This window comes from Neocloeon triangulifer, unplaced genomic scaffold (assembly GCF_031216515.1).
Source record: "Neocloeon triangulifer isolate White Clay Creek 2 clone unplaced genomic scaffold, ASM3121651v1 ptg000009l, whole genome shotgun sequence".
Taxonomy (NCBI): domain Eukaryota; kingdom Metazoa; phylum Arthropoda; class Insecta; order Ephemeroptera; family Baetidae; genus Neocloeon; species Neocloeon triangulifer.
Genome location: NW_026775551.1, coordinates 5,221,149 through 5,492,787, shown reverse-complemented (window position 1 = coordinate 5,492,787; position 271,639 = coordinate 5,221,149). Strand labels below are relative to the sequence as shown.

The 271,639-nt window shown below is 36.8% G+C and overlaps 38 protein-coding genes, 2 long non-coding RNA genes and 1 other non-coding gene across 56 annotated transcripts in view; 17 read left to right on the top strand and 24 right to left on the bottom strand.

Annotated features, from left to right (window-relative positions):
- The window catches only part of LOC132195222 (tachykinins), a 19,873-nt gene extending 1,896 nt beyond the window's left edge, over positions 1-17,977 (top strand). Inside the window, exons 1-5 of one of the 2 annotated variants that reach the window (XM_059617067.1) lie at positions 9,500-9,619; positions 14,509-14,775; positions 14,826-14,982; positions 15,180-15,389; positions 17,058-17,977. In XM_059617067.1, coding sequence (XP_059473050.1) covers positions 9,557-9,619; positions 14,509-14,775; positions 14,826-14,982; positions 15,180-15,389; positions 17,058-17,101 — 741 coding nt within the window. In that variant the 5' untranslated portion in view covers positions 9,500-9,556 and the 3' untranslated portion in view covers positions 17,102-17,977. Of the gene's footprint in view, positions 1-9,499; positions 9,620-14,508; positions 14,776-14,825; positions 14,983-15,179; positions 15,390-17,057 lie in introns of those variants that run through there. The other variant, XM_059617068.1, reaches the window with a different exon arrangement.
- A 706-nt stretch (positions 17,978-18,683) lies between these two features.
- Positions 18,684-31,755, top strand: LOC132195581 (COMM domain-containing protein 4). Of its 3 annotated transcripts, XM_059617677.1 has the most exons (8): positions 18,684-18,878; positions 29,066-29,128; positions 29,200-29,271; positions 29,326-29,391; positions 30,520-30,559; positions 31,046-31,246; positions 31,309-31,476; positions 31,567-31,755. In XM_059617677.1, the coding sequence occupies exons 2-8, from the start codon at positions 29,126-29,128 to the stop codon at positions 31,611-31,613; spliced, it is 597 nt and encodes a 198-aa protein (XP_059473660.1). In that variant the 5' UTR covers positions 18,684-18,878; positions 29,066-29,125; the 3' UTR covers positions 31,614-31,755. The 3 variants fall into 3 exon arrangements, with proteins under 3 accessions (XP_059473660.1, XP_059473663.1, XP_059473661.1); XM_059617680.1 differs by lacking the exons at positions 29,066-29,128; positions 29,200-29,271; positions 29,326-29,391; ... (2 more) ...; positions 31,309-31,476; positions 31,567-31,755 and adding exons at positions 20,757-20,819; positions 21,645-21,818; positions 22,041-22,424; XM_059617678.1 differs by lacking the exons at positions 29,066-29,128; positions 29,200-29,271; positions 29,326-29,391; ... (2 more) ...; positions 31,309-31,476; positions 31,567-31,755 and adding exons at positions 21,645-21,818; positions 22,041-22,424.
- On the bottom strand, positions 19,086-23,050 carry LOC132195580 (uncharacterized). The gene is made up of 3 exons (XM_059617676.1): positions 22,897-23,050; positions 20,749-20,877; positions 19,086-19,738 (listed from the first exon to the last, which is right to left on the bottom strand). Exons 1-3 carry the CDS (start codon positions 22,979-22,981, stop codon positions 19,236-19,238), a joined length of 717 nt encoding a protein of 238 aa, XP_059473659.1. The 5' UTR covers positions 22,982-23,050; the 3' UTR covers positions 19,086-19,235.
- LOC132195309 (uncharacterized) lies at positions 24,414-27,826 on the bottom strand. The gene is made up of 4 exons (XM_059617228.1): positions 27,805-27,826; positions 27,593-27,697; positions 27,375-27,531; positions 24,414-25,449 (listed from the first exon to the last, which is right to left on the bottom strand). Exons 2-4 carry the CDS (start codon positions 27,695-27,697, stop codon positions 24,518-24,520), a joined length of 1,194 nt encoding a protein of 397 aa, XP_059473211.1. The 5' UTR covers positions 27,805-27,826; the 3' UTR covers positions 24,414-24,517.
- Positions 31,756-31,941: 186 nt separating the features above from the next.
- On the top strand, positions 31,942-43,003 carry LOC132195577 (maternal protein tudor-like). Of its 2 annotated transcripts, none has more exons than XM_059617673.1 (17): positions 31,942-32,036; positions 32,790-33,245; positions 34,404-34,638; positions 34,920-35,319; positions 35,375-35,581; positions 35,877-36,913; positions 37,092-37,300; positions 37,417-38,105; positions 38,172-38,230; positions 38,284-38,568; positions 38,623-38,838; positions 38,920-39,134; positions 39,198-39,378; positions 39,430-39,730; positions 39,795-39,978; positions 40,037-42,530; positions 42,757-43,003. In XM_059617673.1, the coding sequence occupies exons 2-17, from the start codon at positions 33,238-33,240 to the stop codon at positions 42,892-42,894; spliced, it is 6,858 nt and encodes a 2,285-aa protein (XP_059473656.1). In that variant the 5' UTR covers positions 31,942-32,036; positions 32,790-33,237; the 3' UTR covers positions 42,895-43,003. The 2 variants fall into 2 exon arrangements, with proteins under 2 accessions (XP_059473656.1, XP_059473655.1); XM_059617672.1 differs by having other exon boundaries at positions 42,718-43,003.
- Positions 43,004-43,077: 74 nt separating this feature from the next.
- LOC132195578 (inhibitory POU protein) lies at positions 43,078-88,125 on the bottom strand. Of its 2 annotated transcripts, none has more exons than XM_059617674.1 (7): positions 87,748-88,125; positions 70,933-70,980; positions 54,993-55,181; positions 47,140-47,373; positions 46,183-46,535; positions 45,310-45,517; positions 43,078-45,019 (listed from the first exon to the last, which is right to left on the bottom strand). In XM_059617674.1, exons 1-7 carry the CDS (start codon positions 87,898-87,900, stop codon positions 44,891-44,893), a joined length of 1,314 nt encoding a protein of 437 aa, XP_059473657.1. In that variant the 5' UTR covers positions 87,901-88,125; the 3' UTR covers positions 43,078-44,890. The 2 variants fall into 2 exon arrangements, with proteins under 2 accessions (XP_059473657.1, XP_059473658.1); XM_059617675.1 differs by having other exon boundaries at positions 47,155-47,373.
- A 15,759-nt stretch (positions 88,126-103,884) lies between these two features.
- On the bottom strand, positions 103,885-104,874 carry LOC132195339 (uncharacterized). The gene is made up of 3 exons (XM_059617277.1): positions 104,529-104,874; positions 104,249-104,473; positions 103,885-104,050 (listed from the first exon to the last, which is right to left on the bottom strand). The coding sequence occupies exons 1-3, from the start codon at positions 104,833-104,835 to the stop codon at positions 103,917-103,919; spliced, it is 666 nt and encodes a 221-aa protein (XP_059473260.1). The 5' UTR covers positions 104,836-104,874; the 3' UTR covers positions 103,885-103,916.
- Positions 104,875-114,809: 9,935 nt separating this feature from the next.
- Positions 114,810-119,484, bottom strand: LOC132195241 (uncharacterized). Of its 4 annotated transcripts, none has more exons than XR_009441623.1 (9): positions 119,349-119,484; positions 118,791-118,898; positions 118,511-118,729; positions 118,080-118,260; positions 117,641-117,778; positions 117,406-117,585; positions 117,187-117,349; positions 116,719-117,063; positions 114,810-116,082 (listed from the first exon to the last, which is right to left on the bottom strand). XR_009441623.1 is itself a non-coding variant. In XM_059617102.1 (9 exons), exons 1-9 carry the CDS (start codon positions 119,373-119,375, stop codon positions 116,055-116,057), a joined length of 1,284 nt encoding a protein of 427 aa, XP_059473085.1. In that variant the 5' UTR covers positions 119,376-119,484; the 3' UTR covers positions 114,810-116,054. The 4 variants fall into 4 exon arrangements, 3 of the variants coding, with proteins under 3 accessions (XP_059473085.1, XP_059473087.1, XP_059473086.1); XM_059617102.1 differs by having other exon boundaries at positions 116,824-117,063; XM_059617104.1 differs by having other exon boundaries at positions 116,882-117,063.
- Positions 119,485-119,647: 163 nt separating this feature from the next.
- LOC132195408 (long-chain fatty acid transport protein 4-like) lies at positions 119,648-124,689 on the bottom strand. The gene is made up of 10 exons (XM_059617371.1): positions 124,383-124,689; positions 122,410-122,560; positions 122,109-122,346; positions 121,729-121,972; positions 121,480-121,681; positions 121,234-121,426; positions 120,891-121,178; positions 120,678-120,835; positions 120,467-120,620; positions 119,648-120,414 (listed from the first exon to the last, which is right to left on the bottom strand). Exons 1-10 carry the CDS (start codon positions 124,547-124,549, stop codon positions 120,254-120,256), a joined length of 1,956 nt encoding a protein of 651 aa, XP_059473354.1. The 5' UTR covers positions 124,550-124,689; the 3' UTR covers positions 119,648-120,253.
- A 516-nt stretch (positions 124,690-125,205) lies between these two features.
- LOC132195216 (long-chain fatty acid transport protein 1-like) lies at positions 125,206-130,313 on the bottom strand. The gene is made up of 11 exons (XM_059617060.1): positions 130,025-130,313; positions 127,633-127,783; positions 127,334-127,571; positions 127,010-127,247; positions 126,747-126,948; positions 126,494-126,686; positions 126,289-126,438; positions 126,096-126,233; positions 125,883-126,040; positions 125,680-125,833; positions 125,206-125,619 (listed from the first exon to the last, which is right to left on the bottom strand). Exons 1-11 carry the CDS (start codon positions 130,189-130,191, stop codon positions 125,459-125,461), a joined length of 1,950 nt encoding a protein of 649 aa, XP_059473043.1. The 5' UTR covers positions 130,192-130,313; the 3' UTR covers positions 125,206-125,458.
- Positions 130,314-130,400: 87 nt separating this feature from the next.
- LOC132195140 (ER membrane protein complex subunit 4) lies at positions 130,401-131,544 on the top strand. Its single transcript, XM_059616934.1, has 4 exons — positions 130,401-130,587; positions 130,668-130,824; positions 130,981-131,098; positions 131,262-131,544. Exons 1-4 carry the CDS (start codon positions 130,523-130,525, stop codon positions 131,456-131,458), a joined length of 537 nt encoding a protein of 178 aa, XP_059472917.1. The 5' UTR covers positions 130,401-130,522; the 3' UTR covers positions 131,459-131,544.
- Positions 131,545-131,597: 53 nt separating this feature from the next.
- LOC132195142 (uncharacterized) lies at positions 131,598-132,831 on the bottom strand. The gene is made up of 4 exons (XR_009441618.1): positions 132,726-132,831; positions 132,017-132,070; positions 131,853-131,958; positions 131,598-131,795 (listed from the first exon to the last, which is right to left on the bottom strand). It is a non-coding gene; the product is annotated as an uncharacterized LOC132195142 (long non-coding RNA).
- On the top strand, positions 132,242-134,340 carry LOC132195141 (uncharacterized). Its single transcript, XM_059616935.1, has 3 exons — positions 132,242-132,980; positions 133,442-133,613; positions 133,683-134,340. Exons 2-3 carry the CDS (start codon positions 133,483-133,485, stop codon positions 134,014-134,016), a joined length of 465 nt encoding a protein of 154 aa, XP_059472918.1. The 5' UTR covers positions 132,242-132,980; positions 133,442-133,482; the 3' UTR covers positions 134,017-134,340.
- A 510-nt stretch (positions 134,341-134,850) lies between these two features.
- On the top strand, positions 134,851-137,006 carry LOC132195521 (NSFL1 cofactor p47). The gene is made up of 7 exons (XM_059617567.1): positions 134,851-135,085; positions 135,272-135,441; positions 135,543-135,701; positions 135,754-135,860; positions 135,916-136,060; positions 136,177-136,518; positions 136,575-137,006. Exons 1-7 carry the CDS (start codon positions 134,984-134,986, stop codon positions 136,705-136,707), a joined length of 1,158 nt encoding a protein of 385 aa, XP_059473550.1. The 5' UTR covers positions 134,851-134,983; the 3' UTR covers positions 136,708-137,006.
- Positions 137,007-137,048: 42 nt separating this feature from the next.
- Positions 137,049-140,057, bottom strand: LOC132195520 (uncharacterized). The gene is made up of 5 exons (XM_059617565.1): positions 139,898-140,057; positions 139,136-139,623; positions 138,654-139,069; positions 138,264-138,504; positions 137,049-138,161 (listed from the first exon to the last, which is right to left on the bottom strand). The coding sequence occupies exons 2-5, from the start codon at positions 139,541-139,543 to the stop codon at positions 137,928-137,930; spliced, it is 1,299 nt and encodes a 432-aa protein (XP_059473548.1). The 5' UTR covers positions 139,544-139,623; positions 139,898-140,057; the 3' UTR covers positions 137,049-137,927.
- A 339-nt stretch (positions 140,058-140,396) lies between these two features.
- LOC132195519 (RNA-binding protein spenito) lies at positions 140,397-145,146 on the bottom strand. Its single transcript, XM_059617564.1, has 3 exons — positions 145,006-145,146; positions 143,639-144,625; positions 140,397-143,203 (listed from the first exon to the last, which is right to left on the bottom strand). The coding sequence occupies exons 2-3, from the start codon at positions 144,621-144,623 to the stop codon at positions 141,927-141,929; spliced, it is 2,262 nt and encodes a 753-aa protein (XP_059473547.1). The 5' UTR covers positions 144,624-144,625; positions 145,006-145,146; the 3' UTR covers positions 140,397-141,926.
- Positions 145,147-145,414: 268 nt separating this feature from the next.
- Positions 145,415-155,916, bottom strand: LOC132195518 (uncharacterized). The gene is made up of 19 exons (XM_059617563.1): positions 155,595-155,916; positions 155,409-155,478; positions 155,133-155,272; positions 154,656-154,838; positions 154,373-154,566; positions 153,870-153,966; positions 153,762-153,814; positions 153,517-153,700; positions 153,362-153,440; positions 153,269-153,309; positions 152,216-152,389; positions 152,077-152,146; positions 151,622-151,910; positions 147,427-147,620; positions 147,033-147,273; positions 146,716-146,958; positions 146,358-146,525; positions 145,730-146,299; positions 145,415-145,607 (listed from the first exon to the last, which is right to left on the bottom strand). Coding segments are annotated over exons 1-19 (3,045 nt in total). The 5' UTR covers positions 155,597-155,916; the 3' UTR covers positions 145,415-145,554.
- Positions 155,917-156,006: 90 nt separating this feature from the next.
- LOC132195111 (uncharacterized) lies at positions 156,007-163,896 on the top strand. The gene is made up of 6 exons (XM_059616871.1): positions 156,007-156,281; positions 156,439-156,519; positions 161,498-161,634; positions 161,730-162,072; positions 162,133-162,439; positions 162,498-163,896. The coding sequence occupies exons 3-6, from the start codon at positions 161,535-161,537 to the stop codon at positions 163,200-163,202; spliced, it is 1,455 nt and encodes a 484-aa protein (XP_059472854.1). The 5' UTR covers positions 156,007-156,281; positions 156,439-156,519; positions 161,498-161,534; the 3' UTR covers positions 163,203-163,896.
- On the bottom strand, positions 157,086-158,242 carry LOC132195292 (uncharacterized). The gene is made up of 4 exons (XM_059617196.1): positions 158,034-158,242; positions 157,759-157,973; positions 157,546-157,587; positions 157,086-157,484 (listed from the first exon to the last, which is right to left on the bottom strand). The coding sequence occupies exons 1-4, from the start codon at positions 158,212-158,214 to the stop codon at positions 157,287-157,289; spliced, it is 636 nt and encodes a 211-aa protein (XP_059473179.1). The 5' UTR covers positions 158,215-158,242; the 3' UTR covers positions 157,086-157,286.
- LOC132195226 (protein O-glucosyltransferase 2-like) lies at positions 158,553-160,849 on the bottom strand. Its single transcript, XM_059617071.1, has 8 exons — positions 160,713-160,849; positions 160,479-160,661; positions 160,219-160,409; positions 159,952-160,166; positions 159,652-159,896; positions 159,286-159,523; positions 158,921-159,220; positions 158,553-158,860 (listed from the first exon to the last, which is right to left on the bottom strand). Exons 1-8 carry the CDS (start codon positions 160,718-160,720, stop codon positions 158,741-158,743), a joined length of 1,500 nt encoding a protein of 499 aa, XP_059473054.1. The 5' UTR covers positions 160,721-160,849; the 3' UTR covers positions 158,553-158,740.
- LOC132195112 (cysteine desulfurase-like) lies at positions 163,376-165,571 on the bottom strand. Its single transcript, XM_059616872.1, has 11 exons — positions 165,353-165,571; positions 165,177-165,241; positions 164,981-165,097; positions 164,783-164,923; positions 164,539-164,731; positions 164,351-164,485; positions 164,139-164,296; positions 163,946-164,084; positions 163,760-163,892; positions 163,616-163,705; positions 163,376-163,558 (listed from the first exon to the last, which is right to left on the bottom strand). The coding sequence occupies exons 1-11, from the start codon at positions 165,489-165,491 to the stop codon at positions 163,495-163,497; spliced, it is 1,374 nt and encodes a 457-aa protein (XP_059472855.1). The 5' UTR covers positions 165,492-165,571; the 3' UTR covers positions 163,376-163,494.
- A 7,929-nt stretch (positions 165,572-173,500) lies between these two features.
- LOC132195370 (uncharacterized) lies at positions 173,501-174,749 on the bottom strand. Its single transcript, XM_059617318.1, has 4 exons — positions 174,665-174,749; positions 174,002-174,140; positions 173,823-173,948; positions 173,501-173,768 (listed from the first exon to the last, which is right to left on the bottom strand). The coding sequence occupies exons 2-4, from the start codon at positions 174,128-174,130 to the stop codon at positions 173,691-173,693; spliced, it is 333 nt and encodes a 110-aa protein (XP_059473301.1). The 5' UTR covers positions 174,131-174,140; positions 174,665-174,749; the 3' UTR covers positions 173,501-173,690.
- A 3-nt stretch (positions 174,750-174,752) lies between these two features.
- LOC132195369 (long-chain fatty acid transport protein 4) lies at positions 174,753-184,120 on the top strand. Its single transcript, XM_059617317.1, has 12 exons — positions 174,753-174,888; positions 175,950-176,005; positions 179,745-180,055; positions 181,306-181,456; positions 181,590-181,827; positions 181,882-182,122; positions 182,178-182,379; positions 182,434-182,626; positions 182,693-182,836; positions 182,895-183,099; positions 183,206-183,453; positions 183,510-184,120. The coding sequence occupies exons 2-12, from the start codon at positions 175,955-175,957 to the stop codon at positions 183,656-183,658; spliced, it is 2,133 nt and encodes a 710-aa protein (XP_059473300.1). The 5' UTR covers positions 174,753-174,888; positions 175,950-175,954; the 3' UTR covers positions 183,659-184,120.
- Positions 184,121-184,375: 255 nt separating this feature from the next.
- Trnai-aau (transfer RNA isoleucine (anticodon AAU)) lies at positions 184,376-184,449 on the bottom strand. The gene has a single exon. It is a non-coding gene; the product is annotated as a tRNA-Ile (tRNA).
- Positions 184,450-184,724: 275 nt separating this feature from the next.
- LOC132195136 (neuroguidin) lies at positions 184,725-187,282 on the top strand. Its single transcript, XM_059616925.1, has 6 exons — positions 184,725-184,872; positions 184,949-185,098; positions 185,159-185,273; positions 185,367-185,521; positions 185,581-186,058; positions 186,167-187,282. Exons 1-6 carry the CDS (start codon positions 184,864-184,866, stop codon positions 186,190-186,192), a joined length of 933 nt encoding a protein of 310 aa, XP_059472908.1. The 5' UTR covers positions 184,725-184,863; the 3' UTR covers positions 186,193-187,282.
- Positions 187,283-188,011: 729 nt separating this feature from the next.
- On the top strand, positions 188,012-189,895 carry LOC132195235 (transcription initiation factor IIB). Its single transcript, XM_059617091.1, has 7 exons — positions 188,012-188,043; positions 188,298-188,408; positions 188,490-188,676; positions 188,734-188,949; positions 189,128-189,260; positions 189,321-189,442; positions 189,493-189,895. Exons 1-7 carry the CDS (start codon positions 188,027-188,029, stop codon positions 189,652-189,654), a joined length of 948 nt encoding a protein of 315 aa, XP_059473074.1. The 5' UTR covers positions 188,012-188,026; the 3' UTR covers positions 189,655-189,895.
- Positions 189,896-189,997: 102 nt separating this feature from the next.
- On the bottom strand, positions 189,998-191,294 carry LOC132195548 (probable tRNA(His) guanylyltransferase). Its single transcript, XM_059617622.1, has 3 exons — positions 191,008-191,294; positions 190,395-190,953; positions 189,998-190,336 (listed from the first exon to the last, which is right to left on the bottom strand). Exons 1-3 carry the CDS (start codon positions 191,052-191,054, stop codon positions 190,100-190,102), a joined length of 843 nt encoding a protein of 280 aa, XP_059473605.1. The 5' UTR covers positions 191,055-191,294; the 3' UTR covers positions 189,998-190,099.
- Positions 191,295-191,387: 93 nt separating this feature from the next.
- Positions 191,388-196,407, top strand: LOC132195545 (Golgi apparatus protein 1). Its single transcript, XM_059617615.1, has 16 exons — positions 191,388-191,740; positions 191,799-192,128; positions 192,185-192,424; positions 192,699-192,879; positions 192,939-193,162; positions 193,215-193,336; positions 193,390-193,657; positions 193,875-194,044; positions 194,099-194,216; positions 194,267-194,478; positions 194,535-194,742; positions 194,792-194,977; positions 195,036-195,356; positions 195,410-195,677; positions 195,731-195,837; positions 195,892-196,407. Exons 1-16 carry the CDS (start codon positions 191,489-191,491, stop codon positions 196,054-196,056), a joined length of 3,372 nt encoding a protein of 1,123 aa, XP_059473598.1. The 5' UTR covers positions 191,388-191,488; the 3' UTR covers positions 196,057-196,407.
- A 401-nt stretch (positions 196,408-196,808) lies between these two features.
- On the bottom strand, positions 196,809-203,001 carry LOC132195547 (L-threonine 3-dehydrogenase, mitochondrial). 3 transcript variants are annotated; one of them, XM_059617620.1, is made up of 5 exons: positions 202,868-203,001; positions 198,405-198,631; positions 197,634-198,047; positions 197,295-197,561; positions 196,809-197,206 (listed from the first exon to the last, which is right to left on the bottom strand). In XM_059617620.1, the coding sequence occupies exons 2-5, from the start codon at positions 198,628-198,630 to the stop codon at positions 197,082-197,084; spliced, it is 1,032 nt and encodes a 343-aa protein (XP_059473603.1). In that variant the 5' UTR covers position 198,631; positions 202,868-203,001; the 3' UTR covers positions 196,809-197,081. The 3 variants fall into 3 exon arrangements, with proteins under 3 accessions (XP_059473603.1, XP_059473604.1, XP_059473602.1); XM_059617621.1 differs by lacking the exon at positions 202,868-203,001 and adding an exon at positions 200,985-201,419; XM_059617619.1 differs by lacking the exons at positions 196,809-197,206; positions 197,295-197,561; positions 197,634-198,047; positions 198,405-198,631; positions 202,868-203,001 and adding exons at positions 199,011-200,884; positions 200,985-202,843.
- Positions 203,002-203,305: 304 nt separating this feature from the next.
- Positions 203,306-208,691, bottom strand: LOC132195546 (beta-mannosidase-like). Of its 2 annotated transcripts, XM_059617617.1 has the most exons (17): positions 208,498-208,691; positions 208,212-208,446; positions 207,193-207,994; positions 206,989-207,138; positions 206,782-206,933; positions 206,434-206,630; positions 206,244-206,334; positions 205,926-206,093; positions 205,699-205,870; positions 205,448-205,644; positions 205,202-205,392; positions 204,829-205,016; positions 204,477-204,772; positions 204,269-204,419; positions 203,992-204,209; positions 203,712-203,915; positions 203,309-203,665 (listed from the first exon to the last, which is right to left on the bottom strand). In XM_059617617.1, the coding sequence occupies exons 3-17, from the start codon at positions 207,311-207,313 to the stop codon at positions 203,396-203,398; spliced, it is 2,766 nt and encodes a 921-aa protein (XP_059473600.1). In that variant the 5' UTR covers positions 207,314-207,994; positions 208,212-208,446; positions 208,498-208,691; the 3' UTR covers positions 203,309-203,395. The 2 variants fall into 2 exon arrangements, with proteins under 2 accessions (XP_059473599.1, XP_059473600.1); XM_059617616.1 differs by having other exon boundaries at positions 203,306-203,665; positions 206,989-207,994.
- Positions 207,759-208,552, bottom strand: LOC132195492 (apolipoprotein D-like). The gene is made up of 3 exons (XM_059617511.1): positions 208,514-208,552; positions 208,212-208,446; positions 207,759-207,994 (listed from the first exon to the last, which is right to left on the bottom strand). The coding sequence occupies exons 1-3, from the start codon at positions 208,550-208,552 to the stop codon at positions 207,759-207,761; spliced, it is 510 nt and encodes a 169-aa protein (XP_059473494.1).
- A 950-nt stretch (positions 208,692-209,641) lies between the features above and the next one.
- Positions 209,642-211,281, bottom strand: LOC132195491 (uncharacterized). The gene is made up of 5 exons (XM_059617510.1): positions 211,142-211,281; positions 210,559-210,744; positions 210,357-210,496; positions 210,088-210,292; positions 209,642-209,977 (listed from the first exon to the last, which is right to left on the bottom strand). Exons 1-5 carry the CDS (start codon positions 211,247-211,249, stop codon positions 209,642-209,644), a joined length of 975 nt encoding a protein of 324 aa, XP_059473493.1. The 5' UTR covers positions 211,250-211,281.
- A 515-nt stretch (positions 211,282-211,796) lies between these two features.
- Positions 211,797-214,563, top strand: LOC132195190 (sorting and assembly machinery component 50 homolog A). Its single transcript, XM_059617014.1, has 9 exons — positions 211,797-211,965; positions 212,103-212,267; positions 212,324-212,440; positions 212,496-212,710; positions 212,771-212,876; positions 212,956-213,225; positions 213,285-213,446; positions 213,631-213,757; positions 213,815-214,563. Exons 1-9 carry the CDS (start codon positions 211,945-211,947, stop codon positions 214,000-214,002), a joined length of 1,371 nt encoding a protein of 456 aa, XP_059472997.1. The 5' UTR covers positions 211,797-211,944; the 3' UTR covers positions 214,003-214,563.
- Positions 214,564-214,976: 413 nt separating this feature from the next.
- LOC132195192 (transcription elongation factor 1 homolog) lies at positions 214,977-215,640 on the top strand. Of its 2 annotated transcripts, none has more exons than XM_059617018.1 (3): positions 214,977-215,098; positions 215,176-215,297; positions 215,362-215,640. In XM_059617018.1, the coding sequence occupies exons 2-3, from the start codon at positions 215,182-215,184 to the stop codon at positions 215,492-215,494; spliced, it is 249 nt and encodes an 82-aa protein (XP_059473001.1). In that variant the 5' UTR covers positions 214,977-215,098; positions 215,176-215,181; the 3' UTR covers positions 215,495-215,640. The 2 variants fall into 2 exon arrangements, with proteins under 2 accessions (XP_059473001.1, XP_059473000.1); XM_059617017.1 differs by having other exon boundaries at positions 214,982-215,098; positions 215,179-215,297.
- On the bottom strand, positions 215,632-221,121 carry LOC132195189 (phospholipase A-2-activating protein). The gene is made up of 10 exons (XM_059617013.1): positions 220,788-221,121; positions 220,545-220,732; positions 217,865-218,086; positions 217,667-217,808; positions 217,312-217,611; positions 217,080-217,260; positions 216,720-217,014; positions 216,548-216,664; positions 216,347-216,490; positions 215,632-216,286 (listed from the first exon to the last, which is right to left on the bottom strand). The coding sequence occupies exons 1-10, from the start codon at positions 220,928-220,930 to the stop codon at positions 215,715-215,717; spliced, it is 2,304 nt and encodes a 767-aa protein (XP_059472996.1). The 5' UTR covers positions 220,931-221,121; the 3' UTR covers positions 215,632-215,714.
- On the top strand, positions 218,419-219,973 carry LOC132195191 (uncharacterized). Of its 2 annotated transcripts, XM_059617016.1 has the most exons (5): positions 218,422-218,482; positions 218,547-218,598; positions 218,675-218,813; positions 218,930-219,092; positions 219,283-219,973. In XM_059617016.1, the coding sequence occupies exons 3-5, from the start codon at positions 218,676-218,678 to the stop codon at positions 219,660-219,662; spliced, it is 681 nt and encodes a 226-aa protein (XP_059472999.1). In that variant the 5' UTR covers positions 218,422-218,482; positions 218,547-218,598; position 218,675; the 3' UTR covers positions 219,663-219,973. The 2 variants fall into 2 exon arrangements, with proteins under 2 accessions (XP_059472998.1, XP_059472999.1); XM_059617015.1 differs by having other exon boundaries at positions 218,419-218,583.
- Positions 221,122-222,347: 1,226 nt separating the features above from the next.
- On the top strand, positions 222,348-228,710 carry LOC132195352 (uncharacterized). Its single transcript, XR_009441636.1, has 3 exons — positions 222,348-222,477; positions 226,599-226,726; positions 227,762-228,710. It is a non-coding gene; the product is annotated as an uncharacterized LOC132195352 (long non-coding RNA).
- An 857-nt stretch (positions 228,711-229,567) lies between these two features.
- LOC132195174 (kinesin-like protein KIF21A) lies at positions 229,568-254,549 on the bottom strand. The gene is made up of 20 exons (XM_059616994.1): positions 254,325-254,549; positions 237,265-237,487; positions 236,867-237,100; positions 236,649-236,812; positions 236,255-236,582; positions 235,868-236,196; positions 235,615-235,806; positions 234,784-235,420; positions 234,180-234,649; positions 233,769-233,970; positions 233,549-233,713; positions 233,177-233,349; positions 232,959-233,129; positions 232,640-232,780; positions 232,114-232,273; positions 231,834-231,939; positions 231,431-231,767; positions 230,997-231,291; positions 230,684-230,880; positions 229,568-230,530 (listed from the first exon to the last, which is right to left on the bottom strand). Exons 1-20 carry the CDS (start codon positions 254,360-254,362, stop codon positions 230,446-230,448), a joined length of 4,647 nt encoding a protein of 1,548 aa, XP_059472977.1. The 5' UTR covers positions 254,363-254,549; the 3' UTR covers positions 229,568-230,445.
- A 1,032-nt stretch (positions 254,550-255,581) lies between these two features.
- Positions 255,582-260,592, top strand: LOC132195230 (uncharacterized). 2 transcript variants are annotated; one of them, XM_059617079.1, is made up of 8 exons: positions 255,582-255,919; positions 257,183-257,364; positions 258,961-259,097; positions 259,234-259,434; positions 259,491-259,697; positions 259,751-259,873; positions 259,930-260,113; positions 260,169-260,588. In XM_059617079.1, exons 1-8 carry the CDS (start codon positions 255,792-255,794, stop codon positions 260,222-260,224), a joined length of 1,218 nt encoding a protein of 405 aa, XP_059473062.1. In that variant the 5' UTR covers positions 255,582-255,791; the 3' UTR covers positions 260,225-260,588. The 2 variants fall into 2 exon arrangements, with proteins under 2 accessions (XP_059473062.1, XP_059473063.1); XM_059617080.1 differs by lacking the exons at positions 255,582-255,919; positions 257,183-257,364 and adding an exon at positions 258,383-258,728 and having other exon boundaries at positions 260,169-260,592.
- A 22-nt stretch (positions 260,593-260,614) lies between these two features.
- Positions 260,615-262,979, bottom strand: LOC132195229 (2-amino-3-ketobutyrate coenzyme A ligase, mitochondrial). Its single transcript, XM_059617078.1, has 8 exons — positions 262,701-262,979; positions 262,120-262,331; positions 261,959-262,060; positions 261,694-261,901; positions 261,457-261,640; positions 261,203-261,395; positions 260,973-261,150; positions 260,615-260,917 (listed from the first exon to the last, which is right to left on the bottom strand). Exons 1-8 carry the CDS (start codon positions 262,738-262,740, stop codon positions 260,760-260,762), a joined length of 1,275 nt encoding a protein of 424 aa, XP_059473061.1. The 5' UTR covers positions 262,741-262,979; the 3' UTR covers positions 260,615-260,759.
- On the top strand, positions 262,942-265,948 carry LOC132195231 (uncharacterized). 2 transcript variants are annotated; one of them, XM_059617082.1, is made up of 8 exons: positions 262,942-262,999; positions 263,117-263,263; positions 264,179-264,240; positions 264,312-264,403; positions 264,457-264,604; positions 265,160-265,305; positions 265,358-265,442; positions 265,609-265,948. In XM_059617082.1, the coding sequence occupies exons 1-8, from the start codon at positions 262,978-262,980 to the stop codon at positions 265,639-265,641; spliced, it is 735 nt and encodes a 244-aa protein (XP_059473065.1). In that variant the 5' UTR covers positions 262,942-262,977; the 3' UTR covers positions 265,642-265,948. The 2 variants fall into 2 exon arrangements, with proteins under 2 accessions (XP_059473065.1, XP_059473064.1); XM_059617081.1 differs by having other exon boundaries at positions 265,355-265,442.
- The last annotated feature ends 5,691 nt before the right edge of the window (positions 265,949-271,639 follow it).

Genomic DNA, 271,639 nt, shown 5'->3' with positions numbered 1-271,639 from the left:
CTCTTGCGGCGGCCAATTATGGGACTTGCCACCGGGACACAGAATTTTGCTAACAAATGCACACCGAACTAGCTATTTGTAAATTTAAACAATTCTCATCATAAAAATAAAAATTACCCAGTAAAAAAATAAGTGAGCTCAATAATGGTATACAGGCCGATAAGAAACATTGTCTTGGCCTGACCTAAAACATAAATCCAAATGTTTAGAGTTTCAACTGCAACTTATTAGCGCTTTTATTTTAAGTTTAATAGTTTTTTCAATCGATTTTTATAGCAAAAAATATGGGTGCGAAAGTACATATAACAGGTATTGTTTAATGCATAAAACAATTTTCTAAGCACATATTCAAAAAAGGGTTTCATGCCAGCGAATTATTATTTTAAGGCTGGCCGCGCTACCGGAGCATTATTTTAGCCGTAATTTCATGCGAGGAAACAATTTATTCCCAACTGGTTGCACGCATTACTTTCAGTCAACACGACTAATTGCTTTGAGGCTGGTGTTGCTATGCACACAATAATTATCTTAGATTTATCTGAAATTTGTAGGTGTTTGCTACGACCATAACCTGCTCAATTTATTGTAGGAAATTTCGGGAATTATTTTTTTTAAGTACAGTATTTAAATTCCACTTTAAATAATTTCTAAAGGTGCCGAGTTGAAATATGCCGCTTTCTCTTGAAATAAAAAATTTGCCAGCTAAAATCAGTGCGAGTGCATGTTTTGGCGCCATCACAGCAGCAATTTATTAATTTGCGCGCGACTTTATCGTTGGCAGTCGATCGCACGAGGGAAATAAAAATAAAAATCCGCTTGGTCACACACACTTGCGTACTCGCAGCGGTGGCAATCAAACGAAAGCAAATCGTGTGGACTGAAACGAAAACTGTATAGCGCGTGAGCCACTGCGGCCATTTGGTGATTTTGCATGTTTGTAGGGAGCAAAGAGAAGTCAGCCGCCGCAGATACGGTTCACATTTACGGTTTGAATTATGTATGAAATTTATCAGCTCGCAACCAAAATGCCTGGGAGTTGCATAATTTCGTATTCAATTTTTATTTCTGCCGCTTTAATCGGCTTTACAATTAGATTTGCCTCAGAACGGCAAACGCTGAACCGTGCATGACTTAATAATTGATGGCATTAGATTCCGACTTTTTATGATAATGAAAACCCTTATTTAATAGATGTTTTTGTGTGTATATACCGCATTAAGATATTAAATATAATATATAGTAAAATTATGGAGATATGGTCTTTCAAATTTGAATTTCTTAATTATTAAGTCTATTAATTGCATTGCATGATTTATTTGTTTGTTAATAAATATTTAAATTAATTTTTTTATGATTAAAGAAACAATATTTTAATAAAAAATTGATAAGTTAATAAATTTAAATAAATTTATTTATTTAAAAAAATATTTATTATTAAGTAAAATAGAAAAATTTATTATTAATTACAATAAAAAAAATTTCTAGTATTTTTCTTTTATTAATAACAATAAATGAATAAATTAAAAGTTTTATATTTGATTGATAAATTATCAATTTTTAATTGGTTGTTCAACTTCCATAGATGTATTTACTTTGCTTATAGTTTAGTTGCTTAACATTATTATAAATTAATTAATAATAAAAATTAAAATATTTCATCATAAAAACCATAAAATGATTGCCTAGCATTGTTTAAATTGTGAAAGGTTGACACGCCATTTTTTTAAATTAAGTTGCAAAACTTCTTTGAAGAGTTACGCGTGTACTACCTGCTGAAAGAAATCCAATTCCGGAACTCAACCTGACAATTCCCAAGTTTTCCTCGCGGGCAATTGAATCACCCTGCCATTCTCGCGCAATTTCTATTCATGAAGCGCAACCTCTGGAACGAATTCCTTCCTAAACTCTTCACGTAAAATTCCACCACCTGCGCACTTTTCGTCCCATTCAAATTGGGCTGCTTTGGAGGAATTCTTTGTTTCCCTTGAGAAGCGATGCATTCTCATTATTTGATGCGCCATAAATAACAGGTGGGCGGTTTTGCTGCTTATTTATTGCCTATTATATGCGACACACGCTTTCTTCATTTCCACTTTCGCCAGATAGCGAGCGTCAAGCGCTCGAAATAAATTATGCAACGCCAAATGACAAGGCTAATGTAGCGCGAGAGAGCAAATAACAAACGAGCGAGCTTCAATACGGCAAAGCAAACAAATGCTTAATATTTGCCCGCGCCGCCGAAAACACCAACGGGTAGAGCCAGATAGGGCGATGGTGGGTATAGGCAGACGCATGTGCACCCTAAGACGCCACTGATCATCTCGAAATGATAAAAGTTTTATCAGAAAAGTTTGCGAGACGCATTAACATATGGCGAGTGATAAATGAGCGTTTGTATTATGTAAACTTATTATATTGAATTGCTCTCTCTGTATGGTTCGAGATTTCTCTTTAGAAGTTAATTTGCATGGGAATGTGCAGGGAGCAAAAAGAATTGTTTTATTTTATTGAACTACGTCTGCCACCAAAGAAGTGCAAGAAATATTATATTCGAATTAACTATGTTAATAACTAGACATATTTTTGATATTTTATATTATCTTTTAAAAAACCAAAATAAAAATTTGCTCACTTTTGTATCAAAATTTTTATTCGTGCTCATTCTTGCTTTTTAAGATAAAATATATATCTCAGATTTTCCTTGAATGAATTAATATTTAAATTTGATCTTTTAATTTGCAAATTTTTAATGCACTGGTCAGTAATTGACGAGACATACAAATTACTACAATTTATACTTTTTTATGTTCGAAAGAAAATAACTTAAATCAACAAATAACCAGAATTAAAATTTAAGGAAATGAAGAATTCGGGCTTGTCCTCGTTTTAAAAAATTGTTTTTATACAGAAACAGAAGCAGCCGTTTTGTGTTTGAACAAAAACAATTTTTACAACGAGGACAAGCCCGACTTCTTCATTTCCATGCTGATCTGATCATCTCCTCAAGTGTCAACTTCTTCAAACAAATAATTAAAATTTATGCCTGAAGATAATCCTTCTCTATTTTTTTTTAATTTGCATCAAAATCTTATTCTGTAACAAAATGAATTTAACTTAAATTAAATTGGCTCTGCTTATTTACAATTTTTTCTTGGCAGTCTTGAAAGAAGGTCTCTGAACACACAGCATGGGGAAAACTATGAGCCTTGAATGTGAACGTGTGGGTGCCCCGTGAGAGTAAGAAAAGGAAAGAGCTTGGAGGTGACTAGGGGCGGATTTGAATACGAGAGGAGTCGCTACAGGTGCAACAGACGCGAGATAAATTTTTATTCTGGGTTAAAAGCAAGCGGCCCTTAAGCCTCGAATTCAGGCGCGAGAGTGAGAAGAGGGAGGCAATTTTGCCAAGTAGTTGTGGTGCATGTGCATCAGCAACTTGTGAGATTCGCCTCACACCTGTCTGACGCACGCACCCGCAAACGGCCCTTCACGCCCAACTGCACGTGAATTATAAATGGCCGTGCGCTCTCGTGGAGCTTTCATACAAAAAAAAAAAAACATAATTTACACAACATGTGACAGTGTCGTGCGCACCCCGCATTGTACACGGAATATCGACTCAAAAATAGACACAGATGAGTTTTTTCGTGATGGGTAAAAAGTTCTCTGATTTTTCTTTTCATGCAAATTCCGTCTTTTCCGAGGGTGATAAAAAAAAATTCTCATCTTTCTCTCAAGGAAATGAGCAGAGCTTTTCACCAAGAAGGTGTTTTTGCATTATTAAAATTTTAATGGCGAGCGCACGCTTTGCAAAAGTATCTTATGTATGATGTGAAGCAAAAGTTTAGCACCTCATTAGAGGTATAAATGCATAATTCATATAGAGAGAGACTGGAGAGCGCCTGCGAAATCTCTTCCAGCCCATTACAGGACCCGTCTTTCGTTTCAGTCAAAATAACTCACGGCAAAGGATATAAATTATGTTTATTTTTGATGTATTAAAGTATTAATGAGGGAAAAATATAAGAGGTAAAAATGGGATTGATGGATTGGCATTAGCATTTAATTATGATTGATTCACCATTTATTGGTACTCCTTGCAAAGTAAATTTAAAATGAGTCAATAATTTTGAATACTTAAAAATTGTTGTAACTGAATTTATGATAAAATTTCAAATAAATGCACACCTCTCTTTTTTACAGAAAAAATTTACTCTTGGGTGTTATAAAACATTATGTCTTGCTGTCGGTGATTAAAAGGAAAAAATGTACAATTTATAAATGGCTTTATTTTAAATTTATTTATTATATTGAAATATAGCAGTTTAACGTGAAAAGAGAAAATTACCTATTGTGCGTGCATTTCTATAAACTGTGGTTTGGACACCGTTTTATGTAATTAAAATTTAATAGAATTAATTAAAAATCGCATTTAAACTAATTAATTAACAAATCCCAGGTTGAGAGACTGATTTTGGTACAAATTCCTCACCCACTAATCTTTCCGCTCGCTTTTGATTTAATTACTAATGTAAAAAGGTGAATCAAAAAGAGATAATGAATAAAGCAAGCAGTTCCAACATTCAGTGGCAAGCTTAGCCTGATCCACAAAGCAGAAGAGAATTTTTGCGAATACAAGTTTGGCAACTAAATTATCTCACATTTGTTTTAGTTGCACGTCGGCGGAAAGCTTCATTTTCTGGGAGCGTCGATCATTTAGCGCGCTGATGAGAATTTATTTTCGCACACACGCGAAAGCGAGCGGAATAACCCGAGATAGAATCCCATAAATATCCCTCTGTTTGTATTAAAAGCGAGATGGAGCCGAAAGGGATATTGGGCAAAATATGCAAATTGGCACCGCTCACAACGCCTCTGCGCCATCATTTGAGCACTTTTAATTCATGAATATGAATCATGCTCGGCGAAATGACCTGCTTCGCGTTAAAAACAAAACAAAAACGAGTCTGCGCCCGGTTGTAAATCAACGTGCCGGAAAAAGGGCGGATTATTTTTTTTTTTTTCTTCTTTTTCTCAAGCAAACGTAAAGTTGCCGCTGTTTTCATTAGCGTGCGAGCGTTTATTTTTCGCACACTTTGTAATCGTCACCAGGGACTTTTTATCTCATCACCACCGTCGAGAGAGCAAACACTGAATACCAAACTGCAAGCGGATTTTCCCGGCGTGGGTGGCGGGAAAGTTTAGCGACCGTGATTTATGCTTGCATGCTGCTTGTTTACTCGCCTCTTTTTTTTATTGTTTGTTTAGTTGAAAGCTACTGCATGCTTTTCAAGCTAGCGCTAAAGTAGCGCTTTTGAAATATATTTCCCTCAAATAAAAAGCAAGAATGACCTTCCAGCGCTGTAATTTTCCGTTATAAAACAGCAAAGTTAAAAATATATAAAATTATATTTTTAAAACGGTCAAGATTAATACTTTTCTCTTAAATCATTTTACTTTCGCTCTTGAATACGAACAATGATTAAGATTTTGCAAATCCTGCACAAATTCAAAACTTTGCTCTCTTTTATATGCATATATTGTTGGAATTATAAAAAGAAGAATTTAGTTTCAATGTTTATTGGGTTCGACAAAGGGCAACTTTGCCCCAACATGAACTTATCCAAATTAATTGACAAATTAAATATTTAAAATAAGAGAGAAACATATCATTAATATATCTCAATGAATTGCTTTTTCAGCGTTGCCTAAAAAGAATTTAAATTTAAAAACAATTTAATTCATCAAAATTCCTGTTTCATGCTATTTAATTTGTCTTGATGTCTCTGTGGTAGTTCAGGGATTCAGAGATTACTTTTGCGGTGTTCTTGCCGCTCTTGCAGGATCTTCAAACTAATATATGTTTGCGCATTCGTTTTACGAGAGAAGCCCGGTTAGCTAGTTGGCTGTAATTATTTCCAGGGGCTTGTTGGGGTTTTTTTGCAGGTCCTCTGGTTAGGGCGAAGGCAAGAGAGCAGAGCAGCGTGATTGCCCTAAGGCAAGGCTAACACAATAATCACCTTAATCTAACCCAGAGATTACAACCCCGGCTTCGTTACGACGCTTGTACACAGTCGCCGACGAGAGTCTTGACTGAGCAAGACTTCAGTGAAAATCGTGTTTCAAATATCGCAAGAAATGCACTGAATCATGTCGGGCTTATCAAGATCAATGTAATTTGAGCCAGACTCTGACAAATGATTTTATCCATTTTTTGTGAGCAATTTAAGGGGTGATTACAAAATTTTGATTAGCGTAGCACATAAATCCGCGATAATTAAAGTGTAGTTTCAGACATCATCTTATCGTTCAAAAAATTTTATTTATTATTTTTATAATTAAAATATTCTAAATCAAAATAGGGATTAGAAACTTAATATTACAACAACGTATGTAATGTTTTTTATGAAAGCTTATTTATTGAGATAAATAATTTATTCTATTACTGCTGCAGTACATAAGAATTAACTTTTATTATTATTTCTTCTTTTCAGACCATAAAAAAATTTAAATTTGAAAAAAAAAATGTTTACAATTAAAACTAGCAGATGTCTGCTAAAACGCACAATACATATCAAAATAGACTCGGCCGCCGCGGTGATCCCACATCATTGGTGAAAAAGCAAAAAAAAAAATAAGAATATAATTTAATTATATTTTAATTAAATATTTCTGCCATAAATATTGTAAATTTAAAATAAAATCATTTGTTTATTTAATAAAATGTAAACTTTTTTTTATAAAATGTTTATAAGTTGTTGTCAAACACTCGAAATTACAAATTAGTAAAAAAAAAAATATATTAAAAAGTAATTAATAATTCCCTTATAAAGTATTATCTCGTTTTCACAAAAATATAATCATTGTCATTAAACTCCATAGCATTTATTTAATTTTGCTTGCGCAAGAGAAAAACTTCTTGATGGACGCAATGTGCCACTTATAGATATTTTTTCACCTGACCTTTACTGTTGCCCCACAACCAGCTTGCGTTTCGTCACTCCCATTCTACTTTGATCCTGCAACTCTCTGCAGACCGATAAATAGGGCAGGAAGGAACAACAGGCTGCCCTCGTACAATAATATTGTGCGTGATTTACGCGCCTTTGCCTCCTCAGCAGCGGAGGCGAGGGAAAAATTAATTTCGTGTGCAGCTTGTTGCTGGCCGACGTTGTGCCGGTTGCATACTCACGAGAGAATAGCCCACCTGATTGCTCTAGCAGCGGGTTGTGTAAGTTTCGCCGCAACGCTCGCGGAATGCCAAGCGCGCGAGACACGGCAAAAGTGGCTAACTGACAACTTGCCGGCGGTCGGTGTGCATTAATTGTTATTCTAATGCAGGCGCCCAGGAGCAGAGACGAATTGCGCTCCGAGGCTTTACAGTTCACGCTCGAGCATTATTTCGTCTCGGTTAGTTGGCGGGAATCTGCCTCGCCAAAGCCGCTCCAGAGTACAGCGTTTGACATCAAGTAGTGTACTTTGCTGGGGTCACGTGACTCTAAGTGAAAACTACTTGCTTGCTCTCCCAATGCTCCACTCCGTGCTTTGCAAACTTAACTTACTTATCCAAACACATTTGCGTGCTGCTTGTCTTGGGACGAGGAAAGGAGCGACTCATAATAAATTATTCCAAGGTTCGCGCTTAGCACAACTTTGACGAGATATTGCAAAGATTTATTCTAACTCTCGGAAGCATTAATATAATTAATTATTTTGCTCTTAAAGACCATTAAGTGTCAAGGAAAGTTTCTCTAAAATTGTATTCAGACTAAAAAGAAAAACAATAAAAGCCTTTGGAGCGAAAAATATATAACTTATAATATGTTAGTTTGGCTTAATAATTAAAGCGTTAAATATTATGTGGACATTTCTTTTTGAAATAATGTTTTTTTTATTGGTACACATGGATTTAAGACTTTAATTGAAGGTTTCATTAAAAGCTTGTTTCATGGAAAATTCTAATCACTGTACGCTTTTTATAATAATTGCATTCAAATTTTTATAAAAAATCGACTGAGATTTCCAAATTCTAATTGCTTACATTTATAATTTAGCACTTAACATACATTTTTCCTTCCTCTAAAGCTCTAAAGCAGAATTGGTGCTTCTCTGTCAATTAGTGGTCTTTGCCGTAGATAATTAGGCTGCGAGAAAGCACTTTAGCAGAGTGCGTTTGCTCTAATTATGTGATGTGAGCGCGAGGTCATCGTCGGCGAAACAACCGCCCAGAGACACACGATTTAAGCCCTCATTTTTTAACATTCGCGTAAACGTGTGTAAATTTGCAGAAAGAAAACAAGAAAAGTTTTCCCCGATGCTCGAATAAAGAACTTTTTATGCCACCTTGTGGAGTCTTGTTCTTTGTTCATTTGTTCTCGCTTTATGAGTGCATGTTTCCTTTCTGGAAGAAAAATTTATTGCGTATGCTCTGCATGTATGTACGACCGACTTGGGCCTTAATTGCAGTCGCCTGCTCCCTCTTGCTCGGCTTTGCTTATAAGCATGAGCGAGCTCTCTGATTTTTATCACGCACTTTCCACCCCTCTTCTTTTTTCTTTTTTGGAAGACTTGTCAAGCTGTTCCTGTTGAAATTTTTCATAATTTTATTCCGAGAGAGTATTTCAATTTATTCTGCACAAATGCGTATTTAATTTAAAGAGGCGTGTCAAGAACTGAAGTCTCCATTTAAAAATAACGTGCAGAAAAAGAGAGAAATTTACCTTTAAAAAAATGGAAACTGAACATATTATTTTATGCTTCGGTCATTTTAACGTGACAAAAATATTCAATTAAATTTTTTTCGTATTTGATTTTAGTTTAAAAAAAAATATATTAATCTAAAAGGTTGGTGTTTCCATATAAACCTAATGCATCCGTATGCTGATTAAAATTTGGAATTTGTATTTGGTTGCAATGCTTTGTTATTGTTGTTTCCATATGCAGCGCACATGACAATATTGAGGAGACTTTTGTTTATGCCCCCCCCCCCCCCCGTGAGCTTATTTGGCTATCTCGGGTTGGTTTTTTTCCGTAGTCGAGCACCCTTGGTACATTTTTTATTCCCAACCAACTGATCCGGGGGCTTTCTAGCAAATTTGGTGGTGCTCGTATGGACCCCCGGTGCAATTCAGAAAAGAACAAATTAAAACGCACTATTTAGTTACAGTCTTGATTAGCATAAAGCGTTTTTGGTGCGAGCCTTAGCCTTATGGTTAGCGAGAGAGCTATAAATTTTAACAATGCCCACTGACCTCGTTACCTTAAAAGTTGCATTATAAAAAACAAAATCAAACATTGAATTATAATCCGGGCCAAATTGAGTAAAGATACTAAAAATAGGACTTGTGTTCGAAAGCGTTAAAATTCAATAGCCTCGATTTAAGTAGCTCGAGTTGCGCCCGCACAGCCTAATTAAAAGCGCACGCACCCTCGGCAGGCTGGCAATTAAGCGCGCACACAAAACACAAACAGATCGCGGCGGCCGATTGTGGGCCGCGTGTTGCGAGTGTTTTGAATCGGCGAGCGACTCTCGACGGCAGCCAGAAGGGTGGCAGAGGCGATGGAGGCAGGTGGAGTGCCGCCAAGCCAGCAACTTTTTACTAAAGGTCAAGAGTCTTTGCCGGTAACAAGCAAGCAGTCTAACAATTCCTTAGCTCTCTATGCTATCCCAGCACACACGGGATGAATTTCTCAGCACACGCTCAACAAACCCCTATCCAAGCTTTTTGCTGCACACACAGCCGTGTGTGTTTGTCTTTTTTTGGCGAATCCGCTTTACAAATCCGCTTGAGAAGGGAGGCATGCTGTATTTTTCATAGTTCTCTTGACGGTATTCTTAAATATTTTACTTTTATAGAGAAGTAAAATAGTTCCACTTCTTCTACTGGAAAGAATGTTTCCTAGTTTTATTGTGAGAAGTACATTTTTTAAATCCTCGAAAAATTATTTCTGAATAATTGGTCGAGCACAAAAGCTTGTCCAGTCAAGATCTCTTATGTCTTTTGCAGGCACGCATTCCAACGATTACTCATATCTCTCGTCTAAGAAAAATGCATACGCAAAATTCCAATTAGCTTTTTTCACGTTTATTTACGTGTCGGTATTTTTTTCGCAACGCGAAAAATCAACACAGCTAGAGTTTTGTTTCGTTCTCAGGGCAGAGAGCAAAAATAACAAATATGGCACGCGAATGCAAACAAAACTTGCTCTCGGCCGCCGCCACAGTTTTGTACTTTGCAGGCCGCAAACCGACGCAAAGTTGACTGCTGCGAATTTTTTTCTGAGCCTCCCAGCGCCCACCCAGCATATTATTTGCAATAATTGTCTGCCCACAAACCAAAATCGCTGTTTTCCAATGTGGGAGGCTCAAAAGGATGCATTGTTTGCTCGTAATGAGGGAATTTGCCGTGTGCCTGTATTTCCATGAATGTTGATCTTGTTTGGATTTGCTTGCTTTTTATTCAGGCTTGGCAAACATCCGCGAAATGTTAGCGACGCGCGCGCGTTTGGAGATTATTTCCTCTTCGCCTTCCGAAATACACATCGGCGTGTTTGCCTTTGCGCCTCTTGCAAACTAAACACGAAACGAGCTGGATCAAATTTAACTGTCAGCACTTGTGTACTTCAGGAAGCGAAAATTATCGGTAGCAAATTATGCTTTTCTGACGATAAAAGTATGGCGCGCCCAAAGAAACAGCCACACTCGGGGTGTTTTTGTTTACCCTTTCGCTTCAGTTAAATAATTCAGTTGTGCTGTTGGCGCCGTGCAAAACTTTTTGGTCTTGCGCCTCTCTCGTAAAGGGACGTGCACAGCCCCTTGCTCGTTAGACGTTTCGCCCCCTCTTGTGTGTCTCGCAATTTATTTATTTATTTACCCGCAGGTGTATTGACACACAGGGTCGGCGAATAAAGCGGCATTAAGTCGTGCCGAGGCGAGCTTAATCAACTTGTGGGCTGCTCACATGCCTGCCTGCGCTGGATTAACTAAGCACTTAATTTCTGCCGCCACGGCTTGCGATTCTCATCAAATCGAGGCCGTGTGTAGGAACGACGCAAGAATTTTCATTTTCAAGTGCGCCTGCGTTGCTCGCAAGGAAATATTTAATTAACACGGCCGTTATTAAGTTGAAATCTTCTTACAAGGGGGGTCTCTGGAGAGGCGCGTTTTATATTATTTGAGTCATTAGAGTAATTGAAAAAAGCGGGACGTGCTTCCTTGTCGTGCCGTCGCTGTGTTACTGATGCGCTCCGCTTGGCTGGATTTCATTACAGCTTTTGAAATTGAGTTTTGTGTTTCTCCGTGCTACTTTTTATGTCTTGAGGTTGGATTTATTTGAGCTTTTAATTTTCCTTACTTCAGTGGTCGCTCTGGACCTTAAACTTGATCTAAAAAGTGTAAAAGTGTAAAATTTAAAACTTCTTCTGCAATTTTTATTTTATTTCATCAAGAAAAGTGAGCTAGCACCTTTTTCAACTCAAAATAAATAGTAATTAATCTATGTGTGAAGAATTATATATGACAATTACATCAAAATTTGCATCCATAAATATTATTTAACATACTTTTAATATCTAAATTCATTAAAAGGGTTAATTAAGTATAAAAAAACGCATTAGTTGCATAAGCTTATAAATTATGGTTTTGTTTGAAATTTGTTGAATTTAAAAAAAGTTCATTTTACATCATCGTTATTGATATTAAATTATTATATATTATTATTTAAAGTTCTTCTGTAGTTTGGTAATAAAAATTATTATATTTGCGAAATTTACTCCCTGAAATTTCAATGTTAATTTAAATAATTTGACTTAAGCTCTAAAATATTATTAATAAAAGCCTGTCGAAGAAAAATATCCGCTCTCCTAATTTGGCTCTGCATTTTTCTTGGGAAAGTAAATGGGAAAGATCGGACAATTATCCGCGACAGAAACGAGGACGATCATTTTTAATTCGAGTGAAGAGGTTGGCACTCAGGGAGACGTTCATGGAGGTGAAGTAAAGCGGGCCTTGTCATTGTTGAAAAAAAAATTTTTACCGCTGAGCCGTTTGGTTGAATGATATATATTTTTATAAAAATAAAGCATTCTTTAAGAGGATTGAAGAGGATTAAGTCCGTTCTAATCCACATCTCAACGTTTTTCAATTTCAGAATTTATTCTCGGGAAGAGAAAAAAAACCCTCCAAACTTTCACTCACAGATATGATAGCGTAGAGATTTTTTGCCTTTATAAAGGCGGAACTTTTGCAAAACGCTCGGCCGTAGTGCCCTGCAGGGAATCCATCACACTTTTTCCACCACGTTGCCAACCTTTGTGCACAGGAGACACTCAAAAAGAAACTCTGACTGTATTTCATTAAAAGTGCGATTTCCTCTTTCCCACTTTGTCCCCGCTGGCTTTGATCTCGCGCTGCGCGGACATGCAAATAATTAACCAAAACAAGAATAAAAAAAATCCTAGTGAGAAAGGCGCATTTGCAGAGACAGAAACACGAGCAGAGCTATTAAGCAAGCTCCCTGCCGGTTGCTTTGTTAGGCAACCCGCTCCTCCGCCGTGTACGCCAGGCTGCTTTTGCGTTTTTACTTTCAATTAACAGGCAAGGTTGTAGCGTGAGAGCGAAGAGGCACAATTGCCCATGGTAAAATTGCTAATTTCCTTGGATGAACGAAGTGAGCGAGCATACTTCAAAGGACCAATCACTAATAATGACCAATTTCCTCCGCTCTATTTGTGTCTTCTGAGGTTTTTACGGCAAACACGCAATTTACAATGCAAACCAGTAATTTCCTGTATTTACCAAGTTAAGTTTCACCCAGAGTTTTGAAGAGACAGAAGAATCCAGATTTATAAAAGAAGTCGAGCAAGGCAACTGTAAAGAAATCGGCGCTTTTTTTACTTTTTTGCTTCAGCAGCAAAATTAAACATTTGCCAGTATGAAAAGATGGCCTTAATTTAAAGGAAAGAGCTCGTTTCCCGTCCTAAAACACACACACCCCAGCTTGGCGAGAAAGACACACAATTGCCATCAACTAAGTAGGCACCGCCAAGGAAGGGTATGTATTTTTAGCGCGCACATTTGAGCCGTATTTTGCGCGAGAATGAGAACGTGTGTAAGTGTTTAGGAAGAGCAGCGTCTCATAATAATCACCCCCGTTTCTGCTGCGAGATGTTCAGCTCATTTTTCTCGGGCGTAGCTCTGTTGCAAACAGATGCGACTCTGCCGGTGTTGAAACTCCCAAGGGTGCTCCACTGATGGCTACAACGGCACCTCTCATTTACCGTCCGAGTAGGCGAATCATCGCCACTGGCGTTTTTCGCCTCGCAAAAGGGAGACCCTTTCGTTTTAATTTCGCGGGAGAAAAACGACGCTCAATCTTCTGGTGGTGACAAAATGACAGATATACTCTTATCGATTGCAATTGCTCAAAAAGGCTATCGTTTTGGAATATTTATTTGCAAAAAAATTGTATATATTGTTTTAAACGTTTAAGGAAATAAACTACTTTTAAATTTTGTGGTAGAATTTCACGGTTAAATTCGCCATACTTTTAAATCATTCTGGAAAAAATTAATGCAAAGGAGATCTTAAGGGTTTTTTTTTAATTTTAATTTTAAACGCTATACCAGTTTTTTTGTTCATAGAACGCTAAACATTCTTGCGAGTGTTTTTTTTTACAATAAAACTTTGGCAGATACATTGCCAATATATTTAAACTTTCAAGTTTCAAATATCTGAAACTTTATGGAAGAAGAATTACTGTTTTCAATATCTCAATTCTTAAAATGAATTAAGATTTGCTGGCACGTGTTTCCGGTTTTCAACAAGGCCATGAATCTTTGCAAACCATTATTTTATCTACAGGAAAAAAGCAGACCTCGCTCTCTTTTTCTATCTTTGAGACATAAAAAGCTAGGAAGCGCTTAACGTGTGGACCGGCGGGTTGTATAAGAAACGGGAGCGGCGCACGCTATTGTTGCTTCCGCGCTGTTTTACGCCAACAGTAATTTATGTCGCGAGTGCACCTGTGCGAGAGCGCGAACGAGAGCATCAACATATAAGCAGGAAGCTGCGAGAGTTTGCTATTTACAATTCAAATTTTCTGAATATTGCGTTATGATGAGATGCTCTAGGTTGAAAAAAAAATCGCGCATAGTGAGGAAGGTTTCATATTTTCACGATGATTACACCCGCAATGTATTTCTTTTTTTGCATTCCATCAACATTCCAATTATAGAGGCTCTGCGTGGTGTGCAAGGAAAGAGAAAACACAAAAAGGAAATCAGATATTTATGAATTCAAGTGATAGTGTAGTTTTGTGCCTAGCTGATTTTTTATCAAGGGGGTCCTGCTCTTGGTAATAGTTGATGATAAATAAAAAAGATTTTTCACTTTTTTCCCTCGTTAGTTCATTTATTTCACTCCTTTGGATTGAACAAATTATGTGTTTTACATGCGACATTTTTTTTAGTTTTAATAGAAATTTATTAATTATATATTATTATTTTCCGCAGATGCCCAGGTGGATATCTTTGGGACAGCTGGTGGTGCTTCTGGCAACATCTTGCTGCCAAGCATCCCTGCCCGATAATGAGCAGCAGCCTCCAGCGTTGTGGGCCCGTAACAGCAGTCCCTACTGGCAGGCCCTGGTGCAGAACTTCAGGGAGGCTGAGATGGCCAAAAGAGCGCCGTCAGACTTTTCCTTCTTTGGCATGAGGGGCAAGAAGACGCCAAAGAACCTCAACTTTTTTGGCATGAGAGGCAAGAAAGACGATTACGAGGTAAGAATTTCTTTTGTTTCGCATTTTGTTTCTAACAAAAATATGAAAAGATGTCTGACGACTGGTATGACACTTTCGACCCTGCTCTGGAAAAAAGGGCACCAGCAGCGGGTTTCTTCGGCATGAGAGGGAAGAAGAGACCAGCGGGATTCTTTGGCATGCGAGGAAAAAAGGGCCCTGCTGTGAGCAATTTCTTCGGAGTCAGAGGTAATCAAATCTTCCGTATAGCACTTTCATTCTTGCGCAAGGAATATTTTGTGTCACGTGGAAATTAGTATTTATTTTTTCTTTGATATGTTTTCCATTTCCTTTTCAATTTAATTCTGAGGGGATGATAAAAAAAAAATACGTACTATTTCTTTATGCACTTTTCTTGATAATTTATTTTCTTGTGCATTTTTTAGGCAAAAAGAGTGACCCGGAAGAACTGGACAACCTGCTTCAGGCACTACTTTCTAAAGAAAGCCCGTCATATGTAGGGGGTGAAGTTGCAAGTCCCTACATGGACTTTGAGGGCGGACAGATGCAGAAAAAGGCGCCGAGCGGCTTCATGGGGATGCGTGGCAAAAAGGATCAGGGCTGGTCCGAGACCATCACTGGATCACCTGCTCGAGGTATTTGGGGTTGCTTTGTTCTTTGTCCCCACGGATTTCCTTTTGTTTTGATGGCTTAGCATTTCATTTCCAAATTTGCATGCATAGTGCAGGAACAGAATTTTCGTTGGCTGTATATTTTCAAACGCGTATGAGAATCATGCATTGTTGCAAGCTTGACAGCAGGGGCGATTAAACATGCGCACACATATATACGCCGTGGCAGCTTTTCTATGTACCACTGGCAAGCAGGAAGCGCCGGAAAATTTTGTCGGCTTCTGCTATCACACGCAGCTGCCACTTTGGATTATTGAAGGTGCCATAAAGGATAGGTGTTGCTTTGTTTGTTTAATCTTTGCTTTGCGGTAAGCAAGTTTGCTGTGCTTAGAATAACTTGGAAATTTTTATAGCTTTAAAAATACTCTATACACGTTCTAACAAAATTTAATGCAATTTCAACACTTAAATTTTTATAAATGCATTTAAAAAGAAATTAGTATTTGTAGGCTGAAATAATTGCTCTTAAAATTGACAAAACTAAACAAACAAGTTTGCCAAGTTTGGAATTAAATGTCAAACATCAAGACTCTGAATTTCAATTTATTTTTTCTCCCTATTTTCCTTTGCACTCCTCATTCTCCTCGTACATACACTTTTTGTTCTAGAACGGTCGTGTGCTTTTAAAATTATCTTTCTTGCAAGCATTGCTTGTATAAAGTGCGTCATTTTTCTCATCTTCCGTCTCTCTGATCCCGAATCTGATCCCCTGTAAATAAATTGTTTTTTGATCCTACAACGCTCTCACGTAGTGGGAACGAAATTTTGTTCAATGCTGCACACGTGCATCAGAAAAAATATTAAAAGGAAAAACACGTTACGTGAAACTCTCACGTGCATGCAGTTAAATATGGAGAGAAGCAAGGATTATAAATCAGTTTAGAAAAAAAATGCCCGGTGGCGTGCAAACGTCAAAGCTTGCGCACTGTTGTTTGCAAAGCTGATTTCACCCAATTTGCCAAGCAAACAAAGCGTCGATTGCACCAAAAAAATAAAGCTGTGTTGTTTTGATTTGCTATTTTGCATCTCTTTCGCGAGCGCTCGCGTATTTATCGTCGCTGCCCTAAGGACTTCATTAGCGGCAGAACAATATATAGAGTTGCTATACATGAGTTGTGTGTTTGAAAATGTGTGGCTTTGGGCTAAGTGGTCACTTTACACAAAGACCCATTTAGTCTTGTGTGTGTGCATGTTCTAGCTGGCCACAATTAGCCACAATTGTTGTAGCAGACAATGGCTTGCTGATTGTTTCTCATTTTTTCCATTTTCATTGCATACCTGAAGAGTTAAATTTCCTTACTAAATGAAAAATTTAAATGAAAGTTAAATTTGTTAGATTAAAAAAACAAACATAGAAATTATAGGAGTCTATACTATCATGATTCTATTATAAAATTTAGGTTCTAATGATAAATTAATAACAAATGAACAAAAAAGAATAAAAAAAAAAAATAGAAACAAATAATATTATTTTATATAATAAATTATTAATTAATTAACCTTTACAAGCATCAGCATGTTAATTTTTATTTTTAAGGACCGGGGTTTGATGATTTTAATATGATTTCAATTTGTCTCTAAATGCAAATGGTATTATCTATTATAATCTTCTATTATTTTATTTTCTTCTAGATGTGGTCGAGAAGGCAGATGAACTTGGAAGGGTTTCGGACTAACGCCAACCAGCACCCAAGCGCCAGAAAACCCCTGCTTTCAACTAGCGACCGAATCAACAACCCACACTTGCAACGGTCGACAACTTTGACCCGAACCCCTCATGGCAATACTTCTACTACAACCATTACCTAATCATGAAAATTTCGCTGACTCTTACGGAAAAAAAACTTGTGTGTTCTTGGTTGCTTTAAACCTTCTGCTGTGTCTACCGCGCAGCTCGGTAGAGCAGTCGCGTTTGAGCTATCAAGAGTAGAAAAACCTGGACTGACTCTCGCAGCGCTCAGTCGTCAGTTTGCCATGATCACTCCGCTTCAACTCGTTTTGTTGCATTTTGAGGCTGGACCTTTGAAATTAGTTTGTATAAAAATATATATCAAATGGACGCAGTCTTCGTGGCAAACTGACTAGCTATATTCAGAAAATCGTTGTGCTGTGAGCGAAATAAGAACGAAAATCGCCAGTTGGTTGACCCCCGTATTTTCAAAAGAAAAAAGAGGCAGCAGATTAAGCAAACATTTAATTATATATAAATTCTTCGTTTCTGATTAATGAATTTGTAAAATTATTATTTTCTAGATATCCAAAATAGTATAGTGATGAATTAAAAAAAAAACAAGCAATCCAATTAATTACTAATTTCTGCTCTCATAAATTACGTAAATAACAAAATAAAGCATACACCTTTTAAATAAATTTGAGCCGATAAAACAGGTAGCGTTCAACAGATAATTTGATGAAATGTACTTTTTAATATTTCAACTAATTAACTTAATAAGCCTGACGCGTCAACTAAATGCGAGCAATTTTTAGACAGAGGAGAGGAGTTCTAACTATGTTATCCGAAATTTGAAATTTAAATAAATGAGCAAACATAATTTTTGATCTTGATTATTTTATTTCCTCCTATGCAAAACACGACGAATTTTTACATTATGAAGAACACTATAGTCAAAATATTGGTATCGCCACAGAGAAGAGGTTAATAGTAACTTAAACTGCATGAAACTATCATTTTAAAGTACAAATATCATGCTCTAAAATAATAATTGAATAATAATAAACTCTGTAATTTTTCTCTTCATATTTCAACCACATTTTGGTTATTAAATCATTTTTGAGCGGAGGGAAGTATTTTTGTTAAAGATAATATATTATTTTCAGATTTCAGATAATTGGATTCTCAAATGTATAATCCAGAACTTTCAAGTTGCAAAATTTCCTATTTTTATAACAAAACCCCTGCAAATATTAAAAGATATGCAGCCATTTGTACGCCCTCGTCGAGCAGGTTGCGTAACCAACATTGTTTGTTAGCTGCGACTTTGTACTGATGCGCCTCTGCTGTCAGCCATTGAAACTAATGGAATCCTGGCTCCATCGCAAGGAAGGCAACCTAAGCACGAAGTGATTATTCGAAATTAAGAAGATCAGCCGTGAAAATTCTCTCCTTAAAATAAATATTTCATTAAAAAACAACATTAATTGTGAGTTACGAATTATTTTTTGATATTATCAACTTAATTTTCTAATTAAAGAATGAATTTTCGAATTTCTTTCTTTGGTTTGGTTGGCATCAATTGTTGTTTTGATTTGGTGAGAATATTGAAAAAAAACATTTCGGTCATATTTTGCCTTTGACTTCATTGGAAATCCGCAATTTTGGTCTTTTTCCTTTGCAAGGACCAAACCAATCATCCCGGGGCCTAATCCACGTGCATTATTCGAGGATACATAACCATAAGTGCAGAAGATAATCGTATCTCATTATCGAGCGAGGTTAGTAAATTTTAATTTTCGTCACTCTACATACGAATTTTGAGACATTAGAACCAGTGAAACTTCGACTTAAAAATGGCAAATATTCTTTTTTTATTTGTATGAAACTCTCACTTTGGCTCTTGCAAATCTAGATTTGAACATATAATTTTATCGGGATATATTTGCAAGCATAAATAATGAACAACGCGATTATGTAATGTTTAGATTGCCTTTTTATTAAGCACGAGGACCCATTCTCATCCAGCCATCCTCCGTATACATTCAGGTCTTACACATATTTGAGTTATTTTATTTCCGTAAAGAAACAATTAAACACAATCAGAGGTACATTTTGGGGTGGTTGAACGAGGGTTGTCACTGCTGGTCCCTTTTGCCGCCCCAAGGGAAAAAGTCGACCGACCCCCGTCTGATGGTGAGGCCCTTCTCGTCCACCAGCACGGGGCTCAGCTCGGGGCTCCTCTTGCCTGACGAGGAGGCCCTTTTGTCCCTGGCCTGGTCTCTTTTGCCGCCCCAGGCCGAGAAAACCTGTTCGTCGGCCCTTTTGCCGCCCCGCGAGGAAAAGGCGCCGGCTCGTTTTCCACCCCACGACGAGAACGGCACCCTTTTGCCACCCCAAGCGTTGAAGTTGCCGCCCTTCTTGTCGCCCTGCCGCTTGCCGCCCCACGTCGAAAAGGGCACGCGTTTGCCGCCCCACGTGGAGAAGGGCGTTCTTTTGCCGCCCCATGTTGAAAACGGCACCCTTTTGCCGCCCCAGGCCGAAAAGCCCGACGCCCGTTTGCTCTCGGTGGGCTCTGGTTGGCACAGCTCGGGCAAAACCGAGCACAATGAGTCCTCGTAGTCGCCATAGCAGTCCTCTCCTGCAAATGATTTAATTAAAATTAAAAGGGTAAATTTGTCTGAAATTGAAAAGAGAAGATTATTAAATTATTTCACTCAAAATTATAAAAGGTTTTAAAAAAAAAGTAGCTGAAATTAAATTGCATAGTTTTTTTATCTACTTTTTATACAAAATCGATAAAATTGATATCAAAGATTTTTTAACGTAATTCCATTTAATTGAAAAGAAAAAACAGGCTTTGTCCTCATCGATAAAAAATTTGTATTAAAAAAACGGCTTTATCATTTTTGGTAATGGTCTGCGATCGTATTACATGAACAATAAAAAAAATGCAAATAATCATCACTATTGAAAAACAACTTTTTTAGTTTACAATTTTTTATTTTTAGCAAGGATGGACGCGATCTCAAATTTTGCGATCTCAATCAAATATATTTGAGAGAAAATAACACGTTTCTGATGTTTTTTTGTTTTTGTTTTTCTAACAATTCTGGTTCCAGAAGGAGTCCGAACAAAAAAGAACTTCATTAATGAAAAGTCTTTAATTGAGGAATTTTTCTATCAAATTACCTGAAATTGACAATTTGTCTTCCAGATTAAAAGCATTAAAATTGCTTTCCACGATCGCAAATGATCGCATGCGATCAATCACCTTTTGCAGTTGCGATAACGATCATCTTATCAAAAAATGCTTTTGCGATTTTGTCAATCCTTGATTTTTATAAATATTTAAAAATATCTTTTTTTTAGTCTTGCTCATGAAATTTGTTCTCAACTTGTAGAGCCGCTTTTTTTTCAAGATAGGAAGCCCGTTTACTTCACTTCCATGATTGTCTCCTAAAGTTTTGATTCCTTCTTTTTAAAATGAAATTTACATTTAAATACATATTATAATAATTAATTAATCTAATTGCAATGTATTTTCAAAAGAAACAAAACCTATTTTTACACATATTGTGTTTTTCCCATAAAAATTTTAAAAGTAAATCCAGGTGTATCTTGAGTCCGTGATAATTTTTTTTTAATTACCTGCGCAGGGATCTTGTGAGGGCGGAATTGTTGTTACCGCCCAGTCGGAATCGGCCAGTGTGAGGGAAGAGGTGAGCACAATCAGTCCCATCGCTGCGCTCAGCGCGTGGCACGCGCCGAAAAGCATTCCTTGAACAATTTTAAAGCAATCTTTATTTCTATGCAAGAGGAAAAGTTTCCGTATTGTGGTGATGTAAATCATAATTTTTGCGGTCATTGAAATAATCTTAGTGTGATTCTAGGCTCATAGTTCAACAATATTACAAAAATTCAATAGTACCAGCAAATGTATCCTTTCTTTCAATATAACGTGTCATAGAATCACAAATTTCTGCATAATTTAGAGCTAGGAAATTTAAAAATGATGAAAAATGGGTGATAAAATATTATTTATGCTTCCAAAAATGGAGATTTCATAATGCAAATTTAAAAAAAAAAACGTTTATTTCGTGTATTTTATGTCTAAAAAAATATCAATTAAAACCAACTATTTTGGCAATAAACTGCTAAAAAAGCGACTAAATTTATGTGAAATCAACTAAAACTAGTTGACGTTTTGACCTCCACAATCCGACTAAAATGCACGAGCCACGAGCCTAGTGTATTCTTGCATTAAGGAAGTAATTACTTTTTGTGGGATAATTAAAGTGGGGTCTATTGATGGACCACTAAACGAAGACGACTTTACGTCAGTGTCGATATTGCACTTGTTTATCCGAAGATTATTAACTTCATTTTCCCATATCGTCATAATCCGCTGAGCAAACTGCCGCGCTTGTTGTCATTAGCCGGCCGTCTTAAGATCTTGATTATTGGCGCCCACTAACAAAAATCAACCGTCCGCGCGTAATGAGAATTTTTTCTTGACCAGAGAATTTTGTCTTGTGCTTCCGTAGGTGCTGTACCGAAATGGCGCAGAGGAGCATATTAGGCTCGATTTTGAAAAACTTCCTCAACTCGTTCAAAATTGCAGCCAAACCGAGCGGCAAACTGGTCGCCTCAGACTTTATTGGCAACAAGTACTATGAAGTGCCTGCTGACCCTCAGGGTGGAAAACGAAGACCCACCAGGTGCCTCATCCACACATTTTCTCATTTTTTTCTCTATATAATCAGAAGTCATTTTATATTTTAATTTAAAATTTACTTTTTTATTATTTTTTGTCAAAAATTTGTGATTTTCTTAATTTTATTCTAAATTTACTCAATTAAACGTTTTTATTTAAAATATAAATCTAAAATAAATGCAAAATCCCATTTACTTATCAAACTAAGTGGTAACTTTTTGTCCAGGTGGTTTGACCCAGCCACCAAGGATGACTTCGAGCAGGAAATTCCTGCAGAGTGGGAAGCGTGGTTGAGGAACCGGAGGGCTGAGCCCCCAACAGAGGATGAAATCAAAGCCAGTTACGCCCTAATGCTGCTAAAGAAGAAAAATGCAGCGGCCCTCGAGTTGAAAAACCCCACTAGCCTGCCAAACCAACCGATCAAAGGCATGGAATCTTTCCCTCAGTACGGAGACGAGTACGAGTTAATGGCCGGAAAGAAGAAAAATGGCAAAGACAAATAAGACTGTGATTTTGTTAGATAATTGTAGTGCTTGTTTTAATCGAAACTATCGATAAATGTAAAATTCAAGTTATATTTAATTAATATAAATGCAAAACATGAGGAATATTGTAAATTCTGATTTTTTTTTAATATTTTCGTTTTTTCAAAGTTTGCCTTGAAAACCAGTGATTAGTTGCGTTAATTTTTAACTGCTTTCGTAAATGAAGGATTTGCAGTGCAAAATTTTATCCAAGTAAAAAAAATCTTTAAAAAAAATATCTGTAATGATTCTGGTTCTATTTTATAGAGTATCTCAGAGAGGAGAATAATTTAGAAAAAAATTGCACCACTTTTGGTTTCCATTTTTGAACAGTCAAATGAGCGAAGTGAACTGAACATGTTCTTTTTGTTTTTACTTAAAAAAATAGCCAACATGAAACTAGTAAGGAAAAAAATTTTCATTAATCATATAAATTCTCCTAAAAGAATCATGTTTTTTAAAATTTGCTTCAATTTAATTTTGTCTCTTAAAGATTCCTGCTGCATAGATTTTAAGAACTACTCAAAGATTATATTATACATTCACAAAGAAACTCACCGGATGTGCAGGGGCGCAGGTTTCTGGTCGAGTGTGTTCTCCGGCTGTTCTCTTGTTTCATGATGAGGACCGTCGGACTTGTCATCCTGTCTTTATATCTCTGGTGAAGCGACGCCAAACTGGGTGCATTCGCAACTCGGATGACGTCGCGCCACCCTATCACGGCAACCACCCCTGGAGAATGGGGCTGCCCCGACTCTACATTTTACACCCCCGCTGTCCGCGCGCACTCACTTGTGAACCGACAGAGGCGCATCACTTTTCACGTATTCCAACTTTTATGTAAGTGCGCGTTTGTATGCGAGAGCAAGCACTGCACATACGGAGGGAACCGTGTACACGCAACAAGATGCTCTTTGCAGCCAGAACGGTTTGCATAATGCAATAAAATTGGATGCAGCAGCCTTCTCTCGATGCTACAGGTAGTAAGAGCATCTAGTACTGCTACACTTGATGCAAAGGAAAATAAATATCATAAAATATATTGCATTTGAAATAGGTTTACAAGTATAAACGCATTACTATAATTTCATATTCAGGCTCCATTTTAAATGAAAACTTGAAACTGGGTGAACCTCATTGCAAAGAAAAATGAAATAAATAAAGTACAACTGACCCCAAACGGTGACCTGCGGTCTGCTGGTACTTAAAAAACTAGGGTTTTGTCCAAACTAAAACTAAGTGGGAGGAAATCATAAAAAATTAAAAATAAATTGGGTATAATTCCATTGACGGACTCCTTTGCATAATTAATTTATGCAATTTTTGTTTATTAAAATTAAATTCAACCCATTTTATTTTTAATTATTGATGATTTCCTCCCACCTAGTTTAAGTTTGGACACGACAAAACCCTAGAGGTTTCTCAAAGTTTCTAAAGTACCAGCAGACCGCAGGTCGCCTTTTGGGGGTCAGTTGTTATTTTTTTTTTTTAGTTTTTTTTTTTTTCATTTTTCTTTGCAACGAGGTTCGCCCGGTTTCAAATTTCATGAAATCTATCTTGAGTGTAACGAGTATCACTTTTGATTCGAAAAAAAAAATTACTTTAGTTTCGCCGCGCCACTTCCTTTAAATATTCATTTTTTTCTTGAGTATTTTCATAATTTTGGGTTTCTTAATTAACGGTTGTGAAGGGAAAACGTTATAAAAAAGTTTTTAAACGTAAAAAAAAAAACATTTCAGTCTGATACAACTTTTCAAAATAAAACCGCCGTGTTTGCACTTGAAAAAGTTCATTTATATCAAATTCTTTAATTAGCGCAACACTAAAAACTGACTACTTTTGAGGTAACTTAATATTTCATATAATTATATGCAACATATTATAATGCATTTTTTTACTTTAATTTTAAATTTTGAAGCGCAGCACAGTCATTTTGATATTTGAATCAGAAATTTAATTGATTGAAAGATGAATAAATTTTTTAGAATTTTAAATAGAGTCATGACATTGCTTCATATTTTTTTTTAAATAACCATCTGAATAGACTGGAAATTAGAAACAAGATTTTAGCCAGGTTTTTGTTTTATTGATTTCCAAGCTCATCAGCATTCAGTGACAACATGTGCATGATATCGTCCAGCAGCCCGTAATTGAATAACATGCCTCGTCAAGCAACTGCTCATCCCCTGGTGGCCCAAAAGTCGGTTGAGTACCAAGGGTTGACAGCGGGGGCGTTTCTGCCCATTTGCTTTTTAATCTTCTGCGTGTTGGTCCTGATGCCGAGGATCTGCGCCACCACGTCAGACGCGTTGCTGTCCTCGTCGTCGAGACCGAAAAACCTGGTCCAAAAGCCGACGTCGTCGTCGCTGACGGCTTCCTCCAGTCTTCCAGGGTACGTCCACACGTGCTGAAAGCTGTTGACGTTCGAGGGCAGAGTGGGTCTTTTGCCCCTCGCCGGCCAAAACTCCTCACCAGGCTGTCTGTTTGCTCTCGGCTTCAAAACTCCCACTTCTCTTGAGCCGTCCATTACCTTTGGGTCTTCTCTTTTGCCCCTCGCGGCCCAGAAAGGGTTTTCCTTGGACCCAGAGGCCTCCTTGCTTTTCTCCATGCGCCGGCCGCGAGCTGCGTAGAAAGGGTCCTCGGCCGACTCGATCAGTTTTTTCCCCCTGGCAGCCCAAAACGGGTCTTCGGCCGAGGAATCGAGTAGCAACTTTTTCCCCCTGGCTGCCCAGAAAGGGTTTTCGGCAGACGCTTCAAGCAGCAGCTTTTTGCCTCTGGCGGCCCAGAACGGATCCTCCGCGGAAGATGACTTGAGCAGCTTTTTGCCTCTCGCGGCCCAGAAAGGGTCTTCGGCGGAGGCTTCAAGCAGCTTCTTTCCTCTGGCTGCCCAGAAGGGATCGTCTTTCTCAATCGAATTTTCTAGCAGCTTTTTTCCACGAGCGGCCCAAAATGGGTCGTCCTTCTCGATTGAATTTTCCAACAGTTTTTTACCCCTAGCTGCCCAAAATGGGTCCTCTTTGGATGATTCAAAGTCTCGCCGGCCCCTGGCGGCCCAAAATGGGTTCTCGGCAGAGTTCAAACCTCGGAGCTCTCCAAAGTTTGCCCGCCGACCTAGGAAAAATTAATGAGTGAAATTTTTAAAATTTTTATATTACTGCAATTTGTCTTAATTACCACTGAAATTTCGAACTGGTGGGGACTTTTTTATTGTACTATAATGAATATTTAAATTTTTATTATTAAAGATTGCATTTGAATTACGGCGAAAATATTTGAAAGGTGTATACTTTTGGCAGGGTCAACCGATCTTAACCATATTCTAGGACCTTAAAGACCATGCCAGGAGGTTTTCAAAAATATATAGTTTTACTCCGTTATCTCGAAATTTATGGGTTTTACGGGACATTCAAATTTGGATTTTGGAAATTTTCAATCAACTGTATCTTGGCTTCCCGTGGTTGTAGAACAAAATACTGAATATGGTTGAATTCGTCTTGTTGCCCTCTACAACTTTGCTGTAGATTGCAAAATCGTAGGTCAAAGTTCAAGGTCACTTCCGGTGACCTCGTGACCTTTGACCTCAAAAATGAAGTTTATCCCCCAATTTTATTTTTATTCTGAAATAGCCATTTTGTAGAGCGTAAAATTTTACGTTATATAAGAAAATAAACCAGATGGCGTTTTTTGATATTGAATTAATAAAAAAATAAAAAGATTAAAAAACGTGGTTTTCCGATCAAATTTTCTAGTAAAATGTCTTTGAGCCTCTGTAACTTTTTCCCTGAGCAAGATGGCCCAAAGTACTTAATGACAAAAAGTAATTGTCTTGACACGGTCTATCCAGAAATGTATTACACATTGTGATCAGGTCACAAAAGGTCATTGACCCCGGTGACCTTTGACCTTTCCATATTTTTTCCATCTTGTGAGGCACATGGTTCGAAAGAAGACATTGAGGCGGTCATTTTCGTACCCGGAATTTTGCTGTAGCTCCAACAAAACTCGAGTTATTGACGTTTTAACCAATTAAAATTGTAAAAATTGTAAGATGAAATAACTAAAAACGTCAATAACTCGAGTTTTGTTGGAGCTACAGCAAAATTCCGGGTACGAAAATGACCGCCTCAATGTCTTCTTTCGAACCATGTGCCTCACAAGATGGAAAAAATATGGAAAGGTCAAAGGTCACCGGGGTCAATGACCTTTTGTGACCTGATCACAATGTGTAATACATTTCTGGATAGACCGTGTCAAGACAATTACTTTTTGTCATTAAGTACTTTGGGCCATCTTGCTCAGGGAAAAAGTTACAGAGGCTCAAAGACATTTTACTAGAAAATTTGATCGGAAAACCACGTTTTTTAATCTTTTTATTTTTTTATTAATTCAATATCAAAAAACGCCATCTGGTTTATTTTCTTATATAACGTAAAATTTTACGCTCTACAAAATGGCTATTTCAGAATAAAAATAAAATTGGGGGATAAACTTCATTTTTGAGGTCAAAGGTCACGAGGTCACCGGAAGTGACCTTGAACTTTGACCTACGATTTTGCAATCTACAGCAAAGTTGTAGAGGGCAACAAGACGAATTCAACCATATTCAGTATTTTGTTCTACAACCACGGGAAGCCAAGATACAGTTGATTGAAAATTTCCAAAATCCAAATTTGAATGTCCCGTAAAACCCATAAATTTCGAGATAACGGAGTAAAACTATATATTTTTGAAAACCTCCTGGCATGGTCTTTAAGGTCCTAGAATATGGTTAAGATCGGTTGACCCTGCCAAAAGTATACACCTTTCAAATATTTTCGCCGATTAATATTTTCCCTATTTCACAAAATTTTCAAAAATATTTTACTTTTTTTGTAAAATTTAATTACAAAATAGAATAAAAATTAAAATACACCACGTTTTAAATTTTAAATATAATATGTGCTTATTTAAATAAAGTGGCGGACATTCAATTGTTGATAACTAATTAAAAAATATCAGTATCCATGAAATTTAACTGTTGGAAATTAATAACTCACCCCTAGCTGGTAGAAATTCCTTGGAACTGGTATCCAAGAGAGCCTTTGCTAAATTTGCACGAGGGTCGCGATCTCCACTGACTGAACGCCTGGCCCTTTCTGGCATGCCTTTTGGAGCGAAGTGGCCTATTTTTGTCACGTTTCCGCTACCCTTGTCCTAATGAAATGATGTTTAAAAGTAAAAATATCGCGTAAATACTTAAAAAAAAAACACTTGCATTTTGAACAGCTTTGCAGCAGTGATGAGTTTTGTTCGAGTGATCCTTGGCTATGGCCACACTACTGGAGACTAGGATGCTCAGGATAATCAGGCATTCGCGCATCTGAAGAAGAAAATAATTGAATTGAAAAACTGAAAACATTTAACTATAAATGATTAAAACTATAAGCCCTTAAAATTTACCCTGACTATCTCTCGGACATAAAGTACCTCTGAGTAGATGTTTCCTAGAGCGCGGTCGGTATTGGTATGCGCAAAGTAGCCCTGGAAAATCTGCTTTATAAGCCAAGCAGTGGCCGGCCGAGGTGTGCGTTTATTGTGTTTTTCCTCTTTTATTCCCAAGACAATCTAAATAGATTATAAGAACGAGCGCCCACGTAGCACACGCGGTCACCCCACGGCGACTCTCAATTAAACTTGGGAGTTGGGGATTTTGCACTGCGCGCACTGCTTGACAACCCTTGTCAAAGGGGCGCTTTTTCTTAGTAAATCGTCTCCACGGCCAACTTTTCCTTATTTCATCCGCCGGCATGTTTTCTCGGAGCAGGTGAAAATTTAAAATCCAATTCTGACCCAGCCATCGTTTTACAAGTTGCTCTGGCACCAACAAGTGTGTTGCTCCAAATTGGATTATGGAGGTTCGTCGTGACCCCACTTCACAGTTAATAGACACACTTGTTGTTGCTTGTCCATTTAAATTCACACGATGTGGCGCAAATTGGCCTCGCAAATAGTGTAAAATAAGCCAAAATAATAAACAACTGTTCTTCTAATTTAAAATAATAAATTAAGCGCTTTTAATATTTTGAATCATCAATTTTAAAATTTACTCTTAATTAAATATCTCCCCAGACGAATAAATATAATATAACATATCTTAAGTTTTATGTTTTTATTTTCATATTTATGCTTATTTTGGCAGATACGAATAGATTCAGTAAAGAAATGCGGCCCCACAACTTCACTTCATTCGTGCAATTCTTACAATCCTGGAAATCCAGGAATATCACAAAATTGCGTGGTCGAGCAATGTCAACATACCTTTACGTGATTGTTTGTCTTTAGTTGTTTGGAATTTCCCATGGGGCTTTGCTTTTCTGCCAAGATGAAATAATTAATCAAAACACTGACATAAAAATACTAAAAACTATCACAAGATAATATTTTGATTGACATAAATATACTCAAAATTTATTAAAATTTGAAGTCTTTTCTTCACTTATTAGCTTAGCCAATAATTTAATTTTAATTTTTACTGGATTTTTACAAGATATTTCTAAACACTTCATTCTGCTTGTGGTAATTATTTGCACTTCATAACGCAATTTTCCACCTCACAAAACTTACTCCTTCTCATTTAACTCTGAGCAACATTATTCCATTGTGACGTTGGCATGCTCCCAAAATTAATATGAAATATGAATGCTGAATTATCATTATATTTCAATTCTTTTTTTTATTTTTGTTTCAGTTTTGAAGCAAGAATCCTATTGGGATAAATTCATTAGCCTAGGATAAATCAATCTCTGAGATGGTAAGTCCTGTTAAAAGTAGAAAATTAAATATTTTAGAAAAACTTTTCAATTTTAATTTTTTGTGTTTCAGAGGTTCAGATTTTGCGGAGACCTTGATTGCCCTGATTGGGTACTCTCGGAAATCATCACCATGTCAAGACTGGTGAGTCAAAAATAACCCCGCACAAAGAAAGAGAGACATAAAGTTTTTCCACAGACGTCCATCAAGATGAAATTGCTGTGCCAGGTGGTGATGGCTTCTTTGCTGGGCGACGAGCTGGACGTGAGTGCAGCATGCAATTATTTTTATTTGTCAAACAGAGGGTCAGTAGGAGTAGAAATGCGAGGAGGCCCTTTCTCTTTGCCGACCGTGGAGGAGGTTGTTTTTTTTTCCAGCCCTTTTCTGAGCTAGCGCGGAAATTGTTAGATGACCTACGAAGGCCATTATGTGTGCCAAATTTAATTCTCGCTCGCTCCATTAAGATGTGCTTTGATATTGTGCAGACCGAGCTTCTTTCTGCTCGCGGCGCCGGAAAACGCGACGCGAGGCGCTCGTTGATGGGGGGCAGAAAAATTGAATGAAGCAAAGTGTGTGTGCGGCACGCACTGGAGCAAACACGCTCCACTAATTAGATTCTGTGCGTCGTCAAACATCCGCTACACAAGTTTATTTTAAAAACAGAGAAATTTTAAAATACGTTAAACATTGTTTATGGTGGTGGAATGATAATTAAATTTATAAAAATAATCAAATTTTAGTGGATTTTCACTAAATTCATTACAACACCATCAAACAGCAAAACAGAACTCTTTTAAGTGCTCAATGAGAACAACTGACTCTGATATTTAAAACAAACTAAAAAATATTCCAAACTTGGCTAAGGTTTAATTTAGATTAAACTATATAGTTAATAAAAATATGGATGTTTTTTTTCATAAGTTCTTTTTGATTAATTACAAATAAGTCCAGGAAAATCTTTACTCAGTCATTATTATTTTCATTTTAGAGTTTTCTTCCCGTTTTAAATAAATTTTATTTTATGTAACCATATTTAGTTTTATAATGTTGCTGTGTAATATCTTTTGTGACTTAGTTACTTAGAATGAACATCCAAAATAATTAAAATGGTAATTTAGTCTTTTTAAAGCAAAAGAATTCAATTTTTTTTTTTATTAAAAAAACCACATTATTGGTCTTGTGTAAAACATGGGAATGTTGTCCAGAGGCATACATTTTCAATTTAATGCACCGAGCACTTGTTTCACGGAACAATCAAATTAGTGGGAACGATGTGCGCGGAGGAGTTGCTTACCTGTTCGCCTTTTATCTTAAGCTGACAGTGATATTAATTATGCGCAAGGAGACTTACAGATTTAAAAATATATGACGCAATCTTTCTTTATTTTTCAGCAAGACAAGGCAAAGAAGCTTACGTCGGATGCAAAATTTGGTGAGATTTTCTTGAATTTTTACTGATTCAAATACAGACACCAAATTTCATATTATTCACTAAAATTCCCTACTCAAACTTCAGACTGCCCCTTTTCATTTGTCAGAAAATTTTAGTTGAACTTTGTCATTATTTACTCTTTTCATTGAGTTTTTTATTCTAAAATTCTCTCTCCCCTTTTTTTCTCGGTCTGATCATATTATATATATATTTTTTGTCTGTATACAAACCAAAAATTACATAGCTCTATAAATCTGAAATATACAAAACTAAATACTAAATATATAATTCAGAAATCTATACACTTTTTATATCGATCAAGAAGAAAAATAATAGCCTGATAATAACAATGAGCCCAATTTTACTGGAAATTATAATTTTATTTTTAACAATATTTCTCAAATCACATATAAATAAGACCTTTATTAAGAAACAAAAAAAATACACATGTCTCTTTTTCACCTTCAATTTTGTTGTGATTTTTAGATCAGTCAGATTTGCAAGGAGCAGTGGCTGCTCTGGGCTTCATTTTGCGGTCTGCTTCACGTTACGGTGTGGACTCGGCATCCCTTGACAGCGAATTGCAGCAACTTGGCCTTCCTCGAGAGTTGGCTGCCGCCCTGGCCAAAACCCACACTGACAACAATGAGAAACTCTCAAACCATTTGTCGGAATCCTCCCTTAGATGTAAATCAAGATCAACAATTGTTCTTTGCATGAGCTAATTTATTTTTTTTTATTCCCTTTAGTGTCAACTTTGAAAAGCGTTTCATGTGCAAAGGAGTCAATCAAGTTGCCCAATAATGGGGGCAACGTCCCAGTGAATACTGTTCGGCTGAACTATTTGGACACTGATCGCAAAGAGGAAGAGGTCATCTTCACCTTATCACAATCTCAACTTCAATCTTTAGTTAAAGGTAAGAAATTAATTTAATTAACTTAATTTTTGGTTTGAGGTGCTGTGAAACTCTAAACTTCTTTCTTAAATCTTCTGTCCGTCTTTGCAGATTTGAAAACTGCGAGGAGTAAGATGGAAGAACTTTCTACTGAATAAAATGAAGATTATTATACCATTCCGGTCATTTCTATATTTAAATAATACTGTATTTTACATTTAAAATCCTTAATATCATATTTAAATTTAATAAATATGAACAGAATATTAAAAACTATTTTTTGCCATCAATGCGATTACACAGGAAGTTTATTATAATATTTCTCAAATTAAATAAAGTATATTTGTTATTATTCCAAAATTTATGTAGCCAAGCTATTTTTATCCTATAGAGAAGGATTTTATAGCTTTGTCTGCACTCAAATTAATTTGCGTATTCAGCAAATAATTCATTCTCCAGTCACAGCGTCACTCTTTCTGTCGTGAGAAGCGTTTAGAGCATGGCATGAAGTATGTGGTTCTTATAACATCTGGCCTTTGTAACTGTGCAAGTTCAATTTATGTGTGTGAAAACCTGCTAAGGTAGTTTACTATTTAATTAGCTATTTTCCCTAATTTCAGATTCACAACAATGAAACTCGGTTAACAAATAATTAACATTTAAATTTTGAAAAACTTTTCTGCTTTTACACACTTAATTAAATTTGCATAAACTAGCAGGTTGAAAGATAAGGAGAGTAAAAAGTTAAAACATTTAAACTAATTCTAGATTAATTTTATTTTTTATATCTCTTCATTTTGAATCAAATATAACTTTCTTTGCTCAAATAAAATAAATGCACCTACTCTATATCATGGATCATCTAATGGAATTAATTAAATATGCATGTACTTGCAATTTATTTTGAGATGAAAATAATTTTTGTTCATACTGATTAAACCAAACGATAAACAGATTTTTGTTTACTTTTGATATCAATCAATTTGAAAAATAAAATATGTTGCTTTTACGACATTTCAGCGCAGAATAATTAATTAAATTTGAATAATCCAGAACTGTGTTTATTGCAGTTTATTTATTTATTTTCTATAAATGCTACCTGGCAAATTTCAGAGGCAATTTTATAATTTGGCATAAATTAATTCAAATTTGCCTTTATTATTATTAAAACGAAAAAATAATCGAAAATAATGTCCGTCGTATTGTTCCAACATAATTGACCACTTAGAAAAACGTTATTAAAAAGGTATATAATATATGGCCGTAATCAGAGAGACAATTATTTTTGGTAATTCTATTCGCCTCCCTCTGTTTGATCTGTTCTTGCATTATAGACTTGCGACGTTGCAACTTGCATGGCGTGTAGTGTAAGGAGAGAAGATCAGAAGAGCAGCCGAGCGCTGGAATGCAAAATCGCTTTCCAGTCTGCAGCAGCAGCGAGCAAGACTTTGGCGCGACCTTGGCAAGTTGCAACAGGCAAAACCGAAGGAAAGAAACGTTCAGCGTCCCTTGACAAAGAGCACCCGAAAAACCGACCAATCGGATCGCATCTCGAATTTTTAACAGCCAATCGAACCGCTTTGTCCTTGGGCACTCGGTTTCCAGGCGATTCGTCATTCGATTCATCGCGTCACTTTTCCATCACTTTTCTCAGAAAGATTCGAACGTGAGGTCGTATTCGAATGGCTACTGCTGAATCGCTGCGAATTTTCTAAAGAAAATTGGCCAAAAAGAAATTCTCAAAGTTGCACAAACGACTAACCGATGTTCTCGGTTGACTAAATGACTAGGTAAGAAATTAACTATCAAAATTTATGTTTGACCCTCGAATTTTTGCAAATTCTTCGGCCGTTGAGAACAATCAAATTTTCGGGTTCGGCCATCTTGTCTGTTCAAACTCGAAGAACTTCCAAGATTTTAATTTTTAATGTGTATTTATACTTACCGATTAAGTTGCCTCTATTTAACATGTCTCTTTAAGTTTTAACTTTCATTTCTGCATGAAAATATCTGCTTCGTGGAGGCCATAATGTAATTTCTGAAATTATTATTTGCATTTTGAAACGTGCACATGTAGTTGGCTAAATTTTCTTCTTACGAGAGAATAGATTACCCGAATTTTATCATTGGAACCGCAATTTACCAATGAATGCCTTTAAACCAATTATTTTTAAAAAAAAAAGCAAAATTTTGATTCCGGCTCTTTCCTTAAGGGATGAATACATAAGTAAGGACATGCATAGCGAGACGTTTTGATCATCTGTGCCAAAATATTTGGTGTTTTTGAGCGAGATCATGTATTTGAATTTTTTTAACGCGGCTGGTGTCAGTTATGGAGCCGATGAAAATTTTAAAATATATTTTTTATATTTTCTTGGATGCTTTATAATATTATACGAATCTTTTTTGCTTATAGGAACATGTATGTAATTATTTATTAGGAACATATTAATATTTTGCGTCCAGGAGACTTTTGAGAGATACAAATTGTGAGCTCCATCTTTCGGAATCATACCGTTCTCATTTTTATGATTTTTACATCAACTCCTACAGTTTTGGTTGAATGTGTTAAAAGCTATGCCAATGAAAGGTCCAAAATCCCGCAAAATTTTACCTGAAATTTTGCATTCTGACCCCCCCCCCTCTGCCCACATAATCAATTTAATGCTATAGCTCAGTTTTGGTGGTTTGAATTTGAAGTTATTGATTAAAATCTTTATTTTTTTTAAATGAAGTGTATTTATTTGAATGAATAAGAAACAAAATTTAGATTATAAGTTGTTCTGAGTAAATTGATTTATTTGGTAAATAAGACATTGATTTTTATCTATGACGTGATCTAGATTAAAAATAAAATCTCAAAACAGTGATCGCCACTCTGTTTTTAATAATTTTTGGGGTTGCCGGTAATATCGTCAAAGCTTATAATCTTTATATTTTTTTTCCAGTTACAAAATGTCTTTGAGGATAAACGAAATGGACCGAATCATCAACTTTGAAGTTGACGGTCCATTTGTCCTTGTTAGAGGTTACAATGCGCAGATTGTAACACAAGTCCAGGCTGTCTTGAGGCTACTCAAAGGGAAGCTGGACGGAGGGAACGATGCATTGGTGAACGCAGAAAGCCTCTATCCAGGCAAAGTTCTAGGCTGCATGTACAACAATAACTGGTATCGCTGTCAGGTATGCAAATTTTAAATAAAAAAAACATAACATGAAGATTAGATGAAGTTTTTAACTTGTCTTTGTGTCAAGATTTAAATTTTATTTACAGAAGAACGGATATGAAATTTGCGTCTAATATTTTACTAGTTATTGACCAGAAATCAACATTGGAAAAAGAAATATGAAACTTTTTTACATTTAATATTAACTTTGTTCTAAATTTTGAACTAAGTCATTTTAGAACCAAAGAAAGATTCAAGATGTTTGTTTCAGGTTATAATTATTCTTTATTTTCTCAGGTCCGAGCTTGCACTGATTTCCCTCGGAATGGCCATATCAGTGTTGAATTGATGGACTTTGGTACTGAAGTCAGTCTTCCTCTAAGCCATTTAAGAGAGCTCACTCCCTTCAACAGTGATTCTCTTGCCCTGCCAGGCCAGCATCAGAAAATATATTTGCAAGGTCTGATCAGCACCACCAGCTGGAACATGGAAGCATTGCACCGAGTCAAGGAGTTGATGAAGAATAGAAATTGCGAGTTCCAAGTGCGCAAACTGTTCTCTGTGAAGAATCGAGTTTTTGCATCAGTTTACTTGAATGGCACTAACTTGGCTGAGATTTTGATGAAAGAGAGGTGTGGAACAGTGGTTGACAGCTCGCAGCAAAGACTGAAAGCAGAAAGCTACTGGGCTGCTGAAAGTAAGAATCAATATTTGCTCTCCAGTTTGAATTAAATGCATCTTTACATTTTCAGACAACCAACACTCCAAGGACGTTATTAGCCCCTCTCCTGATATGTCTCCACCAAATATATCCGTGGATTATTCAGTGCCCCTCTACCAGGCCTACAGTGACCCTAGCACAGGTTGCCCAATGCAAGGATCAATTGCAATGAACATTGTTGCTAACCCTGTAATGGTACCAGCACCTGCAGCGTATGTGCCCCGCCAGCAGACAACTGGTGAGTTTAAAATCATTAAAAATGCTTGAAGCAAGGTGTCATAAAATTCTTCTTTATAGTAAGCCCCAATTAATTTAGTTCCATGCATTCCTTGTAAATGTCTTACCCAAAAAAGTTTTGTCTTTGAAATTAAATTGCAGTATCAACTTAAACAATCGGCACCCAAATTTTGAATTTGTTACCGTCAACTAAAAACTGAAAGAAAAAAAAACTAGTCTAACCAACATAAAAGCCAACATATATAATTTATATAAATGTATTGTCCTTATCTTATGTATTGCTCATTTGATTTTAGCTGTGCCTCACAATGGAAAGGAAGACATTTACTCGCCTGCTTTACTGTCTCCCAACGAAATTTATAGTGTTACAATCTCATGTATCGAGAAAGGCCCTGTTGCATTTTACGTACAGTGCAAAACAAGGGCTGCCATTCTAAAGGAAATTGACAGAGGCTTGCGCGAGGCAAAGCTCAATCCACTGCCTGTAGTTCGTGCTGGCCAGACTTGTGTTTTGAAAATTGCTGAAAGCTTCTTCAGGGGAATTATTACTTCCTGCAATATTGATTGTTCTGCAGTCTTTTTAGTTGATATTGGCTCTACCAAGACAGTCAACTATGAAGACCTGTCCGAGCTGCCATCACAATTGCATGCTCATAGCCAGCAAGCTTTCAAGTTCTGCCTCTCGGGTCTGCTGACAAACCCAACCCTTAAAGACAACCCTGAAGTGAACCAAAAGTTTGCACAAATTGCTGGATCATCGTCTTCTCTTATGCTGGCTGTGGTCCCTCCAGATGGTCCGCCATTATCGCAGTACTGCAACCTTAAAGTGGATGGGAAGAACATCCTCGATTTGCTCTTGGAAGAAGCAAACAAACCCCTGGCATACGAGACTCGCACTCTCTCATCCAAAACGTCTTATGATGTGATGGTTTCATTTGTGGACATTGAATCAACTTCAATGCCTTGGGAATTTTATGTGCAGTTGCTTTCAGAATGTGACAGCATTGATGCAACTGTATCTTCCCTAGAGTGTTACTGCTCTTCAGCCAACATCCCTGAAGCAAGACATTTGAAGCCAAATAATGCAGTGCTGGCGCAGTACCAGTTAGACGGGAATTGGTACAGAGGCATCATCAAAAAGATTGAAAGTGCAAAAGCATCAGTCTTCTTCGTGGACTATGGTAATACAGAGGAAGTGCCTTTGAGCAAACTGAGAGCAACCAATAGGACCATCGTGAGCAACAAACCTGCTCAGGCCATCAGATGCATTATGGATGGACTTGGCTCAAACAAGAAAGCAGCTGCCCTGTTCTTGAAAATGAGTGAAGATAAGGTAAATCCTAATTATATTAAAAGTAAATTTTTTACAAAACGAAATCTTTAATATTTCTAAAATGGAACAAATTTATATGGCAAAACTTAGAAGAAATTAATAATTTGAATAATAGCTTAAATTTTTATGCTGACAAAAGAAGAATATGGCAGAATTTAATCTTCCTTAAACCCTTTAGATCTTCAATATGACTGTTATCTACAGAATTGACTCTTGCAACGCACTCAATGTAAGGTTGATGGAAAAGGGGTGCACGACTGATCTCAACGACATCATCAACTTGGATCTTCTGCATAATACTTTGCAGCCAAAAGTAGTACCGATGCAGGTTGAAAGTGTGCCTGAAAGTGCTAAAGAACGGCAACAGATTAAAGTGAAGACAGCAAGGTATAAAAATTCAAACTTAATGCCTTAAGAAGTTAAAATTATATTATAAGTAAACACACAAGTGAAAATTAAGCACTTTGTCTATTTTGGAACTAAATTTAAATGAAAAATTTCAGCGAAATCAATGACGCTGCAAGAGTTTTTGCTGCAGACGAAAAAGTTAAGAAGCAAGCAAGTCAGCCTCTATTCATTCCACCTCATGACAGAAAGAAGAGGAGAGATTGGGATGACCCTGGCAGCAACTTCTTAGCTGATAAAACCAATCCCATTCAGCATGATGGTCGAACCAGCACTTGGCAGCCCTCGACTAGCCAGCTCAGTCCAGGCAGCAACTATCAGCAAAAAAACTCAAACTCTTTCAACGAGTCTGATAGAGTTGGGCTCAAAAGATTTTCGGATCATAACAGAGATGATGGAGAAGTTAAGAGATTTCACAGACCAGATCAATCGCCAAAACGATGGCAGTCTGCCTTTGAATGTGGTGATAGCAAGGATGGCAGGAATGGAGCGTCCGGCAGTGGCTGGAACCATAATAGCAAGCCACAAGAGGGAAGATACAATACAAACAGACAATTTGGTGCAAGGAATGATGACAGAGGAAGCAATGGTGCCCAAAGAAACAACTCTAGAGACAGGCAGAGTCCGAGAGGCATAAGAAATTCTTCAGACAATGTTGATGGATGCAACAAAAGTCGCAAAACCTTTGGTGGCTTTGGAGATCATGACTCGAGACGGAATGATTTTTTTGCAGGAGCCTCCCAGGAGAAAGGGAGGCAAAATCAAAACTACACCAAGAAGTTTTCAGGTAAATAAATAGCAAATATCACTATCTTACCTTAATAATATAAAACTAATAAATATGTTACATTAGGAAGCACAAATGAACAGAATAGACCATTCAACTGTGTGACACCTAAAGTATCATCATTGGTATAATACCCTGTATTTTATTATTATTATATTCAATTTAAATTTTTGTTTAGGAATCGTCTGAAAATTGGGAGAATCCTACATTGGAAACACCGTCTACTTGTCTAAAAGTGGACCCCTTCCCAATACAAATTGGGCAAACGCTGCTGTCTGTCCTTGTCTTCACAACTAGCCCCTCAGACTTCTTCATTCAGCCAACTGAGAATGCCATAAAAATTGATGAAATGACGGCAGCTGCAACTTCAGACATTAGCAATGATCTCAATCACCCAGAGCTCAATGAAGGCGATTTTTGCTGGGCCAAGTTTGTTGATGATGGTGCCTGGTATAGAGCTGTTGTAAGTTGGATATAGTTTTTTTTAATATGTGAATTAAGAATATGCTGTTTTCAGGTCAAGGAAAAATGTAACCAGAGGTACAAAGTGGCCTTTTTGGATTACGGTAATGTCAGTGAAGTTGACAAGATGGATGTCAGGACCTTGAAACCAGAGCAAGCAAAATTGCCTGCACAAAGCATCCACTGTGCTCTTCGTGGAACCAAAGATTCCAATTGGTCTAGTGAAGAGCTTGAAATTTTTGAGACCTTGCTCTTGGACAAGGAGATACAGGTTTTTGTGATATCATTATTTTTTCATTCACTAGAATTTGCAATTCACAAATGGAAAAACTAACACTTTTACTACTTTTAGGTTACAATTGTGGCCAAAATGAAGGATAAATTTAGTGTGACTATGACGCTTGGTGACGATTGTGTCAACACTAAGTTTGGTGCTTCACAAGAATCTCTGCTTCCTCTTGGCTCCCTGCCTTTGGAAATCATTCCAGTTAGCACAAGAGTCAACGATGTGACCTTCTCTTGGTTTACAAACCCAAGCAACTTCTTCTTGCATCGTACTGGTAGTTGGTGAGAGAATCATAAATTTTTTGCCTTTGCTGTGATAAAACTGATCAATTATCAATTATGCAGTGAAAACTTGAGAGACAAAATTGACGTTCCCGAGGAAAGCTTTCCTCGCCTACCTCTTTTCAAGCCAACTGTAGGATCATTAGTGCACTTTAATCTCCAGCAAAAGCTCTATAGAGGCAAGATTGTTGCAATTAAGGACGGCAAGTGCAAAGTACAGCTCATAGATCATGGATGTATCAAAGTATGTAGAATTTTGTTTTCTATAAAATTTTAACAGAATTTTTTTCGCTAGATTGCTCAACTGTCAGAGCTGAACGCTTTGCCAGAAGAATTTGCTTCATACCCTGTGCAGGCCATTTTCTGTGGACTACATGATGTACAACCAGCAGATGGAAAACCTTGGCCTAAAGCAGGATCAAACAAGGAATTTGACTGCATTTTTAGTGAGTGTCGAGAATTCAACATCACTGTAAAAAATATTCTACCTGATGGAAAACTGGAAGTTGAGCTGCATAGAATGGATGGAAATGATGTTGTGGACCTACTGCGAAAGGGAGGCTTTGTTGCTGACATAACACCTCAACCATCTGAAGGTTTGTTTGCTTTAAAAATTTCTAATTTTATAAATATTAATTTAAAAAAAAAAACTAAATTTAGATGCTGAGAAGCTCATTCCTAAAGCCAAATTGAAGGTGTTTGTCACATTTTTTGAACACTACAGCAAGTTCTACGTACAAAAAGTGGCTGATCAGAAGAAAATTGAGGGCCTTCTTTCAACTCTGCAGAAGGTGGAAAGTGAAGGGTTGGAGCAAGTGGAAATCAATCAGCTTATTCTAGCAAAGTTAGTGTCCACTTAAATATTAATGAATTAAATTTTAATATAAAAATATTGTTCGCAGAAATGCTGAGGATGAACTGTGGTACCGTTGCTCAGTGACATCATTGGAACCAGAAATGTGTGGGCTCTTGGTTGATTACGGAAATGTTGTTTCCGTGAAAGAGGCCCGAAAACTACCAGAAGAGCTTGGAAAAATACCTCCCTTTGCAACCTGCTGCTGCATTCCTCTGTGTCTCTTACCACACTTTCAAACAGAGGCTGAAAAATTGATTGAGACTGAACTATTCCGAGAAGATGAAGCCCCCCTGGAAATGGTGATCGAGGCCCTTGCAAATGAGTTTCTGGTTGTTGATTTCAAGCTTGCTGGCAGCACCCTGATTGATAAATTGTTTACCGAGGGCATGTGCATTCGCACCCTGTTTGAAGGTTATGTATCAAATATTCTGTCTTTGGAAGCCATCGACTGTCAGAATGCTGAAAACACCGCCAAGCTTGAAGCAATTGGGGAAGCCCTGACAAAAGCTGAAGAATTCCCTGTTGCGGAAAATGTGCAAGTTGGAGACCAGCGTGCAGCCAAGTTTGCTGATGACGGACTCTGGTACAGAGCAGATGTGGTTGACATTGAAGATGGAAGGATTGAGGTGAACTTCCGAGACTATGGAAACTCTGCAGTTGTTACAGATCTTAGAGTTTTGCCAGAGGATCTGCAGAATGTTGAACAACTGTGTCAGCTGGCACGAATGATAAATTTACCTGAAAATGAAATGGTCAAAAAGAAAATTAGGGAACTGCTCTCTGACGAAACCATGCTATTTGAATTCCTCACTTTGAACCCAAGGGAGTACCCGCTAGGGGTAGTTATTTTCAAAGACGGCATTGACATCAGAAAAGTTGCCAGCCCTGGACTGAACATAATGGCTGAAGAATTTGTGCCAATGAGCTTCACACCACCCAAAGACCTGTGTGACATCGCAGTGTTTATGGCTAGCAAAAATCTTGATGCACCCATGGGAATGGATACTGAAACGGTGGAAGTAGAGATGACTGATGTCATGGTTGCTGTGGAGCCTCCTAAGGAAAATGATGGTGATATAAAAACGGACAAAGAATTGCCTCTCGAGGTTGAGAAAAACCAATCTGAGGCGCTGCAAGAAAATTCCGCTGAAGAGAAGCAAAAGCTAGATGCTGAACAAGGAATGGTGACTGATGGAGTGACTGAAATGGACACTGGAGAAGAGTCTGTCAAGGAGGTCCAGCAGCTTGGCCCTTTTGAAATGAACATTAAGGAGCATTCCCAGGAACAGGATATGAATGACAAAAAAGATGTTACATCGACTGATGGAGTGGCTGAATTGCAAATTGTAGTAGAATCTGATAAGGAGGTCCAGCAGTTTGGCCCTCCTGAAATTAGCATTGAGGAGCATTCTCAGGAACAGGATATGAATGACAAAAAAGATGTTACATCGACTGATGGAGTGGCTGAATTGCAAATTGTAGTAGAATCTGATAAGGAGGTCCAGCAGTTTGGCCCTCCTGAAATTAGCATTGAGGAGCGTTCCCAGGAACAGGATCTGATCTGCGAAAAAGATGTTGCATCGCATGAAGCCGCTTCAAAGGAAATTGAAACCTCGGATGTGCAAAGTGAAGCTGTCAAGAGCAGCGATGAGGAAGAGAAGAATGTTGCTGGAGAACAGGAGGAAAAACCAAGTGCAACTGAGGAGGTCCTGGAACCAGCATGCAAAATCGAGAGTCAAAATGTAAAGCCGTTGTCAGAAGAGAAAACTGAGTCTGATGATATTCTTAAGGACAGCAAAGAAGTGACTAGTGATGTTGAAAAAAATGATGGTGAATTGATGATGCCCTCTGCTGTTGAGACCCATGAGCAGCAGGAGGAAGAACAAACCAAAGAACACCTTTCCTGTGAGCCTAAAGTGCAGCCTGAACTGGGATCCAATTGTTCAGACAAGGAAAGAGAAGTTGGTGGAGAAGATGTGCCGGCGGAGATCTTCGCTGGAGAAGAAACTACTTTCAAAAATGATGAAAATCAGTCCTTCAAGGAAGAAGAGTCAACATTGAAAATTGATCTCGAAGAACCATCATTTGAGGTCACTGAGGAAGGTGGAGACGAAACACTGGTTGAGAAAGAAGGAAACAAGACTCAGTGCGAGGAGGAGGATGCATTTCAGTCATGTGTGTCTGAATTTCATGTTGATGAATTGGATGAAAGTGAGCTGAGTCATGAGGCTGAAAAATTGACTGGACTTGCCAAGAGCATTGAAGTAGACACTCCAGTTAGTGCCGAGCAAGGAATTGATTTGGCTGCTGACGTTTTTGAGAAATGCAAAGAAGAAAATAGGAATGAAGAGGATCCTACACCTGTGGAGTTTGTCTTTCGAGAGCCACTGACTGTCCTTCCACCCCGTCCCCAAATTGATGAAGAAACCTCGAGTGTGCATGGGTCAGACATGTCAATTGATGACCTTGGTGACTGCCCCACTGTGATTCTTCACAATTTTGAGGACCATCTCGAGGCTCAAGGTGGCATGGAAGATAAGGTATTTTGAACTATAAATTTATTATTGTCCAGTTATTTTCTGAGATTATTTATTCTAAATATAGAAAATTCAACAATTTTAACGTTAAAATTTCCTAAATTTAAATATATTTTAGTGTTTTTTTTTCTGTTTTTTTTTTTTAAATAAAGAAAAAAATATACGAGTTTAGAATGAAATTTGCTATCAGGTCAGGCGTATCCTTAAACGGCCTTTCCCTGTTGACCAGGAGGACCCTGCAGATGACAACGATGAGGCTATTTCTAAGAAACCTAGCTTTGATGACTGCTCCGATATTGGCAACATAGTAGAAAAATCCGATGCTGCAACCATAGAGAGTGAGGACAAAGAGGTGGACAAAGAATGATGTGAAATTGAAATAATTGATAACCCTTTTTGTCATTGACTCAAGTCTTAAAAATGCTCAAATGTTTCCTTTTTTTCAGTTTTGCCAATAAAGTAATAAACATTGTAAATTTGTTTTTCCATTCTTAAAAAAAAAACATTTCATATCTTTCCAAAATTTAAAAGCATTTTATTACAATAGTCGTAGTTTACAAATTGAGCTAGAACTTCTACAGTATAATTTTTCTTAAAGAGGCGAAGGTTCAAAATCAGGACTTTGTTTATCAGATACAATAAATTCTTCTACAATACCTTTTGATCATTATCTTCAAATAAATATCATGAGCTCAATTATCTGCTGGTAAAATGTTGGTGGCATTGATCACACCCTTATTTATCCTGTGCTAAAATGCTTTTTTCTCATTTTTTTTTTCTTTTAATTCCATGGCACAAGCCCTATGGGTATTATTTTGTACAGTTGACCCTTAATTTCTACAGAGTTTCAAATTGTTTTTACAATTTTCAAGGTAGTTCTTTTCATCAAGTTTCTCCGCAAACAAGAGCCTGAAAAGCATATCAGACAAAATATCACAATGAATGAAAGAAACATGAATTGCATTTAATAATAATTATACATTAGAGTAACTGCAGAAAAGACTACTTTTCTTCACCGTCAACAATGAAACTTTTTTAATGGTCACTAATATTCACTTTTTTGTGCAAGCAGAGAGGAACATTTTAAACGTAGAATTCCTAAAATTGATAATGCTAGTTTATTATAAAAAAAAAATACTGGGTTTCCCTACAGTTGTTATTATGAACAGTGAACAGTAATTTATTAAAGTACAAATAACATAATCAAACACTCAACAAAATGACCATGTGGAGTCTGGAAATTCAAAATAATCTTCCATCCATCTCAGAATGGATTACTTATAGGGACCGAATTTGACCTCTCTGCTTGGTTTGGTGTGATCAAATAATATTTTTGTTAAGTGCAGATTAATAGTCAAATAAATAAAATAACAATCAAGCTAGTCTCAATCGTCCCTTGAAGGATATTTTTTTAGCTCAAATTTTGACCTAGAACACAGAATTCTCTTTGTAGGTTTAAACAGAAAACAGTAATTCAAGATAATTTAATCTTTTGAAATAAATCAGGAGTTCAATTTCCAACTATACCATATTTATAGTGGATGTAACAAAAGTTAGCATAATATTCATGGATACACAATAAGAAATTTTGATATAGTTTTAAATACAAAAAAATATATATATCAAGCAATTATTTAAATAATTTACTTTCATTTTTTTTTTCAAATGTGTTATCTGCAGTTAATGGAGAAAAAAATCAATAGCATTGTTAATAAGACAAGTACACCGCATTCTCTTTCAACACAAGTGAGGGGTCTACATTGGCCTAAAATCTACTTTACCAACAGAGACAGGATCACTTATCCTGTGAATTTGAGCGAGATGAATGTAGCGCTCAGTTTCTCACGATTATTTGTCGTGAGTTTTTGAAATTTACTTTTCCTCTGGGACACTTTTTAAAAATTAACTGATATTTCTACATAGATATTATGTGTATCATTAGCCGTCGTTTATATTACATAATTATATGTGAGTGTCTTGCTTGAGAGATATTATTGCGAGATTTGCTGTATTGTGAGTTTTCATGTCACAATTCAAGGACTAGATGATTTTTCAAAAAAGCGACCGCTTTAAGAGTTTTGGTATTGAATAATAATTGCATAAATAGTGAGATCGCTCATAATTTTTATACAATCGTTTGCACAAAGACAATTTCATAACGTAACTCGTTTTGCACTCTTCAATATTTTATTATTTTTCACACGCGCACATGTTCACTCTTTCACTCAGTTCTGCTGGTGCTGCTCGGAGGCGGCCACCACCGCGGCCGCGGCCATCACGGCCGTCATCTGCTGATAGTGCGTGCTGCCCTGGTGATGGGTGTGGTAGCGTCCCCCGCCGGACGACACGCTACCGTCGTGCTGTCAGTGCTGCGCCGCAAACTTCATCCTCTTTTGCTTTTGCCGCTGGTTGCAGAACCACACGCGCACCACATTCTTCTTCAGGTCCAGCTTTTCAGCAATCGCTGCGATTTTTTCTCCTGATGGCCTCGGCTGAAATATCAATTCCATAAGTTTTGAAACAAAAAAAATACTGATAATTCTTTTCATTAAACTAATTTTCTCAAAATAAACTATGCCAAAAATTATGAAAATCTATTAATTGTCTTTTGCGATTTACCAGGGCATCTATATAATTATTCTTTCTTTAGATATTAAATTAATTTTATTTTTTAAATCATTTTAACAAAAAATTAAAAAAAAAGTAAAAATATTGAACTTTGTTCTTTATTTTGATGAATTCATTTCTTTTACTCAAGTGGCATTAGTGAAATTAAATATACCTGAACTGCAAAATACGCCTCAAGTGATCTTTTCTCTGGTGCGGCTATGGATGTTCTTTTCCGCTTCTTTTCTCCAGCTGGAAGGACTGACGGCGCATCAGGGTCCCTCCTTTTGTTCTTGGCTTGCGCCTCCGCCTCTTCGAGCCACGCTTGCAGAATTGGTTTCAGTGCGATCATGTTGTTGTGACTCAAAGTGAGAGACTCAAACCTGAAACATGTGGAATGGTTAGAAATATGATTTTAATAAACAAAATTTGATATTAAATAATTCAAGATTGGATACTTTATAAGACACAAAATACAAAAATTGATAGAATGAAACTTTACCTCACACATAACTATTTATTTTGTAAGTTAAATTTAATTCAAGCTGGCAGTCTTTAAATTATGTTTATATTGGAAATGAAGAGATCGGGCTTTTCCTCGTTGCAGAAAAATTGTTTTTATTCAAAAACAAATGGCTCTACCATTTGTTTTTGAATAAAAACAATTTTTCTGCAACGAGGAAAAGCGCGATCTCTTCATTTCCATGATCATCTCCTCGAGTGTCAACTTCTTCAAACAAATATGTTTATATTGATGACTTTAAAATAATAACTAATATATCATGGTGCTTTGAATTTAAAATTCGGCTTTTCCTCGGTGTTTTTTTTAGTTTTTATTGTAAAGTAAAAACAATATCCTGCTTTTCTTAAAAAATTTAAACTACAAAAAAAAAACACCGAGGAAAAGCCGAATTTTAAATTCATAGCACCATGAATCAACCCTCGATCGTGAACTTCTACTACAAAACTAATATATCATTTCAACTTCTAAATTTTTCCAAGGGTAGAATTTTATCGTAATAATAATGGACGAAAGGATTTTAATTACCTGCAAATGGTACTCTGTGAAAGGGCACCGACACCAGGTAGCTTGAGGTTGGCCAGGGCTTTGCCCACGTCGGCTTGCGTGACCCCGAGTTTGATGCGGCGCTGCTTGAAGCGCTCGGCAAACGCCTCCAGCTCGCGAGGGTCCGTGTCCGAGTCGTGCATCGCCGCGGTGGCCGCTGCGTGTGCCGCGGCGGCCGCGTGGGCTGCTGCAGCCGCCGCAGCGGCGGCGTGTGCGGCGGCCACGGCCGAGGTTGAAGACGAGTTGCCGCCGCCACCTTGACCCATGACCCCTGAACCCGCGCTTCCACCGTGACCAAGTCCAACCGAGTTGCCTGCGGCCGCGATTGCTGCGAGCTAGAAACAGAAAAGATTTTTTAAATAAAAATATAGAAATTTGGTTAGATAAAAAGATTGTGAGTCAAAGATGAATTTCAGAAATATTTTGCATAAATGGAGTTTAATAATTCCTTAAACAATTTTTTTATTTTTTATTATTAATATTATTTCACACTTTACACCCACGGTTTTTTTAATTAAAATTTAATTTTTGCATCCTACAGAAGAGAACCGCAAAGAGTGAACAAGAAATTTATTGCTATGTTTTGTTTATTTTTACATAGTTAATGGAATCAAAAATTAACGCATAAATTTCATTTAGGAAAAATAAAAAAATTTTAAATTAAAATCTTTGGGGATATTCACATGCAATTCTAATAAACTAACTTAGCATTTGAATATGCCCCATTGTTTTTTAAATGAATGTAAATAGGAGAATTAATAAAGACAGATGGTTAAAAAGAATCGAAGCCCTTCCCAAATTTGGCAATATAAAATTTTTATTTTTTAATAAATAATATTATTATTTATTACAAAATAAAAATTTGCTCAATTTCATTCTGAAACGTTCACAATTACGTTGATTTATATTATTTTTCTTAAGTAAGTTTGAAATACGCACAGTATTGAAGTTTACCTGATGATGGTGGTGGTGGTGAGGATGGTGCGAGTGGTGGTGGTGAGACGCCATCATTGAGTTGACGTGAGGGTAGTGAGGGTGGACACCGCCACCTGTGCTTGTGGTGTTGGTGCCGCTGTTGTTGGTGCCGGCGTCGCTCATAGGCGACAACGTTGTCATCGACGTCGACGTAATCGGATCCATCATTTCTAACGAGTCCATCCCAGGGTGACCCATCTGCAAACAAATTTTAAATAAATGAGAACAATTCTTGTAAAAACTATTTTTTTATTATTTGTTATGCTTTTTACATCATAGCAGCCGAGTATGCAAGTTGTGACTATTCTCAAACAAAAACATTTCCTGTGTCCATAATATGAAGTTTCTGTTGTAAAGATCTTTTTAATACAAATGCTTTTTCAATGCAAAACACAATAATTACATATCAACTAAATTACTAAATTGAAACTTAAAAATTGAAATTAAACAAAAAAAAAATTAATTTTTTTTCTTTTTTTGAGCCAAATTTTCTATCCATCTCAATAACTTTAACTGAAATAATAATAAAAAAATTAAAATACTCTTTTATGTTGAATTGAATTTCAAAATTTATGAGATATAAGTAGGAATAATAAATTTCAATTTATTAAATTATTACAAGTTAAACATAATTTTTTAAATTCTGCTCAAAGTTTTATGGCAATTAGTGTTTTAACCGGTTGACAATATTGAAATTTTGTAATTTTTTTTTTTTTTTAAATTTAATTACACAGACGTATAGATTCAAATTGTTTCATTTTCCATTAATTCGAAGTTGATGTGTAAGAAGTTGGAGCGCCTGCCGCCGAGCGCGAGTATGCAGACCCGCCGTTCAGGGGCGCCTAACACGTTGCCTACACATCAGGTGGCAGCTCTTATCAGAGGCGAGAGCGAGCGAACGTTAGCAGGGGCGAGTGGCTCGGCGGCGGAGAGAGCGTACGTACAAAATGTACTTGAGCAGCGGCGTCCCGTGGGTGTTTGCATATTTTCCAAAGGCCCCCCATCCATATTTTTTTGCTCTCGAGGGAGCGAGACAATGTCATGCATATATGCGGCGGCGGCGGCGGCGGCTACTGCTGCTGGTGCAGATGTGATGTTTATTTATACACTGCAGGGCTATCAAATATCAAAGACCACTCGGACTAATGAATTTTTAATCGGCGCCGCGCTAATGCCGAGCATGTCGTGAATCACTGCCTCCTTGTGCTAACAAGATAACCGCGCGTGCACAAGACCTGAAAGACTTGCCTATCTCTGGTTTTTTTTATCGCTCATTTAAATAGGTTTCATCTTTAAAAGGTGACAGGACCGGCAACCAGAGCAATGGCATTTGCTCCTAACTCGCAGCTTAAAATATATTAATTTTCTTCATGTTACTTAATTTAGAGAGTCTAAAAATTGTAATAAACGGTACAAGAAATATCGGCAGGAATCAAAACTTGTGACATGAACTGCCCAAAAAACTTAAAACAGCAGATTTTTGCAATTATTATGCTCATCAAATTTTATTTGTAATTATTTTGGTAGAGGTTTTTTTTTACATTGACTTAAAGTTTAGAATAAAATTTGTTATCTCTGAAATCAAACAAGTCAACAAAATCTGGCGATCCAAGAAATTTTCACACTTTTCTTTTTGCTAAATAATGGCTTATATTAATATTGATTAATATTTGGTAATTAGAAGCGTTTTGCCATAGCAGCGATTTTGTCCTCATCCATCCACTCTTATCGCATAATCCATAATAATTCGGCGCGGATAAATTCATGCCTTATTCATCATTCAATAATTCACGCTAATTACCAGGGCGGAAACGATCACAAGCAGGGGAAGAGAGACAGCCTTGTCAAAATATCTTTCCAAATCTGCGCGAGCTTCTAATTTGAAACTTAAATGACAGCGTGTTAATTAATTATTCACTCGGCGGTGGCAGCAAAACGTTCGATATACCGACTCCATTTTGAATTCACCCCCGCCGAGAGCGAGTGCGAGAGACTGACAAAGAGGGACCAAGTCGTAAGGGGTGTGTGCAATTTTGCACAATTTTTATAACTCGGTAGAATTTCCAGACATTAAAATTTTTTTAATTCTAACTAATTCATCCCAAAAAATTCAGATCCACAAAATGCAAGACATGCAATTGGTGAAATATTTTTTACGACATTCAAGGATACAAGAAATAAGGTTTGGAATATGTTAAAAGTATTTTGAATACATATGGTGGTCTTTGCTACCAAATTTAAAGTGGAATTTTATAGGAAGTCATCTTGATAGATTTTTCCTTTTTTTACATAACATTTACATTACTTGTGAAAACTGCTGAATATAATTTGCAAGTATTTTAAAATTTTTAAAATATTATTTGCTACAGGAAAATTGACCATATTTGTTCTATTTTGACCAAAGTTGAACTACGTAGATATCCTGGAAAATTTCTCACATACCAATTAAAATTAATTAATTTTTGCTATTTTTTTTTTCATTTTGATAACAAGATGGAGTAGACCTGACGTCTTTTTCATTATTAAGCTTTGTGTCTAGCTCTAGTAAGTGGTGGCTTTTTATTCCCTCTTGAGAGGTTTACGGCCTTAACCGGATTACTTGCTAGCAATAAAATTGATTTTGCTGGGCGGAGGTTATTTCGGTCGTGCCGGTGCACTTGATATTTCATGCGGCGGCCGTTTTATATTTATTAAAGCGCACTTTCGATATGTACCGCCGACGACTCACTCTGCTCTCTGCTGCTCGGCGGCGGTCGCGGCGCACACGGTGCCATAAATTTTGCACGGCGCCATGCATATATCATTATAGCCATCATTTATTTATGAACTTCGGTGCCTTTTTTAAATCTCGCGCGACCGCCTTGTCGGCGAATTAGCCGCTTCATTAGTCGACCGAGACCTCTTACACTTAATTAGTTGGGCTTACCGCAGAAAAATTAAATTGGGGCAATTTTCATAAGTTTTCTTTTTTGTACCAAGACAGAAAACAGATAAAAATTTAAAAAAACTTTATCAGCGTTTCCACAAATATAAAGCTTTATTTTTAAGAATCGTACAATCGTATTTGCTAATGTTCCTAGTTTGAAACATATTTAATCTTACATAGTTATAATTATTTAAAATTTATAATATGAGACAAATATTCTGATGACAATTACAATATTTATAAAATACTCAGTCGACACTGTTATTGTTTAATTTCATTTTAAGACTAATCTTTTCCTGTGGAAAGTATTATAAAATTATGTTTTAGACATAATGTAAGGATTTGCAATACAATTATAATTAAGACCTGAAGTTTTCTCTCGATTCTGTCAAACGATAATCATAATTTTAATTTTTTTAATATGGTTAATTGAATGTACTCAAATAATATGTTAAAGTAAACACAAAAATATACGTTTTTATCCTTCTGAAGTATTTTTTCAGTAAATGTTTGCAATCAATAGCAACAAGGAGTTTTTTTCTAAGAAGGAAGAAAATTACTTATTCTTTGGGCTGAGCTTTTTAGACCATTTTTAAGGTCAAAATAGTCGAATTTTTATAGTCGATATTCGGCTTAACTTCAGTCGATTCTCGTCCTAAATTCAGTCAATTTTGGAGCAAAATAGTCTGTTTTAGTCTATTTTTGAGAGTTGTACGTTTTGGAGGGGTACGCCCTACTTATACTTTTTATTAATATTAAAATTATTTGCTTTAAATGAGTTTGAAATAAAAACGTATAGCAATTTTTGTTAATTTAGACAATAAGGTTCAAGATTGATACCTGAAATTGAAAGTTTTCTGGAGCTTTTTATTGTTTTCAAATCTGCAGTTTAGATAATTTACTTCGTTGCTTTTATATTTTTATTTATTCATCAATTTGTATGTGTCTAAGTGAGTAATTTCATCTCTAAAAATTTTCGTTTTTTAAGTGTTACAAATAAAGTTTATGTTTCCTATACATTTTGTTTTGCCCATGGATTGTCGGGAATGGATTAATTCTTAAATGAATTCGGCTGTGGGTGCTTTGTGTTTGTGCAGGAACTCCCTGTCTCATCATTTATTCACGTGTTGGTCGTTAATAATGCAAGTGGCCTTTATTGATTCACGTATATTTATGGTGAGTGCTGGCGATTAATACTTTTTGATACGCGCGCTCGCACACAAAACGTACTACAACGTTTTTTTTTTGAGTGGACAGGCAGGTCGCTTGCTCGTCTGGCAAAAAGTGGATTTATGCGGTGCGCGCGGCGAAATTATGGCCGCTGGCTGCACTCATCATGACATCATGCATGTAAAATTGTGAAAAATTAATGAGCTTAAAAAGCATGATTTTTGTTTCCCGCGGGAAACATCGAGCTGGAAATAAGCGCAATTTTTTGTGGAAAATTCAGCTGATATTTTGCTTAGCAGAAATAATGTGTGTAAAAACAGTAAAAGTGTATTATAAGAAATTATTACTTTTTTATTCCAAAATCACTATTCGTGTTATTTTCTAGATAATAAAATAAGGTCATATATTTAAATTATAATTTTTCCTCCGCATTGTTCGATTTATACTTAATTTTTTAAAATTAATTATTGCTTATATTTACTATTTAAACTTTTACATTTGATTGAGTGAAAGACAATTGTTATTGCAAACATTACGAATGGGGTAAATTAAGAGTAAGCGAATAAAGAGTAATGTGTATTTTTTGACCCAGCGTTGCAGCGAAATCCCTTGACTTATTGGACTTTCTTGGGAATTGCATCATTGAAGAGAGCAAAATGCGACGGGCCGACGAGGGACACGCGTGTACATATCTGTGACCACTGTTGCTATATAATTAAGTTGAGATAATGCACAACATATTTTACGAGCGGCGAGGGGTCGCAATCGATTCTGCATTATACGAGCTCGAGGGCGGGGGCGGGCGACAAGGAGGGAGGGAGGGGTTGATGATTTTTGGTCCGATTCAGCAGGGACTGAATTTGTGCGAGATGCGATACATTCGTAAACTGTTGCACAGATGGTGTTTACCAGCAGCCGATGGGGCGGGCCTTGTGTGTGTTTTCTAGAGAAATTAAATTAGCCACGGAGACTGGCAAAGGATGTCCCGGAAAAAGTTCTACCCTCATGTTTTACTCCAAAATTTGATGATTTTTCTTCATCAAAGTGGAGGAGCTGGAATTGCTTAATTAATTCTTTTCCAGCCAAAGGAAACGTGGAGGAGCCGGTAGAAATTTCGTTGAAAATTTTCTTTCTCTGCAACCCCCTTGAACCGAGGGTTGATTAGGGAGATAAAAGGAAAAGTATTCGCATAAGCTTTTGATCGTAGCACTCAAGGCAATAATGTTGTTATGCAAACAAATTAAAGCCACTCAAAATAAGAGTGCTCTTCTAATTAGACACGCGCTAGTGCTTTGCATCGCGTAATAATTTGCTTGTAAAAATAAAACGCAAGAGAGGTTCTTTCAATCAATCAATAAAATAAAACTTGGCTAATCAGCCTCTCAAATATTTTCCAATTAATTCACATCTAATTTCAAAAAATCTGACTAACTAAACAGATTTGTGTGCTAAGTCGTATCTTATATTTTGAATATTAAAAATTCAAGTTAAACAACAACGAACTTAATTAAAATTATTGGATTTATTTTCGTTTTAATTGATTAAACACCGATAATTGTTCTTATTTATTTGTTCACATTTTTTAAACCATTTTTTACTCGTATATAGAATTGATTTAAAAGAAAAAGAATTGTTGGAAAAAACGACACCGAAAATTGCGAGAATTTTGCTTTTAAGGTTCTGAGATCAAGACAATCATACAATCGGATTATTTTTTTAAATTAAATTTTTAGCCTAAAATAAATATAATGTGAGCAATAACAAATTTGGTGCCGTCGGTCAAGGAAAATTGTGAGGAAATTATGCCGGGCGAATTAGTGCGGCCGCGAAATGAGATGGGTAAGAAAGGTTTGACAAATTCGAACTCATCAGAGCTGCCAGTGCGGCTGAAGGGAGCAATTAGCTCTCATAAAGAGAGCATCTCCCGCCTCTCGTAGTTGGCTGGGGCAGCGCCCTGGATGGCTGCTGCTGTTAACAAGCAGCAAGAGTGGCGGCGGCGCGGCCTCCCCCGGGAGCGCCGATATTTCATCATTATCAGCCCGATTCTCCGTGCGGCCCCTGCTGTTGTGTCGCTGTTAATAACGCACTTGCCTGCATTAGCCGAGCATTCATTGTCTCTACGGCTGCTTTGCTACACAACGTGCATAATGGGCTGACACGCGAACAAGCGTCATTGCGCGCTCACCGACAAGTAATACACCCGGACGAAATTGCTAACCGCAAACTACCATGGACACAGTTTGCGGCATGGACACGTTAATTTTGGTCCTTCAAGATTAAATGTTGAGAAAAATTTGAGTGAGTTTTAATCAGCGTAAAAGTAATCAATAAAGTCGTGAGCATGTATTTTTTTTTTAATTTAGTTGAAATTTCAAGATGACTTTCTTGACCAGCGATATTCTTAAAATCAGATAATTTCATATTAATTATTATATGATAATAATCGTTAAATGCTTCAGGATTTTTGTATATTACAATGTACAATTATAAATAAAACTGAATTTAATAATCCCCCAAAAACTAAAAACCTAAAATATCTCATAAAAAAATAAGCAACATGAAATTCAGTTGAAAACAAGAAGGTACTGTTGAAGGTGACATGTAACGACTTGAATATGATTATCTGGAATATCTGAATTGAACTCAAATGGAAATGTATGAGTTACTTGTAACAAAGAAATAATTAAAATCAACAAAAAAAAAACAACAACAAAAACCATTGAAATGAAAAGAGACTTTTTAACACAAAATACCTAATTTTCATATTTTAACATTATTTACAAATTACAAAAAACTAAAATTTTAATACTATTTTAGTATTTTCTTTGAAAAAATATAACTAAAATACAGTTATATTTTTATTTTACTTTTTACAACAGCCATACGAAAAATTTATAGTAGTAAAAATATGATGCCGCAAGCGTATCATCAAAATCAGAATAAAAATCAGCAACTCAAATTTGAATTTAAAAATCAAATCACAGTTCGCCCTCTCACCCCTCATGGCAATAATTGTGAGATATGTGGCGTTGGAATGATAATTTTTGGCAGCCTTGAGTGCCTTTTGGCCGTTGGTAATAAAATTTCCACCGCGCTCACGCTCGCTCTGCCATTGAGTCAATATTCATTGCCAATATTCATCCCCTCTCAGCTAAATCGCATTCCGAATTCCCAGTGCACTAGTAGTGTTATGGGGACGGGAGGTGAATGAGTTTTAAATTGAGAAATATGGCCACCCATGACGCGCGTTATGTTTGCTCTTCTCTCCAACGCGCCCGCTCGCACACACGGAAACACGCAAATGTGTCGACCGATCGCAACAGGAAAATCGGGAACCGAAAAGAATACGAAAAAAGGCGAAATTCTTATTAAATCTTCTGCTTCTTGGACCGACTGAAGAACGGGGGTAAAATGTTCTCCACACAAAATTTTAGAAAGTTTGAAAATTATGATTTTAATTTTTTGCTAATTATTGCAAATTTCATATTGAAGGATTATTCTTGTTTTTGAAGTTTTTGTTGTGGAACCTTCTGGCACTCGAGGTGATCATTTTTTTTTTTATGAAATAAAAACCGGCTTCCTCAGCCCCCAACCGAAACTAGCAGAGCAGGGATTTTCTGTATCATGCAGAAACAATAAAGTCGCTCATCTTCACTGAGGAAGCCGAATTTTATTTCATCAAAAACAAAAAGATTAATGAATCATTTAATTGGGTACATACCACCTTGAAGTCACCCGTCTGCGGCCTTGTGTTGACAGGGTGTTGCATTCCAGGGTGGTACATCATGTCATGCTTCAACTGGGGTAGGCCGACTGGATTGGAGGTGGCCTGGTGTTTGGAGATGTCGACGGCCGCCAGGGCCTCCGCCCTGCTAAGCAAGCCATCGTTGATGCCGCCAAAAATGTCACCCTGAAACAAGCACCGGTAAAAATTTTTAAGAAATGTTTCTCTGAGTTTTTAAAATTTAAGATTAAAATAAATTGAAGTGAATCTATACTTTCCTAGCTGATTTAATATTAATGAAGCCAGGACAAATCAACCGAGTTTTTCCTGAATTTTACATCTCTTCGGTATCATTAAATTATATGACAAATAAAAATTAGATAGAATTAAATTAATTTTTTGCAAAATCGTCGCATTTAATACAATAAATTGTTACAAATAAATATTTAAAATGCTTCATTATTCATTATTGTTATTATTAAATATTAATGAAGGTAAATAAACAAATCTCTAATTAAAAAAGGTTGGAACAAAAAATCTTGAAAATTTTGTATCTATAATTTAGAGTATTTCAATAATTATTCCTTTATTTCGAAACAACATTCTGCATGTGATCCTTAATTGCCTTTGAATCAATTGATTGGATCCAAGTTTTGCTCACTGACATTATTCACATTAATTCAATCGCAAGTGCATTAGAAGAGATCACACACACGCGATCGAGTACTAACCAAGCGCAATCAAAACCGGGGGCTTAGGTGGCTGCAAACTACCCTGCTTAATTCAGGCGTTTCTTTGCCTGTCGCAGCGAGACGGGTTGCATATTTAACAGGTAATCCGTCGGACGACGCAGCGGCGCTCCACTTTGGTTTGAAACACACGCCGCGGCCAGCATTAATAATTCGAGTCTTCGTGCGGTTGATAGCGGCGGTGAAATATTCATCGCATTCGCGTGCCCGGCTTAATTAAAGTACAATTAATTAAATATTAACGGGCGCGATTTGTCAGGTGCTTAGATGGATTTCAACGCCACGCCAGGCAGCTGGACGATGAATATTTGAGCGCACGTCTCAATTATTCAGAAACAACTGCGACATTTAAATACACATCATAGATCCCTCTTTTTGAACAACTAGGGTGGGTTGTCAGGGGAAAAAAATTTAACTAGATAATAAGATGCAACCCTCCGCGCCCCTTCTAGGTTTGTTACATTTTTTTAATTACAGAAAGAAAGAAAATTTCCCCTCTTGGAAGAAAAATTCATTCGCTAACCGAAGGAAAAATAATTAAAAAAGCGCGGCTAATGAGAATTTACTCGCACTATAAAAAAACGGGACTTTTTCCGAGAAATTAATTTCGGGGCAGGGGCTTTATTGACGTTTTTAATTCAATTAGGCCTGGTCTTGTTTTGTTCTTTTTCCTTCTCTCGGTTGTTATGTGTATGAAATTGGATTACGGGGGACGATAGCCAATTTCTGTGCTGCCCTTTCGCATGTTGCACTTCTTCCCGCTGCTTATTTTGACAGGTCGAGTGTGTCGTGTCGTGTGTGAGCCCCACTGACGGGAGAACAGGTGTTATGACTCTCTCTGTGTATTAAAGAGTCGCGCCGTAATTATTCACGGCACGCCATCCCCATTCACGCGATTTGAATGGCGACACAGCGAAAGAGAGACGTGCGCTCGCAGCTTAATATTTTTTATTAAATGACACTTTTGTTGGGGTGGCTCTTTGAAAGGCGCAAAAGGTGACTATCAGTTTCAATTTCAGACACCTTCAGTTGAATAAATATTAAAGCGTTCCTAAATTCTAGTGATGCCGCGATAGGTACAGGTTAACCTAAAACCTATCAAAAATAACCGGTTTTTTAGGTTAGGTAGGTTTTTTTTAAAAACCTATCGTAACCTAAAACCTAATAATTTTGGTCTAACCTATCAATTTTTTTCTTAGGTTTTAGAAAAAAATTTTTTTGAAAAAAATGCGCAAAATGCAGTCTAACCTATCAATTTTTTTTCTTAAGTTTAATTTTTTTTTGAAAAAAAAATGCGAAAAATGAAAAAAAAAATCGCGAAGCGTAAGGTCGTTTCATGCTAGAAAATTTAATTTTATGTCATTTTTATAAGTTAATTTTAACCAAAATTTAGAAACTCATTTTCAATACATAAAAAGAATATAAAAAAGAAATTTAATTTTATGCAAAACATATCTCACAAGTCGACAAGTCACATCCCAGCGCTCATCGCTGATTTATCTTTCTAACTAGTTTCTAGGCTGTCGACGCGAATATGTATATATGGAATAAAATTGAAACTATACATAGCTTGATTTAGCAATGTTGGAAATAACATGATAAAATTGATCAAACACGCATATCCAATCTGTGTATGCGCGTTTATTATTATTATTATTTGGGGTCAGGCCAAGTCAAAATCTTGTGAACCCATTATTGATATGGTGCAGAAGGCACCACCCTTTTTTTCTTTTATAACTTTATAAACTTTATTTAATACCATCGTTTTTTGCTGGCATATGTGTCTTGGTGAGTAATTTTGGATAAAAATGTTATCTGGACCATAGAAGCCAACTTTAAAATGCGTTGAAACTAAAATATTTTTTTATTAAAAAACAGTTTTTCAACAAGAAAATATTTTTTTAAAGTTTGGATAAATTTTTTAGTTTTTGGCACCTTAAATTCAATTTTAATTAATCTAGAAAGCAAATAAAAAACAAGGGAAATGTACATAAAGAGTCCAATAAATTATTTACTGCTGGAATAAGTAATTTCCGTTAAAAATTTGCGAAAAGCCGAAAAAGTGCACGGAGATCTCAGAAATCTATCAATGGAATTATGATTAAAAAAAATTAAAATTAAATTTGCATTTAAAAAAAGTCAAAGTACTAACAATCATAATAAAAATATCAAAAATATATACGCGTACACATTAGTCAATGAAAATTATTTTCATAGTGATCTGAAAGACCAATTGGATCAACTTGAGACTGACGCCTACAAACATTATTGTAAATGAATATAGTCAGCAACATGTAACTTGTGTTGCTGGGCTATTTAAGCAGACAGATTAGATGTGAGCCATTTCCTTTTCTTTTTTCCTAATTTTTTTTTTTAAAATTTTTTTTATCGAAGAGAATATAATAATGGCTAGTTCTCCTCCAAAACATGATCTTGCAAGATTATTAAAAATAGTAGGCATGCTGGGTGGCATGTAATTTTTCGTTGCATATTCTATTGATATATTTCTTAGATCTCCGTACACTTTTCGGCTTTTAGCAAACTAAACTAATCTAAAACTAGCTGAATAACCTTAAAAAAAGGCCAAAAAGGGAAAGAAATAAAAATGGCGCAGAGTGCAAAACGCAAAACATCTTCCGACCGTTTTGTGTTTGTTCATTTTTTAAACTATTTTTATAGTTGAATGGAAATTGCGGCTAATAATATTTTAATTATTATATTGCTTTGTATGATCAATGATTGTGTTGCCATGCATTTGCAAGCTGACCTTGACGTTGATTTTGTGAGAGAGGGTAATGGTCAATCCAGGGTCAATCAAAAATCAAAATATATAATAAAAAGAAGAAATAAATTAATGTTGATAAATTATTATATAAATTAAAATAATAATTTGAACAGAAATCTATTTATTTGGCACTGCGTTAGGTCTACTAGATTTATTTTTGCTCATTCTGATTTTAAAATAGGTTTACGGTAAAATATTTAGATAATAGAATTTTGCAATCTTTGATTAATAACTGCAGTCAATTTTAATAGTATTTTTCTTGTCAGCCGCAGCCGAAAAAACTCATGAAATTATTAATAGCGCAACACCCTTTGTAACTTGTAGCTGTAAAATAAAAAATAAAATATTTAACTAATTAAAACGATCATCTAAAAAAAAAAAATAAATACATGCAAAGCTATAAAAAAAATGTATCATGTTAATGCACGTAATTAAAAATAAAAAAAAATAATATAATAATAACATGAAGCGAGCGAAGCGAGCGCGAAATTTTTAGGTATAGGTTAACCTAAAACCTAAAAAAAATCACCTAATACCTAAACCTGTTACCTATTAAAAATAACCTACCTATCCTATTATAGGTTTTATACCGGTACAAAAACGGCATCACTACTAAATTCACTGAAAAAAAATATTTTTTATTCAAACATTGTTTTAGATTTATTTTTATTTTAAACACTTAAAATATAATTTTTGTTTTTATTATTATTAAATATTAAATAGTGAAAATCTTTATATTTTAATTTATTTCTTCATTTTTTTTTTATAATAAATAATAAAAACTAAAAAATAAATAAATGAAATAGTTATTGCAGTTGTAAAATAAAATTATACGTTTGAAAAAGCTCTTTAATGAAAATATAGTGTTCCACGTTATGTTCGTTTAGAAATTAATCTTAAGAAAAATTAAGTATTCAATGCATCCTGCCCACCCGCGACGATGCGCGGGTTGCATAGTTTCGACTGTTGAAATCACTGCCAACGTTTTACAGACGGAATAATTGATAAAATTCATATTTATATAATCCACTTTTTATTCAAGAGGTGAAGATGCGCGAATTCCTGACCTGCGTAAGTTCGATTTTCCACTTTTTAAAGAGCAGCTGGCGAAATAAAGGCGACCCTCGCAGAGCAAATCATGAAATATTCACGCGCGACGGCACAGGTTGATTGATTGCAAAATTTAGTGACTGCAGCCGAGGCAAATAAATAGGTAGCCGACGTAGCAAGGGAAACCTTGATCTTGAAAATTGGAGCGAGCGAGCGAGTCAGCTGGTTTTGCTTATCAAACTTGGATGTAGTCGTTAATTTTTAATACAGCAGCCAGCGTATGAAGGCTGCGGGAGAGTGAGTTGCTCTCTGGCGCTGATCCTCCTCGTATCAAAAAGCGGCGGCGGCGGCGCTTCGCATGTTTTTTTAATCACTATAACGTGCTACTACGTCACTTTGTTGCTGATCTTGTGCACCCAGTCATAGAGCCGCCGCCGCCGCCGCCACCACCGGGAGTCAGCTGTGAGCGCATTAAATTTGTATAGAAACATACATACTTTATCAACCCTGCCATGCTCGAAACAGCTGGCCTTCGAATAGTGTGTGCGCTGCATGTGACACACAACCGACCCAAAACAGACCAACGCACGAGGCCTTTCGCCACATGGCCGATCAGATTCATCGTTTTATTAACTTTCAACTCAAATCATATTCAGAACGACACAATCAAGACCAGAAACAATTTGATTTTGACAATTATGAAGATAAAAAATACTACTCATTATGATCAAAACCACGTTCATTGCAAAAAGTTTTGAATGTTGGCTCAAAAATGGAGACTAAAAATGGCTCCTAAGACAATTTTTGCATTTATTTGAATTTTTACACTAGAAATCGATTCAGGGGTCAAAATATCCTCTAAATTGATTCTTTGAAACCTTCAATGATGCATATTTTTAAATTCAACACTAACTTTCTCAGTTTTTCATCTGAACTGGGATATTTTGTTGTTGTAAAGTTTTGAACTTTCCTTCCGCTCCTTTACTCTTAATAAAAAGTAAATTCCTCAAGAATTTTTCTCTTCAAATCCTGCTTCATCAATCAAAATGGACTTTTCTTGACCGCCCGCGAACCGAGTTTCCCACCGAATCAAAATGGAGCTGCACGCTTTTCCGGCAAGAAGGAAGCTTTCTTCAGCCGCCATCCATCTTCAGGCGATTTTGCGGGTCGGAATCGGAGGCAATCTGCGCAGCCACTCACTCCCGGATAATAACGTCCAAAGCATCGAGATAGCTTCTATTTAACCGAGGCACACACCGACGTCGGCTGGCGGCGAAGGTAGAGAAGATTCCGGCCGCGCACATGCAGTGTTTAACTTTGGAGCCCCCGCTTTGTGCCTGCGCCATAACTTTGCTCGTCCAATTTCCCCATCTCACGTTAGTTTTCAAAGGTATAGTGAGGCGGCGGCGGCGGCTTCTACTTTCCGCAAACTAAAAGCATCGAGGGTTGCTTGTACGATATAATGCACTTTATCGAGTATAAAAGAAGGATATTGCAGGCGGATAAAAAGCGAATTCGGTGCGGCTGTATAAGTAAAAGAGTCGGGGAGGAAAAGCAGCGCCGAAAATTGGCCTGGAAAGTGTTCGGAAAAATCATTCTGGCCGCCGAGAGGAGGCGCGCATTGTGAGAAAGAGAGCTGCGCTCTCTCCGAGTAGGGTTTTAGCGCTCGCTCGCTCTCTCGCTCGCTCGCTCCACCTGCTAAATTATTTATGAATAACCAACATCAGAAAGCAAGTGCAGCGGCAGCAGCTAACAAAAGCAAATACTAAAGCTGAAGTTCCCTTCCAAAACCAACAGCAGCCATTGTTTGTTTGCGACTTTATGTGTTCGCGTCGTATGTACGTGTGTGTGTGTGTGGAACGTTTTCGCTCGGTGTTTTGTGCTGCAAAAGGAGCCGCTGCCTCATTCAAACCGCGCGGCCGGCAGTGAGATTAACCTTTATGGCGCGCCGAGTCTCTATTTTTTGCCGCCGGCAGCGCAAATTAAATTAATGCGCGCAGCACAATTAAGGAAAGTAGCGAGAGGGCAGCGCTCTTTTGAAGCGGCGATAATTTCGGCGGAACTTTCCAAAGTGGCCAAGGCCAATTTCGCCAGAACTCGCTTCTTTTGTATGTTTGAATTTTTTGCCTCGGAGAAAAGTTCTCAAATGCATATAAGTTTTTTGTGTTTATTTTTAATTTTTAGTTATCCGTGTTTGAAATCGCTAATTACAATTTAATAATTAACTCTCCCAATTGTTGATAGTGTGCGTTTCGTTCTAATAAGTGTAGTGTAGATTGATTTTTTTGAGACAAAAAACAAGATAATTTACTGACTCACTAAAAAAACTAATTATTTCTTTATTAAAAGCTAAAATTTTCGTATGCACAGTTTCAGTAAAACTGCGTAAAAACCTGTTTAAAATTAATTTTCTGTTTTTGTTAATCTTGATTGATTAATTTTATTTCATTCATTACTCTTCAGCATTTGAAAATAAAAAATGTAAAAATTGAAGACGGGCAAACCTCGCTGCAAAGAATGATGAAAAAATAAAAGGACAATAACGAAGGTGGTCTGCGATCTGCTGGTACTTTAAAAACCTGGGGTTTTGTTGCGTCCAACTAAAACTAATTGTAAGTGTCAGGAATTTAAAAAAATTTCAAAATAAAAATTTGAAGATTTTAATTAAATAAAAAGAAATTAATTTTGCAACGGAGTCAGCTAATAACTTCAGACATTATAACATTGCCAGAAATTTCCAAGGTATTTGAAATCCACCTCGACTGTTAGCATTTAAGGATAAAAGTTTTTATGCTGCATCTGTTTTTAATTTTTTTAATTAAGAATATGCTTTTCTCTTTTTATTTGGGAAAAAATTTGAGCTCATTAATTTGTGAGCTCCCGAGGAGGAAAAAATAATCGTGATTAGTCATATAATAAAAGCGGCGGTGCAACACCCTTGCAAACAAACAGCGCGAGAGCAACATATGGCGCGGCACACACTTATCTTTCTCAAGCATCTCGGGTGTGTGTATGTGTGTGTTATTGTTATTAATTAGTCTGTTCGTTCTCCCATCGGCATTGCTCTCTCCGCGAGAAAGTGTGGGGCTGGACAAATTATTATTGCACTGACAAGCACTCTCATCAATTACAAACTTGCGCTCCTTTATCATTTCTGCTCTTGTTGAGAGGAAAAAACCGCCAACAGGAGATTCAATAATTGGGTGTATTTTATAAGCAGCAAATAAAAAAAGGAGCACTTAATTTCAGACTCAGACTATTGTAATTAAATTTTTTTAATTTGCTTCAGGTGTGATAAAGAGGAAGATTCTATAAATAAATAATTCATTTTTTATTGCATATTTAAAATTAGTTAAATTAATTGATTATAAGAAGTTTCGTTTATTATTATTATTTTCCATTTCTTGTATGTATCTCAAAATGGGCAGTGCAATAAAAAACTTTATTTGAAACTATATATGATTTAGTCCTTCTTGTTGCCTATAGTTTTAAAATTATGAAATTGTGAATTAACTGCAGAAATTTTGTAAACATTTCACCCAAAAAAAGGGAAGAGATTTTCCACTTTGGCCAGCAACAACAATTCCCGGCAGAATTGCAATATTTACTTTTCCCAGGTGTGTGAATTGCGCCCGCTCTCAGTCGGAGCTGCTTTTCTCGTTCTCTGTGCAATGCAATAGGACCGCGTGTGTGCGCGCTCGAGTATTGATTTCCGTGGTGGGAAACAACATTACTCATGAATTTGTATCAATCATAATAAAACGCGGCAAGTATCAATCATACAAACCCCGGCTCTTTCTCTCTCCAACTGCGCGTTGTGTGGGGTAATATTTTCCACTGGCGTGTCATATCCGCAGAATGATGAACAGCGAATCTAATTTAATTTGCACACATACGGCAATTTGTGTGCAAAACTCAACCAAGCACACACATACAGAACCGACAGCTCGCTACTTCAATCCATCCACCAATTGAAATGATTCAGTAGGAGAGATTTCTTCTCTGCTTTTCCAGCTAAAGGTGTAATTTGACATTGACTCTTCCTGCATGAAAGATCGAGCATTGAAAAAATAACAATTTCTGGGACACGACGACTTGGCTCAAATTTAAAAAATAATTTAATATTTTTATTATAATTCAAATGAAAGTGAAGTAATCGGGCTTTTTCCTTGTTGAAAATTTTTTTATCAATAAAAAAACGACTCTCTACCAGTTTCTGCGACCCTATTTCATGAGCAAGAAAAAATATAAAAAATCAGCAAAATAAAAAACACCTTTTTTAACAAATTCTTTTAGAATCTTGAAACTAACAAATGTAAAAACGTATTTCATGCGCATGAAACCAAATTTTCAACCAGGATAAAGCCCATTTCTTCACTTTCATGATATTCTCCTCAAGTGCCAATTTCTTCAATATAATTTAAATGTCTTGAAACCCCTATGAAGCTTTGTATTTCTATCCATTTCTAACAATAAGTTTTAATTTCGCCCAATTTATTGCTAACAATTTTTATTAGATTAGATTAGATTAGATAATTGTTTTATTCATTTGAGCACAAATTTACAGTCATCAACAAGCACAAAAATACCTCCAAAACATGTTAATGTTGCCCGTAGAACACGTCAAGTCTTTACATGCGAATTAAAATTATGTCCGAAAAACTCGAACCGATTGTAAAACATATTATCATACAACACCTTCTTTACAAGTTTCTGAAAATCTTTGCATTGAATTCTATTTTTTATTAAATTTGGAAAATGATTGAATATTTTTGCAACCATTACAAGAGGGCTTTGACAGGTCATAGTTAGTATTGTATTCATTACTATGTTGTTGTGTATTTGTCTAATTATTAAATCGCATTCAATTTGGTGGGAAAAAATTAGATCACTTTGAGAAAAATCAAATAAATTGATTTGATAATTGGAGAGGATTTTTAAAGCGGCCTTTAAAACAATTATCACAATTAAAATCCTTAATTCTTTAAATAAAAATGATTAGACTTAAAGAATGTACTAAGTAGAGTTAATTAATTTTGAAGTTATGTAAAACTTAATGCTAGTTTCAACCCCTTCTTCTTATTTTCAAATTTCACATATTTTTTATCCTCCGAGAAGAATAATTAATTATTTAATAGAATAATTTTTCAATTTTAAATTAATTTCTTAACTTTAATTTACGTTTTGATCTTAGTAAGTTTGTTTGGTCAGCATAATATTGTAGAACAGAGGGGATTGGAGCATTTATATATAAATCATAACAACACGGGCGTGCATCACTGCTTCAGTTACACGCTCTATTACCACAGAGTGTAATTTAATTATGCATAAAACCGTGGCGCGCTAGAGGGACTGGCGTCCGCTCGTCCGTCCATCGGATGCGCCTTTCGAAGCGTTTGCTGGCGGGTGCAGCTCCACACCCTCGTATTGTGTGCACTCCGCCTGCACACCCCTCTGCACCGACTACGAGGATTATCATTTCCGTGGGCGAGTGAAATTCAAAAGCGCCGACAATATATATATATATTGTGTTTCGCAAAAGCAGGCGGGCGAAATTTCATCATTTGCAAAACTGCGCCTGCTAATCCCATCGCGTTGACCCGGAAAAAAACGATGGCGGCGGATTACGAGCGGGATTTGAACGGCCAATGGCACTTTTCCGGTCCGGCCCAAACCGATGAGAGCTGATGGCATTTTCCGCGTGGAAAAACGTTTCAGGTTCTATTTCTCAAATTACCATTACGGCCTTTTTTTCGTAAATATTGCCAATCGCAAAATAAAAATATTTTCTATTTAAAAACGATAAAAAAGGGATAAAATAAAAAGGTTTTGGTTTTTGCTGACAGGTTCCATTTTTAAAATGCATGATAAAACGCCGGATTTGAATAATTCACTTTTTTAGGGATTTATAATGTGGCGTCAATTCATTCAATAGCAGAAATTCTTTCAATTAATATCAAGCAATTAAATTTAAATATTGAATAATACTAAATGTGATGAATGTTCTACGTACGCAATTCACTGGCAGAGCAGATTTATTACACTCCTTTTATACCTTCTGCGCAAAAACCGAAATTGGTGCTTGATGGTTTAATTATTTCAGCCCCCATGATATCGTTTCCACTCTACCGTTGCAATTACAAAGACAAAGAATATACACACGGAGCCAATTTAACACAAGCACTAAACTTCGCTCCCCCTTGCTGAGAGCGAGAGAACATATCTTTTAGGTCACAGTAAAAAATCGTTTTGAATTAGCCAGCGGTAAGTGTAAATTATTGCACTTGTTGGCCGCAAACTTGTCCAAATTACCCTCAATTCATTGCCGAGAACAGCAGACAGGGGCGCGCACGACTGCTCCAAATAAATTAGACTCATTTTTTTTTTGTTCAAATTCCCAACGCCAGACCGCAAGAGAGAGTGAGAGGAAGAGCTCGCAAATGAGTTGGTGATTTAGCTCACTTAATTTATTGCACATCTTTATTTAGGGGAAACAACAGTTTAGCGTCGGAAAGTGGCGTACGTTGAATAAAAAGAGAAATAAACCGAAATTATTTAATCTCGAGAATGAATAGTTGATAAATTCTTCTAATAAAAATTAGTTTTTGAGGACATGGTATTACACTTAATTGATATGTTGTGTGTATTGGAAATATAATTGTAGTTAATTTTATGAAAAAGTTTTGAAGAACCTTAATTCCAAACTGAAAAAAATTTGCAGTTCCAGCACACACAAAAATTAACTCAAAAAAAAATGAAAACTTTTTTATTTTTAATTTGCAGCACAAATACAAATAAAAATAGACATAATTATTGAAACAAAAAATTATGCAGTAAATCCTTAACACCAAAAGATATCAAAATCTGACCTTCCCCTTCCCCTACCCCAACCAAATCCACATCCTTTCTTAATCTTTTTTCTCACTTTTAGTTTTCAGCTTTGTTTGTCATCATCGCGTGGACCAAAATTAAGGATATGCCAGCAAAAAATGATGATTTTTTAAATAAAGTTGAACCCAAAAACAAAACAAAAAATAAAACAAAAAATAATAATAATTTGGGTGGTGCCTTCTGTACCACCAATAAAGGGCACAGGCCGACAAGACTTTGTCTTGGCCTGACCCTAAAAAAAAACGTGGATTTTTTTCTATTTTGCCTGATCTGGCGTGATCCTAAACAACATTTTGTGTATTTGGTTGATGCAGAAATTATATCTGAACTTGATATTTAATTTTATCTCAAGAAAACGGCTTGTAAGTTCTAAATTTACAAATAATTTCCATTGATTTTAGTTCGATAAAGGAATGTTGATTTGAATTTTTAATTTACCGAGGCTCACTGCGGCGGATGGGGTCTTTTTGATCTCGGAAGTTTTAGCAAAATTTTTGCTAGTGGTGATGCCGTTTTGTCCAACAATCTCTTTTTCTAAATAATTGTTTTTCAAAAATTGAATGTAAACAATGTATTTGTAACAATGTGGACAAATAAACAACAATAATAATAACAATTTTACATGAAATTTTAATTATTATTTTTATTGATATTTTAGAAATGATGAAAGCGGTCTAGGTTGCGGTTGGTACAAGAACGTCGTCTACTTTTAGTGCACAATATAGAATTATCATAAAAAATTATTGTTACTACAAAAGGCCGCCGTTAAAATTATAAAAGCCGGCTGTGTCGGCGCCCCAACGGGGAGTTGTGCTAATACAAATAATAATTAGTTGCCGTGTGCAACAATGATAGCGCGGTCCACGAGTTTCAAAGTTTAAGCATCAGCAGCTACCGTATTAATGAGTTGTTAATTATTCACGAACTAATTTAAAATTTCATCCTCTACCCTCTCCCGGAGAGTTATAATTTCAAAAGTCTCTACCCCTTTTACGACAACGCGCGCCGTTACACACAGATATTATCATTTCGCTGCCATTCACCAGAGCGGGTCTCTCTCTCTCTGCTTGCCAAAAGTTGTAACGAAATGTTATTACTGCTGGCGCAACTCTCTCAGGCCCCCGTCATGCTTCATTTTATTAAACAAATCATTTTTGGGCTTTAAATTAGCAGAGCGCAATAAATTTCCACGCTCATCAGTTATTTACAAGCGAGCCAGACGTCAAGTCTCTCTTGCCATTTGACCCCCGGGCGCAAAGGTTTACATCATTTCAACGCAGAACTAAAGCGCATGGCAAGAAAATTACATAATTGTCGAGTAAATTTAAAGTCGGAAATAAAAATAATAGAACATTTATTCGACAAAAAACATTACTTTATCTTGGCAATTATTATTTATTTTTTTTTTTTTGTCTTTTAAAAGCTTCAAAATTATTATATTTTAGACTCTTTGATTTTTTTCCCCGTCGAAAGCAATTTGATATTTAATTTTCAGATATTTCTGTACAAATTAAATTTAATTTATTATTATATCCCATACTGCATGAATTGAATTGTATCTAGCCCAGATGCTCCTTAGTAGGAATTAGTAAACCTATCTTTGCATTCCAATTGTCAGACGCGTGATTTAATTTACTCATTTTACTAATAATTTCATTATTTCTAACTCTTAATTTATTTTAAAGATTTGTTAATAAGGTAAATAATTTTAACTTTTTTAAGATTTTTTGTATCTAAAAGGTTTAATAGTTCATAATTTTACTCAGTTTAATGGATCATTTTGTTTTGGAAGTTTCTGTTTTCCTCAATTTTTTACCAATTTAATATTTTCACAAAAGCTTGATTTTTTCACCTAAATTTTTTGTCCAAGCAACGCTAACATGACCCGCGGCAGTGCTTTGATTAAGAGTTTTAATATTCCATAATTAATTGGATTTTTCACAAAAAGAGCGAGTTCTGCGATTTATAACAGAGTGCCCGGAGCTGCATAATAATGTCCTTATTTATCGGGAAAATGCCTCGTGTTTATTGTTCCTTTCAATCGCAACTCATTTTGAAAAACAGGCCCAAAGACATTTGTTACGACGAACAGTCATGTGATTTGTTCCTGTTTGTCCGAGGGGAAGGAATTAAGTTACATATCAATTGAAGTTGCTGAGAATCTACAAAGTTAATATTTTTTTAGGGTCAGGCCAAGACAGAGTCTTGTCGGCCTATGCCTTTTTTAATTTTTCTTATTTTCTTTTCTTATAAAAAAAGATTGAAATTAATTTTGGTATATTATAAAAATATAAACTCACTTAGTTGCAACAAAGAACTAAAGAACAAATAAAAAGTTTAATATTAAAGAACCGTGATCAAAATTTATAATTATGGATTTTATATTAAATATTTCTGCTCATTTTTCCAATTATTTTTTATGACTTGAGACTTGAGTGGAATAAATAATAATTTATTAAATGCTGTAGATTTTTATTGGCGATAAAATATTAATTTTACTCTCAATTCTAAAAGCAATTGTTTTGCAACTATTTTGAACTTATAGAAGAATAAATAATCCAATAAATTTGAATTAATTTTGATCAAATAAATGGTAAAACGAAAATAAATGGTGAATTGACAGGTACAATAATTATTCCTGCACCTGTCTGGCCGTGAAATGTCGAAAAGGGAAAGCACTCGCTGACGGACATGCAGACAAAGCAAAACAACCCTGTCGGACCCCCCATGTTATATACGTGTGTAACGGCGCTGAGCAAACAGGCCTGATAATTACAATTATGATGAGCTCGCTCCGGCTACATCCATCTCTGCTGCACACAACGCAACGTTTTATTTTTGTTCGCCGCGCGAGAGAGAGAAAGAGAGAGAGCGGCAGCATTTTTCAAGTGCCTTCTATCTGACACATGTCGCAATGCCAACAAAAATATTGTCTGTGCGTACGCAGCACCCCTTTGTGTGTGAGTATCAACCCCTGTGTATATGTACATATCCCCTCATTTATTATACATGGCCCCTCCCCTCCCTACGCCAGTGCATTACGTACTGTGCAGCGCAAGACTGCAGCATTATCAAAAGCTATTATCAAAATACCTTTTATCACTCGGGAAACTTTTCATATACATACGAGAGCCGATTTCAATCGCGGATCCAAAGGGTTGACAGATAAATGTAAACAGAAATCTCTCGCAGCGCTTTATCTTTGCTCGCAGCGGTTTTGCCATGTAAGCACACCTCAATTATTTGGTCAAATGTGTCGCTGATGCTCTCGAGATAGCTTTTTCATCGCTGCTGTGGCTGACAGAGACACTCCAAACAGTCCAAATTGAGCTTGTGATTGTATCGAATGTTTCGGGGTGTAGAGCAAGAAGGTGTGAACTGAATTTTCGCTGTAAATAAACTGATTTTTTTTGCGAGAAAAAACTAAGAAATTCATTGAATATTTAAATTCTCATTAATTCTGGTTTCCTGGAAATTTGAATTCTACAGAAGCAGTGAATTTTATTTAAATTATCAAGGTATTTATTTCATAATAATAATAATAACAATAATGGTAATAATAGTAATAGTAATAATAATAATATTAATAATAATAATAATAATTATAACAACGACAACAACAACAACAACAACAACAACAATAATAATGATAATAATAATAATAACAATAATAATACATTTCTAAATTGATTTTTTTTTGTTTTTTTTAATTGGAAATGTGCAGCAAAAAGTTTATCCATTCATAATAGGCTAGTTGTGTTTTATTTTCCTAAAATTTTTAATTTATATAAACAAGATACATAAATAATTTTAAAAAATTCCGACAAAAAGAGAAAATTTTAATCTAAATAAGAGCATATTTGAAAAATGGAACATTTCCCCTAAAATATGATTGCGTGTTGATGAGTAAAAAAACAGATATTGAATCTTGATATGACAAGCGCCACCTGTCCTTCTCCACAAAGCAAAAAACCAGTTTTTTTCCATCATTGCCGAACAAGCACCCCTCGCCACCCGTCAACTCTACGCGCGCATTCATGCCTGAAAAAGACACTGATTTTGTGACTTTGCCCCTGCTCGGCCCCCATAAAAAGCCACAGTGACGATTTCCGCTGCGTTGCTGTCAAAACAGGCTCGATTTTGAATTTAAAGCCGGCCGGGGCGAACGCGTCGATCACAGCGGAACAAGTTGGGGTCGCAAATCTGCTCCTCTCAAGGAGGAGAGACAACAGCTGGCCCTCATCACGCAGCGCTATTGTCTCATTGTTTAGTCATTGTTGCGATATGGGATTAGAGTGAATAGAGAGACTCGTCCTGGCCTCATTATATGTAGAGACGCTTCTCGTTGAGCAGAAAGTGGAGCGCAGCGTTTGTTTACATATACTTTTTTTAAATAAATAAAAAATGATAATAATAGAAACAATGGAGGATAAAAGAGGTTTAAACGAGTTCAAGGACTTACATTGTGTCTTGGAGACCAACTTCCACATACATCCTCCAAGATGCGGGACTGAAACAGCAGAATCACGCATTTCAGTCATTGCATAATAGAAAAATACATTTGGAGCAACAGCAAATTTTAATTTTCACTCAACGCTAAACACAATTTAAATCAATAATAATAACAAATAAAATTAAAACAAAAAACATTATAAAATTAATAAAATTTCTTCAAAAATACAGCATACCAAACAAATCAAATTAGTTATAAAAAAGTTTAAATTTTTATTTCGTTTCGATTAAAAGATAAAATAAGATCACTAAATTTTATTGATTTATTCAGTTTATTCTCTTTTAAAATAATTAAAAATCTTTTGAAAAGGAGAAAAAGAACATTTTTTGTGATTTATTAATATAATTTTGAGTAAACAATTAAAAAATAAATAAATACATCATACAAATTATAAATTTTATATTGATTAGTTCTAATTTGTATAAACCGACTGTTTATATAATTTGATCTTATATCTGACAATTTACCCTGATGCAAAAAATAAACGCGTTTCCGTCCAGTTTTCTCACAGATATTAAGCTGATTTAGCTGATCGCTCCTTTCCCCTTCATACCAAAGTGAAGCAATATATCGTACACAGTTTTTCTAAACCCACTGCTCGGGGCCAGATTACCCACTTTCGCAGCCGAATTACGCGTGCAGCGATAATGAAATTTGAATTACGTCAACTCTCACACTCGAGCTCCTCACTGGCGGGCAATCATCATAATTGACATGTTACATGCAGAATGATTATGTTTTCCCACTAATTGTTTCGTACTTGGAGCCACGTGTGCGCGACACGTGTCGGCGCGTGTCCTTGTTACTACAACCACTTTAGCTGCTTCCCGCATTGCGCGCACCCACGGCGGTGCGGCGGCCTCGGGGGTGGCAAAGCAATAGCCAAGAATTTCAATTTGATGTTAGCTTTGCCAAATCACTCGGAATAATTGAGATTGTTGGATTGATAACGATATCAGCGGTTTCCTCTGAAACGTTTTCTTGAGAAATAAAAAAAATATGGATTAAACCGTGGAAATCACAAATTATATTAAATTGTTGTTTGTTTGTCAAAATTGTTACATCATATTGTTTACAATCAATTGTTGAAAACAATTCAATTGATAAGAAAGGAATTTTTGGACAAAACGGCACCACCACTAGCAAGAGTTTTGCTAAAACATCCGAGATTAACTTCTTTTGCACTTAAAAAACGCAAAAAATTTACTTTTATTATTAGTAAAATAAAAAAATTATTCAATTTAATCTCTTTTTAACAAATTTCAAGTCCCTTGATGAACAATTTTATTCAGTCTCCACAGTTGTAGATTTTACATTCTACGATTTTAGTATATATCCTATGAAAAAAATGGAGTTCCTTAGGTTTTAATGAATTTAATTTATTTAAAATAATTATTTTTTATACTATTCTTTTGGTCTATAATTAGTTTCCCCTGTTGAAACAGAGGAGCACTTCTTTGCACCATATTCTTCGAAAGACAAACTTCAAAACTTCACTGTCCGTCTCATGTTTGCTCTTCGCATGCATAATTAAACATGTTCCAAAAATACGGAAGTTTCCCTGTCCCGCTCTAATTACTTCACCCCAAATAATCGTGACCGCCGAAAGTTTCTTCCTCGATGCATCCCCGCGCTTCGAGGAAAACGACGACGCCGAAAGCATTCAAATTCCCTTTCTTTGCAAGTCTTTATTTTTCTCGCGCTTAATTCCTCATTAGTTGAGAGTCTTAAAGCAAGTTAAGCTGCTAACTTTTGGCTTTTGCCGAGTTTACAACTGCGCTAATCCTATCGCATTAGCCGGCGCGCGCATCTGCATAAGCCGCAAGAAAGGGCTGCTGCACTGCCATCATCTCCGCCGCCGCACCGGCAACTTAAATTTCTTGTCTCTCGCGCCTGAATAATTAATCAGCTCTTGACACAACTTTAATTAAATACCGCCCCAGCTCTCTTCGTCCGAACTGCAGCGGTAATAGCCGAAAACTTTTAGCCCTTCGACGTTTTACTGCCGAGAGAAGAAATTTTGGTCGACATCAGAGGTAATTGTTTCGTTCGCCGGCCGCGCCGGAGAACGACCCTGGAATGGAAACAAAAACGCTCCGCCCCGAGAGTCGCGTTGCACGTTGCCATTCCACCAATGGGCGCAAAGAAATATCGATCTTGCGAACCGCAGCCACCTAACTGATGTCCCCTGCCGCCTGCCCGAGTCGCAGTTTTTGCAATTAGTGCGACGAAAATCGAGTTCTGGACACCCTAAACCTCTAAATTGATAGAATTAAAAATAAACCAGGAAAAAACAAAGCAAAATATTTTCCAAATAACTTAAAATCTCTCCTAATTATGAGATGAATTTAAAAAAACTCAACCATCTGAATATTAAATAGAAAAATCTGCAGAACTCAATTTTTAGAGGGAATTCATATAGAAATAATTAACTTAAACGTGCCAATTCATACTCTCAATTCTCAATTAGTATAATTTAGATTATAATTTAGACTTCAATTTGAAAAATTAATGAAACACCAAATTACCATAATAATAAATTTATCAATTTCAAATTATTTGACAGTTTTCAGCAAATCGAGGATTCGCACTCATCAATCCATTTTCATCCCTCGCTCACAGCCCCTCCAGATAGCCAACTGGTCTCTCAAACTAAGGATTAATTATTCATGGGCTCACCGAGAGGTACAGAGGGGGCTAATCTTTTTAAAATGGCGCAAACTTTGTCGTGTGTGTAGTGAATAATGTTGGTGAATAAAATATCAGAGTGAAATGTTAATGCAATCTCTCACTGCTCTCGAGAATAAATTATTTATAAGGCCGGTTAGGTTTTTTAAAAATATGCATGAGCACCGACCACTGCCTGTCACCGCATGAGCTCCCATCTCCTTTTATAAAATTCCTTGCAAAATTAAATCGACTAAATTTCATTTATCTTTAAAAACTGTTGCAAAATCTCTGTATAATTCTATGATTAATTGAATATATAGCAATATTGAGAGAATAATCACCAAAGTATTAAACAAAATTTAATAGTAATTAATAAAATTATATATGTTCGATTAGATGAGAGTTTTAACCATGACAACACAATCAAAAGTTAAAATTAAGTAGATATCTTAATAGAGCTGCTGAATTATATGAACAGAATTGCAATATCATCTCTAGATAATTTAAAAAAAAAACTTTTCGTAACTAAAATATAAAAACATAATTGATAAAGTTTAATATTTTTACAAGATATTTTATTTGTGTTTATTTATTTTAAACAATATTTATGACAAAAAATTAATATAAAATATTGAACATATTCAAATTGAACTTTATCCTTCAATTTATAAATAATTATAGGATAATTTAGTTTAATTTAATCAATTTAATCAGATCACTCCGCAAAATCATTAACAAATAAACATGAAATGAGTCAAAAATAAGTTCAATTTATTATGATATATAATAATTTTCCAAATTTTAGGTAGGAGGACTAATTGTAAGATGTGTTAAAGTAATTGATTTACTCGCCGAAAAATCCTTTATTTAATGTATAAATATTAAGCACATTTTATTTTCTATCAGCATGAGATATTTAGAAAAAAGTTTGACTTGTGTTTTTACTGCAGCTATTCGATTTAAAAATGTGGAATAAATTTTAATTATTACGAAATGATGAAGTAAAATTTCTGGAAAAAAAAACATATATTTTGATTTTCCCTTCGCATAATTAATAAAAAATTGAAACCATACACATCATCATTGAGGAAAAGCGAATGGAAATCGGCGATAATAATTTTTGATAATTGGCGGCGGCGAATAAAAGGGCGCGCGGGAAGGGCGGCGCGGCCGACAATAAGACGGATGGAGCGCGCGCTGCTGAATAAATTATGATGCATCGACAAATCGATTAGACCCCACAATGCGCGACATCAAACTATGCACCTACACACATTCACAATCGATAGCGACAACAACAGAGACTGCACACGTTGCTTGGAAAATTGTGCGCTCGCGTCGGAAGCCGCGGGGGCAATAACGCGATGTCATTGAGCGATGATTTGGAGTTATGGTGCAATTTTATCGAGCCCACGAGACCGCCGGCCCGCATGATCTAGGAGCGCGACGTGCGCGGAACGCACAAAAAGCGACGCGCATTATTCCGACCGTTCGTTCGTCCCGCCGCGAATACCGAGTAGCTGCGCCGCGTGCACCACCAGAAAAAAATATAAATAAAGCCAAAACGCCGCGCCAGACTCGCCCGCGGCACATAAATAACAAAGGTGCTGCACCTGCAAATTGATGCTGCGTCGTTTTGTGCGCTTAAGGGGTGTCATCAATCACTTTTTAAATTGCTATACACGAAAATTTAAATAAAGAACGTCAAATTTAAAACTATTCCCAGAATTTCTTTATTAAATTATTGTTTAAATATTTAAAATAGACTACAATAATACTTTTATTTTTATTTGGTGTCAAGTCCATTTCAGAACAGCAGATTTTTTTAAGTTGGGACTAATCGTAAACACAGATATTTGATTGCAAAGTTTCTTTCTTGAAAAGTGGCATCGTCCGAGCTTATCAATTGAATTATTCCACATTAATTTGGCACTTCCCAGTACTGCATTCAAAAAGGAAGTAAATTTAGTTGCAAATTTATGCCATAAGTGTATCTTTTTGAACTCTTGATAAATAAAATTGGAAGAAATTCAAATTTTATCATATTTATATATAAACATGATTTATCCCTGTATGTGCAGCCTTTGTGATAGATCAATGAACAAGATTTTGCAAATAAATTTAAAAATGTTTGCATAAAGATTTTTGCAGCAACTCTAAAATTTTGCAAAGAGCCTATTATTATTATTATTATTTTTGTTATTTTTAATCTTTAATGTCTCTAATTGTCACATAAGAATGCATAATACAAACCATAATATGGATGCTTCAAACCTTTTACGGATATGATTTTTTATTTAAATTTAAATCAATAACTAACTGAGGTTATTTAATTGCAATTAATTGTTTAGTATGATCACACCAGTGCAAGGATGTCCCACAGAGAAAAAAAATATAGAAAGAAAAGTATATATAATGCAAATATTATTATTATTATTATTGTTGTTTACTTGTCCACATTGTTACAAATACATTGTTTACATTCAATTTTTGGAAAACAAGAGATTGTTGGACTAAAAGGCATCACCACTATCAAAAATTTTGCAAAAACTTCCAAGATCAAAAAGATCCCATCCGCCGCAAAATAATCTCAAAATTTTTCTCAATATAACAATAAAAGCAAAGGAATAATAAAAAATGATGATAAACCCCTTAATTTAGCCCGTTAAAGTTTGCAATTAATTCCACCAAAATAATTTGGAATTTTTCAGAAAGAGTCTGAAAAAGATTCTTTTGTAACCAATTTTTAAATAAGTTGTCGGCTCTAAAAATATCCTTTTCTTTTTCGTGCAGTGGCTCAATTTCCCAGCATAACGAGTTGAAAGAACTTTGACTTTGACAGCAGAAGTCTCTTTACGCAGATAACCCTTAGAAAAAACAACGCGTCTCTCTCTATAAAACGCAAAAGTCCAGCGAATACTTTGATCAAGCAAAGCCTTGAAGTCGTTCTCAAATTGCCTCAGGTCGTTAATGAGTTTGGACACTTGGTGTGTCTCATTCATTGCTGTCTCGGCATCAAAGCCTGAGCGACCGCTTGCCAAATATTGGATCAAAAATGCAAAATTCGAGCTCGTGAATAATTTAGGGACGCGACCCCGCCTCAAAGTACCCCCGATGGTAATCAGGTCTCTCTGCAAAATTCCATTTTTGTTTGCATTTTCCAAATTGCCAGGACGCGCGGCGGTGTTTTCGTCGAGAGGAGGAAAATAAAAGGCAGTGAAAATAAAAGAGTGTGTATATGAAATAAAGAGAGAGAGAGAAGGCAGGGCGCGTTTTTAAAATGTAAGTCCCGCACTTTTCGGTCCCCCAGGAGATGCAGAGGGCACGACTCTTCCTCGCTCAGCTCTCACACACACACGCGCTCCGCAGGGAGTTGACGAGGATATTTGCTTTTTGCAGATAGAATGTGATAAATACGAACAACACCGAGCGAACTATCTCAGACTTAAATGCGCATTATCCACGCTCTAAACGCACTGCAGCCAAGCAAATAATGGCCTTCCATAAAGAAATTCAATTTGAATTACGCGGCAGTCGGGCGTGCAGACAAATAAACATTACAAGTCCTCCCAGAGCCGAGGTAATTAAAATTAACTGCTGCCGCGGAAATAAGTTAATGCACCAAGTAGAATTGCAACGAACGACTACTGCAATTCTCAAAGGGATGAGAAAAACACTCGACCCCGTCGACCTCACTTTTGTGTTCACTCCACATCATTCCAATTAGTTGATTAAGATCAAATTATAAAGGGTTCACTAATTTGGTTGAAGCAGAAATAAATAATATTGCAGTTTTTATTTAAAAAAATTTTATGTTTAATTTTAATTATTAATAATTTAATAAAAATAAGTAAAATAGCTATGTGAGAATATCTAGAAGTTTGCTTTATTTTAATTTATTTACGTTTTAATTAGGATCTGTGAGAGATAATGTTGTTAGCCAAAAGTATATTTAATTTACAATAGAAAAAAAATTGGAGTGCAATGGTTTGGAAGTTTTAAAAATTCAGATAAAAATAAAAGAAAATTATATGAACAAAAATACTTTTTTAAATTTTTGTTAATAAAAAAATCTTTATTGTTTGACGTCAAGTAAAGAATTATATTTTAAACTTTCAACTTTCAACTTACTCCAAACTCGAAAAAAGAAAAAAGCTAACAAAAGGAGGGCTTGGCGTGTAAAATATTCCGCTGCCGTAGCGGGACATTTTCCTTTATTCGCGCCGCTCCATCTCAGGTCTACAGGGGCCGCTACTGATGGAGGAGCGTTGCAGTTCTGTAGTAAAATAAGAACATAATGTCGGGACGTGACCAAAATATACCGCAGTGAGCAGAAATAACCAGGAGACTCCGGCAAGGATGGCCACGTGCTGCGCGAAACAAAACTCGCCCTTTCTCGGTTCGTCTTTACGGCTCGGCACGCACCTCCCTACATCGCACACCTTTTCCCCAATTACATGCAAATTGATGCATAAACCAAGGAGCGGATTGAAATGCAGAGAGGGAAGAACCCCGCGGGCGGAGTCCGTCTTTCCCTCTGCTCAAAAAAGGCGCTCTCTGGCTCGAAATGGAATTGTTCGCCGGCTAAAGAAATGGCAGCAATTTGTTTTCGGAGAGAGCAGTTGTTTCCAAATGAAAAATTCAACGCTCATATGCGTGACAAAATTAAGGAGACTGTTATAAAAAGTGAAATTTTTCAGCATGCCAGAGGATTTTGTTGTTGCTGAAACGCAGGTTTTCTTATGTTTATATAAAGATGTACATTCGATTGATACCCTGAACCATTTATATTTAAAAAAACTTCGGGAACCTATTAATTATTTCACAATATATTTGTATTGATTTATGGTCATAAGTATTGTTTATAAGTTGAATTACAATAAAAATTAGTGAGAACAAGTTAAAAATATTAAAATTTTATAATTAATAGTTAATTAATTTGTTAAATAACTTTAACTAAATATTATCGAATATTGTTTAAAAAAATATATATAAAATTGATATTTATTTAATAAAATAATTGAAAATGTTAAAACAAGATAATATAATTAATATTATAAATTGTAAGCAATTATTTTTAAAACTGAAATTATCTTATGATTGTTTCCGACAATTTGCTATGCAAATGCTCATCTGACAAATCGAACCATACTGGTGTGTAATTCGATCTGACTGGACTGGCAAGAGCAGCAGCAACTATTAGGCCCTCTAATGTCAGCAAAACACGGCCGCGTAATTTGATACTTTATTGTGATACTTGTTCAATTTGGCTCGAAATGCGCGAGGCTCCCGTTACAGTGCCAGATGGTCCGAGATTCTCCCTGAGTATAGCATTAGCGCAAATCTATAAATATTAAATAAAAGCCAAATAATAATCTGCACCATTCCCTCGCCCCATTCAAAAAGACGAGAGCGGCATCGATTCTCTGCGGATGTTCATTTTATTGAGGGCGCAATATTGGTCTTTTTCATCCTATACAGATTTTTTTTTTTAATTTTCCCCTGCAATCATCAAGCATGATTCTATTGAGGTTTTCCGTATAATTTTTTGTTTTACATCGAATAAAAAAACCTAATGATCCTCATAATAAAATTTGAAAATGTGTTAAAATTAAATAATTTTTTTTTTAAATGAAATGCAAACTTTCAATATATAATGGTAATTTTTCTGAATCATTCTGAGATTATTCTCGCTCTTGATGAGTATTCGCGTTGCGGTGATAATTAATTCCAACTGGTTCGCTTCCCATAAGCAGGTGCTGTCATTCGAGAGGGAGAAGAACTCTCCAAATTTCAAAAGGGGCTAAAACTTTACAAGTGGATAATAATGTCATGTGAAATTTAGAGAGAGGGCGGCGGGTCAGGTGTCCGCATTCCCAATGCTCGTTCGCTCATCGTCACCCATTGCCAGCCAGCGCAGAGTCAGTCATTATGACAAATACATAAAAGAGCCCCGCTGAAAATTTCGAGTGAACTAGAACTTCCATAAGGAGACTTTCAAAATTCAGGATCTTAAACTCTTCATGTTTAATTTAAAGATCCTCTCCGTTCAAGTGTATTGCTCTCTATTCTGAAAAATTGCTAAATTTTTAGTATATCTTGTGAAAACACTATTTGAAAATTCCGAACCGTTGCGTCTCAATCAAAAGAAAACCTAAATACGAGTGATTCACGCGAAAAACGTGTGAGAATTAGTAGCCAATCAGATCCATTTGTTTGTTCCTAAAACTACAGACTTTGGTCACATTGGCGCTGCGATCGCTGATTTTGCCAAGTTGTCTGCATCGCTGTGGGGCATTAGTGGCAAAATCAGCGATCGCAGCGCCAATGTGACCAAATTCTGTAGTTTTTGGAACAAACTGATGGATCTGATTGGCAACTCAATTCTCACACGTTTTTCGCGCGATTCACTCGTATTTAGGTTTTCTTTTGATTGAGACGCAACGGTTCGGAATTTTTAAATAGTGTTTTCACAAGATATACTCGAAATTTAGCAATCTTTCAGAATAAAGATCAATACAAACGACCGGAGTGGATCTTTAAAATTTGGCTTTGTTTGATGAAAGTTTATTTAGTTCAAAAATCAAAATCTTGCTTTCTGCCTCAGCAAATAAATTTGAATAAAACTTCAGATTTTTTTAAAGAAATTATTTTATATAAAAAAAGTTTTGTTGTTACTTGTAATTTAAGTTTATTTGCACGTTTTTTTGATGAAAAATTAGATCAGTAGAGTTGGGTTAAGGGATCATGGTTGGAGCGGCTCAAAATTAGCCCTTCTCTCTCTTGGTTCGTCGCAACCCCGTGGCAGGTAAGGACCCGTGAAGCCTCATCCGCCTTCTGTCTTCGCTCATAATTTATTTGGCCGGTCGAAAACGTGTCACGAGGATTGCGTGCGATGCGGTCGTTAAAGAGCAGGCCGTACAGAGTCCCTTCCGCGCGGTCCGTCCACTCGCAGGTAAGTCAATACAACATAATGATGACACAAGCGATTAGTGAATATTTCATGTGTACAGAGCGAGAGAAACGATGCGTCTTATTCCTCGGGGCCACGCGAACCGACAATCGCCTGTCAATTGACGACCGACCTAATTGATACTTTCGTGGGAAGCCACTTTGCGCCAAAGGTTGCACAACACGGCGGTGCCTACAAATGTCAATTACAAGTGATACCTTTCAATACCTATCAAACGCAATTCTATTGCTTTTTTTCTTAAAAAAAAAAAAAAAAAAAAAAAAAAAAAAAAAAAAAAAAAATGCTTTCTAGAAAGAAAAAAATAATAATATCCTCATTGTTGTAAAACTGCTGAATCTTTAAATCTCAGACCAGAAGTGAATGCAAGGTTTGGCGTTACAAAAATTAAATTAGTTTAATTTTTAATAAATCAACGTTTAAATTTCCCAATTTCCCATAATACAGAAAACAGAAATTTTGAAATTCACGAACAATTTTTTAATTTTAATTAAAATTTGTTCAACATTCAGGTTTATGTGCACTTCAATTTCATATTCAGAATCAAAAAAAAAAATTTGGTTCACAGTTACTGGATTTTTCGATTTTGTTTTGCAGGTTGCATTTTCCAATCTTCTTTGGAATCGGTTTATATTGTTAAAATTAAAATTTCAAGCTGATTTTTTATTAGTTTGTAAATTTAAAATATTAAAAAAAGTTGATTGAACAAGAAATTTCAAAACAAAACCTGATTGAGTCGCCGTTATTTGTCCTAAAATCAAAGGTCATAAAATAAATTGTCCTAAATTTTTCATTTCATTTGTCCTAAATTTCAAGTGTCCTAAAAATAAGTGTCCTAAAAATTTGAAAATCTTAAAAGGGTTTATTGATCAAAAATTCAATCTATGCTCTGCAAAGAAAGGCAAAGGAGAGATAAATTGGATTGTTCGTTAACAGGGAGAAAATGCCAATAAATTTCTGATTCATACAAATGAAAAAAAAATTAGAATCAATCAACTTGAACAAAATTTAAATCCTTGGGATTTAAAATTATTGTTTCTATTCATAATTTTTATTTTATCTTTCTGAATAATCATTTGTTGGCTAAAACAATGAAAAATATATTATTGAATAGCTCTTTTTATCAATTTAACAAAAAATGTATTTATTTTCACCAGCTCAATTGTATATTTTTTTTAAACTTTTGAAATAAAAAAATATAAATTTTATCCCCTTTGTAAGACTTTAGCACGTTTCCGAAATTCAATGAGCCGTGAGTGAAAGTTGACAGGTGATCGCGTGACGGTAGCGCACACCTGTTTTGCGATAAGGGGGAGCTAACAAAATAGAGAGAGAGCGCATAAATGATAGAACTCTCTAGTGTTGCAGCCGCAATAACTATCATTTCATTCTCGCGGGTGCCACCCCTTCCTGCCGCGCGCGCTCACCTCCCTCATTATATTTCGTTAAAACGCCAAATCGATCCGCACACAACTTCTGTGCTGCAGCGAAAAGTACGAAATAATGCCCTTGTTGCAGCCATAAATACACGCACGCGGCCACTATTACTTTTGCTCCCTCAGGTGCGACACACAATAAAAAATAACAAACACCTTCTGACCGGAAACCGATATGTTCGCCAACAATATGGGCTGGGAAAAAGTACAAAGTTTTGCTGCCAGTGTTGCTTTTGTATCTGGACGTGTGTTTTTTTTCATAATTTAATTTGTGCTCTCGAATTGTATTGTATTTTTTCGTACCAAGAAAATAATGAAATTATCACCAGGTGCAAAGTGCAAAGGGTGTTTGAAATATATAAAAAGGATAAAAACGTGCTTTATGTGACACAATAGTAAATAATGTACTTTAAATTTTAAATAGTAAAACTTTTGACTCATATCATGCAAATTTATTATCAAATGTATAAAGCTGATTATATTTTTAATACATAGTACAATTAAACCTGAATCTAATTTACATTTTTAATTTGTGCTCAGGCGTTTTATTTTTAATCAGTTCATGTAAAAATAGTTATTTGTACGATTTTAACATTCAGCTGCATAATATATAAATAGTTGAAACTTTGTAAGAAAAGAAGAAGTGTAAAATTATTAAAGTAACTTTTGATGTATTGGAAATGATGAATAAAATATTATAATGAAAAGTTGACACTCAAAAGATGATCATGGAAATGAAGAAATCGGGCTTTTTCTTCATTTCCAAATTAAATTAGTAACTTTATTCTTTAAGCTATAATGAAGAAAAATAATATATACTATAAAAAATTAACACATTGCTGGTAATAATTTTAATTGTTATTGGCAGAACGCTCAAAAAATCAAATTAATAATAGCAAAAAATTGATCTTGATGCGGTTCTTGGATATTTGCGTGCATCAAAGCTAAGAGAAAAAATTTAAAAATTGAATTGTTACTAGATATAATCTATTTTTTTCTTCTTAAATTAAAATATGAGTAAATTTATTTTAAACTTTGTGTATTGATTTGTATCGTTTTCCGTCTTCGCTCTCAACAAACAAACAAAACTACTGTTTCCTGCTGCTGAGCCCTGCGCTCTCCTTTTCCACAACAAACAAAAAGAAAATCCTATCGCAAATTCCTAATGCTTTCCTGCTCTGGAAACTTGGCAGCCGGAAAGGGCGAAAGTCTTGAGCGTATGATTTTTCTTTCCGCGCACAAAAGCAGCGCTAGCGGAGATAAAACAGCGCACACGAGAGAGAGTTTCCGCCCCATCGTCGTGCGTCGATCCACCGGGGGCCGAGTTAATGGAAGTTGACGCTAAGTGATTCCTAAATCCGGTAGTAAGACACTGTTGAGCTCAGTGTAAGTACGTCTCGCCAATAGGATCAAAGTAAAACCCTCAAAGCAGCACTTCTTCTTGTGCAGCAGCCTCGGGACCCGCAGCGTGTGCTGAAAAAAAATTTTTTTCAAGCCGCGGTCACGGTTCGATAGCAACTGGTGCTGCATGCATATCCACCCAGCTGGCGGCACAATTAAAAATTTATGCTGAGGTCATTTCCTCGATATAACAAGGCGTGAAATCCGGCGTGATTTGCCGCTCGGATAATTTAAAAAGCTGACAATGTGACGTAACAACAGGTTATGCAAATAATTCATTTCCGCGTTTGATTGACTCAATTCTTTTGATTATTTACATTTTTATCATCTTAATAAGTACCCACTGGCCGGGCTTAGAAAATCTAATTATTAAAAAAAAAAACGGATTGGTTTAGCCACAATAAAAAAAAAAACACCATAATTTGTTTCTTCTGATAACTTCTGCCTTTAAGTTTCATTGCGTTGATTGTAGTAAATTATAATTTATATGCCCTTCAAAATATAAAATTTTCGATTGTATAAAACATCAGAATTATGTAAGTAAATATTTCGATTACTTACCAACACCAACTGGAGCTCAGTAAGCACAATTCACTCGATAACCCAGCAGTCAGCTTTTTACATTCGCGGATTTTGAGACCGAAAATCGAAACTAAACTTATACTTTTGAGAGTGAACAGATCAACTTCTTCTCATAACAATTAACTGATTTGTACTGCTTTAGAGAAAGAGAGATCGAAATGCCTTCTGCTCTGCATTCCTACTCCTTCGCTTATCGTCTCTACCCCCTGTTGCCATATTTACAAAATTTTTGTTTTCTTCAAAACAGACCAAATTCCAAGCTGCCTCAGTATGCGTTTGAATAGTGCGGAGGAATGTCATGCAGTGAATTTTGTTTGTGTTCATCAAAAATGAAGAAATGAACTTGCCGTCCTGTGGGATCGGATTATTTTTAGCTGTTGAAAATTTAAAATTCCTATCGATTTCATCACAGAAGCAGCACAGAAGTAAGTCCACGGCTGGCATAAAGAAAACCGAGTAAGTAGAAACAAATTTATAATATTTGCTGTCCAGATTCCCTTATCCATTTGCTATCCAGAACACAAATAAGCTTTGTCCAATCATCATTATTAAATTTGTTTAATTCTTCTTAAATTTCATCATCGGTGAGAAAAATTGTTTTTTATTCTTCAATACTTTTTTAGGTCAAGATAGAGTTTTGGAAGTTTTCACTTTCGAACAATCTACTGAATTATTGAAGTGAAGAAAACGGGCCTTTACTGCAAAAACTGCATTATTTATTTAAAATATTATTTTCAAATATTTGAATTAATTAATAGAAGTAAATAATGTGAAATGAAATGAAAGTGAATGAAAGTGCTTTTCCTCGTTGAAAAATTGTTCTTTTTCTTATTTAAAAAAAGTACCAGTTTCGGTCGCTGTGTGCAACTCTATTTTGTGAGCATGAAAAAAATACAATAATCAGGAAATTGAAAAAAAAACCACTTCCTTATTAATTTTTAAGTGATTTTTCAATTTTCTGAATTTTCATATTTTTTCTTGCTTATTAAACAGGGTCGCACATCGCGACCGAAACTGGCAGAGTGGTTTTTTTTTAATTAATAAAATACAATATTTTCCATATTTCCAACAAGGATAGGCACTTCCACGATCGTCTCCTCGTACTGAATCAATTATTTTTCAATTCAAAATTCAAAGCTAATGCAAGAAAGGCTTTTCCAAAGTCTAAAATTGCCAGAGAAAAGCGATCGAGCTGCGTTTGAAAGTAGGTCAGGTGTTTGCGAGCAATTCCCACGAGGACGCGCGTTATTTCGGCCTGCGCGTGATGTTGTTGACGCGTGTGTTTGCATCGGCCGGTTGCATAAATATCAAAGGCGGCAGGCGTTTTAATGCAGGTCGTGGGTGCTTTGAATGGAATGGCCGCGCATGCAGTCAAAGCGTGGCGGCGGCGAATTGTGAATGTGTTGGCGGGCGTACGTCTCTCTCATTAGAAATGCGGCCTTGCTGAAATAATAATAACTTGACGTTCGTTCAACCGGCATCCATTTTTGATAGCCTCATCAAATATAAAACAGAAAAGCGAGTGAGTCGCTCTCTCGCCGCCCCGTTTAAAGAGCGCCGACGCCGCCGCTTTTCCGCACAAATCTTGCCCCGCTTTTTGCGCCCAGCAACTTCAGCGTGTTCCTCTTCGACAGCCCGAAATAGAAACACAAGCTCAGCTCGAACGGTCTCGGGCTCCATTCAGGATTCGCCGGGAAAGTTCAAGAGTAAGTGATGATGAGAGTTGATGATTTATTATCAAATTGGGCCTTGACTTAGTGGACGATTTTAATTTTACTTGGTTCTAACAATATTTGCAGAAGCAAAAAGAGGGATTGCGTGAATCTGGTTTAATTAGTTTTTCTGTGGAATTATGTAATTTTTTACTTTCCGTTTGAGGTTATTTTAAGAACTTTTGTTGCTAACAATAAGAATAAACGATAACAAATATTGAAGATACCGTTTATATCATATTACTTCTCAGTCAGTGGTGCTAGTTTCTATTTCAGATAATGCTTAATTCTTTCTATTTGACAATTTTCATACTCGAATTATAATTTGCTATTTCTTGGGATGTTTAATTTTATATATAGAAATTTATTAAACACAAAATGTGTGCAGCTTTTCAACGTACAATTAATTATTTATAATTCATTCTTGCAGCTTCAGACAAGCTTAAATTATTTTTACAGCATTCACTAAAATGATACAAGTTAATTTTCCTCCCACATTTTTCACAATCGCAATCATTATTTACATTTGAATGGTAATTTTTATTCTTACAAAATAGAAAGTGAAATCCGTGTACTTCATATCTGGTAATTAAATGTCTGTTTTAAAAACACGGTTTCTTCCAGCTCGGATTGGTCATTGCAGGAGTGTCATAAAATTGAGGATCAATTTCTGAGATTTTGTAAAGCTGATTTTCAATAAATTTTTGGTAACTATCTGTCTCTGTGAGCTCAAATTTCTTTACTAAATCAGTGACGAGGAAATTTGTCTCGGCCAACTCGTAGACTAGTCTAGACTTTTTGAATTTAGATACTTGCAAGGCTTTCTTAAGGAATCGAGATTTAGCACTTTAATTTTAATTGGTATATTTTCCATTTTTAAACTTATAATTCTTCTGTTTACACAGGAACTTGAGAAAATTCAATGACTCATCAACTGAAATAATATAATATTATATTATTCTATAGAATAGCAAAATGTAATTTTTTAATTAATCAATAAGATTGTTGGATTTTAATATGATCAATATGAATCGATCATTTATTTCCGAAGTCCTGACTGAACTTATTAGATTTTCCATTCAAGTTTTGAACGAGAACAAAGTAATGATGCATGGCATTTATTTCTATGAAAAGTACCAGCACTTTATACATTTTCATTTTTACCGTCCCTTTGGAAAAAAACTTTACAGTTTCTATTCCATCAAGGAAAAACGCAAATCCCCAGATGCAAAATTGTTGAATAGCAGTTTGTGCCGGCAGGTAGATTTGCTTTTTTTCGGTCAATGCGCGCGTCCATTCACTCCGGAGAGGCGCATAATCACAACAATCCGGCTTTCCTCTGTGAAGGCAAAGTGTAGCGAGCGACACACTATATTTGGCAACGTTATTTCAACACGGCGGCAAAGCTGTGAGTTTGGAAAGTGACTGGCAAGCTCTTGAGCCGCCTCTGGCCCAGGATTTTTAATAATTCACGGTTTAAAGCTGAAGTGCAAAGTCTGTAAACACCGCCGTGGCGTGGCTGCCGCTCCAATTTATTGTGCACGTGCGATTCGCCACCTCCGCATAACCCAAATCTGCTTGGATTTTGTGCATTCTTTTAGATTTAGATGGGAAATTACAGTGAAAGCCAATTTCATTTGACAGCAAAAATATAATTTAACTTTCTTGGATATAAAGAAAAATGCAATTGAAGACATAAAATTGAAAGAAGTTAAATTTTTTTCCATTCAATTAGCTTATTTTAACAAGTTATAATACGAAATATTACTGCAAAAATATGTAAAATTGATTCTCTTCAAGGCAGATGATGAAAAAATTTTGTGGTTTTAACCAACATTGCCAATAATTCAAGCAAACTAAAAGCCTTCTGATCCTTATTTAAAAATATTTCTAATATTATAGTATTTTTTATTCTTTAAAAATTATTTAAACAATAAATTCATGAAAATTAAGTGCATAAAAATGAAAATTTTGCTTTGCAAATTGTACTCACAGTTGTGTTGGCCATGCACCTCCTCATGGGGTCAGAGGGCGAGCGGTAGGTGGGCGAGTACCTGCCGCCTGAAAAGCACGAGCCAGGGCCCGTCAGGCTGGTGGGGTGCAGGCTCGGCGGTTTCGAGTTGATCATCTTCTCGGACGCGTACATGTCCCTCAACAGAAGGTCATCGTCCGTGTGCGTCCACTTAAACGTGCTTGGTGTTGGCTTGGGCAAAGTCCTCAAGGGACGCCGAAATCGCTCGGCGATTCGGACTCGATGTCGTGTGCGACCTCGATTCGATTGAAAGTTAAATTATGAAGATAATCGCTGATTAATAAATGTTATGATTAAATATTTCTGTAATTTTCAATAATTCGTCGACCTCTCGTCAGTGCAAATACGAGGGTTGTACTGACTTCACCATTCGGGCTCGAAGGATGCGTGCAGGAATATTGCATAAAGAGGCGTGGCCAGCCAGGGGCTGCAACCTGCCTCACGCTCAGTCGGGGGCGCAAGCGTGGCCACCACCGTTCTCTGCTGCTCTGCCGCGAAACCCGGAAACCTGCACACAAATTATGATAAGTTCAACAGCCTGAGCATATTTTTTAAGGAAAAAACCAAAATTATTTACTTTCAGGTAAAATTCAATTTAAATTTTTATTTATAATTATTAAAAAATTTGATTGATTGTGGAAATTATTATTAATTATTCTGACTTTCAGGAGATTTTTAATTTTAATTTAGATTTTAGATTTTCATTTTTTTTTTTTGGGACAATTTCCAAATAATATTCTGTTTGCGAGGCAGCACATGGTCGCGCCAGCAACCAATGGGGCCACCCTTACTCCACCCCTCGCACCATCAACCCTCGCGCATGACCCTCGGCGCGCCAATCGTGCGCTGCCAGGGGTGGAGATTCCGCGAGAAGGGCTTTTATTTTTATGGTTAAGCCACCGCGGCGCCTCTGAACAGGACGGGACTCCCCTAATTACTACCCCCGTAAACTCGGACAATCAACCCCGAAACGCAACCCCTTCACCCGAGTCGATAAAACTGTTCCGTCTGAAAAATGGCATATTTTTAATTTTGTGAAATGCGAGATTTGGAAGGAGGATTCTGTTGCACGGGGTGGCTTTTGCAGCCTCCTTGGCGGGGCGTCAGAATGGCTGGGGTGCTTGGATGTTAGAGCCCTCTCTGAGCAGGGGCGAAGCTTCAGTCAACACCGAGCGCTCTCTCGTTCGACACAAAACACTCAAAATCATGGCTCGGGGCGAGACGCAGGAAAAAGAGCCGAAAGGCCGCCTTATTTCTTGGCTCGCCTTGATAAATTGGACGCGAGGCGGCCGCATCCTCGGCCGCCGCCTCGGCCCTAATAAATTAGTCGAGAAAGGCCATTAAACAAGGTTAAACTCGAGCAGGGCGCGCGCGAAACTCCCTGGGCGACCATATTTCATTCCGCCGCCGCCGCCGCTGCTGCGAATTGTGCGCGATCAGAATTAACCCGGCCCGCTTCAGCGCCAGTCTCACAGGCAATTATCAGTGTTAACGAGCTCGAGTAAATCAAAATTAAGCGCGCTAATTAATATTAGCGCTGCCGCAGCCGACTTTTTATTGCATATAAACTCGCTGATCGCATTCCTGGAGGGTTTTCTTGTGAGCTTGCTTAGGCAATTTGTTGGGCCAGTCGGCCGAGCGGGTTGCATACGTTTGAATTATCAGTTAACATTTTTATTAAAAGTTCAGAAATTTGGGTGAAGAAAACGTCCATTGTCCTCGTTTAAAATGTTTTTTACCTAAAAAATCATAGATTTTTTTCAATGAAAAGTGTCATTCTTAAGCACGTAACAAATAATATTTAACTTTTATTAATTAAGTAATAATATTTTTAATAATATTATGCCATTTTGTGCTTTATCCTATATTTTTATTCATTTTTTTTCTTATTTGATTTATAATTCTTATTTATTCTTCTCAGTCAGTTATATTTTATTAACAAAGCTTTGTTAATAATTCTTAATAATAATTCTTGTATTTAATTGGTATAAAAAAATTTCTTGCTCTATTTGAAGCAGAGTTAGCGGATTTTGAAAAAAATATTGTCTAATATTTTTATTTTTCTATAGATTTAAATGGCTCATTGGGGATACATTACTAAAGATTACTTAACACTCTCATCAATTTTTAGTTATTTGAATTCATTTAAAGGAAATACATAATCAAGGGAAAAAAATTAAAAACAAACTCCGTCGTTGAAACGGAATAATTAATAGAAAAAAAAATATTGAATAAAGATTTCATAATATTTTGTCTAGAAAATGTTATGTAGACAAAATATAAATTGTATAAAAGAAATTTAAAAACACCACATATTTCTTGGTCATTATTCTGATTTTTTTTTTTTAGTATAATGTGTTGGAATAGTTAAAATAGGAGCTAATTTTAGGTATTCCTTTTTTTATAAGCGTCTGAAGCGTCGTTTGTTCGTCCGATCCACGGCCCCTCCTTCAGAAATTGAATCAAAGAGATAAAGCGCAAAGGCAGCAAGAGAGAGAAAAGCGTCGAAATCCAGCCAATAAATCTGCGGCGGGCGAATTCAGACAAATTGGAGGCGGTCGTAAAATTAAACTGCCGCGCGCTGCTCACGAGAGAGAACACGGACGGTTGAAATTTATTTAATTGCATCTTAGGTGTTGCAATAAAAAATATAGATTGTTTTCTCAGTCCCAAGAGATTGAAGGCGAGAAAAGAACAGGAGGAAAACGAGGCCCAAGCAATCACACTTGATGCTGAATTATTTACGCATTAGCTCTGCACGTTCAGTTTCAACCGGAAATAAAATTGTAAATTTACTTTCTTTGGCATCCATTAAATAATATTAAAAAAAAAACAGGTTAGTAAAACCCAAAAGAGTTAATTCTCATAAATATAATTAGAATTAAAAATTCAGCGGAGATTTAGGTATGCTTTGTTGTTTTTATTTTAAATATTCACTTCTTGTATCCTGGTTTGAGCTTAAATTTGCAACGAAATGATTGAATGGATTTATGAAATTCGGTTGTAAAATTTGCTAATTAAATTGCTTTTTTTTGTGCTTAAAAAATTGAACAAAAGTTGAGCAGAAACGTTTGCTGGTAGAAAAAGATAATTTAAAACTTCACCACATCTGGATTAATTTTTAGCCACCAAATTTGCTTTTACAAGGTTTCGGCGGAAAGCAATAACAATAACAATTGCGCACTGCGATTAATGAAAGGAATTGCGACGATGATTATGATGATTTTGCTGCTGCAGGAAACGTGCTCGGTCTCTCTCTGTATCTCTCTCTCGCAGCCAAGGGTCTAAAGGGAGCGATATACAGTCAGAGTGTGTGTGCGCTACGGCATTAATACATTATTCACGAGCTGCACACACACAATTCTAACGCGCAGTAATCAAATAAATTCCTCCGGCTGCTCCGCTCTCTGCACAATCCCCAGCAGATCCGAGCAATATTATTTGTAAGGAAATTTAATCTCATATATTTTATTATTATGGCCTTTTTGATGGAGCTGCACACCATCTCGCTCATCCTCTCTCGTGCAACTTCTTCGTCCCTTTTTCGGTGCCGGAGGGCCGGTTTGGGAAATGCGAAGCTTTTCCACCGAATTCGCTGAGAAACAACGCGTGAGAGAAATGCAAATTATGCGCGCCGCCGCCGTTCAAACGTACGCCCATGCTCGGCCTCTGGATTTCTTCAAACTGTTCTTTTTTCTACTGAGATGGGATACAATGCGACTGATCCTATTGCTTTTTCTTGGCATCCTGTTCAGTTCATCCAGTCTGATAATTAAAAAACAAAAATAAACATTAGTAAAAGAAAAATTTAGCGTCAAATAAAAATTCTCAACCAGAAATCAACATTCTTTAAAATAAATATCATTTTCAAAAATTTAATGGAAATTAACACAAAATAATATACAGTATTATCCCGTTAGGCCAATAATTATATTATTTTCTGTCCTTATAAATTAAGTTTGTGACCCCAAAAATGGTTCAAATAATGCGGCTTTCATTTACACAAAAAGATACTTTTATTAAAAATAAATTCAAATTTTTTATTAAATAATTTTATGAATTTTTATTCTTCTCGTTCTCTTGGTTGAACTATTTGCAAGTGCGATTTTTTTTTTTTTTTTTTTTTTTAAATGAAACAAAATTTTAAAATAAATATTAATAAAGATTCTTTTTATTGTCGTTGTTTTTTTTTTTGTCCAATTGATCTAAATTTTTGAAAACAATTAGTTTTGTTTGAGAAAAAGACATAATTGGACAAATCGGCACCACCCCTAGTAATAATTTTGCAGAACCTTATAAATTAAATTTCTATTATTGTTGTTTAAATTCAATTCATGCAAATAAGAAGAAAATTCCAATTTTTTTCCCTCTTCAGCTGTCTTTTTCCTGCTCTCCTAGTCTGTAATAATTTTCATGTTTCCAAAACTTGTTTGCGGCTTGTGTCAATTAGCCGTTTGTAGGAAAGCGGAAAGCATGCTTTACGTGCGAGGGGATTTCGTGCTGTGGGCGCAGTTTGTTTTCTTCGCATTTTATTAATTCACCGACCACCACACACACTCGCCGCCGGATACCCGTGGCCATGAAATATGAAATGCACACGCATGTTGCATAGGATGTGGTTGGATTTAAAAGCTTAGCCTGAGATTTTTAACCGCTTCATGACTTCATTAATTTGCAACGAGCACTACTCGTTCTCTAAAGTTCAAATTCATTTCAAATTTTGAATAAAGAAGTCATTTTTTTGGGTAAAAAGTTCAAATTTTTAAATTTTTTACTTAAATTCAACACTTTCTTTTCATATTTGCTAAGGTGAAAATTTTACTCTTAAGAAATTCTACTTTTCCCACTTCAGGTTTAAATTATGAATTATCTGAGCATAATAATCAGGTGGCATAATCAACTGTTTTCATGCCTTTCAAAGTTCATCAAGCATCACAGTGGAGAGTTTGTTTGTGAATATTTTAATTCCGGCCTTTCGAGTGCAGCATCTTAATAATCAACAAGCTTTTCGAGGGAAAAGAGAATGCCTAATCTCACGCGTCAATCTCTCAAAGGATTAAAATAAGAAATTCTAAGATCAAAAAAGCTACCTTGCCAGCAGGGAAAGGGCTCAAGTCGTCAAAATTAAGGCTCGGAGGTGCGAAACAAGTTCATAATTCACTAATCACAAATAATTCAGCGCAATTAGCGCGGCCTTTTTGAAGTCGGCTGGCTCGAGGTGCTGAATAAAATAACAAAGTGTTTCTTTTAGCGCCTGCTCAAGAAGCGCAACGACGGTTTAATCTGGCCACCTTGATCCTTCCACACAATTTCGCGTCGCGGAATTAAATTTTTACACGGTAAGTGGCTCGTTTTGTATCGGGTGCGTGTTTATGTTGTTTACACGTCATAAAAAGGAGCGGATTGGAAGACGCGGGGAAAAAATTAGCATGTAATAACATTAAATTGTTTTTAGTGCTGCGGTGAATTTTGCATAAGCAGCAAGGAGAAGAGCGGTTTTATTTTGCACTTTTCTTTTCTCGCTTATTTGTTTCGTCTGCTCGGTAAAAGGGAGAGAGAGAAAGAGAGAAAATCTTTCCGTCTTCTCCTCCACCTCTGCTGCTCTCTCGTGCGTATAAAATAATACGATGTCAGTGCGAAATAAAAATAAAAAGTAGCATTTTTCTTCGCGGGAGCTGATTATTTTTTTATGCTTTCCTCCGCTTCCAGAGCTCTCCGTCGTCTTATTTCTAATTCATGACTCGGTGAACTTTTTAAGGGCAGCTTGAAATATTACATGCTTGCCAGGTGGAAAATGGCAAGTTGGGCAAACGCCGAGAAATTGATTTGACTTTCAACAACTTTCGCACGCTCATTAGTTAAAGGAGAAGAAATATATTCCAAGACTTTTACAGTAAAATTTAGAATTTCGGGGGTTAAATTTTAGCGAGTTTCTAGTTTTGCTGAAAAGTATTTTATAAAACTATAAATAATTTCCAAATTTCGTTTTTATAACGTGAAAGAAATAAAATAAAAATGGATTTTAAACACTGTTTTGTCAGAAATCGATGAAAACAGAAGTCGAAACTGCAACGCAGCCGATAATACTTATTTTTCAAGATACATTGAAACAATTGTTTCCCTGACTTTAAAATCTCTTCACATTTTTAAACAAATTGTGAGTAGCATTTTTACAATTGTATTATCTCTCAGGAAAATCTTAATAAATTTCCATTAATAATGATACGACATAATTTCATCACCCTGCTGTCGTAAAAGAGCAGAAGCGAAGTCGTAATTAACAAGCTGATTTAAAATGCAAACCCGAAACTAACGAGTGAGCGAGCAAAATCCGCCTTGGTCATCACGTCGCGCGAAAGCGGCAGTCATAAATTTCTCATCTCCGTCGAGAGAAAGCGAAACAACGTTGGCAGAGAGAGCAAGGGTTGGAAAAAAAAATGGCACCGCCACCCTTTAATTTCCCAGAGATAACCGAGTAATAAAAGGCTTAATTTTGATCTTACGGCGGAGCAAGAGAAAGCTAGGGGGTCTGCCTTCATCTATAATTCACACTTCATTATCATTCCTCTGGCGTGGCCTCCGAGTCTACTGTCACACACACTAAGTGGCAAAGCATGTTTGTCCTGGATGTGCGGCAGCAAAGCTCCGCACTCGGTACCAACGACCATTGTTGCCGAATACTTAGCCAAACTTCCGACCATCCTGAAATGGAGACCTACGTCTCGAAAATTCTTGATTATTTCAACCTTCCCAGAGATGTTACTAAAATCTTTTTGTACAAAAACACTTCAGAAATATGCAACTCGATCTTGAATTTTTCTTCTATCCTTCATTTATATCCTTTATTTTCATCATTGATATTTATTTTATAATGGTAGGAAATCGAAAAATAAATTAAATTACTTAAAAACGTGGTTTCTAAAGTATTTCTTAAATTTAATGTAATCTTAAATTTAATGTAATCTAACGTTTTTCCAATTGGAGTTTTTAAGTAAGTAAAAATTAAGCTGCATCTACGATAACTGAAATGATGCCACCCATACTACCTTGAGAGTAAAACAAATCATTGACGTAAACTCACTAACTGAGAGCAGCGTGACAAAAGACAAAACTAAATAGACTTTTTTTGTTTGAAGAAGTTGACACTCGAGGAGATGATCATGGAAATGAAGATTAGGGCTTTTCCTCGTTGCAAAAAATTGTTTTTATTCAAAAACAAATGGCTCTACCAGTTTCGGTCACGGTCTGCGACCCTATTTCATGAGCAAGAAAAAATACAAAAAATCAGCAAATTGAAAAAACACCACAACAAACAATTTCAAAAAAATGTGGTGTTTTTTCAATTTGCTGATTTTTCGTATTTTTTCTTGCTCATGAAATAGGGTCGCAGACCGTGACCGAAACTGGTAGAGCCATTTGTTTTTGAATAAAAACAATTTTTTGCAACGAGGAAAAGCCCGATATCTTCATTTCCATAAATAGACTTTAAACTTATTAATTGATTAGTAAAAGAAGTAAATAATTTTGTCAATGTAATTTGCTAATAAATTAGAGAATTCCGTCACTATAGTGATTTAAGCACGGATATGATACATTTCTTACTTTTAACCAAGATTTTTTTTAGTGAGTTGAATTAACATTGAACTGCTTTTTTTATTCAACATCTCTGGCATTTCATCAATTCTCAAATGGTTTTTGTGTTTAAGCTGCGTATTTTTAGATTTCTGCATAACCCCACGTCAAGGCGATTAGTCGCAGTACTAATCAATAAATTATTGTTGCCACAAGTAGGAAATTCATTATTTATTTTTTTTTTTTAATCATAAACATTGTAAACGTTTGTTAAAATCTGCCAAGAATGACTTTGGTACATTGCACAAATTTCCGAGAAAACAATTTTTTCCGTCAAAAGAGACGCAAAATAAATTTTAATTAAACAGCAAAGTCTCGTGTGTATGTGAAGCAGCAAGACCTTTGCGCACGGTTCTTCAGGGACTCGCGCTTAATACATTATTAAATTGCTATAAAACCCTAGACACAGAAAAAACCAACTAAGTCCAAGACGGCTGACCGAGCATCTAACACGCAATTTCAATCCGAAAATTTGCGCCGGCCGGCAAATGAAATTTTTATCTGCGCCAATAAAACCGAGGGCAATAAAAGTGGCGCAAATCGAGTTTGCTGTCGGGGATAACAAGAGACGAGGACCGCACGCTTTGAAATGCCATTACCGGCGTGACCGGTCCGTGCCCTCCCCCGGCTTATCCGCAACAAGCAAGAGCGCTAAAAAGGTCTCTTTTGCATCCGAAATGCACAACGGAATAAAAGAGGAAAGAATTACGAAAAAAAAACTGATGCCACCAGAGTGTTGAGCGCGCAGGGGCGGGCGAGTTGTAATCTCTTGACATGCACCCTCTTGACAGGGGTGGCGAGGGGTGATTGCTCGTGAACATTGAGCTCTCTCGCTCCATGTTAATCAGATGGCCATTATCCTGTTTTGGCCGGGGGTGCCGGAGCTAAATTGATTTCGAATTGCCGCCGCTGAAAAAAAAAAGCAATCATAATATGCTCCGATCTCTTCGAAACGGTGCCTAATCATCTTATGCATATATTCGCGTAATGCTGATGGGAAGTGCGGCGGCTGCTGCTTTTATAAGCTGCTTTTGCGCGCTAATGTCGACCCGTTTGTGACAGGTTTTATTGTTTACGGCTCACAAAGACGTAAAATCAAAACAAACACTCGCGAGAGACAAATAAATATATTATACGCGTGCAGCGTCTTTACGATTCAAGTTAACAGAGTCTAAATTTTAGAATTTTTTAACAACGACCACTTGATTATGAATAATTTCACTATTTTTTGTAAATAAAATTAATTTAATCAAGTGTTTTAGATTTGAAGAGGGTTAAAAGTGAAATCTCGATATTTTAAGAAAGTTATGTGAGTTTTAAAATCTCTATTAAAAGAACTAAGCACAAATGAGTTGATGAGAAATTGTTTGTTAGTAATTTAACAGAAAAATAATGTAACATGGGTATTAACTAAACTGGGTAGATTGCAATTTTATCCATTGCATTTTTTTGTCTACTTTTAAATTATTTTCAATTATTACAAGATTCATATCCGTTAAATTTTTAGTTTTCCCACACGTAGTGTAACATAAAATCTTAAAAGACCTTTTAATATGATTTTTCATTAACTAGTACTTAAATTTTGTTGTAGAAGTTCACGATCGAGGGTTGATTTGAAATTAAATTCAGCTTTTCCTCGGTGGGTTTTTGCGAGTTTTTATTGTTAAAGAATAAATTAACAATATACAAATATACACGCGTGCAGCGTCTTTACGATTCCAGTTAACCTCGTCTAAATTTTAGAATTTTTTAACAACGACCGTTAATACGTGATTATGCAAAATTTCACCATTTTTTTAATTAAAATAAATTTAATTGAGTGTTTTAGATTACAACGTATTTAAGTGATTTGGCAATATTTAACTGACAATGAGAGTGATTTTGAAGAGTTTTAAAAGTGAAGTCTCGATATTTTAAGAAACTTATGGGAGTTTTTAAATATTACAAAATCACAAATGAGTACAAATGAGTTGATGAGAAATTATTTGTTAACAACTTAAAATAAAAATAACTAAACTGGGTATATGTGGATTGCAATTGTATATCCATTGCATGTTTTATCTACACGTTTAAACTATTTTCAATGATTACAAGATTCATATCCTTAAATTTTATTTTTTCCCCACGCGTAGCATAAAATCCAATCTCAAAAAACTTTTTTAATATGATTTTTGATTTTTCATTAACTAGGTGCTTAAATTTTGTAGTAGAAGTTCACGATCGAGAGTTGATTCATGGTGGTTTGAATTTAAATTCAACTTTTCCTCGGCGAGTTTTTGTGAGTTTTTATTGTTAAAGAATAAATTAAGAATGTTTCTGCTTTACGTGTTTTGGCTGCGGGCTGCAGCCATAATTCATGAGCTGTGAAAACATTTTGACAAAAATTAGTACAAAAATAATCCTTTTTCAAGAATTATTTTACTTTCAAACTGACAATTTTCCGTGAAAAATTATTTAAATTAACATTTCTTCTCAAAAAAATTTGTAACTCACCAAATTTTACATTTAATTCAAAATATTAAATTACCTTTCTCGGCGGTGTTCTTAAACAATAAAAACTCGCAAAAACCCATCGAGGAAAAGCCGAATTTAAATTCAAATCACCTTTAAATTCAACCTGCTCCTGGAATAAAAATTCATGCTAAAATCATCTATAATTGGATTTTTTTTCATTGAAATTATTTGAAGATGAAGAGTCGCTAAATAATTATTTCTCGGAATGGCGAATTTTGACGGAAAAATGGCGCGCAGTTGGTTTCGTCAAAAAGGTAGCTCGTTAGTTAGCGCTTGGTGATGAGGTGGTAATATTTCATATTAATTGACAAAGGGACATCGGCGGCGGGTGAGTCTAATTTCGCATTCATTCCACGCCTGCCCGCACTCGCTAAAAATGACCATATTTCAGCCATAAAATTTGCAATAACAATTTTTCCGCGCTGCTCGCTCGCTGCCTCTCTTTGTTTGTATTCCAAATGGACTGAGGTAAAAAAAAAAGTAATAAAAAATAATGCCCGCAGTAAATGACGTTACGAAACATCCACACACACAGCACAGCACAGCGCGTAAAAAAGCCGGGGGAGATTCGCATCAATTATTGACACTTATTGACAGTTACAATTGACGTTCGCCAAAGGGACTTTATTTGCAGGAGATGCGTTGCAACCCCTGACTCGACCGCTTCTTTTCATTTTCCCCAACCTCCAAGGGTGGCATAAACTCCAGAAAATCACCCTCGCCCGCCGATTCTCTGGGAAATAAAAGGAAAAGAAAACGGCCGAGAACTGCGAGTCTAAGCCGACCTGCGAAGAGCCACTTTGGATTGGCAAAGTGAAATTATTTTCCGAAATTTAATAAACCGCCCGGTCGATGTATGAAAAAATGCTGATTCGACCCTTTGTGCTGGGTAAACACAATAAGTGGCCCCGCGGAAAAAATGAAAACTATTGGGAAACGGCGAGTGAATAATTTCGTAATTGGCCGCCCACTCTTGTTTCATAAAACACACGCCGCGCCAAATTATTCATGCTGCCGCTCGGTACTTTTTGCAAATTGGCAACCTGCCGGTTTTTTATTTTTTACCGCGCTGCTTTTATGTGTACCATTTTTACTCTCGTCTGATCAAAGGAATCCATTGAACTCGCCGCGAAATTGTGTTTGGCCAATCGCAATGTGCATGCGCCGCAAAAACGCTTTAATTACACCTTGCCAGCGGACACAGCAAAGTAATCTATAATTTGTTTTGGTTGGTATTTGTTAGCCGTTCCATTTGCGTAAATAAATAATTTAATTACAATTGCTTTGAAGAATTTTACCAATCATTAATTTAAAAAAATTGCCCGTTTTCGAATACTATGATTTACCATGAATAGAATTAGAATAAAACAAGCAAAAGTAAACTGTAATTATTGAGCGAAACTAATTTTATCATCAAAAATTATATGAATCCATATTTTTATTGAATTTAAAAAAGATAAGTCGTTTTATTTAACAATATATTGGCAGCAACTAAAGCAATCAATAATGTAAGATAGAAATGTATCAATGGAAATGTGTGGTAAATAAATTAATTAAATTTTGCAGTTTTTTTATTGAAAATTAAGAATATTTTGAATTTACAGTTTTTGGGTTTCTTCATTTTTGATTTATGTATTGATTTTTCGCCAATATCATTAATTTTTTTTTTTTTAACCAAAACTCCCGATTGAATTGAACATAATCAGTAGTAAACTTTTATGTTAGAAATTTAATAAACCATCGAAATTTCACTCTATATTAGTTTTAAACCAGATAAAAGATTGATTATTCAAATGTATAGATTTTTTGTTTTATTTAAAGAGTACAATTTTCATTTATCATCATGCATATAATACATCAATGATTTTAATCTGAATTTGTTTATTAAAATTAAATTAAAGTCTACTGATTATCAATTTTAGAAGAGATCCTTAAATACGACGAGGAGCTTTTGTTCTTTTTTACTTAAACTAATTTTACCGTTTGATTAATGACATTAATACAATTATCTTGACTTATTTTAAAAAGTGTTTAAAGCTACTGCAAATTAATGCTGAACAAAATAAAGAAATTTTGAAATTGAATTTGAGAATTCATATGACATCTTCATTCTTAATCCGCTTTCAACGGCAACAAAATCTTCCGAAATCCATTTTCGGTATATTTTTTCATTTTCACGAGCAAAATTAATTTTCCTGTATCCTCGGATTAATTCGAACAACACATTACAAACTCAATAAAAAAGACGTCTCCGTTTTCCATTTGGAGAGATTATCATAAAAAGCGGCCACAGATTTGGACTGGATGAGAAAAAAATAAGCCACCATTATTTCAAAACTGCAAATCCGCAAGCAGGGCACTTTTGACTAATTAAAAGGCGGTAATCCTTTCGCTCGTTTCGCTGCACCTCCCGCGAAATCGGCTCAGCTTGTTGACTATAGCCGAGAATACATATAATAACAATAATAGAGAGACAACGACTGCGTGCATGTGTGCACGGCTGGTTGCATACATGCCAGGTATAATCCCCAGGTTAATTTCCTGCCGTCTGCAGGGGTCGCAAATTATTCTGCGGGATAAGTGAGGCTCACATGTGACTATGTGTGTAGTTAAATCTGCTAAGTTGCTGCGAATGCATAATGCATGCGTGTGTGTTCATTTGGTCGGTCGCTTGTATCATGCCCGCCCGCCCGTTTAAGTATCCTCGCGTGGCCGACCCTGCAACCGGCCGAATTATTAAATTATCGCTCTCGCCGCTCAACTTGGTCGAATTGCAGATTAAAAATAATAATTCGCGTCCTCCACGATAAAAGGGTCGAAATTGCTTTTCTTAATTGAAAGTGTGTGCGGCCGGCAGAGAGAAAGAGAACAAGTTTGAGAGGTGCTTTAAATTTTTCATCACATCAATTTGCGGTTTCCAATGAATTGCTCCCCCAAGCATTAGAACACACAATCAGTGTCGATGGATACCAATTTAAATTGTTTTTCCTGAAGATTTAATTAGTATTTCTCATGGTTTTGCGCCATTGCTAAAATTCGGCCGGAAGCTGTGAACGAAATAAGTCCAAAGAGCTCGATATAGATAATAAAACAGCGTGAAAATTTAAAAAAAAAATGAAAGTGCAACATAATTTTGAAGGATACGATCAATTTTGTAGAGGTTTTTTATTTGCTCAATAATTTACTTGAATTATGCATTCTCGAAATTTGTACGTAGTAAAAACGTTTAACGGTTTCCTCGTGGCTTAATCCATGTTGCCTTGTTATTATTATTATTTATTATTCTCGTTGTTTATTTTACTCCAAACAAGTCAGAACACCCAATTGTGAAAAATTGGTTGGGAGAAAAATAGGAACACAGTGCTAGTGAGCAGCACTAAAAGTCATAAATAACCGAGTATTTACCAAGAGTCGATAAAATTTAAATCTGGGACCTCATTATAGCACCATTTGATTTTGACCTTGATCATAAGAATAACATTACAAGGTCATGCAATGATGATCGCTATAATCAGGTCCCTGAATTATTTCGATTGGAACAAATATTCAGGGAAAAAAGAAAAATGTTATTTTTCGATTAAAACAAAAAAAGGAATAACACAGAGTCGCAAGACAGGAAATGAATTTGAAGTAAAAGAAACAATTATCCGCATAAAAATGGTCCCAAGTACTGGTTGAATTAATCAATGCGCATGACGTGAGCTGCACCCTTTCACTTTGTTCAACCAACAAGAACCGCGGTTTGCACACGCAGGGAAGTCAAAGTTGCACTTCGCGGAAAGGCCTCCTTGCACATGCCGGTTTGCGGTTTCGGAGCAAAGGTCGGCGTCCGAAATTATTTCCGGCGCTGCACGGAAGTCCACCATAGTCGGGGTAATAATAAGAGGCTGACGTGCGCCGTGCATAATTCACGAGCAGGGCCGTATCCATTTTTGTGATTGTGGCCGAGGAAAGAAGGAAAGATGAGCGCGGCTTATCCCGATTAATTATTCAGCCGAAATTCGTGGCATGAAAAATTCAATTTGAGGGAGCATAAAAAAATTAGCGCCATAAAAAGTACAACTGGAGTGAGCCGGAATATTTTTATATGCACCAAGACAATTCTTTGCGGCAGTTAAATACAATTTCTTCCCTGGACCCTCCATTCCACTTTCTTAGGTCCATAAAACAGCCATAGCTTTTCCACCCGCCAAGGGGTATCGAGCAAGATAATCTGCACCTCTTGTGCTCTAATTTAAAAGAAAAGCTTAAAAATCCACTAAAGAAATTTTTTATTTTACCCATTTCAAGGGCGACTTTTTTAATTAAAAAAAATTGCAGTCGAGGGCGCAGTAAATTCATTTGGCAAATAGATGTGCGCGTTTGCGGCAGCCGCTCCTTTTCGGATTCATCTTGGCCAATAAAAAAGCCGGAAAGGTAAGAAGACAAGAGAGAGAACACAACAGTATATCCGCACGGCTACACCAGAGGGGAGCGAGCGAGTTTAACGACTCTTTTGCGGCGAGACATAAAATTGAAGGAAATTTTATTATTGCTCTTGTGGATATACCTGCATTGCAACACTTTATATCTATCCAAGGCAGGGCAGAGTCGGCAGCCAACCAACCTGCAGGTTAGTTAAGCTCTCTCAAATGGAGCCCGCAAAATGAACCAACACACGCTTCCTTTTCACTGCCGCTACAATTCCTTCTCGTCGCAGATAAAAAGCAAAACTTGCGGCGGCTGCCACAGTCCTCCGCAGTGCGAGCTCCTTCCGCAGTTGGAAATTATTTGAAAAAAAAAGCAATCAGTGGTGAATTAAGGTTTCAGGATTATTTAATGGCCTTCTAATACTTTTTAATAACAAGGCGTCATTGATGCGAATGGGTTGCATTAATCTTATCGCATTGTTTCCTGTCTCGCCAAGACTTGGATCTGTCGTTGTTTGAATCGTTTGCAACATTTTATTACTAGGCTCGCGCATTTTAGTCGGTTTTTAGGAGTCAAAAAGTCGACTATTTTTAGTTGATTTTGCAGAAATTTAGTCACCTTTTTAGCTGGTTTTAGCCAACATAGTCGGTTTTAGTCGATTTTTTAAATCTGATTTTTTGAGCCTTAAAATACATGAAAATATTAATTTAATCGATTTTTTGGATTGCGCATTAATAAATATCCATTTTTGGAAGCATAAATCCCCCATTTTTCATCATCTTTAAATTACCTAGCTAGCAATTATGCAGAACTTCGTGATTTTATCATACGTTATACAATTTTCGTAATATTGTATTGAAATAATATGTATATTTTGAAGATAGTTGAACATGGTAATTTAATTAAATACACGTTTTGTTTGATATTTGGGAACAAAATTTATATTTTGTCGCAAAAATTTTAATTATGATGTTCTAAAAATACTCAAAAACATTTTTTTCCACTATTGAAAAATTATGACTTTTGCATCCATCACATATTTTATTTCTTTTTTGGAATTGAATATGAAAAATAGCTTTATTTAGTGCTACTTTCAGTCGCTTGAAATAAAATCTGTTTGATAAAAGTTTTTTAAATAAATAATTTTTAACTCTTCAAAATTTTTTGGCAAAATTTTGCGGAAGTTTTGTTTCAAAGTCTGGAAAAACATATTTTTGCTTAAAAATTTAAAAAAGCCTGTCATTTTAGTCTGTTTTAGTCGGAAATTGAAGAAATAGTCGATTTTAAATAGGTGCCAATCGTAATAAAATCACTTGATTCATGCAGAAAATGCATTTCCGTAAAGTTCCTAGCGATGTAGAAAAAAAGTTGATCGACTAAAAAACACGAGCCTATTTATTACCGTTCATAATTCTCAATTTTTTTTTTAATGACTCGACTAGAATAAGCAATAATAATTAGTTATAGTTTTAATCAAAATAAAACTCTCTGTAAAATTTTAATTTAAAAATGATAGCTGAAATAAAACATCATATCTTGGAATATCTATGAGATTTTTATTTAAATGGAAAAAATCACATCATTTTATTTCCATTTACATACATCCAAAAGACGATTGAGCAGAAAGGTATTGACACCAAAATAAACTGAATGAAGAGGCCCCAATTCCCTAATATTGGCTCTTCTGGCTGCAGAATGGTGGCGTTGTCTGAAATTGAAAACATTGTCATTAGACATAAATAATTTGAAATAATTATATTTTGTACTGCATAAGTCTATCTAAATATTTGTTTACGTATTCAATTTTTACAAGAAGTAAAGTGGTTATTCTAGTGCATAAAATTTAAATCACTTGTTTTATTCAGCTTTTGTTGATGGCACTTTTAAATTAATAAATTATAATTACGGGGAAGACAAGGTTCGCCGCCGTTGGCCTTAATTTTCCAGACACACAACTCTGTTTTCGTCAAGTCTACGCAATAGTCATCATTGGTTTCATTGGCGATGCACGTCAGTTGATAAGTCATTGAAGGGTTGCTTTTGCATTTGCTGACTAATTGCGATTCATGTCCCTCAGCAAAATCATAATAGAGGGTGTACGGCAGGGAGCATTTTGCTGGTTGGCACGCATCTGTAATTTTATCATAAAGTTATAAACATATCCACAATATTTGGCAAAATCTTACAGCAATTGTAATTCAATTCGGTGTTATTTACACGAGTTTGGTAGAAATTTCCGTCGTCAGAGCACACAAATGTGGATCCCAACAATTCTTCGCTCATGCAAACCCTGCAATAGCAAACAATCTTGTCGCCTGGTCTTGAGACGGCAATTCCTCTGATGTCGCAATAGTGGTATCTATTGAATAAATTTTGCGTGAAGCAACAATTTTTTGATTGATACACTTCTGGCGTTTCTTCTGATTTCGCAGCGCTGAAGATGAAGAGACAAAGCAAGCAATAACGAAAGACCATCTTGCGATTTGAGATCATTTCGTTCGACGGACGCCTCTGCACTGCTGCAAAAGGAGATTGTGTGTCTTTCAATGTATATGTACAGCCAATCTTATCGCACTTCCTTTGACAAAAACTTTGGTCGTTGTTTGAATCAACCAATCAACAATGCCATTTAGCTTGTCTCATGCAGAAATAAATTTAATATAAAGAGAATATACTAAATTACTCAGACTTAAAAAATCAATCTGATATTTTCTCTTCTACGAAAACATTTTTTTAAAAACCATTCAAAATTTGGATAAAAGAAAATATTAATGTCTTATTTCTTCAAATAAAACATATTTAGGGTATTTCAAAATAAAAAGGAGGTCTTGTGCGCGAAATTTTCTCATTTAAATAAAAAAAGGTGGTCTTGTGCAATTCAATTTCAGTACTAAATTCAAAATTTTTAAAAAGTGGATTTCAAAGGAAAAATTCACTTTATTCGGATTTAGATTATATTTATTTATTTATAGATATATCTTTTTTGCGTGAATGTGCATATAAAAAAAAACAATTGTGCAAAAAGGCATTACCATCAGAACAATCTCCTAGTAATGACTTTATTAACTGCGGATGAGTAAAATCGTCTGAAATTAATGGCATAGTTAAAAATGCAATTTTTGCAAAATATTATATTTTAATTCTTTCAAGCACTTTCAAGTATTTATTATTCAGTAATTTACACAGTAAACTATTATAGCATATTTGTTGCAATTGTTTGCTATTTGCGAGGAGTTAATTTTTTCTAACTAGCACCATTGCTACCAAAACCTAATCGTGAATCATTCTTACTGGGTTTGCAAGGCACATCTTTGACATCATCATATCATGTTCCGTTTCTGAAGGCCTGAATTTTCCAAGTACATTCCAAGCAATCAGGATCGTGAGTTTTATTGACACATAGCAAATGATACCTAATTTTGCAATCGCAGGCCAACAGTAAGTCATCTTCGTCATTTACATAATTATTAAATTGAGTGTATGGCACGAAGCTAAATTCTGGTTCACAAATATCTGAAATCATACAGTTCAAATAGTTGCTCGTTAAATCCATGAAAAATCGAGCTTGCCATAGTTGTGATTGAACATTTTCATTTTAAGGACGTCACTGCAGCACAGTTGCAAAAGATATCTTATTCTCTCCGCGTCTCTGAACTTATCGCATTTCCGCCCTTTTATTTATACGTACGCCAAAATGCGTGTTGCTTTCAAATACAGTATTTTAACTCGCTCCGTAGCCTTAACTATACTATTTGATATAATCAGATTAATTTAATTAAAAAAAACAACAATATTATGAATTAAGTATTTATTAAACACCGTAGGTGTGCAAATTCTCGCTCATTTTCTTCATCGAACAAGTTTTAATACATGATATTGTGTACATTGATCTCCGCAAAATTTACAGGTACAGTCAGTTTTCACATCAAAATGAAAATTATTATTGGTGCAAAATAAATGGTGAAATCCGTGACAAACAACAATATTATTAGCCCCAATTGGCACGGAGTCTCCTCTGTTGACTCTCTATTTTTAAAAAGTGATTTTGAAATTTTATAACGTTATTTTCATATCAGAACCAGCTGTAAGGGATATTTGAAAGGTAAAAAAAAACAAAGCTTCTATAGAAAAAAAATATTAATTTTATTGGCAAGCAATATGCAGTCAGCGAAGCGATATTGCGCGTCGATATTTTCTGCAAAATTCGCGCGCGTTTTCGCTTTTGTGCAAACAATAAAAAAGCCATCGGCCCTGGCAAACATTTTAGCGAGTAAAAAGAGCGCAAAATAAAAAGGGCGAATAAAAACATGCCTGTTGGTGGAAAAGCGCACTGCTTTGGCGCGTGCTGTTTGCTCACTTTTTTGTGTGTGTGTTGTTACATTTTTCCAATTACGATTGAGTCAATAAATAAATTAATTAGCCGCTGCGCCGGACGCGCCGCGCGCTGATTTGATGAATTATTTGGCCCGCGGTGGTTTTTGCTTTCATTTGATTGAGCTCGGCTGGCTTGCTGGTGGATAAATAGCTCCGGTGATGAGGTGGCTCTTTGAGCAAACGCCCGTGGGCCAAATGCACTCGCTGACAAACAGCCAGATGCAAACTGCGCGCTCACGGCCCTCATCGCGCTCTAATTCCACACAGTCCCCGAAGCTCTCTCCGACGCACGCTTGTTTGACTTTGGAATTTCACTGCTGGCCGATAATCAAATTAAGCCAGGGGAGCCGAACACAGTCGCACACCCCGTTCTTGCTGCTCGCCGGTGCAGCAGGCCACTTCCGAGAGGTGGATTTGTCTGCTTAGATTTGCCCTCCGGCTGCGCACCGCCGATTCAACCGCAATTATATCAAACTAGGCAGCTTTCGGAACCGAGGGGAAAGACAGATACATAATTTTTTGTATAATAAATATATTTGTTAAAAGTATGTTATGTGTATTGCGGCATTTTAATTTAAAGGTTTTAATTATTTAATTTACTGTCATAGAAAAATACTAAAAGAACTTTAAGTATGAATTTTAATGATAAAAGGGTGAGACGCGAATCTTGTATTGAAAATTACAATTAATGGTTTTAATTGTTTCAAAAGTTTTAAAGGAAAGTGAGTTTGGCCCTCAATGGTTGTCCTGATGGCCCCAGGTCAATGAAATTAACACTGTTTTAATAATTTTCTATGAAAACAAAATAAATGAAAGAAATAAAGCCTAATAAACAAAATTCAAATATTTGAAAAAATGCCCCACAGCGATGCAGAACACTGGCAAAATCAGCGATCGCAGCGCCAATGTGACCAAAGTCTGTAGTTTTTGAAACAAACTGATGAATCTGATTGGCTACTCAATTCTCACACGTTTTTCGCGCGAATCACTCGTATTTAGGTTTTCTTTTGATTGAGACGCAACGGTTTGGAATTTTCAAATAGTGTTTTCACAAGATATACTCGAAATTTAGCAATCTTTCAGAATAAAGATCAATACAAACGACCGGAGTGGATCTTTAATACCATTTTTTAAATAAAGTTGAACCCAAAAATAATAAAAAAAAAAAAAAAAAATATTAAATTGGGTGGTGCCTTCTGTACCACCAATAAAGGGCACAAGCCGATAAGACTTTGTCTTGGCCTGACCCTACAATAAAAAAAATAAAAAATAAAAATAAAAATGACATCAAAAACACACATTTACCACTTTTCTTATGTCCCAATAAACGACCCCTGGGGAATGGAGGATTTCAATCTTGACCTGACCATTATTGCATCATTCAAATTACTCAACATCAATATATCAATTTAAATAAAACTTAGAAAATCTAGCAAAAATAGAAGTGGTTTACGTGACGAGCGTTATCATGGCAGATTGTTCGCGATAATTATGTTACAGGAGTCGCGGCGGGTAAATTGACTTTTGGCGTTGTGTGTTTTCTCTCTTTCTCGGCGTCTCTCTCTCCATTAAATGGGCCCTCGTGCAGTTGTATTTCAAAAGGCATTTCATGCAATATTAACGTCACTATACTGCGCCCCGAGGGGCCCTTGTGCCGTTGTTGCACGCGAAGATTGAGACGCCCCGCTTCTCCCGAATCAAATGCCGCCTCCGCCGCCTCCGGGCCAACCACCCCCGATTGAGGCGCGGCTCCTTTTAAGGACGCTGCACGCTTTCGGCTTTTCAGACCTAGCTTTCTTTATTTTTCCGCTCCACCGGCGTCTCGGCTTTCGTGGAGCCATTTTTGCTCTGCGAAAACTGCCGTGGAGACTTTTATTCACTGCACAAATATTTTTGCACCGTTACATTCGCCCCTTTTATGAGGAAATCCTTTTAGCTGAAAGTAGAATGGCGCGATGTACTGAAGAAACTGGATTAGAAGCCTTCAAGGAGAAAAAGTAATAAGCCGCTTAAACGACACGGCAATGCTGCACTCACGTCCGCTTGCTGGTTTTCATTTTGCACACGGAGCAGGTGAAAAATATGGATATGGCAAGTTTCGTTTGAGATAAGAACACCTTTGCAGGAAAAATTAACTTCTTGAATTGAAAATTTAATTCCTGATACTTAAAGATCCTCTCCGGTCAAGTGTATTGCTCTCTATTCTGAAAGATTGCTAAATTTCGAGTATATCTTGTGAAAACACTATTTGAAAATTCCAAACCGTTGCGTCTCAATCAAAAGAAAACCTAAACACGAGAGATTCGCGCTAAAAACGTGTGAGAATTGAGTGGCCAATCAGATTCATCAGTTTGTTTCAAAAACTACAGACTTTGGTCACATTGGCGCTGCGATCGCTGATTTTGCCACTAATGCCCCACAGCGATGCAGAAAACTTGGCAAAATCAGCGATCGCAGCGCCAATGTGACCAAAGTCTGTAGTTTTTGGAACAAACTGATGGATCTGATTGGCTGCTCAATTCTCACACGTTTTTCGCGCGAATCACTCGTATTTAGGTTTTCTTTTGATTGAGACGCATCGGTTTGGAATTTTTAAATAGTGTTTTCACAAGATATACTTGAAATTTAGCAACCTTTCAGAATTTTTTCATGATTGCTAGAGAGCAAGATTAGTGGAGAAGGGTAGAAATTAAATATGCTAGTATGCGAAGGTTTTTAATTAATTGGATGAAATTCCTGCAAAAAAATTATAAAGAAAATTTCTGCTCCTCTCTTGCAGGGATAAAATTTGATTTTCTAGCGCAGAGAAACAACTGCATTGTTGCCGTTTGGACAGAAAGATGAGAGAGGCGGATTTCAATTTTTGTGTTGCATTATTATGCTGTTGCTCGCTGCGAGAACAAACAGAAAACTATATTCACATGTGAGGGCACTGTCGAGTGCTCTCTCGACCAGGCATCCACTCTCTGTGTGTCCGCGGTGAAACTTTCATGAGACGAATCTTTAAAGCTTTTTGTATAAAACAAATAGCATGAAATATGCAGCAGCGACTCCCAATTTAATCCACCACGGGTCACTGCTTCCCTCATTTTTAATACAACAATGTAAATAATTCTTTGTGTCGCGTGTTGTTTGCAAAAGGCAAGGGGGCTCGGCGGCTGCATCTCTCTTTCTCTCCTCGGAGCATCCCGGCCGCCCAAACTCCCGAATCATTCCTTTTTATTTTGCAAAACCGAACCTTTTTTCAAATTGGATAATCCGCTTTGTGCAGGTCCGAGATTGAGATCTCTCGGACGCGGTTTGCGGCCAAGTCCAAAAAAAACCGTCCTGTAAGCCCCTATGTGTGTTTTGTTCACGCTCGACTTGCTTGGCTGCCAGTCAGGGAGGACCTCGTCCTCTGTCCTTTGATCTGCGCGAGCAGCATTATTGCCCGAGCAAACATTGCCATGATAGAGGAAAATACAAATGAGAGGGACAATGTGCAGAAAATGCGCTCAACTGTGCGCCACTCTGACGTACGTGTCTTCTCTTCACAGATGAAAGCCAGCACAGAATGATTTGTGATGCCAAAAGTGAGCTTATCTGGTTTTACATTGTATTCAAAAGTGAAATGATGTAATTACTTAATAGTTTAAAATCGGAATAAATTATAATTTTATTATTTAATTTCACTCTGACACCAAATGCATAAATATACGCAAGCTTGCCTTGATAGAGGACCAAATTTTAGGAACACTTCAATGGTTAATTTTAAATCCCATAAGTGAAGAAGAGAAGTTATTTTAGTAATAAATTTTAAATTTTAATAAGTTTTAATTGAAAACAACCCCTTACTTCAAAGTAAATAAGTTTTGCAAGCAAATTATTTTAAAGTAAACATTAAATCATTTTTTTTTTCAAATATATTTTCATTTTCTTAAAATGAAATTTTACTTGATTAACTAAATAATCATTGAATTTGTAAAATGGCTGGCGAAAACATTATAAAAATTATCTTTTGAAATTCTTCTGTGTCTAATCATTGATCGTTACGTCGCCGTTCACTGTCCGAGTTTTAGAGTGAAAAAAACTTATGTGAATGAGGCGAATTGCCATTGTCTCTTGCGTGCAGCGCAAGTTGAAAAGGAATTCTAAATCAGCAGCGCAGGTATCCATTTCTGTAATTTTTCCGTTTGATCCTGGGCAGGGGTCACAAAAGGAATAAAATAATATATGACAAGAGCAAATCCCGGCCTTCAAACTGAATATTTAACTCGGTATTCCTGCAACTCCTTGGCCAAAAATATATCTACCTAGAAAAATGTGAGCGAGAGGTGAAGTGGAGTGGAGGAAAAATAACCTCTCTAGATATAGGACTGGTTTTGATTTATCCAGAGAGATCGGGCTCCATTTCAAAGGTGCGAATTGCGTTGTAAAATTTTGATCAGGAATTGGCCACGGAAGCCAGAGTGGCGCGTGAAGAATTCATCGCGGCCGGGATTTCATCTTGAAATCAGACCCTGATTTATTCATCGCTCCCAAAGCCAATACAAGAAGCGCTCTCACTATCGTTAAATTATTTCGTGCGGTTCTTCTCGCTCCACTTTCTCCGCCGAACACGGTTCTGAAACTGGCTCAATGGCGCTAAATCTATTTTGACAAATAACTGAAGACACTAAGGTTTTTATAGAGTGTAATATTTTTTATTATAATTTTTAATTTATTAATGTAGTAGGAATTTGTAATGCTTCGTGACGCTTGTGCAAAGAATTCAATTTTTTTAAATTTAATTTTACTTATAATTTTCCATGTATAATATTTAAAATTATTTATATTAACTCGTGATTTTATACAAACGCAAAATCTTTTTATATGGTTGAGCGTTCTAATTACATAAAATAATTATTGTTTTTATTAAAATTAGAATTCACGCCTTTTGTTTTTCTGGTTTTTCTATTTATCATGAGACTGGTGTAATCTTTTTTACTAACACAGATCAATGGAATTTGACACAAAAATGAAAAATATGAACTTGATATCACACTCTAAATGTATTGATAATATGTGCCGTGGAAAGTTTTATTTTTACGAAGGATAAAATTGGAACCATTTGATTAGATTAGATCAAAATTTATTGCGCTAGACAAATAGTACATCTCCTTCTCCAATTTGTCAAGTCAATTGAAATAGCATAGAAATAAAAAATAATTCTAATTTAACATTAATTAAGTGTACTGCTAGTTTCCAGGTCAAGTTTGTCATTGCAGGAGAAATTTTTTCAAATTGATATTTCATGAATTTTAAATAATTTGCAGTCTCTGGGAGCTCAAATTTATATTTTTGATCAGTAAACAAAAATTTTGTGTCAGTCAACTTGAAGATTTTGTATACTTTGAGCCATAATAAGAAAATTAATATTTTAATTTAGTACTTTAACAAAATTTAAAAGCAAATTTTCAAAACCGTCATAGCCCTTTGAATTTCCTCACAGGGAGGAAAATTAGAAAACTTTTCAATGCGCGTTTTGTTTCGGCCCTCATCAACGAACTTTTAATTATTTCTTTCAAGCGTGAATACATTTCTATTCCGGCGTGTTTACCCTCTGCGAACGTATTGTTTTACGTTTCGTTAGCTCGGCTACTTCGCTTTTTAAGTAACAATAAAAGGGCCGCTCTTGAACGCTTTCACACACGCGCCGCGGACGGGAACGTTCTAGTGTGCAAACTGCCACGTTCTTTGAGCATTGTTTTCCATTTTACCGAAACACAAAATATGCAGCCCTTTTGTTCCTAAAAATGAATGAGAAAGTTCAAAAATTCGGGCACACAATGAAATTGTACTTCTTGTTTGCTCCGGAAATTGTATGGAGTTTTGCTAAAATTTTCACCGGTCGGACGCAATCATGCTGATTTTAAATTATTTTTCCCTCGGCGGTGCTGAAAGGCGGGTAAGTGACAGCGGCAATCTCGGTTTCTTTTCCGTTTGTTTAGTCGGCGGCGGCGGGTGATAAATTATTCTCGAAACACGCACGCACTTTGGCCGGGGCAAATTTAATCTAAAAATGAAGCGGAAAAGCTCTCAGAGTGGCAAAAGTGCGAAGTGATATCGCGCCATTTAGTTCCCAAAAGAGACGACGAAGAAGAAGCTGCCGAGGTCGAGAGCGCACAGAGTATCAATAATGGAGCACTCGGCTGATTGCTGTCTTAACTTTTTTAACCACCCGCTGTCAGCTGCCGAGATATCTCATGCATAGTTAAGGCGCGTCGGCTGACGTGTGAAGCTCATGCCAGTTACACAGACAGGCAATCACAGCCCTAATTACCCCATCGCAGCCACCGACGGCTTCCCAACACCAACTCGAGAGCGCAGCCGACTCGTTCGTTCGCTGCCGCCTGTCACTCTGCCGCTTCAACTGTCACGTCAAACCGCGTACGTGATCTACCTCGATTTGCTAAATTTCAAAATTCAAATTTTTGAAACAACATAATATTCCAGCGAATTCATCATCATCATTAAAAATAAGCAAAAAGATTGACCAAATGATTTTTAAACGATTATAACAAAAAAATTTTAATTAAAATGTACTAATTCAACCTACTACGAATTTAATTAAAAGTGGATAATACCAAATCTCATTAATCACTTATTGTTTATAATATGCGACTAGGTTTTGATTGTGTAAGAGGAATTTAATTTACAATGACGAATTCCTGTTGAAGAATTTTTTGCCTCGAGTTCAAAGGTGGGGTACAAATGTAACCCACTCATCGTAAATCATTAAACCAGCTGTAACTTTTTGAGAAACAAATTTGAAATTTGGAGGGTTTGTTTCTAAAACATCCCTCTACGAATTTTTATTAACCCTCTAATATTTTCAACCCCTAAACAACCAATTTTTGATAAAAATTATTTATTAGTAAAAAAATTGCACTCACATCAAACTTTGCTATCCATAATATGTATGCTTGGACCAAAAAAGAAAAAAGGGTCAGCCATCCTAGTTTTCATCAATATTAACCCCCATCATCCCTTAATTGCTATTGGAGGGGTAGTTTTTTAGCATAATTTGTGTTATAATTCATTTTAGTTGCAATTTGACTTGTAATATAAGCAAATAAGGGTTTAAAATTTTTAAAATTTAGATTCTACCCCTTCCAACCCTCAAGCAGTGCAAGCAGTGCATGCGGTGCAAGCGGTGCATGCGGTGCAAGCGGTGCAAGCGGTGCAAGCGGTGCAAGCGGTGCATGCGGTGCATGCGGTGCATGCGGTGCAAGCAGTGCATGGATAGTTGATAGTTTTTGTACTAATGTGTTGTAAAATAATTTTCAATGAATTATATTTCTTTACTGTTTTAATATTAATTCAAAAAAAATATTTACATTGCAATTGTATCGCTTTCTTGACTAGGTTCTCCATGATCACACTATGGAAAATTTGAATTTGAGTGCGAATTCGACACAATGCGCCCAATTGATGTGGGGCTCTATTTTATAGCATGCATGTAGTGGGATTTTTTTTCAATTCAAATTTTCCAAACTCTAATCTGAGTGACGTAATTAAATTTATTTTCTGCTTTCGGAGAGTTGATTTTTTTAATTGTAAATTTTATCGGAGTTAAATTTAAGAGTTAATAAATGTTTAACTTCTTCGAACAGTTGAAAATATAAAATATGCAGTCTATCTTTCAAATCCAGTATGATTATTAAAAGTTTATATTTTATTACGGTTTATTTGCCTATTCAATATGGGCGCATTACAACATAATTAGGCATTATGATAATTCCAATATGCTAATATCAATTTGCACGCTAACTGCATCACATTATTCTGATTAAGCGAGTTCTCCCCTGCGCCTGTCCACATCCGCAACTACCCCAGCCTGGCAAGGGCCGTGGAAAGGGGGATGAAATAACAACACTTGGGTCATCTGCACGATGACATGCGAACTAAAAATAAGCCAATACTTCACCTGAAAAATACAAATTCAAAGTCCCACATATTTTTAATACATTATTATTAAGTAAAAAAGAAATAGTGTTCTTATGTTTCATTCTTTCATTATGGCTATGATTTATGAAATAAAATTCGGAAGGTCTTAGAAAAGATTTGGCATTTTATTTTTGATGTGTGATTTTTGCCTCTTAAACATTATTTTTGCAAATTATCAGTGAACCGTTGCAGCGATACGCAAAATGTCATAGAATTGAAATATTAGCTCACAGAAGTTGGTCTTATCAAGAATTATTCTACAACTTTTTTGCAATCCTCTCTACACAGCGTTTTCTTCATGTTAAAAATTTACAATTAAAAAAAAAAAATCAGAGACAGGCAATATTTTTTTAACGTGTTGAGTGTTGCGTATTTCTCAAATGTATGCAGTATCATTTTTTTTTACAAACATTTCATGTCTGAATTCATATTCAGTATTTAAACTTTCACAATCGATTACGCAACGATTTGAAAATGCAAATTTATATATTACAACATTTTATTATTTCACAAGGAAACCAACTTTTGATTTGACAGATCAAAGTTATAGAAAAGCTGAAAATCTCAAAGCGAGCTTAGAAAAATTCAATTCACAACCTCTCGTCAGTTAGTTTTAGTACATAAAAGAGTTGTTCATCATCATAGTTTTTTTTTTCAGTAGAAATTATTTCATCTTCATTTTTATTTACAATTGACGCGTTTTTTTTTAAAAGTGCGTTGCTCTAACGACGGCTAAAAAGGACATTGATTGCAATTGGGATTTGTATTTTGTCTATGAACATAACATGCCTGCGCAGAGTTAAATAAACTTTATTGCGTGATTTAACTTGACGCTTGGTAGAAAAAAATACTTTCAAACTTTTTTATAATTGATAAATTTACTTTTTTTACTGATCAGAAAGTGCGAACCAAGAAGAATTTAACTTTTCACTTTCAATGAAGCATCAATTTGAAATCCTGCTAAATTTATTAATCACACTTTCTGTGTGTATTTTGTAATTTTTTTAATTCTCATTCTCACGACATTAAAAATAACTTTGTTTTCCACAAAGCCCTTGTGCATTGCTCTTGAAAATGGCAAAGTTGCAAAAACCTTGTTGAATAAACTTCTCATAGCAACGCAGCTGCCATTTTTCATGTTTCACATTTTGGACGAATCTTTGCCAATAGTTTGTGATCTCTTAAACAATTGTTTGGAAATTTTGTGCGAGCTATTCGAGTCTGATTACTTTGGGCGGTGCTACCGGCATATCCCGCGCCTACAGTAATAATCTGAGTATAATGTGTGTGCAAAACACGCGTGAAAGTGCAAATTTTCTGCACCAATCACTCGTCATCAATCCAGTCAGTCCTCACCCTCAAACACATAATCATATACGTGACGTACGATTGTAGCAGCTGAAATAAGAAAATCCAGAGTTAAAATTTTTGACTTAAGTTCAGATTATTATTTTAATATAAATTTTGTTTCTGGTTTCGTCTATGAATTTTCTGTTGTTCAGTGTGGAGAGGACCTGATTCCCTGACGAAGGGTTTTAACTAAGTTTACTCTACTGTGCCGCTGGTATTGTTTAGCTGCATTTAAATTATTTAGATCCTTTTAATTTTGAAAAACAAAGTCAATGCCAAGTAGATAGTGAGCTTGTAATCGCCGTTAGAGATAATTAGAGACTTATTTATGATAAAACTTAATTACAAAAGTCATGCAAAACAATTAATTTGAAGTGATGATTTATGAGATGTGTATGTGTTGTGTTTTTTCGTAATCAATAATCAAGATTGAAATAAATAAAAAATATATATGGCAGATAAAATTGTCAACTTCATTTTTTAGTGTGATCTCTCAGTAAGATGTTGTGTTTATAATATAAATACAAAGAAACAAATATAGTCATGTAGAAAATATTATTAAAGCATAAGTTGAGGTTGAATTAATTTTCAATAAAGGCAGAACTTGTTGATTCTGGGGTTTGAATTAAAGAATTGAACAACTACACTTAAAGTGCCAACGAAAAACAATATGACTACAATTACCATGACTGTAGGACTTAATGAGAGAGCTAGACAGATTGAGGTGCGGTTGGTTGGGTGCTCTGTAATTGGATAGACATATTTCATGTGGTGTGAGTAGTCTCTAACCTCTCCATGAGGCGCCTCTTTAACTCAGGTGGATAGGTTACGTAGATATAATGCTCGCCTTGGTTCTCGGCCACATAGTATGGCTCGCCGTCCATCGAGAACTCGTCCCCGTGATATGGCATTGGGATTGCTTGCTGGTGATGCATGTGGTGGTGCTGGTGGCCCAGCGGCCCCTGTTGGTGCTGCATCAACGGTGACGACGGTTCAGACAAGGAACCTTTGTTCCCCCGATATTCCCAGCTTAAAATAGAGAAAATAAAATAAATAAATAAATTTTCATTGCAACGAAAGTAAAAATTAATAGATTTTTTTTCACAAACTTCTTTAATTTAAATTGAAATAGGAACCAAATTTTCAACTCACTCGCACACCAGCCAAATCAAGTAGTAGCAGAAACAAATTACTAGAGCCAGGGCAGTGACCAGCACGAGAAGCAAAGCCCACGGGAATTTGCGGCGGTCGTTTGCCGAGTTCTCCCAATACCTGTCGCACGTGAGATACCAGCAGATCGCTCGGTTCATGTCGGCTGAAAGGTTTTTGTTAATTTCAGCGCTGAACTTTCTTTGTACTTGGATCAAAAACCTTCAATGCTTTTGAACTCCTCCGTGGTGAGGTTGGCGAGTAGACCTGCTATGCAGTCCCAAACTAAATTCTCGCACTGGTCCCTCAACTCGTTCAGCAGATCAGGTCTGCAGTCGGCTTTGAATCGTTTGATCTGCTCGTCTTGGGTGTTTATTCGAGAACAATCGGCACCTGCGGCGTCTAATTAAAGCAGTTAGTGTTCACAGATCATTATGTTAAAAAGATAATTTTCTACCTGACGATCTTTTAGACCTCGAGTTATTACAGTTCTGGTTGGTTACTGGCCGGTGTTGCGACCTGTTTACTTTTAAGTCAGGATTCGTCCCGGCTTTTGGAGCACTTGTTGGTGTTACCACTACTTCCCCTCGTTTGGCTAAAATTGACGCAAAATTTATTCAAAAAAGTTGATTAGTAAATTTAAGAAGCTTTTCTATATTAACAATTATGTATGACAATTTGTAATTTTTGTTGGAATTGGAAAAAAATTGTTTTAAACAATTAATGCTATTATGGGTAAATTTAATATTTTCCTGCTGTTATTTTTATGATTTTTGTAGCAATCATATAAGGTTTTTTTTTGTATTTTTAGCGAATGCCTGCAGCTTTGTCGAGTATGCAACCTGCACGACGGCAACATTGACCAGGGAGTCTAATCGTGAAGCTTCCTCACTTGCCTTTTTGCTGCTGCACCGGTTGCAAAGCGGTCTTAGAAACGACGAGCGCTGCCGAGTTGGCCTGGTCGCGACCCCACAACTCCACGTCGGTGTTGGAGGTCGGAGATCCCTTTATGCCATGTTCCCACACTGTGCACCGCATTATGTCGCAATAGTCCGCCAGGCACACCGAATCCTCAGCCTGACAAAATGAATGTTTTACTAATTTTTCTTACAAATATCATGTAAATAAAATCACTGTAAAAATAATAAATAATAATTTAATTATTTAAATGAATATAAAAATGAAAGAATTAAGTTTTGCATCAAATTTGCTTTCAAAACTATACTTGTAAAATTAAAAGAGATTTTCATAATTAGAATTTCCATTCCTGAGAAATATATGCAAATTTTTTAACATCTCGTCGATCATGCAGACACCTAAATCGTACCACACTCACAGTGTTGAGGTGCTCCGAGTGTCTATTTTCAAAGTGCATTTCGAGGAACTTCTCCGAGTAGAACGATTTGCCGCACAGACCGCAGCTCCATTGCGTCGCTCGGTGTTTGATTTTGGACTCTTGGCGTGGCCAGTAGACCTCTCTCGAAGGGTGGAAAGGGCACTCGATAGGCAGTTTCAGGCCATACCTCGCCAGAATGGGCACCCATTTCTTATAATTAGACAGAATCAAATTTCAAAGTTTCCAATATATTAATTTGAAATTGAGGTACCTTTGAAACGATATTACGCACAACGGACGATCTGTCTCTATGGCAGGGCGGGCGGGGGTCTTGCGGGCCTGGCAGGGGCACCAGCGCCAGCAGCAGCACCACCACCAGCTACGGAAGAGCAAACGCATTATAATGATGGGCCACACGTGCTTAATGTTCTTTTCAGGAGCGACGACGACGGCCGAGTCTCGGGAATCGATGCATACAAAAGCGGCACGAACAAGCAGCGGAGACCGCCGTCGTCGCCTCGAGTGCACGTTGTGTGCTGTGTTTCTTTGATTTTTATCGATCCACCCCTTGCCGAATACCGCAGTGCACGAGGGAATAGCACACAAGTTGCGGTTGCTTGGGGAATTCCAGGTACAATTTTCCCATCAACCAAAGACGAAAACTGAATCAAATTTTGAGCTCAGTCTTATCTTTTTGAAATGGAAAAATTCAACATGAAATCATTATTTACTGTGAAAATTTAAGAGTGTGCTGAGGAAGAACAGGTTGAGAAGCGCGGTGTCAAGCAGGGGGTGAAACCAGGGTGGAGAATTTGCAGGGCTCGCTTACCTCGGAGGATAAGGATTTGGTCTTCATTCATATTACTTTGCAGCACCAGCAAGGCATTTTTTCACGCGTGAAAGCAGGACGGAAAAGACGCTGTTGCAAAATGCAAGGGTAACACACTCTCTCTCACTAGAACGGGACAGGCGCAAGCGCTGCCCTAGGGGTGAGGGTGGAAATGACGGTGGAAAAACCAACACGGGAGGGAAATTCAAACAACACCAATGTAAAGATTACATAACACCACCAGCCAATATTCAAAGGGGAAAATGATTTGAGTAGAGAAAAGAAAAAAAAATAGAAACTTAGTAATTTATATGTGTTTATTTTTGTGATACAAAAGCTGAGGTTTTTGGTTTAATTGTCTCAGTCCTCTTATTGGTTATAAATAGCACAAAAATATGAGGTAAAACAACAGTACTTGATGTGTTTCGGTGAACAGACCTATTGATTCACACATTGTTTTAGCTTATTCAAGACATTTGTTTGATCCCATAAGCTCTAAAATTATTTTGACATCAGGCAAATTTGGTATCGATTTCAAAAATTTTTTATTTTATATGTGTGAATGTTGATTCTAGACATTAAATAAAATGAGATTGTGCTGAGGAAATGCAAATGATAATATTCAGCTGCCTGCCAGGATAAAATAGCAGAAACTTATCCTGCAAGTAGCTTAAGCAACAGTCCATTTTGAGGTAATTCTAAATATAAAACAGTCTCTTATTCAAAAGAACTGATGCAAAAAAAATACAATTTGACAGTGAAACATATCCTTTTCATGAGGGGCATTATTTCTTTCGCAGTCTTATAAAACAAAACTCACCCAGAAGGGGTCGCAAAGCAAAACCGGCATTCAAAAACTTGCTATTAGCTGTCCCCGTGCTCTATCATTTTATGTTCATCACTAACTAGCACTGAACTTTTCCTGCAATGATGTCTTCGTACAAACTTGGAGTGAGTTCTTTGAAATCGCCATCCTTGCTGACTCGAAAATATATAAGGTCAGTGCCAACGTTTGCAGGATTAAACCCATCCTTCTGCAGGTTGAATTTCTTCAGCTTGAAAGTACCTAAACAAAATGTGTTTAATTTATTTTCATAATAAGTTTTAATCAAATATACCTGTCATGTCGATTGTCTTAGCTAGTCTTATAAACATTGGCTGAGCGTACGAAGGAAGAAATTTGGCCAAGGCCTTTCCAAGCTCATCTATGTTCAAGCTATGATCAGAGTCAACAATTGTGGCCATACCAGCTTTTCCATCAGTGTTAGGAATCTAAAAAATATTTATAATTAAAAAGATAATTTAGGAATTATTAGTATTTTCTCTTACCTCAACTCCATAAACACAAGCATCTCTTAACCCGACAGCTTTGACGATGGCATTTTCCACCTCAGTTGTGGAAACATTTTCTCCTTTCCAGCGGAAAGTGTCTCCTGTTCTGTCTTTGAAAAACAAGTAACCAAGCTCATCCATTACCAAAATATCTCCTGTAAAATTCCTCCGATTAAAATTTGTTAAAACAAAAATAAGTAAATAAATTACCTGAAACAAAGTATTTGTCCCCCTTCTTGAACACATTTGTGGTCACTTTCTTGCTTGAGGCTTGTTTATCGACATATCCGTGGAATTCTCTAGTCACATCGCCTTCTTTGATTTTGCCGACAAACATGCCAGGTTCGCCAGGTTTACACCTAATGCACAAATTGTCAGGGCCCTCTCGCAGTACCTCTCCAGTCACTTCGTTCACTTTAACAAGGCCCATTGGATTGAGAAAATCGGGAAGTAGTCTTGGTTGGAAACCAATAGCACCGACAGTTCCATCAATATTAGCTGCAAAAATAATAAATTAAAATCCAAATGAAAGGAGGCCAAAATTGAAAATTACCTATGTTGGTGTTTCCTTCGGTGGCTCCGTAAAACTCCACAATTCCTCTGATGTTGAAGCGGTCGACAAATTGTTGCCAAATGTTCATTTTAAGTCCATTGCCAAGCATGACACGAACTTTATGTTTTTGGTCATATTCCGACGGGGGCGCCGCCAACAAGTATCTGCACATCTCACCAATGTACTGGCCAACCTGAATTCAGTCAAATTTGTTATTGGAAATCAAGTTTGTGTATTTATTCTTACAGTGCATTCATATTTAGTGCAGTCCTCAAAATACTTTGACGCCGAGAATTTTGGCTTGATGACGCACGATACTCCATGGGTGATGGCAGGGCCAATGCCGACCACACCTCCAGCCGAATGGTAGAGAGGAAGAGGGTTGTAGATTCTGTCGTTCTTAGTTAGACCAGCAAAGTAAACAGAGGCCAAAGTACCGAACAGATATCTGAGAGACAATTTGAGGCAAGTTCACTTTCATGTGGGAAATATTACCTTGAGTTTCTGAGCACTGCGGCTTTTGGAAGCCCGGTGGTGCCCGAGGTGTAGATGTAAATTAGCTCATCTTTGTAATCTGGAGGTTTCAGTCCGTCGATAGGAGTGCAGGGTGCGTTGTCCAAAAGTTTGTTCAGCAAATCAAATCCCGGCAGTGAAACATCCAACTCAAATTTCTGGTCGGCCCCACAAAATTTGAATAGTTTTGGGCTCGACGTCAATTCTCCTTTGACGTCAGCTACGGCTGTAATTATATTTATGCAGTCATTTGTTTAATCTGATTTAATTGTATTGAAAAATATTCTAAATAAAATAAATAAATATTAAAGAAGTGCAAAAATGAATTCCGATGAAGGTCATATTTTCCAAATTAGATTTACCTGAACAAAGGTCTGCACTAGCAATGACAGCCTTGGCGTTAACCACATTGAGCGAATGCTGCAAGGCCATGTGCCTGAGAGTATTGTTGACCAAGGCGGTGATCACGCCCAGTCGAGACAAGCCAACCCAGATGGGCACGTATTCGGGCCGGTTGGTGCTCACAAGGGCCACCACGTCTCCACGCCGCAGGCCCAATTCATGGAAAACTTGAGCAACTCGCCAGCTCAGCTCATTCACCTTTGCAAAAAATAAAGCAGAAACCATGAGCGACTTTCATTTGTTGATAAATCACATTGTTACCTGCTTGAAGGTCCAGACTTGGTCTTCGAACAAGAGACAAGGGCGTTCGGGGTATTTTCTGGCCACATCCGACAGCATCGACGCGGGGGTGCCATTTTTGCGTTTCAGTCGTTTGTTCTTGCGAATGATTCTGTACAGCTTGATGATAAACCTGAAACATTTTGTTTGACATTTATTTAACAAACTTTATTGTCAAGGCTATCATTACACGTGGATAGACTAATAACTATGGCGAGCACGCAGATGTTTGTTGTCAATAATGAATAAGACAGTGCGTCACGCAACGCCTATTAAAAGTACAACACAAAGCCAAGCATGCACATAAATTAACTGCAGGCTCCAGAAATACAGCTGCCCAGCGTTGACACGACACGGTAAATATCATGAGCAAAACAATACAAAATACTTTATTATCGTTATTTTTTTTTCAAAACAAAAAATATATTATGAAATATTAACGAGGAGCTTATGATATCTATACACTGTAAAAAAAACCTCTGAACCTTTTCTCACAAGATCAATGTAAATTTTTACGTCGACTGACCTATTGATTTTTTTTCTAATTGGGGTGATATGAACAAGATTTGGTGAAAAAAATTCAATTTTGGACGGGTCAATTTCGAGAGAAAAAAAAATTATTCAGTTCATCCAATAAATTAAATTTTCTTACCGTCTCTCCTTACTTAGAAGTGACAACTACAAATTAATTAAATAATGTAGAAAAATTATCATCTAATTTTATCGGGCCGTTTTTTTTTAAAGCCGAACGAAATGTCAAAAATGCAGTTAAAATAATTAATCAATGCTTTTTTAGCTTGAACAGAGGACAAAGTCAATGAAAATAGTCTCAATCGAAAATAAAAAATGTTAATTAGGCGTCACTGATTGTTGCTCTCGCGACTTTGTCCCCCGAGGTCATCACGAGCGCGCATCAAATTAGTAATGCTGAATTATTTTTCGTGAGAGCAACAATGACAAGGTCCAAGGAGCAAATCAAGGAGTCATTGTATGTATATTTGTTGTCAGCAGAGAGAGGCCAATGACTGTGTAGATGAGCAAAACGCAGGCTCGCGATTTAAGTGCGACGCAGCCTTTAAACTGGGGCATCTGGCTCATCAACGCAGAAATAAATTCCCACACACCCGACCAAGATTATAAAAATATAAATTCTAAAATGCGTTTTAATTTAGAAACAACGCAATACTTCACTAATTGTTGCGAAAAATTTCAACATTTGAATAAAAAAATTATTAAATATTAATAATTGATAAATAAATTTATAAATAAAAATATATTTTAATTTTTTATTACACTGGTTTCGTTGATAATGAATTTAAGATTTAAGTATATGTTGACCGTGTTGACCAACCAAAATTTTTTTTTTGAGGTAATGAAAAAATGTGTTATTTCGCTCTAATTTAATTATTTTAGATCGAGGTGAAAATTGGATTAAAATTTCTTGTGTTTCGCAGGCTTCCGAATCCAATTCAATGATTAAAATTTTCACTTCTTGATTGGTAAATTAAATTAGAGGTAATTAACATAGACGCCGAGTAAAAAGTCACAAGACTGTCTGCATGGCGCTGATAAAAAAAAAATCACTTTAGGGAGTGACCAGCTTGTGTTTGCTTTGCGTGAACTACGAGCCCAGGTTAAAAAGGGAGCGGAGCACGTTTTATTAGCTTTCATGGGTGCGATAGCGAGGCGAACTACCCTTATACAAATCCCCCACTGAGATATCATGGGGATATTGATTATTTAGCTGTTACATAACACACACGTGAGATATGCCTCGAAAAATAGTAAATAATTAAATTTGATAAAAACGCCAAACGAAAAATAAATTTAAAATTTCAGGTAATAAAAATCAGTAAATATGGTTTAGAAATAAATTTTTACGAGAAAAGTCGCATGAATGTGGAAATTCTAAAGTATTGCAAAATTTCTTGGCATGCTCAGGAAGCATTTCTCACCCAAGGTCTCGAGGCAAAGTGCGCAGGATGATCAGGATCTTCTTGGCATTCCACAGGTAGAACGCGATGGCACAAAGACAGAGAATTTGCAGCCAGGACGCGTACGGCCCGACCACCAAAATCGCACCCAGCACGCCGAACAGCAGCTTGTAGTTCGCTTCCTCCATTTCGGGCCGAACGGCAAGGGAAAAAGGGCGGTTTTCGGCGCGAGAAATAGGCGTTTTTCCTCGGCGACTCGTCTTTTCTCCGTCGCGTTTGTGCCGCTAAATCGCAGTAAACAACTGATGTGGATGTGGTGGTCCCTCTCGCCTCTTCCACCGCCCCTTCCTCGGCGCCACACTTATCGCCCGACTTCCCCACTCTCGCTTTTCAATGCTTTTATCCCATGCCGCCGCTTGTTGCTTCTTTTAGTTTTTTTTTCTCGTTTCTCTGGTTTTCTCTTCTGCTTCCTGGCTATTATTACTTTTTTTTAAATTGAATTAAAATAAATTAGCCTGCCATCGCCATAATAATTTGAATGTCTTTATGACAGTTTTGGTTCATATAAATAAAAGGGAGCAAAGACAAAAATAGCTTTATAAACAATAAAAAAGTAATTTATATTTGAATTCAGATCAGATTATAATAATAATGCGAATAATGAATGCGGTACTAAACATAATAATTCTTTTTAACTGTTCTCGTTACTGACGCAAATCAATGTTCTTTTTATTTGCAAAATATTTTATTTGATTATCAAAAGTGAAAAAATTTTAGTGCAAAAGTAATTTTTTATCATTAAATATTAAAAGATAATAATAATTAGCAGCATATATTTTAATTCTATTTTATTTATTTAATTTTTTTATTTATAATAGAACATAAAATTTTATTGGTCATTCTCTGTGCATTCAATTTAAGGTTTATACAAGCATATTGCTATTAGTTTTCTATTTCTATATATGTAAATTTCCAACACAAATTTTAAAATATAGCATCATATAGCATGAAATTTAAATGTAAACCTTAGGCGAAAAGAACATGAAGTTGAAAACAAAATTTTAAACCTAAATAATGGTTTTGACCAATTAAGTCGGTTAAAATTTGATATTGCCCAACAAAATATCTTGATAGAGTTGAGGAGTCAACTTTTCGTAATGAGCCAATTTTCCTTTGCGAATATAAAGAGCATCACCATTAACTTTGGCCGGGTCAAAAGCGTCTCTTTGCAGCTCAATTTTTTTCAGTTTGAAAGTTGCTGGAAATTAGTATTAATAATATAAAATAATTTGTTTTAGAATTAAAATTTACTAATTACATGTCATGTCAATATTCTTGGCAATTCTCAAAAATATTGGCTGTGCATAGGAAGGAATTAAACGAGCAAGGGATTTTGCCAGGGCGTCCAAATCCAAGGTAGAGTCGCTGTCAACAATAGTCGCCATACCTGCTCGACCGTCAGTGCCCAAAATCTGTGCAAACTATGATTTCCAAAAAATAAATATATACAAAATTTACAACCTCCACTCCATAGACGCAGGCATCTCTAAGCCCCGCAGCAGATGTAATGGCATTTTCAACCTCGGCAGTTGAGACGTTTTCTCCTTTCCAGCGGAAAGTGTCACCAGTTCTGTCTTTAAAGTACAAATAGCCCAGTTCGTCACACACCAAAATATCACCTGTAGGAGTGTATTTAATCGTAACAATTTTTGGGGAAAAAATAAAAATCAATACCTGACATGAAGTATTTGTCCCCTTTCTCAAAAACGTCGTGCGCCACTTTTTTGGCCGAATCGCTTTTGTCAACATAGCCATGGTATTGCCTTGATGCTTCAGAATCTTTAATTTTTCCAATAATCATTCCAGGCTCTCCTTTGGAAAATTAATATTAATATTAAAATAAAAAATTTCTAAATGAAAATCCAACCTGGTTCACATCTGATGCACAAGTTGTCTTTACCACTTCGAATCAACTCGCCTGTTTGCTCATTGACTTTCACAAGAGCCAAAGGACTGGCAAAGGTGGGCAAGATGTTTGGCAAAAAGCCAACTGCGCCAACTTTGCCTTCATAGTTAACTGGAATATATTAACTGTCTTAAAATAAAAAATTACACATCATCTAATATATTACCAATGCTGCAATTCCCCTCTGTAGAACCGTAAAATTCAACAACTTTAGGTACTGCAAATCGGTCGAGAAAATTCTGCCAAATGTTAGACTTGAGACCGTTTCCGAACATCTTTTCAACCTGGTGCTTTTTGTCAAATTGTGTGGCAGGCGAAGCAAGCAGGTAGCGACACATTTCACCAATGTATTGGGCCACCTTGAAAAAGATTTTTTTTTAACAAATTTACATAAATACAAATTCTTAATTCCGACTTACCGTGCACTTGTACTTTGCGCAATTTTCCCAGTATTTCGAAGCTGAGAATTTTCCTCTAAGGACACAGGAAAGGCCATGGGTGATGGCCGGTCCGACGCCAACAATGCTTCCGGCAGAGTGGTAGAGTGGAAGTGGGGTGTACATGCGATCTTTGGCTGTCAATTGGCCCAAATGCACGGCAGCCAGAACAACACCGAGATATCTGATGGAAGTCGAGATTTTTACTATTTTATTTTTTATTATTAATTGAATGGAAAACGTACCTTGAAGTTTTCATAATAGCCGCTTTAGGAAGGCCAGTGGTGCCGGAAGTGTAAATGTAGAGTAATTCACTATCATAACTTGGAGGGCTCAAACCCTCAATTGGGGTCAAAGGCTCTCTTTCCAAAAGAGGATTAAGAAAAATAAAGTCGTCACAGGCCCCGTCAAACGATTGGTCTGCACCGCAAAATTTAAAAAGTTTGCAGTCACCCGGGATCAATTTTTTAATTTCACAAATCCCTAAAATTTATAATTTCGTTATTTTATATTATCCTCAATAATTATAATTTTTTTTTTTTTTAAATTTTAAAAAAAAAATTATATACCCTCGCAGAGATCTGCACTGACAACAACTGCCTTTGTGTTGACCACATTGAGCGAGTGCTCCAGAGCCATATTTCGGAGTGAAGTGTTGACAAGCGCCGTGACAACCCCAAGCCGAGAAAGGCCGATCCAAAAAGCAGCGTACTCGGGTCGATTGGTGCTCAAAAGGGCCACCACGTCTCCTTGCTTGAAGCCCATTTTGTGAAAGTACTGAGCAATCTGCCAGCTAAATTCGTCCAACTTTTGAAAAATAATTCACATTTGTTTATTTGAAATTGAAAATTTTCATTCGAAAAATTGCCTGTTTGTATGTCCAAACGTGTTCATCGTAGAGAAGCACGGCGTCATTTGGTCTGTTTCGCGCCAAGACAGATAGCATCGATGCGGGGGTGAAGTTTTTCTTTTTAAATTTCTCACTGTCCATTTTGACTCGAAGAAGAACTTTTAAAAATCTGAAATAGTTCAGATACTATTAAAAATATCATTAACTAGAAATTAACACAAATAATTATTGAAAATCAGAAATGAAAATTTTTCTGTTGGAAAAAAGTATTTCTTACTTTCTAACATGAGAGATAAAATCTGGGATTTAGACTAATTTATTACTTTCATTAATTCCGTCATTTCTTTTATCAATCTTAGTATAAATTTATACTTTAAATGGTATATGGATTTTTTTATTTCAATTATTTTTCTTCTTCTTGACTTCGATTTTTATTTGAATTTTTTTTTTTAATCAGCATAATGCAAGTTCACGTGGAACTTTTTTGCGTTCGCATAGGTCATGTCGGTCGTGATAAAGCATATAAAATGTATAATTGACAAGTTGTGCGGTCGGTGCAATCTTTATCAGTGCCACCTTTCTTGAGCCTTCTCGCTGTTGGTTTAATGTAATGCGTAATATTAAATCATAAGAAAGAAGAAATAAATTATACACGGACCTAATAATTTAAATAGTAAATCAATGAAATTATTTATACGTTACTCCGTTACTCGTCAACTTAACGCTCGGCTTAAGAAATAGCTTGTGATAGAAAATTTTATCCAATGCGATGCAAAAACACTTGGCTCTCAAACACATAAAATTCCTTTCATAACTCACATCAAATAATTAATATAATTGTTATTATCTTTACAACTATCCAAGGCAATACAATAAGGGTAAAAAGAAAAAAATTATTTAAAAATTATTTTTGTTTTAATTTTCAAAGTTGAAATGTTTACCCGCAGAATATATAATAACGCTAATTAAAAATCATTTACAGGAAAATTTATAACTGCGGCAGACGAAACATAATTTTGACTTTTATCAGTGTATATGAAACTTATGGTGCCTGTCAAATGCAGTTGTCATTCTTAAAGTAAATAAAGATTTTGTCTATACATTTTGTCTTCGCCTTTAGGGTCATGTGGGCTAGATAAAATGATGAGTATTCTTTTTTTTAACCTACAAGCGGAAGTTTAAAGTTCAGAAGTTTTGACTAGAAGATTGAATGTATCTTTTTTAATTATTTTATTATTTTTAGCCTTGAAGTAATGAACACGCAGGATAGTCTGCCACAGGTTGTGACGGAATTGCGGCGTCTGTCTATGCCCCGGCGGCAGTGGTTTGGTCAAGTGTGCAGGACACTGGATTCCTGACACATTCAGCTAGACCACTAAAATGCTTGCCAAATATTCGGGAAGTGTAAAATGATTTATAACCGCCAGAAAATTCCTTCTGTTCATCTTTCATTGCCACAATAACAACGGATAAAGAAATCTTCACCAATCTTACCGCACTCTTACGTATTATATGAGTCAGTCTCATAAGATTATTCACACCACACATCAAGAACACGTCGAGCAAAAGAATCAAGTCAACAAAAGACCTTTGAAATGGCATTATTTAGCGGCATGAGGAGAATTTGCATATTTATCATGTGATACAGATATATATTATATGATAATTAATTTGTTGCTTCATCTTATAATTTCATGGCTGCTTGAAAATGCAATTTCATTTCTGATTGAATTCTGATAAATAAATAATTTATGCAAATTTCATTGTCAGTATAATATAAAAAATATTTGACATAAATTGAAATGAAATTTTCACACAATTATTGTATTTATTTTTAATGTGAATTTTGTTTTCTCAGAAAAAAATTTTTTTATAGGAAATTCGCCTATTTTTTTACACATTTTATTACTTACTTAGAATTATTCCAATTTTCATCAAATATTATTTCATAATGTGAAAATCATTAATAAATTGAATTATTTCTTTCATAAAATATGAAAATTAACCACACCGGACCTCTTTAATTTGTTAGGCGTTTTACCAGAGGTCTTATCTATTTTTTTCCCAATTTTGTTATTTTGAATTGTAAAATTATTAATAAACGATCAAAATCTTAATTTTCTCGTGCATATTTTATTATTTAAAAAAAAAACTAGGTTGAAATAATAGATAATCCCCGTCATATCTGAAACAACCTGATTATAAATTAAAGATTGTAAACGTGGAAAATTGTTCAGAAAAAATTAAGCTTTTATGCAGTTGCTTTTAAAAATTACCGAAAGTAACACATTATACATAATGTAGTGTAATTGCAATATCTTTGAACAAAAATGATGATTATGAATATTAATGTTTTTTAAATATTAGTTATTACATAAAAATTAATTAATGATCTCTACATAATACTGACCCAATATCCCTTGGCAGGGTCCGCAGGAGAACCAAAATTTTCCGGCGGTACCAAACGCAAAGGGCGACCACAGCGATGGCTATGAGGTGCAGAAAAGACATTGGCTGGACAAATGACAGAATCACGGCCAGACAGCCTAGGACGATCTTGTAGCTTTTGTCCTCCATACTTAATAGTTGAAAGTACGACAGGTTTCAGTGAAGATCCTTCGAAGACAAGCCCTTTGCAGAGTCCAATGCAAAGTCGACGCTTTACCCTTCCCGCACAATCGTTTTCTTTTTCTGCGTAGCTGTCGCTAGTCGCTACTGTGTTGCTGGGCGGGGAGGGAGGAGAATAGGGGAAATTGTTGTAGTTCTCCACCCGCTCACAAGGTTTCGCATGGAACATGGAACATTTTTTAAAGGGGCGTGTAACAAAATAATCAGTGATTTCCGACTACATATATTCAATTTATTATTCTTAAACTTAAAAAAATTACGGAATCACGTGAGATAAATCATGTCTAGTGGAGCTTCAAAATCTCAAAAAAGGTCCAAGTGGGCCCTTGACCTCACCTCGACCAGGTTCGCCTCTCATTTAAGAGATAAAAAATTCCTATGTATATCAAAATTTTCTCATCCTTTTTTCACCACGATTTTTGTAGATTTAAGAGCGACAATGCAGGCAGCGTCAGTCTACCTTCTCCCCCTGGTTATAACCCTTCAGCAGTTCAGGTCCACGCAGAATCCTCCAAGGAAACTGATTCAAGTCACCTAATCCTGAAAAAATCATGGGACCTTGCTCTGGGACCATTGAAGCAGGTCAGCATTCATTCTAATTTCTTTGTACATTTTATTGGATTCAATTAAGAAACAATTTTTACTGTAATTTATAATATACTATCACAGATGATTGAAAAAAAAATTTGTTAACAAATTAAATAATAATATCTTAAAAAGCTAATTGCAATCTTGTAGGTCCCGATGAATTTGTTTTTGATGTACATGGCTGGAAGTTCCATCTCAATTTTCCCTATCATGATGGTTGGCATGCTGATCATAAGGCCGGTTAAATCGCTGTTTACGATGCAACAAGGTATTGTATATTTAAATTAAAAAAATTAGCAAGCAACACATCCTTGCAAAAAAATTTAAGAAACAAGTACAAAGAAATTAAAAAATTACACACTTTCAAATATGTTGCTGCACTTGAAATCATAAATAAGGTGTTTAAATTTCAATGAAATATTTTATTTCAGCTTTCAAAGTGATCGAAGGAAATCAAGTAATTGGCCAGAAATTCGTGTACCTCATAGGCAACATTCTCAACGTGGCTCTTGCCCTCTACAAGTGCCAGAGCATGGGTCTCCTTCCTACACATTCCTCAGACTGGCTTGCATTTGTAGAGCCACAAGTACGGTTGGAGTATCTGGGTGGTGGAGTATCATTTTTGTAAGTCCCTGGTCATCATAATTATAATGATATAATTAAAACTTTTGTTTAACTTCATATTTTAATTAAAATAAAAATTTAACTGTCACATTTAATTACTTTCATTGGTTTTTAAAGGTTGCAAGCTACCAAGTAAGGGAACATTTTAATATACAAATATTTATCATTTATTCTCACTTATCTTGATTACACATTTTTTTCGAATCTCAAAGAGATTTTAACATAAGTTTGAAATAAAGAACCAAAAATCATTTTTCAGTATTTTAAAATAATAGAAATTTTAAATTAATCATTTTAAGTCCTCTGCTCTTTCGAGGTGCTAGCTGTGCATTTCTCAAGGTCTGAAATTGTTCATTAAATTAATAAGTAAATAAATAAAAAAAATAGCTTGTTTTTACCTTCAATAATTTTAAAACTAGTACTGCTTTATTTGTCCTTTTTATGCTGATCCGCCCATCCTTTGACTTTCTCCCATAATTTTGCTGGTTCGTCTACTCTTGGAACCTAAAGTAAAATTTCTCAATATTTAGACTTTCATCGCACCAATTTAAGCAGAATTCACCTCATAATTTTGGCTAATATAAACTCCGGCATAAACTCCTGCTCCGAAAGTCAGCTGAAACAGAATGAATATTTGTGCTTAATACTTTGAAGTGTCTGTGAGTGAAAGAAGGCACGCCAAACATTCACAAGGGTGTGGTACAAACGAGATTTTAATATTTAGCACTCGTCTGCTGCTGGCATCCGTCCATCTCAAAGACAAATTGAAGAGAGCAGGGAGAGTTTGCTTACAATTCCACCTACTAATAAATGCACCACGATGAATGTGAACAGAAGCGCATTGTAAAGGAATGTAACAATCGTCATATTGCACTCGACTAGAAAATTATCAACTACTCGGAGGATCAATCGGGCTCACAGCCTTCATCAAGGGCCGCCATAGAAGCAAGTGACTATTTTTAGCGTTGAGCAACACCAACGGATTTGAAGTAAAAATAGGAATGCGAAGACTCATGCATGCCACAGACAGGGTGTGTGGATCAAAAGACACGCGCCAGTGCGTAATGAGGGTTACAGAGATTTCAATTTCGGGTGTTATGAAAATTAAAACAACCATTGAAATGTAAAAAAATTAATGAGATCAACTGCAAAAAAATTCAGAACGCCAATGAGGTGTCAAAATCAAGCACAAAAGTTCCACACACAAATGTTATGAATCTAAAATAAAGCTTCAGGAAAAATGAACGCAATTTATTTACATTTTTGCTTACCAGGAATCTGAGCATTTTAATAAATCTCAAGACCAAATGAAATTATTTGCAATCGTTGAGTGTCAACAAAACTTAAAGGGTAAAAATGGGAGGCGTGGACCACCACGCCCCCTTCAGAGAAGACATCAGCGAAAACCAAAACAATGCAATTCTCGGTTTTCCAAACCAAAACAAGCGGCTTGAACTGTACGTTTAATAAAAGTGCAACATTTTATTGCCAAATTCCAATGCGATCCTGGTGAAGAATATTGAAAGGTACTATAATATAAAGGTGCAATAATATTATGTGTTCATTCAAACATTCAACTCTCTTTATGTTAAAAATTTGGTGTTTTTTTTTCTTTCAATTTTCCCAATTATATTTGTGATTTTTGTATTTTTTGCAATTTCGTACTTTTCGCAGACCGTAACTTAAACTGGTGGGAGCACTAGGAGCCATTTATTGTTAATGAAAACAATTTTTCAACGAGGAAAAGATAGAAGATCCATTTCTTCATTTCCATTCAACTTACTCTCTATATTTGATAAAATTTTATTTAATTATGTATTGTATAATTAATTATATACATACATTACGTCCAATCACATTTGATTTTGCAAAGTATACATAAATCAAAATCCCTCTTAAAAATTTTAATACATCGACCCTAAATTTTTTTAATGTCTATTTTAAATTATGTATAATACTTCTTGTATTAATGCTGTTTTTTTTTCAGTTTCAGACGTTAAAATTTCTGTTTGCGTGAGATTGATTTCAATGCATTCCATTTATGAGAAGGACAAGGTGCTGGATCTGTACCAGCACTTGGGAAAAGTTGTTCAGGTTTCCCTGAGTAACAAAACAGTTTTTGAGGGCACTGTTTTTACAATTGATCCAGTTTCAAGGAGGTGAATTAAAATTTATTTTATTTTGAACAAACACAATTAAAAAAAGATCTTTTATTTCCTTTAAAACAGCGTCATATTACTTGAGAGGGAATCTGGACGACTGCAGATCTTGATGGGACATGCCGTCACCTTAATTCAAGATTGCCCTGGTGTTAACGCTGAAGATGTTTCCAACCTGTTACCTTCTACTAACGTTCCGAGAGGTCCTTCAGGTGGCATAGAGGCTGTCAAACAGTGGTTTAAAACACACAGGATTAATGTTGAAGAACTCAAAGGCGGAATTCTAGTTGTGGGCGGTGCTGTGACCTTATGTGCACCTTACGTTGCAGAAATGTGCACTGGTGACAATGAGATGGTGGTTGACAGAATTCGAGAGGTTTTAAGAAGAATGCCCAAAGACTGAAATGTCTCTTATTAATTTTGCTTTTTTTATTTTCTTACAATATTTTAACAAATGCATGATTTAAAAAGAAAAATAGCTCGTAATCAGGTTGACGGACGCCCACAAATTTTATTGGTTTTAGTGAAAACAATGAAATGAAAGAGAGTTTTGTAATGAAAAAATTAAAAAATCATCTTTTTAAAAAAAAAAAGATGAAAGTTTCATCATCAATATCATTTTTTTATGGAAGTTGTGTGTCATCTAACAATAATAAGTTTGTATTTTATAAAATGTAGACACAAGTTGACAAGTATGATATAATATAAATATTCTTTAAAAATATAAGTAATGTGGTATTTTTTTTCCATCTTTCTATGTTTTCATTTCTTTTTTAATTTCTTTTTCCTTCCTAAGCATTTTGAAATTAAAAATAATTCGAATTTAAATTTAACTCACAATTTCTAAATGTAAGTAATTTTCTTCTTAAAATTACTTCTCTTGGTTAAATTTATAATTTTATTTTTTGTGGTGTTTTTGCAGCGCCATTCTTTAATAAAATTTTCAAACGTTTCAAACTTTTAGCCTGCAGCACGCAAGGAACCAATCAAAATGCATTTTTAAGCAGGCTGCCCAACATTTCATGATTATATCCAACAAGAGTTATATCTTTCATAAATTTGTCTTACCAAGAAGACTTGACATTTTACTGTGTATATATTTTTGTATTTTTTTAATCTATCTATTAAAATAACTGCATCAAGGCTCCATAAATTTGGCGTGAATATAAAATAAGTTGAGATTTTATAACCCAAACATAGTCAATTCAGTTTGTCAACCTGCTTATCTTTCGCACAAGAACCAGACGTGCAGATTCTTTGTGGATAGTTAGGCATCGTGACAGGGCTATTTCTGTCGGCTTTTTGATCGCAATTAAATTGCACTTACGGTCTGCAGAGGTGCACTAGCAGTTAATTTGACAACTCTCACGATGGCAGATCAAGAACGCATGACTGCCGAGTTCATGGAGCTGACCAACGCCAGTGCAGACCGTGCGAAATTCTTCCTCGAGTCTTGCAGTTGGGATGTTCAGGTATTGTATTTCCAAGAAGAATTTTACGATTAAGGGTTGATTCGTGGACTTCGTTGGGTTTTAATTTAAAATCGGGAGTTATAACGACTCTAAAAAGAATCTATTTTACCTGTATTTAAATTCAAACAACAACGAAACGGTTTTTTTTTGCTTGTGTTATGATATTTAATTTTCATAATTTTATAGATGGCTATTTCAAACTTTTTTGAGAATGGTGGAGCTGATATGGTTGACGATGAGCCAGAGATTGTCCGAGAAGTCCCAGCACCTCCGCGGCCTCCTGCACAGGTGAAAGTCGAACCAGAAGAAACATCCAAAAAGACCGAGAAAAAATCTTCATCTTCTTCAACTTCTAGGTATACTCAAATTTAATTAAACATTATAATTATATTTCTAATAAATGTCTTAAATTTATGCGTCGTTATTAACAGAATATTTTTATTATCTTGTTGCATAGAATCCAAACTCTGAGGACTCTTGAAAATTCTGAAGGAAGCTCAGATGAGGAAGGACAGGCTTTCTATGCAGGTGGTTCTGAACACAGTGGTCAACAGATTCTGGGACCAGCAAAGAAGAAGGGAGATTTTGTCAAGGACATCTTCAAATCTGTCCGAGAGTGAGATTCGACTAACTGATTTGGTGAATCATAAGTTCAAACTCAATTTTAGGCATGGTGGAGAAGAAGTTGACCCGCGACAGGCATCTTCTAGCAAGAAATCTGGGGCCTTTGGTGGAACTGGCTACAGACTTGGCCAAACTGCTACTGAATCAGAGGGTTGGTTACCTTTAATATATGGACAATAACTTCAATTAAAATTTATTTTTTAAAGTTGTGATCCCTTCAACTTCAAACGAGGACAGAACTTCTCCACTGCAGATCACCATCAAGATGTGGAAGACGGGCTTCAGCATTGATGATGGTCCTTTGAGGGAATACGAAAACAACAGAGAGTTTCTAGAGTCAATCAAAAATGGGTGAGAAGTTTTATTCGTTGATCAAAACAAAATATTTGCAATTTTTTTTATTGAGAAAAATGAAAATACTTCCTCTTAAAATTTAAGATAATTCATTAAAATTATTAATTCTACAGAGAAGTGCCTCCTGAGTTGGTGAACCAAGCCAGGGGTAGAGAGGTGAACGTGGACCTTGAGGACCACCATATGGAAGAGTTCCTTCAACCCAAGAAGAAAGTTTTTGCCTTTGCTGGCAAAGGGCACGTCTTGGGCAGTCCTGCTCCTGTGGCGATTGGAGCCACCCAGCCAATGACGGAGAAAGACAAAGAGTCAAACGAAGATGCTGCTAAGACTGCTGTTAGCGTAGACTCAACCCAGCCAACCACAACTGTGCAGGTGCGGCTGATGGACGGTTCTCGACTCCTGGCCAACCTGAATCATACTCACACAGTCAGCGACCTCAGGAGGTTTATCACCATGTACGTCTATATCCGGATTAAAAACTATGTATTCTAAATTCAAAATGCGTTTGCAGTGCCAGGCCCAATTTGCAGCAGCAGACGTTCTACTTGCGCACAACTTTCCCAAGTGCTGAACTGACGGATGACTCCAAAACTCTGAAGGAAGCTGGTTTGTTGAATGCTGCTGTACTTTTGCGACTCAACTGAATTACGTCTGTTTGCAAACTGAACAACCTGTTATCCCAAAGCGTTCATACAGTTAACAAATTCATCATTGGAGCTAAAGTCTTATAATTTCCATAATGCATTCCGTGTCTCGTTACGAGAATGATTGTTACATGCTTGCGGCAAAAAGCGTTTGCTGCAATTTAACAAGTATCCCTGTCAAAAATTACAAGCAAATTGGGTTGCTTTGAAAATTTCTTTTTCAACCTCTGCCTCACAAGTGATGGCATTTAATTGTCTCTTAATGTATTTGGTCAATAAAATAATTTAATTTCTAATTAGGAATCGAAGTTTCATACACAAAAACAACAACCAAGTACTTGTAGCTAGAAAAGTTTATTATCAAGTACAACTGATTTGAATATTAACAATATTTTGCTTAGTGCAAATACTGCAAATTTTAATTTATTTACAAGAATGTGAGTTTTCTTGAATTGGAACAGTATAACAATTTAATATTTTACAAAGAGTGCTTGAGCTTGATTTAAAACAATATATTTAATTCTAAAAGTTTTGTAAATTCAATCAACAATAAAATTATATCAGTCTTCAACATAAACAACACTCATAAAAACACCTATCGGCACTTTTGAAAAGCATACTGCTTTAATAAAGCTTTTTTCCATTCAACATCTAAAAAGAGAAAATAATGAAAAGTATATTGCACACTTAAATCACAAATTCTTTGCAGGTGATCACTCGTGAGCTATTTTATGGCCAGGAAAAGCAGAAGTTTTTTCTGCTTGATAAGTGTAATTTTTATATGTAAGGCTATCATATAATTAGTATTGTTATTGCAATACAATTGTGAATAGTAAAATCTGAAACTCTTATTGTCTACATTCTTGAAGTTACAATTTTTAACCTGGATAATCTAAGCTAGAAACTTTAAAGCTCTAGTAAACATGGAGTAGCTAATCTAGAGGTAAGTTACAAAAGGCTACTGATCACTAGGTGTTCTTTTCGATCTACAGATATTGATAAAGGCAACAAGCTGTGGAAGAATCGATCCATGTGTGGTGCATAATGCATTATTAATTGTAAATAACTCGCCTTTCATTCTGTTTTTTACTTTAATTACTTCTAAGCATAGGCTTACCTGTATTAAACTTGATGTAAATTTGACGTCTCCGGTATAATTTAATAGAATGAGAAAGTTTAAGAGGATATTAAATAGAAAAGTTAAGAAGTGGAGGCAAAAGTCACAAACTTCTGTGTCTGCTCCACAACTTTAACAGCCTCGAGTCCTGCAATTCGTTTTTGAACTTGGCAATAGAGTTGTCATATTTTTTTGGTGGTGCTGGCTTATTCGCCGCCTCGCTGCACTGCTTGTAGGTGTGGATGGCAATAATTCCAGGTGAAATTCGCTGCTGTGTCTTCAGTCCTTGAACAACCAGACTAGGTCTCTGCAGAACCAACTGCGGATCTTCATTGATCTGAAAATTGAAATAATTGTATACCATTAAGAATAAAACGTATAATTTTTTACACTTGATTAAAAAAAAAACCATGAAAAATTTACGGCATTAGACAATCACCTTCAGGTCTGCATGGTAAAATCTTCGGAGAGCTTTAAATGGAACTGCTGATTTTTCCTCGGGGTATTCAAAGCAAAAATGAAGAGCAGTGAGGACAAACTGGGCAGTTGACATCCGAGCATCAAAGTCCCGTATCATTGCCGATAGTGTGTGATGGTAACGAGGTACAGCCAGTTGGTTCCACTGCAACTGAATGACCCCCACTGGATGCACGCTGAGTGACCGCAGAAGACAGTCCCATCTTCAACGAAAAAATAATTTAATTACTTATACATACATGCCAACTTGTTTTGACAGTTATATTAAATATTGTAATAATAAAAAAATCACTATTCTATTCTTTCAAATTGATCATAATGCAATTTTGATTTTTTTATATTATATCATTACTTCAAAACAGTTGAGGCTGCTTCAGGTGCAGCAAAGGGGAAGTTCCAGGGCAGGAGAGCAGCTTTGTAGCCAAGATTTTTGTCTTTAAGGATATCCAGGGCTGTTGGCGTAAGCAATCCGTCATCGTAAATCACATACTGCCCCACTCCGAGGATCTGGTGAAAGGAAACAAATTCTGCAACCTCGGATGGAGTGATTCTGCGACCACTGGGAGCAACGCAGACAACTGTGGCGTTGCTCGAAGACTCTTGACTGGCGTCCAGAGAGAGAACGGGAAGGATTACGGGGCTTGGACGCGGTTGCTGGTCTTCAGAAAACAACTCAACGGCGTAAGGGGGTGCATCCAGGGTCACCTCTGGAGTGCAGAGGATGAAGTAGGGATTGACTTTGTCAGGGTCGTCCAGGGCATGACTAACCTGAAAGTGAATTTTATTTTTTGTTTTTTAATTAAATTTGTACATAAATATAGTAAAATAAAAAACCTTCATGCTGATGACAGAGTGACTGATGCGACCTTCAGCCGAAAATTCTTGACCTTCGTACCAAAGTCTGCAGCCGAGCTTCAGAGTGGCAGCATATCTGGCCACACCAATAACCTTAACGTGCTCCTTTTTGCCAATCACTTCCCAGAAAGCGGAAAATACAAAGAGATCATTGCCGAGCCGGTGCCAGACAGGGGTGATGTTGTCAGGGATGGTGACGTTCTCAGCAGAAAAGAGCGACGTGTTGAGCAGACAGTCGGACGTGACGGACACTTCAGGGGGCTGGCCAAAGAAGTTGAGCACCTCAAGCACGTAGCGCAGTCGGTTGTACTCGTGCCAATAGAAGAGCAGGCATATTGTGCTCACGAAGAGGAAGATTAACAGTATGAGACGGTAATACTTCCTCATGATGCTCACTTCCAGGGTCAGGTCCCCAATGATAGCACCATGCCGCTTTTTCAGCTCCAACTTTTCAGTCGGAACAAAATCTGCAAGAATATATGTACATATTGATATTGTATATTATATTTTAATAATTTGTTAATGGTATAATTATCCGCATTAAATTATTAATTATTTATTATTCATTCTCTCCTATTTGTGTAACAGTAAAAACATTGAGCTATTAAAATCCTGGCAAAAACAAAAAAAAATATTGTGATTTTCAATTTGAATGCCTCATCATTTCTTCTTCTGAAAAACTGTTCATAAATTCAAAATAAAGCGACACGATCAATGGTAACCAGCGGTTTCTATAAATACCTGCTCCAAGAAGGCTCTCTGTAAGGGTTTCAGGCTCCTTGGGCTCCGAAATGTTGACGAATTTGAAGAAAGTCGTTTGAAGAAAAACAAAAATACAAATCAAGTAAAGAAGTTACTGCAGTCAGCTGCTGAAGACTGCAGTAAGCGCAGTTTGAATGCCAACCAAACAGCGTTTTTCTCAAACCTTAAAAAGTTTGAGACTATAGGCTTGAGACTGCTTGCAACCTCAATTATATTATGCAAAATATTTTTTTATCATAAAAAAGACCAAAATTAAAAAATTACATATTATTAATAACTTTTTTTTTTTTTTTTCATTTTTCATGGTGACTGTTTTAGATTAAAAAACGTAATTTTCAAATAAAATTTGTTTTCGCACTATTGAAGACAATAATTATTTAACTATTTAATTCAAAACAAAAAGAACGTCCAGTGTGTAGTTTCATTTTCTTCAACATACTTTGTCACCTCCGTTTTTATTTTAAAATTAAAATCCCAATTTTGCCGTTTTGTGCTATTTTTTTATTTGACGCAGGATAAAATTAAAACGATTGATAGGGTGAAGATGGAAAAGTAGTTAAAATTAAAAAAGAAACTCTCATTCAGATTTGCGAAAGTCAAAATAAATGTGCCAAAAATCCCCAAATGAACATTCACATTTTTTCCCTTTTCTCACTTCTCGTTGATAGTGCTTTCTCACACCAAACCACACTTTGTGCCTTTTCAAAAATTACTCATTCATAACTGCACTTTTGTTGGTTTCATCACCTTTAACAACAATAAAAAAAACAACCACTGAAGTGATGCACTTTTATAGAAAACTTTCACAGCATTTAAACTGGAAACTGAAAATAAAGCACTTTTTTAAATACCATCATGGTGCAATTTTTGAACCCCACTTTTTTGCACTTATATCTTTAGAACTATAAAAAAACCCACTAAAACTTGGCACATATTTGAGCACCGCCGGATTTTCTTCAAGAACTTTGAAATTACTTTTGAGAACCTCCGCCACTCTCACAACACCCAAATTAAGCACTAAATCTCATTCAGTAGTTGCTGCACCACTGAAGCTCTCGTGCACTGAACTTTTCATTTTTTTTTTCTAATCAAATAAAAAGAAATAACCACCCATAACTGAATTCACTAATCAGACATAGAAGCACTACTTCTTTCAGGGACCCCTTGAAGGAGATGCGTGACTGGGAGGGCGTTGGAAGCGCAGATTTGAGACTCTAGAGCGAGAAGTGGCATCGATCACAATTTTCGTTTTGAGCGCACCAGCAAATTCACCAATTTGAACTCATTGCGGGAAAGCAAATAATTATAAACCACGGATTCACTTTGAAATTTCTGTGACTGGCACTGCTAACTATAAACAATGAGAAAAGCAACGAACTGCACTCGACTGACTAAGAAAACACCGCCGGACTCACACGAAGAAACTTATTAGGATTAAACAGGTGGGTGGCACAATGACACATTTTTTGAATTTATTTCTCAGCACTGATAGTGGTAAGCTTTAATTTATGATGACGATACACTGCTCTAGAGAACACGAACCATTATGTTGTGTTGGCGCCGATGTGCTCCTGTTGTTCGACACGACAACTATAGATAAAGAAGCACTGGGCAAAGTACACCTTCACATTGACAGAAACAGTATAATGCTTGCTCGTATGGCATTTATCCAGAACATTAACATCTTTATCAGCAAACCAAGGATTATTAAGAACTTAAATTCTACACTAATAAATCAAAAACGGGAAATAAAAAAAATGGGGATCCATTTTTAAGGTCAAACGATTAGGCCAAAAATCTTGAACAAAATCATAAATTTTTACATTTTCAATGAAAAGAAAAATAAATTGGCTTCACTGTCCCCAAATTATAATTAGCTTTGCCAAAATAATATCATTACTTCAAAAAAAGAAAGGATTGCATTAGCTAATGCTTAGCCCAATTTAATTAAAAGCTAACTAATAAAATTTCCGTGCTGACCATGAACTGCTGAAAGAGATAACAAAGATTAATTAGATGCGCCCCTTACCACTACCACAACCAAGTGGTCCTCCTTGAGGCCTTCTTCGGACAAAGCAGGGGCGGTTCGTTTCAACAGTTCAGCTGAAAACTTGCACGGCGGGAACGCGTATAGAACGCCGGTGGTCTCATTGTCCTTATTGGTCAACGAAATTACGCCGGCGGCCTCCTTCTGCTTCAAGTAGGCAACCAGGTTGCGCACCGGACGCGCCTGAACACTTGCATCCTCCGGAGTGATGCTCGATGTGGACGCAGGCAGCCCCAAGAAGACGCCATGCGCACCAGCAGTCACCATCCTCTTGGACACATCTTCCAACTTTGGGGGGTCCAGTCGAAGTCGCTGAGTGATTCGCAGCTGGTTGCGTCCAGCCTGGTCCTTGATCAGGATGTCCACAATGTCCGTTTCTCCGTCCGTCAAATGGAACTTGGCCGGGAAGAGGGAATTCTTCAACACTAGCCCACCACTCCAATTAACCTCGCACTTGCGCGCCAACTCTGGCAACGTCCGTGCCGACCCAAGAGGTCCACTGCCATTTCGAGCCTCAGGAGATAGTGACCTTGATGACCTTCTTGTTCTTGAAGTCGGGCGTGGAGACCGATCCTCACCAGGTTCGGGCGTGTGTGATCTCCTCCCATCATCAGGTCCACCCTTCCATTCCTCATCAAAGCCAGGTTGACCGTAGCCTCGGTAGCCGCCTCCACGGCCACGAAAAGAGCGTCCGGAACTTCGGTCCCCACCGGCCGCACTGCCAGAGCCTCCACGGTAGCCCCTGGATGAACCTCCACCGCCGCCTCCACTCCCGTAGTTGAAGCCATTGCCTTCCTCCCATCCGCCTTCGAAGTTGCCCTCGTACCCGCCACTGCCACCACTAAACTCCCTGCCCTTGCTGTATGGAAAGGCAGGGGCAGCGCCCTGTACGTCTGCAAAATCAATCCGCAGACGCCGGTCGGGACCTCCGAGAGGGAAGCCACGCATCTCTTTGACGGCTGCCTGGGCAGCGTCCATCGAATCATACTGGATGTAGGCGCAGCTGTCACCCTTGACGTAGTCGATCTTCTTGATTGCTCCGAAGCGGTCAAACTCGCGCTCCAACTGTGGCAGAGAAGTCCATGGACCGAGACCGCCCACCCAGATGCGAGTGGTTGGTGTCACTTTTCCGTAGCCAATCTTGCACTGGAACTTGCCGATGTACTGTCCCGACAACTCCACCTTGGATCGGTGTGCCATGTCCAAGTTCTGGAAGCGGACAAACGCGTAGGCGTTTCCTGTAAAAATGATGGTTAAGTCAAAACACAATGACAACAAATTAAAAAAAAAAAAACATCTGTTATTTATAATATAGAATGCATAATGCATGGTCAATTTGGGAAGAGAATGCCTAAAACAATGAACATTGCTTTGATAGTAAATAAAATGCTCTTTAAGATAATTAAGGCCTTGCTATGATACAAAATGCTCATTTTCACCTTTAAGATTAAATAATATAGGAAGCTTGAAAAAGATTGTGATAGCCTGATAGTTCCTCTAGTTATGATTTTAATGAATAATTTTTTAACATTATGTATGATGTACTATGTACTAGGCCTTCTGATACAATCAATAAAGTTAATAAAAACCTGACCTCAGAAGCTGATCTCATGGTTAATTAGAGTTTATGAAAGATTTTTAAAAAAATTCTTATTTGCCCAGTAAATTTTCACCTGTTCCAGGTGGCGGCCTCTTGATATCGATGTCTTCGACGATGCCGTACCGTCCAAATATGCGTCTCAGCTCCTCGTCGGATATGTTTACCTCCAGGTTCCCGGCAAACAAAGTCCTGGTGGCCAGAGGGTCATCCTCTGGCAGTTGATGGTGGAGGTAATTTGGAAACTTGTCCTTCTTGTTTTCATGCTTGTCGTAGCTGCCACCCTTGCTGTACATTCCAGGGCCACCTCTGGGAGCGCCATAGTGGTGTGCTGGACCCTGCGGGGGAGGGTGTCTGGTGTGCGAGGACATGTAGTCGTGAGGGGCAGGATCTCTGCGGAATTCACCCCTCATCGGTGGAGGACCGTAGTCGTAATTGGCGCGGTGTCTGCTGTCCACCATTCCCGGCGACCTCTGTCTATAGTAGTTCCGATCATACTCCGGAGTGACGCTCCTTGGACGGCGGTACTCGCCACCGCCGCCCCCACCACCGCCGCCTCCAGAATTTCCTCTGTCATAAACAGGCTCCACTACGGCCGCTTTGTCGAAAATTATGATTCGGGGTTTGGCGTGCTTTGCCTCCCGGGCGTCCTCGTAGCTCCGGAAGACCACATAGCCAACCCGCTCGTCTGGGTCGTGTGAAATCCGCACACTGATGTCTCCATACTTCTTGTACTCGCGGTACAGCGTATCTTTTATGACCTCGTCACTGGCCTTGGGATGAAGGGACGTCACGCACAACACTTTATAAGAGTATGTCCGTGACCCACCACCACGATAATCATCCCTTTCAGGGTAGCGCCCACCACGAGGTGGACTTTCATGTGGAGTTCGACCCCTCCGTCTCTCGCGGTCGGGGCTCACGCGCTCGTCACTGCTGTCATCGTAGCGGCCGATGGACCGTGACCTCTTGCTGCTCAACGGCGGAGTGTCTCTGTCCGAGCTGCGCTTCATGCTGCGCGAGCTCTTGTAACTTCCGGACGACCTTTCGTTGCCTAGCATAGCTGAAAATTAAATGAATCAGTCAGATAAAGCAATTAAGTAAAATTGAGGGTGTACAACAGAAAAATTAGTAAATAAATAATTAATTGCAAGCCTTGGAAATTTATTTTTTACAAAGTTGCCTATGATACAGACACAGAAATGAAAGTTTTGCGCACTCGGAGGTTGTAAGATTTCAAAATACTGCAACCGAGTAATTGGCAGTCTTTCTACAAATTTTCTGAAACTGCGGTTCAACTCGCATGAACATACAAAATTCAAGTTGCAAAAATTACCATGTGAAGACACGTCCAATATTTCAACTTTTAATGTTAAATTTTGCGATAAAATCCGTTGGTTACATGTTATTTCTGTAATAATTAACGATAATAAAAACTCATACCAGCAGCATGTGAAGCCAAAATATTCGAAATCAACAACAGTTTTGTTTAAAAAACAAACTCGTCAGCGTCTCGTTTTTCGGCAGACTTTACAAATCAACATGGCCGACAAGCTGGGAGAAGGCGTGTCACCCTTCACATTAATGACACTGATGATTAGCCAATAAGTTTTTTTTAACTTTTAACGCGGGAAGAGCATGTGCAAATACATTGGGGTGATATTCACATGATAAGTTAGCTTATGTTATAAGAATTGCTTCAATTGCTGGTGCTAACTTTGTTAGCATGTGAATATAATTAATATATATTATTAATTTGAATTAATTCTGTATGATTGGAAAATTTGAAGGGCAGGAATTCCACATTTTTTTCTCCAATGAGAAAATAATTTTACAATAATAAAATAATGTTCTCAAAAGTTAGATCGGTGAACAAAATTTACATAAATTGAAAGCTAACGCTAGAGGTTTCGTGAATAATGTTTAAATAAATGTAATGTCCTATATCATATTGAAATATAAAATCTCAATTTAAGAAAAATGCTTCTCGTGTCATTTTAAAAGTCCAAAAATATCATCCAACAGCGAATCAACTGCGGGAATATCTGAAACAAAACAAAAAAGTGTTTAAAAGAAAATAATTTTTTAATTCCTTTAATTTTTTTGTAGTTATTATAGATATTTATTAGTTGCAAAAAATAGATATTGTAGATTTTGTAAATTTTACCTGCAATTGGAGAGTTGGAAGATTCATCATTAGCCCTATCAACTTCAGGAGTAGGTTGTATTTTTTGTTTCATCTCATTTATAGTAGTCCATTCTTCCAGGTACCAATAGTAATTCATCCTGAAGCATTGCAGTAATCTTTTGCGAGACAAATGGAATTCTTCCAAAACGTTTTTGGCACACTCGGACACCTCTTCTTCTAAAACCTCATCCAGCAATACTTTCTCCAAAAACACATTTGCTTTTAGAAGGTCACTTGACGTCAGGTTTTGATTAACATCAAGAATTTCAGTGGCATTTTGGGCAGTCTCAAAAACTTTGCTTAGTGATTTGACAGCGAGCTTGCAAGCATTGAAACTGGAGGTGCTCAAGACATTCATGATATCCCTCGTTGTGCTGGCAAGAAGCAGTCCTTCTTCGGCCAAAGACCTCAAGAGATGGGGCACTACTAAGAGTGCCGAGTTATCCTCGTTGTACAAGACAATACCTTCTAAAATGACTCCAGGCCGAAGAAGCTCCTTTGCTCTTGACGCCAATCTTACGTTGTTGGAGAGGACACTTGATTCCATACCTAAAAATGTTATCAGCATTAATATAGTGGTATTTTATTAAAATGGTTAAATTTTAACCTGCCACAGTTGCATATGTGCCTAGGGAAGGAATCTCTAGAAACTCGTAGGGAAGTCTCCTAATCTTTGTGAACGGAATGTTTTTTACGCAATCTCCAAAATCAAAGAAGATCAAATTTACAGAGTCTTCTGTACTACTTGTGATATAAGCTCTGTACCACAAGTTATCTGGAAATAAAATATTTGATAAATTTCATAACATTTAGTTTTCAAGAAAATCAGCCTGCATCACTTAATTTACCACCCATGAATCCTAAATTGTTAAATTTATATGTCAATTTCAGTAAATAATCTCAAATTTTTCAAAGTTTTAAATAAATTAAATACATCATGAAAAAAAAATAATAATAATTGTTACCATCATGCTGAGCTAGACATAGTTTGCTTTGAGGCACATAGCAATTGATGTGGAGGGAGTCAACATAGTTCTGGGCCATTTCAGGAAGCAAGCGAACAACAGTGTTGAAGAGAGGGCTCTCAGTTTTGCAGCATGTTAATAACGTGCCACACAGCTTGCTCTGTTTAAATTGCAAAATTGTGAGACGCAAGAGTTCTCCTTCAGGCAAAAATTCTGTCTCTGGGATGAATGAAAGAAGTTGAGCTGTAATCAAATAAAATTTATTTGGAAATCGAATGCAACTTTTCGTGAAATAAATTATTCAATATATATCATACCATCAGCCAATAAAGAATGATCTTCAGGATTTTGCCATGAATGCCTAAGTTTTTTTTTCAAATTCCCATTAACATGGCGTCCAGTCTCAGCCTCTTCGAGGATAGATTTTCCACTCTCAGTGATTTTGTGAGTCAGTTTGGCTCCTCTGCTGATTAGATCATGTAGATAGAGCATCGCCTCTTGGGACATAGGGATGTCTTCAACACCATCCAACTCTACCAATTTGCACCTTGCTGGCATCTGCAAAAAATATTTAAAATTAAAAAAAAAAATGGATTGCTGTGCTTGCTTTTGCCAGGCATGCAAATAAAATAATTAACTCTTATGCTCTCTGCACCTCTGCAGGTCACAAGCGCAGTTGGCATGCAAAAATTTTATAAATATGTTATTTACATTAAGCATAGCATCAGGGATGGGGAAAATCCTCTTGAGCGTCACTAGCTCTTTCCTGCCTGTATCTACAAGATGCACTAAACAAGATTCAACTGAAGTGTGCATTTTGACCTGTGCCCTGTGGTGCTGCCAGTTGCCCACCTTACAGCGCACAATGACAAAGCTTCCAACTGATGGTAAGACCTCAAATGGATCTAAAATTATAATTAATGATAATATAGTTAAAAAAAATACATGAAATACTGTCAACAAAATAAAAATATTTCCTACTGGTGGTATATTATTTAATTTAAGAGTTTGGTAGGCAGTAATTCAGAAAAATTAAACAACTGGGATTACAAGATTGAAAAGATTAATTTTTTATTGTTCTCCTTGGAGAGATTACAATTAAGATCATACTTTAACACTAAATTATAATGCACATAAAACTACCAAGTATTACAGTAAATAACACCGACACAGGTTGTTAACAATTTGAAAGAATAACATGAAATCTACGAACAGTAAAAATAATTATATCAATTTATCAATACAAATACAAATGCATGCATATTTCAATTCAAACAATTTGAAAGAATAAAATGAAATCTACGAACAGTAGAAATAATTCTATCAATACAAATGCATGCATATTCCATACTTAAGTTTTTGTTGTGATTTTGTGCCGAACAGCAAAAATATTGCTCTTATCATAAAAGCAGGGCAAAATAATGTTCTGATAATCTAAAAAAAATCAAGGTTTCCGCAGTTTGCAAAAATTAATATTGCAACCTCCTTCCCTCAATTATATCAGATCACACAGTACATTTTATGAGCCTTAGTATAAAATTTGTGGCCTTTGTAGTGGCGAATTCCAGTCGTCAACATTGCTACCCCATGTTCAAGATCTAAAAAATGGAAGTTTCCATTTTCAACCTCTGCCAGTACTTTTTTGTGTAAGAGAGGGTAGCAGTGCTTTCGGTTGAGTTTCTTAACTTTTCTTTTATTTGTAATATCCGTGACCCTGACACCCCCTTCTTTGGCTTTCTTGACTACCCTTTCTTTTTCATTTTCTTTTGGGTTCAAGAAGTATATTTTTCCGCTACCTCTCAAAAAAGTACGAAGGGGAACAATTCCAAAGAAATTGTCTGGAGGTGGTGCTTGATCAGAAAAGTTGACGCAGAAAACGAGAAAGTTTTTTAACGTAACAGAGCCACACGAGTGCCATTCGTCAAAATCATTGATGGAGTCGTACAAATTTAAATATGTTGAACTTGGATTGCTTTTTTTCTCTTCTACAATTCCCATAAATTTTTCAATCAAGATTTGGAATTTGACATTTCCAAAAGTTTGGGCTAAGCAGTAAATTTTATAAATCATGTAGAATTCGCTGTCAAATTTAGTGCTAGCTCTTTTTCCATCCTTGCACAAATCGCCAAAAGCTTGGGGAACGTCACCCAGAGAAAATCCTTTTTTAAGAGCTTGCAAGTCGAATACTTCGCTGGCATTCTCAAATCCTTGGAAGCGCAATTTCCACTGAAGGGCCGTGAGAAATTTATTCCATTTCTTGTTGTCATCACCAACAGTCCCATTTTGAAGTTGGTTGTTGTCAAGATTTGCAAGCACATGGGATATTGGTGAGCTTGTACTCGGGCCACTCTCGGTGAAATTTTCACTCAACTCTTGCGAGGATGGTATGTCGATCATCTCGACGGAGGCCATGGTTTAAAATGAAGCGAATCTAGAAACAAAATAAAAGCACTATTTAATAATTTTGAAGACTGAAGGATTTTAAATTCTGATAATGAACGTCAAAACGCAAAATAAATAAAAGGAGAAATCCACTCCGCAGATCAGTCGCAATGTATTTAAGGAGGTGCAAGCAATGCGCGAAACGCGTGTGCTGACTTCAAATAGAAAAAAAATTAATGTATGCTTGTGCTTCCCACCGCTAGGTGGTGTATGAATGTTCTTTTTGTAGTGCTGCTCTAGCAGTGCGTTGTACGCAAACGCGAAAGAATTATTATTAAATAGGCAAGTTTTTATGGCCTCTAACAACAAGTAAACGTAGCTCACTGAGTTAAAATGGTAGAAGTAAAAATAAAGGCCCGGGTTCGATACTACCAATCGGTGCACTTTTTAAAGGCAAAAAAACTTTAAAGCAGCGGCAAACAGAGTAAAAATTATTAAATGTTCGCGATAAAAGTTCACTGAATCAGTCTTAAAGGAGGGAAAATTGTTAAGAAAAATCCCAAGTACCTAGTAAAATGTATGTTGTGTGGAGTGTAGCAGAGGTCCTCTCTCTTTGGTGGCACAATAACTACTGAGTTGCTCAGTTGCTGTAGAGGGCTGAGGAGTGTTGAATGAAAATGCGCAAGCAGCAAATTCATATGTAGACAAGAAAAACTGTCTGTGCTGTTGCGGGTGTTAGTGGGTGGACTCGTAGAGGTGAGCCTGAAAGAAAAAATACTAAGTTAAGAAAATTTGGCTTCGAAATACAGAGGAACTAACAAACACGTCTGCTCTGGTCAGAGGGTGGATGAAGACTGACAAAAATTATTAAAATTTGAGGATTAGCTTACCAGAGCACAGGGGAAGGCAGTCCGTCCTCCTCGAAGTCGAGCTGTAGAATGAACCTGTCTCACGCGTTTAAGCTCATATATATAGGGACCTTGATAGGTACACAAAGAATTTGAGCAAGCGCACAAACTCGCTTTGAAAAGATCTCTCGTAACCAAGCACAAAAAACTCTTTATTTCCAAAAGCCGTCACCAACGCCCAACGCCGTCACTCAAAAAATTGGATGAAACCATCCCCGCGTGAGCAGCCCGTACAGAGACCGGGCGGCATATTAAAAAAGCAAGGTAGATATGGCTCAACTTCCTATACAAGGTATGCTACGCCGCCGCTCACCGCTGTTGGGCTGGTTGCTGTCGCTGATATTATTGTGATTATTGTACTAATTTTAAAATATTTATATTATTTATTAATTATGAGCGTTGATGTCGCAGGAATTTAATTAAAAATAAATTTTATATAAAAAATTATGAAAATAAAAAAACGTACTATTTCAAAATTCTGATAAGTCAATTTTTTTTATGAAATTTATGATCGTCAATTAGTAATTAGTCAGTTTCAGTAGCTATAATTGTGTATAGATTTATATTCTATGTTGACACTCTGTCTCTATTTAAAAAATAGCGTGGCCTAAAAAATAAAATATTATTTGATTTGCGGATATATCTGCATACCTAGCAGTCTCTCCTTAAAAAGCAGCAAACGCGTTATTCAGTTTTCAACATGCTATTAATTTTGGACCCCTTCATTTATGAAAAAAAAAATAATAATAATAATTAAATTAAAAAAACAGCGCCCTTTTTAAGTCAGGCAAGATGAGATTGCCCGCCAAGCTAATATATAAGCTGGTAGAAAAAGCCCATGACCAGATATTCAGAAACGTGTCGCGATCTGTAACGTGTATTGTCGCCATGTAAAAATCCTAAAGACCAGAAAAGCTATATAATTTTTTTCAGCATTAGTAATCGGCCCCCCACCAAGCACAAAAATCTTCTACCAACCCTTTCAACACTGCTCGCAATATGGTATAGGCTCCACCCTCGCCGGCCGGCCGGCCGTCCGCATCCCTTTGCTCTCCCTAAAGTGTGATGACAAGAAACCGGTAGTTTGTATTACTTACGCCCTACTTTAACTACTTAATTCTAAATTATTTAACTTGTATAGAGTGTAATGTCAGAAGTCGCTTGCTCACAGATTACTTTCCTTCTTTATTAACTTCCCAAAACTTGATACTTTATCAGTCGATCAAGTTTTTTAAGCAACAAAATTTGCATTAAATTACTTTTTTAATTCTTGAATTGCTTCAAAACATATTTACCACGCACAATTAAATGATCCCAACAATAAATCTAAATAGTGCTTTTAGACGGAAATATTAAATTACTTAAATTATAAGCTCAGATATAAGTTATTTCAAAACAAACCCCATAATCTCTTTTCTCTAACTATTCTGCCTACCCTCTAAGAAAAAAAGAGATTAGTTTAATTTAATTCATTCATTGCATACGGTAAAACTTTTATGATTTAACTTATTGAATTTTGGGTGTCGTCTTGTGATCAATAAATTGTCAAAACCACACCGAGTAATTTGAATATGAAATATTAAATTTATATTTTTGGTTCGGGCATTCAAATTTACCTGAATTTGAAGCAAAGCAGTCAATGTCCAAGCTCAGCTGAAGGTGTTGGATGAAGTTGTCTGTCAAACCTAAATAAAGCATATTGGAGCAGCAGATGTCCGAAAGAGTCACTTCTTCGCTTTGACCACTTGTAATGGGAAGCCGAGCCGCCAGCTCTCGTGTAATGTTGGGCACGCACCATGGCTCAAGTTTTACTTGGAAAACAGTATTTGGTCCAATCAACACATTGCCAAGCAGTTTTCTATTGTTTGTTATTTCCATGCAACTTATTAACAAAGTCTTGTGAACCTGCAACAATACATGTGAATCGTTTTTATTTTTGACGGAACAATTAAGTAAATAACTGACACAATAATTTTACTTCAATAACTATAACTTTGGAATAAGAAATGAAAAATAACGTATCTCAAAATATAAATAAAGCTAAAAATCATATTAATTTTCAGATACATACCACAATATGGTCCCACCAACAATTTTGCTCTGGGATGTGCGTCATATAGACCGTACCAACAAACTGGGTTCTAAGAATAAAAATGTTATTTAATTGACGTTTGCTAAAATTGCTTATATTTTTAATGATTAAGACTTGCCTTTCAAGATTTTGCTCAAAGCATGAGGACACGGAAAATTTATGGCAAATTGAAAGGTCGCTCTTATTGTTTGGGTGCAAGGTGCAGATAAAAGCCACTGGTTCTCCAAACTCTTTGAAAATCTCATCTACAGTGCACTCAAAGACTTGAACATTTTCCTTCACAGTTGTTTCACTAAATAAAGCAGGAATGTATATCATTATTTGTGTTTAAGGAAGTATACATTGTTATATATAATTTACCTTTAATTATTAGATAATTGCAAACTGCATTAAGTGAACAATAAAAATAAAAAGCATTAAATTAATTAGAATTAATCCTCCTTAAGATTTTTTTTATTTCCAAGGCATGCATTTTGAATCTGTTAAAAAAAGGGGGAACCATGCAGAATGGCAATTAATTAATATATCAGCATTATATACATTTGTGGAAATAATATGTGTGGCTTATTCAAAGTGCACATGCTTGTTGTGGGGAGTTTTCGAATTTTTGCGAAGAATTGATTGTAGATTAGGTGAAGAAATGTTCCGCGCTGGGGGAGCCAAATCTGTGTATAGTTTGTATTTGTTGACACCTTTGTTCTCAAACAAATGTTTGGAGAAATATTGCCTCTTATGATCAATAAATGGTGTACTAAAGCTATGTTGGGACTCGATTGAATCAGCTTTTCTATGGGATGGATTGATCATGTTTAGCGTTGTCGGCACTTTGATTAAATTACAGGGTGTTTTATCAGTTTTAGAAGGCACGACTGGCGCACGCTGGGAGTGAATTATAACTTGTATTGGCTGCCCATTAAAAAGGCGGTAATCCAGATCTCCAGTGTTGATGGAGATCAAATTTTTTGTATCACGTGGTTTATCTCTTATCTTGCGCGAGATAAAGCTCAACTTAGTGTTTTGGTTGCAAGCAGGCAAGTTTGAATTGCTCGCATATAAGGCTGGCACATGCCTACGAGGTAAAATCTCACTAATAATGTTCTCTTTTGTGGAATGGCATGCAGAAATACGATCTACTGATGCGCATGCATTTAAGGAATGGCGCAATACAGACCAGCTTTGTAAGGGTTCACCAACGGGCTTCTCGTGAGCATCCTGTAAAATTAATTGTTTAAATACACAATTTAATTTTATAAATAGAGGAAACCATTTTGCTTTGATTTGTAGGTGAAATGTTGAAAATCTTTGCAAGTTTTCTAGTCCACCAACTAGCCACTGCTGCTTTGCTGTAAGAAAGGACATAAATATTTTTACGAATCAATTCATTTTTGCAAATAAGCAATATATTTTTTTTCCACATACCTCCTCTTGTCGCAATTACCATGAGAATGCTCGGAAAACAAATTGTAGCAGAAGAGACTGCAGAATCGTTTTCCACAATTGGAGCAACAAGTGGGAGTCACTTGCTGACAAATCCAGCACAAACCAAAACAGCCACTCTCGCTGGTGGCAAGCAAAGCACTTTTGCTCATTGAATCCAAGGTGGCTAAAAAAGAAAAAATCCACCTTGATTTATGTTACAAAATACACGACGACTCGCAGCCTACATTCTGGACAGCAGTAGTTAACTTGTTGAGAGTATTTTTGAGTGCCATCGGAACTGAAATTAAATTTTTTTTAGAATGAAATTAAAATTAGAGACGCTGACAATATACCTTTCCAACTTCTTTCTTTCTAGCAACTGACTGTCAACCTCAACTTCACCCTTTAAATTCCATTTGAGGACATCATTGAAGTCATCATAGTATCCTCCTAATTAAAAAAAAATCAATCATATTCAAAAAATATTCAACTTCTTCTTGATTGTGATTATTTATTATTTCAGTATACTTAGATAATATTTTGAAGAATAAATTATACATTGAATAATTTCCTATTACAAATTCCTGGATAAAATGGATATTGCTGCTTGTTCAATTTTCCCATTTGCATTTTCGTACCGTCATTTAAAAAATTGCCCAAAAATGAATTTTACAGGAGCAAGAAAAACCTTCATTACTTCTCATATGGGGGTCATTAGTGAACTTAGTAAAATCAAAAGCATCAAAAATCATGAAAAGTTATGCAAAATAATTTTATGCCAGCAATAGTCACTCAACATGTCCTGACAAAAATTCAAATGAAAATATTGCACGCACGAGCAGAAATATAAACTTACTCAAATAGTCGCCAAACGCATCTACAGATTCATCTCGGCCAAATTCAGCACCTCTCGTGTATTGAATCAAACCATTCATCAAGGGTCCTTGGATATAGCGATTGGTTCCATCAGCATCAGCACAGGTGATGCCACTTGGAGGCAGTTTGTAGCATCGTCCAACAACTGTATCAACTGTCTTTGGGGTTTCATCACTTAAAGCAGTAAAAATAATATTACAACAATCAGCTCATCCTATAAGCGCTTATAAATTGGCATTTTAATATAAGTTTTTAATTTTTACCTTCCGTCAAGCTGCTTCGTAGCACTATTAAAGCCAGAAACTTCCTGAAAATTAGCAGGTCCAGAATACGACAGATGTTTTTTGTTGCTTGCTTCAAAGCGATCCAGTTTCTTATGGCCTAGCTCGGAATCAATTTCCAAGACTGTATACTTTTTTGATTTCAGCAGAAACTCGTCCGCTAAACTGGAAACAAAAAATACAAAATTCAAAAGGACAAGTAACGATGTAACATATAATTCAACTTTTCACGCCTTTTGCAACTCTGGCGCCTGATTTACGATTTACTAATATTCTCCTGACCATGTACATTATTCTCGATTTTCATAAATATTAGGTCCAGATGAGATAAAAAAAAATGGGGTCCATGAGCATTGTCGGCATAGAACTGGGCAAACTATACACCAATAGCAGACTAAAAAATATTCAAAATGTATGCTATGCTCTGGCACTTATAGCGCATTTAATGGCTTGGGCTACCTTTGATCAGTAAACTCCAGGATAGCCCATGTTGAATAATCAAGACATTCGTTGCTGGACTCTTGCTGCTGGGGTTGATGTTGGTAGCAGTGAAGTGGCGGCGCCCCAACAAGTTTTGTCGCAGCATTGAATAAACCAAGCTGAAATAATAATTATTTAATTAAATACATTGATACATATAAAGCATAAGACGTATTAGATTTAAAAAAAAACTGTGACATTTAAAAAAATGTGAATGCACTTAAAATAACATAATACATAATTTTTATTACAAACCTCACTGACTTCTGCAGGTACTTTACTAACATACACCCTGGAGGTTTCATCAGATTTCTTGGCAGAATACCTAATGAAAAATACAGACAGCTTTGTAAATTACCGAATTAATTAGGATAAAAGTTTTTGCGGCTTTTGCGCAGTGTGTTTAATAAATGTAAGCCCAGGAAAAATATGAATACGTACATTTTGATGAATTCTTGAAGAAACTTTAAATTAGAAACTGTTTTATCACTGATATTCAATGTCTGAAGATAAACTGGTTTCAAAAGTATATTAATTAGTGGTTGATTGGCGAACAACTATCAAAAGTTCGCTTTATTCTCCGCAATAAATTGAACAGCGATCATATTTTATGTACCGGGAGGACATCTTCCTAAAATAATGGACGCGGCCGTGGCTTCGACGCTTTGAATCCAATGAAATGAGCAGGAATCCGTCCGCCGTCCGCCGCTGTGCAATAAAATGCGTTTTCCACTCGCTTTCGACTTTGTTGTTACTTGTTCACTTTTCTCTCCTTCTCGAAATTCTCTTCTCTTTGCCGTCTGCGGCGTCTGCGCCTCTGCGGGTGTGTTTTGAGAGAGGGGAAAGATGAGTAGACCAGCGATGAACAGTGGCAGAAGTTTCATGTTCCTTGCACAAAAAGAGAACGAATATCGTTCAAGGTCGCGACACACCGAAGAAGACAAGATCGGGTGGATTTGGTGTTTAGGTGGAGATGGACAAATAACGTTGCTGGTTGCGGGCAAAATAATTGTCTGCGTTTTCCGAGTGTTTGTGATTCTTGCTGAGCGATAATTAACCAAATAACAACAGAAAAGTGCGTCGCAGAGTCCAAGAAAGTTTAGAATTTTATTCATTCTTTCCGCTCATGTAGGTTTATGTTATAGTGCAGCTTAATTGAATATTAATTAAAAATAAATTACATTATTACATAAATAATCGCAATTTTTTCCGCTCTCTCCAGCAAATTAAAACTTAAAACATAATTTCGGATAAGAAAATAATTATCAGTATTTTTATGTTCTAGCTGGGACGTGGACTGTTTCAACCCTGTGTGTCAGGGTCCACTGTAAAAAAAGCTTCTGCTCGGATGGGAAAAAATTTGAAGGTACGTACAAATATACATATCCAAATACATTCTGTCTCAAACTTTATTAAGAAACGTAAATTTGGTATGAAATTCTATTGTTTCCCACGCAACCATTTCATCTTCGATGACGTATAGGCTTGTATGTAATTGTATCAGTTTGTTTGACACAGTCTCAAATTAAGTGTTGCTCGAAAAGTAAAAAATTAATCATCTCCCGCATCATGATTAAATTTATAAAATGATTGGAAAATATTTAATTAGCGGTGCTAGTTTGTTTTACAAATATGTTAACTGATAAGAGAAATAATGTTGAATTATGATTATGTATTACCAATTAAATCATATGTACCAAATTAATTAAAGTATTAGGAAATTAGGTTTATGTCTTGTAATGTCTAAATCAGTCTAATTATTACTATCATAATTTTATGGCCTAGCTCTATCAAAATGTAAACGGTTCACGTCAAATTTTTGCATATTTAAATTTTAAAAAAAGTCACTTAAAAAATAGATTCATTAATTTTACTCTCTATAAAAAAAATCCTAATATTCTTACCAGCAAATAAGAATATGAATTTGGGGTGGTTTTTTTTTTAAATGAAATTTTATTTAAAATTTACATTCACACTAATGCCAAGCTCAATATACAGATTGCAGTTAAGAGTGCAAAGGACAAGCTGTGGACAATTATTTATTATGTGGAACTGCAACAAACAACAATTAATTTTAGCCACTTTAACATATAATTAGAAACTTTCGATTCAAGAAAGTTAATTGTGAGCAAATTAGTCTAGAGGGAAATTTTTCTTCAGCCGCTCTTTGGGAATGTATTGCGCGCCGTCGAAGCCATGGAAGATTTCGGACACCTTTGGGTGTCTCACCTGCGTCGCTTTTAATACATTTATTTGCCTCTGAGGAACATAGACTTCTTTTGAGTTGGGCTGTCCTAGCAGCACTCGGTAATGGGGCTCTTTTCGTAATTCCTGGAAAAGGAAAATAGTTTATCAGAATTGCCTGGAAATTTTTGAGTTAAAAAAAACTTGCCAAATTCTTTCCATACTTCTCAGCCAGCCAGTCTTCAGGAGCCTGAAAAATATATATGACGTTTTATTTATGAAAATTATATCAGAACCAGATCAATTCAGATCATCAATTTTTTTACACGAGAAAAAAGCGAGACATTTAAATTTTCTACTCGAACAAATTATTATTATTTTTTCTTGCTGCCAAAAGCGTTCTTCAAATGAAAATTGTTACCCTTGCATAGAGGTCCCATGATATGATAACGCCAGGATTCTCGAAATTATCCACTCGGACCACCTGTCCTATCCTCAGCTTCAGGTAGTCCGGTCTGTAGGGTCGAACGTCAGGCGACTGGCCGAAGAAGCCTTTAGACATCCGGTACATCTCCACTTCCTTTGCCGGACACTCTTCATGGTACAAATTGTACCGACTAGTTTTCCGCCACAAACCTGAAACGACAAAATCTCTTTAAGAGAAATCTTAATAGTTGATGTGTCGATGGACATTACTGCGAACGCTGTTCAAAGACCGGAAATACCATCGACGCCACCAGTCAACGCCGTCAACAAGCAAACGCTTAAAGTGGACCAGTTGTTCCTTCAGGGTTCGGTCAGGGTCTCTGAGGTCCCACGCCAGCCATAGCTGCAGGGGTACGCAGAGGAGCAACCCCACAAGCACGACCCGCGTCATGAGTCCACGTCCCTGTCCGTCAATACAATCTTTAAATTTACCGCTCCTGTTTGTAAACATATCTATGGCGCGAAATCTCAAAACTTTTTTCCAAAATCATGCCACACAATTTTATAAATTTCCAATTATCAAATTTCATGCACAATTTTCTTTAGTATCATTTTGTAATTTAATGTTTGTTCGAGAGATTTTTGGCTATGAATAGTAAGAGGTTGGTTCAGAGCTTTATTTTATACACTTCGGATCTTTTTTTTTGTTGCAAATAATATTTTTTTAAATAGCCTTCATATCTTATACATAAATTAAGTATTTTATTATATATTTTTCTGGTATGGAAATATTTTATTTGAATAATCAGGACAATTTACTTCAAATGAACACTTTGATTTTATTTTAGAAAAATAATAATTCCCGGAAGGAATGAAATTTAATGAATTATCAAAGCTATGGAATGGAATGATTAGAGAATTTTGCTTCATTAAACATGACTATATCGAATAGTTTTGCAATGACGTTTAGTCCGAGTTCACAGTTCGTCCTTTGGCTCTTCTTTCCTCTGCAGACACTCGCAGTCACTCTCGGGCTGTGGAACTTTTTCCATTCCCTTTTGAACCTTGACCTTGCTGACTAAACGGTCTCTCATTTCCTGGAATGAAAAGTGTAAATAATGTGTTTTGTTGAAATGTGCGTGGAATATGTGACTCACTCTAAACAGCATGGCGTAGTAGCAGAAAATGTCCTTGGGCATCAAGTTTTCCTGGGTGAACATTTGGCCCTGCTTGGCTATTTTGTGCGCCTCGTCGTCGTGCTCCTGGGCCCACTTAAGTCGGTCCTCCACGTCGCTCAGATTTTTAGCAAGTGGCACATAATGAGTCCAAGGGTGCAGTTTCCCATAGAAGTGTTCGTAGTAGGGCGAGTCCTGCTTGAAAACGGTTGAGCCCCCGGCAAGCAAAAAGGGACATCGGTAGGCTGCCACTGTCCCGTCCAAATTCAGCTGATACTTGTACTAAAGAACCAAGTAAAATCATTCTTCCATTATTTGAATGGAAAATTATTTTTGAAAAAAATTACCTCGAAAAAGTCAAAAAACGAAACGTGTTTGACTTTTGGTCCGTAAATGTCTTCCAAGTCTCTGAAGAAGAAAAAGTTTGTCAGTGAAGCGTTGATCAGATCATGATGTTCCCGAGCGATTTTGATAAGGTCCAGTCGTTCTCGGCTCGAGTCTCTTCCGCGCCAAAAGGCCACTGGCTTTCTTTGTTCCCAGGGCATTGGTGTGTTTCCCTGAACGGACAGCATGTCAATCGTCACCCTAATGATTATTAAATAATCTGTTAATTTCCAGTTAAAAAAATATTTTATAAATATCTTTTTATTATTTAAATGCCAATTTTTCTTTTATTCTAATTAAATAAAAAAAACTTATAAATCCCAAATTACCTTCCCATGCACTCCAAAGTAGCCTCGGTCAGTTCATAGGTTGGGACAACAATGTCTATGGTTTCATCTGAGCCGCACCAAGAGAGCATAGGCACTTTCAGCTCCTCCAGCCTCACCAACGGCCAGTCACCCAAATTTACAATAAGCTCAAGATCAGGCAGCTTCACTTTCCTTGCCATAGAAAGCAAAATGTTGTCCCAAAACATCTTAAAGCCCACGTGAGCGCCTAGACATTTCCGATGAACCTTGAAGTTAAATTAGTGAATTATCTTTTCCTGCGACTTGAAGATAAAATTATACTTCATTGTTTTTAACAACGTAGTTGCACACACTCATGCTATTTGGCCGGTCAAACCTTTCCCAGGCTGCAGCCCTAAACTCGGAGTAGTTGAGAGCTGGGAACATGTCGAGATCATCCAGGATTTGTTGATCTGTGCGCTGGGGACAACCAAAGTCTCTCATCCATGAGTCAAAGTCGTCCTCTGGACAGTTGCATGTCTCGGAGTGGAAGGGTCCTTAGATATAAGACATTTAGCCTGATTAATTTGAAACTAAATTAAGTTTTACCGTGGAGCTTGTAAGGCGATTTAGCGACGGGCTTCCCGTTGTAGGAAACATTTATTGTCATGTGTTGGCAAGATTTGTACAACTTGTAGCGGACAATGAGGGAACCGTCTCTGACGTCCAGCACTTCCTGCCACAGTTTGCAGTCTCCATCAAATTTGATTTCAAACTTTCCATTTGGAGATTCGTGAATTCTGAAAATTAAATTACAATGTTATTTTTAATAATAATAATTCGTTCGAATATGAAAATATATTTGTCACCTTTTCCCTTTGGAGTCGTGCGTCTCTATGAAAAAGTATCTCGCTGGCAGCACAACATTGGGTATCAGTCCTGGCCCATAAACTTGGCACTTGGAAGGGTCTACGCTATCAGCCTTAGTTTCAGTCACAAGCAGGGGGAAGAGGAAAATAAACACTGTGCAAACGCAGGAGCAAACGCCGGTCCTGGAAATTTGGAATTTTAATAAATCCGACGCGGGATATTATAAAACTTACTTCATCATCAAGTTTAAATAATCTATCTTGATGACTGTTCTCCAATAGAAGGCAGTCCAAACTCTCTATACGCAGACTAATACAATAAATTTATTTGTCACTGGAATAAGCTTATCATGCTCCAAAATGTAAACAAAGTCCAGCCTGCGCGCATGCTTCAGGAGGGAGACCCACTCCTGTTGCGCTGGTCACATAAATCTGGTTTCCGCAGGCGTTTTCATGTATACCAAAAATGAATGAGCTATTTAGTTTGTAACTTTGAGTGAATATAAGGAACAAATTATTCCAATGAAGTAACAATATATTTAACTAAAAAAAATAAAGGGGAGTTATATATCATGCAAAAGGAAATTGAAGTTAAGAAAAACAATGCATAAAATTTAAAAAAAATTAAGAGATAATTTTTGTTGGCAAACGATTTAAAAGAGAAACTAAAGTATTAGAGGAACCGCTAAATTTTTTAAGACTGAAAGTTATTGAAAAGGTACACAGTCATATACATTTCTCCATTTATCCACTAATCAACAACTCATAATGATAATTTTATTATTGATAATTATGGAATAATTTTATGAATTTTCTTACATTTTTCAATTAAAATTTTCTTTTGATTATCGTTGTTATTTATTCTTCACAAGTCAAATTAAAAAGAGTAAATTCAAAATGTGAAGAAACGGCAACACATCTGAAAAACAAGTTTTGCCTCAAGAGAGGTCCGCGCCGAGATATTATATATGGTACGTCCTCAAGCTAAAACTTTTACCACTTTTTTCATTTGATTGCAGGATTTACCAACGTAGATCAAAGATAGAAAAACCTTTGATGTCGTTTTTACTTAAAGTTCTTTTAGAGCAATTGGATAGGGCTATGGATAACGGAGGATCTGTTAATCTAACTCTTGGTGTTGCTGCGTTAGGACTTGGTAAGTTCAGTTTATTTATACTCCTCTGTTGAAAAATCAATTAAAGTCATCCAAATTTTGATTTTAAAATTTTTATTTTTTTCGAACGCTTAAAGGAGAAGAAGAAAAGTCTACTTTCCTCACTCATCTATTTACGCAGTGCAAGCGCCTACGAGGTGAACTCTCCTTCCATGATTTTACCTGCTTGCTTCACAGCAACACCGAAGAGTTTGATTTGAGTTATGTGAAGCACCATGAAGAGGATCAACTGCTGGGGCTTTTGAGACTAAAGTCGCCTCTGATCAAAAAGTTAACTCTGCACGCGCCGACTGCAAAGCGAGTGCCGTTTTCTGCAAACAAAGTCTCTGGTTTTCCACACCTGCAAATTCTCATCACTAGCAAGTACTTTTTGACCGATTCAGCATTGGATCAGCTGGCTGAAGAACATCCTCAGCTAAAGTGAGAATTATAATAGAAATATAAATTTTTTTTCTAAACTTAAACGAAACAAAATACTAGGAAAATTTTCATTGGATTTGATGGAGTTTCTCTGGAAGGCGTCAAGAGTCTGTCAAAACTGAAGCAACTCACACATTTGTCTTTGTGTACAACACCCAAAAAGGAAGACACAAAATCCGACTACCAGTACCTGGCAACCGTTTTGTTCAACTCGCCCAAATTGGAGGTGCTTTGCACCTGTGATGCCCAGCGCTTTTCAGGAATGCTGCAGGAATTTAAGGAATTATACGGCTGCACCACTGATCTCAAATTCACCAAAATTGAGATTTTGGACCATGTTCCCTACCCTCCTTGCAAACTTCCAAACGTATTTTTTTCCTGCTTTTTGTTGCACACACTTTTCAATATAATTTTTCCATACATAGGTTCGAGAGCTAGTTGCTATTCACCCTGTCAATCTGCGTCAGTTTGATCAATTTGAACTGATCCAGAAATTAACTATCAGGTCAGCAGTCCCCTTGAATATTGATCGGTTTCTCAGAAATATAGGCCACCAACTAACTCATCTGGAATTGATCCATGACAAAGTATCAACAGCTGTCACTATTGACTTAGATCGACTGACAAGATGTGTTGGACTGAACTTGGTTCACCTTAAAATTGAGGGTGATTGGATTTTTGAAACTCCGAGATCAAACATCCTGAATTTCAAAAGCCTGAAGAGCTGCATCATTTGTGTTGGCTGGGACACTTTTCCACCAGGATTTTTGGCTGCCATCATTAAGCTGCCTGTGTTAGAGTGTTTTGAGTACTGTGCAAACAACAAACTGTCCAGTTTTGCAAAGGCCATGAATCTTTCTTCACGAGGGAAATTTGTCAAAAATTTCAATCTCAAACAAGTCAAACTGGAGAAAATCAATCCAAATAGCCCAGCAGACATGAATAGTCTTCTAAAACTGCTCGAACGTTCTCCTAACTTGCAAAATCTTGTGATTTTCACTTCCAACGCTCTGGAATCTTTGTCTCTCCATTTCAATCTTATTCAAGCCCAATACATAAGCCTGTTTCCTCGTCTGACTGTGAGTGTGCACCCCACAGCAGAAGAGGAGGCTCAGATTTTGGGTACTTAAAATATTATTCAATTATTGTGTCTCACCATCAATGTAATCATATACTATGATTAATGAACACAAAATAATTCAGTTTTTGTTTGCCCTTCCTTATTGTTAGTTTAGTCTTTTCACGCTTTGACATGTTGGATTTCTTTGTATTAAATTTTTCTTTAAAATAGTTGAAGCAAAAATTAAGCTTCCAAATAAATTTTTTAATTTTCTTCTAAAGACAATTTAATCGTTTGCATTAGTTTTCAACTTAAAATATATTATTATATGATGAATGGATTTTTTGAAAGTCTGAAGTGTTTCAATGCTGACTCCACTTGATGCTCTTCAGATCGACTCCATCTTGGAACATCTCCCACAAAGGGCTAAACAATGCTCAAATTAAAAAAAAAAAAAATTGCAGCTTCTTGATCATAATTTACCTCATTTCCCTCAGTCTCGTAACTTGCTCGATGCACCGTTCAGCTGTGTAGTCCACTTCCTCCTCTGTTGTGAATCTCCCAAAGCCAAATCTTCATATTAAATTTAATTAGTCGAAAACATTTAAAACCATAATAATTCATTACCTGATAGAGGAATGTGCCAGGTCTTCGTCTGCACCAATTGCACGCAGAACGTAAGAAGGTTCTAACGACGCTGATGTGCAAGCGCTGCCACTTGACAGGGCCACGTCCTTTAGGGCCATCAGTAGTGATTCGCCTGTAAAGACCCTCCAGATTATTTGACAGAGACTTATTAATTAATTTCATTACCTTCAACATAAGCAAAAGACAAGTTAATGCAACCGGGGTATGTCCTCACCGGGTCACCATTTCTCACAACTTGCGGCAGTTTAGCATAAATTTTCTCAAGCAGTCTGTTTGAAAGTTTGGTCATTCTCTCGTGGTCATACTGCAAAAAAACAAGATTATGTTGAGTTTTAAATATCCAGAATTGTTTTCAAACCTCCATCTCTCGTTGAGCAAGAGCACAGGCAGCACCAAGACCGACCACTAGTGGAGTTGGGACGGTGCCGCTTCGCATTCCTCTCTCTTGGCCTCCGCCGCTTTGAAGTGGCTCTAGACGCACCCTTGGTCTGCGCCTCACGTAAAGAGCACCAACACCTTTGGTAAAATTCAATTTTAATTAGAAAATATGGCATATTTAAATTCAGCTACCTTTAGGACCATAAATTTTGTGGCCACTGATGGACATCAGGTCAATGTTCATTTTGTTAACGTCAAGAGGAATTTTTCCTACAGCCTGAGCTGCGTCCGTGTGGAAGAACACCTTCTTGGACCTGCAAAGCGCCCCTGAAAAATTGAAAATGAGCTCGACCGTGAAGTGATAGATGAAATTTTCAAACCTATTTCCTCGACAGGCTGAATGACGCCGATCTCGTTGTTCACCGTCATGATGGAAACTAGAGAAGTGTCGGGAGTGATCTCGCTTTCAAGCTGCTTCAGGTCAATCAACCCACCCTGACCGACAGGCAGGTAAGTAACCTTGAATCCCTCCGACTCCAACACTCGGCAAGAGTCCAAAACACATTTGTGCTCCTGAAATTTTATACGCTTTATTTAAAAATCAGTCCTTCTGACTTTATTTACTGTTGCTGATGTGATGACGTGTTTTTTCCTCGAACTGTAAAACCTGGCAACACCCTTGACGGACACATTGTTGGACTCTGTAGCCCCAGAAGTGAAAATAATTTCGCGAGGATCACTAGCGCCAATCAAATCCGCCACTTGCTACAATAAAATTTCAATTATTATAGTTATTTTTTTTGTAAAACTTATATAACACACTTTTCTTGCGATCTCCATGGCATCTTCACTTTCCCATCCGTAAGCATGTGTGCGGGAATGTGGATTGCCATAGTAACTAGTCAAGTAAGGCAGCATCGCATCCAAAACTCTTGGATCCTGGGTAAGAAATCATTCATATTTTTAGTTGAATGCGTTTAGCTATCATAACATTATATGCAAATTTGTTTCCTCTTACCATTGGTGTTGTGGCTTGTGCGTCCAAGTACAAGGGTCTGCATCCCTCAAGTAGATTTTTCTTGTCTGCAAATTTTGATGAAGGATCATAAGAGGGGCAATTAATAAGACTCCAGCCCCGAGGCCAGTGTTTTAAAAAAAAGATGAGCAATTTAACTAATAATAAAATAATTTTACCTATTTTATCTTTAGCCGGTGTTACGTAATTCCTTTGAAATCCTCCTGTGCTATTCGGAAGGGCGAACTTTCTGTGGAAAAGGGTGCAGCAGAAGCTTTTGTCCAAGCTCCTACCCATAAACACCCACAAACGCGACATTATCAATGGTACACGCTGCGGTACTGTATAATTGTTTATGATCTTTTCGTGGGCTTCGCGGAGTAAACAACACGCGAAATTCACCTGACTGAAGTTAGCGATAGCGATAGCGTTAGCAGCGACGGAAAAAAGCAGGGTGCCAACCTAAGAAATTTGGAGGTTGATTCAAACACAATATTAATAGTTTAGGTCAAAACCCACCCTCTCAGTAACAAGTTATGTGGCTTAAAATGTTCTTCTTTGACCCTGTTATCATTTTTCGACGTAAAAAACATTTGCATCCCCATACCGGAATTAAATTAAAAAATAACAGATTTTCACTCTGCACTTTATCCGTGAAAAATCAAAGTTTTCTAAATATAACTAAAACCCACCTTCTCACGGGGTTCATATTCACCATACTGACGTAAAAAATGACGAGAAACAAGATTTCGAGCTGAAAAACTTTTGCATGTCACCCCTTCATCCCCTATTTTCAATTTTAAAATTTTGAGGGGTGGTTTCGGTCAAAACCCACCCTCTCAGTAACAAGTTATTTGGCTTAAAATGTTCCTCTTTGACCCTGTTATCAGTTTCAAATGTAAAAAACATTTGCATCCCCATACCGGAATTAAATTAAAAAATAAAAGATTTTCACCCTTCACTTTATCCGTGAAAAATCAATGTTATCTAAATTTAAATAAAACCCACCCTCTCACGGGGTTCATATTCATAATACTGACGTAAAAAATGACGAGAAACAAGATTTTGAGCTGAAAAACTTTTGCATGTCATCCCTTCATCCCCTAATTACAATTTTAAATTTTTAAGGGGTAGTTTCGGTCAAAACCCACCCTCTCAGTAACAAGTTATGTGGCTTAAAATGTTCCTCTTTGACCCTGTTATCAGTTTTCGATGTAAAAAACATTTGCATCCCCATACCGGAATTAAATAAAAAAATAAAAGATTTTCACCCTGCACTTTGTGCGCGAAAAATTAATATATTCTAAATTAAACTAAAACCCACCCTCTTACGAGGTTCATATTCACCATACTGACGTAAAAAATGACGAGAAACAAGATTTCGAGCTGAAAAACTTTTGCATGTCACCCCTTCATCCCCTATTTTCAATTTTAAAATTTTAAGGGGTGGTTTCGGTCAAAACCCACCCTCTCAGTAACAAGTTATTTGGCTTAAAATGTTCCTCTTTGACCCTGTTATCAGTTTCAAATGTAAAAAACATTTGCATCCCCATACCGGAATTAAATTAAAAAATAAAAGATTTTCACCCTCCACTTTATCCGTGAAAAATCAATGTTATCTAAATTTAAATAAAACCCACCCTTTCACGGGGTTCATATTCATAATACTGACGTAAAAAATGACGAGAAACAAGATTTTGAGCTGAAAAACTTTTGCATGTCATCCCTTCATCCCCTAATTACAATTTTAAATTTTTAAGGGGTAGTTTCGGTCAAAACCCACCCTCTCAGTAACAAGTTATGTGGCTTAAAATGTTCCTCTTTGACCCTGTTATCATTTTTCGACGTAAAAAACATTTGCATCCCCATACCGGAATTAAATAAAAAAATAAAAGATTTTCACCCTGCACTTTGTGCGCGAAAAATTAATATATTCTAAATTAAACTAAAACCCACCCTCTTACGAGGTTCATATTCACCATACTGACGTAAAAAATGACAAGAAACAAGATTTCAAGCTAAAAATCTTTTGCATGTCACCCCTTCATCCCCTAATTTCAATTTTAAAATTTTGAGGGGTGGTTTCGGTCAAAACCCACCCTCTCAGTAACAAGTTATGTGGCTTAAAGTGTTTCTTTTTGACCCTGTTATCAGTTTTCAATGCAAAAAACGTTTGCATCCCAATACCGGAATTAAATTAAAAAATAAAAGATTTTCACCCTCCACTTTATCCGTGAAAAATCAATGATATCTAAATTAAAATAAAACCCACCCTCTCACGGGGTTCATATTCACCATACTGATGTAAAAAATGACGAGAAACAAGATTTCGAGCTGAAAAACTTTTGCATGTCACCCCTTCATCCCCTATTTTCGAAATTTAAAATTTGAGGGGTGGTTTCGGTCAAAACCCAACCTCTCAGTAACAAGTTATGTTGCTTAAAGTGTTTCTCGTTGACCCTGTTATCAGTTTTCAATGTAAAAAACATTTGCATCCCCATACCGGAATTAAATTATAAAATAAAAGATTTTCACCCTCCACTTTATCCGTGAAAAATCAATGTTATCTAAATTTAAATAAAACCCACCCTCTCACGGGGTTCATATTCATAATACTGACGTAAAAAATGACGAGAAACAAGATTTTGAGCTGAAAATCTTTTGCATGTCACCCCTTCATCCCCTATTTTCAATTTTAAAATTTTGAGGGGTGGTTTCGGTCAAAACCCACCCTCTCAGTAACAAGTTATGTGGCTTAAAATGTTCCTCTTTGACCCTGTTATCAGTTTTCGATTTAAAAAACATTTGAATCCCCATACCGGAATTAAATTAAAAAATAAAAGATTTTCACCCTGCACTTTGTGCGCGAAAAATTAAAATATTCTAAATTAAACTAAAACCCACCCTCTCACGGGGTTCATATTCACAATTCTGACGTAAAAAATTACAAGAAACAAGATTTCGAGCTGAAAAACTTTTGCATGTCACCCCTTCATCCCCTAAATACAATTTTAAAATTTTAAGGGGTGGTTTCGGTCAAAACCCACCCTCTCAGTAACAAGTTATGAGGCTTAAAATGTTCCTCTTTGACCCTGTTATCAGTTTTCGATGTAAAAAACATTTGCATCCCCATACCGGAATTAAATTATAAAATAAAAGATTTTCACCCTCCACTTTATCCGTGAAAAATCAATGTTATCTAAATTTAAATAAAACCCACCCTCTCACGGGGTTCATATTCATAATACTGACGTAAAAAATGACGAGAAACAAGATTTTGAGCTGAAAATTTTTTGCATGTCACCCCTTCATCCCCTAATTACAATTTTAAAATTTTGAGGGGTGGTTTCGGTCAAAACCCAACCTCTCAGTAACAAGTTATGTGGCTTAAAGTGTTTCTCTTTGACCCTGTTATCAGTTTTCAATGTAAAAAACATTTGCATCCCCATACCGGAATTAAATTAAAAAATAAAAGATTTTCACCCTCCACTTTATCCGTGAAAATTCAATGTTATCTAAATTTAAATAAAACCCACCCTCTCACGGGGTTCATATTCACCATTCTGACGTAAAAAATGACAAGAAACAAGATTTTTAGCTGAAAAACTTTTGCATGTCACCCCTTCATCCCCTAATTTCAATTTTAAAATTTTGAGGGGTGGTTTCGGCAATAACCCACCCTTTTAGGCACCAAAACTACGACCTTCAATGTTACTCTTTGACTCTTTTATCAGTTTTCGTGGGGAATAACAAATGCATCCCTCTTACTGAATGTAAGAAAAATTTATAGATTTTCACTTTTGAATTTTTTTTTTAAATCTTAGTGAAGCCCATCCTCTTATAGAATTCATATTCACAAGTTTGTCATAATAAAAAATGACGAGAAAGAAGAATCTGAGATAAAAAAATTATTTCATCTCACCTCTTTCGCTGCTTATTCCAAAAATTTTTTATAGTTGTTTCGTCAAGAACCCACCCTCTGCGGCAACCAAAAACTGACTCAAAATGTTACAGTTTGACCCCTGTTTCAGTTTCTGTAGAGAATATCTATTGCATCCCCACACCTGAAATTATTGTATCAATCTGTAAATTATTGTTATTGCTTAAAATAGCATTCTTTTTTTTTAAACGGCCTCGTTCGTGTATTAATTTTTTACTAATCAACTTTCAAAAATGGACTGTTAAACAACCAAAATAAATAATTATTAAATATTTTTTCTGCAAAAGGTTTTACTGAAACTGTTCAAGAAAAACTTATCTTAACAAGAGTAAAATATGTATGTACGTATACAAAATTATTCGTTCTTAACCTGAAAGAAATTTATATCATTCATAAATTCCATTAAATACCATCTCACCCTAGAGTGCATTCTACAGTTATTTAAATATTTAAAAGTAAAAAAAGTGAAAATTTTTCAACCTGTAGACTTGTAGAGATTGCTTAATATTAATAAAAAAAAAGGAATAATAAATGGGGCCCACGCAACAGATTTTTCGTAGAAAAATCTAGAAATATGGCTGAACAGATATGTGCGTTGATTTCAATAATGAAAAAAAAAAAGAAGAAATTGGGCTGCAATTCTCATTTTGGTTGAAAATTATATGAATAATGGACCGTTGTGGTTTGAAATTGGTTGATTGATTTTTCCGTGAAACATATAAGAATATCATAATTTCTTTTTTTCATTATTCTAACCCAAAAATTTGAAAAAAAATCACGAGGAAAAAATTGATTAATATTATTATAATATCATTTGGGGATGAGGCCTAATATAAAACAAAATATTTGAGGAGAAAAGGGTTTGATTGTTGTTTCCTCGCGAAAAAAATTGAGAAGGCGCGGATAAATAATTTGAATTTAAGTCGGATTGTGTTTTTCGAGTTGCTTAATGTTAGCCAAAAATAATATGACAATACAACAATATGTTTATGATGCGCCTGCAAACATAATTCATGAGCTTCAAAATTATTTTATAATTCAAATTTTTGTAAAAAATGGATATAAAAAGCGTTTACAACAAATTACTATATTGATGAAAAATTTATTTTGTGTAGTAATTGTATTCAAAAAAATTTCACAGCTCATGAATTATGGCAGCAGCCAGCAGCCGAAACACGTACAGAAAGATAATTTTTTTTTCTAAAACAATTAATAGCTTGAAGATCACCAATACTATCATGGAAAAAGTCTTTATAATCACCACGAACCCACCCTCCGTAAAGAAGTTCTACCTCAAAACGATAATTGGTTAAAATGTATTTAAAATTTATTTCAAAATTCCCGTATGGGGATGCAAATGTTTGATATGACGGACAAACTGATAGAAGGGTAAAAGAGGAAAATTTTGAGCCACATAACTTAAATTTTAATTTTTCATGCACAAAATGCAGGGTGAAAATATTTTATTTTTTAATTTAATTCCGGTATAGGAATGCAAATGTTTTTTAAAGCGGAAACTGATAACAGGGTCAAAGAAGAACATTTTAAGCCACATAACTTGTTACTGAGAGGGTGGGTTTTGACCGAAACCACCCCTTAAAATTTTAAAATTGTAATTAGGGGATGAAGGGGTGACATGCAAAAGTTTTTCAGCTCAAAATCTTGTTTCTCGTCATTTTTTACGTCAGTATTATGAATATGAACCCCGTGAGAGGGTGGGTTTTATTTAAATTTAGATAACATTGATTTTTCACGGATAAAGTGGAGGGTGAAAATCTTTTATTTTATAATTTAATTCCGGTATGGGGATGCAAATGTTTTTTACATCGAAAACTGATAACAGGGTCAAAGAGGAACATTTTAAGCCTCATAACTTGTTACTGAGAGGGTGGGTTTTTACCGAAACCACCCCTTAAAATTTTAAAATTGTATTTAGGGGATGAAGGGGTGACATGCAAAAGTTTTTCAGCTCGAAATCTTGTTTCTTGTAATTTTTTACGTCAGAATTGTGAATATGAACCCCGTGAGAGGGTGGGTTTTAGTTTAATTTAGAATATTTTAATTTTTCGCGCACAAAGTGCAGGGTGAAAATCTTTTATTTTTTAATTTAATTCCGGTATGGGGATGCAAATGTTTTTTACATTGAAAACTGATAACAGGGTCAAAGAGAAACACTTTAAGCCACATAACTTGTTACTGAGAGGGTGGGTTTTGACCGAAACCACCCCTCAAAATTTTAAAATTGAAAATAGGGGATGAAGGGGTGACATGCAAAAGATTTTCAGCTCAAAATCTTGTTTCTCGTCATTTTTTACGTCAGTATTATGAATATGAACCCCGTGAGAGGGTGGGTTTTATTTAAATTTAGATAACATTGATTTTTCACGGATAAAGTGGAGGGTGAAAATCTTTTATTTTATAATTTAATTCCGCTATGGGGATGCAAATGTTTTTTACATTGAAAACTGATAACAGGGTCAACGAGAAACACTTTAAGCAACATAACTTGTTACTGAGAGGGTGGGTTTTGACCGAAACCACCCCTCAAAATTTTAAAATTGAAATTAGGGGATGAAGGGGTGACATGCAAAAGTTTTTCAGCTCAAAATCTTGTTTCTCGTCATTTTTTACGTCAGTATAGTGAATATGAACCCCGTGAAAGGGTGGGTTTTATTTAAATTTAGATAACATCGATTTTTCACGGATAAAGTGGAGGGTGAAAATCTTTTATTTTTTAATTTAATTCCGGTATGGGGATGCAAATGTTTTTTACATTTGAAACTGATAACAGGGTCAAAGAGTAACATTTTAAGCCACATAACTTGTTACTGAGAGGGTGGGTTTTGACCGAAACCACCCCTCAAAATTTTAAAATTGAAATTAGGGGATGAAGGGGTAACATGCAAAAGTTTTTAAGCTAGAAATCTTGTTTCTTGTCATTCTTTACGTCAGAATGGTGAATATGAACCTCGTAAGAGGGTGGGTTTTAGTTTAATTTAGAATATTTTATTTTTTCGCGCACAAAGTGCAGGATGAAAATCTTTTATTTTTTAATTTAATTCCGGTATGAGGATGCAAATGTTTTTTACATAGAAAACTGATAACAGGGTCAAAGAGAAACACTTTAAGCCACATAACTTGTTACTGAGAGGGTGGGTTTTGACCGAAACCACCCCTCAAAATTTTAAAATTGAAATTAGGGGATGAAGGGGTAACATGCAAAAGTTTTTCAGCTCAAAATCTTGTTTCTTGTCATTTTTTACGTCAGAATGGTGAATATGAACCTCGTAAGAGGGTGGGTTTTAGTTTAATTTAGAATATTTTATTTTTTCGCGCACAAAGTGCAGGGTGAAAATCTTTTATTTTTTAATTTAATTCCGGTATGAGGATGCAAATGTTTTTTACATTGAAAACTGATAACAGGGTCAAAGAGAAACATTTTAAGCCACATAACTTGTTACTGAGAGGGTGGGTTTTGACCGAAACCACCCCTCAAATTTTAAATTTCGAAAATAGGGGATGAAGGGGTGACATGCAAAAGTTTTTCAGCTCGAAATCTTGTTTCTTGTCATTTTTTACGTCAGAATGGTGAATATGAACCTCGTAAGAGGGTGGGTTTTAGTTTAATTTAGAATATTTTATTTTTTCGCGCACAAAGTGCAGGGTGAAAATCTTTTATTTTTTAATTTAATTCCGGTATGGGGATGCAAATGTTTTTTACATTTGAAACTGATAACAGGGTCAAAGAGGAACATTTTAAGCCACATAACTTGTTACTTAGAGGGTGGGTTTTGACGTAAACCACCCCTCAAAAATTTAAAATTTTAAATTAGGGGTTGAAGGGTTGAGATGCAAAAGTTTTTTATCCCGGATTCTTCTTGCTCGTCATTTTTTACGTCAGTACGGTGAATTTGAACCCCGTGAGAGGGTGGGTTTTCGTTAAATTTAGAAAACTTTGATTTTTCACGCACAAAGTGCATGGTGAAAATAATTTATTTTTTAATTTAATTCCGGTATGGGAATGCAATTGTTTTTTACATCGGGAACTGATATATGGGTCATTAAGAAACATTTTAAGCCGCCTGCTGCGTTTCTGAGAGGTTGGTTTCACTCTATTTCTATTATTATTGTGTTTATATCAACTACCAAATTTCTTAGGTTGGCACCCTGCTTTTTTCTGTAGCTAGCATCGCTATCGCTATCGCTAACTTCAGTCACGTCGAAATTCGCCTCGCCAGCTGCTGGCCAAGGCCAAGTCTCTGAGCGCACGCGTAGATCACCTTTTGAAATTATGGCGCGGTAAAAATGCGTGCAAAGATGACGGATGAGGCAGCGCCGGCACAAAAAGTGTTTGGTATTTTTATTCAATAAAACTAAAAAATTTGATATAAAAAATAATATTTTAATTTCATTTTATTTTCATCTAAATTTTTCACTATATTTAAATAAATAAAAATAAATATTTCAACCATTACAACATTTTAAGTCAATATACAACTCGTTAAAAAGTTTATTTTGGAATCTTGCAAATCTGTTTGTAAATTTAAATCAAGGAAAATATTCAACATTTTAAATATTTAGCCAAGAATGTATGGATATGCACCCGTTAGCCAGCCGTAAAGTACAGATCCAAGGGGAAGCACATTGAATTGAAGCTGTTGAAAAAAAATTGTAAGCGCCGATTTTATTAATAAAATTTATTAGCTCACAGTTCTGTTCCCAAATGTGTTTCCCGGAAAAAAGAGGTTGTTGTTTCCATTGTTATAAAGTCCTCCATAGTAGCCGTAGAGGAAACGCGCCTCCTCTTTGTCCTGCTTCTTAATCGGCAGTTTGATCTTTTCTCAAAAAATTAATCACCTATCTCGTGTATATTATTATATTTATTTACCTTGCCCGTCGCATTTGCCGCTTGTTTTTCCTGCACTTTGGTAGTAGTTCCGTTGACCGCTGGCCTGGCCGAGGTCAAAAGAACTAAGGAGCAGCCGAGCGCCACCAGCCAAATAAAAGTTGGTCCCATAGTGTTGCAGCTGAAAGATTTGCAACGTCTTTTATGAACTTGGCCGACACAGAAAGTAATTGTTTCGGAAAATTGGCATGAGTTTGAATAAATGTAAGGCGGTTCCAAACTGCAAACTCCCTACAGATTTTCTAGGTATAAATCATTTAATTAAAAAAATTGTGTAAAAAAATAATGTATATTATTAATTAAATTTTTTTCCATTTTTTTTCGTCCTGTTTGTATTTTTGTGTAAAATTAAAAAAAAAGACTTGCAAATAATTTGTTTGCTGAAGAAATATTCTTCCTATAGTTAAGTTTTCAAGCAGGAATTTAATTTCAGTGACTTTGCAACATTTTAGAAAAAACAGCAGAGCCGGCGTAATTATTGCGTTTATCATTGTTATTAGCAGTGCTGTTCTTTCTCCCAGAGTACTACAGTTTTTAGCTCGGAAGAGAAGGAGATCCAGTTAAGCGTCTGGAAAAAATTGGGTGCTTGCATTCGAAAGGGGTAACGCGCAGGTGATGAACAGGTAGAGGAGAACGAATAATAACCCAAAGTATCACACGCCGCCGCCTCCTCTCTCCGACGCGAAGTTCACTCGGCATTGCCGGAGTGAGTGTGAAGAGAGAGTTCGTCGATTCGTACATATGAAGTCAGTCTGAATTAAGTCGAGCGCGGCGCGACACACATTTAGCGTTCTCCGCGAGCGGCGCTTATTATTGTGATAATAATTATGCCCTCGCATTAGAAGCCGCCGACCCAGTCACGACCTCCGGTAAGTCACATGGCTCTCATTGTCTTTCGGGGGCGACGCGAGCATTTGCATTTCAATCAGCTTAACAGAATGCGGGTGGCGTGAAATTTATCAATCAAACTCACGGGACTCCGATTAAAACGCCCGCAAGGAAATTATGTGTGATCAAAGATTGCACACCATTTGATGCGATGGGGGTGACTGCGCGCGGTTATTTTACTGCAGGAGAGGAGTTTTTTATGTTTAAAAAGAAGTTGCAAATTCCTACTAAAATTAAAACTTGATTTTTTTACATCATAAATCTTTTCATTTGACTTAATTTATGTTTTCAATTAATTAGCATCAAAGTCTGTCAAATTTAATGCAAAATTAAAAATTTGCATTAAAATTATTTTAAGATTTAATCATTTTTTTTTCAATCGTCAAGTGAGCCAAATATTTAAAATGAGTTATGTAACTTAAAAAAAGTCCTCGTCATTTTTTTTATAGTTGACTGCAAACACTTTTGTGAAGCACCAATGAAATTCCTTTCTTCTTTCAAAATCTGTTGCACCTTTGCACTATTGGCGTTGACTTTTACACGCCTTTTATTGAGACCTCTATCAATATTTAATTTTCAAGAACGACTTTGCTGAATTCAGTCCATGATTATTTTCCTAGCAGATATATTCTATAAATGAAAATTTTAATGTACTGTTTCTATAAAAGAAATCAAATATTAATGGCCCCCTCTCACATTTCACTTGAGGCTTCACCATTGTGAAATTAAATATTTTCTCGTCACAAATTGCTTTGGGCGCTTTATAATATCTAAACGGAGACTCCATTGGAAAGAAAAGCCACGCTGCCAAAATATTCCTTTTGCACTTACAAGCAAGAGGAATTTCACCGCCGCGTGTATTCGTGGTGGTTTTGTCTCTCTTCGTTAAAATAGAAAGTGATCGCCGGCGTCAAGACATAATTACTTGAAAACGAAGACGTTTTCCCTCTCATTATTTGGTGGTCAATATCATTCAATAAATTTTATTTCAAATGTTAATAACCAACACAATTTATGATTTTATATATATTTTTTTTTTCAGGTGCAATGAGTAAAGTTGCAAGCAATAACAACAAAAAAGAAGATTCAGACCTTCAGGTAAGGACAAATGATTACTTTTTTCATTTGATGATTCTGTAACGAAATATTTTTTTTTCGCCGCCGCGCTCTCTTAATTTCTTGAGCAAACTTGAGACTAGCGTAAAACCGCACGCAATTTGGCTTTTGGATTTTTGGAAGGGAGCCGCGTAAATAAAAAGTTTTGCTGCGTGCAACGGGATTGAAATACTAAAATAGCATTGTTGGAGAACAGGATTCTCAGCCTTAGTACCAACCAAGATTAAAAATTAACCACATTTACAGCTGCATCCTTAAATTTGTATTGCGGAACTTCTTGCAGGGCAATCCTGCAATAATTACGTAATTTTATTTAATAAAATGTTCACCTTCCTTCAATTTTTCATGCAGGTCTTATGCAATTATAATTATTACCAATGTACCAATGAACATGTTGACTATCATTAATTATACGGACTGTCAAGGATAAAAATTAAAAATTCATTATATTTTTCTTGGCTCCTGGGTGAATTCACTCATGCGATGCAGGAAAAATACACATTTGAGACGGGCATGAGTGCGTGCATGTGATTCCAAAGAGTTTTTTTTAATAATATAGAGAAGAAATTAGCGGCGATGATGTGTACTGATTTTATATTGGATTGCTTTGCAAAGGAGCCGTTGACCTGTGAGAGAATTTTAGCCTTGGGTGGATAATTTTGGCTCCCGCGGTTGAATGATTGTCATTATTAGGCGCCTGGCACTGGTTAAAATTAAATGCAACTCACCGTCCTGCTGTGCTCCGGAACATTTTGTGCCAAGAAAAGTGTCCCAAATTTTTATCCGGCAACAAATTTATACATTCATGATCCTTTTTGCTCTAAAATAGAACCCGATAGAACTCATATTTTTTATTTTCATGTAAAATTGAATTTTATTTGGGATTTAAATTTTTGGCAAAAAAAATCTGATTTTCAGTTTCATATATGAGCACTGCTTTCGCAGTTTTCTGCGGGTTTAAAGTAATCAAAATAAAATTAACAAAATTGAAGCATTTTGAGAAACGAAATTGGCAATTGGAGGTTTCACGGAAAAGCTTTAATCCATTAAGATTTATTTTAAAACAAAAAACAGACGACTCTATCAGTTTTGGTCTCGGTCTGCGACCGAATTTCATGATCTGAGCAAGAAAAAATACAAAGTTAATATTAGCAAAATTGAAAACATTTTTTTAGAGAGAATAATTTAATAAGCACTACTGTTGTTAAAATTTATTTTATTGTTTGAGAAATTATTTTTTATATTTACGTTTTAAATAATCGTCTTATTTTATCATAGCGTAAATCGGAAAAAAATTCCTGACTTTGAAAATAATAACAATGAAGGGAATGTCTATTAGCAAAATTAATTTCGCGCCAACCTGCAAATGCATAACAAGTCGAGCGGCTACAAAACTCTTGTCATCTGCAATTGAAAAAATCGCTTCCTTCTTTCCCGTTGTGCAAGAAACGCACGTATGTGATAAATTATAAGTGCATGAGAGACAAGATCGCTCACTCGGCGCGCCGTTTTAGGCCTCGCCTCGTCGATCAAGTGCTTGCAATAAAAACAGTGTCGCTGCTTATGTAGGTTAACATCCAACATCCTCTCCACAAATCTTTGGCGCAAAAATTAAGTTGTGTCAGTGCACGGAATTTCACTTCACGCAAATTGTTAAATTTTATATGGAAGTTAATTGATCTCAAAATTCTTGTAATTGAAACGTTTCAGTTATAAAAATCAAAAGTGGAAGCAAATACGATCTCTACATTACCGCGCTACAAGCAAATGACTTTCACCTTTTGCCTTCGACGACTTGTTTTGATCGGATTTTTTTCATTCTATAAGCGCATTATTTTTATTTTCTCTTTTCCTTTGAAAGTGAATATAGGAAATGTGCAAGAAAAGTAGTTTGGTACATTCACGCGGAAATTTCTCAAGTTCGATCAGCCGTAAAAATTGGCTTATCAAGTTCTCACAACGAGAGTGCTTTGGCTTCTCAACTTGCAAAATAAAATCAGAAATCATTATTCGGTTCATTTTAAATTTGGCAATTTTCTTTGCGTATATTTACGTTTTTTTAATTTTTAATTTTTAAATTTGATGTTTAAAAAAATTATTTTGATAACGAATTAGATTAATTGATTTTTTTATTGATTAGATAAGCAGTTAGATGTTTTCTTTTTTATCTAACGTGTTTTTATTTTATTTCTTTCGTGATTTAGCCTAATTCAATTGGATATTTCAAATATTGAAATTAATTCTAGAAGCAAAAGTGATCACATATTTTAATTTTGCCACTTTTTTAATGATTCCATTGTATATCATAAATTTTTGGTCTGAAATAAGTTATTATTCAGAGCATGAATAGACCGTGTTTAAAATTCTAAAGCTCTTCATGTATGTGGGTTGAATTGAGATCTGCAAAACCCTGAAAGCAGAGAATTTATTCGCGCTAGACACGCCTCAGTTATTTCATCAACGCAGCACTCAAGCCCAAATGCAAGCTAATTTTTCTTGAGGCCTACTTTGCGCCAACCTGTTACGATCATTGGAGGATGCAACCGTGGCAAATGTTTTTCGTTCACAGTCCTTTATAATTTTTTGTTTGACTCTCTGTAATATGCTTGGGAAATTCCCACCAAAAGCCGCAAACGCGTGCAGCTGAGGTTCAGTTTTATCTTTCTCTATTTATATTTGCATTTCTTGCGGGCATAGAAAAAAAAATGCATCTTATTCTCAGAAGTGGATTGCGGAAAAATTTCAATTATTATTTCTAAACCATTGAATCATAAATCGTTTTCCCAAGTGTTGCACGGTTTAATTATTGGATTTTCCAGATAGATGCCTTGGTTGGTTAAGTCATCATCGTCACACCAAGTTCATTTCCTCGATTGATAATTTCTAGCTGCGTCGCGAAAAGTCACCGAGACGTCTTTTTATCTCTGGAATCAAAAGCATTTGCCAAGTCACGACGTGGCTTTTGTTCCGTCTCATGTTAAACTACCGACAAGGAACTAAAATGGCATCAAGTTTTGTACAGAGTTTTGCTTGCAAAAAAAGATAGCTGACAAGAAAATTATATCATACTGAAATATTGTTGCAGTCAATGCCATTCAATACCAATATAAAAATTTTGATCAAAATAAATTGCGCTTTGTTTCATAATTTTTTGCGTTATTGAAAAAATATTTTTTTAGGCACTCAGGCCAAGACAAAGCATAATTTATTTAATTTTATAATTTTATTATTCTGTTTAGCTTTATTAAAATCATCATTTTTTGCCAGCATCCCTATTTATGGCATATTCACAGGATGATGAGAGAATGAAAACTGGAAAGGATCGGTGAAAAAAAATAATATGGGGATATCTCTGGATTAGTAGATGGGTCAGGGGAAGCTCAGATTTGATTGTTTTGTGTTTATAGGGAGCTACAATTTTGCGTGCTGATTTAATTTTTTATAAATAATTTTCTTCTAATTTTTTATTTTCTTTTTATAATTCTATCTTTAAAACTCTGCTGCAAATGAGTAATTTTAATATTTAAATGTTGTAGTTTGTTCATTTCCATTTTTAATCTCCGTTAAAGCCCTTTTCTCGATTAATTCATTCAAGAAAATCGAGAAAATGTCAAATTTTCTTTGCTTTATCTACAATGCTGCAACCCGCTGCACATGGATGCACGGCGGGCTGCCTACGTTCGACTCGTTTTGAATGGTTTCTCTTCTCGTGTTTGCGCAGGAGGTGGACCTCGAGATCGGCGAGCAGCGCCGCGGCAAGGGCGCCAACGGAAGCAGCAGCGACCCCTCCTCCTCTAGCAGAGCTGGACACTCGCTGGCCTCCAAGGTGCAGTTGCGACGGTCGCTGCAGAACTGGGCGGCCATGGCAGCCCTGGCTGGCATCATCGGCGCCCTGGCCGTCGCCGTGGCCCTCGTGCTCGGATGGCTCTTCGTGCTGCAGCTGGCCATCGTGGCCGGCGTCGCGTGGTTCGTGGCCGCCGGTGGCCTCAAGTGGGCGTACGTGGCCATCCGGACGGCGCCCAGGGACATGACGTGAGTCTGCACTTTTTACACAATTTAATTTTATGAACCTGGCACCTGCTTTGGTGAAATATTGAAAATTAAACTTTGGCAATTCAATGGTTTTAGAAAGCTGTACCTTTTATTTTATTTATTTGGTGAGTCTGAATTTTTTGTTAACAAGAAGAAAACTTTCTTTTCTAACAAAGTGGAAACTCGCTGGCCGCACTTTTTCGACAACTCTTTTATCGATTGTGGCAGTGGATTAATCAAATCCTTTGTTATGATCCTTATTTTTACACTTCCTTATCATTGAAAAAAATTATTGAAAATAATTTCTAAATTCACTTTTCACAATTTTATTTAAAATTCATTCAATTCAATTATTATTTACGCTTTTTTTCTCGTGTTTTTAATTTTAATGATAAAAAATAAAATGTATGCATTTTATTATTCAGCCAAAATATTATTGTTCTCTGTAAACTTTTATTGGGGGAGATTCTATAGCGATAAAAGCTGTCGTAAAGCCAAAAATTTCTCGCCGCTGCATATTTTCTGCTATTGCCGTGTAATAATTATTATCGACCAAAGAGAAAGTGCGTGTGTGTGCCTCGCTCTCGTCGAGAGTCTTGCTCGCCTCTGCCTAGCATTTTTATTATTTATTTATATTCCCTCCTAAAAACCTGTTTTGCTCTTTTCTGTTATCATAATAAAAAACTAAATTTTCCACTGCGAAATAAATTGCAATGGAAATAAATAAACCATCATTGATTGGTACGCGCCTCTAGTACCTTTGGTATTTTTTTTCTCTGCCAAGGACATGAGCAAAAAAAATTGCAGCCAACGCCAAAAAAGCAAAGCTGGTGCTGGCGACGCGGGGCTCCGATTACTTTGCACTTCTTGCAAAAATATACCAAGTCATTCGGATGCACGGCGGAGCGCGTATAAATTTTATTTTTGGTTCTCAGCAAGTGAGTTTGTTGCGCCGCTGATATTTCATATGTGCACAAAACAAATTGTAATTTAACGGAAAGCATTAAATAATCAATTTTTATAAAGCTGATTTTATTATTTGTTAAATGGTTGAATCAAAATAAAAATAAAGATTAGATTACTTTGTATTTATTTAAAGAAATTTTAAAAAAATAGCTGAAAAAAATGTGATTTAAATGAAAATAAAACATTGAATCGGATAAATTTACATATTTTTTCTTATATAAAATTCACTGGCGTGCTCGGGGAAACCCGACCAATCTAACTGAGATTTTTTTGCATCCTTCAAGGGCTCTGTTCCTTTATCTGAGGCTGAAAATGGAAATGAGGAGTCACGCAAAGGCTAACCGAAGCGTGGCCGACATCTTCAACCAGCAGGTGCTCAAACACCCCAACAAAGTGTGCTTAGTCTTCGAGGATCAGAAATGGACTTTCAAACAGGTATAATTAAAATACCATACATTTTCGTCTTTGTTAATTAAAATACTTTTCAATAAGGAAATTGATACAAATCGAAAGTAAATAAAATATTTATCATTTAATTTTCAATTTCTCACGATTTCCCTTTCCTTAGGTGGAAGATTACAGCATAAAGATAAGCAAATTGCTCGTTGCGAGGGGCTATAAACACGGCGATGTCGTCGCCATCCTGGCCAACAACCGTCCCGAGTATGTCGCCCTGTGGCTCGGCATGTGCAGAATCGGCGTGATCGCCGCCCTCATCAATACCAACCTCCGCAAGCAGGTTCTGAAGCACTCCATCGGCATCTCAAACGCCAAGGCGCTCATCTACTCGTCTGATTTTGCTGAAGGTCCGTTTTATTGAATGCATTTTAAACTTTTGGAAAAACAAAAAATGTGCGCAGCTCTTGCCGATTTGGGAAGCGACGGGCTGCCCCGTGGAATTTCCTTGATTCGAATGGACCCCATCAAGGGTCCTCGACTTGGCGAAGTTGAGCTTGAGGAGCTGATGGCCGAACACGAGCCAACTCTGCCACTCTCGTTGCCCGATGGACACAAAAAGGCCGGATTCCAGGACCCCCTAGTCTACATTTACACGTCGGGCACCACTGGAATGCCCAAGGCTGCTATCATTACACATTCGAGGTGAGATTCAAAAATAGAAATGAGCACTTTGAATAATTAATTTTTAAAATATCAGATTTATTTTCATGGTTGGTGGAATCCATTGGTTGGCCGGCGTCACCTCTAACGACCGTCTCTATGTAACCCTGCCCTTGTACCACACCGCAGGAGGAGTGACTGCGATTGGCCAGGCGTTGGTTTACGGCAGCTCCGTGGCAATCAGGGGAAAATTTTCCGCCTCTGCCTACTTCAAGGACTGTGCAAAATACGAGTGCACTGTACGTTTCTGTCTCTCTTCTTTTTACAGCGAGATGATTTAAATTTCCCCTCAGGTTGGCCAGTATATTGGAGAAATGTGTCGTTACTTGCTGGCCGTCCCGCCTAGCCCTCAAGACACGACCCACCCCGTTAGAATGATGTACGGAAATGGTCTTCGACCTCAAATTTGGATTCCTTTCACCGAGAGGTTCAACATTGCAAGGATTTCTGAATTCTACGGAGCTACTGAAGGAAACGCCAATATAAGTAGGTTTTTTTCAGTCTATTCCTTAATTATGTTCAATAATAAATTTTTCCATCTTTGAATTTCAGTCAATCCTGACAACACCGTAGGCGCAATTGGTTTTGTGTCCCGCATCATACCGTCTGTCTACCCTATTTCCATCATCAGAGTGGACCCGGAAACTGGAGACGTCATTCGTGACGCTCAAGGACTCTGCATTCCCTGCAAGCCAGGTATATACATATATTGAAAGAAAAATTCAATAATTCTTGAATTTGATTAATTTTGCAGGTGAACCTGGAGTTTTTATTGGCAAAATTGTGCCTAATGATCCAATTCGAGCTTTTCTTGGCTACGTCGACAAAAGCGCGTCTGAAAAGAAAATCGTCAGGGATGTTTTCAAACTTGGAGACTCTGCTTTCCTCTCTGGCGATATTCTAGAAATGGACGAGTTTGGTTATCTTTCTTTTAAAGATAGGACAGGAGACACCTATAGGTAAATACTTTTTTTATCCTCTTCAAATGAGAATAATTTTTATTTAGAGTTTTAGTTAAATTGCGAAATTTGTTTATTAAAATTTATTCCCAAATTCTACTTTCAGATGGAAGGGTGAGAATGTGTCCACGTCTGAAGTCGAAGCCGTTATCAGCAACCTCGTCAGCTACAGAGACGCCATTGCTTATGGAGTTGAAGTTCCCGGAGCCGAGGGAAGAGCAGGAATGGTTGCTATTCACCAAGGAAAAGATGCACCAATTGATTTGGAAAAGTTTGCTGAAGGGTTGAAAGCGTCCCTCCCTAGTTATGCTAGACCCATATTTGTGCGACTTTTATCCGAATTGGACTTAACAGGTACATAGGGAAAATATTATTGAATCTAAAAAAATAACACATATTTTTAATTTCAGGAACCTTTAAATTGAAGAAAACTGATCTGCAAAAAGAAGGATTTGAGCCGAAAAAAGATCCTGTCTATTACTTGGCCAGTAGCGGAAAGTATGAATTAATTACTGATGAGGTGTATGAACAAATCAACATGGGCAAAGTTCGTTTGTAAAAAATGGTTATGACAAACAAGAGACTGCTCCATATTCAGGAATAGTGATCTGGTTCCCATGCCCCATCGAGTGCGACTCCACATCGAATTTCAGTTAAGGAATATACAAAGTTCAGCATTTTAGAAATTTTACGCATTTGATTCCACCACAAGTTCACTTCTAAAGAGTTGATGTTAGTAACTGCACACGAATTTGTTAATGAGTAATATGAAGAAGATCTGAAGTACTTAAAACATAAACTGAGGGCTTTGAACAAATGGAATGGTGATATATTGTTGTTAGCTATTAACAAAATATTGCATATTATAGTATGCAGTGCATTTGTAAATATTTTTAAATGCCTCTCTTGACCTGTGACTTATTTTTTATGTTATAAATTGTTTTCAATGGTTTATTGTAATTGTTTTGTTACATTGTATGCTCAATAAATTTTAAACACCTTCAAATTTACAGATCAATAAGTGGTTTATATACAAATACGAAAAAAAAACCAAAAGAAAAAACAAAGGCTGACAATAATTTTGTTAGATTCGAAGAAAAAAATTAATAATTTCGTTATAATAAGAACAAAAACAGTCAACCGAGGCTCACTGCGGCGGATGGGGTCTTTTTGGCCTCGGAAGTTTTAGCAAAATTCTTGCTAGTGGTGGTGCCGTTTTGTCCATTCGCTAACTTATCTGCATGTTTTATAACTCATGGAAATTTGGCAAAAAGACTGGCCCATGGGGGGATCGAACCCACGACCTTCGCGTTATTAGCACGACGCTCTAACCAACTGAGCTAATGGGCCCGCTTAAAGACGTGGTAAAAGTTTTAAAATATAAAGCTTTTTGCACTTTTCCAGCCGCTTATATTTCTTATCATTGAGCACTTTATAGAATATTGTAAATTTTGCTTTTCGGTGTATATATTCATGAAAGTTTTTGGCTAAAATTTTCCACTATAAGTCAACTCCACACCATTCCCACACATCAAGATTCCCACGGTGCCTCCCCTTGCGCCCCTTTCATTTCTTTTCAATTGTACAACAACAAAACGCTGATGGGGGAGAGGGGAGGCATTGACTCCTCGCAGTGAGCAGCAGTGAAATGAAAAAATGGCAGCTGCTCTTTAAAAAGTGCACACACTAACACGTGCATCCAAATTAAAGGGTCGCAGAATGAGCTTGTGACCCGCAGAGCGAAGTCGAGAGCACCCTTAAATCATGGTTCAGGTAATAGTCCTTACGAGAAGGCAGAATTCGGCGCCAGGGCGATTCAGAATTAGAGACTAAATGAATTGTGTTTCAGGCCGGAGACGACGCCGTGGCCGTGAGCCAGCAGGACTTGCCTCAAGCCCTCCAGTTGCTCGCCGAAATGGGCGAGAGTGCCGACAAAGTGTCCAAGCTGGTGGATAGCATGTTGCTCAGAGTCAAAAGAGGGGAAATTTCTACGGCCAAGGTAAGGAGTTTTGCAAAAGCAGTCAGAAAAAATTATATGCTAATGTTTGTCAACATGCAGGGATTGAGCTTCCTCGAGGTCAAGTACCACACGCTGCTGAGCTATTTGATAAATTTATCTTATGTGGTGTTGAGGAAGAGCTCTGGAGTGTCAATTTTCAACGATCCAAGCATTGGTGAGTTTTAAATTAATTTAAATAAAGGCATTAGTGGTTTTTAATTGATTTCATTCTTGAAAACTGTTAAAAATATGTTTATTGTCTCTGCAGATCGATTGGTGGAACTGAGAACTGTGTTAGAAAGATTGAGACCGATCGACCGACGGCTCAAGTACCAAATAGACAAACTGGTCAAAACAGCAGTCACTGGCGAATGCTCAGATGCTAGTTCATTCAGGGCAAACCCCGACAACATGGTTAGCAAGGTAAATAGGAATTGTCATGGCATAATGGAAGAAAAAACTCATTTTTATAAACTTTGCAGTTGGAAGGTGATTCCGACAGTAGTGAGGACGAAGAGGGTGAACGGGAAAGGAAATCAGTGTATGTGCCTCCGAAATTGGCACCCATGCACTACGAAGGGGATGAGACTGCAGCCAGTCGTCAGGAGAAGTTGCTTGAAAGGGCCAAGCGTCGCGCCCTGAGTAGCTCGATGGTGCGGGAGTTGCGGGAGGAGTATTTGGACGCGCCTACAGAGCTGGGGTCCCGCGTCGACTCAGGGGCAGGACCTTCCGGTCCGTCCAAGGAGGACTTGGAGCGGCAGGAGTACGAGGAGACGTACTTCACTCGTCTGCCGGTGGCCAAGGAGAAGCGCAAGAAGAGGAAGTTGCCTACCATGGGCAGCTTGGCCGACGAACTCATTAACTTCGGGTCCGACTTCAGGGGTCTCGAAGGAGAGGTAACTCCAAAGAGGGCAAAGAAGAGAGGCTCAAAAACGCCCAGCAAGAAGAAGGGCTCGAAAGGTAATTTTTGATGTATTTCAACTGTTTTAAGTTTTAAAGTTAAAAATGTTATCAGTTGCAAGAATTCTAGAATGGTAAATTAATAATTCCTTTCTTTTTCTGTTCCAGGATTCAAGAAGCGAAAATCTCGTTAATGAAATATGTGCATTTTGATACCCAACACCTTTAAAAAGGTATTCAACGACAATTTAAATTCATATTTTGAACTAGTGAAAGGACTGAAATTTGATGGAAGAAAGAGAAATTCTCACTAATCAGACGTAAAAAGGTTTTGGATTGTATGACAAAGAGAATGGCTCGATTAAGTTTGTATTCATGTCACCTCTGCTTAAAAATTCTTGTTGTCTTTGATGTGGATGTTGTATGTAGATTCGGTGTTAATTTTAAGCCAAACACGCAGATCCCGACCAACTAACCACTCGTCCCAATAGCCAGTTGTTGATCAAAAGCCGTGTTAAAAAAATTGAAGGGAGCTTCACGAGCTGTGATAGAGAGTTTGCAGAAGTAAAAAATGAATAATTTCCTATCCACACCCATCCATATCCATACAATTTGTGCCGAGAAAAGTGAAATATTTTATAGATGTACAACAACGAGGAGGCCTTCTTTGAAATTCTCAAAGACTATATATATTGATCATTAAATCTCACTCAGCTTAAGTATTCCGTGCCTGTTCCGACCAATAGATTTACGCCCATGTTATGGAGACGACTTAACAAAGCGCCCATTAGAGATTTTCACGAACTAATATTTTCAAATTATTATCTCTTCCTGCCACAATCATAATTATATATGATTAAAGTGCGAAGCACAGAATGCACAGATCTATAATTAATAATACGACCAATGTTAATTAATTACTGTTTTGTTAGCGCAGAGGTGATGCTGTATGCTTGTTCTTGTCTTATTATAGAACAATTTTAAATTTGATTTTGTTGGGATACACAAGTGGTTTGTTACAAGGAGACTAATCTTGTGACTACAATTACAATAATTCTGTTTAAAGGATGAAATTTGTAAGAATAATTGTCTTTTGTAATAATTAGAAAAATGCATCTTAGGAGCACACATTTAATCAATAAGGACTTACATGTATTATTGAGCACACACTAATTTCTACATAATTTTATTATGTTTTTACTTCCTTCTACTCTTTCTTTTTGTTTAATATAAATCGTAATGATGCAATGAATTTAATCAATAAATAATTGCCTTTGCTAAAAATTTTTGTACTGTCTTGTTTCAGTCTCCCTAGTTAATAAAAAAAAAATGTAAATGTCTCTGGCAATATTCTTTTCATTTTAAAGTAGTCAAACTATAGAGAAGTTGATTCCTCTCTTGTGTGCGATCCTCTTGTTGCGCAGTTTTTCACCTTCTTGGACATTTTGTGAGCCAATCAGAGAGATTTTCTCGGCATCGACTTTTAATAAATAAAATTTAGGATGAACCTACAGAGGCAGCTTGTCGCACTCGATATTACCGTGGTCATCGTGGTGCTTTAGTGAGTGATGAGTCCATCGGGAGTAAATTTTTCTCCCTGGAGTCCCATCCCCAGGAAAATTCTCGTTTTCCCACCCACTCCCGGAAACTTCTGTGTCAAATATCTCCCAGGGAATTCCCGTTCCCGAAAAAATTTCTCGGGAGTACCGGTTATTACTATTTTTAATTTATTATAATGAAAAATTCAAATAATTTATGTAAAAATAAGTTTTCAATTTTTCAAGTCTTCAAAGTGTGAAATCTTAATGTTAATCATAGATCAAAGGGCTAATTATCTTATTGTGGAGGGTCGGTATTAAATTTAATTAAGTACAAAATGACTAGCGTTGACTTTGCAGTTGCATAAATATATAGTTTTTTGCATTGCGAAATTCTAGGCTCTTTCAAACTTTAAACGCCCCAGACTTTTCGCGCCAACATCAGGCCACGATTGACGATTGTCATTTGATTTTAGTGTTTAGTTTAGTAATGGCTTCTTCGTCAAGGTAGGCAGTACTGTTATTATTTGTTTTTAATTATTTTCCTCAATTTTGACTTTTGTCGTGCAACGCTTTTGATTATCAAAAGAATCAGTTGACAATTAAGCATTTTAGTTTCTGGGTATTGGACAAGATTTCTCGAAAAAAGCTTCAATTTCAGACTTGAAAGGGGAAACAGGCAATTTTTGTTTGCGGCAGCATCGAGAAAGTTGTTTGGTGGTTGCTGAAATAATTATACACGACGGTGTTTGTTTTTGCAGAATGGAAACCAACAGAGTCTGCTGTTACGCTCATCCGGACGCACCGTTGATCGAGGATTATCGCGCTGGAGACCAAATTTGCTCTGATTGTGGCCTAGTTGTCGGTGACAGGTTTGTTTAAAACCTTCAAAATAATTTTTTTAAGATACGGCCTGCCCTGCGTGTCCCACTTGAAATTTAAAAAAATTCCAGGGTCATCGACGTTGGCTCCGAATGGCGTACATTCTCGAATGAAAAGTCTGGGACTGACCCGTCTCGTGTCGGTGGTCCGGAAAATCCCCTGCTGAATGGATCAGATTTGTCTACTGTGATTGGACCTGGAAGAGGAGATGCGTCGTTTGACACCTTTGGCGTTTCCAAATATCAAAACAGAAGAACTGTCAGTTTAAGACAAAGTATTCAATTGTGCGAATTAATTAAATTGTTTGGTTTTCAGATGAGTAGTTCAGACAGAGCTTTGATAAATGCCTTCCGTGAAATCAATGGCATGGCTGACAGAATCAATCTGGCCAAAACCATTGTGGACAGAGCAAACAATTTGTTCAAGCAGGTCCACGATGGGAAAAACCTGAAGGGCAGGTCAAACGACGCAATTGCCTCAGCCTGCTTGTACATTGCCTGCAGACAAGAGGGAGTTCCTCGCACATTCAAGGTATATATGTTACGAAATTTGTAAATTATGTAATTATATGGGATGAAAAAATATGAAATAGAAAAATCTGGAGCTTTGAACAAATTTCGAAAAAAAAATTTATTTTCTCTTAAATTTTTGCACAGTTCTTTTGAAAAAGAAAATTATCTTTTTCTTTTATCGAATTTGTCTTCTCCAGGAAATTTGTGCTGTTAGCAAGATCTCAAAGAAAGAAATCGGGCGCTGCTTCAAACTCATCCTGAAGGCACTGGAGACGAGTGTAGATTTGATCACCACGGGCGACTTCATGTCCCGATTCTGCTCCAACTTGTGTATGTTTACCATTCCTGAAACAAAATAATTCCATCTGATAAATAACTTTCCTTCACCAGCATTGCCCAACATGGTACAAAAAGCTGCAACCCACATTGCTAGGAAGGCAGTGGAATTGGACATTGTGCCTGGACGTTCACCTATTTCAGTGGCGGCAGCGGCCATTTACATGGCTTCGCAGGTATGATCGGTATCCAAGAGTTTAAATTATGTTTTAATCGTTTTTTTAAGGCGTCTGCTGACAAGAGGAGTCAGAAGGAGATCGGAGATATTGCCGGTGTTGCCGACGTCACCATCAGGCAGTCGTACAAACTGATGTACCCGATGGCTGCCCAGCTCTTCCCCGAAGACTTCAAGTTCGCCACGCCGATAGAAGAGCTACCTCAGATGTAACTGTTTCCTCTGGCTGTTCTCACCAACCAAAACAAAACAAGCAAACCTCAAAAAGGTCTTAATTCTACGATGGACTGCACACTTTTTATCTCAAAAGAGAATTTTATGTGCATTGGCTGCAGTTTTTGTTTTGTAATTTTTCAAGCCTAATTCCTGTAAATCATTTAAGCTGATGTCGTAATTTACTGTTGACAAATATTGTAATACTTCTATGCTGAATATAAAGAATAATAAAAAAAGATATATATTAGTTTAATATTAAGAGGTTTTCCCTGTTTAGAAACACTTTGAAGTAAGTTCAAATTCACACCATAGCGAAAATAAGGTAAAAATTAATTTTTACAAAATGTTTTATTGTTTTTCCTTTTAGGCTTAACAAGGCATAAATAATTATAGAAATTGCTAATCACTATAATAATGTTCATTTATTTCTATAATTTATGTTTCAATCCAGGATACTGTGCTTGATCCAAAAAGAATCATTAATAATATCCTCATTCAGAATCACTATTTCCTTATTTATCCTGCCTTCTTCGACCTCTTCTCCTTTCTTTTGTTTGCATCTAATTAGCACACTGCCTTTCCGAAATAGCTGAGGTTCGTTGTTATAATTTATTCCAAACTCTGAGAACAGAATCTCATTTTTATCTGACGAAAAGGTCCCACTCAATCTTTGCTCAGCCTAAAAATGAATCAAAGATAGATAATTTTTCATTAATAAATTATTAATTTAGGCAAACCTCGGAGTTTGTAAGTCCACCTTTAAGGACCAGAGCCCAAAAAACTGTGTTGAAGAGATTATTAATGTGGCAGTCTGCCTGTCGCCAGCTCAGGTAGTCCCTCAAGTTCTGCGTCGTAGGGTAAAGCACGACCCTGCCATCAAAAGACGGAGGGTACTTCAGAGGGATGTCGAAGAATTGTGGCCAGTGAAAAACGTATGCTGAGCTAAAGAGACTAGAGACGCAAGTCATCAGCTTGGACGCCCTTCTCTTGTGCAAATCCGTGTCCCGTTTGAAGACAAAACTGAACTCGTCACTTTGTCCATACGCTAGGCAGATTTCCTTGAATTCAGTCATGACCCTGCTGGCCGCCTTTGACATTAAGTCCAGAGATCGTTTGTCATTAGGTTTCACAAATTCGTGTTTTTCTGAAAACTTGTGGAAACCTCTTCCGTCGATTCGGACGACGATCCATGTGTTTGGTAAACACCTGTCATCGGCCTCAAAGTTGCGGACATATTCGAACTTGCTGTTTGCCATTGCGCAGGTGAATGAGATATTATTTGTCAACGTCTGTCTCCTGAAAATAACAATAATTGAATACTCTGATAACAAAATATCCATCTTACAAAACCTTTTGGGCAAAAACCTAAGAAACGTGGACAGAAGATATTTTCTCATTGCAAAGTTGTATCATGTTTTCATAGCAGAATTTCATCATAAAATCTACGTATGATTTGGGAAATTCTGCGTACCCAAAAATTGAGCAGTAATTTTTAATTAAATATCTAGTGTAGGTTGATTTCGGTTAATTTATCCAAAAATTTACTTCTAAAGTCCCTTAAGTCTATAAATCGTAATTCTCGCAATCGCAGAATTGCATGTGCAAGCAACACTTTTGCGTGGAAAACATTCTGAATCAAAACTAACAGGTTAGCCAACATTAATTATAATTTGAGAAATGCAAAAATATCTGATTATTTGATATTTTACGTTGGCTAAAGTGAGAGGAAATAAATATTAGTAATGGCAGCCGGTGTGTGGTCAAAGGGCGTTGATTGAAAGAAGATAATTTTCTTTAATTTTGCTGCGTTTCACCGACAGTTGCAGTCATAATGCAATTGCTGCTCAGGTTGGCCCTGACCTTATCGACCGTGGCCGTCAGTTTGACGAGTGAGACTAAAAATCCAACCCTATCGCGGACACCCTTTTGGCTGTCCAGCCACGTTCTAAACAAACGGAGCTCGGACAACAGCGTTCGACTTATCGACGAACCGCGTTGTCTAGAGGACATAAAGCGACTCTGCGGCACCCTTCCTCCTGGAACCGACGATCTGACTGTCCTGGAGTGCATCCAGACCTTCAAAGTAGGTGTTCTTTTGGACATATCAACTAACTTTTTATTCACAAAATATCATTTTGCAGCCAAATGATGGATCCGAATTGAACGAACAGTGTCAACACGCCGTTTGGTCGCACACCGTCAGTCTGCTTGAGGACTCGAGCATCAAGGAGGCAACGAGCCGATCCTGTGCAATTGAACTCAAGGACGTGTTGGCAACGTGCAATAATGCAGACAACAACTTAGGCTGCCTGCTCGAACACAAGGATGAACTTCAGAGCGTTCCTTGCAAAGCGTTCATCCAGAGAATAGGCTACATCGCCTTTTCAGACTACAGGCTTTTGCCAAAGCTGACGAACAAATGCCAGAGCGACATCGACAAGCATCTATGTGGGAGACTTGTTTCTGGATCTGTATAAAAAATACAAACTTTTATGTAATTTACTTTTGTTGACAAAAAATCTTTCAGCTGTCCCAGGGCAAAACTTTGGCATGTCTTCAGCAGCACTTGGATGATTTGGAGCCCGACTGCCACAAGCACGTTTTAAAAGTGTCTGAACAGCAGTCTGACGACATCAAGCTGGACAGGCAACTCTTCTTGGCTTGTGCTGCAGACCTCAATAGACTTTGCTCCAATGTGCCAAGTGGTTCGACTCAAGCGTATAAGTGTCTGATGCACCACAGGCTAGATAGAGCCATGAGTAGGATGGTAAGAATTATTTTTTTTTTTATAAAAGTTCCGTAAAGAGAAAAAAATTAATGATCTTAAAATGTTGTTCGAATAATTTTTTATGGATCAAAATGATATGAAAAAAAATTTTCTTTTCAATTAAATTTCTCAAAATTATTGCAACAGAAATACTGAGAAAGTAAATATTTGCTTTATGATTATAATTTTGCGTCCTTGGCTTTTTTTTGCTTATTTTTCTTATCTTAATTTTAAGCCCGCTGTAAATCCAATTGTCATTTGTTTATCATTGCAGTGTGCAGAACAGTTGTCAAGAAGACAGAAATTAATTAGCGCCGACTTCAAAGTAAGCCGAGGACTTGCTCGAGCCTGCAAGGACGACATCAGAGCATATCACTGCAGGAGAGAGGTGTCTGACGACAAAGACATAAGACTGTCTCAAATTCTGCTTTGCCTTGAGGGTGCAATGCATAATGGTAATAAAATTAAGTAATATTAAAATCAATGCTAATAATTGCAACATGTTTAATTGCAGGGAGTAAAGTTTCACTCGATTGTCAACAAGAAATGCTGGACCATAGAAAACTTCTTCTGGAAGACTTTAGGCTTAGCCCAGAAATAGTGTCTGGGTGTGCTGGTGACATTTCGAAATTCTGTAACAACGGAATCGAAGCTGGTGGCAAAACAATCCACTGTTTGATGGAGCACTCGAGGGTCAAGAAGAAGAAGGAGAGGATCAGCCCTCAGTGCCAGAGAGCTGTGAGATTTTTTTTAAACAAACACGAAGTCATTGATGATGTTTTTTCTGCAGTTGGAGTTGTTGGTTCAAGAGACAGACGCTGGTGAAGACTGGAGAGTGGATCCTGTTTTGAGAGAGGCATGTCAGCCTGTAGTCGATGCAGAGTGCTCAAATGTTCGAGGTGGAGATGCTAGGTACTTGTTTAAAATATTTAAAAATAAAATTGTTAACCAAAATTTATCATCAGAGTGATCACTTGCTTGATGTCACGCATTGGGACCAAACATATGAGGGCTGCTTGTGAAGCTGCCCTGTTGCAAATCCAGTTTTTCGTCGCTCGAGACTACAAGCTTGATCCACCTCTGTACAGAGAATGCAGAGAGGACGCTATCAAAAACTGCCATGCCAAGAAATCCTGGTCCGATGACCCAGGTCATATGGATCCTCAAAGAGGACCTCTAGTTATGCCTTGTCTTTACCGACTATCTAATCAGGATGACAATGCAGCAGTAAAGGTCAGTTCTAATTAAGGTCCTTGTTATATTCAGTTAATAATATTTATACACTGAATTGGCTCCATGAAAAATTCAAACAAACTGATTAAAAAAAGATATCTCCATGAAGAGTGCATAATTTTTCTTAATTTTACACGTAACTTTTTGTCAATGAATTCATTTGTAAATAATAAATTGCTTTCGATAAATGACGTTAAATTAATTAATTTATGTATAGCTCAAGCCAAGTTGTGAGGAGGAGCTGCGGAGAGTCATGCGTCAGAGAGCCGTAAGTGTTGATCTTGAGCCAGATGTTCAGGATAATTGTCTTGATGACTTGGCCTACTTGTGTCCCCTGAAAACGGGCAGAGGAGAGGAGACTGCGTGTCTTCAAGATAACCTTGACAAGTAAATTAATTTACTAGAAAATATATCTATTTTATTTACAAACTCAAAAATCAGATTGATGCCCAAGTGCAAAGATGCTATTTCAAATTTAACTGAGCAACAATCGGAGCACATCGAGTTGAATCCCATCATTTCTGAAAATTGTGCAGAAGTCCTGAAGAAACATTGCGAGGTTTGAATTGATTTGAAATTTCTGACCATACTTGTAATTTTTTTCTTCAGCAAGAGCTCAAAGAAGGCAAGGATGAGGGCAACTTGATTGAATGCTTGATCAAGCATAAAAACGAACCAGAAGTGAGACAGGAGCACTACAAATGCAGGGCAGCTGTGGAACATTTCCAGCTGATCACCATGAAGAACTACAAATTTACATTCAAGTTCAAGCAAAGCTGCAAACCTTACGTTGCCAGATACTGCACTATGTCTTTGACAAAGTAAAGTTAAATGACTAATGGCATGGTATTTTTTTTAAATATCTTCTTTGATTTAGGGCTGACGTAATTACGTGTCTGAGTGAAATAGTAAGGAATGCCACTCTTTTGGATCAAAAACACACTGTCAGCAGAGAATGCAGACAGCAGTTGAGGGCACAATTGCTCCAGCAGCATGAAAATGTTGAATTCGACCCAAGGTTGAAAGCAGCTTGTGAAAGTGATATCGAAGAGCACTGCGGGAATGTAATTGCTGGCGCTGGACAAGTGATTATTAAGTTTTTCTGCAAATTCGTGCTAATTATAAATTCCTCAGGTCTTGGAGTGCCTTCAAAAGGCTCGAAAGGTTTTGACCCCAGTGTGCCACAAGGCGATTTTCAAAGTCGAACGACAGCAGTTGACGGACAGTTCTGTCGACTACGCACTGCTGAATGGTTGTCAGCATGCCATTGGTCATTTTTGCCATGACGTGCCCTTGTCTCAGGCCCTTGACTGCTTAAAGGTATTTTATTCCATTTAAATTTTGTATGCGTTTTTATTCCTTTGATTATTTTGAACAGCAATTCAAAAACGAGGCTGGTTTGGATCCAAAGTGCCGAGCAATTATTCATAGACGATTGGTGGAGCAGAGTGAGGATTACAGATTCAACCCTGCCCTCCAGCAATCATGCCGGCCAGACATTCGTAAATTCTGCAACAAAATAATAGCCAATGAGCCGGCTGACCACGAGCTTGAGGGCAAGGTGGTTAAATGCCTAAAGACTCAGTATCGAGAGCAAAAATTGAGCTCAAACTGTGAGCGCCAAATGACTGAAATCATGCGAGAGTCGGCGCTAAACTTCAAACTGAATCCAGTTCTGGCCAACTCTTGCAAATCAGAGGTGAAATTTTTTAATCGACCTAAAGGAGCACAAAAATGTATGAAAAATTTTAGATTGACAGTCAGTGTTTGCCTTCTGGGGGCTCAAATGGAGATGAGGGTGGAGAAGTTTCCGACGAGGACATAGAAGATGGGTCTGTTGAAGAGTGTTTGAAGCAGCTCCTCGGCAAAAACAAAATCAACAACGCTGCTTGTAAATTGGAAGTTGCCGCGCTAGTCGAAGATGAAAAAGTCGACATTCACACAGACCCTTTGCTGCACCAAGCATGCAAAGTGGATTTGGACAAGTTCTGTGCCGATGTCATTGCTGGAGCTGGGAAACGTAGGAAAAATATATACTGTTGCCGTCAAATCATAACCCTCTTTTGTTTTTAGAGATTGAATGTCTTCAGTCGTACCTGCAAGACACACGGAGAGTCTTGGAACCAAAGTGCAAGAGCATGTTGCTTGGCAGAATGGCCATGTTCCTCAACGCTGATATGGTATGTTCTTTGATCCTTTTTTTAAAGTTTTTAATTAAAAAATTTTTTATTCAGCTCATTGCCCCGCAGAGTATGCATGATCTGTACCACAGTGTGGCTAAATCGAAAGATAAACACTACTTCCTGGTTGTTTCCCTTGCATTTTTTGGCGCAATCTTCTTTGTTGGAATATTCTGCGGCCGAGTGACCAAGAGACATGTGGCGATGAAGAATAAGTAAAGTAAGTGGCTGTTTCTGTCAATTCACTCGGCCCACTGCTGGATGAAAACTTAACAATGCATCTCCAGGCCAAAAATCAAATATTTTATCTCTTCCAGTTCAAGATTTCTAGAAAATTTTCTCCAAGCTCGCAGTTAACGTTTCTGTTTACTAAAGTTGAAATTGTGATGCATTAAAAATTTACTTGGTGCCATTAAGATTGTCATATCAAGCCACAAGAGGCAGCTGCAATTTTTTGTAAATCAGCAGTGGGCCACCAATGGACCTTGAGTTTGCAGCTGATTCCACTGGAAAATCTATTTTTATAGCTGAAATTTGATTTAGTCATTATTTTTGTTGATTTTTTTTTTTGCGGTATAGACTGACTTAAAAAAACGAAAAATGAAAAACAGTGGAATCAGTTGGCAATTGGCTTGTCTGCAGTTTCCAACAGTTTGGCGAAGAAAATTTTAATTATTTGAAAGACAATCAAATGCTGGCCCACTGACGGAAATTGTGCAGTATTTAATTTTTCAATGAAAGAAAAAGGCGCCGTAAAACCGGAAGAATGCGTGTGTTTGTGGATGGCCTAGAGCGGTTTACATGTGAGCGTGATTTTCAATTCTTGTTTTGCGCACATCCTTTTCACTTGTGATATAAACAAATTATTCTTAATATAACATTAAAGTGTGTTAAAAGCCATGAAATTAATAAATGACATATTATGATAATTATTAAAATCTCAAGGGTTTCTATTAAATTAAACAACAAAGAACAATGCCAGTATCATCTATTCTTTAGAAACATTCTTACCTTTTTTAGTGTTTCAAACAGGCAAGATTTTAGAAATTTGTACAAACAAAAATTAAATTTGCGTGGCCTTTCTATGAAGACGACGCTTTCTTTCTTCATTTGGTTCGAGTAAATAAAATGCGGCCTTCCAAACAGACTGCGTGACAATGGACGTGCGGCTACAGGCAGAAGTGTCCTCAAATACGTAAAACAGTCTAAATGCGCCCCTGCTCAGCAACCGCCAGCTATGCAAGTCACACTGGCCTCTTGCGAATATTCGAAACCATAATACGGCACATCTCAGCCAAGTCGTACTTGTGGGACCAGCCCCAATCCTTTCGCGCCTCCGAGTCGTCAAACACCATCGGCCAAGAGTCGGCTACAAATTTAAAAACAATAAATTACACCAAATAAAATAGATTCTACAGTTTGTATCAAAATAAATTTAAATAATTTTCTCTTTTTACCAATTTTCTGGCGCTGGTCAGGTCTGTACTCGACTTCAAGCCCGGGAACGTGTTTTCGCAACTCCTCGGCAATTTCGGCCGGGCTGAAGCTCATTGCCGTGACGTTGTATGTGCGCGTTTTCAGTTTCTCTTCGGGAGCAACCATGATTTCCCAAAGGGCGCGCAAACAGTCCTCGATGTACATCATGGGCAACCGCGTGTCCGGTCGAAGGTAGCAATTATGCTGACCTGACCGGAGAGCGTCGTGGAAAATTTGCACAGCATAATCTAAAAAATTAAATAAAATAATTTTGCACTAACAGAAAAATGATTACTTTGAAATGTTAAACTTTTCCTTACCTGTGGTGCCTCCGCCGGGGTTGCTATCGCTGGAAATGATTCCTGGAAAACGGAGGCAGCGGAAGTCGAGTCCGAACCGTTCATGGTAATATTCGCCCATGAGCTCGGCGTGGACCTTGCTGACGCCGTAAATGGTCTTGGGTCGCTGGATGCACACGTTGGGCGTGGGGTCGCGCGGCGAGTCTGGTCCGAAGGCGCCGATGGTCGAGGGCACAAAGATCTTGAGGTTGTACTGCTTCGCCAGTTCCATCACGTTGTGCATGCCTTCGATGTTGACGCGCACGGCCAGCGGCACGTTCTGCTCGCCGACGGCGCTCAGCAGGGCTGAAAAGTGGATCAGCCAGTCGATGCGGTGCATCACCACCGCTTCTTGCAAACCCTTGAAGTCGAGGATGTCCGTGAAAATGTATGGGCCTAAAAATAATGAAAAATTTTAAGTATACAATATTTTCTGAAGTATTAGCGATAAAAAAATATGAGTTTGAAGTTTCAGGAAAATAGCAATGTTTTAAAATATTTCATTTTGAATTTAATTTAGGTAAATTTCAATTAAAAGTGGAAATAAATTAGCTACTTCTGCCGTGGATTCCAATTTTTAAAGATAAGAATTTATTAAAATATTACATTTTTAATCTTTATCAAAAGTTCAACCCTATAATTTTTTTTTTTTTTAATATGATAAATGAAACGCAAAATTAGTGCTTGGAAATCCTGAACATTGCTGAACATGATTTGAATTTAAAGTTTTATGATTGAATTGCATTTTTTTACCGCTCTCGAGAATTTCTTTGCTCGGCTTGACAATGTCGGACATTATGACGTTGTCCCGTCCATACTTGGAGCGGAGCAGCCTGGCCAATTCTGTTCCCAGCTGTCCAAGGCTGCCGGTGATAAGGATACGCGGCGGTTCCTGCTGCACAGTGGTCATCAACCTCCGTGCTGGCGACAGGTTCCGCCGCAGAAGCATACCAAAATAAGTTGCGGGCCGTGTCAACATTCTGAAACATTAAGATTTTTTTTAAATTATAAAACTGCAGCATGAAGTAAATTTAAGAGATACATGCGTTTTGTTCACTGAAAATTGCTTTTTGTATTTTAGTTGAAGGATCATTAATATTTTTTGGTTTAATCATGCAATAGTTCAAATCATATTTAAAAAAAAAAAAAATTTGGAATCAAACAAATAAGAACTGAAAAAAATGGATTTGTTGAACAAAACGGCAATAACTGAGATTTTATCCAAAAAAAGTTGAATTCAATATAAACCCCTCGCAGCGAGAAATTAAATAAAAAGATAAAAAAGGCAAAATTGGAATTAAATGGATAAACAAAATAAGCTAAACATTCTAAAAAAAATTATAATTCTGATTTGGCTAGCTATATTTGATGAATAAATTTAAAAAAAAAAATAGATCTTTAACACAAATGAATCAAAGACTTTTTGAAAAGTTGGAAACTTAATTGAGAGTTTAAAACTGTTTAGGGTCGTCAAATTAGGATTATTTTAAGTATCGAATCGTTAACAACAATTGATTAAAGGCAAAAAAATCGTCATTTTTAATTATTAAAAATGAGGCAAAAAGCTTAAAAACCGTGAAATATTTTCCACATTTTTTAAAAATTTTGCGGAAAAGGTGAAAGATTATATAAATTTTTACTTTTTTTTAATTTTTAATTTTTTTTTTTTTTGTTCAAAACGGCATAATATCAAAGAACCTTAAATAGACACAACCAGATTGTCTTGGCATCTGCTAGACACCCTTTCTTCTCTTTATTCAAATTTAAAATTTTCGTATTGACTGAGTAGAATAAATAATTATAATAGTAATAAAAAGATAATTTCTTTGGTTAATTAAAATTTGAGGAGCTTGATGAAATATTGAACTTTTCCACATATTATATCTTATTTCTGCGTAGATTATGAAACTGAAATTACACTTTAACAACACAAACATACTACCCCACACACTACAAAAAAAAAAAAAAAATAGAATTAATAATAATAATATAAAAAAAAACACGCCCACTTAACATATATTTATTTTATTACCATATTATTTTAACTCTAGTTGCAAACTAGAGGCAATCTCTGCCCAAATCGAGATATAATCAATATTAGAAAATTAAAAATAATAAAATATACCATAATTAGAGAACAAACAATGCATAGAATTTTCTCAATTATTGCTTTCCACAAATAGAACAAAAATCAAAATGTTAATTGTCAAAGAAAAACCTTTTTAGCAACACTGCAAAGCACTAAATTCACTTATTATTTTCTCTCTCAAGACTTCTTGTTGACGCAGTCCTTCCTGCGCGTTTGTTCCCTTTCTTTCGTCATCTACCATTCCTTTCGGGTGCGGAAACACCTGCTGCAGGCCCGTCGGCACGGGGCTCCAGCGACAGTGCGCTGGACGTCCTCTTAGTTCTCTCTCGCTCACCCTCACTCTGAGGGGGCACCTTTGATAGGAACCTCTGCAGCCACCCTTCCTCGCAAACTTCTGCCAGAGTCACAAATTTTCCGTCCAGCTCGATGCCCCGCCGCCGAATTTTTGCAGACAGGCCGTGCTGACTGGCGGCTTTGCTCGCTCCAACCAAAACGCGTCTCTGCTGCTGCTCCTCGGGCGTTCGGTAGTGCGAAACGCCGATGTTGGTGCCTTTCAGCTTGTGCACGTGTTGCATGACCCGCGCCTTGTCCGAGTCGGACTTGAAGCGGATTAAAATTGGCCGCTTTTCGCCTTCGGGTCGGCCAATGCGGAACGCGCTGTCAATGATCTCCTCCTGCGGGCGCTTTTCAAGCGACAGCTTTTCAAACAGGACGTCGTCGATGGCAGCTTTCAAGTTGCTTTCAGTCGGCACGCCAAAAACAATTGCATTTTTCCTGCGAAGATCGGCCTCCTGCTTAGCGATCTTGTTTTCAAGTTGCGAGACTCTGGTTTTTAAAGTCGAGTTCTCTTGAATTAACTTGTCGATTTGTTCAGATTTCTTCGATACACTCGCAGCAAGTGCACGGACAGATTCACGAATGCCGTCGATTTCCTCTTCATTGGCGGCTTTTAATTCCTTTCCCTCTAAATATATCTGAAGTGATTGAATCACATCCTGCTGCATTTCTGGCATTTCTGATAACTCCAACTTTGTCTTCTGCAAGTTTTCTTTGATCTTATCAGACGTTGATGGTCCAGGGTTGCTTTCGATATCACCCATGGCGAGCAGCAATAGTCTAAAATAAAACCCAGCGCCACAGATCGCTAAAACAAAGAGATACTTGCAGAAACTTGCAACCAGACTTAATATCAATCATTTTATGCTTTCCAAAAGTTAACAATAGGCAGACGTGCGGGAGCCTACCTGGAATTTTCCTGCTTGTAGCTCCATTCACGGGACGCTTCATTCGATCAAAATGATCAAATAATGACCAGATCGGAAAATTCAACCTCTGGACAGAAGAGTCTGCACCGTCCGGTGACCTAAATCCCGTCCACGCGGATTCACGCATGTTCCTGTTGTCCGGTTTGAAAAGGACTGACGAAAAGACCATCCACTGATGCGGACGTGCGCTTCGACTGACATCACTTCTAATTCTATTGACCGCGTTTACCTGGGATCTGAATCTGTGGTCTTTCCCCAGACAATATTAAATTTATCGCACTGTTTTTTTTTTCGAGCAAAGAACAGACACGTCAGCAATTCTAAATAGACTTTACTGAGGGAAGCGCGGCCAACGATCTCCGCTGTATCTTAATTTCGGTCTATTGGCCTCATTTCAAGGTTTTCTTGCGCCCTCAGAGAGTGTTTTTATTATAGGGATTCTTTTTTGTAATTACAGCGCCGAGAGCAAACGGCGACCATCCCTGTTAACAAGCCCATTCAACCACTTCTCAACACAACATGCCAGTCAGAAATTTCTTAGAATAGAATTCTTCTTTTTGAATGGAGGGAAAGTGCCGGTTTCGAAACGCTTGATGAGAGATTTCCTGCGCCCGTGGCTTCTTTATCAGCGGCTCGGCAAAATATAATGGCACCAAATAAAGGAAAAAAATAGAGGCACGCGAGGCAATAAACGGGCAATGCAACAGCCTAGTTTGGGAATTTATTGCGGTTTGAGCAGAACCTTATTCGCGTTTTTTTACAAGATAACAATTTGAATCGTCATTTTCAAATTTCCAGAGAGCAGGTTTAATAGAACTAGAGTTTAATTAGGAAGGAAATAGTAAATGAAGGAATAAAAAAAATTATTATTAAATAAGTATAAAATATTGAAAATAAAGATTTTAATGAAAATAGGAAGGTTGTTATTTGCAACGCATTTTAAATACATATTATATACTATAAATGTGTTTTTTTATAATATATAAAAAGCTTTAAAATGAAGGTTTTCTATTACATAAATATTTCCTGCTAATATTATTTATTTAAAAATATCACAAATAACGCACAAGCACGTGGTTTCGCACCTCGGTGATGGCGACGTCAGCGTGTCTATAATTACAGAACACAGCAGACCTCATGTAAAATGCGCTCGAGTGCAAATTTCGCGTCGCAGCTGCGCCAGGAGCGCAATTGAGCCGCCGGTCGCGAGAGGAAAACGCGAACAAAGCGCGACTGCACCTTTCACCGGATTGAACCAGTTCGTTCTTCATCTCATAATCACTGTACACTTCCGCATGCAACGACCGCGTTTTACTTTTTTTGATACATACCACAGCAATTATCTGCTCTTGTCCAGACACAGGGCTAGCCATAAATATTTTCAAAATCGAACAGATGTTCCATCTCTTTTCCTCTTCTGTGTTATTCGCGCTTATTTGGGGGGATGTTTTGATCGATTTTCCACCCCGTTGCCCTGGATACCTTGAGAGGGTTATTTTTACCGGGACTTCGTTACGTTATATTCCTTAATTAAATTAATTTATTCCAAGCAAGTTAAACAGCAAAAAAATTAGCGAATTCGAGAATTATAAAAAATAAATAAGTTTTTCACCTCAAATCAAATTGAGATTAATCAATAAAATAATAATAATACATTATAATATAATCATTTTCAGTAATTGAAAAATTTTAATTTTTTAATTTAAATATTTTTCCGACATGAGTAATTATTTTAATGACGATTCGGGAGAATTTCAGCAGCATGCGAATGAACCGAAACGGGGTCATTTCCCTCGGTGGAATTCGCGTCTAGACACAATTAGTTGCAGCGTAACGAGTGCTCTGTTTTATGAAAGAAATACCTGAAATAGGTGCGAGTCGTGAGCGCTCAAGCCAGCCAGCCGGTTCAAGCGAAGTATCCACACTGACGGCGAACTCTATTCAGGGGATCGATGTGGGCCAACCAGTGGTCTATTGGCTGCCGCAGAGGCTCGACTTTTGACGTCACCCACCGCGCGAGCACACGTCACCCGCGGCTCTCTCGCGTTTTTTTTTTCTTTCTTTTTTTAGAGAGACAGGTGCATTAATTTCACCAAGATATTTAAGTTGCCTATTAAACGCTCTAATTTGGGTTGCGTGGCTCGCTTCTTTGACAATGTGCCTAGAATTTAGTTCACTCTTATTTTCCAACGAGCCGAGGCTTTAATGAAATAATTATCATCGTACTGCGACTCTCATTAATTTGCATAATTCAACCTTGACATATCTTCGCAGAGATCAATGCTGATAATAAACGAATCAAATCTTTAATCCAATTGATTGATATATTTATTTGTGCTGATCTGATTGAAATTTACTCTTTTCAAATTATTAAAGCTGCCAATTAATTATTAATCCAATTGTATAGCATGGAAGTAAGAATAGATGCTTAAAGTGTCCCAAAGATGTTTTTCGTCCAAGTCCTGCAAAGCGAAAAACTGGATTGTTTTTTCAGACTGGGCTAGGATGAAGCCATTGTCCGAAAACCGTCCCCTAACGTCTCCGGCGTCCAGCCAAACGTAGGGGGTCGGTTCGTCAGTGGTGATTTCAATATCAAAAACTGCCAGATAATGTGATGAATAGTCTTCTTTAGCTGTTTCACTTTTGACTACTTTCTCAATCTATTTAATATTTTATTAAATCGGATCCACTAACTATTTCATATACCTTTAATGTCGGTTTTGTTTGGAAGTTAATTTCATTTAATTTATATACGGGGTGGAAATAAGGCCCAGTTAGATCTTTTCCCTCTTCGTCTTTCAACTGGATCGTTAAAAACAGATCACGCGTGATTACAGTGTCCTTGATTGGATCCATTTCTAGCAGATTTCTCACACCTCCCTCCAATACGGCCGCAGCACTTAAGTTTTGCTGCAATTTGTATGAAAAAATTAACAGTTGAATTATTATTGTTTACTCTACTCGCAATGCTAGAAAATTTATATACCATTGTTTCAATTTTGACTACTCTGGTTTTGACGGGCTCTAATTGTCCCCACTTGTAACCATTCAACTCCAGTTGGACGTTGTGCAAATCCTCAAGCAGATCAGAAATCGCGTAAATAATCAAGTGATCTGCGTACTTTTCGTGGTCTACAGAAATTGCAACTGGGGCAAAAATGTGCGCCATGTGGTAGTGCAGCATTTTCCACGTTCCTTCGTGATCTTTTTTTGCAATGTTATTTCATGAATTTTAGCTAAAAGAATTAAGGAGTTAATTTTACCAATTCCACCCCAAGAAGGTGCAGCCCAAATATCATTTAGTTGCCAATACATGGAACCCATGGTTCGTCCTATTCCGGTTTTAGGATTGAAGAAATTCCTCAACCTTCGGTGTTTTAGAGCCTCGACGCCTGTACCGATTGCTTGAGATAGCTACACGGATTTTAATTTGTGGTGAAAATTTAATAATTTTAAAATGAAAAAAATTGCCTGCGTGAGGAAGACGAATTTCTCGAAATGTTCCGGTTTCTTATATTCAGAGTTCTGGTTGTGCGGCATGAGAATCGTTGCAGTTTGGGAGAAAACTCTATTTGTGCCTCCACTTTGGTGTTGCCTGGTGTTGAGAAATGCGCTGTCGAAATTCGACAAATCTTCCTTCTCGGTCACTTTTTGCAAAGTTCGCAGAAACGGGAAAGATTGGTAGCCGTATTCGGAAACAAACCGAGCGATCGTGTACATGCTCGAGTTAGTCAAATCAACGGAGGAAGAATATTGATAGACGTGAGCTTAAAAATAATTAAGTTTTTAAGATTAAATCTTGATTTCAATGAGGTTTGCGTACTGTCTCCATATATTCCGCTCCACGCTGTGATTTTTTCAGGAAGGAATCCATCTTCGTCTGTTTTTAGACCGTTAGTAGGACTGGACACGACGAAAGGAGTTAACGGATCCTCTTCCATCACCAAATCGCGAATCACGTGCCCAAATAGCTTTTTGTAATTCTCTTTTGCGTTTTCACTTGAGTCCCACCTTAAAAATTTTGAAGAACTTTGTCAAAAATTTGCACAATAAAAAATTTAAATTCATGAATTATTATGTATTACTAGCAAAAAATAAATTGTTGCTTTAGAGTAGTTTGGGGTTAATTATTGAGCAACTATCATAATTGCAACATTTTCATTTAAATTGTAAAAGTAATAAGAAATAAAAATAACCAGCTATCTTGAACAGCGCCTTCCATTTCATTGTTTCCTGCCCAGAGTGCAAGGCTAGGGTGGTGCTGAAGGCGCCTGACGGTTCCTTTCACTTCTCGAGTGACCTCGCTTAAGAATTCCTCGTCCACTGGGTACAAAGAATTGGCGAACATGAAGTCCTGCCAGATCATGATTCCCAACTCGTCGCACAACTGAATATTTTCAATTTTCCATTGGCCATTTTTAAAATAATTAATGTTTACGCACGTCATAGAAAAAGTCGGTTTCGTAAACCCCACCGCCCCACACTCGCAACATATTGAATCCCGCCTCGGCTGAAGAGCGCAAGAGATGCTCAGCCACCTTTGGATCGGTACCTTTTTCCGGCAAAACGTGGCTAGGGATGTAATTAGAACCCTTTGCGAAAATCGGCCTGCCGTTGACCTCAAAGTAAAACGTTAGACCTAGAAAAAAATTCTAAATTATACTCATATTTTTAAATTTTTTGAATAATCCACCTTTTTCAGGATCTTCTCGCACAACCGGAACTTGGATAAGTTCTATGGTTCGGAAGCCGATGCGTGTTTTCTTTTCTACCAGAATTTCATCTGCATTTTTCAGAGCAATGGAAATTTCGTAAAGTGGCTGGCTTTTGTTCATTCCATTTGGCCACCACATGTCTACCAATTCCTTAAAAATTATAAATATTTCATAATGGTGGTCTTTAAAATAATTCAAATTTTACTATTGGTACGGAGAGCACAGTTTTAACATTTGGCTCATCTCCTCCTTCGATGGTAACTTTATTGCTTTCAGACACCACTTTTTTCCCATCCTTGGCAACTAACGAAACAACCACGTCAACTGTTTCGGGGCCCCTTTCGCTCACGTCCAGAAACGCGGTCACGTCAACCTAATTAATTAATTATTATTATTTTTTTAGTTTAAAATTCAAAAGAGCAATTAAAATTATCTTCTGACAGGTTGGGGAAATTATTGCAAGCCTGAACTGACTTTTGAAAAGGAAGTTGAAAAATGATAAGCAAAATTAAAAAAAAAAAACCTTCCAAAATTCCTCCTTTGCCTCCAAAGAAATCAAACACTTAACATCCTGGATGGCCACCGATGTCACTCCTTCCAAATAAACTGTTTTCCTTTAATTTAAAAAAAAAAATTATAATTTAAATATTACTATACAACTTTTGGGTCAATTTTTCTTTTTATTTTCATATAAGGAAAATCAAATATCGTACCAAAGGCCTTGCGAGGGCAGGGCTGGTCCCCAGTCCCATCCAAAGGAGGCCTGCATGGTCCTGACCATGTTCACGTGGCATTCTCCGTGGAAATAAGGGGGCACGCACGAGGGCTTTGTCGGAGTTTTGTTGTACTGCTGTGCGGCGTATGCAATGGTCGATTGGAATTTGACCATGAGTTGATTGACTGAGCCATCCTGTTTATTCATTAATAATTTTGTTTTATCACTTAATAACTTTAATAAAAAAATAAATAAATAAAACGAGTACATAATTATTGCAAAAATCAATAATATTTTTTTTTAATGATAGGAGATTTTTCAATAATTCAAATTGACTTCAACTTACCTTCTTCAAAATATCAGTTATTGGAAACACAAATCTGGTGAACATGTTTTTGCACCCGCATAGTTTTTTCCCGTTAAAAAACACATCCGCTACAGAATTGATTCCGTCAAAAACCAAATTTGTTTTCGCACTTTTCAGAATGTCTTCAGATGCTTTAAAAAGTGAAATCATAAGTTCATAGCAATCGTAAAAAAATTTGAAAACTACTATTAAATTCTGTGTGAAAAGTCCAATTATCCCTGCTGACCCATCGGTTTTCCGTGTCTCCAAATCTGTAAAAAAGCTCATCCCCTAAAACTCCCTCCTTTTGCAAATCATTGAAAATTCCGCCCGGTACAATCGCTTCACCAGACACCGCTGAATTAAAACAATAAAATAGAACTAATTTTTCGTTTTCACTGCACAACTTACTTTTATTTTGACTCTCGAAAGTCCATTTTACAGACTGCGAACTCAGATCCTGAATTATTTCAGTGGATTTTGCTGAGTGGAAACAAATCAAAGTTAACACCGCGCACAAGAAGACCGCCATCGTTGAGGTTTCCGTCCAAAGTGTGGGGAAAAATTGGCCACATTGTATTTATATAAAGAACGCTACTTTTTCTTATCAAAATTTAAGAGCGCGCAGGCGGTAGGAAGAAAACTTGAAAAGGGTCGCCAGGTGAAGATAAAGCACGCGAGGTCGTAACATTAAATACGAAAATAAGTGGACTTTGACAAAACAACGAAAATTAAACCAGGTGAACTTCGTTGCAACGATAAAAAATTTAAGGACAACGGACAACTGACCCCAAAAGGCGACCTGCGGTCTGCTGATAATTTGGAAAAAACATTTTTCAACTTTTTCTTTTTTTTTTTGCTGTTGTTTTTTGTTTTAATGCAACAAGGTTCGCTCGGTTTCAATTTAATTTTCATGACACCTTGAGTGTTGGAATTCCAATTTGACAAGATTAATTAAAAATAAAAAGACATTCATCTCAGCAAGACGAGTTGTCCACGTGTCTGAGGGTGTCCAAGTCGATGTCGTAGCTGCTGAGAACGTTCTTGAGGGCAGTCATTGTTGCTGGGGGAATTGAGTCTACGCCACGACCGAGAATGTTGGCGTAAATCTGGCGGCCGAAAGATCGACGCTGAATGTCAAACAAAGGCCCGCAGGCCATGACCAGGGCAAAATTTTCATAGTCTGTTGCCACAATACCGGTTTTTGTTAGACCTGAAATGTGCAGAAATGTAAATTGTGCGATAATTTTTCTTATAAACAAAATTAAGAATTCTCTTTTGCATAATAGTTAAAATGCAGTGGTACAAAATATAATGTCCAATTTTGATATTTAAGTTGTGAGCATTGACTAATCACAATTGTTTTTACTGAACTTATTTACAAGTTCACAATATGAATAATATAATTTTAATATGTTAAAATTTCTTACTTTCCCAATAGTTGGTCTTTACGAAAACACCAAATCCGGTTGACGGATCTGTTGGTCGCAGCGCCTGAGTGAAGAACTCTGCGGTTTTATCTCCGTCGGCCTGTTGGTAGTGAAATTTATACACAATCGTTGTCCTTCCATCCTGCTGGCCAACCTCAACCTTGATTTTGGCGCACTTTTTCTCCGGCAGCGCTGGGTCACCTTTGTACGCCAACACATACCAATCGCCAGCAAACTGAAAAATATTTCTATCGTTATTTTTTCAAATTAAATTTTAAAAACTCACTTTTGAAGCATCAAACGGAACTTTGCCCCAGATTTGCGGGCAAAGACTGATACATTCTGCCCATGGAAGCGCCAAGATTGCAAAAATCACCAATGCAGGAGTCAACTTCATTTTAATTAAAAATAGCAGTGCAGTAAGCTGATGATGTATTATAAACCGACTGGCAGGAAATGATGCTCTTTATCTCAATCCGATTGTTTTGTTGGTGACTGGTGTGCGCAGTGACCTTGTGACCCTCCGAAGACTACGTGGGATGGCTCTCGTATCATCGTAAATAACATCAAAGACTTTTTTTCGTAATAAGACTAATGAACAATTTTATGAAACTGGTTGTGGTTCATCAAAAATATATTGGAAACATAAAGTCTTTTGAGAGTAATTGATGCTCGTATTTCTTTTTATTATCATTGTTTATTCTTCACAAATTATTCATACATGAAATAAAGAAAATAATGTGAAGAAACGGCAGCACCTTTGGTGAACAAAGTCACTAAAACGCAAAGCCTCAAGTGAGGTCCGCGCCGAGAAGGGCCGCAAGTAAAGTTTATTTACTATGATAAACTATTATTTAATGTAAATTTTCTTGCCTGCAAAGAATTTCTCAACGAATTAAATTAATATGTTATGAAAATTGTGTCTTCAGATAGGAATATCATCGAAAAAATAAATTACTTTTTGCAAATACCCTGGCGCCTTTTTCCTCCCCAATAAAAAGTCAACTTATTTTTTTCTTTGATATGCAACCTGTACAACACAAATGCCAAGCAAGTTGCATACTTTCTATTTAGGTGTTAATTTTAAAGTTGTGGTCATCAGATCGTCATACTATAGAGAAGATATCTTGATTTTTATTTCATAATTTTTTCGTAGGAAAATTCATTTATAATTATGACAGCTTAAAATCTATCACAAGATGCATTAACATCAGATTCTTAGAGTTTTGTTTAATTAATGAAAAGATATTGAAAAATATTTAAGTCGAAACATAAATTCATTCCCATTTCGAGACACCATAATATTTTTTATTGAATACCCAAGGAAAACACTGTAAATACGAGTACAAAACTAGAGTGTTGAAAATAGCTTGATGATAATATCAAATTTGAAGGCTTTTGTTGAAACTGTCAGAAAATGAAAATAATGTTCACATCTTGAGCACCAAGCTCACCAGCAACTCCAGCCTTTCAGTGGGCGAGAGCAGCTGCTCCTGAGCATAGTAAGTGGCAAAATCTTTTGCACTCAGGGTTTCAAAGCCAACGAGCGGCAGCAGCGTGTCAATCTTCTCACGGACCTGGGCGTTGTTGCCCACAGAGCCAGTCTCAAAGATGACCTGAGCGTCACCCCATTCGCAGAGGGCGTCAAAGCGTTGCTTGACGCTGAGCACCCTGGAGCAGCAGCACAACACGTCCTTGACTGTTTCCTTGGAGACGTCCACCCAGTACTTGGTTTGCAAAACGTGATCAGGGTATCTCTGAATGATCTGCAATTAAAATTTGAATAGTAAAAAATGAAATATTATTTATAAAAGAGCTTAAAACCTAATTAAGGATCATTCTTTAAATACAATAAAATTTTAATAACTTTCTTTACCTTCATGAGACGCTGGCACTCCATCTCATTACTCAGCTTGGCAAACATTTCATAGACAATCAGGGCATGGTCAGGTCCAGTATGGGTGGTCAGGTATTTTTCAGCCTCCTCAGCCAGCACGGGCAACTTCCAAGCATGAGCTGTGCGGCACATTTCAACGCCAACCTCAGGCCCAGGAAATATACACCTGTTTCCGTAAATGTGTCTAGAAATAATAATTGATAACGTAAAATAAATTCAAGATTTTTTTTCAAGTGACGCAAAATCACCTCATGATCAAGTCAAAGGCTGTTGGGGACAGTTGGGGCATGCTGAAGTTCAGTTTTTGCTCGTCGCCACTCTTCTGGAAAAGAAGGTGCTCCAGGTAGCTGCTGGCAGTTGCCAGGATGATTGAGTGGCACTTGAAGGTCTGCCCGAAGGAAAGAAAATCAGAAACATAAAAGAAGCTTTTTCAAAATTATAAAATCTCACCACAGGTTCATTGGCAGAATTTCCTTCTTTGCCAATGACGAAAGTGCAATCAGCAAGTCGGCCAGTCACGTACAGTTGCAGAATCTCCTCAGCCTTGTCTCTAGATCGGACACGCCAGTTGTCGGCGGAGGAAAATTCTCCTTGGTCAGGATTGGTAGCCCTCGGGGTGGCCAGAGGTGCCTTTTTCTTTAAAAGTGTAAAAATAGGATTGATTAGATAAAAAAAACAAGGTATAAAATTGGAATGAATGTGTAAAATGAACTGACAATGAGAATAGAATGATAAGCACAATAATTACAGAAATTATACTACGCACACAATATTGCCATTTTGCAAGCTCATTTATGTAGCCAAAGTCGAAATCCACCTTATTTCGGCACATTTGACTATTAATTAGAATTACAAGAAAAGCTTTTGCAATGATGTCGGCATGTGTTGCAAAATCGCATCGGATCGGACACGCGCGTTTACGCGCGTCTGTTTTATACATTTCTGTGACGGATCCAAATTTAATTATGTGTGTTTTATGGTTTTTTTTTTTTCAAAGTTTGCCTAAAATTAAAGCCGTAATTTTATGAGGTACCTTCTGGTTGCCGACGGGCAGAGTGTTCGATTTGGACATCTGATCTTTCTGGTTCCTCAGGGGCAACTTCGGCGCTTTCAGAGTTTTCGACTTTTCAGAACCCATCATGATTTTCGGATCGAGCGACCAAATTTGCTGCTCTTCTTTTGGATTAAAATTGCTCTTTTCGCAAGTGATCGCAACCGCTCCAAGATTCAAGTCAAGACTAACAGCAGAAAACAGAAATCCGAGCGAGAAGTGCCAACAAGAAGTGCGCTTGGAAGATGAGAAAGAAGAACCAAATCTGAAATCTGAAAGACGGGGTTGACGGGGGAGGAGCGAGAATGAGGAAGACAGCAGGAGCGACAGCGAGCAAGGAGACAGCGAGCTTAAGGAAAAGGGAAGGGATGCGGGAATTATGTAGCTGCATGATCGGCCTTGAAAGTAGAGTTGCACGTAATTATGTAGTTAGTATCTATTTGTATTTGTAATATTTGTATGTACTACATGTTTATCATTTTTTCCCTTGTGATGAAAATATGGAAAATGTAGCGGCAGCGGCGGCAACATTGCATTCTGAATTCTGATCTGACTGCTTTGTCAAGTCAGATTTTTCGCGCTCTCTCAACTCAAAGCAGGGTAAACCAGCACCGGCGCCGCCTATTGTTGAATTTCTCAACCAACGAATTATTAATTTTCCATTCTTGGAACAGGCAAAATCTAAACCGAAAACATTTTTGAAAATTCAAAAAGTTCGCTAGTTTTTGTTCCGATTTAGAATGACAAGGATTTTCTCCCGGGCCTGAGATCTTTGAGGAATCACAATGGGCACCGTTCAAGCAAAGGTAGCAGGGCTAATCAGTAGAAAACAAACAGATTCAAAGGAGTTTTGGCACATCTGCCGGTGTGGTTTTGTTGCTTCCCCAGAAAATGAACTTTTCTTGCATCAAGTGACTCTAATGACTGTGTTTAAAATTTCTAGGAAAAACAGACGATGGTCCGGATGCCCGTGGAGCAATCGCCGGTGCTGGATTTCAAGAAAGAGGTCCGAGTGGACAAGGTCAATGTCACTGGTCTGAAGAGGACCAAGGATGACTTCATCGTGCCAATTGTTCGCGACCTATTCCATGCCACAAATTTTGGAGATGTAAAATTGTGGATTTCGCAAATTTTATTTTTATTACACCAATCGCTGATTTATAGGTGCTGGTCAAGGCTGACAAAATTCATCGACGTCTCGAAAACCTGGAGTGCTTTAAGAATGTTGAGATTTTCATCGACACCAGCAAAGGCCCAAAAGCCAGCTCAGACGGAATTGAGGCAAAGACCTTCAGCTAAATTTAAGTGTGGTTCAAATGCTGAATGAAATTTGCAGGTCACTTTCGACGTGACAGAAATGAATTGGCTTCTGGGCAGCGTCAACGCCATGGCAGGCTCCGAAGAGGCAGCTTTGGTTGTCGGGGCAAGAACTCCCAACATTCTAGGGCGAGGAGAAAAGGTGCAGCTTGAGTACACCCACAGCAACACGCACAACACCAACATGGCCTTGTCCTTCTCAAAACCTTTGGTGCAATTGAAGACTGATGCAAAGTAATTTTTCTCAAAAACGTTAAATCGCAAACAAAATTCTGATTCAAACATTTTAAACAGAGTCAAGTCTTCCATTTACCAGTCCCATGCATCTTTTGGAGCTTCTGGGTTCAACGAGCAAGACCGTGCCATGAATATGGCTTTTGAGTTCAACTCGGCTCCTAATGTGAGTAATAAACTGTAATTAATATGATTAAAAATGAAAAATAATTTTAAAATTTTGTTAAACATTTTTGTTAATTTAGGTTCGACACAATTTGTTATTGGAGTCGGTGTGGCGTTATTTGGACTCGACGGCGCGCACTGTTCCCATGGCCGTACGAGAGCAGAACGGCCACTCGATGAAGAACTCCCTCATCCACACCATCACCATGGACAGACGCAACAAACCCGTCTTCCCTTCATCTGGCACACTGATTGACATCACAACCGAGTTTGCCGGTCTTGGAGGGGACGTCGGCTTCATCAAGAATGAGATTAAAATGCAGGCCAACGTCAGCCTTTTCAAAGACTTCGTACGTTTAAATTTTGAAATCATGTTTTTTTTTTATTAAAATCTATTGCGGGAAATCAGGTTCTTCAAGGAACCCTTCAGAAGGGCCTGTTGAGTGAATATTCGGATAACAAGACCTCGCACATCTGCGATCGTTTCTTCCTTGGAGGGGCCACGTCTGTGCGTGGATTTGAATTCCGAGGTCTGGGACCACATGAAGATGGCATTTCCTTAGGATCAGAGGTATTATTTTAAATCATTAAAATTAATTTCTACTACGTACAATATGAAAAAAAAAAAATACTAACCATTTAAACAAAGAATATTTTGAAAACAAAAAGCCACTTGATGAGAGATTTTCGTAGAAATGAAAAAAAAGTGATGTGTCCTAGTTAAAAAAATTATTTAATTGTTTTTACTATTTCAGCTCTACTGGGCTGCGGGTCTCCACCTCTACGCCCCTTTGCCATTCAAAGTTTTTGAGCGCAACTTTGGCGATTTCTTCCGAACACACCTTTTTGTCAATGCTGGAAACCTTGGCAAATTTGACTCTGGTATACCTGAATTGGATCATTCTGAGATTTTATAACCGAAATGAATTGAAATTTTAGGAGTTGACTACCGAGAGTTCTTCAAGCAAATGATTGCCAGTGCCAGAATGTCGTGTGGCGCCGGTCTTGCTGTGAGAATAGGCTCTGCGGCCCGCTTCGAAATCAACTATTGCGTGCCTCTGGCTGTCCAGTCAGGAGACAGACCTTTGAAAGGTTGCCAAATTGGTGTGGGTCTTAGTTTCCTTTGAATGGTCAATAGCATAAAGCAGTGACGAAAGCAGTCTGGTTTAGCAAATTAATATGATGATTTTATAGGACAAGAATGCAATGTGTTTTCATTTCTGCCAATAGATTGTTCAAAATATCACAGTTCATTAAATTATGGTTGGGGGGAGGGGGATGCTTTGTAGAGAAAACGGTAGTTTGTGTGGCGTCTACTAAAGTGAACTTTCAAAAGCATAACCTCCTATGTTAAAATTAAACACGCGCCTTCTTTCCCTTCAAAAGCATCGCTGTTATTTTATTTTAAACCAATTTAATTTGAACACAATGTTAAAATCAAATCGAGGCTGCAAGATTTAGATGCTAGTCGAGAGGGGCTGGATGTTCTTGGTTGTTCATATTAAATATGTTAATTACGCTTATTTTAAAATCCTCTTTGCTAGTGTCGTCTCAATTTTTTTGAGAACTGATTATTTAGCAAATTTTGCGGTAAATACAGTAAAGAAGTTGTTACGAAAAATTAACCCTAAATCTCTTCAATCACAAATGCTGAATTACCACAATAAAAATATTATAAGTGAGAAAAAATTCAATTTGTGTATATTTTTTCCCTCAACAGTCGACCGACACTCCTTTTATTGGTGCTTTTATATTGCCAATTCAATTGATTTCTTTTTACAACAGACAACGCTTTAACTTTTCTTCATACAACCTTTTTCTCGATTTTCAAGTTTCATTTTTTCCTTTTATGACAAATTAATTTATGAGTGGCTTGAATAAGGGAAGTGCCTTAAGCGTTTATTATTGTAAATTGAAATCGATCGATTGATTACAGTGCTTAAGTAGTTTTCTAATAAAATTTTCTGTTTTATTCAAACAGAATATTTTGCACAAGTGTCTGAAGTCTGAATTGATTGCATTGTGCAGCTTGAAACTAAAAAAATCATCGACTTCACCTTGCCGGTCTTGAGTCTGGCTCGGAGCTCGGAGTGTAGTTTGATTGGTGTTCGAAGCACGCTGCGCATGCTCTGTAGCAAACTTGTTTGTTTTGATTTTGAGACAAGCTCACAACAACAAACACAAGCTAAAAACAAAGATTACGCTTTGCCGCTGCAAATTTAAGTAAGTAATAACCTCAGTACCGCTCAGTTAATTAAAGATTCAGTTCTGTAACAAGAATATTTTCGATGTGTTTCCAGCAGAAAATGGGCCGTAGAAAGAGTAAGAGGAAGCCACCGTCCAAAAGGAAGGCAATCATGCCTTTGGATACACAGTTCAACTGCCCATTCTGCAATCACGAAATGTCATGTGAAGTAAAAATGTGAGTTTTGTTTCTTCCTCTCTCTGTCCCTCTTATAATTCGACAAATTTGTTTGATTGCGCAGGGACAAAGCAAGGAACACTGCTCGAATATCGTGTCGAGTCTGCATGGAGGACTATCAGACCACTATCACTTTTCTCTCTGAGCCAGTGGATGTCTACAATGATTGGATAGACGCCTGTGAGAATGCAAATTGATCTTTTTCAACACTATCAATTTTTTTGTTTTGTACATTCTTCAGGCTAAGATCATAACTTGATCTTAATAATCAATATATTATATTATGTAATAATAGGAAATAATTATTAACTTGAATTAAACATGATACGACAAATGCGACAAGTATTGAGTTCATAATTTATTTTTCATTCTTTATATCACCAAATAACCTTGAGACTTTGCGTGAAAACTAAAATATTAAGGCAAAATAGAAAGCAAATGACTTGCGACTTCCGATGTTTTTGGTTCTGCAATCAAAATTGCAAGTTCATCCGCCAATTTCTTATCAGCAGCCTGAGAAAACATGGCTGGGTTTGATTTGCTGAGGAAATTTGAAATCGTCCTGAGCATTCTGTTCTTGGCTTCCATGTCAGACAGACGAGGCAAAATGGTGAGAGCCAAGGGAAAAACAATTTTCTGCAGATCAGCTTGTCCTCGGAGGTATGCAACTGAAAAGTTGAAAAGCACAGTGGCCACGGCAACTTGCTGTCTGGGATTTGGGTTGTCCTTGGGCAGGGTCAGTTGGGTTGCGCAGTTGAGTAAGAACTCAGCATTGTCCTGGGCCAATTTTTCACCCGCAGGCAGACCAACCATGTTTGTCACAACTCTCAAAGCAGTTAGACGAGTCAGTTCTGGAGCTTGGTTTGTCAGGCAGGATCGAAGAACATTTTCAATGAAAATTTCAGCAAAGGGGCCAGAGCAGATTGAATCATTGACAGCTTTGTTGCGAAGGGCTAAGCGCAGAAGATCAAGAACTGGGAAAAGTTTTTCTGGAATAAAAACAGTACGAACTTAATGAATTTGTGCAGCATTGATTTTTGGATCTCTACCTTTATCCCACGTAAGGAGCAGCTGAAGACTTCTGATTGAATCCTCATCTGCTGATACAGTAGGATTGTGGAGGGCGACTACTTTGTTGATTTTTTCATCATTGTACGGCACAGCACTCGCTTGGTTGAACTCAAGAATTTTGTCTACAAATTGAAGACGTTTACAAATTCGCATTAATTAATTTAATTTAATAAGCATACTAGCTATGACTTCGACTTTTCCCTGTTCAAACAAATGGTATTGAACTTGAGAGGTTGGAGCTGCAGCCGTGTCTGCAACCTCTTTCTTTGCAGCAGCGCTTGTGTAGCTGCTTCCACCTATAAATTTAATAATTAAACAATAAAATTTCAACAAAAAATATTTACAAAGTACCTGTGAAAGGGTCTGGATTGGCAGAGGTAGGTCCAGTCGCAGTTGAAGAATTTGGGACGTAACGATTGCCACCTGTGAAGGGGTCAATGAATGTTCCCTGAGGCGCGGGTGCCAAATTTTCCATGCCCGCGTTTTTGATGATAAAGGTGGCAATAGTATCCAAGTAGTACTGGCTCAGGTTGTGCTTGTGGATGAATGCTTGGGCAGCTGTGTAAGGGTCGTCTGTTTTGTTGAAGGGCAGGTTCAGTGGCGGTTTTCCCTCTTCCACGTCCACACTGAACACAAAGTCATATTCCTGCAGCAGACAGTTCACAAATCCAGTTATTTCTTTTTTTACGGTTTTTAAAATTAATTTGCTACCTGTCCTTCAAACATGCTGCGCCCCTCAGTTGGCTTTTTTGCTCCGACGACGGGTCCAATTTTAATCCACTGGTTTTGCTCTGCAGACCAACTGTAGCAAATAACCTCCCCGCCTTCCCTAATCAATTTTGTCTGTCCATCTCTGCTTCCAGGTGCCAAAAGAGCAGCCATAGTAGGAAGACTAGAAAGATTTGTTCTCCATATCAAGTTCACAAAAGATTACACAACTTACTCGTTGACTTTGATTTCACCAAGATCATCGTTTTTGCTCTTTCCGAAGTTGGCCACCTCTTCGTCAAACTTAGCCAGCTCATCGGAATCAGCTTGTCTAGCAGGGTCTTTGCTGAAAACCCGGACAACACTGTCACTGCAGCCAGTGGCCACATCGCCATTTGGAAGGGCAGTCACGGCCCAAATGCTCTGGCACTGGAACTGAATCACTTGCTGACATTCTCCATCCGAGTTCCACACCCTGACTGACGAGTCCTCTGCTGAAGTGACGAAACCGCTTTTGTCGGGCAAGAGGACGATGCTGAGTACACACAATGAATAACTATTTTCTTCAGATTATATATTTCAACGCAAACCTGTAGATGAAGTTGCTGTGACCATAGAAGACGCCAAGACAATCACCATTGACCGTCCACATGCGGACCGTGGCGTCATTTGCACAGGACAGGAACTCATTGGGTGAAACACCTGCTAGGCCTCTAACGCAGTCTTCGTGACCTTTTAGATTAATTGGTAAAAAAAAAATATATTGGCAGATATTTTATTAATCATACCATTCAACGTTTGCTGGCACGTGGATCCTTCCCAGACCTTGATGGATTTGTCCGCAGAGGCGGTCACTAACAGTTTGCTGTCCGGCAGTTCAATTACGCTCCACACAGAGGCAGTGTGGCCCTCCAGTTTGAGGCTCTCTGTCTGACCAGTCCACACTCTGGCAGTGCTGTCCCAGGAAGCACTTATCAGACGACCGTCGCTAGTGACGTTCATGCAGCAAACTGAAAAGAATGAAAAAAAAACCTTTAAAACTTTTAAAATGAGATTATACAATATTCTGGACAAAAAATGTTTCATTTCAAAGAACTCAAGATCGAAAGCAAGAATAAAGTAATTTTAGACTTTTGGATTATTTTGTTCAATTGAATTATAAATCCAATTGAAAAAATGGTAAAATAATTTTTTTTATTTTAAATGACGACTGTGTATTGTTATGTTATAATTTATAATCAGTAATTTTTAAGGTCAATAATTTAATTTTTAGTTTCGATTTGAACTAATAGATGACAGTAGGTCTATAATATAGGTGTCCCCACCACAAGACGAAGGGGGAGTGCAGTTGAAAACAAAACATTAAAAAATTTATTCAACACACAATTTCGCTGGACTTTGTGACAGTAAATTTTTATAACTTTTGTGGAAAAAATTTTTATAATAATTAGTGATCGCCACCATCAATAGGTGACGTCACAGCGGAACAGCTGCTTTTTGTACATAGGCGAGCAATCTCATGGTGACCATTCGGAGATGAATTATTAATATTGTTTTTTTTTTTTAAATTGTAACACTTTCTGTTCTTCGGCAAATAGGATGATGGAGGAGTCGAAAGTTCAAGTCAAATTGTGTCATTTGTGCAGAAAATTTATCCAAGAGTCAAAGTTGGTCAATTTGTCAAGTGTCAATCAAAGTAAATTGAAGAAGTGGGCAAGAACGAACATTGGAAGACTGGTAATGATTGTAAAAAATAAAAATTTAAGTTCAGGATTATACTGCCTTTTTAAAAGTGCAGTGATCTGAGTGATCCCTTTTTATTATTAGATAATCTCCTAGAAATTATTTTTCAGATCGAAGGCAAGGCCTATGCATGTCAGCAGTGCATTCAGGATGCTCATTACCTCAACAGAAAGACTACCAAGGACACCAAAGAAGCATGGTGGGATGAAATTCCACTTGACTTTAATTTCTACTATGAAAGTGAAGAGAGTAGTGAATCTGAGCAAGAAAATGGTAATTTTTTATTTCTATAGAATTTACTACCCCAAATCCTAACAGGATTTATTATTTACTTCTGTTTAAATTTTTAAGTAAATGAATATTGTCGTCGATCATAGCCAGATTGAATGAACTGAATAATTTGGAATAAAAATTAAACAGAAAGAAATATATAGAATTCAGTGCCACTTTTTTATAATTATAGAGCCAGAGCTGCCACATTGTCGAGTGGATCTCTTGAAATTAACTCCAGAGGACATTGCGTCAGTCAACGGCCATTGCCAGCAGGAAGATAATTTTCCCCGCACCTGCCCCTGTTGCTGGACAGAGTGCGAGACCAAAGAAGTCATGGTCCGACATGTCAAGAGTGTGCATCAAAACTTAGGGTCGATATGCGAAAGGTGCGGCACCTTTTTCAAGAACCCGGAGGTTCGTCAGATTCACAATGAATTGTGCCGCAAAACAGATGACCTGGTCAAGGTCAAGTGCGAGTTTTGCAATGACTGGATCATGTCGCCTTCTCAATTGGCCATCAATGCCATAATGACAAATGGGTCGGTGCGTTGCAACACTTGCAAGGTTTGATTTTGAGTCGTCAGAGTGATTATTGTAAATGTGTGAATTACGTCTGACAATGAGTGAACTTTTTGTAATTTCACGCCAAGCAGAGTTGCAAAAAAATTATGATAATGCCAGGGTACAATTTTTAAAGAAAAAAGTCTTTAAGACTGATAATAATTAATTCTGTAATGAAAGCTTTAAGTTTTTCCTGAGAAGTTGGATAATGGAAAGTGTATTTTTAGAACGCTTTTCTGAAATCAATGGAAATGCCACCCAAATACTACATGGAAGCTCATTGATGTTATTCTTTAAAATATAAAAATCATGAATTTGTGAAAAAATATAATTTTTATTTAAGAGAAATAAGTCCTAATGGGGAAAAAAAGGATTTTGTATTAAACGCCGCTTTTGCGTACAACTGGGGTGCAAAGAACACCCTTCTCAACACAAAATCCTGCGGCCCCCGACCGATTTCAGCAAAGAACAACCCTTCACTCGTCACTCAAATTTTAAAAGTACCTATATATTAAACCAGAAGTGTCAGACAGATAGGATTCTAATCAGTGAGATTTTCATGCAAGTCAATAACACAATTATTCTGGAAAAGTAAAATTTCAAAAGTTCAATAATATGGCTCAGGCAAATCTTGAATTTGGCTATAAAATATTTGGAAACTCATAAGATAACCTAATTCAACAACCAATCTGAATTCTTAAGTTCAAATTTCCAATTCAAACTTTAGTAAAATGGCCCTTGTATTTCCACATCACTATGCCAGAACAGAAAACGTTGATGAGTGCAGAAAAGATTGTGAATTGTAAAGACTAAAATTACTGAAACTTTATCATCTATCAACGAGTCAACAATTAAGAGAGCCTGTTTAGAGAAAATATTTATTTTCCTCACCAACATTAGTGTGTCCCTCCAATTTGAAAAGCAAGTCTTCTGTCACTGGGTGGAAGGCACAAATTGTGTGATCGTTGCTGCCACTCAAGACCAGTCCTTCAGGGTAAGCCTCGTTCGGGGGCATTGCACAAACACAGGATACATAGTTGGTGTGGCCCTTGTAGGTTCTCGCAGCCATCGGGTGGAAGCTGAAAATTCCGCAATTGAAATTTCTGCCGAGATTAATGTAAGAATTTTTTCAACCTGTCGAGCGTCCACAATTTGGCCGTTTTGTCCCTGGAGGCGGACAGCAGACTTCCGTCTAGGGTGACGGCGACGCCTCGCACGTCGCCGGTGTGTCCGAGCAGGACGTTGCTCAGCCTGTAGCCGGCGGCCGGGTCGGTCATTTTAGAAGGTAAGAGGACTTTCTCTACAACGAGAAACTTGAACTTTTAAGAACTGCACGAGTCGAGTCGACCGACTGTGGACGAATTCAAAGGCGGCTGACGAGAAATCGGTGACTTGGGAAATTTTAAACCCCGTGTTCAGGTGTTTTTGTTGTTGTGATTTTAGCCAATTTAGCCAGCGCTTGTCAGTCATGCAAGAGGCTTTGTAAAAACCGGCCAATCAGAGCGCCCAACACTGGCCAAGCAGCCAATCAAATTTGAGCAAAGTGGCGGAAAAATTAAGTAGTTTGCTTTTCATTTCATAGAGGGAGTCTGAAAACAGTTTTCTACAGTGAGTTTATTGCTAGACTGCCTATAATTAAAATTTTAAAAAGTGTTTATTACTATGTACTGCAAATTGAAAAAATAAAAATAAATCTTGAAATTTTGATTTCATGAATAATTTGCGGTTGAGCTCTGGTTGAACTCAAATTTGACTCAATTAAAATATTATTATATAAGGGAAATTATTTTCTTTAATCTAATACATAAGGAGAAAGATGAAGAAAAAAATGTATTCTAATTCTAAAGCAATTAATATTTTTATTAAATAATATTTTGCATGAATCGTCAATGCGTCAAATGTGAAAATTTTAAAAATAATTAAGCGAATTAAAATTAGGAAAATTAGTAAGCAATTTAAAATTTTAAGAAAAATTAAAATCTCCAAATATTTTGTTGAAATTTAATATATTTTCCACTAGGTCCAGTCATTTATTACGATCCAATAAAAGTGTATTCTGTATTGCGAGCTTGTTAAGTGAGTACATATTTATTGTTAGCATATTTTTTTTTAAATTCTAAATTTTTCTCATGAGATTTAAGTAAAATGCTTAAAACTGCCTTAATTTTTAATTATAGTTTTCCAAGAGTAGTGCAATGAAATGTGAATTATACTAAAATCACGTAATTTACTTAGTAATAACGTACGTGACAACATAAATTTAATGCAGGTCAAGAATCACGAAAGAGCAATAGCATAATTTGAATTAATGCGGAAATAAATATCAAATATGTCGCTTGACTTTACTTATCATATTTATTTATAAAATTTATCTTAATTTCATAAATAAAATGCCAGAAAAATCATCTTAATTAATATAACTTTTAATTATAACTTTTGCTGGAATATTTTTCTGGATTGCTTGCTTTACGGCTTTTACAACCACCAATATATTATTATTTTTCCTTTTCCCCAATTTATTCTATCTTCTCCCCTTCCTCCTTAGCTGCTCGTCTGCCGCCTGAATGCCCTTTTCTGTTAGGTGCGGAAGGGAGGGGTAGTTCTGCACGGAGCAGCACAATAGACGGATTGCGGGAAGGGTGGGGAAATTCAGCCATCCGACGTGTTGTTGGCCACTCTTTTTCATTCCTCCACATTCCTCCACTTTTGCTCGTCTCCTCTCAGCAGCAACACCAACACCATAATTGAAGCAGGAATCGTCAGTGACGAACAAGTCTGGACGTGTTTCGTTGATTGGATTGCCTTGCCTGTTTCATCTGTTGAGGTAACACAAAGAAGAAACTTTGCCACAAACCGTAAATCACTCTTATTCAATTCATCTTGGCGTGTGGCTGATTGGAATTATAAATTTGAACTAATTAAAAGTTGTTGCGCTGCTCTCCTCGTGGTTCGAAAGTTGGAGGGATATTATTTTTTCTTCAAAAATAAAATGTTACATTTTAATATTATCTGGAAATAATGCATCACTTTTTTAAACTTTCTCCGTATTTTATATTAATTTTATGCAATATAATAAATAAGCCCTCTCTTTGAAATTCCGACGAATTTAGTGGAAAATTAGATGACATATATTTTTTTTAAATGTTGGGCATAGCACTAGTCTTATATATACCGCAGTTAATTATACATGATAAATAATATCATTTTAATTAAAACGATTATAACTAATTTAATGCCAATTTTACAGGTACATAATTTAAAATTTCTTAAAACTTGCACACAATTCCAAATTTTAGTAGAACGGATGGAGTTTTTTTATATTATGCATCTTTTCTTTCACTGGAATTCAAACTTAAAATTTTTACTAATTGATAAACTAAATCATTATTTGTTTTTTTTTTTTGAAAATTCTATCTTTTTTTTTCGCAAACTCTCTTAAGAAGACTTGATCGCGCAGCTGAGACGCAAGAAACTATAAAAATGTACTGCATACAAAATATTACACAATATTATAGTGAGCGCGAGGAAGAGAGAGCAGATGAGCTGCTTGATATTTATTTTCTTGGGTCGCTTGATTCAATTCAATTGATGTGCATCAGCTGCAAAGGGGAGGTTTTTTTCTTTAGAGCACACAAAAGGGGCCACAAAAACCTACCTACCTCTCTAAGCACCTTGAATGTTCTCGCGGGTAGCGGCCACGTTTCTCCTCGCATAGAAAATATGGGGAAAAAATTAAAAGAAACAAAATTTCATTTCACAGCTTTTCACGAAACTTACCCACTTTTATCAGTTTTTCATTATTTCGTCAATTTTCGTAGCGTAATTAATTAAAAAATTATTAAATTATTTGCAATAATTTATTTGATTTAATTGCTACTTTATATTTTTAAATCAGTTTTAATGAATAATAATGTAGTGCAATTAAATGCACAGGTTTTTATAGGTTGTTTTTGGATTTTCTTTCAACAACTGAATTCAATAATTCTCAAAATCAAATTTTTTTCCTTTAATTTTTTTCTGATCAACACGTTTAGCTGTATTTTTATTGCTCTGGGAAAAGCGCTGCAATGATTGCATTTTCGAGCACTTTCTCTCTCTCTCTCTATCAATTCCATTCTTCTTTTTATTTATGTGCTGGCATCAGAAGGGTGTGTTCAGGACAGGGTGGACCTGAATTTAGCCATGCGTCATATCCGGCCTGGCTGCTCTTTTATAATACCATCAATCCCGGCGGCGGCGGCAGTTTGCATCGCAGACACGACAAATAATAAATTCCCATGAGAGTTCCCCATTACAAAAAGCCTGCCTGAATGCATAATTGGAATAGAGATTCGCTTATTTTTATTACATATTATGTACATCTATCGCAGATACATAGGTAGGATGCGTATGTTTGTCTCCACCTTTCAATCAAAGTTCTCGAACTACGAACACGCCTCGAACATGCATGGCCGCGGATCATCGGCTCGATCTCGCCGCCTGACGGATTAACGACGATTGCTCGTAATTGCACGTTCAGATTGCAATTATCGTTATTACTGCGCTCCAGCTGAACGAATAAATAATCGCGTGCAGGATTTTTTCATACCATCATTGTGGTGATGGGCTGGTTACCAAAATGCATATCTATTGTTTTTTTTAACTCGCCAGAATGAGAATTTAGTCGGTCGGCTTTGATGGGTCGTTTATTGTTCCAGGAAAAAAAATAATAATTTGCTCTACATGTTTCAGCTGAGGGGCAGTAGCCACAATTCAAGAGATGCGAATTATTTAGGGCAAAAATTAATATATACAGTAATTTTCATTTTTTTTTTCAAAATTGAATTATTTTAAAGATAATAATTTTCAGTTAGTTTTCCTATCAAATGTTTTTAGCACCCAAAAATTTTGACAATTTTATTTCGATTTCAATGTTTTTTTTTTTAAATTTTAGTCAGAAATACAGAAATATGCGTTATGAAAATATACAATAAAATTAAATTTAGAAATTTGGAAACATGCAATTATAAAAAAAAATTTATAATGATTAAAAGACTCCTTCCTCCTTCCTCATCGGCATAAGCAAGTGAAACAGTTGAAATTTCTCATAGTCTTCCGTCTTCCAACAATTGCAAAATGTGACCAATTTTTTTTCATTTGCATAAGAATTAAGAGAAGATTGATTTATTATTTCCCAAATTCGCTGGCCTCAAAAGTAAGCTGCCTGCAGACATACTTATGCATATTTCGAATCAACAATTATGAGTTTTACAATGAAATTTTATTTTATTTTTGAAAAAAAGATTTGAAAATTTCGAAAATTTGAATTAGTATAAAATTAAATAAAGAATTATAAGACAATTTTTTTTTCTTGAAATATATAAAAATTATACAAATTGCTGAATTTCAAAGCGTTGAAAAATTGAATAAAAAATCATTTGAAATTGAAGCAAACTGAAATCTGGGAATGCACATGAAAAATAATGGATTCAATTCTTCCTTTTCATTACTTATTTAAAGTGATTTATGGAACTCGCATTCCATCGATGTTTTTTTTAATTTTGTGCGGACACGTGTGTGTTTGGACAACAATAAGCGGCGGACATCCGCGGTCGTAAATTCCGGCGGTCGAAATGTCCCCAAAGTGCATTATTATCGACACCTAATGGCGACTTTTCGCTTTTTATATGCTTTATTGTCGAGCGCCTTTCTTTGTCCAGGGTGAGAATTGACCTTTGGGTCGGGACCGTGGGACTGGCGCGGCCATTATTGGGAGGAAGCTCGGCAGAATGACGCGCACACTTGCATTCTCAATACACATACCTGATTAGCATACAGGAAAGGCCGCTTATTTCAGTCTAGTTTCGCTCCTGTGTAAAAACACACCAAGAGCCATTACATTTTCCATGCTCCACCAAAAGTCCCATTTTTTTCCTTTTGGCTGCTTCCCCCCTTTCATTCTGTCTTTGAATGGGAAAGGACCGCGCTCGTATTTATGAGTTTTTTGTTATAATCCTCGATCCTGGTCACATGAGATGGTACTTTCATCATCATTTTTAGGAAGTAATCGAACCTCGGCGTCTGCTCGGCGTAAATAATTTAGAACAAATTTTATTTTTTAAAATTTGTTTACAATAATCTGATCATGGAAGAGAAGAAAACGGGCCTTTTCCTCGCTGAAAAAGTTTTTTTTATTCAAAAAGCAAACCACCAGCTTTGATCATGGTCTGCGACCCTATTTAAAAAAATCATCAAAATTATTTAATAATTTTTATAGCAAAATTTGACAAAATAAGGAAATATTTTTTTTTAAATTCTTATTTGCTTGAAAAGTGATTTTCCACTTTTTTGATTTATGTATTTTTTCTTGCTTGTGAAAATAGGGGGCAGACCACGACCGAAAGTGGTGGCCGTTGGTTTTTGAATATAATAAATTTTTTCAATGAAGACAAAGCCGGTTTTCTTCACTTCTATGATCCGTCTCCTCAGGAGTTAACTTCTCCACTAAAATAATCTGCATAATCGATCATTTAAAGTTTTGTTCTTTAAAATCTTTGATTTCGTCAAACTGAAAATTTGTTTAATTACTTTCAACGCAAAAATAAATAATACCAGATTTTAAATTTAAATTTTTTTAGTTCTGCTTACAATAATTTCCTAACACATTTGATATAAACAGTTTCCTCACAATTTACTCTAATCCAAATTCATTTTTCTTTTTTACTTTGCAATATTACATGAATTTTATTGAACTCTATTTGCAGCCATATTTGAACAAGTTGCAAGAAAAATGAATCTCCTCGACCTTCGGAGACATGAATAGGTGCAATTCCGCGTTTTTTTTACTCGCCCTAAATAATCCGAGGCAAGAAAAGAAGTCTTCTCTTAATCTGCCTTCAGTTCCTTCCTATTTATTTTTTATCAGCATCTGCGCCGACCTAAAGATGGAAATAAATTTTGTTGCAGGCTCGTGTCCCCTGGCTGAAGGTACGAAGTAGCCCAGCTGCCTTCGAAGCAGCCACCTGGACACGCAGGCTCGCGCGCTCGGCACGGCAGATGGCCCGCGCACAAACGCACAATTTTCCACGTCCCAGGTGAGAGAAACGATCGAGCCCCATGTACAAAAATTCTCGGTCCGCGAGCGAGTACATAGGTAGATTTTTTTCACAGAGCATAATACATAGTGCTCCCATTATGCGCCGCGTTGCATCCCTCGTTCCGCTCCGGGGGTTGAGAATTTTGACGCATTGTTGAAAATTCCTGCACAAATATACTGTTTCCTGGGGGTACAAAAGCAACCCCCTCAAGTTGCTCGCAATCGTCGACGACGCAGCGGGCAGTATCCATTAAAAATTGAAAAACGGAAACACTTTTTCTACAAATTGGTGATAAGATATTAGCAGAAGGAAAATTAGCAATGCGAAATAAATTAATACATTTTTATCTTCTGAATTGAGCTTCTTATTTTCTCTTAAACTTTATTATTGCCGAGAAGAATAAAAAAATCAAAAAAGAAATTAAATAATAAATAATTTTAATTAACATCGTTGAATTAAATTTGCTGCCATATGTATAATTATTTTTTTGTGCTTAAAATTTTTTGTTTAAGATTCGTACCAATTTAATATCCTTTTCAAAATTTCAACGCAGCATTAACAGCAAAAATGTGGTTAAATTATTTTCATAAACGCATTAATATTTTTTCCTTTAGCATTTTTAAAGGGGTTAGAAATGTTTGCGTGTTGGTTATCAAAGTTTTAAATTTTTACATTATTTTTATTGATATAGTTTTTAATGAACAATTCTAATGTATTTTTTTTTTTATTAATGGAGAGTTACCAAGTTCTCATTTTGTTAATTCTATATTCATTTTTAATTAAAATTTCTTACTCTTCCATACAAATTTTGGGGAATCACCAGAATCACTTCTGCGGCCGTAAATATTTTGTAGAAATACCAAATCTATAGAAAACTTAATTTTATATCTTTCTCCACCAAACCCAAGTTTTACTTTTCTTGAATTCCGGGGCCCATTGTACGTCCTATTCCAGTTTCACGTGGCTTTGCGCAATTGTATTATTAAAATTCCAACCATTATTCCTCTTTCTCTGCATTCTTTCTGCCTCCAGCGCACGCTGCCTCCAGAGAGTCCAGAGTGCAGCCCCGCGCCGCCTCACACTTATATAAATGGAGACGCGGACTATTGTGTGTCATCATTTGTCTTGAAGTTTTCTGTACATGAAGATCCTCTCTCGCATTTGTCGATATTCAGCCGACAGATATATACAATTTTATTTGTATAAATTTGGAGCAAAAATATCGGTTCTGTGATTTTAACTTTGATTAACTTAAAACCTCAATTTATAATAGCAAATTCGTTGAGAAATCCTTATTTTTTATCTTTTGTAAAAACAGAGAATTTGGTTTTCATCAGAATTTGTTCTATGTAAATTGGGAGTATTAATTTTGCTTTTTGAATTGTAATTTTGAACCGGACTGGCCAGTAAGGCCGTGCCAGGTGGCAGTGCTGTTTTTTTCTTCATTCCAGTATTGCACTTGTCCCGGCCTATCTGACCCTCCATGGACATCATTATTGTACACACAATTATACGCACCACACACATGGTGGATTTGGTATGACTTGAGGGGGTACGATTATCCAGCTTATTGAGTTAATTGCGCCAACTCAAGTCAGGCTGATCCTCACCAATCAATCAAAACCAATCTGCCGAAAACACCTCTCTCTATTTTTGCTTCTTAACTTGAAAGAATTCGGATCTGTGGTGGTTTCAATTGGTATGTCATAGAGAGGAGATTCTGTCTTTTTAAATGACAGCATTTCCAACTATGACATATTATTTGGCCACTTGACAACATAATATTTATATGGGAGGCTCTTGTTTAAGTTTTATCCCCAATAGGTCGTGAATTAAAACCGACCTTTTGGCGGGTAAAACTAAAATTCGGCTCCACACACACACCACAGACATATTATTACACAATTTATCACTTTCCTTGTTTGTTAAAATATCATTTTTTGACTTTTTTCTTCTGTTGAGACTGTTGATGTCAATAAAATTCTACCAATAACAAATCTTACCGATTTTAATGGCAATGTAAAGAATTTAATGTTTTAAGTTAAGATATTTTAAAAAAGAGTTTTTTAGGCAGCTTTATTAAAAAAAAAAAAATTAAACCATAATGAAAAAAGAAATGAAAATTTGGTCAGGTTCGTAAAACAATCTAATTAATTTTAAAAATTTTATTCAAAATAATTCAATGACGTGTGATCATACAAGTTAAAAACAAAGTTTTTCAATCTTTCTAGTTTCGATCTTTCTAGTTTGTTACAAGTGCTACTATTCTCAAACACATATTTAGAAATGTTCGGCTGAAACCACAAGAAGTGATTTCTGTAAAATCAGGAAATTGTACTGCAATTGCAGAGAATTAAAACTATTTAAAACCAAAATGCCAGTTGCGTTAGAATACTGGGTAGATTAATACCTCACACTCTGGAGCAGCCAAATCTAAAAAAATTATTCAATCGAACAGGGATCGACAATCACAGAATGAATTTGAGCTAAGGGATCTTGCCAATTAATTAACAAGTATTAAATAATTATAAGTTTGGACGGACACACCCACAGACAGACTAAGGGTTTGAATTTGTTATTTAAAATACTAGCTAATTGAGGTATCACATTGACAGACACAGAGTTAGGATCAGGCAAGATTTAGAGGTTGATTAGTTAGTTACATTAATGACGTCTTTTAAATGAGAAAGTCTCTTGGGGCGTCGGTGGAATGTTGCACAATACTTTCCTATCAAGGAATCACAAGTTGAGGGACAGTCGGGGTCGCCAAATCTTCACCGTTTGATCGCTGAAATAAAAATAAAAATATGAAATGACTGGTTATCTAATTTTCAGAACTTCTTGTTAAATAAAAGAAAAATTTTAAGAACGAAACATGCAAACAAAGGAAATAAATGGAAAAACAAAATAAATAAATGAACGCTAAAAATGTAATATCAAATTACCTGATACTGTGTATTTTTGGAGCTTTTTTTTAAAGAGAAATATTTTTTCTCTGGATTAAATATTTTCTTATCGTTTTTATTGTGCTCTAAAATGAGTTCTCCTGAGAGAACTGTCTTACTTTACACATTCAAATCAAGCATTATTACAAATATACTATTAAAATACATTCAAACTGTCCTGGGCTGAAACTTCTTGGGTGAAGAATCAATTAACGTGGTAGCATTTCAAGTTCAAAAATATTTTGTGTGCTTTTCACTTTTTCTTCAGCCCAGGTGCACCAATAGATATGCAAATGATTACATTGAGAGGAAGAGAGATTATATAATTTAACGAGTCACTTGATACACATCAACACATGAAAATGGTATAGCATTTTTTCAGCCACTCTCCCAAATATTGGTTTGCAGCTGAACGTTTTCTTGAGAGTTTTAAGCGAAGCTATTTTTTAGCCCAATTTTAAATATTAGTCTTCGATTCAAGGTCAGCAGCAGATCAGCCAATTAGGTTGATTACAAGGTCGCAAACTATGGGGAGTTGATCTTTTTTTTTCAGTTACAGATAGGGATATAAATTCTACAATGTAAAGGATTGAAAGGGATCACAGAGGGTGACTCTTTTCATTATTGGTTTTTAGCTCTGAAGCAATATCACAAAATCTGCATCACTAATCGAAGAGATTATGATTTTTTTTTCGAGGGTTTCTGTTAAGATATAATTTTTTTTAGTAATTAAATGCGCAAGTTGAATCAGTCCTACAAGGCGTATCTTGTCTACAGAGAAAGGGCGAAGAGGTGACCGGTGGACATGGTCATGGCCGAATGCAGGGGAGCCTTCCACATGCGAATTTCTCCGCAGCTGCAAAAGTGAGAAGAAAAGGCAGCCAACACCACAGGGTTAGTAAAGAAAGATATGATGCAGTTAGATAGAATTCTATGAAATCAGGCTGGTGTAAATTTTTATGCACAAAATGAGTTGAAGAGAAATTAGTGGAACTTTAAAATGACTCACTTTGAGGCTGAGAAGATGCAAGTGGAGTTTGTGGTGACAGCGTTGATAGGCGAATTGTGTGCTTTGATTTCACCTAAGGGCAGACATGACTCTGTGGCCCACAGCTTGAGCACGCCACCCCTGCAGCCGGACACAAGGAGGCCATCATGGAGGAGTGCCAGGCCGCACACCCAGTCTTTGTGAGCACCGTTGATTGACTGCAAATTTTTAATAATAATGAATTTAGTCACATTTGTTTGAGAACAAAAAAGTGGACGAAAATCAATTTGGAACGCTTTATAAGTTTATTGCTTGAAAAAGTAGAAGTTCTAACCTGTAGGCACTCTTTACGGCCTAGGTCCCATTTCTTAATGGAAAAGTCCCTGGAGCCGGAGAACAGCGTGTCCCTGGACAGAGCTAGGGACTGCACACCATCGTAATGGGGAGGGTCAAGGTTGATGGTGGGCTGCGTGAGGTAGCCCTCCATGCATCTGGGCACATCAAACACCTTGATGTAGTGGTCCTTGCTGCCAGTGATGACACGGTCCTCGACCTGGGAAAGCGCGCCTACAGCCAGACACATCACGGCAGCTTGATGGCCACCCATCAACTGCCCAGCTTTCTCGAACCTACCAATAAAGAAAACAAATCAAAATTTGTCAAAAATATTTGTGATCCATTTTCAGAAAATTTAAATTTAAAAAAATATATTCAAGATATAAATTTTTCTTAAATAATAAATACAATGCAAAAATAATTTAAACAAACCTTCGCAGGTCCCAGACACGAACTTTGCCTCCAGCAGCCATGTAGAGAACTTCGCCATGCTCGCTGAGGGCAATGTCATTGATTGGGGAGCCACCAGGGTTGTCCAGAGGGTCGGGCATGGCAAACGAGCCGTTAGCTGTGTTGCCCGAAGAGCATAGGGTGTGAATGGGCCTGGCAGGGTTTTGCCTCAGGTCCCACACTTTGACGAAGCAGTGCGACACGGAGAAAACAAGGCCGGTGCGTTCGCAGAACTTGACGGAGACGACGTTGTTTGGGTGGCCGCTTAACGAATCTCGCTCGCGGCCCTGGTTCAAATCCCAAACTTTAACTGTGCGATCTGAAAATAAATTGAAAAAATAATTTTTTCTTTTTAAATTTTGTTCTTGTGTTTTGTAATATCTACCTTTGGAAGATGAAAATAGGAGATCTTCTGTAGCATCAACAGATAAAACAGCCTTCGAATGCCCTTCGGCAACATGTGTGCAAATTAAAGGTGACTTGTGGGCAACCTGAAATTTTTCATTAAATAGTCTTTTTACTTGAATTGAATGCATGTACTAATTATTTTAATTTAAAATTTATTTTTCTAGAAACCTCTATAAAGAATGAAATTAAAGGTTAACTATGATTTTATTTTTTAGACACACAATGATTTTATTTGCTTTAAAAAAAATTTTACTCACTCGTCCACCGAATTGGCTAATGACGCCGTGTCCAGGCTTCTCGTCTCTTGTGACCCCAGCGGTGGAAGTGAGACGAGAGAAGACATTTTTCTCTTCTCTCGAGACAGTGCGTCTGAAGGTGGGTGGTGAGCTCGGAGGGGTAGCGTCAATACCCTGCTCCCTGTCAGTCCAAGGGTGAGTAGGGGGTTAGTTAGTACCCAGCACAAGCACACATGACAACTTATTAATCAATCAGCCCCACTAAAATAAGCCCACCACTGAACGACCAACATAACACTGAGATATTATAGGTAAAAGAAGCCGAAATGAGAAAGTAGCAACCAGTAAAGGAAATTTTTGAAAATAAATAATCTAATGATGGTCGAATTGAGTAAAATAACTTTATGGAATGTGTTTGAGACTGAGCATGAGAATGGAATCATGACATATTGGAATTAGTTGGTTGATAAAATACAATTATGATAAAATTGAAGCTTGTTTAAATGTTGGCAATTTTCATGCTTGGCCCTGCTGGAGAACAACTCACATGGAGCCCAGATGGGCGGACTGCCCCAGACTAGATTTGACTGTGTACGTGTTGCGACGGGCCATCCTGGGGCTGGCCAAGGAGGACGTGTCGTACTGCTTGCGAGTAACCATGGGACTTGTCTGCGACGGGTTATTGAGCCTGACGAACAACAAAAGCAAACTAAAGTTGAAAACTACAAACTTAGATGAAACTGCGAGGCGCAAAAAATATAAGCAAAATTCAATTCAAAGTAAATTTTAATCCAAATAATATTTGGTTCATCAAATTTGCGCTTGTAATTTTTCTATAAATTTTGAGAAGGTCTCAAAATTCTTACCTTAGAGAAGCACTGGTTGTCCTAGCGGGTGGAGGCATGAGCTGAACTGGATTCTCCTTTTCCGTGTTGAACGGGGAGCTGACAAACGATTCCCTCATGTAGAGCATCTGCTGGGGGTCAGCTGTCCTCTTGCGGGCCTTGGATTTGGTGCTGCTGGCAACACTAAGCAAACTGCTCACATTACTTCCTGACTGAAAAGATAGTACTGAAGAAAAAACCTGGGATTGGGTGATGGAGCTCTGGACTCGTCGGAACTGTCACTCAACATAACACAACCTGGATGTGGCTCGTCTGAGAGTACCACAGTGGAAGAGCTAATGGTTCTGGTCAGACCTTGCTGCTGCACAACGTGCTGGAGGAGTTCTTCTTGAAGAGCATTCTTTTGCTCGAGCTGTTGCAAGAAAACACAAATTAAAACAGGCGAAATATAGTATTTCTCTGGGATAAAAGCAAACTCTAGCTGCTACCAAAATAAAAAGGGGAAAATTTACTTTTATTATTTCTTCATGGAACGCTGAAACGCCCTTAACAATCTAGTTGGCAGCAAATAAAATTGAAATAAAAATCTAAATTTAATATTTAGTCCTCACCTGCTTAAGTCTTGTTTCTAGATTTCGGTTTGCCTGCTCTTGTTGAGAAACAGCCACACTCTGGTTGACCGTCATAAGGTAGAGCTTTGAAAGAAGGTACTTGGCCTCTCCCAACTCATCGACCTCATTAATGACTGCCTCAAAATCTCCTGGCTCCGATCCGTCCTGAACAAAAGTTGTAATTTCAACGTCAGAGTTACGACAAATTTCTAATTCTTACTCTTGTGTCTTCCAATTGCATGATGCTCTGCTGAGTCTCTTCAATAATCTCCTGAGTGAATTCCACTCCAGCCTGGATTTCTTTCAGCCTCTCTTGCAGCCCAGCAATGATGTCCTCGTGTTCACCTCTGGCCCGTGCCTCGGCCAACCTCCTCCTCGTCTCAGCATAATCTTGACCATGTTGCCTTCTAGATTCCAGATGACTGCAATTTGAAAAGAAATGTCATGATTTTATAAAAAAGAGCTTCCATTAAAAGTCTAGAACAAACTACTTACAACACCCTCTGTAAGCAAGCTTTATTTCAAGCTCACAAACATGAATTCAAAATTTTCCATTAGATTATCAAAGCAACTTACTTTGAATTAATTGGACCTCTACATAGGAAAATTTTCTGATTTGATCAACTCTCACCTTTCTAATTGGTGTTCCAAATCAGCAATAGTTTTCTTGGTGATGGTAATCTGAGTGATGTTCTTCTCAAGCGTGGACCACCTCTGCCTGGCGACCTTGGGCGAGAAGGTGCTCGCCTTTCTTTGAAGGGCTGCAACACCACGATAGCCCTCAGTGCGCCCGACCGGGGGCTTAGACGAGGTTGGGGGGAAAGAGAGAATTAGGGGCGGGGGTGACCCACCCTTTCTGCCGCCAATTTTGCCAGCCGCCTTCGAAGACATCCCTGAGAACTGGGTCCTCCTCAGGGCGTTGACCTCCTCCTGCCTCCTTTTGAGCACCACGTCCTTGGCACGCTTCTCAGCCTCCAAAGATCGGATCTGGTTCTCGTGCTTGCGATTTGCCTTCCTCAGCTGCGCCAGTTCCCTGTTTCGCCTCTCCTGCTCGACCTTGTGTCTTTGGCTTTCCTCCCTCATCTTGTTCACCAAGCGAACCTTTTGAGCACAATACAAATGTTTAAATTGATTTAAAAGAAAATTATATTAGTTTCATTTGATTAAGTTTGGTTACGGCAATTTTTTTTTATCCAAATAAGTTTTCTAAAAACAATAATAAAGTTTTTGCTCACCTTTGTCTTCTTCATTTCCGACAATTCACTCCTCAACTGCCTGAGCTGGCTTTCGTTTCGAGAGTGTTCTTTGAGGACTTTGGCGTGCTCCTTCTTGGCAGTGTGCAGAGTCTTGAGCTCCTTTTGCATGTTGGCCAACTTCCTCTCATAGTCCTCTTTGACTCTCTTGATGCGTTCACCAGTGGTGCCGTCCTGTGGAGCGTTTTTGCCAGACAAACTTGCCAGCACCTTGTCCCTCTCGATTTTAGTTGCCTCCATTCTCGCTTCTAGCTGCCTCAGTTTCTCCTCGTACTGTTGCTTCATCGAGTGCATTCGCCTCTGGGACAACTCTAGCTGCTCAATAAGCTGCTGCTTGATGTTTATTTCAGATTCCAGGCAGACCAGTTCACCCATTCGCTGCTCCTCCTGCTGATGCTCTTTTTCTTCCTCACTGTCTGAATCCGAGTCCAGGTCAGAGTCATCGTCCTCCGAAGATTCAGAATCTCGCTCTATCTTTGAGTTCAAAATCTCACTCTTTGACCTCTGCAGCATGTCTTGTTCTCTCTGCAATCCTTTTTTAGCTGCCTCAATCAGGTTCATGACGGACGGGCTTTCAAAATCTAAGCCAGCAGTGCTTGGACGAGGACTCAAAGCAGCTCTAGATAAAAAAACGATTTATTAGAGTTATTTATTTCAATTTCTGATAAAGTAAATTCATTAAAATTAAGAAACCAAAATGTAGATATAGGATATTTAGAAGCAGAAATAAATTAACTTTAAGAAATAATAGGCTGAATTCAAATTTTCTTCTTCTTATATGAAAAAAGTGAGACAAGCAATATCATTACAAACCTTGGCTGCATTTTGGCATTGTTTGCTCTCAGCTGCTGGCACAAAGCCTCAGATTCCATAAGCTTCGAGGTGAGGTCTTCAACCTCCTGGACGTATTTGTGCAGCATTTCATGAATCTGATTGCTTGTCTCAGCATCCCCGCCACTGCTAACCCAAGAACTCGTAGCCAACTTCGTCTTAATGTCAGTGTTCCTAATTTATGGAAATGCCAAAAATTGCATCAATGACAACGAGGTTCCGCAAATTAACAAACCTTGCTGTAAGGGTGTCTATAGTCTCTTGCTGGGCCTTGAGTCTCAATCTGAAGTTGTTGTTCTCTGCCAGCAGCATTTTGTTCTCATGGAACATGTCATTCACCGACTCCTCTCCGTCGGAACCAATCATCCTTTTGCCCTGCTTGTACTCTAAGAGCTCCAGTTGTAACCTCTGCACCTCTTGCCTGAGCTGGTGCAGTTGCTGCGAATATTTGTCTTGGTTGATGGTGACTCTATTCTTGATGTTGCGGGCTCTGTTTGCATACTTGAGGGTGCTCAGCGTTTCCATAAAATCTTGCGTTGAAGGTGAAATGCAGGCGATCATAACCTGCAATTTAAAATTATGATAGATTAGAACAAACCTTAAAAGAGATCAAAATTATTACAGTTCTAGAATTTCCACCCAACGAATCCTGCAACAGCCTGGTCAGTTTGGAGTCTCTGTAGGGGACATGCATGGCTCTCTTGCTTTTGTCCCCCAAAGCTGAAATCACATTTCCAAGGGCCAGAAGTCCGCAGTTGATAGAAATGCCTTCCTTGGCCCTTTCACCAGTGGCGCCGGTTCGATGCAGCCTCTCAGAACCTGCCAGGTCCACGAAGTGAAACTTTGAGGTGAGAGTCTCAAAGTCGCCGGTGACTCCATTCTCTTTGTCTTCAGATTCCTCTGGAGCCAAACGGCGCTGCTGAATGTGCAAGGTGTAAATTGCGTGCGATCTGGAAAACATTAAAATATATTTTAATATAATTGTTTTTTATCAGCTTTTATTTATGTAAAATTACCTGGAAGACTGTTGATTCATCTGGGTCTCGCCAGTAGACCTGCTAAGAGCACCATTCCTGAGGCAGCTCATGGCTTCCTCCTCCACCTTGACAGAAGCCCGCGTGACACCCTCGACCGAAATACCTCCGTAGTGGTCACCGTGAACTCTGATGTTTTTAGGCTCCTGAAATAAAAATGTTCATTTATATTTTCTTGAAAATATAATCAATTTTCTTACTTGTATAGACCTGTCGGGCTCCAGCAGGTCATAGAGGTTTTCGTTGTACAGTTCAATGAACTGAGCCTCAACTCTAAACTCCGGAACAGGCAAACCGGCTTCTCTAGCCTGCTCCTGCCGAGACTCAATTCCACTAAAGATGTGTCTGATTGCCCTGGGGAGCATGCCCACGTGTTCGATGCCGCAAGTCAGTTCGTAGCCTGTGCCCATAGTGTAGGTCTTGCCTGATCCTGTCTGAAAATTTAACAAGTCGGAAATAATTTCACAAAATCTTGGGATTTTTCTTCTCTAAAAAGCAAATTTTAAATTAAATGCTTAGATATAATAAAATAATTATTATTATTTCCTAAATTTTTGATGAAAATGATAAATAATTAATAAAAATTTCATTTTGTTACCTGTCCATATGCGAGGACTGTGGCGTTGTAGCCCTCGAGGGCGCCCTCGACTAGCTGGGCAACACATGCCTCGTAGATGACCTGTTGGACCTCCTCTGTGTCAAAAACGTGGTCATAGGTGAAAAGGTTGCCTTTTCCCAGCTGCACCTGCGGCTCTCCGGGAGTAACACTTGTGCACACACCAAGGTTGTCGATCAGCTCTCGAGCGATCTGCGGTCGTATTCTGCAACAAAATCGCAAACACTCCTTTAGTAACAAGTCCTGAGACATAATATGCATAAAAAAGGAAGAATGTGATGTAAGATACAAAAGATTAGGATCGATTTCCCGGTTATACTTTTCTCGACGTACCACGAAACCGAGGAGGGATCAAATGGTTTATTCCTTTTCTGGCAAACATGTGGTTATTGCTTGCGATTGAGTGAGGAACAAGATCGGATTGAAATTGTTGGAATATTATGTTTCGCCTGAACTGCGGATGTGCGTTTCAAGTTTCAATTGATTCACCTTGTGGTTAAATGACATTAATATAGGCGATTGTATTTTAATATCAAGTAAATCACAAAAGAATTATTTAATTAAAAAGGTTCAAGATTTCTCAGGCGAAGTTTGTTCTTAAATGATAAATTTCTTTGTGTTATTTTATTTTCAGAAAATTAATCGTTAATTTAAATAATGAATAAATAAACGAATTCAAACTAATTGAATCAACCAGACAAGTTCAACTAGTTAAGAAAGAATCAGACAAGAAGATATGTCTTGCTAATTTTTATATAGGATTCCTTATTCTAATGCCACTTGAATAGCAATCGCTGAGTACTGCATTAAACACTTGACTTGAATTGAGCGATATGAACGCAAAGTGCCACTTTTTATGCGAGATAAACCGATTATTCTCAACCGCTTTTGCTGTTTGAGATCATTTGAGATCAAAAGATTCTTTTTCCTTTGTATTCCAAGAGCGAATTTTCTCAAGAGGCGAGTGCGTGTCGCCGCGGTGCCCTGTCAGGTCCCACGCCAGCCTTCCTTCCCATGACCCCCGAGAGCTGAGAGCCTTGAGCGCACTTTTATTGCCATTTTTAGCCAAGTGGGAAGCAATCAGCCGCAATGCGTCCAATACATGCTCGAATTTCCTTTTTTTTCTTCTATTTACCTCAACTTAAAGAAGTAATCCTTTTTTTGCCAGAGAAAAATTCGCATATGGACGTGATTTGCATTCAATTTTGGTCTGGAGAGTTCATAAGGTGCGTTGCGAAAACGCGTGTCCAGCTCGGATGGGTGAAATAAATAAACAAGCGGGACCACCACCGTGTTTATAACATCATGAAGTTCACGCTCCGTGAATTCCAAGCCTAGTTTTTACGCGCTGCTCAAATGCTAGCGTGGGTCAAAGGGCGCCAGGTATATAATATACGAGGAGGCAGCAGCAGAGAACGAGCGAGGCGAATCTTGTGTGAATATCAATTAGAGTAGGAGCGAGAGAAAGAGCGAGGGCGGACGCACTGCAATATAAACCTATAAACTTTAAAGGACACACATAGAATTTTGTGAGACGCATATAAGTTTAAGAAAAATTAAACATAAAAAAAATTTATTTTCAGTACAAATTACAAGATATTTATTTTATTAAAAAAAGGTCTGATTTGTGAAGTAAGTTGTTAAAAGTATAAGTAGGAAATTATGAGGTTTTCAGATAATTTCAGTGATTCCTTTTTTGGTTTAATTAAATTTTCTCCGGTCAAATCTAAAATATCCATTATCAATCAAAAATTTAAAAGAAAAAAACTAATCAAGAACGATGTTCTCTCTCAAAATGACTCCTTCACTGTCACAACATATGCTGCTCATTTGCTTGTCCACATTGATCATTTCTATAAAAGCTCATCCTAAAATAACCGTTCTCGACCAAATTTCAAAGGTTTATAATTATTTTAATTATTTGGCGCACACCAGAATAAAAGGCGATGATAATGTAAAAATGTAAAATGACGTCACTGGAAGTGAGAGGCGATCATTCAAAGCACCTTAAGAAATCCGGCGTGACCTCTGCCTTTGTCGGTCCGTCCGTCATGACGCTTGCCGGCCATAAATTATTGTGCACCGATGCCAACTCGGTCTGCATTTCAAAAACAAACCGAGATGTTTACAGGAATGGAAATTTATTGCAAATGCAGCTCACACGCGAGACATTAGCCAAGCATTATCCGCGCGGCGCATCTCAAGTTGTTCGCTGCGTGCACGGCTCGCTGCCTTTGTAATGAGTTTGACAAAGTGACAAAAGCGCAGGAGAAACTCGCCTTTGTTGCAGAACAAGACTGAACAAGGCAGAATAAGGCGGTGACAGATTTGACACCAGAATTGGCGGATTTTACGAACATGTTTGACATAAATTTATCAACCGTTTCTTTCTCAATTTAAATATTTTATTCCTTAAAAACCAAACAAAATTTTTCTTGTATGAGGTTTTCTATAGGCGCGGCTTTAGAGTTCATTGAGAGGTCTCTATGCAGAATATTTGACTAGCCTAGATTGCAAGTCAAACATCTTGAGAGTGAAAAGCTTTCGTTTGAAAGGCCACTCGAGCACACGAACATCCGAGGATGAATTCGGCGCCTCTCAAAATCCTTTTCGTTCTTCATTCCCTTGAAAACATTTGCACCTCAGCCTGAATTACTTCGCCAATCGGACGAATTTTCAGCACAGGTGCGACGGAACTGGAGTGACGCAATGTTTGCGCGGCACTTTGATCGATAGTCGAGAATATTCGCAGCTGCGGGCGCACAAGGCCTTTTATTTTTTCGGTCAAAGTAAAAAATAAAACTCGACAAAGCGTGCGCAGCGGGTTAGGTATTTCTGTGTTTGTCGTGAGCTGAGTAATTGAGTACACAATTATGTGTTCGGAGTTGGAAAAAGAATTTGCGGACATGCTAATTTTGAAATAACACAGACGCACCACGCCTTAGCAGATCGCTTACTGTATTGGTTTTTTTTTGCGCGACCGCCGCTCCAAGGTGATCATAATGCGGCTGTGTTCGTTGCTAATATTGTTACAGAGAGAGACGAGAATGTGCGCAACTTCTACGCCGAGTCACTCCGCAGAGCTTTAAAAGCAACGACAAGGAAATGAGAAGCAATGTTTCTGCAATTTATTTTTATCCCTCCAGAGGAACACCAAAGCCGTTAATTTCTCCATTCTTTCTACTCATTCAATATTTCATGCGTATTGATAATTTAGTTTTTCAAAATTATTGACTACTGTTTTTCCCGGCATTTTTGGTTTGCTTATGCTTTTTTTTATGTCGATGCACGCTTTTTTGTATACAAATAATTTTTTTATGTTTACCACAAGTCGAGAAAAAATAAATAAAATATGTGCAATGTCGAGTTTTGTGATAAGAACAAAAACTTAGTCAACTGAGGGCGGCGGATGGTGTCTTTATGATCTCGGAAGTTTTAGCAAGATTCTTGCCAGTGGTGGTGCCGTTTTGTCCAACAATTCCTTTTTTTATAAAATAAATGGTTTTCAACAATTGAATGTAAACAATGTGGGAAAATAAATAGCAATAATAATTATTATAGAATAAACTTTTAAATCGTTTGAAACAGTTTTTAATGTGCGTATTAATTACAAAATTATAAATAAAGGTGCTCTAAATGGTAATCACGAAGACTTAAAGTTTAATAAGAGTTGTTATTTTAAGTTTTGAATAAAAAATTAGAGTGTAATATCTGCATAGCTACGTCATGAGTCAATAAACTTGGAATTGAACTGGATATTAAAAACGGGGAAATTTAATCTTTTTCAAAACTGTATCCTCATTTTTTAAAATCGTTGAAAATTAGGAGCATGATTTGAACTAAAATTTATGCTCTTCCAACGGGCAGCGAGCAGAGTAGTTAAAAAAATATGAAAATTACATATTCAAAACGAAATCACTGGGCGGACCTCCGTTGGAGCATTTTTTGCGCCTCGCTAATCCACGCGGTCGGTCGCGCTCCACGAGAACAACAACATTAATCAGGCAATTACATAATGGAACGCCTTTGCCGCTCGCGTTCAATCCGTCCGCTGAATTAATATTCTAATCACCATCTACGCACGGCAGGTCGGCCTTTTGCGGCCAATAAAATAATTAACCGCCGAGCAGAAACGCGATAATTAAAAGGAATAAAAAAATTTATTAATTTGACTTTTTATTAAAAACCTTCAAATAGTTTTGCATAAATCCAACCTGGCCACGAACCCATCTTTAGATGCTTCGGGGTTAAATATTTAAATATTGCTCAGGCACGACTCGCAGTTATTGCCGATTGTGCGGAACAATGAGCTCCGCAATAAACGTATATGCGAAAAACGGTGCCTGAGGGCAAACTCGAGCAAATTATGCATCCCTTTGAATCTGATCCGGATCTCACGGGCATTAAACGGACAAGTACAAGCCGTAAAATTTTAATGGCAAACCGGTTCGGCTTAAATTAGCACCACACAGAAGACGGCTCGAACAATTTTCAATTCTCGCTCCTCAAGATGTTGAAAATCAGGACGAAAGATTCAGCCAGCGAGTTTTCTTTAATCTCTTTTTTGATATGCAAATACGCAGAGCTGGTTCTAAATTTTTGAGAACTGAATTAAAAGAGATCAATAAAGGGGTATTCTGAACAATGGGAATCAAACTATTGATTCCTTTTTTGCTGATTTTTTTTTCATTCTTTTTCAGGTAATTTTTTTAAATTAAAATTTTAAAAAAATGTGTTTTTTTTTAAAGCTGGCTTAAAGACTATTACACTAATTATTACTTATTTTTCGACTTTACAAGAACAAATTATGAATTCGAGCGTTCGTTTGAGGCGTCCCGTTATTGAAAACCAAAGATAAGCCACAAACTGCTATGCCTACATAGGAAGTCGAGTTATCTATGCGAAAACGGCGCCGGCAGCCCCAATTAGGCAATAAAACTGCGGCTTAGATGGAAAAACACTCGCGCAGTCTAATTCTGTAAGGCCTGACATTCAAAAGGCAGCCTTGCATATATTTACATAAGCCAAGGTGTTCGCTTCAATAAACTCACGTAACCCGTTCGCTGCCTTTTTTCTGTTATCCTGCAAGTGGCAAACACTCCTTCTTCCTGGGCCGTAAAATGAGAGATTGTAAAGTGAGGAAAATTGATTGTATACCTCTCACGGCGCCGGAACAAAACAATCCGTTCACCTTGGCGAAAAGTCAATTCGCAAACTGAACTTGTTGGAAAAAAATGTATCACCATAAAGAATTAACCAGCAAAAAGAATAGGAAAATTTTTGACTCGGGACTTTTAGTTTTTGAAATATTAATACTAAAATATTTAACAACGAATGGATAAATAAAAAACTGAAAAATGACAATTCCAAATATAATTTAAGAGTGTTATTCATTATTTTCATTCACATGTTAATTTTTAAGTAGTTTATTATTTCAATTATTTGGACAACCAATTTCACTTTAGTTCATCGCTTAATTTGTTTGGAAGTCTCATTTTTAATTATTCTTTGTTTATTTGATCAATTGTTACATAACATTGTTAACATAAATAAAGTAAATAAATAACAAGCAGAATTATGAAGGAGTAAATATTTAACCATGGATCATTTTATTATATACGGTAATTTTTAAAGAGATTTTTTCACCTAAAACCAAATACATCTTATCTTTAAATCTGCTGTCAACAGTTTGTCAGTTTTTGACAGTAGAACAAAGACTCATCAATACTAATCCACTTAATTTGGCAAAAATCGAAGTCAAGAAGCTAAAAATTTCCTTCAGCACTTATCTCTCAGGAGTCAGTTTTCTCAAAGAGCAGCCGGCACTGCACAAAATCTTTTTCGTCCCACGGGCGAGCGATAGAAATCTTCCGCTTGTTTTTATTAGTATATTTTTTTGCAGCTCTTCGGATAATAATATAATATTATATGAACCCGCTCGACAACAAAACTAAACAAAACGAATGCATAGGTGTGTTTGTGTGTAATACACGCGGGGGCACCACGCCTCCCTTCGCACTGGCTGCGTGGGCCGCAGCACAATATAAAATCAGGATGAAAAAAAATCGCCCCTCGTCACGAAATAACTCAGCGCATTTTCGACGCCGCGGCACAAGACAGAAAACTGGTTCAACTTTCAAATCAGTTAAGTGGAAATCGAGCGAGGGGTCGAAAAGTTTGTTCGAAAATAAAAAGGCGATAAAATTAAAGAGGCGTAATTCCACAGCCCACAGACTGCTCGCGATGCAAAACTTGTTATTGCTGGGTAAAGCAAAGAGTTTCATATTTTTGTGGTTTGAATTTCAGATACTCGTGTTGCTTCAAACTTTTAAATATACTCATTGCAGATCAAATTACAGAATTCTATATGAACAATTATATTTTTTCAACATTAACATAGTTTTTTAAATATGAATATTTTATTTTCAACGCATGAGCAGTTCATTTCTATCATAATTTGTTATAGAATTATAAAGTTGAAACTTCTTTGTCAGAATGATAACTTATCTTGAAAAAAGCAAGCGAAATTATATATCTTTGAATTTGTTCTAAGTTAAAAAAAAAATCACTAAAAATCTGTGCTCATAAATAATAATTAATTGCTGAAAAGGACCATTAAGTTTTGAGTGCAACAATTTGCAGATTCTGAGCAGCTGTGGCGAATTTTCAGCGCCACTGGCCAAATCGCTGACACAGATTCCCCAAGAGCATTTTTCAATGCGCAGGATCAAGTGGGCCAGCTCAGCGCTTTAACAAGGACCCTTTTGATATTACGGTTCCCCAGTTACTCTTAAATCTGATGCACGAAATCTGAGTTTCCCCGAAGTGTTTACAAACAGTGCTGTAAGAGGTCCAGATCAACACGTGCATTCAAAGCAGCTGGTCCAGTGCCAAATGCCACTTTATTTGAGGCATCAAACGGAATCGTCAACTCGTCGGCGGCAAAAAGAAGAAGCAAAAAAATCAGTCCAACCGCCTTGCAGACACAAACGAGAGTAGAGCGAATTTGAAAACCGTCCTCAGGCGGTGATTAGGGACCATTATTGTTGAATTAATGGCTGCATGTTGTGCGCTTTCATTATTCGTTGGAGAGATTGAAACTTCTTGGCAGCAACTGCAGTCGGGTCAGGGTCAACTTTTGCGTTTCTTTGTATTTTTCCACAGCACATGCCAAAATTATCTGCGCGAGGGAGTCTTAACAACTGAAGAAATTTAATTCCATCAATATCTTTCACTTACTTACAATTAGGGGGATTTATTTAACTATAATTTATATGATACCATTTTGAAGAATTTAATCATCATACAAAAATAATCGTGGAGTAATTTTGTTGCAAAAACATGTTTTGAAGAAATTGATTAAAGTTGGATTTTTTCAGATTAATTCATTAATTGTCGATGAAATGGTAATAACAAAATTTATTTTAGATAATTACATTCTAAACACTGGTTAGTTAAATAATTCTTATAAAGTTCACATAATAAAAAAAAATAATATTTAAAAACGAAAAATAAATAAATTTTGGAACATATATTTATTTTCCAAAAGTCCCGTTTGACCGTCTGCGTCTTGGGTCCTGGGCGACTGTAGAATTCGAAATGCAAACAAAAAGGAATGAAATGTTTGTCTCCCTGGTTAGAACAAACTCATATATGAAGAGAGGATCGAGGTTTGACGAGAGCGAGTCGCGAGCCGGAAACGATTCATTTTCATTTTGCCCTCGACAGATTTGATGCTGAAAAATAAAGCGGCCCCTTTTGATTTCACCCGCGAGGCAGCTTGACGGAAATCTCCATATTTGGCAGCGACCGACGACAGAGGCAAAACAAACCATTACGCGCAGGTGGAATGTCTGCGTTTGAACAGGTGCGCTCCGATTCGTCTTGTTGCGATTTAAGCAGGTATTTTGGCCATTTGGGCGACCTTTTAATTCGCGACGAGTTTTCGCGTTTCGCAACCTGTTGAGTGACATTATGTGAGTGTTTGCATGGAGCCCATCAATTTCATTCAATTGCCGCTGTCAAGTCGCGCGCGGATGAGAGGAAAGACCGACCGTAGCAAGCAACAACTCAACATCGCAACCAGTGAGCGTGAAATTTCAAAACGACTCCACTCGCGTTTGTAGCCGCGTGTGCACTTCTGTTGTTGTGTGTTGCCTCACTAATGAACAAGTGGGTTGAAAAACAGTGGCGGTTATAATGTGTATGGCTCCGGGATAAATATTTCATATTAGTTATAGAATATGTTTTGAACTGTATTAATTAAAATCAAATTTACGAGTAACAATTTGCATATTTCGATGACCAAAAATGATTGGAAGTTCAACTAATTTATTTGAATGTCACCTGGAAATGGCAATAATGGCTTTGTTCTAACTCATTTTTAAACTAATATTATTGCTACCCGACAATCGCCACCTGACAATTCGCTAACCGACAATACTATATAAAACATATTTAATTTTATTTCATAATTTATAATCATTAAAATTTTACCTTCCTTAAATTCGCTACCCGACAATTCGCCACGCGACAATTCGCCACCCGACAATTCGCCCCCCAGCATTTTTATATAAAATTTTATTACTATATATTACAATATAATTAAACAATTATTATTAATATTATATTATTTCAAACTTAAATTTAATTTTATTTCATAATTTATAATCATTAAAATTTTACCTTCCTTCAATTCGCCACCCGACAATGGTGCCGTTTTTTTCTAACAATTCCTCTATTTTAAAATAATTGTTTAGAAAAATTGAATGTTAACAATGAAAAAATTTGGACAGTTAAAAAACAATAATATGTATTTTACACAGATTATATGCAAAAACACATTAATTTGCGATTTCTAATTACTTTTCAATTTTTTTAAAGATATGTTTATTACATTATTATTGCATTACTTTTTGTGTGGATGATGGTGTGATATTACAGATTTTTGTCCCCGTCCTAATTCACCCATAATAATACCCGCTTCAATTTTATGTTAATAGTTTTTTAATAATACAATAAATTTATTTTTGCAACTCATTTGGAATAGCGATCATTCACCACCTTTCAAGCCTCCAATTTCGCAAACTTCCTGAAATGGAAGTTGGCGCATCACGAAAGGAAAAGGCACCATCACGGTGTGATCATGATAATTATTATTATTATTATATTTGCACACACGGCAATTTTTCTTTCGCCACTCCATGTCCGGCTATAAAACTGATCGAAGGATAATAATTAGCAAACCATCAATCATCAGTGACGTCATTTCAAGAAAAAAATTTAGTAGCTTCGAATTAGTAAAATAAAATTCAATAGACGTGCCCGCAAATTAAAATTAAAAGGCGAGTTTGCTCGTCGATTCTTTCACAACATCGCGTTTTGTTGCGATTTAAAAAGTCGTAACGCGCCTTTCTGGTCGCCGATAAACTAGGATGAGCATCTCTCATTTTTTTTTCTTCATAAATTTCCTGCGGCCATGTCCGATGTTTCATATCTGAAGACGCCGTCATTAAACTGTCCCTTTTGACTTTTTGTTTTGGTGCATCGTTTTTATATAACTTTCAAAGTGGGCGTTGCATCTCTGTGGTGCGTTGTTCTTTTTCATTCTCTCTCGCTCGATTCCAGCGTGCCCACGCCTCAATTATTATGTGAGACATAAGGTGAAGTTGCACCTCGCCGGAGCACGCCTTTGTTTGACTCTCACTTCATTCTTATTTGCGTTTAACCTCTTGCGTGATCTCTTTTTTCTCTCTCTGACGAGACCGTTCAAGTGAAAAAATAATTTAATACCTGCTACCGAAGCCATAATCAGGATTAAAGTAATCCTTCTTGTTCTAGAACTTCTAATGTATTTTCGACCAATCACACTGAATCACACATTACTATTTTTTCGCTTTTATTTGTTCTAAAGAAATATTTCAAAGAATTATTATTTAATTCTAGGCTAATAAAAATTATATTCAATATATTATATTTTAAAATGTTTAATTGCTTAAGAATTATACATTTGATTAAATAATGCATATTTCATCAAAAAATATTACGATAATAATGGAATTCTATTTTTAACATAATTTTAAAAATTATAACCGTATTTCTGTTTAAGGTGGTACATGTGCGTAATTTTTTGTTTGTTTAATACATTGATATCTATGATTTAAAAATTTCTATGCAGCATGCCAGAAGTGTAAATTTAAGTTAAAAGAGACAGTTTTTGAGCAAAACAAGCCTTAATTACAAAGATGTGATTTATAAAACGTACAAAGCAATTCTGTCCTAATTAAATCAATTAATCTCGCGGCAGAGAAACCAAAGCACCGCCAAGAAAAGGAAACTCCTGCTCACTCGTCAGAGTAACTTCCTCAATCTAATTGCAAAGCGGCATTATAATCTAGTCCTTTACACACAGTTAATTCTCTTCTTGCTCGGCTGGACCGAAAAAGCCATCACTTCCTCTTCCAAAAAGGAAATCGTTAACATTTATTTAAAACCTAATCGGCTCCGTCAAATAGAATACTTTTAAATTCCCTGCTAAAAAAATACCTCCGCTTCAAAAGCAATTTCCGAAGCAAATCGATGCACGCGCGACGGTCTATTTTTGAGAGCAGAGAGAAAAGGGTTGTCAGCAAGAAGGGGTTAATTCTGGTCCGCGTTCTTCCTGTGCCCGCTCGTCGTCCAAAATTACTATTTTTAACGAGCCGGCGCTGACTGACTGGGAACCGAAAATCACTTCAGAGCCAAATTAGCCGGCACCGAAGTGTCTATCGAATGTAATTTGCTCGTCGAAATGCATCCTGGAAGCGCGACATTATCCACTTTCCACGCAGGCCATCTGATACCCATTCGTTTCAAAGGATGCAACTTATCAAATTACTGCTTGCTCAGCCTTCACTACTTGTTGTTTGTCAGCAGGCAGCAATGCTTCTTTTGCGTCTTCCTATTCTAATTTTCTCACAACCGACTGAATTTGATATGGATATTCAAGAATTATTGATCAATAAGTAAAATATTTCAAGCAAGTATATTTAAAATCAGCAAAGTATTTAAATCAAAATGCATAAATTTTTACAGCAGTTTAAAATGAAAATTTGAATTTATCCATTAATACAACTAATTCAATTAAAATCTAGTTTTGTGTTTCTATAGTTTTCAAGGTAACAATTGTTACATGAAATAATTATTTATAGTTATTGGTTCTGGTTTTCCTATCAGGGTTTCTTCGCATTTTGCTGACAACAAGTTTTATTTTAACACATTAATTGACAGTGGAATTTATGTAATCCGCAGCTGTGCTTGCGTGAAAGCGACGACTGTTGTTATTTAATTGACTGAATCGCTGCAGTGTTGAACAAACTCTGATTTAAATCAAGCAATTCGCTTTTGACGAGAGGCGAGAAATTTGCGCGTTTGATCGCAATCTTTTGCTTAAAATTTAACTCTGTGGAAAAGTTGCTTGGATTTGAGTTTGGTTTATCAAGATCGACACGAATTGGATTTGCTTGTCAAGAATGAGCCTACAATGTGTGTAATATTTTAGGCTCAGATTGAGTTGCCTGATTGGTTTAATTAATTTTGACCGGTTAGCGTTCAGAGTGGGCACAAACTGTCAATATTAGTGTCCGGATATTAATCAGTGGCCGCGGAGAAAATAAACAAACAGAAACACCGTCGTTTTTAAGCCGAATCGGCAGTCTTGAGTTTTGAGTTGCATTATAATTAACTACAGTGCCGGCTTCCTTTGTCGCGTTTGGAATTTATGAGCGTGTAAATTGTGTGGACACCTTATTTGGTTGTGCTTTGGATAATTTAAAAAAGGAAATGATGATTTTATGATAGACGCATTGAATTGAATTCACGCAATCAAAAATGTTAATATGGTAAGTTTATAATTTGTTTAATGAACCCAGGAAGTAATTACGTCATTTGAACTTCAATGGACATTTTTAAATAAATATTTAAAAAAAATAACAATGCGCATAGCTTTCTTATTTACAATTCTGAGTATTGAACCACCTCCACAAATTCCACCAACGGGATTCTTCTCTTTGTTAGTGTGAGTGTGTTTTTTTGTAATTTTTTGTGTAGAGTTACTTCTTGTTTGCGTTGTTAAGTTTATTCCAGTTTCCGTTTTAATTTTTCAAAAGATATTTATCGTGGATTCAGAAAACCAATAAAAGGTCCAAACTTTTATTGGAAAATTCAATTCTTTTCAAAACAGATTTAGATTTCTGTTTCCAAAATAATAAATTTTCCGCTTAAAACTAAAAAAATTAAGACAAATGGCAGCACCCTGAAGAGGTTAGTGTTGGTCGAGGTTCACGTTGGAAAATTATTTGGATACAGTAATCTGTTTTTAAAAGAATTAAATTTTGAAATTTTGACATTTTAATTTGTTTTCCGAGCACTGGTTTTCTCGCTCATAGTTTCTGCGAATCCACGTTAAGATTTCTTTTGAAAGGGATTCTTCTCCCTGTCTTTTCAACCAAGCAAAACAGTCCCCTGGATGCTTATAATTGTTTTTTCTTTGACAGAAAAAAATTCCAACTCGCACTCACTTCTGCTTAAAAGATAAAAATACTTGTAATTTTATTGTCTCTCGAGAACAAAATCAGTGATGCGTTTCCGTCTGGCTTTTTCAGTCCGTCTGGACACTGGGTGCTAATTGTGAGGCTTTGTGTGCGGCGCGAAATGCTCCGCTACCTCCAGACTAGGCGACGGAGGAAGTCTTTGTTATTAACAATCACACCGGCCGCCGGTGCATTTTCACTGGAAACGTTCTGAACAGTCGGTGCACCAGGAATTTTTTATCCGCAGCCGCCATTCCGAGCCAGCGAGCACGACGCAGACTGCTTCGGACCTTCGGAGGCGAATAAAATAAAAATAAACCAACAACGACTGGTTTTGGAGGAGCAGCAAAATAAGTCAATCTGCTGCTTCTCGATTACAATTTATCTCTGCGGGTACAAAGTGGCTATTTGCACTGTCAGAGAAGTTGTTTCTCTGCTTCCGCCAGGTAAATATTTCAACAGCAAATATTGGATTTCCTCTCTGAAAACATCATATAATTCATATGCAGCAGGGTTATTTTAACATGGATATATGTTTTTGTCGAGTAAAACCACAGCTCGCAAATCTTGGAAGCGGCGGGTGTATCGGTCAGAACGTGGTTTTGTGGTTTCTTTCACTATTGCAGAGGTTTCGTGGGACTTTTTAAGAAGCAGAATTAAAAAATTAAAATAGTTATTGTGATAAAAAGATTTTTGATAAAAAAAAAAATCGTTGGTGGAAATCAATGGCATAAAAAACTTTGAATTGAATGCATATTTTTTATTTTTAGTCACTTGCGTAAGATGTTTTCTTTTACTGAACAAACTTATCAATTTCAAGAACACACGATCTTTCTATAAATAATCTTTTATTGAAATTTACATAATAAGGTAGGTGAAAATTGAAATCTTGTATGTGAATCGTTTCTTTCATGTTTTGGAAATGTTCTTGAGTGTTTCGGCGTTTTTATTTGTAACATCCTTATGTTTTTATCCACTCGCCGAATGTTGAGAAGAATTTTTTAATGTTCAGTAAAAAATCAATCTCAGACAGCAATAAAAAGTTTCGCACCTTTTATGCCGAGCGTTTCGCAATTCGCGCGAGAAGCAATTAGTAGGGCCAATCTTTTTTTTTTTTTATTTGATATGGACTCGGCGTTTTATATGTTTATTGCCGGCGGTTCCAGAGTCCATATTATAGAAAATGAAATGATTAAGCCGCAGCACTAATTAACCAACTTGGCGAAGGTGTTGAAATTCAGGCAAGTCCTTTTTCGGCGACAACCGTTTTGTCTAAAATGCTGCTGCCGAGAGAGAGAGCAAAAGAGACCATGGGTCTGCTGCTGCCGTGATCAATACTGCCGTCTCATGTGACTCACAAAGCTCGACCTCCTCATGCCACCCCTAAAAAATTCATCACGCGAGCTTCGAATTTGCAAAAAGAAAGATATAAAAAGTGGCGACGTGTCCACATATATTGTGGTTCCTTTTGACACTCTAGGTTGAATACTTTGGAAAATTTATATTTATTGCTTAAAATTAACATAAAATAACATCACCTGGAACAATTTTTCCTATTTTTCTTGAAAACTATAAACAAATATTTTTATTTTACAGCCAACAAACTAAAAATATTATTTGCTTCCCAAATATTGACCAACAAAATTAATTAAGATTGGAGTTTTCTACTGAAAATTTAATCAAAATCGCAATTTAAAGCAGTAATTTTATTTTTCATTAACTCGTAATTAGCAGAGGAATTTTTTTTCTTCAATTGGAAAGGCTTTTAGACCCATTATTGAATGTTTTGGAGTCGATCAGGCGGGAAATCACTACAGAAAGGCACGTTTGAAGATAATTACTTGTCTCAAGAAGCCCCATTTTGGTAGCTGATAAAAATTTTCTCCTTGGTTTTAGCACATTTAATTTCACAGATTACTTATTCGCCTTTCTAGAGCATAACAAGCGGCGGCAATTGACCATGTGCAGACATTCTTGTTCGACGAAAAATATTTTACAATTTACTCAGCGCAAAGGTCTTTGGAGTGAAATTGCTGAAATAGCCGAGGAATTCCTGGCCGGCCGAGCTCTCGAGACTAAATAAAGCGCCTTCAGAAGTTGCTCAATCGAGCAATCCTTGAGGCCACCTGCGGCCACATCTGGCGGCCCACGACCCTGCCGAGGCCCATCTGGACCGCCTTTGCACCCCCCGAACGTCACAAACGTTGATCTGGTGGGAAAGGGGTGAAAAAATTTCTAGAAAACTCTCTGGGAGTTGCTCAGGTGTGTCTTTGACAGATCTACTGGCGCGCAACGGAGCACGCAGGTTATTCAGTGACGCAACCTGAGACTCATGACATCAGGCGCTGCATTACACGCAGACGTGTTTTGATTCGGATTCATTCTTTACTTTCAGGATATTTCTTCCACAACCTAATAATGACGAGCATGTTGGAAACGTTAAAAAAATATAATATTATATAATAATATTAAAAATATTGAGAACGACACATATAATGTTCATGGTGATTTGAATTTAAAATTTGCTCTTTCTCAATGGGTTTTGTGAGTTGTTTATTATTTAAAGAAAAAAACAATATCCCTCTCTACAGCCATAATTCATGAGCTGTGAAATCATTTTGACATAGAATTAGTACACAAAAACCTTTTTTTTTTAATATTTTTTCTTTCAAATGAACAATTTTTCTTGAGAAAATTATTCAAAGGTTACATTTTTACACGAAACAATTTTTGAACACAATTTGACAGTTGAATATAACTTTTTTTATCAAATTAATTTTTATAGTGAGAATTTTTTTAATTCTATTGTCAAATTTTGTGTAAAAATGTAGCTATAAATTATAAAATTTTCAACTGAAAATTATTATTTTGAAAAAATTGATATTTTAAAAGATTGATATTTGTACTAAACTTGTCAAAATAATTTCACAGCTCAAGAATTACGGCTGCAGCCGAAACATGTAATAGCTGAATTTTTTTAAACAATAAACAACTCACAAAACCCATTGAGGAGTAGCAAATTTTAAATTCAATTCACCACAAAAGAAACCCTTGATCATGAAATTCTACTGCAAAACTAATAATGTTGTTTATCAAATAAACCACATAACATGATTTATAAATATTAAATGCAGAAATTAAAATACCTTTTTCTTTCAAATAATTTAAAATTCAAATTAATTCTTCAAGAAACTTGTTTTTCACTTTCAGTTTCGACACTTAATTTATTTCGAAGATTTTTATCTGCGCAGTTTGTTAAATTTTTCCTTTCCCGATTGTGAAAATTGAGCCGTTCGTCGGCATTGTAATCGAATCCTCATGTGAACGTTTCCACTAGCGAGATTTTATTCGGTTTATTTGGGTCTCATGCTGAATGGAGAAAACGCCGAGTGAGAAGCAAAGCCCACACCGTGAGTCTGTCAGAGGAAAGTTCATCGACTGGAGATGCTCATTCAGAGGCGACTTTCATCCTCGAAAGTCATTCATGAACGTACGCGCTGCATCTGCACATAATGAGCGTCGTTGATTTGCTCAAAATGCTGGCACGAGAGTTCTACTTGCATAAATTTTGAGGTGCTTTATGGATGAGCGGAGCCGCACCTGTTCTCCGAAATAGGCACCGCATAATTATTAAAATTTAAAAATAAATCCAAGAATAAAATTTAAATTTTAAATAACACTCAATTGTGGGTTTTTCAACTAACAATAATAATTATTTCAAAATTTATAAAAAATTTATCAAATTAGTCTATAATTTTATTTCTTCTTTCTCTGTCTGAGGAAATTAAAAATTACCACCAACTTCAGCTGTTAAGATCTCTATTTCGCGATAGCATATAATTTATTCAATTTGCACAAACTGAAACATTTTAATTATATTATTTTTATGATCTGGAGTGCCATTCATTTAAAACTGATAAGTTAAGTTTGTATAAATGAATATTTAGAGACTTTGATGGGAATTTCAGCTACGCTCCACAAGTATTGATTACTTTTGGGCAATAAAAAGCATTCGATTAATAAGGTGAATGCGAAAATCTTAATAACTTTAAACAGTTCGATCGATAAATTATTAATTAATGCTGCAACCGAATGTGTACAAATCAAAACAAACCGCGATTCGGTGCATCCAGGTGCATCATTAGCAAAAAATGCACTCGCTCAGAAGGCAAACGGCATTCCCGATAGCTGGAAAGATAAACGAGAATAGACAAGTCTTTTCGTTGCCGAAACCGAGCCGATAAGCGTGAAAAACGAGTCCGTAAAATGCTGAAAATGCTTGGAAAGCCGTGGCCGTGACTTTGCCAGCTGCATTATTGATTTTCCTGAGCGCAATCTCAGGCCTGCCCCGAGTCATTCGCGGTCGCCGATTCCACTTTCTGCGGCCGAACGGTCGTTTGAAGCCGAAACGGTGATTAGACGCCGAAATCTCGATTGAAATCGGAGAAAGATGTGCAAATTGACAGGACTGACCTGACTGCGACGCGAACCGAGGTGTCCTCGTCTGCCATGTTGCTCGTTGTTTTTTCAGCGGATTGTCCTGAGCGATCTCCTCATCGTCCGGCCACCGTTCGGGGGCGTCTGGCGAGCGTCGGCGCCGCCAAATTGGTCCAAAAGAAGGCAACTCAAACGGCGAAAGAAAAGAAAACAACTGGTCTTGCCTGCGACACCTGCCTCACTGAGACTCTCTGCTCGGGTGGCAACACTGCGCATGCGCCAGACCTCGAAGGCGGCTCGCTGGCTGCCGATGCGTCCGACCTGCAGGGGCCGCCAGGTACTTCGAGCACATAATATTTTGCCTCTCGCAATTTTAATAGCTTTTAATTGGCAACGTGCCGTGAATCACCGCGGGTTTTCAGTTGAAAACACGACGCCGTGACAATTTGCTGTTGAAAGGAATGTTGCACTTTCCGTAAAGGGAAAATCACTCTTCATACTGCGAATCCGCAACACGATTTTTTTTGCTTGCGAAATGTAAAATTTTTATGGTGAATGTAGTTGATTTAGAAAATTCGTAAAGTAGAAACACATAAAACACTATATTTTATTATTAAAAGAATAGATAATCATATAATAATATTATATAAACTAGGAATGTTATAAAGCACTACCAATCGTTAATAGTTTTCGTTAAATTGAAGAAGCCTTTTGGCCTTTTTTTTCTAAAAGATTTTTACTTTCAAAAAGATGGACTGTTAACGTTAGATAATATATTTAAAATTTAACATAAATAAATGTAATAAATGTAATAAAATTTAATTTAAAACCAAAATAATACTTTGTTCGACATACTGGACACTGGAAATATTTATAACAAAATTATCTATAATTATTATTCCTCGTTTAATGAAGAATTTATAATTCTATAATTCAATCATGCCAAAATAATTTTATGTTTTAAAGTTGTAACACGAAATTTTTAACCAAAAATAAAACAGTTTTTACATTAAGTATCAATACATACAAAAAAAAATTAACGCTTATATATAAGCTAAGCTCCGTGCAAAAAATGTTATGCAATTTTCATCAAGATCATTTTTTATTTGTAATTATCGGGTTTGCTTGTTATGAACACTAAAAAAATTTACCTAAATTGCTGCATGTTCGAATAAATATGAGATTTGTTAAAAATATCCAAAACTATTGGCAAAAACCTTCAAAAATGTATAGAAATTAAAGGCTCCAGCGCCCCCTTTGACCTTGCCCGTGTACTACATATCAATAGTTACGCCCCCTTTTTCGCCGCAGAGAAACAGAAGAGAACCAGGTGTGTGTTGTTTTGATTGTGCGTTCGGTTCTCCGTCTTGGAGTCGTTATCAGCATCGACTAGGAGCGGATGAGCCCTGATGCGGTGATAAGGGCGGCAGGATGACCCTGACGAGCGTCAGCAGATCACGTGGTGTGCGATAAGGAGTCGTGATAACATGGCCGTCTTCTGACATGCAGAACAACAACAAGGAGGCCTTCCAGCTGCTGCCCGCCTCCGCGGCCGCCTCCGACTCGGACTCGTCGCAGGTGGCCGAGTTCGCACTGCCTCCGGCCCCCAGGACCCGCAGAAAGGTCCGAAGGTGAGTTCAAATGCGTCCTTGGCCATCAACATGCACTCCTAAGTATAGAGCATGTGTTTTCGGCATTGCTTCACACTTTTGCCAATTCACGCGAGACGAGCGTTTGTTTGCCAAGAGTAAACATTGCAAAATAAGTTGCCAAGTGTGCGAGAGCAAAAGGCAGATACTGTACTAGCACTGAGTAATAAATAGCAGTAGCACGAGGAGTATGTATCATCTTTTTATAAGCGAAAATTTAACAATGAAAGTACACATTAATTAAATTAGTAACTTTTTTATTGACGCCTTTTTTAAATTCTATAAATTAATTATTTAAATGATGCTAATTAGTTATTAAGTATTACTTAATTGATACTTGGTTCATAAAAAATTATTCAAAAACTGACAATGATAATGAAAAATAATGGCAGCAAGAAAAGAAGCAGAATAAAAAAGTGTGATTAAATATTTAATCATTTAATCCATTTGTAAAGTTTTAGTTGAAAAGTGTATGTAGCGTATTTATTATTTGTATCAGAAGGCAATAACTTCATTATTTTTAATTTTTTTGGGATGTATAGAAATAAATGATGGTGAACATAAAATAGCTTGATAAAATAATTACATCTTATTATATTTAGTATCACTTCACCCTGATGAATTCTGCAAATTTTTTATTATTTGTATAAATGAATTTGCTTTCAAAAAAATAAATATCAAATTGGAGCAGAAAAAATGAAATAATATCTATTTTGTTACTTCTAACAGAATTATTTTGAATATTTTAAAAATAAATTATGTACTATTATTTCTGAGACCCACACTGTTAAAAAAATCAAGCAGAGAGAAATTTTAGGTGGTTAAACTAAAAATAACATTTAATATTAATTTAATGAATTTTTACACTGCTATGTTATTGTAAACTAAATAAAAATAAATTTAATTTTTAAATTTATATTTAAAATTGCGATTTTCAAAAATTAAATAAAGTTTTAATGATTTTATAATGTTATTAATTATTATTTAGTTACAAATTATTTTCTTTGCTCTCTGCTTCAATTTCTGGGGGTGGATAGAAAATTTTTTCATGGCCTTTACTCGACTTCTATGGCAGATAAACACAAGACCTTGTCACCAATTCTCAGGAAATTCGTGCTTTGTTGATTTAATCCTTTTCCACTTCAATTCCATTTCCCTGTAATTAAAAAAAAATGTCTTTTTCGTGAAACAAACAACGGAATTTTTCTGTTTTCAACTAAAAGTTTTTTCTCCTTTTGCTTTTAGACGAGTCAGGAGTCGAGGGTCAAGAGAGCCCGGTAGCATTTGCTGCTGTGCGTCTCCCGCAGGTCGAGGATGGCCCGTGGCTCTCGGTGTCTGTCTGGGCGTGGGATGGATGCTGGCGATCTCGTGGGTGGCCCTGGTCGCCCACGGGGATGTCGCCAATCTTGACGTCAAGTTCAAATCAGGTTGGTTGCTTTTGTTTTCAATTGAATTAATTTATTTTTCTCCAAACAAAGTGTAAAGATTTTCTGAAATGCAAATGCTTTTTAATTAAATATTAAAATTAATTTCTTTCACACGGTTATTGTTTTGTCAATTCTTTTCATTTGGCTTTACTGGCAAAGAATAATAGATAAAAAAAAGAACAAAAATTTAATTTAATTAAAATTTATGTTCTATTTTTTATCCTTCATTCTTTGCCATTAAAGCCAAATGGAATGAAAATAGAAACTTGTGAATCACATTAATTTTAATATCTTATAATTATTGTGTTTCAGAAAATCTTTAATCTTTACACCTTCAATTGATTAAAAAAGAAGCAAAATTATGATTAATATTATAATATTAATTATTGCATTAAAAATTAAAATTTTTGTTTCATTTGCTGCTGGATTAAATTATTATTGAATATTTTATTCTGATTCGCTATAAAATGCAGTTTTTAATAAAATATGTACTTATTTATATCGCCACCCAATTTATTGTACTTAAAAAGCATAATCAAAAACATGAATTTTTTTTTAATTAATTTTTTTTTTTGCGATTTACTCAACTCGATATTTTGTTTGAGAGGCACCTGAAGGGAAATAGTTTCGCCGCATTCCCTTTATCAGGAGAACATACTTTCCATTATGTTCTGTTGACAGTAAAAATTTTTGATCAAAGATAACAGAAAACAACCCGTTGTGAGGTGTATAGTAATTAACACGCTATGTACCTCCTGCCGCTGGCTTTGTCTATCGCAATATTTAGTTCATTCCCCTCAATTTTTCTCCACCGCTTCTTTCCTCTTTGGATTTTTTTCCGCGAGACGTGCAATTTTCTCCAAGCACCTCTTGGCCGGAAAAAAAGACAAAGGCGACGAGGAGTTTTTTTAATGGCAAAAAATGGGCTCGGCGAGAGCGCCCTGCCGGCCGTCTGGGTCTCCAGCCTATTGATCTGGTGGGCCCGCCGCGATTTTGCGCGTGCGCCCTGTCCGAGCTGGAGAGCAGTGCATATGCAACCCTTGCGGCTGGTGCCTGGCAGCGGCCACTGATGGCCCCTCGAGTGGCCAAGCGCATGAAGAAACGGCGCGAGCTGGACGCCCTCGTGGCCTCCGGCAAGGCTCCCGCCTCCTCGTACTGCTCCAGCGACGACGGCCCCGACGGAGGGTTGCTTTTCGACGAGGCGCGCCCTCGCAGGCGAAAACCTCCCCGCGGCCTTCGGGCCCTCAAGGCTGGGTGCGGGGCCTGCGTGGTGGTCGGCCTGCTGCTGGCCGCCGCCGCCCTCACCTGGCTCTTAGCCGACGTCCGAGCTCAGGTGGCCGCCCTCAGGGCCCACCTGGACAGAGGTCTGACACCCCTAAAACCAATTTTTTTCTTTTAAATGTCTAATTAGCAAAAAAGTTAAAAGTAACCATTTTGCACTTTTCTAAATTTCTAAATGCAAATTTATATGGTTTATTCCCTGATGAATTTTTTACATAATGGATCTGTTTCATACTCGTCTCATTCTGCCTCAAGCAGCAATTTCGTTGATGGTCCTTAATCGATTTGTAAGTCCGTCCTTGGCTTTTGTTCCAGTGTCTTCTAGTTGTGATGGGGTGAGCAACGATTTGTTCCAATGCAGATCAAGTTCGAGGCAACTGCAGCTCAACCAAACTCACTTAGCAGCCAGAATTGAAAATATCACGGCCTTTCTGGCAAATATGTCCAACCAGGTAAAGGAAATGAATTTTAGATTGTAATCTTTCAATGCATATTTGGCAAAAGACAATTTTTTTATACATTATCTTAAATTGATGGAAATAAAAAATTTAGTATTCTAATTGGTTGATTCTTAATTTGTTCTGCCAGCTTAACAGCGTCTCAGAAGGTCTCCAAGAAGTTCAAAAGAGGGTTCAGGAGGCGCCCCAGTTGATGACCATTCCGAAAGACCTGAAAGATCTGTCCAACAGTGTGGCTGACCTTGGTAGTCAGATTGGTGAGATGAAATCCACATCGAAACAGCTACAGCAGCAGACTGGAGTCATTACGTCCAACCTAACTCATTTAGAGGTTAGCTTGTTTTATAATAACATCAAAAATGAGACTAATATAAATTTTCATTGCAGACATTTATTAGTGAGGTGAACAGCACTTTGCAGAGTCGGCAGTTGGTAGGCGCTTCGAAGGCTGGCAGAGAGGCAGAAAAGTCCAAATTAGAGGAGCAGGAAAAGTGGGCTAGAGATTTGGCTACTCTGACAAAGAACGTCTCGCAGATAAACGCCAGTCTGAGCAACAAGTTGGAGTGGATAAAAGATGACTTGAGCAAAGATCATGTAAGATTTTTGAAAACTGAAAAAAATAAATTTGTAATGGTGGGGAAAAATAGAAACTGATTGAAGCTCTGCAAGACCTGGGTCAAAATCTGAGCGCCAAAGTCACCACGTTGGACGCAAACAGTAACCAAATGAGTGACCAGCAGAAGCACAACATGGCTACATTTAACACCCAGGTAAATAATTTGCCTATTAAAATTTGATTAAAATTTTAAACCACTCGTGTGCTTAGCTGGCTGGGACCACAAGTCAACTGTCGGAGTTTGATACAAAAGTTGGTAGACTGCAGGAGCAGTACCGAGTGCTGCTGACAAAGCAAGAATATGTCCTAAACAGGCTGGACCGCCTGGACGCCCAGCCAGCCAGCCCTCTTCCTTCCTCCACTGAGTCTGTTGTTTCAGTATCCAAATCTCCAGGTAATATTGTTTTTTAAAATATAAATTTAAACTCACTAATTGTTGCTTTTTTTAGTTTCTTCGGCTTTGCCCTCTACAGAGAAAGCCAAGGACAGTCCAGCAGTGCCATAAAGATCCTTGACTATCATATTTGGTCGATTTTTCAGCAGGGTGCATCTCGGGATTAACAAAATGCTTGCATTTAATTAATTATGGATTGTTTGTCAGCTTGATTCTCATTCAGAACTTAGCACTCGACGAGTGTTTTTGTGACCCTGCCCTACTTAACCAAAGGACTTATCTCTAACCTCCCAGTTAGTGATCTTTAGATTTGTCTTTGTTTGTGTCCATTGGAGCTCTGGACAACCCCATGCAACACGATAAAACAAAAGACAGTTTTAAAATCGTGTATTCTATATCAAGTCATTTGAAATTTTAATCTAGACTTATTAACGACTGTTGATTAATAAATTTTAGAAACAACGAAATATATTGTTTTAATAACTATAAAACCAGAAATAATTGCTGGACCACCCTATTATTATTTTATTCAAAAAATAAGATCACCATCGTTTGTACCACCATGAAAATCAATGAGGTGATAATGTAAAGGAACAAAATGAGATTGCACATACATAAGTAAGTATTGTAAAATGGTGTGTGTGAATTATGAGATGACCTTAAGCTCTTTGCCAATCCTAATAAAAGCGTCCACAGCTCTGTCGATGTCTTCGTTCGAATGAGCAGACGAAATCTGAACTCGGATTCGGGCCTTTCCTTGGGGAACTACTGGGTAGCTAAACCCAATTACGTAGATTCCTTCAACTAAAAGTTAAAAACTATCATGATCCTGCTTGAATTTTGAGACGAAAAATCTTACAAAGCATTTTGTCAGCAAATTGAGAGGCAAGTCGGGCGTCCCCAAGCATGACAGGACAAATGGGATGCTGCTCTCCAGCAATGGTGAAGCCAGCTTTGGTCATGGCAGAGCGGAATCTGGCAGTGCCAGCAGCAACTTTTTCACACAACTCCGAGCTGGAGAGTAAAAGATCAAAAACCTAAAAAATCATTTTAAATTTCGTTAAATTTTCAAATATTTCATTAGTGTACCTTGCTAGCGCAAGCAACAACTGGAGGTGGCAACGAGTTTGAGAAAAGATATGGCCTTGACTTCTGTCTAAGCAGATCAATCAGTTCTTTAGGCCCTGTGGTGTAACCTCCAGCTGCGCCTCCAAGGGCTTTTCCAAGCGTCGAGTTGATAATGTCAACTTTTCCGTCGATTCCAAAAAACTCCTCCGTTCCTCTTTTGATCAAAATAAGAAAAACATTGTGTTTGATATTAATTAATTTATCATCATAAATACCGGCCAGTTTTTCCAAAAAATCCAGTGGCGTGGCACTCGTCGATAAAAGTTAGAGCATTGTATTTCTCAGCCACATCACAAATGGCCTTCAAGGGAGCCACATTACCGTCCATCGAAAAAACTCCATCAGTCACAATAAGTTTTGTTCGAAAGTCTCCAGCCTCCTTTAGCAAATTCTCAAGATCTATTTTATTTTATTATAACTATCACGAATTTATTTAATTATGACAAACCAACCGCTGAGGTCACGATGCTTGTATCTGTACTTCTTGGCTTTGCACAGCCTAATCCCATCAATAATTGAGGCGTGATTGAGTTCATCTGAGAAAATTGCATCTTCTGGACCCAGCATAGCTTCAAAGAGGCCTGCATTGGCATCAAAACAACTCGGGTACAGAATCGCATCTTCGCGCCCGTGAAACTCTGATATTTGACGTTCCAATTTCTGGAATTTGAAAAAGGCTTATTTTTTTTCAAATTGGTTGCATATCGTTCAAAAGACCTTGTGGATTGATTGCGTGCCGCAAATGAAACGGACAGAGCTGAGGCCGGCTCCAAACTCATCCAACGCTTTTTTGCCAGCATCAACTACTTCAGGGTGACTCTGAAAATTTATTTTACTGTTATTTTATTTTTCGATTTTTTATGAAGGGAAGATCGTACAGAGAGCCCAAGGTAATTGTTGGCACAGAAATTGAGAATTTTTTTGCTGGAGCCATGTACAGAGATTTCGACGCCTTGTTTTGATGTGATGATTCGCTCGGCCTTCCATGTTCCCGCTACTTTGATGTTGTTCAGTTGCTCTTGCAAAAGTCTCCTGAAGTCTGCCTGAGCGTGTGACGATCTGACAGAGGTCACAGACCCAGCTCTGCACGCTGCAATAAATTACATAATACTACATTGTGCAGCAGAAGTTATGTATATCACTGTGAAGAACGCAGTTGCATAAATTTGCTCAAGATTTTACTAATTAACATATCATAAAGAGATCACAGAAACATATTAATAATCGTAATCAATGTAATTTATTTATGTATAATATTGAATGTATGGATGATGTATTTGGGCAGAGAATGCCCGGTGATACATTAATAAACATGATTTGAAACTATTAAAATAAAGATAAAGTATGTCTGTTGTGCATGATGTATTGTGGTATTTGTCGTATTATTTGTGCTTGTGAAAAGACAATAAAATAAAAGCAAAAATAATAAGTATATAATACTATATTATGTTCAACCTACCAGCAGACGTTTTCCAAAGAAAATTTGCGCTTCGAAGCATGGCTCGTCAATTAAAAATTAAATAACAAGGATCTCTTTCGTTTGATTGCGAATAATTTAATTTTTAGTAAAGTTAATTATTATGTTGTACAGAAAGTAATTAGACCGGCTGACGACTGCTGTTGCCAAGTTGTTGCTGTGACTGTTCAGCAAAAATCGTAAAAATAATGAAATAGAACCACGCCTCCCATTGCACAATGGAGTTTTACAAAGGAATGTATATCAGCAAAATTAAAGCATGAAAAATAGTATCACGAATGGTAAAAAATCTTTAAATTTTTCAAATATAATTAGTTTAGCTATATTCTTAATCGTAGTTGAAGCTATAAATTTATAATTGTCCCAAATTGTCCTTCCTCTATTATCTTACGCTTTAGTCCTTCTTCTTCTACCCTTTCCAATAAGGGCAGGGCACACTGCGCACAACAAACTGCGCAGGTCCACCGTGATCACTTGTGTTTACAAAAAAGCTCTGCTCCAAATCAAAATTCGTCGGAGAAATCTAGTGCAGCTCGTGGAAAAAGGTACATATATTTTAATTTTGCTTTGATTGATTGTATTCCTTGCATGTAACAAATTCTGTAAATCAAAATTAAATTTGAAGTTCAATTGTTTTTGTACGGTAAGTCCTTGAAGTGACATTGCGTAATAATTCCAATAAGTAGTGCTGCATTACAGCGCAGAATTGCAGATCAAAGGGGATTATTAAATTATATAATCATGGCTATCAGGTGGATTTCAGATTTTCTGATTCGGCTTTTTTTAGTTACTTCCAAAATCTTATCAATGCTGTTATGCACACAGAAAATAATGCATAAATTTATGTTTTTGAGAGCTATGTAAATGAAAATTTTGGTAATCAAACACATATTATATAACACAAAAATTGTATTAACTTATTTTGAAAAAAAAATTAATGCATATTTGAATAACAACCAACGTTTTCAAACTTGTGTAAAAATTATAATTTTAATTCCAGCTTTATAGTGACAATTATTTCCTAGACAAAGGACAAAAGTTACAATTATATACATTATTGAATTAAGAACCCGATAACAGCTTTATCACTTAAAACCACAGTGAATGATGTGTCATTATATACATATAACATGACATTGACATTATACATCTCGAAATTGATGATAACACTGAATTATAGGGGAAATATTGCCACATTTAATAAGAATAATTACACTGCCATATAAAATTTATTTTTGAATTTTCCTTAATTTTGCTTGTCTGCTTGTATAATGTTTAATAACTAATTAGAATTTCCTAGTTATTTATTGCATGAAGAGTGGTTCAGGTTTCCTCATTTTTCTAGATAATCAAGTAGTTGTGTGGAAAATGTTCAATAAAAGTTTCTCGTCTCAGCCACTCTCTGCGCTCTTCTCCTTTTCTTTTAGATTGAAAAATAAATAAGGAGATGGTTGTTGCAGTTGTCCGACCTCTCCTCGCCGTTTTCGCCACCCGACTTTTTTCCTGCAGATTCAGCGTCATGGTGATAAAAAAAATAATACATTTTGTGAGCTATATATTTTATTTCTAATGATTTCATTTAAAACTTTGCAGGCCAATGCTGAGAACTGGAAAAGCGCATCGTCCATTTACGATTTCACGGTCAGGGACATCAAAGGCAACGAAGTTCCACTTGAGAAATACAAGTAAATATTATTTGTTTTACGGAGGCATCGAAAATTTAATTTGTTTTTCACAGGGGCCATGTTTGCATCATTGTGAACGTCGCCTCCAAATGTGGCCTCACCGCCACGAACTACAAGGAGTTGGAAGAGTTGCGTGAAAAGTACCACGAGAGCAAGGGCCTGAGGATTTTGGCCTTTCCCTGCAATCAGTTTGGAGGCCAGGTAAAGACTGTTTTGCCATTTTAAGTTTAATTAAAGTCGATTTAACATTAAAAATTTTGTCTTTGTAGAAAGCGCTTTGCAAATAATATAAAATTTTTATGTGAAGAAATTGACACTCAAGGAGGTGATCATGGAAATGGAGGTCTCGGGCTTTTTCTTTGTCGTAAAAAATTATTGTATTTATTAAAAAAAGGCTCTACCAGTTTTGGTCACGGTCTGCAACCTTATTTCATGGGCAAGAAAAATACAAAAAAAAAATAGGAAATAGAAGAAAAAAAAAAGATTTTTTTGTTAAAATGTGTGTGTTTTTCAATTTCCTTTTTTTATTTTTCTTGTTCATGAAATAGAGTTGTAGACCGTGACAAGAACTGGCAGGGCCATATGTTATTTAATTAAAACAATTTTTTTTTGTAACAAGGATAAAGCCCAAGTCGCAATATAAATTTTAGACAATTTAAACAGTTGCTCTTACTAACCTTTTTCCAGGACAAGAATCGACTTGTCCGTACTTGGAATTTTTCAAACTGCAATTATTATTATTATTTGGTATTTTAGGAACCTGGCAGCTCCGAGGACATTGTCTGCTTTGCGATGAAGAACAACGCCAACTTTGACTTGTTTGAGAAGGTAGATGTCAACGGAGACAGTGCCTCACCCCTTTGGAAATATTTGAAGCACAAGCAGGGTGGAACTCTTGGAGAGTAAGTGTAGATTGAATATCAATTGGAAAGAAATTTTCTATACTTTTAGCAGTTTCATCAAATGGAACTTCACCAAGTTTGTGATTGACAAAAATGGCCAGCCGGTTGAGCGACATGCACCGACCACGGAGCCATCGGTGAGTAAATTTTAAAATTTTTCTACAGCAGATTTGCATTCACTCGTTTCGAATCAAGCTATTGCTTTTCCAAGCAACAACGGCTAAAAAACTTCCCATGAATAACATCCTCTTTAAGTTCTAACATTAAAAGTAAAAAATTTTAAATGGGATTTTTTTGTTTCAGAAATTTGAGAAGAATTTGGAGAAATATTGGTAGAGGCGTGCAAAACATGCAAAGTTCACATCTGTTGCTTGGTGCCATTGATTAATTATTTTATGCGATGTTATAACTTTTCCAAACAGTAGATGTGTGATTAAAGCCAAATAGTAGTTTTTCATCCTTGTTGCAAGACTGCAAATTTTCACTATGTAGCACTGCAGAATTTTTTCACGGATCCTTTTAGTCTGTCTTTTAACATCACCCACCGTTTTACAGAAATTGTTGGCATTGAAAAGAAGAAAAAGTGCATTTGTGTTTTGTTGATTAACATTGATTAATAAAAATCTTCTTTCTCTGCTACTGATATAGAAATTTTAATTTTATTCAACTTATAGTTAACTTTTAGGTGAAACAATATTTTTTGGTCAATTTATTTACTATATGCATTGTTATATCTCTGGCCATCAATATGCAGCTATATTTAAAATACACAATATAAAAAAAACCTCTACAAAAGTAGGTGATGAAATAATTACATTCATTTCCAAAAATTCTTAATTGCCTTGGCCTGCGCATTACTACACACAATAAAATTAAAAAAGGTGCTGCTAGAACATTAATTTACAAACAAGAATTGGTCTTTTGAGAGCAGCCGTGATATTAACTTTTGGCAATCTAACAAAAGAAGTGGTGCTACGGAGAGCGTTTTTCTTGAAGGAGAGTCGCTTAGCACTGCTCTCGGCTTTACTCGATCTGTTAATTGATGTGAACGTCGATAAGCCATAAGTGATAAGGCACGCTTTCCCGCAGCACAAAGGCGCAGGTTCTGCCCTTCGATTCCACGCCAGCTGAGCTCAGTTGGGCTCCCTTGGAGCGGAAGATATTGAAGGCGGCCGAACAAAACCCTTTTGTCAGGGTGGCGCTTGTCTTTATAAAGCTGCTTTCGTTCGACACCGGCCATTGTTGCTACAGATGATGGAGTTTGGAATGCACTCCGGCCATGCTTAAATGTTAAATGTATACGGTATCATGAGGGTGGCCCCGTGTGCGTAACCCCGAAAACCCCTTTCCTGTTAAAATTGGCTGGATTATTAATTGTTCAGAAACTATTCTACCCGTGATTTTGGTTCTTTATTTCTAGCAAGTCCCCTAATGACGTTGCAAATTCTTGAAACTACTTCGTTACGGCAGTTAAATTTGTTGGAAAGGGAATTAAATGCACTTTGATTTTCCTCAATTAAAATATTCAAAATAGTGTGAAAAGAAATTGTAGGCGCCGAAAATAAAATAATTTCTCTTTCTCTTCAAAAGCTAAAAATAAACTAACGTTTAAAATAAAATATTACATCATTTAGAACACTGAAGTCGCATTGGAAGTGTTGCATTGAAGTTTAAAATTTAAAGAATACAAATTAATTTTAATATTAAAACCAAATTATACTGAATTTTTTTTAATCTTTTTAGTATATTTAATTTAGTTCGTTATCAAATAATATATTTCCCCATTTCTCAAACTTTAACATGAAAATTTGAATTTCTCAATTAGCGAAGTTTGGAGTTTGAAGTTCTGACAATGCGAGCTCTGTCTCTCAAAATTAGCATTCTTAATCTTTATAATTATATGTATACCTCTTCGCCCGGAGCCTGCACTTACCTAAATAAAGTCTGCCGTATCTACATCTGCATAATGGCTGGTTCGCGATGCATATTATTTTAATGGGGCGGGAACACCATTGGAGTCGGCCGCCTGCGTCGAGTTTCACATCTCATTGCACTCATTCCGCGTGCACTCACTCAGAATAATTAAGATCTTAATTTTATTTCCCGAGCAGGGAGCGGTGCGATGCGCCAAGAAAGCAGAAGAGTGCACCTTTTGAATAATCTCCCCGTGTCAATAAATATTCATTGGATATTCTTGCAGTTAGTGCTTTATTTTTCTCCGTATACAAAAGTAATAATAAATATTCATGGTCACTTTTGAGATTTAAAGTTAAAGGCAGAAGGTGATCAATGTATAAAATGGAAGAGAAGAAACTTAACAAAACGGCTATTCAATTAATTCCTCCCCCTTTCATACCATTTCCATTTTGTATGGTTTTTCGGAGATATTCAAACAGAGCTTTTGAAGTTAACCCGTATCACAACCGAAAGTCGGGCTAATCAGTTTTTTTAATCGCAACACGACGGCGGAATCGGATTTTTCGCTCCGAGGACGCCGCTTTTCCGATTGAACTGAAAGAGCCAAGTGAGGCGCCGCCGCCGCTTTTTGTGAGCTGCACATTTTATCTCTTCCACCTGGTGCCCCCGTTCGAGGGCGGCTCGTTTCGTTTTAATCACGCACCAGTCCTGACCGAGAATCAAAAGTGCCGGTCTTTGAGACGCACATCCTGTAAATAATTTTGCCAAAAGTAATTACGCTTTGATCTTGTAATGGCGGTTCAGAAATTAGAGAACTTGCCGTGCGGTGAGGCTCGGCAGCCCCATGTTGAAATTTATGCTGCGCCGCCGGCCGCTCTTCTCAAGCCTGCTGCAATCTTCAATAAAGGGTGAGTTTTCCTCGTCGTCTTCCCGTCCTGCTTTGTATCACACGCACATCAAAGTTGATACATTCAAATGCACCCGCCAGAGAGTGTTTGTCCATAAAGTTGAAGCAAGTGCATGAAACGAGTGAAGGACGCCGATGTACTTTAGCAGCATTTTTTAATGCAATGCTTTGCCGAACCTACCACTTCTCGTGTTTGATCTTGAAAGCAGACAAATGACTATTAAATTTGAAAATTTTCACTTGATGAAAGACATTTTTCCTTAAAGTAAAGTAACTTATCTTCTAAAATCTCATTGAACGCAATAAACATAAATTTAATTTGTACCAGCAACGCCCCATACTTGTGTGCACAATCGGCCTGGTAAGTAAGTACTTATTTTTGCAAAGAACTGAAATGTGTTTGAAACGTCAGGAAGCGCATCGTCTTTACTTCACATGCATTTCTTGCCTCGTCACAAAAGAACGAACTTTCACATACCTCGGATTCTCTTGATTATATATAAAAAAAATTAATGTTTTCCTGTTTAAATTCTTGGGAAAGCAGACAGATTTGGAATAATCATTAAAAATCTGAGATTTAGAACATCTTGATTTTTACTTCTATGATTCACAATAAATAAACAATTTCTAAAAAAAATCATTAATATCATCTTTGCGAAAAGTTATATAACTAAATAACAGAAATATTGGAAATATATAACCTTCAATTCTCAATTAAGTTTTTAATTTATAAAAACGCTATAGATATGATAGTTTAGTGTGCGATGCACTAAATTCTGAAAATAATGAAATAAATTAAATATACATTATGTAGTTGAGAATTTTTCATAATTTAAATTCAATTCTCGCAAAAGTTGCACAAAAATGATAAAAAAATCCGGCCTGTTTCAGTGTCATGAAGGAAATGAGTATTAATGCCGGCAGCGCTTGCTGAACATGAACGTGTGCGCCAGTCGATTATTTATGCAAATCAGTATTGGTGTCCTGAGAGACACGGTGCGAGAGCCAACATGGCTGCTACTGCCACCGAGCTTATAATTTATGCATATTGCTCCATTAGTTTGAGCATTATTCCATAATTTTGAGTGCGCGCCTAGGGGGATGAGTGTATAAATGCAAAAGGTATAGAGAGAGTGAGGCCGTCCTTCTCCAAATCTGCCAGTGGCACCTCCAAAAATTTGTTCACATTTCATAGTCAAACAGGCAAAGATAGTATTAAAAAAATTCGATTTAATATTTTAGTTTTTTACTGACAAAAATATAAACATTTTGTAAAAAAAGAAAGTTTTAAATCTCGAATTAGTTCTAACAAGAACTAAATTTTCGTCGGCGACTTGATGCATATTTTCCCGAGGGAAAGCGGCAAATTTCGTCATCACATTGTCTTTATCAAGTAAAACTCTCATCAGTTTTTCTTCCCACTCATCCAACTTTTGAATGCTTAAGCAACAGCCGTGGAGGAAATCTGTGCAGCAGTTGTGGCACTTATGCAACTGGGAGGGCCTGCACGAGGAGCCGGTTGCATACCGACGCCTTATCCGGCGTGCATGTTAAATAAGAGACGCGTCATCTGCCGCTGAGAGTCCCGAGGGACGATAATTTGCATCGCCGGGGGTGGATGTGACCAGGCGCTTTTTGCCTCCGGCGCCTGTCATTTGCATGCGAACTGCCTTCGAACTGCGGTAATCCAGAAATTTGCTTCTTGCAGCGCCTTTGTTTTCATACAATGCGAGATGGATACAAAATTTGACTCGGGGAAATATTGGACAGACGTGATGGAAAACAAATATCGAGTTTGTCTGCAGGTGTTATTTATCGACAGGCGCGTCGAATTTTTCACCCCCGACGACTGTATTATTCTCGAGACGATCGCTCCATCCACCTTTGGAAAATTGATATTTACAGCGCACTTCTTCGCTTCAGCTTTGCTCGAGAAAAATAAAAAAATAAAAACGCTTATTGATTTAGAGTTTTTGGAGAGCAAATAGGAAGAGACAGGTGTTGCTACAAGTTTCAAGCAGAATTATTTACTGAAAAGTAATTGTAACATGGAAATTATAGAAAAAAAATTTCAGACAACGAACCACTCCACTTATTTGTTTATTTATTTGTCACAAAAAGCATCTACCTCTTGAAGGCGCGTTGATGAACTTCAGATCAATAATAGGAAGGTATATTGAAACATCGTCAATATTATTATAATTTAAAGCATTTTTTATTTTTATTTTTTACTTTGTGTTAGTTTTAATCTGTAGTGGGCTGAGAGGATTTCCAATCATCAATCAACGCGTATCTGTCACTCGCCGCGACGTGAAATACGGCAAAAAAACGCGTCCTGTTAATGGGCGCACCAGAGATTCAATGATGGAACTTTTATGAAAACGCGGCAGCAAAATCGTTTTTAACGAGCGAAAAAAGTGGCGCACGGATAAAACGAGCCGCAGTTTCCCTAAACATGGTCACGTGTGTTTTAAATCAACATATAATATTCCCATTGGGAAAAGAGCAATTAATTCTGCATCAACCGGTGATTAGCATGTGGGCGAGGGCGTCGAGTTGCGCGCATGCATGCCCATAACGGCGCTAATGAGCGCAATTACAAATCATTCCTCCGAATGGTCACGACTAACAAAGCCAATTTACGCGCAGGTAGAATTGCACGCTAATAATTCGCTTATCTGCGTTATTTTTGTGAGCTCTGAAAATATTGGATTCCACTAGCGTGATTCAATGGCGACTAAGCAAGCAAGCACCACTGCACCTGATGCTACTTGTAAAAGCTCTAAAACAGTGATTTCAGACTCTCCAAACAAATCGACTTCTCTGATAAAAAAAAAAAAAATGATTGTTAAGAGTATTTAGAGAAATAATTTTTAAATAAATCTTGTAGTTGTTGTAATTTAGTTAATTTTATTGTTTTACCTGTGGCAATGAAAAAGCTATCAAAGCTTATATTTGTTTTCCTCCGTTTCAATCAAAATTTGCTGTAATATAAATCCTGATTTACAAAACTGGCATAGATGAGAATTATGATTACGAATGAAAAAGGTTTGAAATGTATAAAATAATTCCTATCCAAATATCCAATAAGTTGTTCATTTCTTGGTTTTAAAAAACTAGTATTGTGATTATGGTTACTCTATATTGATTCTTGGCAATTTCAGCAACATAAAATTTTTGGTCCATGAGAAATATTGATAAAAATAATTAATTTCCTATTGTTTTTGACGTAGGAGGAGACGAAGTTCTCCACAACTGCGGCGGTGGAAGGGAAAGATGCAAATAAAGTTATCTCGGGCCATAAAATCGGGAATTTGGTGCGATTATTGTCGCCGGCTTTGGTCGGGAATAAGTATAGGCTTGGAGGCTGCGGGCAAAAGGGATGGCGCGGGGTGCCGGGGGTGCGGCTGCGAAATCATCAATTTGCCGCAAATCCCAGCCATATAAGAAAAGACTCGAGTCACTCCTCGTGCCAAAATGGATTTCGCTGCTCTGCTGCTGCGCTGGCTC

What these genes read in the sequence shown, in the direction of transcription:
- LOC132195580 (XM_059617676.1), bottom strand. Translation starts at nt 22,981, where the DNA reads ATGACAAGTCCGACGGTCCTCATCATGAAACAAGAGAACAGCCGGAGA. An exon ending in CCTGCGCCCCTGCACATCCG is followed by an intron (nt 20,878 to 22,896) that starts GTGAGTTTCTTT and finishes AAATTGTTCAAG; the next exon opens with GAATGCTTTTCGGCGCGTGC. An exon ending in CTCACAAGATCCCTGCGCAG is followed by an intron (nt 19,739 to 20,748) that starts GTAATTAAAAAA and finishes AATCATTTGCAG; the next exon opens with GAGAGGACTGCTATGGCGAC.
- LOC132195309 (XM_059617228.1), bottom strand. Translation starts at nt 27,697, where the DNA reads ATGCGCGAATGCCTGATTATCCTGAGCATCCTAGTCTCCAGTAGTGTG. An exon ending in GCTGCAAAGCTGTTCAAAAT is followed by an intron (nt 27,532 to 27,592) that starts GCAAGTGTTTTT and finishes TCATTTCATTAG; the next exon opens with GACAAGGGTAGCGGAAACGT. An exon ending in GGAATTTCTACCAGCTAGGG is followed by an intron (nt 25,450 to 27,374) that starts GTGAGTTATTAA and finishes AATTTTTCCTAG; the next exon opens with GTCGGCGGGCAAACTTTGGA.
- LOC132195581 (XM_059617677.1), top strand. An exon ending in TGCTGGGCGACGAGCTGGAC is followed by an intron (nt 29,392 to 30,519) that starts GTGAGTGCAGCA and finishes TTTATTTTTCAG; the next exon opens with CAAGACAAGGCAAAGAAGCT. An exon ending in TACGTCGGATGCAAAATTTG is followed by an intron (nt 30,560 to 31,045) that starts GTGAGATTTTCT and finishes TGTGATTTTTAG; the next exon opens with ATCAGTCAGATTTGCAAGGA.
- LOC132195577 (XM_059617672.1), top strand. An exon ending in AAGCTACTGGGCTGCTGAAA is followed by an intron (nt 35,320 to 35,374) that starts GTAAGAATCAAT and finishes TTACATTTTCAG; the next exon opens with ACAACCAACACTCCAAGGAC. An exon ending in CACCTAAAGTATCATCATTG is followed by an intron (nt 38,231 to 38,283) that starts GTATAATACCCT and finishes ATTTTTGTTTAG; the next exon opens with GAATCGTCTGAAAATTGGGA.
- LOC132195578 (XM_059617674.1), bottom strand. Translation starts at nt 87,900, where the DNA reads ATGTACGCGTCCGAGAAGATGATCAACTCGAAACCGCCGAGCCTGCAC. An exon ending in GGTGCATGGCCAACACAACT is followed by an intron (nt 70,981 to 87,747) that starts GTGAGTACAATT and finishes CTGCTGTTTCAG; the next exon opens with TCCCGCATCTTGGAGGATGT. An exon ending in AGACGGGTGACTTCAAGGTG is followed by an intron (nt 47,374 to 54,992) that starts GTATGTACCCAA and finishes ATTTGTTTGCAG; the next exon opens with ATGGGTCACCCTGGGATGGA.
- LOC132195339 (XM_059617277.1), bottom strand. Translation starts at nt 104,835, where the DNA reads ATGATCTCAAATCGCAAGATGGTCTTTCGTTATTGCTTGCTTTGTCTC. An exon ending in CGAATTGAATTACAATTGCT is followed by an intron (nt 104,474 to 104,528) that starts GTAAGATTTTGC and finishes ATAAAATTACAG; the next exon opens with ATGCGTGCCAACCAGCAAAA. An exon ending in CGGCGAACCTTGTCTTCCCC is followed by an intron (nt 104,051 to 104,248) that starts GTAATTATAATT and finishes TTTCAATTTCAG; the next exon opens with ACAACGCCACCATTCTGCAG.
- LOC132195241 (XM_059617102.1), bottom strand. Translation starts at nt 119,375, where the DNA reads ATGAAGACCAAATCCTTATCCTCCGAG. An exon ending in TGCGTAATATCGTTTCAAAG is followed by an intron (nt 118,730 to 118,790) that starts GTACCTCAATTT and finishes TCTAATTATAAG; the next exon opens with AAATGGGTGCCCATTCTGGC. An exon ending in AAGAGGCGCCTCATGGAGAG is followed by an intron (nt 116,083 to 116,823) that starts GTTAGAGACTAC and finishes TTCTTATTTCAG; the next exon opens with CTGCTACAATCGTACGTCAC.
- LOC132195408 (XM_059617371.1), bottom strand. Translation starts at nt 124,549, where the DNA reads ATGGAGGAAGCGAACTACAAGCTGCTGTTCGGCGTGCTGGGTGCGATT. An exon ending in TAGTGCAGACCTTTGTTCAG is followed by an intron (nt 121,973 to 122,108) that starts GTAAATCTAATT and finishes ATATAATTACAG; the next exon opens with CCGTAGCTGACGTCAAAGGA. An exon ending in GGACAAATACTTTGTTTCAG is followed by an intron (nt 120,836 to 120,890) that starts GTAATTTATTTA and finishes GGAATTTTACAG; the next exon opens with GAGATATTTTGGTAATGGAT.
- LOC132195216 (XM_059617060.1), bottom strand. Translation starts at nt 130,191, where the DNA reads ATGGAGGACAAAAGCTACAAGATCGTCCTAGGCTGTCTGGCCGTGATT. An exon ending in GCTATTATGAAAACTTCAAG is followed by an intron (nt 126,949 to 127,009) that starts GTACGTTTTCCA and finishes GACTTCCATCAG; the next exon opens with ATATCTCGGTGTTGTTCTGG. An exon ending in CAAGAATATTGACATGACAT is followed by an intron (nt 125,620 to 125,679) that starts GTAATTAGTAAA and finishes ACTAATTTCCAG; the next exon opens with CAACTTTCAAACTGAAAAAA.
- LOC132195140 (XM_059616934.1), top strand. Translation starts at nt 130,523, where the DNA reads ATGTCTAGTGGAGCTTCAAAATCTCAAAAAAGGTCCAAGTGGGCCCTT. An exon ending in CTCTGGGACCATTGAAGCAG is followed by an intron (nt 130,825 to 130,980) that starts GTCAGCATTCAT and finishes GCAATCTTGTAG; the next exon opens with GTCCCGATGAATTTGTTTTT. An exon ending in GCTGTTTACGATGCAACAAG is followed by an intron (nt 131,099 to 131,261) that starts GTATTGTATATT and finishes ATTTTATTTCAG; the next exon opens with CTTTCAAAGTGATCGAAGGA.
- LOC132195141 (XM_059616935.1), top strand. Translation starts at nt 133,483, where the DNA reads ATGCATTCCATTTATGAGAAGGACAAGGTGCTGGATCTGTACCAGCAC. An exon ending in ATTGATCCAGTTTCAAGGAG is followed by an intron (nt 133,614 to 133,682) that starts GTGAATTAAAAT and finishes CCTTTAAAACAG; the next exon opens with CGTCATATTACTTGAGAGGG.
- LOC132195521 (XM_059617567.1), top strand. Translation starts at nt 134,984, where the DNA reads ATGGCAGATCAAGAACGCATGACTGCCGAGTTCATGGAGCTGACCAAC. An exon ending in AACTGCTACTGAATCAGAGG is followed by an intron (nt 135,861 to 135,915) that starts GTTGGTTACCTT and finishes TATTTTTTAAAG; the next exon opens with TTGTGATCCCTTCAACTTCA. An exon ending in CTCAGGAGGTTTATCACCAT is followed by an intron (nt 136,519 to 136,574) that starts GTACGTCTATAT and finishes ATGCGTTTGCAG; the next exon opens with TGCCAGGCCCAATTTGCAGC.
- LOC132195520 (XM_059617565.1), bottom strand. Translation starts at nt 139,543, where the DNA reads ATGAGGAAGTATTACCGTCTCATACTGTTAATCTTCCTCTTCGTGAGC. An exon ending in GCAGCCTCAACTGTTTTGAA is followed by an intron (nt 138,505 to 138,653) that starts GTAATGATATAA and finishes TTTTCGTTGAAG; the next exon opens with ATGGGACTGTCTTCTGCGGT. An exon ending in TTTACCATGCAGACCTGAAG is followed by an intron (nt 138,162 to 138,263) that starts GTGATTGTCTAA and finishes TTCAATTTTCAG; the next exon opens with ATCAATGAAGATCCGCAGTT.
- LOC132195519 (XM_059617564.1), bottom strand. Translation starts at nt 144,623, where the DNA reads ATGCTAGGCAACGAAAGGTCGTCCGGAAGTTACAAGAGCTCGCGCAGC. An exon ending in GAGGCCGCCACCTGGAACAG is followed by an intron (nt 143,204 to 143,638) that starts GTGAAAATTTAC and finishes TCATTTTTACAG; the next exon opens with GAAACGCCTACGCGTTTGTC.
- LOC132195518 (XM_059617563.1), bottom strand. An exon ending in GGTGAACCCTTACAAAGCTG is followed by an intron (nt 152,390 to 153,268) that starts GTCTGTATTGCG and finishes TGCTTTATTTAG; the next exon opens with TGAAACAACTGTGAAGGAAA. An exon ending in TCCCTGATGCTATGCTTAAT is followed by an intron (nt 147,274 to 147,426) that starts GTAAATAACATA and finishes TATTTTTTGCAG; the next exon opens with ATGCCAGCAAGGTGCAAATT.
- LOC132195292 (XM_059617196.1), bottom strand. Translation starts at nt 158,214, where the DNA reads ATGACGCGGGTCGTGCTTGTGGGGTTGCTCCTCTGCGTACCCCTGCAG. An exon ending in GTCTTTGAACAGCGTTCGCA is followed by an intron (nt 157,974 to 158,033) that starts GTAATGTCCATC and finishes TTGTCGTTTCAG; the next exon opens with GTTTGTGGCGGAAAACTAGT. An exon ending in CATGGGACCTCTATGCAAGG is followed by an intron (nt 157,588 to 157,758) that starts GTAACAATTTTC and finishes TATATTTTTCAG; the next exon opens with GCTCCTGAAGACTGGCTGGC.
- LOC132195226 (XM_059617071.1), bottom strand. An exon ending in CACGACTCCAAAGGGAAAAG is followed by an intron (nt 160,410 to 160,478) that starts GTGACAAATATA and finishes TTTAATTTTCAG; the next exon opens with AATTCACGAATCTCCAAATG. An exon ending in ATCGCCTTACAAGCTCCACG is followed by an intron (nt 160,167 to 160,218) that starts GTAAAACTTAAT and finishes CTTATATCTAAG; the next exon opens with GACCCTTCCACTCCGAGACA.
- LOC132195111 (XM_059616871.1), top strand. Translation starts at nt 161,535, where the DNA reads ATGTCGTTTTTACTTAAAGTTCTTTTAGAGCAATTGGATAGGGCTATG. An exon ending in GAAGAACATCCTCAGCTAAA is followed by an intron (nt 162,073 to 162,132) that starts GTGAGAATTATA and finishes ACAAAATACTAG; the next exon opens with GAAAATTTTCATTGGATTTG. An exon ending in CTCCTTGCAAACTTCCAAAC is followed by an intron (nt 162,440 to 162,497) that starts GTATTTTTTTCC and finishes TTCCATACATAG; the next exon opens with GTTCGAGAGCTAGTTGCTAT.
- LOC132195112 (XM_059616872.1), bottom strand. Translation starts at nt 165,491, where the DNA reads ATGTCGCGTTTGTGGGTGTTTATGGGTAGGAGCTTGGACAAAAGCTTC. An exon ending in TCAGCCTGTCGAGGAAATAG is followed by an intron (nt 164,486 to 164,538) that starts GTTTGAAAATTT and finishes TCAATTTTTCAG; the next exon opens with GGGCGCTTTGCAGGTCCAAG. An exon ending in TTGCTCAACGAGAGATGGAG is followed by an intron (nt 164,085 to 164,138) that starts GTTTGAAAACAA and finishes GTTTTTTTGCAG; the next exon opens with TATGACCACGAGAGAATGAC.
- LOC132195370 (XM_059617318.1), bottom strand. Translation starts at nt 174,130, where the DNA reads ATGGGACCAACTTTTATTTGGCTGGTGGCGCTCGGCTGCTCCTTAGTT. An exon ending in CGGCAAATGCGACGGGCAAG is followed by an intron (nt 173,949 to 174,001) that starts GTAAATAAATAT and finishes TTTTGAGAAAAG; the next exon opens with ATCAAACTGCCGATTAAGAA. An exon ending in ACACATTTGGGAACAGAACT is followed by an intron (nt 173,769 to 173,822) that starts GTGAGCTAATAA and finishes TTTTTTCAACAG; the next exon opens with CTTCAATTCAATGTGCTTCC.
- LOC132195369 (XM_059617317.1), top strand. Translation starts at nt 175,955, where the DNA reads ATGAGTAAAGTTGCAAGCAATAACAACAAAAAAGAAGATTCAGACCTT. An exon ending in GCTATCATTACACATTCGAG is followed by an intron (nt 182,123 to 182,177) that starts GTGAGATTCAAA and finishes TTAAAATATCAG; the next exon opens with ATTTATTTTCATGGTTGGTG. An exon ending in ATCCGAATTGGACTTAACAG is followed by an intron (nt 183,454 to 183,509) that starts GTACATAGGGAA and finishes TTTTAATTTCAG; the next exon opens with GAACCTTTAAATTGAAGAAA.
- LOC132195136 (XM_059616925.1), top strand. An exon ending in TTTCAACGATCCAAGCATTG is followed by an intron (nt 185,274 to 185,366) that starts GTGAGTTTTAAA and finishes TTGTCTCTGCAG; the next exon opens with ATCGATTGGTGGAACTGAGA. An exon ending in CAAGAAGAAGGGCTCGAAAG is followed by an intron (nt 186,059 to 186,166) that starts GTAATTTTTGAT and finishes TTTCTGTTCCAG; the next exon opens with GATTCAAGAAGCGAAAATCT.
- LOC132195235 (XM_059617091.1), top strand. An exon ending in AATATCAAAACAGAAGAACT is followed by an intron (nt 188,677 to 188,733) that starts GTCAGTTTAAGA and finishes TTTGGTTTTCAG; the next exon opens with ATGAGTAGTTCAGACAGAGC. An exon ending in CCGATTCTGCTCCAACTTGT is followed by an intron (nt 189,261 to 189,320) that starts GTATGTTTACCA and finishes TTCCTTCACCAG; the next exon opens with CATTGCCCAACATGGTACAA.
- LOC132195548 (XM_059617622.1), bottom strand. Translation starts at nt 191,054, where the DNA reads ATGAGAAAATATCTTCTGTCCACGTTTCTTAGGTTTTTGCCCAAAAG. An exon ending in CTTAGGTTTTTGCCCAAAAG is followed by an intron (nt 190,954 to 191,007) that starts GTTTTGTAAGAT and finishes TGTTATTTTCAG; the next exon opens with GAGACAGACGTTGACAAATA. An exon ending in GTGGACTTACAAACTCCGAG is followed by an intron (nt 190,337 to 190,394) that starts GTTTGCCTAAAT and finishes ATTCATTTTTAG; the next exon opens with GCTGAGCAAAGATTGAGTGG.
- LOC132195545 (XM_059617615.1), top strand. Translation starts at nt 191,489, where the DNA reads ATGCAATTGCTGCTCAGGTTGGCCCTGACCTTATCGACCGTGGCCGTC. An exon ending in GGAGACTTGTTTCTGGATCT is followed by an intron (nt 192,129 to 192,184) that starts GTATAAAAAATA and finishes AAAATCTTTCAG; the next exon opens with CTGTCCCAGGGCAAAACTTT. An exon ending in TGAGGGTGCAATGCATAATG is followed by an intron (nt 192,880 to 192,938) that starts GTAATAAAATTA and finishes GTTTAATTGCAG; the next exon opens with GGAGTAAAGTTTCACTCGAT.
- LOC132195547 (XM_059617619.1), bottom strand. Translation starts at nt 201,174, where the DNA reads ATGGTCTTTTCGTCAGTCCTTTTCAAACCGGACAACAGGAACATGCGT. An exon ending in TACAAGCAGGAAAATTCCAG is followed by an intron (nt 200,885 to 200,984) that starts GTAGGCTCCCGC and finishes TCTTTGTTTTAG; the next exon opens with CGATCTGTGGCGCTGGGTTT.
- LOC132195546 (XM_059617616.1), bottom strand. Translation starts at nt 207,313, where the DNA reads ATGGCGGTCTTCTTGTGCGCGGTGTTAACTTTGATTTGTTTCCACTCA. An exon ending in CAAAGGAGGAATTTTGGAAG is followed by an intron (nt 206,094 to 206,243) that starts GTTTTTTTTTTT and finishes TTAATTAATTAG; the next exon opens with GTTGACGTGACCGCGTTTCT. An exon ending in GAGCGGAATATATGGAGACA is followed by an intron (nt 204,773 to 204,828) that starts GTACGCAAACCT and finishes ATTATTTTTAAG; the next exon opens with CTCACGTCTATCAATATTCT.
- LOC132195492 (XM_059617511.1), bottom strand. Translation starts at nt 208,552, where the DNA reads ATGTATCAGTCTTTGCCCGCAAATCTGGGGCAAAGTTCC. An exon ending in CAAATCTGGGGCAAAGTTCC is followed by an intron (nt 208,447 to 208,513) that starts GTTTGATGCTTC and finishes AATATTTTTCAG; the next exon opens with TTTGCTGGCGATTGGTATGT. An exon ending in AAAGACCAACTATTGGGAAA is followed by an intron (nt 207,995 to 208,211) that starts GTAAGAAATTTT and finishes TGCACATTTCAG; the next exon opens with GTCTAACAAAAACCGGTATT.
- LOC132195491 (XM_059617510.1), bottom strand. Translation starts at nt 211,249, where the DNA reads ATGATGGGTTCTGAAAAGTCGAAAACTCTGAAAGCGCCGAAGTTGCCC. An exon ending in TGCCCGTCGGCAACCAGAAG is followed by an intron (nt 210,745 to 211,141) that starts GTACCTCATAAA and finishes ACACTTTTAAAG; the next exon opens with AAAAAGGCACCTCTGGCCAC. An exon ending in GCCTTTGACTTGATCATGAG is followed by an intron (nt 210,293 to 210,356) that starts GTGATTTTGCGT and finishes TATTATTTCTAG; the next exon opens with ACACATTTACGGAAACAGGT.
- LOC132195190 (XM_059617014.1), top strand. Translation starts at nt 211,945, where the DNA reads ATGGGCACCGTTCAAGCAAAG. An exon ending in ATGCCACAAATTTTGGAGAT is followed by an intron (nt 212,268 to 212,323) that starts GTAAAATTGTGG and finishes GCTGATTTATAG; the next exon opens with GTGCTGGTCAAGGCTGACAA. An exon ending in AGTTCAACTCGGCTCCTAAT is followed by an intron (nt 212,877 to 212,955) that starts GTGAGTAATAAA and finishes TTGTTAATTTAG; the next exon opens with GTTCGACACAATTTGTTATT.
- LOC132195192 (XM_059617018.1), top strand. Translation starts at nt 215,182, where the DNA reads ATGGGCCGTAGAAAGAGTAAGAGGAAGCCACCGTCCAAAAGGAAGGCA. An exon ending in ATGTCATGTGAAGTAAAAAT is followed by an intron (nt 215,298 to 215,361) that starts GTGAGTTTTGTT and finishes TTGATTGCGCAG; the next exon opens with GGACAAAGCAAGGAACACTG.
- LOC132195191 (XM_059617015.1), top strand. Translation starts at nt 218,676, where the DNA reads ATGATGGAGGAGTCGAAAGTTCAAGTCAAATTGTGTCATTTGTGCAGA. An exon ending in GAACGAACATTGGAAGACTG is followed by an intron (nt 218,814 to 218,929) that starts GTAATGATTGTA and finishes ATTATTTTTCAG; the next exon opens with ATCGAAGGCAAGGCCTATGC. An exon ending in TGAATCTGAGCAAGAAAATG is followed by an intron (nt 219,093 to 219,282) that starts GTAATTTTTTAT and finishes TTATAATTATAG; the next exon opens with AGCCAGAGCTGCCACATTGT.
- LOC132195189 (XM_059617013.1), bottom strand. Translation starts at nt 220,930, where the DNA reads ATGACCGACCCGGCCGCCGGCTACAGGCTGAGCAACGTCCTGCTCGGA. An exon ending in GTGCCAGCAAACGTTGAATG is followed by an intron (nt 217,809 to 217,864) that starts GTATGATTAATA and finishes TTAATCTAAAAG; the next exon opens with GTCACGAAGACTGCGTTAGA. An exon ending in GGTGAAATCAAAGTCAACGA is followed by an intron (nt 217,261 to 217,311) that starts GTAAGTTGTGTA and finishes AAATCTTTCTAG; the next exon opens with TCTTCCTACTATGGCTGCTC.
- LOC132195174 (XM_059616994.1), bottom strand. Translation starts at nt 254,362, where the DNA reads ATGGCAGACGAGGACACCTCGGTTCGCGTCGCAGTCAG. An exon ending in CAGTCCTCGCATATGGACAG is followed by an intron (nt 237,101 to 237,264) that starts GTAACAAAATGA and finishes TTAAATTTTCAG; the next exon opens with ACAGGATCAGGCAAGACCTA. An exon ending in AATGCCAAAATGCAGCCAAG is followed by an intron (nt 235,421 to 235,614) that starts GTTTGTAATGAT and finishes TTTTTTATCTAG; the next exon opens with AGCTGCTTTGAGTCCTCGTC.
- LOC132195230 (XM_059617079.1), top strand. Translation starts at nt 255,792, where the DNA reads ATGCAGAACAACAACAAGGAGGCCTTCCAGCTGCTGCCCGCCTCCGCG. An exon ending in CCAACCTAACTCATTTAGAG is followed by an intron (nt 259,435 to 259,490) that starts GTTAGCTTGTTT and finishes TTTTCATTGCAG; the next exon opens with ACATTTATTAGTGAGGTGAA. An exon ending in TGGCTACATTTAACACCCAG is followed by an intron (nt 259,874 to 259,929) that starts GTAAATAATTTG and finishes TCGTGTGCTTAG; the next exon opens with CTGGCTGGGACCACAAGTCA.
- LOC132195229 (XM_059617078.1), bottom strand. Translation starts at nt 262,740, where the DNA reads ATGCTTCGAAGCGCAAATTTTCTTTGGAAAACGTCTGCTG. An exon ending in ACAATTACCTTGGGCTCTCT is followed by an intron (nt 262,061 to 262,119) that starts GTACGATCTTCC and finishes ATAAATTTTCAG; the next exon opens with AGTCACCCTGAAGTAGTTGA. An exon ending in ATTTGCTGACAAAATGCTTT is followed by an intron (nt 260,918 to 260,972) that starts GTAAGATTTTTC and finishes TTTAACTTTTAG; the next exon opens with TTGAAGGAATCTACGTAATT.
- LOC132195231 (XM_059617081.1), top strand. Translation starts at nt 262,978, where the DNA reads ATGAAAAATAGTATCACGAATG. An exon ending in GAAAAATAGTATCACGAATG is followed by an intron (nt 263,000 to 263,116) that starts GTAAAAAATCTT and finishes CTTACGCTTTAG; the next exon opens with TCCTTCTTCTTCTACCCTTT. An exon ending in CCTGCAGATTCAGCGTCATG is followed by an intron (nt 264,241 to 264,311) that starts GTGATAAAAAAA and finishes AAAACTTTGCAG; the next exon opens with GCCAATGCTGAGAACTGGAA.